A 201,972-nucleotide genomic window follows, 5' to 3' on the forward strand; every position below is an offset into this window, starting at 1 on the left:
GGGGAGAGCTGAGGCTCGTAGGAGCCCCTGTGGACAGCAGTCCAGCCTGGGTGCCGGGGTGAGAAGGCCTGGGAACTGAGGGCTGCTGCCTCTCTGTCCCGCAGGCAGCTGGCCAAACTGTGTTCCGGGTGCCCTGCCTGCTCCTTCCTGCAGCCCCGCCCGCCGGCCTCTCAGCATACCCCCCTGCACTGCAGAGCGCGCCCCCTCCTCCCACGTCTCCCCTCCAGCCTGAGCGCCTTCCGGCGGGACTGAGATTAACAGACACAAGAGGGGAGGAACGGCAGCATCTGAAGACGGCGCCTGGCTGGCGGGTGGGCTCCCTGGGGCTCCCTGGGGCTCCGGCCGCTGTGGGGCAACCAGGCCTCGAGGAGGCATGCACCCTCCACTCTGTATGTCAAGCGCCCGTGGGCGTCACAGCCTCTCCATTAAAACCAGTGTCCTGCTCACTTCTGCAGCTCTGGCTGTAAGCACTTGGGGGAGGGGGAAGGCAGGGAGCCTGTGAGGGAGGCTGTGCTGGGCTTCAGGCAGCAGCTCGGGGCAGCATGGAGGGCCACCTGCTCAGGTCCCCCTGGTCCCCCTGCCATCTGTTCCGGTGACACCACATAGCACAGCCTCACCCCCAGGGTGCTCAGCTCAGCCCAGCCTGACCTGCAGCTGTCAAGGGGCCCCTCCATTCCCAGCCCCTGGCCCTGCTGCTCTCACGGGGCCATTCCCCCGGCTCCCCTCTCCCGGGTGCCCTGGTGTGCCTGACCCTCGGGGTGAGCAGTCAGGTCAGTGTCCTGGCCCAGCCAGGGGGATGCCCTGCAGTTCCACCCCGGCCACCAGGCAGCTCCTTGTTCACGCCTGCCCTGGGCTCTCCCATCGGGTCCTGGGCCAGCCCTGTCCACCTGCATCCACCCTCCCTGACTGTCTTTCCTTCACACTCCTGACGGACCATGTCCCCCAGGACTGATTCTGTCCCAAGGTGTGGCAGTCAGTTGTCTGTCCTCCAGGTCAGGTCCTTTCTCCATCCCGCTGACATCTGGGCCAAAGCCCGGTGAGGGGTGCAAGTCTGCTGGGGTGGAATGGGGGGCCTGGGGGCACCCCTCCACACACATGGAGGGCAGCGGCTCCCGTGGAGCAGAGACCAACGTCTGGGCCAGAGAGGCTTTTCCGGGCAGTGTCCTCTGACTCCTGAGATATGCCTACGAGGAAGCAGCTGGTCCCCGGCCCGGCCCTTGGCTTTTTGGCCGCCCGGCACTGGCCCCAGGAGAGGCTGGGCTGTGTGAAGAGCCCTCCAGCTGCCTGTGAGTCCCTGTTCTGCCCTCTGCTCCCAGTGCATCATCTACCATAAATGCCAGAAGCTGGGAGCAAAGTGCAGCACCAGGGGCCCCTGGGCCGGGGTCTGGCTCCCGGCCACGCAGCCGGCCAGCCCCTGAAGGACCAGCAGCCCGAGATGTGCTGGGGGAAGAGCACTCTGCCTGGGTCCTTGCTGCAAACAGCTCAGTGGGCGGAGAGGTGGACGTGCTCAAAGAAAACAGCTCCTAGAAACACGGAAACTCTCAGGCGCAGACACACCCAGACACACACACAGACACACACACACACGCAGCTGGAGAGCCCGGCGGGGCTGGGCCAGGCACAGAGCCTGGCTTGGGTCTCACGCCTGGCAGCCACACACACGCCCCCTTCCCTGACGCACAGGTCACTGCGGCCGGCCTGGGTCCATAGCGTGGCCTCCCCCCTCTGCTTCCTCTCAGCCCTGGAAGATCCTGGCCCCGAGTTGCAAAGGCAGTGCTCGGTTCCGCCCCCCAACTATTGACCTGGGGCCCAGCACGCTGGGGCCCCCACCCTGCCCTGCAAAGCCAGGCCTGACTCAGAGCAAACGCCTGGCGCAGAGAGCCCGTGGGAGGAGGGCCCTCTGGGAAAGGGCCCCTGCCCCACCCAAAGCCCTCCGGGAGGATGTCCAGTCCGTTCTGCTTCCTGGCAGGGCCAGACCTAGCCTGCCCCCCGTGCAACGGAGCCCTGAGTGGTGACGGCCAGGGGGCTCTGTCACAGGGCTCCTTGGGGTGGCAGTGGGCGGGGCTGGCTTAGTTGTGGCCACAGCAGGGCCTGGGCGGGAGGCGTGGTCTCTGGAGAGAGAGAAGCAGGATTCCACCCGGTCCCCACTCACCACACAGGGACCCAGCCTGGACACGAGCAGGGCAGAGCCGGGAGCTGGGCCCCACTGAAGCCCAGCGGCTGCAGCACTCACTCCCCTCCAGGTACTGCTCTCTGCACCTGAATGAGCTCATCTAAGCTTCACGACACCCCCTGAGAGGGACCACAACCACTCCCATTTCACAGATGGGAACAGCGAGGCACAGAGAGGTTAACACATTTCCATGGCCACACGGTTAGTGAACGAGGGGCCAGGACCGAGCTTAGCTGGTCTGTTAGAGCCCGGACTCTTAGTCACGACCTAATAACATGCCTTACCAGAATCACATCATTACGTTCTCACCAAAACCTAAGGGGTACCTGTTATCTCAGATTCATTGACACATGAGGAGACAGAGGTTGGGAGAGTTGAAGTCACTCACCACGAGTCAAGGGCTGTGACAGCTGCAGGCTGGGGACAGGGACCTGGGTCAACCTGCCTTGGCGGTCACCCTTTTCTGGGATCAGACTTGCCTCAACAGAGCCCGACCTGTAACTTTCCAGAAGGGATGTGGCTGGGGACCAAGGGCAATGCATACGCACCTTGGAGTTCACCTGTCCCCAGAGAGGAGAAAACATTCAAATGAGATGCAAATGCACCCAAATAGACAAAGGGGCCGACTTTCTCCAACAGCAGGGATGCAGACCTATAGCTAGCAGCCGCTGGAGGGGGAGCTCCTGCCTCCTGGAAGGAACGACCAGGGCAGAACGCCACCTGCTACACCCCTGCCTGCCCCAGAGCCTGAGGAGGCCAGCCGTCCCCCAGGTCTCTATATCCACGGGGCAGGAGGCCGAGCCCACTGTCTGTCTGGGGCCCACCTCGCAGTAGGATGGTCAGGGCAGGCCCAGGCTCAGGGCTGCAGGGACTGGAGTGTCCTGCCAAGGAGGGAGCCCGTTAAACATTAGCCCCAATGGCCCCCCACGAAGCAAGTCAGGCTCCCCGCAGGGCTCCCGGCTGGCCAGGTTTGTTCCAGGTGGGTGACCAAGCTGCCGAAGCCTGGGACAGGCTGCTGGGGCCAGTGCGGACGGCAGCCGCCTCTCCTGACCCCAGCAGGGCTCCCTCCTCAGCAACCCTAAAGCCGGCCAGCGGGCCCTCCGCTGGAGGTGAGTGACGGGCAGTCTATCCCGAGACACACTCCTAAGTGGGTCCCTGAGGCCACAGCTGAGCAGCGCAGCCCCCATCTGCCCGTGGGTCTGGTGCACAGGGCTGTAGCCGGCTTCTGGAGGCCCAGAGAGGGAGACTGAATTGCTCAAGGTCACAGCCCTAACCAGGGGGACAGAACAGGGCCCTGGACTCCCTGTAGGTGGACAGAGCTCTGGTCTCCCGGCCAGAGGCAGTGGGCTGGGGGCCTGAGCGGGTGGCCCACCTCTGGCTCCGGGTCAGCACCCACCTGGCTCCACCGGTTGACACGGGCTGGGTGAGCCCCACCCTCGGCTCTGGGCTCAGGAGAGAAGTATGGCCACACCTAAATGCCAGGGCAGGTTTTCCAACCCGGGAGCCCCAGGAAGGAGTGTGTGTGTGTGTGTGTGTGTGTGTGTGTGTGTGTGTGTGTGTGTGCGTGCGCGTATGCACTCGTGGCCGTCCGTCGGAGGGGGTGAGCCTGGTGTGTGTGCCCGTGAGGGTGGTGGCTTGCTTGCCCTTGAGTGCGATGGATGCCCACATGGCCCTCGTTTTAGAATTTTCCAGATGCAATTCCCCTGATTGGATCTCTGTGACCCAACTTCCTACTGCTCCACTGCCCGCTGAGGAAACCGGGCTACTGCAGTGAAGTTTCCATAAAGCTACATGCGTTCAGTGAAAAGGGTTCTCCTTTTCTCAAGTATGCATGCCTTAATTCTATTATTTTAGTATCAAGAGACCCTGTACTTATGGGGTGGGAGCACAGGAAGTGGTAATTGTTGTCTTCTAATTTCTTCAAAAACCAAAATGGTGGGGCTTCCCTGGTGGCGCAGTGGTTGAGAGTCCACCTGCCGATGCAGGGGACACAGGTTCGTGCCCCGGTCCGGGCAGATCCCACATGCCGCGGAGCGGCTGGGCCCGTGAGCCATGGCCGCTGAGCCTGCGCGTCCGAGCCTGTGCTCCGCAACGGGAGAGGCCACAGCGGTGAGAGGCCCGCGTACTGCAAACAAACAAACAAAAAACCAACAAAATGGTGGCAACACGATTTGTGTATTCATATTTTAAAAAGTATTATTAGTTGGTGAAACCCAAAGCCAGGGAACCACTGCCCTGGATTCTTTAGGGTGTGGGTCTTACCTCCCAGTCACAGTCAGGCTGTGACTTCCAACCCTGCTGGCCTGGGGCCAGGGATCCCCTGGTCTCCACTCTGGCCTCTTTGGGGAAAAAGAAGCGGCCTTATGTCCTGTGTAGACAGGGGTTGGGGGCCGGGGATTCCAGAGCCCAATGTCTTCCTTGGGAGGGGAAGAGAGAGGGGGCTTCCTCCTCTCACTGGCTGGGGAGTCAAAAAACTCCCCTCCTGGACCAGGGGATTCCCAGGGTGATAAGCCCTGCCTTCCTGGATTCTCCCCAGGGGAAGTGGCCAGCACAGGCTCACAGTTATTAACATATGCACACAATTATACGGTGAACACCTCTGTGTCAACCACTCATTTTAAGAACTAGGGAACTGTGATTCAATATCTTGTAATTATCTATAACAGAAAATAATCTGAAAATAAGGAAGTAAATAATTATATAAATATATATGTATAACTGAATCACTTTGCTGTACACCTGAAACTAACACGATATTGTAAATTAACTGTACTTCAATTAAAACAAAAGAACTAGGTTATTGCAAATGCTTTTGAAGCCCCTGCACACCCCTCTCCAACCATGACACTTCCCCTCCAGAGCGCCGAGCCTGCGCTCTAGAGCCCACGTGCCACAACTACTGAAGCCCGTGCGCCTAGAGCCCGTGCTCTGCAACAAGAGAAGCCACCGCAATGAGAAGCCCGCGCACCGCAACGAAGAGTAGCCCCCGCTCGCCGCAACTAGAGAAAAGCCTGCGCGCAGCAACGAAGACCCAACACAGCCATAAATAAATAAATTAATTAATTAAAAAAAATTGCTTAGCGCTCCTCCACTTGCGAATAGGCTTGAGACAGTAGGTGTGGTTGCAGTTGGAGAGGATCCCGAGGTGGTGCTCGCTGGGGCTGGCAACGGGAGAGGCCACAGCAGAGAGAGGCCCGCGTACCTATGAGAAATAGGCCACCTCCATGCAGATCCCACACACCATGTCCTTGCTGCGCTGCACGGCAGACGAGAGCTCCATGTCCTTCTCATGGGCCTCGAAATGCATGCTTCTGCTTTGAAGTTCATTAGAGGTGAAGATTGCAAAATTCACCCCTGTGAAAGAACGAAGTGATGAAATACCACCACTTACTCACCTTTTTCCTGTGAATAGGCCTCTGGGTGGTTTCTGGAGTTTTGCTACTATAACCAGTGCTACTGGGGATGTTCTGAGCTCCTGCTTGGTGCCCGTGGTCAAGGTGCCGGGCCGTCCGCACTTGCTGGTTTCCAAGTACACTCCTGCAGCCATCTACCATCAGGGTGACCCAGATCCTGGAGAAGAAGGGTCCGAGACGCTGAGAGGCTCCGACCCAGCCTCCCAGGTGACACAGAGGGGATCTCGGGCTGTCTGGGGTTTCCTGTTCTCCTTCCCAAAGCAAGTTACTGCGATTCTGTAAACCTATCACGCCAAGTGCTAGTGTAGACACGGGGGTGAATGAAACACTCCTGCTCTCCCCAAGACGCTTGGGGCGTTGAAACACGGGCACGGATGCCCTGAGCACCACCCCTGCCCTTGTGATTGTCCCCTTCTCCCGCCTGCCCTGCACAAGCCCTCGGGTGCTGTGGGAAATGCAGGCCAGGCTGTCCTGAGCCCCGCCCCGACGTCCAGCCATGTGCTGGACAGCTCCCCGGGCTGTCCTTGGGGCCCTCACATTCCAGTGGCTGAGGTCAGGGATGCTGCTGACCACCTCACAGGGTGCAGACAGCCCCACACCAAGAGCTCTCAGGCCCCAGGGGTCAATACTGAGGCTGAGGCCCCTCAAGGTAGCAAGTGGGCGTCACCTGGCCTTCTCCCCTCCACCCAGCAGCCAGCCCCATGACCACTCGGCCTTCCAGACCTCCGGCCAACCCCTCCTCCCCCTCCTCTGTGCGCAAGTCCTTTTTTTTTTTTTTTTTTTGCGCTACGCAGGCCTCTCACTGTTGTGGCCTCTCCCGTTGCGGAGCACAGGCTCCGGACGCACAGGCTTAGCGGCCATGGCTCACGGGCCCAGCCGCTCCGCGGCATGTGGGATCTTCCCGGACCGGGGCACGAACCCGTGTCCCCTGCATCGGCAGGCGGACTCTCAACCGCTGCGCCACCAGGGAAGCCCAAGTCCTTCTTTTTTTATGGACGTAAAAGTAGTCCCCTCCGTGGTGGTCTCCCCCTGAAGACTGGTCAGTGTTGCTTTCAAAGTCTCGGGGGCCTTCCCACTCAGAGGCCATTTGCCTTGTCATTTTCAGCTATTGGGCAGGGTCATGGCCAAGTCCTGAGCTCAGGGCAGCGTGAGGACCCCTTTCCTGGTGCCGTGACGGGCACACGATGCTTCGGGCACACGAGCCCTCTCCTTGCGGAACCGCCTTCCACTCAAGACCCCACATCTCCGTTCACGCACCATCCTGTAGCGGGTCCCTCGCCCCCTTCTCTGATGAGTGAATTCCACTCAACGTTCAAGCGCAACCCAGATGTTCCCTCCCCTTGCAGGCATCCCCAGTCCCTCCACTAGAATTAATTTCTCCTGATGACAGTTTCAATTTTCATCACAGCCTGTCTTGAACACGGCTTGCATGTAAGGACGCTTAGGAGTACCTGTGTGTACCTATGCTTATGCACACGTGTGTGTACCTATGCTTATGCACACGTGTGTGTACCTATGCTTATGCACACGTGTGTGTACGTATGATTAGGAGCACATGTGGATGTGCACCAGCACGTGTGTGCCTCCACTGCCAAACTGGGACTGTCTTGGGGTCAGGATCTGAGTCCCCACCATCTTGGTGTCATTAAAAGCCAGCGCTGTTTGCTGATTGTAGCAGGTAGAATTATGTTCCCGCACAGAAAAAATAGTCAATCCCTAAGCCCTGGTAGCTGTGAATGTGACCTCACTGGGAAATCGGGTCTTTGCAGATGTGATCAAATTTGAATGTGGTCGTATTGGATCAGGGTGGGGCTGTAATGCAAGGACTGATGTCTTGATAAGAAGAGGGAACTTTGGACGCGGGCACAGAGACACCGGGACGGTTCCCTGGGACTCTGAAGGCAGACGTGGAGTCACGTGGCTGCAGGACCAGGGTTGCCACCAGCAGCAGCAGGACGACAGACGCAAAGAAAGGTCCTGCCCTAGAGCCTCTGGAGGGAGCACGGCTCTGCTGATGGGCTTCTAGCCTTCAGAACTGTGGGAAAATAAATACCTGTGGTTTTTAAGCCACCTAGCTGGTGACACTTCGTCACCGCAGCCCTGACATAGCACCAAGCACAGTGCCCGGCACGCAGGAAGGGTCTAGTGAATATACAATGCCTGCCCTCAAGGAACTTTTGGGGCACTAACACGCACATAATTCACTTTTCCTTACTTCTGGAGTTGTCTATGCACCAATCTTCCGTGTCTTTGGGTTTTTGTGTCCATAGACAGGGTGCTGGAGTTTGGGCTTTTAGAGACACCGCTGACTCTCTGCTGGTTTCATGAAGTGTCCCTGGAAAGGCCAGGCTTCAAATGACTGGGGTCGTTTGTCCTTCTCTGTTGAGATGTCACCACTGACAAACCATGGGAGGGACATTCTCTAGGTCCCCAGGGGTCAGCAGGCTCCCCAGGAAGTGCTGGGCCCCAAATCCCAGCATCCAGGGACCTGGGTTATCACCAGCCCCTCTTTCTCTTTCCCTGGAAGAGCCAGTGGCCCAGGGCCTGCCTTGGCCTCTGCAGGGGTCTTGTCAGCTCTCCCGCTGCTCACCCCAGGATCACCAGCACGCAACCACGGACTCGTGTGATCCCCACAACCTGGAAGGAAGCTGGGCAAAGTATCATTCTACACACATGAGGAAACAGGAGATTTGCCCCACGTCACATGTTTCATACATGTCAGAGCCCAAAGCCCCATCTCCAGGCTCCCAGTCCAGCTCTCATTCCTTGAACCTCACTCCTCACCTCCTCTGGCCAAGAAGGAAGGCTCCCTGGAGGAGGGGGCATTTGGGGACGGAGATGCCTTAGCAGGCTAGCTGTGTGTGTGTGTCCCAGCTTCTGCTTAGCGGCTGGCTTGCCCTTTACTGGGAGATCTCAGAGCTGGAGGGTATTGTAGAGACCACCAGCTCTGGGTCAGTGCCACAGGGAGGCCAGGCTGGTCAGCGAGACCCAGCAGGGCAGACGCTGTCAGTTCCGCCTCCCTCTTCTCCTGCTGGTGCCTGGGGCTGCACCAGTTCTGATGCGTCGGGAAGATAAGACTCCGCGGGACTTGGGGACTGACCATCCCTGGTCTCCCTGAGGCCGGCTCCCGGGCGGGCAGCGCGACTGGCACCGGCAGCCGGATGCGCACTTAAAGGGAGCCAGGTGGTGCCTCACTTGCTCCAAAACTCCACTGCTAGTTCCCTGTCCACTGCTCCCTTCCGGGGAAAGCCGAGCTTCCCCCGCCTGGTTCCACACCCAGCCCCTCCAGCCCAAAGTCCAGACCAGCCTGCGAGGAGACGCCTCCGACGTCTTGGCTTTTTCAGAGCCGGAGGCACTCCAGGGTGTGCAGAATGGAACCCAGGCTCTCCTTTCGGGAGGGGTGGGCTTTGCCCCGGGCGTGCCTGCGGTTTTGCGCGCGGCGCAGAGGAAGCGCGCCCCGCGCTCTCCCGGGGTCTCGGAGCGGCGGGCCGGAGCGCAGGGCCGGGAGGGCTCTCCAGACCTCAGACGCGCGCCGGCTCCCACCTACCCGCCCGCCTCCCGTCTGGGATTCTCGGGGCCGAGCCGGTTGGCGGGTGGAGAGCGGGTCCGTCCCCGGGCCCCGGCCCCGGGCCGCGGCACTTGCGGGAGGGAGCGGCCGGGCGGGCTGGTCGGACAGGTCCCGAGCAGGAAGTCCCCACCCCCGCCCCGCCCCGCACCGCCCCGCGCGGCCCGGGCTCTCGTCCACCCGTCCGTCCGTCGGAGCATAGGTGCGGCGGCCCGTCCTGGGCGCGCGGCCGGGTGGCCGGGGCGGGGACCGGGGCGGCTCCTTCTGCGACGCGCCTACCCACAGGCCAATCCGGGGCAGCAGGCGGTGCGCGGCTGCGCGGGACGCAGGCCGGGGGTGGATAAGAGGCCAGGTGAGCCTACCTGCGCCGGCGGCGGGCGGGTTGCGCGCGGGGAGGCGCCGAGCGGACACGACGCACGCGGCGGGCGCCCGGGCTCCGGCGGCATGTCAGTCAGCAGGAAGAACTGGGCCACGCTGTCCAGGTGAGCCCGGGTGCCTGGCCGCCCCTGGGGGCCACAGAGTCGGGGCCACACCTGGCAGCTCGCAGGTGTTCCGCCTGCCCCACCGCCTCCTTCCTCCCCTTGGGAGCTGAGGCACAAGCAGGGTGCCTGGGGTGGGCTGCCGGCCCCTAGAGGCCGGTTCGGGGCACTGGGGAAGCGTTCTGGAGTTATGGCCCAGCCTCATTTCCCGAGAAGCCCCCCTGACGGCCCGCGTTTCTCTGTAGAGAGTTTGAGGGGCCCCGCCCGGGGAGGAGCAGGGGGCGCCGTGCCAGGAGCGGGGCAGCACCACCGGGGAGCGTTGGTGAACAGCACCGGGGGCTGGGTAGGGGGGGACAGATGCCCTCCCACTGATGAGGCTCGCGTTCCGAGCGTGGCGTTTCGGGGTGGGGTCTGGGCTGGGTGACCTCACCACAGCTTCTGCCCCCCTCTGGGCTTCAGCCTTTATTTGTGAGCTTATCCTCCCCAGGGCCTGGGCACTGGGTGTCGTATCCCTGCCTGCGGGACATCTGTCAGGGTCAGAGAAGCCTGGGGGCGTGTCCGGAAGGCAGCCCCCCTCATGTGGTTGGTGACCCCTGAACCCCTTGGGGCCACCCTGCACCTCCCCCCAGAGGTGCTTCCATGAGCATCTTCACCTGCGATCCCCCCCCACACACACTGCCCCCTCAGGAGACTGATGGGAGCCCGGAAGGTTCTAGTGGGTAGAAGCCGACCCCTGTCAGGTGGGCGTGTGGGTGGAGGCCCAGGCTGCCTTTATAGGCACGGAGCAGCACCTCCCAGGCCTTCCCCAGCAAGGCCTCTGGCTCTCCCCACCCCCTTCCCAAGGGCTCCAGAGCTTCTCCAGGGCCGGGGGCCTCCCAGACCCTCAGACCTCACTGCTCTGAAGCACAGTTGCCCAGTCACCGCGCTGCAGAGGGGCCCGCGGGGTCTAGAGAGGGGAAGGATACGCCCCAAGAAAGGAGGAGCTCGGTGCCCTAGACAGGGGCCCGGCCGCCTCAGAGGCTGGACACACCCAGGGAGGGTCTGTACTGCGGGTGGAGCTGGGGGTCAAGGTCTCGGACTCTGCTGTGGGTCACGGTGCCGGCGTTGACGTGGGAGCGTCTCTGCTTCCAGGCGGGGCCTGTCTGTTGGGGTGTGTAGTGTGGACACGTCTGGGTGGATGGTATGTTCTGACGTTGCCGAGTTTGGGCCTTGGGAGTCCGAGTCCATTTGGATGTCCATTGAAGACCACAGCGCAGGGCGTTGGGCTAAAAACACAAAGCAGGGCTTCCCTGGTGGCGCAGTGGTTGAGAGTCCGCCTGCCGATGCAGGGGACACGGGTTCGTGCCCTGGTCCGGGAAGATCCCACATGCCGCGGAGCGGTTGGGCCCGTGAGCCATGGCCGCTGAGCCTGCGCGTCCGGAGCCTGTGCTCCGCAACGGGAGAGGCCACAACAGTGAGAGGCCCGCGTACCGCAAAAAAAAAAAACAAAAAAAAAAAACCAAACACAAAGCAGACATGGCTGAGTCAGGAGCCCCCGGTCTGCTGGGATGTGTGTGACTTTGTGTCTGAGACATGCCCGGATGTGTGTCAGGGTGTGCGCCAGGTGGCAGTGGGGCGCTGGAACTTTTAAAGTGCGAGCAGGGTCTGGTCTTAGCTGGTCCCCTGCTCAGATGGCCCCAGTCTCCCGTGGCTGCAGGGGGGGCCGGGGTTGGGAGACGCGATCGCCAGGCAGCGGGAAGCCCCGGGGACCAGCCCCGGCCCCGCCCCCTGGCCCTCCCCAGCCCTGTGGGCAGACACAGCTGTGGCCAACGCTCACCCCTGAGGCAGCTGGAGCCGAGGACCCTCCCGCCCTACTGCTCCCTGGCGAACAAGCCTCAGCTGGCAGGAGGGAAGGGCCGTGAGTCACTGTCAACGGAGCCTCCCGGGCCATCCTGGGGTCGGGTTTGGGGGGGCGCTGAGGAGGGCGCGAGGAGCGTGGCCCCAGACGGGGCCAAGGTGGGCAGCTGAGGGCCAGCCTGCCGCCCGTCCTTGGCGAGTAGAAATTCAGACGCTCTAGCCCCGGGGCGGGGCAGTGGTGAGCTGCCTGGCCGGGTGCCCTGGTCAGCAGCCTTGCCCTCTCCTCCCTGGGCTGGCCTGGTGAGGGTGAGGCTGGGCGGGCTCGTCGGCGGGGGCCCAGGGGTGGGTCTGGAGCAGCGAGGCCGGGGGCGGGGGGCGGAAATTAATCATCCCCCCGCCTGGGTCTTGAGCAGCCCTGCCACCTCCCGAGCCGCTCAGTTCTCCCTGACACCTCTCCCTAGACCAGCAGGGCTAGAAGGGACCTCATGGACCACCCAGCGTGGCCCCTCGTCGCGTGGAAGGACTGTCCCCCCTCAGGGGCTGCAGACTGGCCCAAGGTCACGCGGCTAATCAGAGCTGCGTCTCTCAGCCCGGTGCCAGGCCTGAGCTCCCTTTTCTCCTTCCAAGTTCTGCAAATCCTTGCTCTTTGAGCCCCAGGCTTCCACAGAATGCTCTGGGGCAGCCTTCACACCCTTCCCCTGCTTTAACCAGGGCAGCTGAGCCTCGGTCTGTCGTATAATGGGCTCCTATGTGCGATTCAATTGGGGAAAGAACGGTTCTCCTGGTAAAGCTGCCAGCACTTACACCCCTGCTCTACCCCTGCGAGGATAGAGCTCAGGAAGAGTGGCCCTTGGGAGGGAGCAGAGCCAGCTCTGGCCTGAGCAGCAGGGCAGAAGGTCTTCCAGAACTAGTTAAGGGAGAAGGCGGTCCCTTGCCCTAAGAATGGAGCCGGTGAGGTCCGGAGTAGGGCGGCTAGCAGTCCTACCTGGAGGCAAAGAGACGGATGTGTGTCCCCAGAGGAGGGCCAGGAGGTGGAGGAAAGGGCTGTTGAGAGGGAGCTGGTGGCGGGACGGCCGCCCAGGGCTGCGGCATCAGTTGGCGACAGTGGCTGGGACTCCCTGGGGTGCGGGACCTACACGGTCCACCCTGGCCTGGCCCTGGCGCCCGAGAGGGCGACGTGTTGGCGGCTGGGTTTCCTCAACCCTGCTTCCCCAGGCTGCGCCACGAGCTCAGGCCTGTGCTGGGCTGGAGGGTCCCACACCTTCCGAGGCCCTCCCGGACACCCCTTGCCCCCCCTGCCTCTTCAGCTGCTGGGCTCCCGAGAAGGTGGCAGGGCATCCTTCCTGGCCTTTAACCTTGTGCTAAGAGGCTAGCCTATGTTGGAAGCTTCGTTCCTTCTTTTACTGGCTGGCCTGTCCTGGGAACGTTATTGACCCCCATGAGCCTCAGAGTCCTCACCTGCAGAATGGGGGTGACCCGCCCGTCCCTCAGGGTTGCCGGGGGCCTCTTATCAGAGGTATCTGGGAGCCGCTGGGAGCAGCACCCAGTGTCGTGTGAGCACATGTCAGAGCCCGCGCTTCTGCCTTTATTTATTGATTGGTTAGTCACCATAGTCAACAAATACTTGTTTGCTCCTGAATGAAGCCCTTAGTTGCTCTTTGTTTATTCCTGGGGCTCCTGTGGAGCCGCCTGGAAGCCTGGCCTTCACCCCTCCTGCCCTCTCCTCCCCATTTTCTCCTCTTTAGAGGAGGAGCTCTTTGCTTGGTGGAGATAACGTTTCTCCTGGGGTGGGGGTGAGGTGTGACCACGTCACCTGGGTGAGCGGCGGGGTCTTGGGGCAAAGCTGGGGGTCACTCGAGGATGGGCCCTGAGACCCTCGGGGCGAGGACCCGCCTGGGGTGAGTCGCTTCCCGAGACCAGGCTCTGACAGATCACACACCGACTTGTCCCAGGTCCCACAAACAAACAGGTGGCTCCCCTGAGGGCTGAGCGGCCTGTGCTCAGGCCCAAGGAATCCTGGGGGCTCCAGCCCAGATGCGCCTGTCGGGGGAGGTGCCCCGCTCGGTGGGCCGGTCTCCCTCGGGGCGGTGGGGTCCCTCAGCTTTGCAGGGCACAGCTGACCCCAGACTGTGCACTCAGTTCGGTGGGTCCAGAGGAAAGCCAGCTGAAGTGGACCTTTCTCATCTGGACCCGGGCAGCGAGGAAGGGGTGGGGCATTGGGGCCTGGCCGGCAGGAACCATGGGTTCCCGTGGAATGAGTGAGTGAGTGAATGAATGAATGATCACGGAGGCCTTGGGGAATCTGGTTTAAACCCCTTGGTCAAGGCCGTGGGTCCTAGATTGGAGCCCTGCCCCATCCCCACGCAGGTGGAGTACAGACCTGAGGAGCAGGAGGAACTGAGGTTTTCACCAAGAGCTACCCTGACACCAGACTTGGGCGGTTCTGGAAGGTTGCCTGGGGCGATTGGGCAGATTGCCGTTCGGGGGTGCCTAGGATTTGCTCCCCCTTTGCGCTCTTGCTTATTAAGGCAGAGATCTGGTGGACCCCCCCCCCCAACCAGGGAGGAGGAACGCCCTGCCCTCTGAGGTTGACACTTGCACTCGGTTCCACATTTGGTGGCGCCTGTGCGTTCCGGGTGCCGTGGTGGATGCGCCCCGTCCTGTGGTCTTTTCTCTCCCTGCAGGACAACTTCTTCACACTTGCTTTTCAAACCTTTCATACCCTCTCCGCTCTGCCTCATTTGCCCATCTTGAAAAAGAAAACATGACTTAAGATCTGTGTGTTTATTGTACGTAAATGACACCTCAATTAAGACAGCAATCTTGGTGTCCACGTCCTCCTCCAGGTACCGTCTCATCTTGGTGGCTTTTCTTCTCGTTAAACCTTCTCAGCAGAGTTGCCGGCCGTCACCAGCTCCTCTTTCTCGGGTCCCCTTCTCCCCTTCTCCCCGAGCACAGCCATCGGGTCCCCTGTCCAGTCGGGCTCTTTCTAAGGGTCCGGAAGCCTCCGTGCTCAACACTGCCTCCTGGTGGTCTTGCCCTTCCAGCGGTGTGGACAGGGCTGGCTCCTCTCCAGCTCAGCTCCTCCCGGGTTTCCTCCCGCGGACATCCCGCCAAACCCCTTCCTCCCTGATGGTCCCCAGCCTTCTAAGAGCAGGCACCAGGAACTGCTCAGGCCAGAAAATCTAGTTTTCCTTGATTTTTCTCATTTCCTCGCCCCTCATCCCCATCCAGCCCATCGGCAAACCCAGTTGGCTCTGTCTTCAAAATGTGTCCCGAATCCATCACTTTTCCCGTCTCACTGTCACCACCCCAGGTAACATCACCGTAGCTCGCGCCCTGGCAAGGGACCCCCACCCCCACCCCCGGCCCAGTCCCTCTCCTCCGCCTTCTGCAGTCCTGTCACCATACAGCAGCTGGAGAGGTTTAAAATAGTGACCATAATAAGTCTTACCATGTCCCCCTCGGTGTGAAACTGTCCAGTGTCTTCCCACACCCTGGAATAAACCCACGCTCTCTCCCGGCCCCTGAGCACAGCCATCCGGCCGAGGCCTGTGCTGTGCTACCCCCTCACCCTGGAACGCTGCCACCAGACCCAGCCCCTCTGGTCCTTGGGGCCCTCTCCCCTCCAGGTGCCTTCTCTCGTCCTCCGTCTCTTCCTGACGTTTTGTTCACGGGTGGGCTCCTTGCTCCCTGTCTGACTCCCCCACCTGGCACGCGCCCCAAAGGGCAGAACCCCGTCGGGCTCCTTCCCAGTCCCCGGAACCTGCCTGCCTGTAGACAGTGCTCAAAACGTGTGAGTTTAGTGACGATCAGATCAGCAGATGTGATGCTGGACTTGGAATAAAAGATCAGGGCCGTCGTGTGGGTGCTCCTCTTGGGGAGGAAAACGGAGGCAAGGAAGGGACCTGCCCGCGGGCAGGAGGGCCAAGCAGAGGCCCTCCTGACCGGTGCCCCAGACAGCACTGGGGGGCCACTCCCAGCCCTCATGGCCTAAGCTTCTCCTGCGGCTCTGGGTGAAGCACGGCCTCCCTGCCCTGCAAGCCCCCACCTCTGACCACCAGGCTTGCTCGTCCCTCCCTTCTGCCTGGGCCTCGGGTTTCTCCCGGCCCTGGCCTGTCCCCCTTCCTGAGATCCAGCCCACGTTCAGGCTCTGCTGGGGCCTCTGCTGACGCTGCGGCCCCAGTAACCCTTCCCTCCCTGCGCAGAGCTGGGGGGCTACTGGTGGACACACTTGTCTTTCTCAGTGTTTGGCAGGTGTCTCCGAGGCAGGGGCCCTGCCCTGGTCTGTGAAGCCGCAGTTTCCGACGGGGCGCTGGCCCAGCACAGTTCCTTGGGGATATTTGCTCTTTGGTTGGGATGGAGGGTGGGGATGGGTTGGGGGGGGCGGTAGGTGGATAAGGGTGACGGGTGGGCAGGGCGGTGGAGGTGATGGGGGAGGGCTGTTTGCAGGGACAGGAGGTTAGGTGGCTGTGTGATTGAAGGCGGGGATGGGTGGCTGGTAGGCCCTGTGATACAGGAACCAAAAGCAGGGTGTGGCCCCTGCCCCCGGCACCCGAGAGCTGGTTCTCGGGAGCCAAAGAGGCTGCCGGGGCTCCTGAGAGGTGAAGGGAGTGATGCCGGGCCCTCCCCGGCTGTAACCGGTCTCAGTGGGGAGTCTCCCCCTCTGGAGAGCCGAGAAGTCCCACGGGGAGCTGTGTAGCTGAGGTCGTTTCTCTGCGATTGTCCACTGAGGGATGTCATCTAAGTCCCCGGACCAGAGAGAGAGGGCAGCTTGTCAGGTTCACCCACCTCCTTCAGGCAGAGCTGCACCTGCCCTCCCACATCCCTGCGCGCCCCGGAGCAGGGGCCCCCATCCACCTCGGGTGTCCAGGGTGGAGTCCAGCCCAGCGCCCCCCTGGGGGGGTCGCTGCACAGGCTGGGGTGGCGGGCCATGTGGGCTGCACTGACCCCTGTCCCCCCATAGCCTGGCCAGGCAGTGGACCCTGGAGGACAAAGAGGAACAGGAGAGGGAACGGCGGCGGCGACATCGGAGCCTGAGCTCCACCGTGGACGACGAGGTGGCCCAGCCGGCCCAGGATGGAGACGCGGCGGCCCCAGAGAGGTGCGGGGGTGGGGAGGCGGTGTCCTGGTCCCGGATGATGGGCGGGAACCAGGCTGGACTTCCGTGGGTCCCACCCTCACCAGGACAGCCAGTGAGGCCCAGTGCTCATGAGACGCGCAGCCTTTGCTGGACGTTTTGTGAGCGTAGCTCAGTCCTTCCAGGCTCCCAAGAGGGAGGGTCCTAACACGTCTCACAGGTGGAGAAGCTGGTCAGAGAGCACACGGGTTGTCCACCTGGAGAGCGGGGGCCGCGGGTGTCGTCCACATCTGTCGGGCCCCGGGGCCAGCTCTCTGCATTCAAGCCGGCTGCCTCCCTCTAACCCGGACCCTCCGTGGTCAGCCTCTGACCGCAGGAGCGCGGGGGCCGGTCTGGCCACCAGATCTGAGGGTCGAGAGGGGAAGGCGGAGAAGGGCCTTGTTCACCGGATGCTCCTGTCTGTCAGGACGGCGCCCACACCTGCCATGAGTCTCCTCTCGCCTCCGAACAAGCCCAGTCTGCAGTCTGGGAAACAGGCTCAGACAGTGAACTAACCTGCTAACCTGCTCCAAGTCGCACGGCGAGCAGGTGGTGGGGACGGAAGAGGCTCCTTTGCTGGAGGCTGAGGGCCTCTCATGTTGCCCTTGTTCCCCTGGGTCCCCCAGAGGAGGGGGCTGTCAGGGGCCGGGAGGAATGTCAGAGGCCTGGGTTCTACTCCCAGCTCCACCGCCCATTAGCTGTGTGACCTGTGCCAGCTCCCTGACTGTCTCTGGTCCTGATCTAAGCCGCAAGGGGCGGGGCCTGGCACAGATGAGGTCTTTGTTGATTGGGGCTGAGCATGGAATGGTCACACCTTTCAGGGGTTTATGAGTTTCTTTGAAAAGTATCATGTGCTTTGTTCAAAGGATACCTTAGAAGCCCGATGCGTAAAGCAGATAAAAGGGTTCCTGATTTAAGCGATGGTGGTTCCGGCGGGGGCCTCGGCCTTCCTTCCTCGCCCCTCCCACGTGGCCCCAGAGGCATCTTCACTGGGTCGGAGGGCATCCCAGGGTCTCTCCCACCTCTGCCGGCCTCTGACTCTGTCTCCCGCCCCATCTCCCATCTTTCGACTCAGACTGCCGAGCGTGGAGGAAATGGAGGTCTCCCCCCGACCACCCCTAGACTCCAGCGGTGAGGACGTGTGGGCCGTCCTCAGGGCACGGCAGGAGCGGAGGCAGAGGCAGCGGGAGGCGGAGGTCGCACAGGCCCCCGTCCGGGAGCAGCTGGACAAAGAGGAGGAGGATGGCGCGGGCACTGGGCAGGCCGGGCAGCTGCCCCCAGCGCCCGAGAAGGAGCTGGGGCTGCTGCTTCGCCGGAGACTGAGCCGGGAGCAGCGGAGCTCCTGGGTCCGGGAGGAGGAGAGCTTGGTGGGCAGGGAGCCGGGATGCAGCAGGAAGGGGGGCTCAGAGAAGCCCTCTGCCCCAGAGAAGACATTAGCGCCCGAAAAGAGCCTGGACTCCAAGGAAGTCTCCACCTCCGGGAAGACTGCCAGCCCTGAGAAAGTGTCTGTGTCCCAGAAGATTGCAGTGTTGGAGAAAAGAACCATCTCGGGAAAGACGTTGGTTCTGGAAAAAACAAGTGTCTTGGAGAAGCTGCCGTCCCCAGGGAAGACGTCGGACTCAGAAAAGAGACTGACGTCTGAGAAAGCAGCAGTCTTTGAGAAGACCCTGGCCCCTGAGACACGGCTGGCCCCAGCGAGGGCGGCGGCCCCAGGGCAGCCCCGGGCCCAGGAGCTGCCAGCCTCTGCGCAGAGCCCGTCCACCCCCAAGGGGCAGGGGAGGGCCGGCCCCAAGCAGGAGCCCCCGTCCTCGGCGGGGCTGTGGGGGCAGGGGGCAGAGCGTCCGGCTGGGACTTGCCACCTCCCACCCATCACTCTCCAGGTTGGCGGTGCCCCTGCCCTCCCGGCCCCCGCCCTCCGCCCTCCCTTCTAGTCCTGTCCTCCCGCCTCTGGGCCGGCCTCGGCAGTTCCCTCTCCCTACCTGCTCCACCACGGTCAGGATAGCAGACCCGGGGGCGGGGGCATCAGCTGTGCAGTGGGGAGCACCTGGTGCCCCATACCACATCCTCAGCCAGGGCCCAGACTGCAGGCCCTCATGGACCCGTGGGAAGCCTCAGATCCTTCTAGAAGTCCCCCTGGAAAGCCCTGCCTGGTGGCCTGGCCCCGGGACTGGGTCCGCCATCCCCACAGCAGAGGGACAGGAGGCACGGGACTGTCTTGCTACCTGCTTCCCCCTGCAGCTCCTGGGATGGGCCAGGCCAGTGGTGCCCCCGTGGCAGCTCGGGATTGGGGTGCCCTGGCCTTCCGTGTGATACTCCCTCTTCTCCATCCAGATGAAAATCCCCAGCAAGGAGGACGAGGCGGACACACCCTCGCCCACCCAGGCCACCTACAGCAGCTCCCTGAAGCGCTCCAGCCCCAGGACCATCTCCTTTCGGGTGAGGCCCGGGTCCCTTTGTCTCCCATCCGCTGGAGGGCATGCCGAGGAAAGCAGCCCCCGTTACGGCCCAGGGCCCTGGGTTAGACACCAGGGACGTTGTACGCAGGCACAGGGCCTTTGGGTGCCCGAGGGTGGCCGAGAGCAGATGGGGTTGGATCAAGTGAAGCACCGGTTAATGGCTGGAGGCGGGTGTGGACGAGACCCAGCAGCCCCAGGTGGTGGGCACAGCTAGCCTGCAGGAGGGCGGCGCAGGTGGACTGCGGGGAGAGCCTCTCCTCCAGGAGGGCAGGTGGGTGGGAGCCATGGGCTGTCCCGGTGCCCGCCGCCCTGCCTTGCCCCAGGAGTACAAATCACGTGGACCGGGGCTGGTCCTGTCGCTTTACGCCAGAATTTACTCCTGGTTTCTCTGTTTACTGGGTCACTCACTCACTTTTTGACTGTCCGCGCGCTGTGCCAGGCCCTGGGGAGAGGCAGGAGACCTGCTGCCGGCCGGTGCCTGTCCCTGCCCCTGCCCTACGGGGCTCGGGGCGGTGGGGAAGCAGGCAGGAAGCAGGTGGTTGCAGCTGCCCCAAGAAGACCTGGGGGCGTCAAGGAGGGGCTGCTGACCCGGCCTGGTGGGTGGGGCCATGTCCCAGACCCTTTAATGGGGGTTGAACTGAGGGTTGAACGGAGGTGGGTGGGAGGCCCCAGGAGGGGGATGTGTTCTGACAGCTGAGCCCTCCCTTGAGGAGGCCGCGGCTGACCCCACTCATGGGCACCTTCCTTATCGTTTCAGATGAGCCCCCGGAGAGACCACTCAGAGGCATCCTTAACCCGCAGGTCAGGGGCCCGGAGGCTCTGTCCTCTCCCGTCTGCTCCGTCCTGCTTGTGCTGCAGGGTTAGCAGGAGGGACTGAGGCCCGAGATGTGGCACAAGGGAAGGGATGGGGGGAGCTGCTTGGAGGAGGCGGGGCTTGGGCGGGGCTGTCCTGAGGCACAGGGGTGCGGAGGGAGACTGACCAGTGCAGGAAGGGATGAAGCCGCTTCAGCAGGGGCGCGGGCGCCTGGGACTCTGCAAGCTTGACGAGCGCTTCCACCTCCCCCCTACCCCTGCCTCCGCCCACAGCGTCCATGCAAGCAGCTGGAGGACTGTGTGTTTTTCTAAAAAACAACAACAAATGGGGTCTGAAGAGTAGCTGTGCTCATGCGTTGGGAGTTTCATGCTCATGCATTGCGTCCGTCTGCCCCCAGACTATCTCTAGGGCAGCAGTGCTGGGCGAGGACTGCGGGTGGGGATGGGTGCTGGGGCACAGGGTGGATGAGACATGCTGCTGCCCTCGAGCAGCTCACATCAGACATGAAATGTGCAAGGGCCCCACAGCACGGAGGCGCCGGGATGGGCATGGGAACTGATGGCTGGAGCCCCTCATGGCTGCGGGAGCTCGGCCCTCGAGAGCTGGGGACTCTGTCCCGGAGCGATTGGCATCTGAAAGGACTTGAACTAGAGGGAGATTTCCCAGCAGAAGGAAGCTTTGAATCGAGGGGACAGCACGAGGAAAGGCATGGAGTATGACCCACACGGTGTCCGGTTGGCCGGCTCCTCGGCGTGGTGTCAGGAGGGCAGGCACCGCCAGGTCATGAGTCTTGTACGCTCGTCCGGTGGCCTGAGGACAGGTTGGGCTTGGTCGGGGGTGGGGCAACCTGGTGGCTGGTGTCCTGCTGAATGGACTGTTTCTAGGGAGGGCAGGGGAGTCCCCGGAGTCTGTAGATCGTCGCCTTGGTCAAGTCATTATGATCTCACTCGGTGACTGAGGCCACATTCTCTTTGCCGAAGCACTGGGGGTGTGGGCGCAGGCCTGGTCTCCCTTGGGGCGGGGGGGTCTCACCTGGCTTGTCTTGTCCTACCTTTCTGTCCCGCAGCAGCAGCATGAGGATCCCAGCCAGCTCCTTCACACTGGGCCAGAAGCTGGAGAGATACCACACAGCTGTACAGGTGGGTGGGGCCGGGCACCTGCCCTGCGTGGTGGGCGTGGTCGGTGCCCACCCTCAAGGCTCAACGGCTTGTGCTCTGCTCTCAGAGATCAGAGTCAGTCAGGTCTCCGGGCCCCTCCCGCGCTGAGTTCTTTGTGGCTCCCGTGGACGTCGCCAGCAAGCGCCACCTCTTTGAGAAGGAGCTGGTGGGTCAGGGCCGGGAAGGAGCAGCCTCCAGCCGGAAGGTGAGTGGCTCAGGCCGATGAGGCTGGGTGTCTGCAAATCCCGGCCCCTGGCCTGGGCAGTGCCAGACAGCTCTGCGTCTTCGTGCGTCAGTTTGGGAAAACCTGCCGCTGACTTGAGTTCCCTGCCACTCGTGAGCCCCCGTCCCCCTGGCTGTGCGCACAGCCCCAGTGAGGGGGGTCAGGCCCGGCGCCCTGGGCTGGATGGGTGTGGGCAAGGTACAGGCCTCTGGAGATGCCCACCCGACCCCGACACGGAAGCTCTCTTTTCAGGAGAACTTGCGGCTCTCGGGGGTTGTGACATCGAGGCTCAACCTGTGGATCAGCAAGACGCAGGAGTCAGGAGATGGGGACCCGCAGGTACCTCCTGAGGCCTCACCACGGACCCTTTCGTGGCAGAATGACCTGCCAGAGGAGGGGCAGCCCCAAAAGTAGTGGACGTATTCTGGGCGTGGGAACGGCGTTGGATAAGCCTGCGGGCCGGAAGGCAGAGAGGAGGAGGGGTCTGGGGTCCTCCCTCGGGAGGGGGAGGGGTCTGGGGTCCTCCCTCGGGAGGGGAAGGGGTCTGGGGTCCTCCCTCGGGGGGGAGAGGGGTCTGGGGTCCTCCCTCGGGAGGGAGAGGGGTCTGGGGACCCCTGTGCCATAAGCCTGAGCCTCTGGTCTCCGCCCTGATGCCTGCAACCAGGAGGTGCAGAAAGAGTCGGCAGCCGCCAGGAGGATCCGGTGGAGGAAGAAAGTGGACTCCCTGGATGCCAAGGTGAGGGCAGGGGTGGCCGCCCTGCGGAGACGCCACACGCCCAGCGCCACGCACACCGACTGGCCTGTGTTTGCACAGCCCCGTTCTCAGGCTGGGTTGTCGCAACCTGGGGAGGGCTGGCTGCACCCTCCTCTGGCTTCGCTTCCCCACAGCTGTGCGAGCCCCTACCCCCCTCAGCCAGCAGATCTGGGGCCTCTGGCCCAGTGTGGGCGCGGGGCTTGGGGAAAGGGGTGCTTCCTGTCCAGCCCTAGGAACCCGTCTTGTGCTAATAGCCCTTTGCCCCGTAGGTGTGAGAAGCCTTGTCTCATCACCCCGCTCCCTTTCTGCCTTGGACCTGGGACCAGGAACGTCGGGGGCACTCAGCCAGCTCCTTCCCTGCCCAGCCTCTGGGGCAGGTGTGCCTGGCCCCTTGTCCTGCTGTGGGCACAGCAGATCCTGGGCCCCAGCGCTGGCCTAGGCACAGCACGACTCTCGTCCGCACCTCAGGCCTCGGCGTCCTGTCCGGAGACGGCTTTTCCTGCTGGCCCTTTCCAGGGACAGGGGCACCGTCCTGCAAGAAGCCCCGGGTCCCTGCCTGGTCTGAGCCCAGCAGGTGTCTCCGTGTACCTCTCAGAGGCCGGTCCATCCACTTCGGCCAGGCTGGAAGCATCGCACTGTCTTCCCGGGCCCGTCCCCTGCTTTGTTCTCCCTCACACCCCCACCTGCTGCTCTGGCCAAGCCATCGTGTGCTCGCCTCCCGCTGTTCTCAGGAAAGAGGTGATAAACTCGTTCACTCTCAGGTGTAAGTGACTGATAATACTTTAAAAACGCTTCCTTCCCGGAGGCTTTGCTGTTAATGGGGACCTTCCGCAGTGTGCGGGGAGGGCTGTTTGGCTGGGGGCGTGCAGGGGGGAGGCGTTGCCCTCATCACTTGTCCTCGTGTTTAAGGGGGTTGCTACCCAGTTGTCTAGCATGGTGACTTGAGGGGGGGCAGAAGTGCCACAAACAGTGCCAGGCCTGCAGTCACATCCCAACACACACGATCCCCAAATCCGTTCCTCTGTTCCTCTAACGTCATGGCTCCTGTGGACCTGGCGGACACCGGGTCAGCTGAGAATCTAGGCCAAAGCAAACTCAGAAAGCCTGGTGCCTGTCAAAGCCCTTTGTGCTGTAGTGATAAAGGTAGACGTGTGCGGGTATGTGTGCACACAAGCGTACGTGTGTGTGTGTGTGTGTGTGTGTGTGTGTATGTACACACACACGTGTATGTATTTTCTTTTAATCGTTAGAACTAAATTAGAACTCTGTTCCCAAGTGCCCCGGAGCCAGCTGCGGGAACACAGGTGCAGAGCCCACGCCCCCTCTACCCCCGACCCAGGCCCACCTGGGAAACCCCAGGGCTCCTCAGAGCACAGCTGGAAGGGTCACCAGGCCCCCCCAGCCTGTGGGACAGACACGCCAGCCTTGTCCAGCCTCTGTGATTCTGAGTGAGGCTCCTGTCTTGCATCCTGGGGTCCAGGGCACAGGAGGCCCTCGGGGCTCTGTCCGTGACCCCAGGCTGGCCTGCCTCCCACTGGTGGGCTTCCTGTGGCCGGCCCTGTGCCTGCCCGGAGACGGGGGGCAGCAGGACCTGGATGGCCTGCCTGGGACGCCCGCACCCGCTACCGACTCGAGTCCAGGACGACGCCGGGGGTGGGGCAAACACTGCCCAGAGACGCGGGCCCTGCCAGGTGGGCCCTGCCAGGAGCTCGGGGTTCAGACAGGCGACCTGCAGTTTTTTGAATGCTCTCGTTCTAAACTTGGGAAAGTCCCAGCAGGTGAATTTGTCCAGCACAACTGTCCTCTAAACCCTCCCTCCAGCGTGGAGACCCGAGAGCGGGCCGAGGGGCTCTGCTTGGTCCTGGGGATCTGGGTGTCCGGTAGCTGTTGTCCTCGGGGGTGGAGCCCTTGGTGCCCGCACCCGCGCACTGGGGTGCCCATCAAGGGCTGACTGCCGGGCAGGGTGTGGGGGACAGCACCCCACGACTCCTGCCCCCTTGCACTCGTGCATCCCGCACACGAGGACCCTGCACGCACCCTTATCGGGGGATGGATGCACGCCCAGGATGACTTCAGCTGGCGACAGTGTGAGGACAGAGTGTGCAGCCTGGGGGTGACTGGGCGACAAGGTGGGGGGAGGCCCCTCGAGGAGGTGACAGCCCACTCCCTCCAGGGACAGAACAGGCCCCCACCCTCCCACCCACACTCCGGGCCCTGCCTGCCTGCCTTCCTGCCCGGAGACCCGGGACCTCACAAGCAGCCTCTCCTCCTGCGGGTCCTCAAATGTGCAAGCACCATACCAGCATCAGTAAAATTCTGGCCAAGCACCATCTGTTTTCTCTTCGTTCCCCTCTACCATTAGCACGAGGAGGGGACGTTACATCTGTTTGCAGGGACGGGGCGTCCACGGCAGGTCGGATGTGGTGGCTGGAGGGTGGCTAGACTCACCGGCTGAGCGACTGCCGCCCATGGTCCGAGTCAAATTCCCACCTTAGGGCACTTACTGAGAGCCTCACACAATTAGTCCACGGATGCCAAGAACCTACCAGGTTTTCCCCGTGGGGATTCAGGTGGCCAGATCTCTGTCCCAGGCATCCGTGCAAGCAAGTTACGTCCCACTTCAAGGATTGTTGAGCTCACAAGGAACCCACTGAAGTAGCTCAGGTTAAGGGAGGACTTAGGAAAAGCGATTCCTAAATTCCAGGAGATTCCAGGCCAGGACACAAGGCGAGGCTAAGGTCCTGGTGGGCTGCACCAGGAGAGCGGGGGATGGGGCATCCCCCCTCTTTCCCGACAGCTTGGCTGCACTCACTGTTCCTCCCTGATCACCGGGAAGCCGGCAGCAGGCTTGTGGCTTCAGCCTGCCCCGCCCCGGATCTGCTGGCAGTGTAAAGGGCCACATGGCAGGGATTGAGCCTGGAGGTGGGGAATCAGACCACTGGGCTCAGAGGCCACCGGGGACCATGGAAGGACAGTTTCAGCTGAGTGACGCGGCAAGTCTGATGGCAGAGTGGGGGCGGGGCACGGGGAGGACCCTTTCAAGGGCGTCGGTGGTGGAAGTGGCATGTGACTCCCAAGGCAGCCACGTATGTGCAGGCGAACTCCAAAGCCCTGGACGCTGGCCTCACGGACCTTGTGATCTAGTGGGTTTAGCAGATGGTAGCCCCGTGTGGCCTAACTTTAAAGCCGTAGTGGCGTGAACCTCAACCGTCTTCCCTGCCCCTCCACTCAACCAGCTGCCTCTTTGAGGAGAGCCCTCATTCTTGGCTGGATGTCCGACCTTGAACCTGACCTCCTGTATTGGGTTTAACCCCTGCCCAGTAAGGAGGGCTTGCCACGTGGCTTGGGGGTCGAGGAGAAGACCCACTCTGCAGATGTGCTCACTGAGGCCAGCAGAGCCTGCCTCCCCCACAAGGCTGCTCGTCCTGCTAGAAGCGGCCAGTAGCCTGGAAGGCGCTTTCACCCGCAGCATCACTTCAGTCGAGCTGCAGACAAGCCCTGCCTCTGCTCCCGAGACCCCCGCCCAGAGACTGACCAAGTGCCTTGTGCCCCCGGCCCCGCCCCCAGCCTGCCACCCGACTGCTGGCATCCACTGTATTGGGATTCTCAGGAGGGACAGCTGGTTTGTGTTACATGCCTGCTGCCTCCTGTCCCCTGCCTATCTGTCCTGGTTTTAAATAGCTTATCTGAGCAGCTGGACGACCACATGGGCTTATATGGCCTGGGGTGCCTGTTCCCTCAGCCCTGTCCCCCGCACCTGCCAAAGTAACAGCCAGCAGCCCCGCTCCCCCTGCCCCCGCCGCCCCCCCAGGGTGTCTCCTGCCGCACATTCCTCCACCGCGGGGCTTGGCTCCCGGCCGACCGCGTGTCTGCTTAAAGCCCTCTCCATCCCCTGCCCTCGTCCAGACCCTGCGAGGCCGCGGACACCGCAGGACCGGTCTTCGGCAGCTCCTGCTCTGGGTAAGGCTCGGGCAGACTCTGGAGAGCGGACGGGTGTCCTGTGGCCTGGCCCTTCTGTCCTGAGTCCCCGAGTCCTCTCTGAGAGGGTGTCAGAGCTGGGGGAGGCCCCGTTCCCCTGGGTGCTTCCGAGGAGGTGTTGCAGGGACAGGACTCTGAGACTAGTTTAAAGGGCCCTCAGGGAGAGGTTGGAGGCTTGGGTTTGAGTCTGGGATCTGTCAACGAAGGGTGGTTTTGCTGGAAAGTCTTGGATGAGCGGCTTTCCTTCCCCGGGCCTCAGCTTCCTCATTGGTAGGAGGGATAGATAATTGCCAGGCCTCTGAATACATGATGCTCCAACCCACGGGGACTCCCCCTCCAGGCAGCGGGCCCCTGAGGCTTCCCAGGGAAGGGGTCCCTCTCGATCCCCAGAGAGCAGAGTGAGGCTTTGTTCTCGTCAGTCAGAACAGTCCTTGTGGCCGGATTCTCTTTTCCCGGAATTCAGACACTGTCCTGAGGCAGCAGGGGCCCCTGGAGGCCCCTCCAGGCAGACACGGGGTTCATCCGCCCTCCCAGACCCAGGACTGCACCCCTCCCCAGGCAGGGCACGGGCTGAGCAATGGGGAGAGACCCCCTTGGGAGACCCCTTCATGGGGGGGTGAACCCAGCTCACTGGGTTAGAGGGTTAACCCTGAGTCCAGCTGCCCCCCACCCCAGGGTCCCTGCGAGTGTGACCCTTGCCCCATCCACCTCCATACACCCCGGGGAGAGCGCTTGCTCTAAGCTCCTCCGGAGGGAGAGCCATTCCCTCTTCTCCTGGGCAGGCTGAAGACAGACTGGGAAAGGGGCTGCCTGGAGCGTGGGGAATTTCAAAGCCCATTCCTGTCCTAGTGCAGCTGGGAAGCACCTGACCTCCTGAATTCCTCCTCTGACCCGGGTCTTGGGTCTTATAGGGCAAGGCCTCGTTCTCTCCTGGCAGAAGAGGAATCTGAGAGGATCAAGTTCCCCACTGCCCCTGGCCTAGCTCTGCTGGTGGGCTAACAGCTGCAGGCTTAGGAAGGTTCCAGTTGAATGCTGGGGACAAGGGCTGAGGGATGGGACCCCCATTCCTCTGTTTTATAGACAGGTTAACTGAGGTCCAGAGAGGTTAAGTGACTTAACTAAGGTCACACAGCAAAAACTGGGTTTTAAACCCAGCTCTTTTGACCGCATGGCCAGCATTCTCTCTGCCTTCTATCATTTTTGCTTTACTCCCCAAGAAATGTGCCCCCACTCTCTTGGCTGTGAGGGAGACCGGCTAGAAATCAGTCTGCGGTGGCAGGTGGGGGCCCGGGCGTGGGCATCCTGGTACCTCGCCTGCCGGGTTCTCGACTGCCTCCAAGCTGGAGCCCCGCCCGGGCCCATCGCCTTCCTGTCACCAGTCCCCTGAACAATTGTCTTGGCTGCGTCCTCTGCTGAAAGCCCCCTTCCCACCCCCCATGGCCGGCAGGCTATTTTTAGGAGCTGGACAGTGCTCAGAGGAGCAGGGGGCGGTCTCCGGGGCTGTGCCCGATGGCTCTGAGCCGGTGGGCGGGCGGGCAGGAGAGGAGAGAGAGACCCCAAGCCCCAGTCTGGCCACGCACCTTCCCTGGGAAACCTCCCTGCGCCAAGGTGACAGACTCCACCCGGGGTTCAGGGAGGGGCTCCCCAGTTCTCGGGCCACTGATTCTGGCTACTTCCCTGGGGCTCCAGGCAGTGCTTCATCTGCCAGACCCCCACCCCCTCTGGGCTGGGGGCTCTTCCCCTGCCACTCTCCCCGCAAGGCCCCATTTGAAGACCCTCTGGGGTATGTCTTCTCAGGATACCGTACACATCTGACATCTCTTCTTCTCACCCACTGCCACCCTCACCCGGGGGAGCCAGCTTCTGTGCAAAACTCCCTATGCCTGGCCCCGCCCTCACTGCCCCACCGACTCCAGCGAGGGGGGCTGGCTCGCTGCAGCGCTCGCCCTGACCCAGCAGGACTGGACGAACTGAGCCAGGTTCAAAAGAGCAGCCGGTCCGAGGCTGCAGCGGTCTTCCGCCAGAGGGCCCGGGGGGCAGAGGCTCCTTCAGAACTCCTCGGCCTCAGAGGGGCTGCCTTGCGGTGGACATCACGCCACCCGCCAGAGTCGTGGCTCACTGCGTGTCCGCAGATGGGTGCCTGGGGCGGGTCTCGGCCGGGACAGTGGGGTGTGCAGGGACAGGTGGTGTGGGTGTGAGCACCGCTCTCCGTGCCACTGTCACCGCAGGCTGAGTCAGAAGCTGGTGGCTGCAGCGCCGGGTGCCAGTGGGGCAGGGTCAGGAGCAGCCTGGCATCACCCCTTCGGGGAAAAGGGGACTGAGGTGTAGGGAGATCAATGACCTTTCCAAGGTCACAGGCAAATGTGAGGTGGAGCCAGCGTTCAAAGCCAGGTCAGCCTCCCAGTCCCGTGCGGGCAGTCTCCACCGCTCCCTTGGCTTCTCCCCATCGTTGCAGGGAAAAACGCTTTCCTCGGTGTCAGCGTGGTCCTCACAGACCTCTGGGCCGGGCAGCCAGGATGCGGCCACTCTGTCTGCGCTTTGGGAAGACTTGCCCCAATGCTCAGCTGACAGGAGAGTCTCTTGATTTTCTGTTCCTAGTGCAGTGGGGGGAGAATCTCAAAACGAGAGCTTCCCCAGAGAAACTCCATTGAGCTGGACTTTTTATTGAGCCGGTGTAGATAAACACGCTGCCGTGAGAAATGATGTAGACCCGCACCCACTTCCCAGTGTCCCCCGCGGTAACACTTGCACAGCCAGGACCAAATCACAGCGGGACGTGGAAGCACCATCCGTGATCTTACTCGGATTCCCCGCTCTCCTTTGACTTTGTGTGTGTGAGTGCGAGTGTGAAATTCCCTTCCATTTTAGCCTGTGCAGGCCCGAGGATCCACCACCAGAGATGCCGAGCAGTTCTAGAGCCACAGACGTCCCTCGTGTGCCTTTTCCGTCCACGCCCACCTCCCTCCCAGCCCCCCCAACGACCACCAATCTGTTCTCCATTTCTACAACTTTGCCGTTTCGAGAATGTTCCATCTCTAGATGGAACCACATGCCTCGGCTTTTCCTCCCCCCAGGGAGAGTAATTCCCTGGAGGTTCGTCCGGGGTGTCGGCTGCACCCCCGGTTTGCTCCTTTCTGTTGCCTAGTTACCGTCCATGCCACACTGGGCCACTCCCGGGGAGACTGCGTGGATGGGGCAGAGCTTCTCCCCTGGTCGCTGGGCAAGGCTGGCAAGGCTGGGGAGGCTTAGAGCTGGGGTTCAGACAGTCACCACGTGGTGCAGGGGTTGCTGTGCTCCCCGACAGAGGAGGCTGCCGTCACGGGCGGATAAGGGGCGGGTGGTCAGCGTCTTGGGTGGACTGCGGGCCCAGCGTTCCTCGCGGAGCCGGGAGGCCGGCCCTCTGCCCGTGCTGACTGTTCTTCTCTCCGGAGGGAAGCGGAGACCATGTCGGACGCGGAGGAGCCGGTGGACAAGTCCGAGGGGTGAGTACCGGGGTCATGCTGGGGGGCCGTCCCCTCCGTGCACCTGGCCTGGGAGATGCCCGGTTGTGGGCCGAGGCCGCGCCCCTCTGGGGGCCCCGGGAGAGCTGCACCCCTTCGTTTCCAGCCCTGTGCCTCTGGGCTGCCCCGCGGGGTTGGCAGTAAAGAGCCCATTCCCGGGTCAGTGGGCTCCTGCCGGGAGCTGGGCCTCCCGAGAACGGACCGGAGAGGTTCCGTGAGGACCCCGAGGCCACAGAGCGACCGTGCCCCAGGAATCCACCTCAGAGCCCTTGTAATCACTGCCCCGGGCAGCCGCTGTTCCTGCGCTGCCCCTCCCCCGCGCTGTCCCGAGCGCCGGGGAGGGGCACACACTGGCGGCCAATCAGTCACCTCCTTGCGGGGAGTGGGTGCACAGGAGGGACACGAACGCCGGCACGGCTTGGACCCCGTGGACCTCCCGCCTGGGCGCGGAGCGTGGAGGGCCTGGGGGGGCTGCGCCTCCTGCGTGGACTTGGACCCCGGGTGGAGGGGGTGGGCAGAGCGCAGGGGACCAGCAGCTGAACCAGGTTTCCTGGGGGTGGTCAGAGGCGGCGGGACCGGAGGCTGGGCCAGACCAGGCTGTGCGGGTGGGCAGAGCGGGCGGACGCCAGCACCCAGTGCGGAGGGCAAAAACTGGGGTCATCTTCAGGAAAAGGCCAGGGTGTGGTGTGTGGGTGTGGGGGGTGTGTACACGTGTGTGCAGTGTGCCCTGTGCTCCTGACGGCATCTCCCCTCGCACCGCAGGGAGCAGGAAGGTAAGCGCATGCCCCATGCTCACTGGGCAGGACAGCCTGCTTTGAAACTGATGGTCTCTTCTCTCCTCTCTTGTGGCCGCGTCTCATCCCCGGAGCAGAAGGAACCAGGGAAGGTATGGGGGACGGATGGCGGGGGAGGAGGGGTGGCGTGGAGGGAGCGCATGGTCCCCGCCTCTCGCTCTCAGCTGAGCAAAGACCCTCCACCAATCCCAGCTCCTAGCTGGGATCAGCCCGAACCCTGGTGCTCAGGTCTTGGGGTAAACGGTTTAAACCTGTCTCTATCGCCCACCAGGTGGTTCACACGGAATCACTGCTTTTTTTCCAATTAATTATTTTTGCTTTTTTTCTCTAATTTTTTTTTACCACGTAAAGTTTTAAATGCACATAAAAGTGGCAAAAATAGAATAATGCACCCCCATGCACCCATCACTCAGCTCAACAACCATCAACTTACAGCCCATCTTCTCTCACTGACTCTGTCTCTGCCCAGTATTATAGAGCAGACGAATCCTCCCCAGACATCATAACATCACCCCACGCTTACATAGCTCAGTATGAATCTCTAAAAGATAAGCGCTATTTAAAAAACATAGCCATGATAGCATGACCACACCTAAAAGCGTTCAGTTTAATGCTTTTTCAAATGAGATTATGAAGGTGTTCAGGTATCTGAGACACGTCACGTAGACGTGAAGACCTTGTCACCTGGCGAGGGTCCACTCTGACCCTCGGATCTTTGCCCTTCTCCTACTTGTTGATCATTTTCATTATCATGGTCTCCTCGGCGTGGTGCCCCTTCTCCCTGCGAGCACCTAACCTTCCCTTCTTCCTGAGCACTTGACACATGCCGGTGGTCACGAGGCCTCTCTCTGTCCCTACAGTGCCCCCAGTTGGCCCAGCATGGCCCTGGGGCCCCTCAGGCTTCTGCCCCCGGGGAAGGGTGGATCCTGCCCCTTAGAGGCTCAGCAGATCCTCAAAAGCATCATGTCAGCACATCGTGCATGGACACTAGGGGAAGGGTCTCTGGGAGGGAACCAGGGGCCTTGGGAGCTGACCCTGTTCTCGAGTCTTCTGGGGAAAGTGGGGGCATCTTGCATTTGAGGCTGTTCCAGGGGTACCTGACAAAGAGGAGACACAGAGACACTCACAGGAGAACCGGGGGGGCCCTTGGGAGTCAGTTCTCAAGGAACACCACTCACATCAGAGGCTATTTGAATATTTTTTGAGTCAAAAATCTAGCTCCACCTTCAGTTGTGTTTCCTGCAGGGACTCTCCATACGGTGGGTTTTCCTTTGCTTTGGGGGATTTGCCAGCTCCTGGCAACAGGTTTTGGGGGGTGAGGTTTGAGCCATAGACTCTGGATTTGGTACCGATCTGCCTGCTACCCAGGCTGTGAATTAACAAAAGAATTCTCCACCGCGATGGGGGTCTGAGTCCCTGGAGCGTCCGCCTTGCTTGCGGTGAATGGACCGCACCTGGCTCCCTGGTAGCTAAGTCCCCGGCTGCCAGCGACCAAGAGAGCGAGGTCTAGAAGGGTGTCACTAAGCCTACAGGATGGATAATCCCAGGACCTCTGCTTTCTTCAGGAGATGAAAGCTCTACAGGCAGTCGGCTTTCCTAGAGTGGGAGTGTTGGGCCGTGCTTCCTTGCATGGGGCAGCTTCCTTCCAAGTCTGCCCTGTGCCCGCCTCTCCTGGAAACTGGAGATGTCTCGCGGGTCCCTGAGAGGATCCTTCGGGGTCGGGGTGTGGAGGGGTCTGACAAGGGTGCATTGTTCCCACTCTGGGGCCTCTGTCCCCACGGGAGGGAGATGGGGGCCCTGGGGTCTGGAAGCAGGAAGTGGCCAGATACCCTGAGTGCCCCTCACGGCCCGGGCACAGCCGAGCATCACGGAGAAGGGAGTGCACTTATTTCCCCTTTGCCGACCCCTGAGGCTCAGGGAAGCCACCGGAGCGGGTCTAGGAGTTGGTGGGTCAGGGCCTGGGCTCCACGGCCCACACCCGTGCCACCATGCGCCGTCCACTGCTGCCCCGTCCTGCTCCCAGGCTAAACTGTCTCGCCTCTCCCCTCGCGGCTGCCGCTCCCCGACCTCAGAAGAGGAAACCTGGAGAGAGGACGGGACAGCGGTGCAGCTTTGCCTGTCCCTGTGCTCCCACCCTGTCATCCCAAGTTGCCCCCGTGAGGAGGGGCCTGCACCGGGGTGGGGACCTTGGTGGAGGGCCGGGACCACGCGCCTTTCCGTGCTTTCCGAGAGGGACCCAGGCTGGCCAGTCCCCCACCCGCTCCAAGTCCAGGATCCAGAGGGGACCGATGTCCGCCCCGCTGCGCACACACTCTTCTGTGCTGGCTCCTCCCTCTTAGGGGACAGCCCCTGGGCAGGGTGGCTGGGGTGGGAGGGGCCTGGGGACAGAATCATGGGGAGAGCAGCTGGGGGACTGGAAATAGCCCGAGCAGAAAGGACGGGATGTCAGCTTGCAAGTGTGCATGGCTGCAGGTGGACGGGGTGCGGTGGGCGGGCACAGACTCAGACTGAATTTTAGCGGGAACTTTCTGGTAGTGACGTCTGAGGATGTGGGGGCACCTGGGGCGTTCCCCTTGGGGGTGTTGGGTGCCCACTGGGCGAGGTGGGAACTGAAACCTCAGACGGGGTGGGAGAGGTGTTAACAAGACTGCCTGAAGGTGGACCCCACACCTGGCCATGTCCTTGCTAGCCAGCCCTCCCCTCTCACCCCTTCTGGAAGGATCTTCTTTGAGGTAATGGTCCTGCAGGGATCAAAGAAGAGGACTCAGACCTAGAACAAGAGTGGAAGCAGGGGGTGTGGAGGCCGGGGGTGGAGGCCGGGGGTGGAGGCTGGGGGTGGAGGCAGGGGGTGGAGGCAGGGAGTGGAGGCTGGGGGTGGAGGCCAGGGGTGGAGGCCAGGGATGGAGGCAGGGAGTGGAGGCAGGGGGTGGAGGCTGGGGGTGGAGGCAGGGGGTGGAGGCAGGGAGTGGAGGCAGGGGGTGGAGGCAGGGGGTGGAGGCAGAGGGTAGAGGCAGGGGGTGGAGGCTGGGGGTGGAGGCGGGTGTGGAGGCCAGGGGTGGAGGCAGTGAGTGGAGGCCAGGGGTGGAGGCAGGGGGGTGGAGGCGGGTGTGGAGGCCAGGGGTGGAGGCAGGGGGTGGAGGCCAGGGGTGGAGGCGAGTGTGGAGGCAGGGAGTGGAGGCAGGGGGTGGAGGCAGGGGGTGGAGGCAGAGGGTAGAGGCAGGGAGTGGAGGCTGGGGGTGGAGGCGGGCGTGGAGGCCAGGGGTGGAGGCAGGGGGTGGAGGCAGAGGGTAGAGGCAGGGAGTGGAGGCTGGGGGTGGAGGCGGGCGTGGAGGCCAGGGGTGGAGGCAGGGGGTGGAGGCCAGGGCTGGAGGCGAGTGTGGAGGCTGGGAGTGGAGGCAGGGAGTGGAGGCAGGGGGTGGAGGCAGGGGGTGGAGGCGAGTGTGGAGGCTGGGAGTGGAGGCAGGGAGTGGAGGCAGGGGGTGGAGGCAGGGGGTGTGGACATTTCCGTGCTGGCCTCACCACCCCACCCCAGGCTTTCCAGCCCCCCTGCCAGGAGTCCACCACATGTAGGGCCTCAGTCAGGGTCTTCATCAGTGCCCGCTGCCGGCGGATCCCTGTGCCCAGCGCCATGCTGTCGAATGTGCCTATCCACCCGGAGTGCCTGACTGGGGCGGGGTCTACACCCTGCCAAGCAAGTGGATGAAAACAGAAATCCCCCTGACTCTTTGGACCGTACATACATCCACATGCAGGGCAGCTCCTTCACCCACACGCAGTCCTGCTTTGGTCTCTTTCAGATACAGATGAAGGGTCTCCAGGGCCTGAGCCCGGGACAGGCGCTCCCCTGACCCCTGTGGTGCCACATCGGGGGATGGGGTGGGGAAGGGGGGCTGAGTCGACAGAAAGAGCCCGGCAGACAGCCCCCACCCATTCCCTGGTGCCGCCCAGCACCCGCCTGGCCTTCCCAGAGGCCTCCAGGTGCAGAGCCGGTCTCCAGGCCCCTGAGAAGGAGCTGATAGTAAATGTTTTAGGCTTTGGTCCCTGTGGAAGCCACTCAACTCTGTTGTTGCGTGAAAGCAGCTTGGGCCGTGCTCCAATAAAACTTTATTTAGAAACAGTCTGGGGGCCAGATTGGGCCATAGTTTGCGGACTTCTGGTTTAAACCAAGAACAGAGTAGCCCCCGTCTTGTCACATCAGTCACCCCCAAATTCATGTGGAACCTGGATGTCGCTGGCCCCCTCCCCACACCTCCGCCCTGGGCTCTGCCTGCAGCACGAGTGTGTTCACTGTGTCTGGTTCACTTCTCCAGAGCAGGAGGAGGAAGTGGAAGAAGAGGCTGGAGGCGGGACTGACGTGGAGGAGACTAACACCGAAGGTGAGGCTCCACCCGGGCTGAGGGTGCGAGGGGCTCTGTCCTGGAGCCCGGGGTGGCGAGAGCCCCAGAGCCACTCCTACAGCAGCAAGAAATCCGCCTGGACCGAGCTTTGCAGCCTGGGCGGCCACTCGTCCTGTCGGGGCTCAGCCCCCGGTCGCCCTGTCAGTAAACGCTGGCCACGTGCCCCTCTGGTGCCCGGTGGTCTTGGGCCCAGGGCAGGTACAGACAGACAGCTCCGGGCTCCGGACCCCAGACCCCCACAGGGCACACTTGGCTGAGGACCTGTTGCGGGGAGGCTCTTGGCAGGGGTTTGAGCTCGCAACCAGGACCTTTACTGATTTCTCACGTTCTCTTTAGAAGGTGGAGAAGACGAAGATAAAGAGGCTGAAGGTGAGGCCCGCTGGGCGTTGGGAGGAGGCGCTGGGGGGCCGGGGAGCCCCTCCAGCAGTTTGGGGGAGACCCCAGGGAGGCGGGAGAGGGGCTGGGGAAGGCAGGACACAACTCGGTGACCATGCGTGTTTGGAGGTCGGGCTCCTCCTTGCAGAGAAGCTGCCCCGGTGGTGCCCAGGGGAGAGGGGCGATGTCCAAGGGCCCAGGCAGGGCAGGGCAGTGGTCACAGCCACGTCCACACACGAGGCGCCTGGAGCCCAGCTGAACCACTCGAGAGTGGGGAGTCTGGGGGAGGAGATCCCAGGCATGGATGGTTGTGGGGTGGGTCACTGCTGCGGTCATTGTTGGCCGGCAGCCTTCCCCAGGGGCGCAGGTGGCCCCAGTCACGCCTCTGGAGGGGCACAGCCAGTGGGTCTCAGGGTCACGCCCCATCAGCTTCCTGGTCCCGGGCCGCCAGGAGGTCTGGGGGCAACCGAGGAGACAGAGGCTCGGGAGGCGACTCTGGGGCCAGGACCCCCAGGGACCGTGCCCTGGACCCCTCCTCACTGTGAGGCCAGCACTGCTGAACGAGAGGGCTGTGCGTGCATGCGTCTCCCGAGGCTCCCCCGGGGAGCAGCCCCGAGAGGGAGTGTGGGGTTTGCAACCCTGCAGCTTATTTCTTTGGGTGTTCCTGCAACCCGGGGCTGGGAGGGACTCACAGGTGGATGGGGAAACGGAGGCCCACAGGTGCCTGGCTCATCAGGGGCAGAGTGGGACCAGATCCAGGCCTCCTGACCCCGTGGCCATGTGCTTCCCTTCTCTCCAGATGGCCCAGTGGAGGAGTCCAAGCCCAAGCCCAGGTGAGTGGTGAGGCCCTGGGAGCAGAGGGCTCATGAGGGAGGACAACTGGGGGACAGGACCGCAGTGCATGGTGGCACAGCGAGTATAGACCACCACGTATGGTTTTACAGGTTGTGCACTGCACAAGAGTCTCTGCCGTCTGCTGCAGTGTGTGTGGGGTCGGGGGGGGGATGGGGGCTGAAATCCTCCCACACTCCATCACCAGTTCCGCGCCCTGCCCCCGTCAGCACTGTGTCCATCTAGAGGAAAATGATGAACTAGCTGTGGCCCTGGGTGGACACCTTGTCCGACCCTACAGGAGAGCTAGGACTCCATCCTCAGTGGCTGAGGTGGGGCCGGGGGGGAAGAGGGAGGAAAATTCGGGGAAGCCAAGCAGTGAGTGTGTGTCAGCCTCGGCGTGTGGTTCAGAGCGTCACCAAGGGCCACACAGGGCAACTTGTTGCCACACACGTGACACTGCCTGGGAGCTCTGGGTGCTGGGTGGGATGGGGGTTTCGGGAACGCCAAGGCCGCCAGCTGACGGGCGCCTCAGCACACACAGGTGTCTCCCTGCGGTGCCTTCCGGCTCGAGTGGATGGTCTGAAACTAGCCCGGCCCGAAAGTCCAGCCCCTTCCCCGTTCCCCCGCTGCTGTGAGCGCTGCAGTGTCTCAGTTCAGCCCCACACAGATGAGGCAGACGGGAAACCCAGGCCCAGCGCCCGGGGCCTGGAGTCCCACGCGAGTGTGGGAGGGGGTGGGGACCAGCGTGGCCTCCTGGGCTCCTGGGGAGGTCCCGTGGGTTAGCCAAGCTGTCACCTGTGCAGCTTCTCTACTTCCTGGCTGGTGGTTTTGAGCCAGGCGCTATGTCTCAGAGTCTCGGCTTCCTTGAGTGAGATGAGTGGTTCCTACTCTGTGGGTAAACGGGAGGGCACGTGCAGGCGCCGTGGGACCCTGGTGCTGAGCGGCCTGGGGGCTCCTGTGTGCACGCCATGCTGGTGTCACCGTGCTGGTGGCTGCGCAGCGGCGGCCGCGTTTCTGCAGGGAGGAGAGGACCTTGGCCACCCAAGCACCGCAGCCCCTTGGTCCAGGGAGGGCTTGGTGCTCACACCTCCTTCTGCCCACCAGGCCGTTCATGCCCAACCTGGTGCCGCCCAAGATCCCCGACGGAGAGAGAGTGGACTTTGACGTGAGTGGGGGCTTGGGGAGGGCAGGCCCCCTGGGAGAGAGCTCAGGACCTCCCGGCGGAGAGGAGGTCACGGGCGGGGGGCACACAGTGCCCGACAGTGTCCTGGGTCCGGCCCCAGCTAGTCTCCTGGACCCAGGCCCCTCCCCCCTGGCATGGGGGCGGTGGGCAGCCTCTGAGCCCCGCCCCCCCGCAGGACATCCACCGGAAGCGCATGGAGAAGGACCTGAACGAGCTGCAGACGCTGATTGAGGCGCATTTCGAGAACCGCAAGAAAGAGGAACAGGAGCTGGTCTCCCTCAAAGACAGGATCGTGGGTGTCGGGCGCCTCCCGGGGCCGGGGGTGGTCCAGCAAGAGCCCCTGGGGCCCCAGCACCCTCCCCCCGAGGGCTGGAGCCGAGTCATCATCTCTGCCCCCCACCTCGCTCCCCCCGGCCCCGCCCCGCCACTAACGGAGGGAAGATGCGGTGACCTCCGGGATCCCAAAACATTTTCCGGGGGACAAGAGGCTGTTCGCCTTCCTTTCTCCCCTCTACTTCCCGTGCTGCTTGGCCGACGGCAGGACGTGGCCTCTGCCTCCAGCACAGGGCAGCGGCCGGGGCGGGGGGGACACTCAGGGGACACGGAGAAGCCCACCGACACTTTTCAGGCGTTGACGTCAGTCCCACAGCGGGCGCTCCCTCCGCAGGAGGAACGGCGGGCAGAACGGGCGGAGCAGCAGCGGATCCGGGCGCAGCGAGACAGAGAGCGGCAGAGCCGCCTGGCCGTGAGCGACCCCGCCCTGGCCCTCCGCGCGTGCAGACTGGGACTCGGCCCGGGGCGAGCACCCACGCGGCGCTGGGCGTTGCGTGCGCGACTAGACAGAAAGGCCCTGAGCGGTTAAGGCACCCCCCTCCTCCCTGCACAGCGCGCCCCCTAGGAGCTGAGGTGCCGCGGCCCCCGTCCTGTGCTGCTGCTGCCGGGGCCCCGCCCCAGGGATGCAGCTCACCCCTGGAGCTTCCTGTCCCTGGCCTGGGTGTGGGGACCCTCACTGTCAGGAGTTGGGACCCCGCTCGCTCAGTCCCGTGTCCCCGGCCAACAAACTCCAGCACCAGGCCCCATGCCCGAGTGCCCTCAATCCCCAGGACAGTGTGCTTGGCCACAAGGACCCCCAGCGCCAGCCCAGAATCAGGGTGTCCGGCCCCCACCCCTAATCCACTCCCTCCCTGCCGGAAACCAGGAGGAGAGGGCCCGCCGAGAGGAGGAGGAGAGCCGGAGGAAGGCTGAGGATGAGGCCCGGAAGAAGAAGGCTCTGTCTAACATGATGCATTTTGGAGGCTACATCCAGAAGGTGGGGGGCCTCCAGGCGTCCTGTGTCGTGAGGAGTGACTGTGCGCGGGATCCCGGGAAGAGATGTCCAGCCGCTGTTGCGAGACTGAGTTCTCATGCCAGACCCGAAGCTGGCCCTCGCAGCAGCTGGCTTTCCCTGGGAGGGGCTGCTGGGATGAGCGCTGTGAGCAGAGCCCAGAACGCCACTGCCCCTCCCAGCCCTAGCCCCACGCCGGCTGGTGGAGCCGGCAGGCCCTGTGCCCCGTCTCACATCCACCGTGTGTGGCCTCATGCAATCCTGGAGCCTCAGTCTGCTCATCTGTAAAATGGGGTTAATGTCCACCCTGCCTGCTCTGAGAGGGTCAGACGAGCTACCCTGGAGTGCGGCTAAGTGCTGCCCGGATGCAGGCTGGTTTGCTGCTGGGAGCTCACCCCCACCAGATACCCCATTCCCAGGGGCGGAGAGATGGGAAGTTGAACTTCTTTGCGCAGCGGACACATCAGAACATTTTCTTAGATGTCCAAGTCCCCAGCTCAGAACTGGGCCAGCCTCCTGGCCCCTGCGCCCCACGGCGACCCTACGAGCGGGGCCCTGCTGTCAAACATCCCCACCCCACCCCGGACGCACGTCCAGTAACTAAGGTGGCCCGCAGCACGGCTGAACCCTCTCCTTCCTGTGTCTCTGCCTGTGTCCCTGTGCCCTCCCCTCTCCCTGTCTCTGTCACTGTTGCATCTTTCTCTCTGGGTCTTCCTCTTGCTGTCCTGGCTCTGCAGGCCCAGGTGGGTGCCAGTCCTCAAACCCTCCTCCTCCTTGTAGTCTGGGGAGCCCCAGGAGGGGAAGGCATTGGGCTGGGGGGAGATGTGGGGAGGTAGGGGTCCGGGGAGCCCCCACCTGTCTGTTTCCTGGGGAGCCCAGGCAGTTGCTGGCCTGGGGGTTGCAAGGCCGAGCCTCTGTCCCCGCTGGGTTTGGGGGTGTGGGGATAGGAGGGGGTGTTCACTAACCCATTCCCCTGCTTCTCACCCCCTCCAGACGGAGCGTAAAACTGGGAAGAGGCAGACGGAGCGGGAGAAGAAGAAGAAGATTCTGGCCGAGAGGAGGAAAGTGCTGGCCATCGATCAGCTGAACGAAGACCAGCTGAGGTGGCTGCCCGCACGCTGGGGCTGTACCCGCGAGGGAGGGGCGTCGGGCCGAGGGCGGGGGCACCGGCTCGCCTGAGCCGCCAGGGGGCGCTGCCGCCCCAGTTATTCCGTCGGCGGCTTTGGCGGGACCGCGACGGGCTGGCCGGGGCGGCAGAGCCCCGCTCCCCTTCCCCACCTGCGCACGATGTTGGTGCGACCCCCACCCCTCCGCGCTTCGGGGCTGTGCCCTGGCGGCGCCGGTGCCCCGTCCTCAGTCCCAGGCACTGCAGTCAGCCGGGGTGGGGGGCTTTGGCAGGCCTGGAGGGCGGGGAGGCCGGGAAGGGGAGCGGTCCGGAGCAGCAGGGAGGCAGGTGAGGCCCCTCCTTACTGCCCCCGCCCACGGCCTGTGCAGGGAGAAGGCCAAGGAGCTGCGGCAGACCATCTACGACCTGGAAGCGGAGAAGTTCGACCTGCAGGAGAAGTTCAAGCAGCAGAAATACGAGGTGAGCCGTCGTGTGACCGTGTGCCTCGCTCGTGTGGCCGCTGGGCTGGCTGGTGCTTCTGGAGTCTGAGGGTTCGCTGTGGCTGAGCAGACACTTCCTGGCGTTGCAGCCCTGGGGTCTCCCCACTTCTGGCCTCGAGGCAGCAGCTCAGCCCACTGAGCACGCACGACAGGGGGACCAGGATGCACCGGGCCAGGCCTCCCGGCGGAGGTGGTGGTGGGGACCTCACCGGGGACGCAGCTGCTTACTTCTCACCGTGATGGTCCCGGTCCTGCCCACCCCATCCCCAGGCCAGCCGGGCCCTGAGCCCAGTGGGTGCCGCGGGGTCACTCTCTCTTGCCTCCTTTTCTTACAGATCAACGTTCTCCGCAACAGGATCAATGACAACCAGAAAGTGTGAGCACCCCAGCTCCATCCCCCTGCCCCCTTCCCCATCCTTCCTGTCTCCCAGGCCCCCCGCCCCTTCCTCCTCTCTGTAGGGTCCAAGAGCTCCCCAACCCCCCCACTCCCCACCCCCCGCCTGAGGCTGCTGCCCTGTTGAGCCTCTGGAGGCAGCTCCAGGTGGCCCCCTGCCCCTCTCAGCCCTCAGCAGCCCCCCACGCCCCCCACCTACCCACCATGGAGAGCTGCCCCGCGTCCTGTCTGACTGGGCCCTGCTTCTCCTGCAGCTCCAAGACCCGCGGGAAGGCCAAAGTCACCGGGCGCTGGAAGTAGAGTTGCAGCCGCCTTCTCCCGGGATCTGCTCCTCGCGGTGTCCCCCGCCCTGCACACCCCCGGCTCCCGGGGTCCTCCAGCACCGGAGGCCCGCTCCCGCCGCAGACCAGGAGCTGGCCCAGCCAGAAGCCGCACTCGTGCCCGACCACGCCCCCACGCCCACCCTAGCCACTAATAAAGGCCACCACGCACCCATGGCATCCTGTCACTTCTCTTTAGAGGGAGGGAAACTGAGGCGCACCCTGGCCTCGCAGGGACTCGGGGCGGACAGCAGCCCTCAGGGACACAGGCCCCTGGACCAGGGCTTTCGGCCACTCCTGGTGGGGAGAGGGCGCGGCCCGGGGATGCCCACGCTTTCCCCAGCCTGGGCCGCAGGGCAGAGAGGCTGTGATGGGAGCCCCTGGCGGCACCTCACGGCCCCCAGGCTTCACGAGTGAGTCACTACCGGGAACAATGAGGCCTCTGGGCACACCTGCTGTCCTCCTCTCTGTGCACACCTGCTGTCTTCCTCTCTGGGCACACCTGCTGACTTCCTCTCTGTGGGCACACCTGCTGTCTTCCTCTCTGTGCACACCTGCTGTCTTCCTCTCTGTGCATACCTGCTGTCTTCCTCTCTGGGCACACCTGCTGTCTTCCTCTCTGGGCACACCTGCTGTCTTCCTCTCTGTGCACACCTGCTGTCTTCTTCCCCTCTGTGCACACCTGCTGTCTTCCTCTCTGTGCACACCTGCTGTCTTCCTCCTCTCTGTGCACACCTGCTGTCTTCCTCCTCTCTGTGCACACCTGCTGTCTTCCTCTCTGGGCCAGGGTGCGAGAAGCAGGTGGAGGAAGGAGGCCAGTTTCATCAGGCGGCTTCTCATGCCTCAGAGGCCTGGGCCCGTCTGCGTGCCCCGGTTCCCCCCACCATCTGGAGGTCCTCTTGGGCTTGAACTGCGAGCCGGGGTCGCAGGGTCCCTGAGCTGAAGAGGACGGTGCCCTGGTCCAGTCGGCAGATGACACGGAAGCCACGCGGGAGGGGGCGGGCCGCCCTGCTCTCTGGGGTCCCCTGCATGCAGCTGTCCCTTCGTCCGGGGTCCTCTGCTCAGTTCTCCCTCCACCGGAAGGGGCACTGTCTCCCACCCTCTTCCAGGGTCTCGCCACCTCTTACGCACGGAGGGCAAGTTTCCTGTTCTTTGGGCATCGCCCTTCCATGCTCGAGAGACGTGTGGGCCCCTTTGTCATGTGCTGTGTGCCGAGCCCCGTGGTAGACGCTGAGATGAAGAGGCTATGGTCCCAGGGCACCTGGGAGGGGTGGGGCCTGGGGTCTTGGCCTCATTCCTTGTTCATTCACTGATTCATTCAGTAAATGTCTCCTGAGCCCCAAATGTATGCTAGCTGCTGTGCCGGGCAGGGGCGCTGTGATTAGACAGGGCTGCTCGACCGCCCCGTTGGGGAGAGACACAGCAGCAGAAGGCTCCAGCTCCGCGCGATGGCAGGGGCGCACAGGGGCTGAGGCAGCGCAGAGCAGGGCCCCCCGGCCTCGCCCTGGCGGGTGGGAGACCTTCCTGGAGGAAGTGGTGTCCTCACCAGGCCCCAGAGAGTGAGGAGGAGAAAGTCGGGGTGGGGGCGGGCAGGGAGGGAAAAGGGGCAGCACAGACATAGGCCCTGGTAGCAGGGGCCAGCCTGACGCGTTCACGGAGCCCGAGGGCTTGTGGTGGGGCCGGGAGGGCCCCCGGCACCGGCCCGAAAGGGCAGGGAGGCAGGTGGCAGGACCTCGGGCCCCCGGGGTCTCTCACCACTGTCCCCGGGAGACCCACCGGAGCTCCTGGGCACGGCCCCCCTCACGCTCCCCAGTCGACAGCTGCACCAGTGTCCCAGCCTCTCCTCCACAATGGTCCCCTCTCCTGCCACCAGAGAGAGGGGCATCGAGCCCAGAAGTGGACACCAGAATTTTCCAACCACCACCAAGTCCCCACGGGCTCTGCTTCCTGTGTCCCAGCGTCTCCCTGGGGCAGCAGGACGGAATGATGGTGAGGTCTCGGTGCCAAGCGCTGTACCTCCCCTCCCGACAGGGTCCTCATGCCCGTCTCTGCTTCAGTGGACATGGTCTTGCCTTTGAAAACCCCGTGCAGAGGTGGACGCGGAGGGCAGCCTCGCCGAGGCCAGGTCCCGCTTCTCTCTTCTCCTGAGGTCCCCCGGTGTCCAGGAGAGGCCCTCAGGTGCCCCAGCGCCATCCCCATGGAGAGCTGGCCGTGCTCGAATTGTGGCAGGTGGTCTAGTCCCCACCCTGGCGTCATGAAACGAGCCCTACCCTTGACCCGAGTGCCACCTCTGGCTGGAGGCCAGCAGGCCCCTGTGTGCTGTTCCATAAGCACCATCCATAAGCGAAGGGTCTGGGCAGGCGGGCTCACCAAGGAGCGAGTGAGTGAAGGCCAGGGCCCAGAGCCTAGGGCAGGGGGCCCTTCCAAGTCCAAGGCAAGGGTGTGCGCTCTCCCCATTCTCTCCTGGGAAGCGGGGGGACCACGACGTGTGCACCGAAACCCTTCGATGGACTCAGGATGTGGAGGTGCCTGGGGTGGGGGCACACCCGCCTCCCCCTCAGCTCTTCCTTCCATCACTCTTGTGCTGTCCACGCAGCAGGGCCAGAACCAGACACTAAAGGTGGGGGATGGCCAGGAGCCGGCCTGGGTGTCCTGACCAGCTGCCCACCAGACACCTGACCCCTGCTGTGCCCAGCGTCCCCTGTACCCCAGGGGCCCCAATCCTTCCGGGCCCCACCTTGCCCTGCTTTGGCCACACCCCTTGCCTCGGGGATCTGTCGGTCCCCTGTGTACCCACGTGCTCAGGGAAAATGACGCCCGGGCTCCGAGGCTCTGGGTCAGAGACGGAGACCCTTCCCGTCCCTCAGGTTCTCTCTCCACACTGGTGCACGTCCCAGGCAGAGCTGGTTCATATTATGCCCACTTTCAAGGTGGAAAAGCTAAGAGACAACAATGGATCCTCCTGGGGCCTGCTTGCCTTGAAACCCAGCGCTTCCGGCTGCAGACCACGTCAAAGTCCAGCCCTGCACTTCCCAGCTCTGTGGCTTTGGGCAAGTTACTTGCCTTCTCTGTGCTTGAGTTCCCTCATCTGAAAACTAGAGCCGCACCTGTGCGGTGACCAGTGCTCACTGCCCATCAAGTGTGTGATGGATGTTGGCCGCTGTCTCTGCTAACTTGGCTGTAACCTGTCACCAGCCCCCTCCGGGGCTCAAGGTGTGTGGAAGCCAGGTCAGCAGCGCTGGGCCCTGGCTGGCCCTCCTCGTGCAGGGTCTACGGAGCCCCCAGAAGCCTCTTTTCTCTCTGGGCTCCAGGTCAGGCCTTCTCCTTTAGAGACCCCAGCGACTGGGGGCAGCACCACCCTGCTGCTACTGGCCGGCCCCGCCTGGAGCTGGCCTGGGTCTGTGCCACTGCCCACAGGAAGCGGCAGAACTGGCTCCCAGCTGGGGCTCCACCCCTGATACTGCAGGCTGGTTTCTTGAATGGGTGGGGCAGGGCCCGCCCTGGGGCCAGGGGGGCTGGTGGCGCTCCTCCTGGCCAGACTCTCCCACGGGCCCAGGTGTCTGTGTCCCTGCGGAGTCGCCGTGGCACTGGCCTCTCTGGGCTCACTTCCCCCGGGAAGTCCAGCCCGCCCACCAGGCCGACCTGGGCGGAGACAGTGTGAACTGGAGAAATGCTTGGGAGAGGGCAGGCTCACCCCTTTCCCCACACACAACACGCCCTCACGTGTTCCTCACTCTGCCCCCGTGCACGCCTGTGTTGGCCACTTTACATGTGTCCTCTCTGGCCAACCACCCACGGTCCCCAGGCCACATCCCCTGTCGATGGGGAAACAGGTTCAGAGGTTTAGGCGCTGTCTGAGGGCCGTTCACTTAGTAAGTGCAAAGCTGGGGTTTGAACCGGATCTACGGCTCCAGAGCCAGGACTGCCTAGCTCGCGAGCCTTGCTGCTGGGAGCACCCTAAACCTCCCCAACTTCAGAGCCGCCCTGCCCCCCGGGAACCCTGGGAGGCCTCTGGGGTGGCCTGGGTCGATGCAGGGCAGGAGGGCAGAGCTGGGCTCTGCTCCCTCCCCACCAGCCCAGAAACAGCAGCCCCTCCTGGCAGCCTCTCTGCCCCCTTGGGAGCTGGGGGACCAGACAGGGGATGTGCCCTGTTCAGCATGGGAAGGCCAACCTGAAGGGCAGGGACTCAGTCAGGGGCCTCCCCCTTCTCGGGGCAATGACAGCCCATCCTTGTGACCACGTGTTTGGGGGGAATCAGGAAGCACCTGTCACTGCTTTGCTGCTGGGTCACCCCGACTGCACAGAGAGGGACCCCAGGGTGGAGGGGCTGGGCCTGGCTGCCCTGTATTGCTGGGGTGACAGGGACACCCCAGGGGATGCTTGCAGCCCCCCGCAGTCCAGCCAGATGGAGCAAGCTCTTCCGTTTGCCCAAACATCCCACACTCTCCCACCGCCGCCCTCTCCTCCCTGTCCCTGGACGGCCCTCCTTCCCGCTCTCCCGTCCATCCCCCTTCCCGCTCTCCCGTCCATCCCTCGGGGCCTCGCTCAAGTCACGGTTTCCCCAGCAGTCTTGCGGGGAAGACCAGCTCCTGTGGCCTCCCGGGCGATGCCTCCCTGAGAGCCCCACGCTGAAGGCCCTTCGCTCTGGGCCTGTGATTCAGAGGCCAGGTCTGGGCGCCCCACGCCCTCCCCGGCACCCTCCCTGGAGCCTCAGCTCCACCCACCCGCTCATCCCTGGTTCTCAGCCTCCACCCCAATGGCTACAGGAATTTAAATGGCTCTCATTGGAAGACTCAGGAGAAAACTGTTTCCACGCGGCGCTAAGCGCCCAGGCCCCAGGGTGGCAGCCCCGCCCTGTGGCCCTGCACTCCGCAGACCAGCTGCACTGCACAGCTTCAGGGAGCCCAGTCCCAAAGCAGTTTCCGCATAAAGTGGGGCCCGGGCACTGGCACCCCGCAGGAGGCGGGCAGGGCTGCTCTTCAGGGAAGTGGAGGGCGGGCTGGAGGGGGTGTGAGGCCCTGGAGGCTCCGGGCTGAGAAGTGCCGAGATGGGGCTGAGATCACGTGCTGGGCTTGCGGGGGAGGGTGGGGAGACCCTGTTCAGCACCAGCTGCGCACTCCTCCCCTCCCCCCCCACCCCTCCCCTGCCAGTTCCCCAGAGGAGCAGCCCACCGGTGCAGGTTGCTGAGAAGGAAGGGAGGGGTCGCTTCCTTTCTGCTCCGTGCTAATGGCCAAGCAGTTTTTATTCTCCCTCCGGACTTGACATAGTCACCCCTCTGGCTCCACACCTCCTACCTTCTGGGGTCCAGGGCAGGTGGTGAGTAGTAGGCATAACTTGTAAGCCAGCTCCACGATGACACAGACAAATGCTGCCAGATCAACATGAGGCCCTTGCCGTGCGCTGGGGCGCCATGCGTAATTCACGTGCGATATCTCAGTCCCACGCCGAGTCAGGGCCCACATAAATAACACCCTCTACATGAGGGACTGGGGCTCAAAGAAGTTGGGTGACGCATCCAAGGCCATGCAGGGCAGGACCTTTGTTGTTTTGATTACGATTTTTAAATTATTTGCATGGTACGCTTTGTACCAAATTGGGTATCTGATAGAAACCAAGAAAAGCGTGTTTTTAAGCAATTGCTTCTGTATTTTAGCCAACACATGTTTGAATAATTTCTGATTATATGATGCAAAGTCTGCATGCAGCAGTCCTGATGGTGGGATATCGAGTGTAAAATAACATTCACATGTGTCTACTGCAGGCTTTTGATGGCTCCCCGGGCACCCTGCTGGCCGTCTGGCTGGTGAGCGTGAGGTCTTGCCGCTGTCCTCGCTCAGATTAACATCGGCCTCACCCCACTCAGCTGTGCTGGTTGGTTTTCTCATCTCTCTCCTTCTACGCTGGGAGCTTCCTGGGGCCCTGGCTCAGTCATCTGTGGAGCCCAGTGTCCAGCCCCATATGGTGAATGGATGGAGGAAGAGATCATTCTCATCCAGCCTGTCTGGTATAGGATTTGATCATCTGAACATCAAATATTGACGGGGAGGGGCTTCCCTGGTGGCGCAGTGGTTGAGAGTCCGCCTGCCAATGCAGGGGACGCGGGTTCGTGCCCTGGTCCAGAAAGATCCCACATGCCGCGGAGCGGCTGGGCCCGTGAGCCATGGCCGCTAAGCCTGCACGTCCGGAGCCTGTGCTCCGCAACGGGAGAGGCCACAACAGTGAGAGGCCCGCGTACAGAAAAAAAAAAAAAATATTGACGGGGAGGGCAAATAAGGCAAAACTGTCACATTATAGCTGTCCTAGCTTGTATAGTCAAAGCACTGAATCAACCCCAAACAACTGAAACTAGAAAAAGAACAGCTTTGATCCTGAAAGGTCGAGACGTTCGCCTCACTCACGTGGCATCAGCGTGAGCACCGGGTCTGACGGATGACCGGTCTTTCTACCGTGAGGCTCATCCATCCTTCCGTGAATCCAACACACACGCAGCGAGCACAGAGCCCAGCGCAGGTAGCGACTGTTGTCAGGGTCATAACTGGCCACAGGGCAGGAGCTCCAGGTCTTCATAGACCAGGGAGAGAGAAAGTAAACACATTAAGCCAATGAATAGATAGATACTAATATGCAGATAGAGGTAAGCATATGTACACGCTTAGACACACACATGTGGAATGTGGGAGCCATGGCTGGGTTGGCACCCAGAGTGAGCAGGGGTCCACAGAGGAGGAGAGCAGAGCTGTCGGGGGGCAGAGGGAATGCAGGGCAGGGAGGTTGGTGTGATCCGCGGCCTGAAAGAGCCAGGCAAGAGGAGGTGGGAGAGGAGTCAGGGAGGCCGGCAGGGTCCTGGGGGCTGGGGGAAGGGGGTCGATCTTCCTCGGTGTGATGCGAAGTCACCGAGGGTTTCAGGCAGGAGGACACATTTTGGTTTACGTTTCAAAAAAGATCACTTTGGCTGTGACGCTGCCAGAAGGCATGTGGGGAGACCAGGTGGGAGGCTGTTACCGTGGCGACGGTGGGGCAGCAGGTGGGACAGCTGAGGTCCTGGCTGGGGGTGGAGGAGGTGAAGCGATGGGGTTCTGAGATAGTTGGTGTAGAATCTTGTGGCGCGAGTGCCCTGCGGGTTGCACAGGTTCTGATCCACTCCCCAGGCCCGCCTCACCTGGTCCCTCCAGCATCACCCCAGACCCGGGAGGGCCTGGTGGGAAGAGCCACCTGCCGCCCGAGGGACGTGCCCCCAGACCCAGCTGCTCCGAACCAGAGCTGCTCAGAGACGCACCACAGCGAGATGGGCATTTGCCCCAGAAGGTGAGCCTGTGCGGGTTCCTTCACCAGGACAGTCTTGCTACAGGAGAAGCACACAGGCAGTTGGGCTCAGCCGTGGGCTTTGGGATGCAGCCATCCTGCGTTCTGCCATGAGGGCTCCCGTGGCCCAGGACTGGAAAGAGTGCCCGCACTCCCACCACTGCTGCTCTAGCCACAGGCTTCCTGCCATGATCCAGGGCCCGCGAGGCCTCTACCCTGGGCGCGACCTCCGTGGGGCAGACCACACCACCTGTGTGTGCCCCCAGGAGGGGGCCCAGGGATGACTGCGTGTGGCCGGTGGGGCTTGGGGGAGCTTGGACGGGGGGCTGTGATGGGGCTCAAGGTCCTCCCAGAGTCAGAAGAGACGGGGTGGAAGAAACAGGTTGGGCCGCTGGCCAGGGCCTTGGCTACCACGGCTGGGGAGGCCTGGCCTTTCCAGGGCTTCTCCCATCCACGGAGGCCGAGGTGCGTGTAGGGCACTGTGGGACCAGCTGCAGGGGACAGGATGGGGACGGGTCACCGTAAGCTCTAGAAAGGCTCAAAGTAGCTACCCCTCCCCCAGGGCAAGAGAAGGTGTTTTAGGGGGCTTGACTGTGGAAAGCTGGGGGGCTGGGAGTGTGGGGTCCCAGGGCGTGGTTTAGTGTCCCTGAAGAGAAGTGGGCGCATCACAGCGTGGCCCAGAGCTGCGGTCCGGTGAGTCTGCTGCTTGGACTGTCCCCTCCACGACCCACCTCTCGGGCGCCCTCCGGCCCCTCTGAGCCTGCAGACGATGGAGCAGAGGACCCGATGGAGCCTCTACGTGGAGGGGAGGGGGATGGCCTGATACCCATGGGACCAGGCAAGAGCCGCTGTCTCCTTCCCCTGGCCCACCCCCACGAGTGGGGTCCGCGTGGAAAGAGGCATGGGGGGTGGCGGAGCACAGGCCCTGTCCCCCCAGGTCTATGCGTGCTGGCGGCGGGGAAGGCGGGGAGCTGTGAGTTGAATATGAAGCAGGCGTTTGAGGTGGGTTAGGGTGGAGTCTTCATAACTAAGATGTGACGGTTGAAAGAACTGAAACGGCCAGGTCCGGCACCTTGACCCACCACCCTGCAGGGAAGGGGCTTCCCTGGGGCTCGGTTGTGGCCGTTACTGAGATAAAAATGAGACTTTCATAAGGAAACCTCGCCTCTTGGAGTTGGGCATCCCTGGCGCAAAGGCTGACCCTGCTGTACCCTCCCCTCCCCGTGGCGCTTCCGGCCCCTTTCCTGTTTTATTATTCATGGTCTGCATACTGTGTGTTTTCACTGTTTATCTTGTTTTTCTTCTGTCTCTCTCCGTTCACTGTGAGCTCTAAGAGACCCAGGATTTGTCTTTTTTGCCGAATTCCCATCTGAATCCCCGGCATCAAGACTGTGGCTGGCGCACAGTGCACAGTAACTGTTTGTTGAGTGAATGAATGAATGAACGAACGACCATTTATCCCCAGGGAGTTGAGGTTTGGCACTGGACGGGCCGCCCATCCCCAGTGCTCTAAAAAGGTCAGAGAGAATCTTGCTGCTGGGAAAGGAACAGAGAGATACGTGGCCCTGGGGCCAGGGCAGTTGGATATTTGACACTCGGAAGAATTTATCACTGGAAGGGAATTCACAGAGTTTTCAGCTGCTGGCAATGGAGAGGCCAGGGCTACAGGGTCCTGAGTGAATGGTTGGGGGGACCAGTAGGAAAGGAGTTTTTCCCAGGAAGGAGATTGGGCTGCCTTGCCGGCCGACAGTGGGACCGTTGTTCGGGCCATCAGACCCCATCCTGCACCTGCTGGGCCGGGGCTGGGCCGGGGTGGGGGGGCAGGTGGGGAGTGGGGAGCCCATGGGTGCCCCGGAGCCCGTTGTTAAGTGCACAGCCTCTGAAGCCACCCGCCCTGGATTAGTCCCAGTTGTATCACAGACTTGCTAAGTGCCCTTCCTGTGCCTCCGTTTCTTCGTCTGTAAAACGGGGTGACGTGACCACTGGGTCATTGTGAGGATGAAACGAGCTTATTTAGATCTGAGAGCTTGGAGCAGCAGCTGGCACACGGGGGAGGCCTGGGAGTGTTTGCTGGCATCTCGGATACTGTGTGTGTCCCCTGTCCTTCTCCTTCCCGGGGGTGCCCAGCTCCCCTCTGCCTCCCCTCAGATTCCCGCAGCTTAGGCTCCCCTCACCCAGCCCAGGGCACAGGGCGGGCCTTGGCCACCCCTCCTTCCTGCTCTCTCCCTCCTGAGTCAAGCCTGGGACCGCTGGTCATGGGAAGATGGGCCCACCCTGCCCTGCCCTGCAGCCCCCAGCTGCTGGGGGAGCTGACGGCACACCCCTCTTCCAAGGAATTAGGGCTTACCTGGGTGGGGTCCCCAGGCCTTGCAAGTGAATTACTGTCACCCTCCCCGTGGGGTCCGGGGCAGACTTGGCCGGCTGCTCGGCCTTGGCGTCCACCTTCTGGGCCTCCCACCCCATGCCTGCTTCAAGTCCAGGCCCCCAAAGGTCTCGCTGTCAGGCTCTCCTCACTTCCCTATTATTCTGCAGCCCCAGCTCTGCTTCCTGGTATTTTTTCCCTCCGGTCTCCCCTCTCTAGTAGGTCTGCTCTTCCAGGGAGCCTTCCTGGACTGGCTAGGACCTCGCTGCTAAGTGTGGCCCACAGCCGCGCGGCAGGAGCACCCCTCGGGGGCTGGCGGAAACGCAGAAGCTCAGAGCCTGCGTCTTAACCCGATTCCAAGGGGCCACATGCACGTTACAGCTTGAGAATTACTGAGCGAGGTCACTCTTGCTGTTCCAACCCCGACAAGATGGAGATTCTGGGAATCTGGGTCAGCTGGTCAGGCTGACTGGGGACAGAGGAGGGGGCGTCTCAAATTCTGTAAATAATGACGCAGGTCTGCTCGGGCCCCATCCTGAATCCTCCTTTGACCGCAGCCCGCCCACCAGCCTCTCCTGCTGGCTGAAACCTGGACACACCAACTCCCCTGGGAGGTTGTCCCCGTCATGGGACCCTCTCAGCTGAGGCAGAGGCCCCCTCAGGCCATGCCTGGCTGGTCTGCCACTAACGTGCTCCAGGGGGATGTCTGCCTGGGGCCCCAGAATCTCCCTTCACCTGGGCTACGGCAGACTGGCCCAGGCTGGCTCCCTGCAGGGAGACAAGGTTGGGTTGGGGGACTCACGTCACCTCCTCCCTCTTTCTCGCTCTCTCTGCTCCCACGTGTGCGAGCACTTAAAGCTTCTGGGGGTCCTGAGTGATGAACGCTAAGTGCTTAACCTCATTTAGAGTCTCCAAAACTTAGACCTCCTTTGTCACTTAGCACCTAAGAACGTCCTGTGGGAATAACTTAGGGAAATGCTAATCTGATTCCTTTCTGTACACACGCACACACGCACACACGAGTGGGAACCTGGGCCTCAGACCACGTTCCAATTCCAAGTCTGTCACCTACTAGCTGTGTGACCTTGAACAAGTTAGTCTCTCTGAACCGTAGTTTTTATTTTTTTTTAATAAATTTATTTATTTTATTTATTTTTGGCTGTGTTGGGTCTTCGTTGCTGCACGCGGGCTTTCTCTAGTTGCGGTGAGCGGGGGCTACTCTTCGTTGCAGTGTGTGGGCTCTAGGCATGCGGGCTTCAGTAGCTGTGGCTCGCGGGCTCTAGAGCTCAGGCTCAGTAGTTGTGGTGCATGGGCTTAGTTGCTCCACGGCATGTGGGATCTTCCCGGACCAGGGCTCGAACCCGCGTCCCCTGCATTGGCAGGCGGATTCTCAACCACTGCGCCACCAGGGAAGCCCTGAACCGTAGTTTCTTTATCTGCGAACTGGGAGTGGTTAGGCCTACCTTGTGGCATCGATATAAAGATTTAGGTGATTAGTGTGTGGTCATTGCTCTGTATGTCTACCTGTCCCCACGGCCCAGCTGTCCTCCAGGACAACTTCAGGCCCCAGAATGCAGGGATGCGAGGCACTAGGCTCGACCAGAACGACACACCAGGCTCAGCGGGGGTCCCCTTGGTCATGGAGACCCAGGTGAAGTTTTCTTTCTGAGAGAGGTGCAGAGGGTGGGATTTTAATGGCCTTGTGTGGAAGGGGTGGCATTTGTGGCCCAGAGATTCAGAACCACTTGATAAATGCCAAAGTGCTTTTTTATTAATTCACCGGTCATGAAACTTCCAACTGGTTGGCTAAAGGGCGTGAAGTCCTTTCTTACATGGGGTCCCTGTTGATCCACCGTCAGGCAGCTCATCGGCATTGACGTGCGTCCCCAAGAGGGCTGACATGCTGGTTGGTGACATTAGTCCTCTGCTGAGCCAGAGGATGACCAGTTAGGCTGGGGGACGCTTGCTGGGGTCACTGAGGCATAGTTTGCCCTGTGGCCTCGCTCTCATTAGCCCCATATTCTAACCAAGCAAACCGGCCGGCCCCAGACGGGGTGACCCTCACAGTATTTCTGGGATCTGTTCTTCCATGGATCAGAACTTTCTCTTCATCAGCACGTCGGCCCAGCAGCCCTGGCACCAGACGTGAGATCCTAGGAGGCCTCAGGCCGCACAAGCGCCCGAACCACTGAAGCTCGAATGACACACAGCGGAGCCCCCGTGTCCGGCTGTTTACGGGGTCCTCAGCTCTGACACTGGGATGTCCCCGTGGGCTGGGCCCCAGGAGGCCGGGTCCCGCCCCGCTTGTGTCGCAGCCGTGCCGTGTGCCTCTGGGCCAGCCTCCCTGGGCCTGTTTCTTCTTCTATGAAGGGGACGTTATTCCCCTGAGCTTTGCCTGCCTCAGCAGGGGAAGCAAACGAACACCCTAAGGCTTTGCAAGGTAACAGGGTTATTTTGTGGTCCCTCAAGTAAAAAACCTGTTGTTAGGATGAATAAGTTCCGTTCACTCTTTCTCTGGGTGCGCTGGGTGGCAGAACGCCCTGCGTGCTAAGAGGTGATAAGTGAGGCCTGCAGGGTCTCCAGGGCAGCCTGGACTCCAGGAAGAAATGGCATCACAGCTCAGGGTGGACTGGCTGTGGGCAACCTGGACCTGGGGTCTGGGAGACTCAGGCTCAGGGCTCAGGAGACGCCTCCGCACAGTCCAGGCTTGCAGCGGCTCCTGGCACCCCCGCTCTGCGCTCCCTCTGCCCTGGGAACCCCGAGGCCTCCCACTCCCATCTGCAAATCCTCTGAGGGGCCAGAAGGGCCTGTGCCCCCTTGACCAGGGACGGCGACATCACGTCCCTTCAGCACCCGTACATATTAAATGCACCACGACCACATAGATCGGAGTTCCTTACCGTCAGTTTTACTTTTTCTGTCATCACATCACCTGTGGGGACTCCTGGGCAGGGAGACAACGAATCCACACGTGGTTTCCACGTTTGTAAACGCTGGACATGAGGACGGTGGGGACGGAACATAGTATTTTGCATCGTAGGGTCGTTGCGAAAGGGCTGCTTCACAGCAGTGACCGTGACCCGGAGCAGCAGCGGACGAGCCCCGTGAACATGAGCTGCGGGGAGGGCCGAAGGGCGTGCCGACTCCGTTTATAAGAAGCACAGGTCGGTCAGGACAGGGGCTGCCCTGGGGAGCAGGACAGACACAAGCGGGGCCTGAGGGCCACTGGGAGCCCGTCACTTTCTGTTCCTGATCTGGGGGCTGGCACTCTGCACTCAGTTGGCAGAGATTCACAGAGCCACCCACGCCGAAGCCATGCACTTTCCTGTGTGTACGCTTTGGTTAAGTGACAGCTCACCAGTTAAACGCTTATTGATTTTTTTTTTTTTCTAATTAAGCAGCCATTTTTAAAATAATTAATTTATTTTTGGCTGCATTGGGTCTTCGCTGCCGCACGCGGGCTTTCTCTAGTTGCGGAGAGCCGGGGCTACCCTTCGTTGCGGTGCGCAGGCTTCTCATCGCGGTGGCTTCTCTTGTTGCGGAGCTCGGGCTCTAGGTGCGCAGGCTCAGTAGTTGTGGCACGTGGGCTCAGTAGTTGTGGCTCATGGGCTTAGCTGCTCTGCAGCATGTGGGATCTTCCCGGACCAGGGCTTGAACCCATGTCCCGTGCGTTGGCAGGCAGATTCTTAACCACTGCGCCACCAGGGAAGTCCAAATGCTTATTGGTTTTGAAGCTGTAGTTTGATCTCACGTTTTGGAGGCCCCAGACCTGGTGTATCAACAGTCTAGGCCCCAGACAGGCCGTCTTTCTCCCGCTAGGCTGAGGTAGAGCCCTCCTCCCCGGCCTTGCTGACCGCCACCAACTGAGGGATGACCCAGAGGTCAGGTCCATGGGCTCTACACAGAGGTCACTGCCCTCCCAGGCTGAGAAGAGTCCTCTCCAGCCTTCCCTAAGCCTCTCCAGCCTCCTCCACCCGGGAGCCCACAGCCATACGTCTGACCACCACTTGGAGCTTATGACTTAGAAAGTTCCGTGCGCCTGCCATGTCCCTTACAAGCCTCTTGAGGCAGGGGGCCCCAGCCCGTCCTGCAAGACCCAGGGAGAACATGCTTTCAGTAAACGCGAGCTCCTTTTATAGCCCTGAAGCTCACGTCCCCCAGGTGCCTGCCTGGACATGTTCCCCTGGGGGTGGCTTTCCCTTTACAGGCTGTGGGACACTGGGCTTGTCTATCCCCTCCCTAAGTCCCACGTGACTTATTTGTAAGATTAGCGCAGCCACACCAGCGTCCTGGAGACGAGGACGGAATGTGGGACCCGGAGCGGGTGGTGACCCCCCCATGGTGACCCCAGTCCTTGCCTGGCGCAGGGTCAGTGAGAGGGGATCCCTCGAGAAAGCCGGCGGCCCCTCGGTCCTCAGCAGCTCCCCCAATAATCCACTGCTAGAAAGTGTTCAAAGAAATGCCAGCAATTTATTGATTTCCTATATTTCCAAAAAAAGCAAACGCATAGTGTACCCCCCAGGGAAACGGGCCTGGCCAGCGCTAGGTTCCTCCGCAAACATGGAGCGGGGGCGGGGGGACGGGCTGCAGAGCGCCCCACCCTCCCTCCCTGCCCAGCCAGAGCCCCTTCCTCACTGTCCCAGCTGCCCCCGCCTCAGCCAGGCTCCAGGGTGGATGGGACCAGCTCTGCCTCTGCGTCCTGGGAGCAGCTGAGCGTGCGCTGCTAGGTCGGCCCCGCGGCACCGGCTGCCGGTGGCCAGTGACCAGGTCTGTCGTAAGCGCAGGAGGCCCTGGGTCGGGGCAGCGACAGGGAGGACAGGGTCCTCCCCCACTCGGCGTTGGACTGTCCTGTTCCGGGTGTCGAGCCCGACAGCGCGCGGCCGACGTGTACTTCACATCGTGAGCTGTGCCTCAGCGGACCCCGTGCTCCTTCTGTAGGAAATTTATCCACAGGCCCCTCCAAGGTCTGCCTCTTCCAAAGTGACAGGCCCAGGTGGCTGGCCTCAGAAGTCATGAGAGGGGTGACCAAAGCCAGGCCTGGCCTGACGGTCCACCTGGCCCACGGGGGTCTGAAAAGCTGCCCATCCCCAAGGCAGAAGCTGGGCCCCGGCTCCTAACCCTGCGGGGGAAGGAAAGCCGAGGGAAGGGGCACCCCCACAGGGTCATCGGCTGGTTCCCTCTCACCCTGACTGGACTGGATGGTCCTCTCACACTGGGGACCCCTAAAGCCAGGGAGCCCAGGGCCCCTCTTTCCTCCAGAAGAACGTGAGACGGGGGTGTGGCCTCTCCGCTCACTGGCGCATCCAGAGTGCCTACAACACTGCCTGGCTCCGTTTCTTTGAGAAACCAGTTCCTCTGGGCCCTGAGGGCTGGCAGAGGGGACAGTCTACTGGCGCCAGCTCCCCACGGGCCCTGAGAGAGAGGCAAGCCACCACCACGAGGGGCGGGGAGGACGCGGCACAGACCCAGCACCAGAGCACGCCTGGCTGCGTGGCCCGTCATCTCGGGTCTGTTCCCCACCCCGTCCCTAGTCCCGTCCTGCTGCCACACCTCTCATCAGGAGGGTCCTCAGTGCAGAGGCTCTGACTGCTGGGGTGAGCGGTGGGGCTGGACGGGGCGTGGGGGGAACTCCAGGCCGGGAGGAGGGAGGACGAGGCAGCCAGTTCCCCTCGATCACCACCAGTGCCGCTCGGCGGGGACGCTGTGTCCTGCCCTGTCCTACAGTGCAGACCAAGGACCATTTTCACAGCCCTTCTCCGGAGGCCCCTCCTCTACTTCTCGTCTGAAATGCACAGGAGTCTGGGGTCTGGGGTCTGGGGTGGCCAGTGTCCCTGGTGGGCCTCTTATCACATCCCCTGCGGTTTGCACAAAGTAGAGACAGAGGGCTGGGGTCGGGGAAGAAGCGAGCGGCCTCTGGCTGGGACGGGGGCGGCTCCCCTTCCTGTTCTATCCAAATTCCCTTCCTCCGAGTCTCCTGGGACCCAAAACACTCCCTCGCTTGGATCTCGGCAGGCGCACAGGGCAGGACCCTCCTGGCTGACTCCCTGCCCAGCCCAGCCTGCCCCTCCGCTGGGAATACGAGGACCAAGCTGCCATTCCCTGAACAGCTGCTGGGCTTTGAGCACCATTCTTCCTTCTTTCTCCTGCAACAAGTGAATTCCAAGCCCCCGGAAGGCAGGGGCTTCCCAGGCTGAGCCTGCTCTGACGGGTACACAGCCCGCGAGAACGGCCAGGTCCCCTCTCTGGCACCTACCCTCGGGACAGCCTTCACACAGCAAAGCCAGCGTGCCTGTCCTGGCCCATCCTGCAGACGGCCGCGTGGCACTGGGGGCTGGGCCGCACAAGCGCACAACTAGATCTTCCCAGGAGATACACCGAACCCCGCCAACCTCCCTTCCTGCAGAGCTGCCTCTTAGCGGGGGTTGAGCCCCCGGCCTCACATATTCCCCACCGCGCCCCGCCCCCTGCAGAGGTCCCTGTGGGCCTGGCGCTGGCGTGGCCCCTGCCCCGGCACACACAGCTCAGGACGACGGGGAAGCTACACCCAAAGCACACATTGTCCGCGCCCGTGAGGGCAAGTCCCTCCACCACCGCGAGCTGCAGTCCGGCAGCTCACACAGCTCTTTGCAGTTTCAGGTCCTGCTTTCAGCACACGCACACAGGCGCACACGCGCACACACGCACGCACGCACACACACACACACACACACACTATACACATGTATATGTACCGTTTCTCGGCAAAAGAAGTATTGACATCAGATGTAAGCTCCCTTAACTGAAGAAAGGCCCCCCAACCCTCCCCAACCCCCATTGCCTGTCAGTTCCCCCAAGAAAAAAAAAAAAAGAATCTAAAAGTATTCTTGTCATCCACAGCGTCCTGGTTTGCTCTCAGCTGTGGTTAAACATTTCCCAATACTGCGCAGCTGGACAGAATACCCCTCCAGCAAGGCCCGAGTCTTCTCAGCTGGATCGTATCACGTCTGGAAAAGGACAAGGCCTCTAGTGAGTGCCCACAGGGGGACAGCCACGCCACCGGTCTCGCCAGGGCTGTCCCCCTCTCACCACGTCCGCACAGACGTGCCCAGGCCTGAGCCTGGGGTCAGGGTCGCCCTCGACACGTTCATAGGTTGCTCCTGTTGGGTCAGAGCTGCCCCCCACCCCAACCCCCCCCGGTGGCCAGCGCAGCACCGGACGCCGTGACTACGTGCCTCAGGCATCTGCTGGTTTTGGTCTCCTCTCCTTGCCTGTCCTCATGTCGTTGGAGCCCATTTGCCAGGAGTGGGTGTCTGAGGTCTAAGGGACGTGTCTGAGGTCTAAGCCTGCCTTCCGGGGGCTTGGAATCCACTTCATCTGGACTGAAGTTATAGCCCCTACCCCAGCCAGGACCCTCCCTGGGTGCTGGGATTGGGGTCCTGGCGATAGCTGGGGCATGAGGAAGTCCCCTTCAGCTCAGAAGACCCTGTCCCCATCCCTGGCTCTTTGCAGATGGCTCCACCCTAGGGCTGCCTGCCTCTGCTGACCCTCGAGGGTTGACGAGGTCTGGTTTGAGCATCTAAGCCTGGTCCTGGGCTTACCTGCATCAGAATCACTTTGGATGCTTGTTTAACAATGTATTTTCCTGGACCCGGCTCCGGAGCCACTGAATCAGAACTGCTGGGGCTGGGACCAGGAGTGCAGTTTAGCAAGCATCCCAGGTGAGTCTAACGAAGGCTAAGGCTTATTTATGAGCCTTTGTCACAGATATTGGATCTGAGGTTTTGCTCCCTAGAACCATAAGCTGGAAACAAGCTTGTTCACACTAGGCATGTTGCAGAGACTGGAAGGTGGATTATAAAAAGGAGAAGGTGGTGAGCTGTAGAAGCCCAAACCCAAAACGACACATGGTGTCACCGCAGGGGCGCCATTCACACTGCAGTCCACGTGAATGGCACCATCTGGGTCGTGCAGTGTGCAACGCACACGGCTGTACCCAGCAGTTCTGCCCAGACCTCTGGCCTGTCGATGCTACCAGGACATTGCACACCCATAACATCCTGTGTGGGATGGTCACTGGCCAGGCAGTCTACACGGCTGTCCTCACAGACAGCCTCACCGTGTGTCAGCTGGACTGAAGGATGCTTCTGCATCCCTGGGGAGCACCGCCTGGCTCCTTTCTCTGGGACTGGCTGAGGCCGTGGTAGGGGTCCCGGGGGTGCCCCCTGCCCTGGATGGGCCGACTCTTACCTGCAAGCTGAACTTGCTTGGGTAGCCTCTTCTTAGATTCGGGAGGTGAAGTTCCTGAGGCTGCTGGCCCCAGCTAAGGTTCCCAGCATGCTCCTATCGAAACCTTGCTGCGGAGGAGAAACAGGAGCTATATGAAACATCACAGGACGGACCAGTGTGGGCGTCCACGCGGTCAGAGGCTGCCCCTAAGCATCCTCGAGCTTGCGCGAAGCTCTCTGGACACACTCCGCACGTGTGTCGGGGCTAAAACTGGCCTGATTAAACGTGTGACCAAGCGTGAGGTCACTGACACTCACGAGTTAGTGAGATGGGTCTGGCCTTCCGCACAACGGAACATCCTACTTGCCATCACAGAAACCTGAATCAAGGCGTGAGGGTTTAGCTACTGCTTGTCACTCTAGAAACAGAGCAGCCACCGAAATCAGATTAGAAAAATTGTTTGTTTCTTCCTCTGACTGGCCCCGCTTTTTAAAAAGATGAATCCCGACAAGAGCTCTTGGCAAGGAGGTCATGCCCGGCGGGGCGGAAGGGTCACGGGCTCTGTCTACCTGTGTGTTCTGCCACCTCCAGCCTTACCAGCCCCGAGTGCATGCCGAGCAGAGACTGAATCTTACTCCTGTATGTCTCATAGCATACAGCAGGTGCTCAATAAATGCTCTGGAGTGACTGAGGGCGGCCCTTGAGAAGGGGCGCCTGGCTCCAGCCCTGGCCTCTGAGAGCCTCGTCAGCGCTCACTGACCGGTGGGGACACAGGGGACCAAGGCAGGCGGTTCGAAGCCCCGGTCCCACCTGGTCTGGGCATGGGAAACGTGATCATCGCCGCCCCCCCCCATCCCCCGCAGGTTTGCAGGTTCTCTCCTGCCAAGCTTGGCGGGATGTGGTGGAAGGTCCCAGAAGAGACGAGTCCTGGGTCCCAGCCCCACTGTCCTCCAACTGGCCGAGTCAAGGCCGACTCCAGGGCCCCGTCTCCCTGGTCTGCAGGAGGGACCAAGCCCATGGCGGCCTCACTGGGGATGCAACAGCCCTGTGAAGGTGGATGAGCACCGAAGCACCAGCCCAGTCCCTTTGGGGCTGCGGTCAAAGCTGGCTCCAACTACGTGGCCCAGGAGAGCCTGACGGGGGGACTCTCTGTGTGTCCCGGGCAGGTGCCGCCTCCCTATTTGGGTGAGCCCAACCCTCGGGCCACCTCGGAGCAGCTGGAGGAAGCGCTCCCTGGTCCTCTCACCCGCCTCCCCTCCACGAGGCCTTCCTGGCAGCTGTCATGTGGCCAAGCCCACCTGCCCAAAAGAGCAGGACACGGGCCACCACTGGCAGTGGCTTCACACGGCCTCGGCCACCTGTCTCCCCACCGCGCTGGAGGAAGAGCCGTCCTTCTCCTGCCCAGGGGGCTGTCCTCCCACCCCCTCCCCTGCCTGGTCAGGCAGTTCCTGAGCCTCCAAGACCCTGTCCCCACCCCCCACCCCCGCCTTCCTTCTCCTCCTTCACTTTCCCTGCAGAAATGTCATTAAACAGGCAGCTTTTTACGCATTCTTTTGTCTCCCTGCCCTCTGGCCAAACTGAGGTGATCAGGTCCCCTCCCATCCCCCGCCCTCCCCCCTGCAGTGGGCCCCATGGGGCTCCCCCTCCCCGCCTTTGACAGCTGTGCCCTAGAGTCACCGGAGACTTCTGGACGCCCAGATCCAGGCCCTTCCTGTTCCCATCTCCCCTCGGCCCCCAGGGAGGGTCTTCTCCCTGCTTCCGCCTTTGTCCCCCAAGACTTTTCTGCAGACGTGCTGCCCGTGCCCGTGGCTTCTCCCACGTGGACACGCAGCTGTCTGCACGCAGCCTGGCCTCTCTCCCCAGGCCCCGCACGCGGACCCCAGACTCCACCTCTCCATCAGGGCTCCCTCAGAAGCCCCGACCCTCCCCCCTTCCCTGGCTGATCCGTTTCTAAACGTAACCACAGGGTCTCCAGCCGGAAGCCCAACCCGCCTGTTTCTTCTGCCCCTGCCCTTCATGGCCACCCTCACCGCTGCTGACACCTCGGTCTAAAGAGCGGCTGCTCCTGAGATGGGAAAGGAGGTCAGTCAGCATGAAGAGCTGCTACAGAACTGGACCCGACCGTGCGGCTGGGGAGGGGGGAGGTGTTGGGGACAGCGGGGCAAGGTTGCCACTGGGCAAATCCAGCAGCCTGGTCTCGTGTCCACTCCACCCTGCAGTGCATGCAAGGAGCCTTCCTAGGGCTGGTTTCAGCATGTAACCCCCTCCTCCAAACCCTCAATGGCTCCCCAGTGCCAAAAGCAAACCCTTTAGTCTAAACTTGATTGGGTCTCGCCATGCGGCCCAAACCCGCCTTCCCAGCCAGAGTGCACACGTGCCCCCAAGTGCGTGATGTGCCTTTGGTCCGCCTGCTTCCCAGTTCGTTCCCAGAAGAACCCCCCACCCCCAGGCCTCTGCGGCACTTCCTGGATCTCCTCTGTCCTCCACCCCCTCAGCGCCTCCGCAGGCCCTGGGCTGAGATGTGTCAGCGCCTGGATCCCAGTCACCGAGGGGCTGGCCTCTCCCTTCCTGCGCCGCGCGGACCCGAGTCAGTGGTGGGAAGGAGCGGGAAAGCCTCGCCGGCAGGGGTGGAAGGTGTGGGCCCTTACCTGTCTGAGGACCCCCTGCAGCTCCCTGCTGGACCACATGTCAGCCAGGAGGAGTCGGGCGGCCTCTGTAGCCCTGGGGGAGGCACTGCACGGGTAGAAGTTCATCAAGGGTGAGACTCCAGCAACTTGAGGATGAACGAACACCCTCTTCCGTCCCCCCTCACCTCCTCGTGGGGCGGCCCCTGGGTGCCCGAGAGCGCAGCCCCACGGGGGGTCACTCTACACAGCGGGCACAACCCCAGGCCCCTGCCCACCTAGAGGTACCCGGGACTCTCTCTGGGGCCCCGGTCCCACCCCCTGGCCTTGTCCTCGGAGGAGAGGAGCCCTTGGAGCAGACGCAGCTCCCGCATGGCTGGGTCTGCCGCTCGGTGCCTCCCGCTGGCCCACGAGGACTCAGTGTCGCTCGGTCCCCTGGCCGGGAAGTGTGCTGCCCGAGGCCTGGATGCAGGAGCTCGGCTTCTGGACTTCCCTCCTGGTCAGCCTCCCCGCCGCTCCCCCGTGCACCGCACGGCCAGCTCAGGCCGCAGCACTGCTCCTCCGCGGGGCCGGGGAGGGCACGGAGGGGCCCCCATGCTGCCCACCTGCTACGACACAGGTTGATGACGTTGCAGACCATGTCGCTGGAGAAGTGCTGCTTGGCCATCCCCGGCAGCGACGCCATCAGGTTCCTCACGGTGTAGCAGGTCGAGGACAGGATGTCCTCCGAGTTGCTGGTGTGGCCGGTATGGCTGCTGAGAAGCCTGGTCACCTCCGGGAGCACCTGGTTCCCTGGGAGAGAAAGGAGGGGACGGCACGCGGTCCGATGACCGAGGGCTCCCACGGGGCCCCGGGCCTGGCGCTCCAACTCGGGGCTTGGGACCGTATCGGACCTCGCATGCCTGCGCCCCATCCTCAGGTGACCTGCCCCTTCCCACGCCCGAGCCTCTCTTGGGCCAGCTCCCCGCCCCCACCACCCCAGGGAGCGGTCAGAGGGTAACCTTTCGGTAGGCTCTGGAAAGTGGGGGTCCCTCTCGAGGGGGTGGGGGTGGGGGCTGGCCTGAGCCACACGGCACTCACCCATCACCTTGTGCAGTGCGGGGTGGCGGGACATGTTGCTCAGGAGGGAAGCTCCGGACCGCACCACGTCTGAGTTGCCCGACTGCAGGAGCTTGGTGATGTGAGGCAGGCCCTTCTCCTTCAGCCCGATCAGCTGGCTCATGCCGCTGGACATCTGAGAGAACGGACGGACGAGTGAGGCCTTGGCTGGGCTCCCCAGGCCGCCCGGCAGGCCGGAGAGGCTCCCCAGGCCAGTTACCCCAAACCGAGAGACCCCAGAACTTTCTCTCTTCCGTGTTGGAAGCAGAGACAGACACACATTTGCTCCCGCCTGGGTGACTGCAGAACAAAGCCCCGGGCAGACATGCACCTGCACCTCACCTGGGGCAGTCTGGAGCCCATGGAACGAGGGAAGTCTCCGGCCCCTCATTCACGGTGTGAGGGGCCCCAGAATCAACTTCCAGATTGAGCCAGTGCCAGTGGCTGCCGCTCTGCCTGCCTCACCCTTCCCGGTACTAGCTGCTCACGTAAAGCCTCGGGTCGAGGGCACCTGGCACCTGAGGAAGTGCCCACCGTCCTCTGCCAACCTCCCTGCCTTCTGTGGAGTCAGTACATACTTGAGTCAAGGAGGGATAAGAGCGGGCCTGTGCCTCGCGGAGGTGCCATCCAGGTCAGCCCACCCGGGCTGCTGGCCGCAAAGCCATCCTGGCCGTAACCTGGTCCGGGCTGGTGTGGGGTTCTCGAAGACCCCCGGCCTATCCCCTCTCAGTGGGGGGTCCTCCTTTACCCTCAACTCACCCCTGTCCTCTTTCCGCCCGCCCCCCTTCTGTCCTGAGCAAGGAGGAGGGCGGGGTAGCCGCAGATGTGCCTCCCATGGCACACGTCTCAAGTCTATCAAGTCCTCCCCCTGCCCGTGGCCTCAAAATCTCTCCCGATCCTGCCACATCTTCCTCTGGACCTGCCCACACCCCAAACCCTCTATTTCCACCCCTGTCAGTTCAGCAAAGAGGAGACCCCTCTCCTACCACAAACACACCCTTCTTCCTGTCCCCCATCCCAGGCAGAGCCCGAGGCCAGCCCAGGGCCGGACACCAGAAGACAGATTCTGTGGCACAGACAGAATCCAGGAGGGCTGGGTTCCACAGCCCCTGTCCTCCACCTGGGCGTTCCCAGGGGCTGAGGATGCTCCCTCCACACGTCCCCAGTGCCTGGCCCAGAGCCTACGCATGCCAGACCCTTGACTCAGGCAGGCCCCGGTACATGGGGACGCGGGGAGCTGAGCCCGGACCGTGGGTGGAGAGACAGGTGCGGGGCGGGGGCGCTCACCAGCCCCTTGCTGGCGGTCAGGTTTTGCAGGGCGCCGGCGCAGGCCTCCAGGGTGGCGTCCTTCTTGCTCTTGCCCATGAGGTTCAGGTAGGTGCGGATGGCGTTCGAGTGGTACAGCCAGCCGCTGCCCTTGGGGTTGGGCTCTTCCTCAGGAAGGGGGCAGTCGTAGTTGTTGTTCTGGGGACAAGAAGCAAGTCGAGAGGGGCCGAACCCACGCATTCTGCTCCCCGAGCCTCAGGGTCATGGTTCCCAGATGAGGAAGCGCCCGCTGCCCCCTCCTCTGTGCACTGCAGCTGCTCCCCGGTGGGTGAGGGGCAACTGTGCCCTCTGCCGTCTCCACGGGGCACAGAGCATCCTTGGTGCCCCAGGCCAGCTCTGCCCCCACCCAGCTATGAGGCTGCTGTGGGTCTCACACCCTGACGCCTCCACCCCTCCCAGAGTCACAGCCTGAACTTGACCCTCCCGGGGCCAACAAGGGTGGTCCAGGGCCTGGCTCCCACCGCTGGCAGAGTGATGGCAGCCACCCTCCCCCCGCAGCATCCCTCTGCTTCTGGGGAGACGTGGGGGGCTCAGGAGGCGGTGGGAACCAGGATGCCCCCCAATCTTCAGGGGTGAGATGAAGAGGGGGAGAATTTACTGGTCACATAGCAAGAGACACAAGCCTGCAAACAGGGGCCTGGAGCTTTTGGTCTCCGGGGGTCTGAGCAGCTCCTACATCCCGAGCACACCCCCCCCCAGTGTCGTAAGATGCCAAGGTCGGGCAGGGGTCCATCCCCCGGGACTGGCCTCAGGCTCCAGCAGGGCAGAGAGGCGGGGTGCACGAGGCAGTGGGATCCGGGGGACTCCGCGGGAGCAGACGGACAGACGCGCGGACAGACACGCGCGCTCACCGTCATCCTGCCGTTCTTGCTACTGAAGCAGCCGGGGGAGGACTTCTCGGTGCAGGCGTTGCGGGCGTTGTGCTCCAGCTGGCGGTAGCGGGTGGGCACCTCGGTGTCCAGGCGGTAGCAGAGGTTGTGCAGGGTGCACATGCAGTTCTCCACAGACTGGGGGCCGAGCAGAGACGGTGCTGAGCCTCTGCTCAGCCCCCGAACGCCTGGCTCAGTCCCTGCTGCCACAATCCCTCCAACGAGAGGGCGGGCCCCTCGGGCTGCCCTGGGCCAGCACAGACGCCGCCACGGTCCAAGAAGTTCCCAGTGGCAGATGCTCCCAGATCTTTGCCGCTTTCCTTCCGTAAACCCTCCCGGCTCGGGGGTGAGGCAGCAGATCTGCCCTCTTAATGTCTGGCCCTGCTGGGGTTTGGGAGCCCCTGACTTCCGGGGCCCGGGGTCACCCAGGCGGAGGCGGTGTTCCATCCAGGGCGGAAGATCACGGTGCTGCTGGGGCCACCCTGAGCAGTCAAGTGACAGGCTGTCTCCTGAAGCCGACAGTCACTTCCAGGGGAGGGAGTAGGAAACAAAATCCCTCCCCAGGGAAACCGTGTGCAGGACCCAGGGGCCGTGATGCCCGGCCAGCCCCCTGGGGACTGCTCGCCAGTCTCCGTCCTGCTGTGCAGAAGGACCTCAGCCTCCAGTATACCTTCCTGCCCCCATTTCCCCTTTCTGTCTGTCTGGGCAGGTGTCCAGAGTCCTGGGGGGTGGGAGGGTGGCTCTAGCAGGGCCTTTGGGGGCGGCAGCGGACGCCCTGAGCCAGGAGTTCCCTTCGTGTTTTGCTTATTAACTGAGTCTCTAAAACAACCCCCGAGGTAGACATGATGTGGACTGAGGAACAGAGATGAGGGAAGTGTCACAGTCGCAAAGCCTCTAAGTGCGGGAGAGGACCTGCCCCTGTAACCACTGCTTGGGCGCCACCCGCCAAGGAAGGGTCGGGCTGCTCGGCATCCGCACGTTCCCTCTGCTGGCCAGGCTCTGCGTCCCTTCTGGCCACCAGGCCACGCCTTAAAGGCTCCCAGGAGCGCAGACCTGCCCTGTGGAATCTGGGAGAGAAAAGTACCAGGACCTGGAGTCCCAGGCCGCCCTCACTGATTGGAGACAGAGAGGAGTCTAGGTTCAGGGGTGCCACCTGGGGCGACCCTCACCTTGTCGTCACAGCGGCCGGCTGCCACACATTTCTGGATATAGGCCATGAGGGAGTCAATGAGACCCGTGTAGTTGCGCATGGTCTTGCGCCCCGTCTCTGCGGAGCTCAGGTTCCTGACAGAGGACATGGGGCGGGTGGGGAGAGGGGGGGACAGGTGGGAGGGGAGGAGATGCAGCGGGGAGGGGAGGGGGGGGAGAAGAGGAAAGGAACGGGTGGGAAACAGAAATGAGGGCCAAGGAAGGAAAGAGAAATCGTTCAGCGAATCCTGCTCAGTCCTGGCTGAGGCTGGGAAGGGGTCTCACTGGGACTCGGCTCCTGGCTGAGGCTGGGAAGGGCTCTCACTGGAACCCGGCTCTTTTCACCCTTCCTGCCCACCTGGTTCCCAGGCCCGTAACTTTTATGTGTCCAGGGCTCCGTGCCGCTGGCAGCCCAGGCACACACCCTGCCCTCGTGGCACTTGCTGGGCAGGGGACTGGACGCCCCTCCCCGCAGAAGCTGTGCTCTGCCCCCAGCAGCAGGCTCACTCCCACCCGGGCAGTCTGGGCCCTTCCGCCTGGTGCAGGTGGGGTGTGACTGCTACCACCCCACAAAGTCCTCGATTACCCTGGCTCTGCCTCTGCCTAGCCTCTCTGCTCCCCAGAGGCTGCCGCCAGAGGCGGGGAGGGAGGAGCCCAAGCCAACTGTACCCCTCTTCTGGGGCTCCCAGGAGTTGGGGAAGACAAACCCCGTCAGAGTGAGGTGTGACCCTTAGGGGGGATCTGCTCCACAGTTCCACCTCCATACCGCCCACCCCCTCGGAAGCAGCGCGCCTAGGTCCCTCCGCCAACAGCCTCCAGGGCCTTTGCCACACCCTGGGGCAGAACTCAGGGAACTCTGGGCAGAGCAGTGCCATCTTCACGCCGAGGAATATGGCGGATGCTGTTCGCGCCCCAGCCGGGAGCCCACCAGCAGACCTGTGTCTAAACATGCTCTTCAAGACAGCACAAGGAAGGCATATTTTGTGGTGGGGAAGAAGGGGAAACAGCTGTGCCAGTTTAGCTATTCAGATCCAAGCATTTCCACTCGGATCCCTGAGGAAGACCCCCTCAGCAGAGGTGGTGGGGTCCTGAGCCTCCACCAGGCCCAGGGAAGCTGGGATGCAGCCACATCTGGGAGGCCAGGCTGGTGTCAGCCCCCTGCCCCGCTGAGCCTGGGCTGAGCCGGGCTGAGCTCCCCGCCCTCACCTCAGGCAGCCGGTGGCATTGAAGAAGACCTCAGCGTCCACGGCTTTCTGGGGCACGTTGCTGTTGCCATCGCACCAGCCGGAGAACGGGATGATGACCCGGTCAGCCAGGACGGGCAGGGCGTCCGAGATCAGCTCCTCCTTTAGCTCGTCGGTGGAGGACAGGTTCCAGAGCAGCCCTGGGGGTGGGGACCGCCAGGGTCAGGAAGACCAGGGATCCAGTGCCACCCCCGGCTGGACACCACCTCCCGGACGGGCCTCTGTCATGTGAGCATCCCATGAGCCCACTTGCCCACGTTTCAACTAGATGGCAGGCTCTTGAGGGCAGAGCGTCTAGAGTTCTCTGTGCAGGTCAAAGTTACACACAGGGAAGCTGATCAAAACACGTGTGACTCATCAATGTTTTCTGATACCAATGCTAGCGCTCAGCATCTTCTCACGGCCTCTGCTTTCCACCCAAAGGTCAGCCCAGAGACTCTTACTTGCTCTGTATGTGGCCCCATCTTCCCCATCCCACTCCAGGTCTCCTCAGTCACTTCTGTGCCCTGTGTGCCCACCCTGAGTGCTTGCTGGCACAAGCCTTGGATACAGGCGCTGACGACCTGTTGACCTGCTCGCTCCCCTTCACCTGCAAATCCCAGGGTCTGCTGAGTACCGGTCCTGCCTGGACACCAACCCTCCACTCCCTCCCTCTATCCCTCACACATAGATGGTGGATGGACGGATGGATGGACATGGACAGATGGATGGAGGGACACAATACCCAGGGTCACCAGCTGGACACGACCAACTGGCCAGCACCGGTCCCATGGGACTCCTGGGGTGTCAGCCTGAGGCCGCCCATGCCCCACCCTGTCCTGGGCTGTGGCCACCCCAGCGCCTCCCAGCCGCCCCACTCTCTGTGGCCGGGCTCCCCACCGGTCAGCTGCTTCTGGATCTCCGTGCAGCTGGTACTCCTCAGGAGGTTGACGGCCTCGCGGATGCCGCTCTGCCTCTGAGTCTCCAGCTTGTTCGTGGTGCTACGGAACACCAGGTTGCGCAGGGCCCCGGCCGCGGCCTGCTGCACGTTCTGGTTGGAGCTGCGGAGAAGGTCCACCAGCTTGCAGATGCCGCCCAGCTGGTACACCTGCGGGACAGGGCGCCCAGCGCCGGGCAGGGCGGTGAGGCTGGGCTGACGACCCTCCACTTGGAGCAGCTTCACCCCGACCGAAACACCCAGGGCGGCCGAAAGAAACAGGTAGTGCAGAGTGACAGTGACCGGCCAGACGCGGAGCAAAGGCGGGACTTCGCCGCCAGCTCTCTCGCACCCCAGCCGGAACTCCCTGAGCCCCTCCTCGGGAGCCTGGTGTGAGGACCAGACGGGAACACGCATAGAAACACACTTCAGAACCCTAAGGCGGGGAGACCCTCCTGCAAACGCCTCCTCAATACAGCAGGAACTGGATGCAGACGGACCCTGCCCACTCTAGGAAATGCATTCACGGGACTGCACCCTTGGGCTGACAGCGGAGGACTTGATGAGTCCTCCCTGCCAGCCACGCTTAGAGGCACAGACAGCCCTGTTCTCCACCACAGAAGCCTGGTGAGAGATGATGGTACCACGGAGGGACAGAGACAGAGACAGAGAAAGAGAGAGAGAAAGAAACAGAGAGAGGCAGAGACAGAGAAAGAGAGAGAGAAAACAACAGAGACAGAGAGACAGAAACAGAGACAGAGAGACAGAGAGACAGAGAAACAGAGACAGACAGAGACAGGGACAGAGAGAGAGACAAAGAGACAGAGACAGACATAGAGAGACACAGGCAGAGAGAGACATAGAGACAGAGACAGAGAAAGAGAGACAGAAACAGAGAGAGACAGAGAGAAAGAAACAGAGAAACAGAGAGAGACAGAGACAGAGAGACAGAAATGGAGAAACAGAGAGACAGAAACAGAGAAAGAGAGAGAGAAAGAAACAGAGAGAGACAGAAACAGAGAGGGGGGTAGGGGGAGGAAGTTGAAGTGGAGGGAGATGTCCCTCCTTAGTGGAATCTGAGGAGGGGTCTCTTTGGAACCCGTGGCCGTCACCAAGGGTCTCTTCCACAGCCAACAGAGGAAACACGGCCGAGTGGCGTCCCCTCCACCAGGGGCTCTGCTCCCACAGAGCGTTAAGATGCCCATTCTGATCTCGGGCAGTGCCAGGCCCACTCCCGGGCCGCAGGCAGCTGGGCTGGGGTAGAAGGAGCCATCGGGCAAATGCCCCCACCAGCTCACGTGCAGGGTCAGGCTGCCCCGCCCAGGCTCCGCCCAGGCCACTTACCTGCTGCTTGGCAGACTCATCCTGGAAGCAGGTGTGCTGAATGTAATAGGCCCCGATGGCCTGGCACTTCTTGTCCGGGGAGGTCAGGCACCGCACGGCCTTGGGGATGGTCAGCCCGCTGCACTCAACGTCCTCGCTGCAGATCCTGTGGGGACGCGCGGCGTGGGGTGCACGAGGGTTACGGGGGCCTGGAATCCCCCTTGCGTGCCGAGAGCCAGAATGAGGCAGCCCCAGGCCCCGCTGTGGACAGCTCCTCCAGGGGAGGGGGAAGGCTCACCCCGCCGTGAACGCTTGCTGGGACGAGGCCCTGTCATAGGCTCGTGTCCAAGCAGCAAGTTACCTCTGCCCTGAGAAAAAACTCTGCTCTATTCCTGAGCGGAAGCTCTCCACCCACTCTGCCATCTCTCATGTCTGTGCCCGGTACTGGGAAAATGGAAGAGAATGGCTGGGGGCCTGTCCGTCTATCCATGCCCTGCCATCATCCCTCCCTCCCTCCATCCATCATCCACCCATCTTCCCTCCATCCACACGTCCATTTATCCATCCATCTATCCATTTATCCATCTTCTCTCCATCCATCCATTACCCATTTATCTATGCATCTACCCACCCCTCCATCCCTCCATCATCCACCCATCTCCTCTCCATCCATTCATCCATCCATCCATTCACCCACCCACCCACCCATCCATGCATCCACCTCTCTCTCCTCTCTTCATTTCTAAGTCTAGCTAATTCTTCTAACACAAAAATTCTCACACCTACTCCTTCTTCCATCCTCACGGCCACTGCCTTCCCTCTGACCGTGGTCACCCTCACTGGGACTACAGGGAGGCCCCCGCAGCTGGTGTCTTCTCCAAGCACTCCCAGCCGAAATGTTACACCCCTTGCCCAGGCGAGCAGCCTTAACGCTGTCCACCGTGTTGCCCCCATCAGCAGCTTCTCATACTGCAAGTTCAAGTCCAAACTGCTTAAACCGACCCCCAAGGGCATGTGTTAGATCGAACCGCGCCAGTGGCCGATAATCAGCTTTTCTGAGCCACAGAGCTAGAACAATCATGTTCTAGCCCGATAGTCTGGCTCTGCTGCGTCCTGTACACTCTCTAGCCCTAATGTGGGTCTGCTCCAGCAAGGCTGCTCTCTGCACTGTGCCCTGATCAGGGCTCAGGGGTGCCTCTGTCCCTTCCCCTCACCATCCCCGTGACCCACTGAAGACCCGCTGCCTTCCCAGGGAAAGGAAACCTCTCTTCCGGGACCCACACCAGCTCCCAGGGTGCTGACTACAGGCTGCCTCCCCAGCCGCCCGTGTCCCGGGTCCCACAAGACAGCGGGGACAGCTCCTTCTTGGCACCCAGCCCTGCCCCCCTAGAAATCTTCCCAGCGTTTCTAGAGGGAGAAACACTCCTCATGTGTACCAGCCTCATGCCTTTCCATAGCAGGTGCCCGACTCCATTTCTGGAAGGATCACCCACGGGGCAGAGCTCTCCAGTCTCCCCCAGCCTCACTGAGAGATTGTCGCCCAGAATCTGCCAGTCGAACGTCACCTCCAAGTGGCCTGTCACTCACGCCCTCCATGGCTCACTTGACCCTGTCCTCTTGGGGCCTCCGGTTTGGGGTGATGAGCCAGGGCCAGGCGCTGCCCTGGTCAGTCTCCATGGGACAGAGGCTTCTTAGTCCTCCTGCGGAGCATCCTCAATACCCCTTACGGCCTTTGAGTAGCCAGGAGAGGGCCGGCTTTATAACGGCTCTGCTTATGGGCGGGACAGCATGGTGAGTAGGGGAGGGCACAGGGTGTGGCCTCGGCTGTGTGGTCTTGGGCGAGCTACCTAACGTCTCTGTGCCTGTTTCTCCTCAGGTTCTAGCCTGGAAGGGCTCTGAGGGTTAGAGATGAAGATTGCAAGGCTCGTGGGCTCCATGGCAGGGGGTTAATCCTGCAGCCGCAGGATGGCCCTGGGCTGTCGCTCTCTTCATGGCTGTCTCCCCGCTCTGACCACAGACCACACATGCTCAGTGAATGTCAAATACATGAATAAAGGACCACTCAGTGGTGACAGAGGACAGCTCCAAGGTTCATGGGGCTCTGAGCCCTGGAGGGCAGGCCTCAAGACCCTCTAGACACCGTGGCCATCCCCAAGCCACCCTGTGCCCAGGGCTCTCTATAGGACTCCCACTTCATCTCCTGCATTCCCACCCCTGGCACTAGATCTTACCAGTTTTTATGACTTTTGCCCTGTAAGATGGACCCGGCTCTTTCCCATCGCTGCCCCCAGGGCACACTCCTTTCCTCTTTCAGAACGTGGGGAGAGGTTTACACGCCCAAGCCCAGGGATTCTCAAACCCTGGCAGGGTCTCCGTCTCCTGCAGGCCGGTAACGCACACACCGTGGGCCCCTCCCAGGGTTTCTGAGCTGGAGGTCTGGGAGGGCCTGACAGGAGTGTTTCTCACAAGTTCCCCGGTGATGCTGAGGCTGCTGGCCAGAGAAGCACACTTTGAGAACTGCTGGCCCAGCTAGCTTCTGATTCTCCTCCCCTTGTTCAGTACCTGTGACCCTTGAAGACTCACACACTCGACAGGTTTGCTCAGTGTCTCCACGCTGAGAACTTCCCGGGCTAACGGTCTGTCTCCCGTGCCCCACATGCCCCCCCGCCCCGCCGAGTGACACTCACTTGGAGCTGGCCCTTGAGTGGCTGAAGGACTGGTCCTTGGTGCAGGTGATGGGCTGGACGTACACGGGGTCCTGCTTGGAGGTGCAGGAGGGCGGGCGCGCCGGGTACTTCTTGACCCCCTTCTGGCCGCCGCAGGTGCTGTAAATGCTGTAGCGGTTCTGGGCGGTCTTGAAGCCCTTGTTGCCCAGCGTGCCCCTGCGCAGGGTGCCGCGGGGGTCGCAGTAGAGGTCGGGCTCGCTGCGGCTGGCCTTCATCTTCTGCATGAAGCAGATGTCGCTGCCGACGCCGGGGGGAATGCAGCTGCTACGGGGGTACTGCCGGCCCCAGCTCTCCATTTGGCTGTAGGAGCTGAAGCGCCTGTTGTCTGCCTCCCGCTTAAGGGTCCCATTGTAGATCTGGCCAGAGAAGGGGAGAGGGGCTCAGCCGAGGGTCCCGACCCGGGATCCAGCCCCCCGCTGCCCCCGCGATGACACTCAGAGAAGCCCGGGGTGTTTGGTGTGGAGGGAACCGTGGCCAGCGTCTCAGACTACTTTTCAAACTGCAGGCTGTGACCCGTTATGGATTATGAAATCAATTTAGCAGACTGTGACCATCATTCTTTTTAAATGGGATTGAATAATATATACTGGAATTAAAAATATCAGAGTGCGTGCAGTGCAGGTAGAAAGGGCTGGGCTGTCATGTAAAATATACTTCATACTATGCATTGTAGCCAGAAAAGTTTGACAGACACTGATCCGGTCCCAGTGGGCCCGGTCCAGGAGGGGAGTCAAAGGCCCAGGGAGGAGAGGGGCCTTCCTGTAGAGGGAAGGGCAACAGTGGGACTTGAACGCAAGCCCCCAGGCCCTCACCCTGCCGCCCCGAGCACTGCCCAGACACCAGCAGCTCCTGACCGCCTTGGCCGCCTGTACTCCGCGCAGGGAAATTTCTCCTGCTCTGGCCAGGACTTCTTTCCACTGTTATTTCTCTGCCAAACTCCCCATCTTTGCCTCCTGTCTGCCAAGCCAAGAAGCAAATGGCAAGAGGCATTCTAGGGGGACCCCTCGAAGGCCAGAGGGGGAAAATATCCTGCTCCCTGGGCCTCCTGCACCCATGGAGGCCGGCCCGGGGCTGCAGCAGGGGTGCAGGGCGGCCTCCTAGGCTGTGCCCTCAGGCTGGCAGCAGGGGAGAGGCGGGCAGACAATAGTAAACATAATAATGAGGCGCCCCCAGGGCTCTGTGTGAGCCCAGCTGGGGAGTCAGGCGCCCTGGGAAGAGCCTGCAAAGCCGGAGACCTGGTGGGAGCGAAGCCGTCACAGGGCCGTCCAAGGAGCTTTCCCAGGAGCTCACGGGCGGTGGGTCTGCCTGCTCTGACTTGTTCCGAGACTAGAGGATCAACATGCAGCCTGAGAAAATGCCTCCGCACAGGTGCCGACCTGAGACTCAGCTTTGCCAGGGTGAGCTGGGGCCAGTCCAGCAGCCCAGAGCCTGCCCGCCCCACCCCGTGAGTGAGCGTGTGTGTGCATGTGTGTGTGTGTGCGCGCGTGCCTGTACGTATGCGTGTGCATGTATGTACATATATGTGTGTGCGTGCGCACATGTGTGCGTGTGTATGTACGTATGTGTGCGCGCGTGTGTGTAAGTGCCCACACACAGGGGAGTCGCCGGGTGTCTGGGAACTCCCCTCCACTCCAGATCTAGCCACCGGACCTTGGCTGGGCCCCGTCCCTCTCTGCAGGGAAAGACTTTGGAGCAGGAGACCGCCTGTGGGTCACCTTCCGTCATCAGTGACACCCAGCGCTCAGAAGACACCCACTGTCAACCTTGGCCAAGGTGCTCTGGTCAGCTCCACCCACGCGGGCAGCTATGCACTCAGGCGGGCAAGGCGTTCACCCCCAAACTGGGTCAAGCCAGCCAACTCCAAAGGGAACTGGTGTGTGGGGCAGGGTAGGCACAAAGGGACAAGAAGAGGCAGAGGTCAGAGGAGCGGGCCGCCGTCTGACCATCCTCAGTGGGCAACTTGCACGGCACACAAGAAACACGCAACTAGGCCTCCAGGCCTCAGGCTGGCGGCCACACCCCACCCTTCTCTGGGGGAGGAAGATGACATGGCGCCGTGGAGGGAAGGCTGGCCCCCCCTGGTCCTCAGTGATGACACTCCTGGTCGTCACCCCAGACTGTGACTCCGGAGAGGCCACACGCTTCCCCGGCCCAAACCCAGCGCACGCGCCGTCCTGCTGGCGAAGCTCAGGGCTTGCTCTCCTGCCCTGGCCAGGGGTCGGGGGGCGCTGCCCACAGGGGCTGGGGTGCCGGCTGTGCTGCGGGAGGGCAGGTACGGGGGAGGCAGCGGCCCCGCGGGGCAGCATTTCTCAGCCACAGCCGCGTCGTGCACCCCACCTGGTTCCTGTGGCAGGGCCTGCTGGCGGGCTGGCGGTGGCCAAGCCAGCTGTGGATGAGTCTCCCGCCCTCAGGACCTTTGCTGTCGCTTTGACAAGCGTGAGCAAGGGCTCCTCTCGGCCGGGCACCATCCCCTCCTAGTGCACAGGGGGCCTGGGCTCCCCTCCAAGGCGCAGACGAGCCCTCCCAGAGCAGGCGGCCCGTGGCCTAGCTGACGCCTGTGCCCTTTGCCCCTTTTCTTCTATCTGCCTGAAATGACAGGGCATGTGGGCTCGGTGGGCTGAGACTTCTGCAGCAGAGGGAGACTCGGGGGCCAAGAACAGACTCAGGAGCCAGACGGCCTGGGTTGAGCTCTGCCATGTCAACTGCCCGATGGGTGGCCTTGGGCTTGTGCGTCTTGGTTTCTTCATTGGTAAAGTGGCATCATTGTGCCCAGTGTGCAGGGCCGTTGGGAGAACTCGGCGCACAGAGCATGACGTAAGTGCCCCTCTGACGCTCAGACTGGGGACAGGCTGGCTGCCTCTGGGTCTTGCCGAAGGAGCTGCCGGGTGGGCACAGGAAGGGGGAGGAACCCAGGCAGCCAGGAGGGCCTGGGAAAGGGGTGCACGCTGGCTTCCAGGGCCCAGGCTTTTCTCACCCCATGGCCACAGAACAGCCTCCATGGGTTTCAGAAAAACAGAGGAGACTGGTCCACCCAGATGGGCGGCTTTATGATGAAACAGCCTGGTGTTTCTTTGCATGGGCGATGTCAGCCTTCAGGCCAGACAATTCTTCACTGTATAGGATGCTCCAAGCATTGTGGGATGTCTGGTGCCCTGGTCCCCAGGCCCTAAGTACCAGTAACACCTCACAGCCACTCTGACCAGTAAGAACACCCCACACGCTTCCAAACGCTGCCTGTGGATCCCGAGTAACCGCCGGACCAGACCAGGGAGCGAGGCAGCACGGGATGGCGCTGGCCAGGCCGGGGCCCGCTCCCAACGCTCAGACAGTGACCTGCTGGCAACGTCCTCTGCTGTGGCTACAAAGGTCACACACACACACGCACCCCGCGGTCTGGTCATCTCATGCTTCCTTGGGAAACTCTGGCCTCGGGGGGATGGCCCATGGGACCACAACATGCCAGAGGCGAGATACTTGATTTCCCGGGAGCACAGCCGACCCCTCAGCCAGAGAGCAGGCTGGGCCGGGCAGCCTCAGGGACGCCTGGGCAGTGTGTCCAGAGAGACACATTTCAGCGCCTGGAACCATCCAGGGAGCCTCCCGGAGCCTCGCCCTGCTCTGCTGGTGACTTTGGTCTTATAATCCATTTTCTCTCCCTCTCCCCTTCCTTCGTGGGAAAGGGGAATTTTGCCCCCCACTGAGTGCCCTCACCCCCACCCTGGGCCCTCAACATAATTTCTCTTTCCATCCCTCCTGAAGTCAGCAAGCTCGCAGAGGCCAACCCTCTCATTTGCAGGCAAGGAAGCCGGTCCGACAGGGCCACTGGGGCAAAGTAAAGCAACAGAAGCCTGGGACCCGGGGCCTCAAAGCACTGAGTGCGGGCGGCCCCCCCGCGAGCCCCCCTCGGTCTGCAGCAGCCAGGGGCGCACCAGGTGGGCCCGGATGAAAAGAGGGTCTGTGTCCACTGATGAGCCCTTTCTGAAACCAAGCTTCGCCAGGCAGGCAGGGCTGGACAAACCTGCTCTGGGCGGACACGCCCGGACCCTCCTGCCCAGGCGCGCTCAGAGAAGAGTCACGTCCTATGCCCTCCTGTGAGAGCCAGCGCGTGGGCCACTTCACGGGGTCCTCACCCTCGTGGCCCAGGGAGGGGGCTCCTGAGAAAGGATCCGGATTACAGACGCCTCAGGGACAGACCCCATCGGCCATTTCCCTGCACATGCCACCCCACTCAGCACCCAGCCGGGCCCCCGGGGCAGCAGGCAGACAGCAAGCCTCCCTCCCCCTGGGAGTGCGGTCGGGATGGCACCGCAGCGGGTCACAGGCAGCAGGGGGTCTTCCCACGCTGCGTGGTGGCCCGGGGGTCTGGAGGGCACAGGTCCCCTCCCAGCAAGGGCTCCCGGGGGGAAGCTTAGGGCCCAGGGTGTGAGGGGCTCCCCCGGGCATGGGGCGGCTGCTTGCTCGGCAGTTTGCATCAGCGTGGAAACCACCGGCCTGAGTCACCAAAGGTGGGACCTCGGCTGGGGGGAGTGCCGGTCCTCGCCCCCCCCCCCCCCCGCCACCGCCGGGCACCGCTCCCTCTCCGGCTAGGAGCAGGGGTTCCGCCCTGGGCCGGCCCGCCCCTCCTTCCCTGGCACGCGGCTTCGTGCGGAGCGTGGAGGGCAGACGGAGCAGCCCCTCGGCTTGGAGGCCCTGCCGTGTGGGCCCGGAGGAGGCTATGTGGGTACCCCGGCCAGGGAGTCCCTCAGGGTGGGAGGAGCTGCCCCCGAGAGTCCGTCACCCGCACCCAGTGACCAGCAGTTCCCCCGGCTTGTGAACTGGACAACACTGATGGAGGCCCGGCTCCCAGGCTCAGGGGAGGCACCACAGAAATCTGAAACTGAAATTCAGTGCCGGGGGCTGGGCATCTTTTATCACCTGAATGTTTTTAATATGAAAAAGAAGAAAGTTTTGATGTTCATTCTGAGAGTAGATTTCACCAGAGAGCTGGTTAATAATGGCGTGTCCCTTATCACCTCGTAGGGTCAGGACTGAACTCCCAGTGACCAGGGCAGGAGTAAGAACTGTCGTGGGTAATTCAGAAAAGTTTTCTGAAGTATCTGGACCATGAAGCCCAAGTAGAGAAGAGCCTACGGCGCTCGGACTGCAGCCTGTGGGTCTTTCACGGAGGTGCTGCTCTCTCCAGGGACAGAGGCCACAACTCTGGGGAAAGAAGCCACCTGACCTCCTGGGCTCCAGGCTCCAAGTCTGCCTCTCAGGCCGGGGGCAAGGGTCAGGCCCACCGTGGCTCCTGCTGCTACTGGCGACAGAGCGGGAACGGGGGGCACAAAGTGCATTTGTGTGCCCCAGCACCTGGCCGAGAGCTGGCCTCCATGACATGTGATGTCTGAAAATACAACGGTGCCAGTTCCAGCACCCAGCACCCAGCTGCTCCAGCATCCAGCACCCACGTCCAGCACCAAGCACCCAGCTCCAGGACCCAGCTCCCAGCTCCAGCACCCAGCTCCAGCTCCCAGCTCTAGCACCCAGCTCCAGCATCCATTATCCAGCACCCAGCTCCCAGCTCCAGCACCCAGCTCTAGGACCCCACTCCCAGCTCCAGCACCCAGCACAGCTCTAGCATCCAGCTCCCAGCTCCAGCTCCAGCACCCAGCTCCCAGCTCCAGCACCCAGCTCCCAGCTCCAGCACCCAGCTCCCAGCTCCAGCATCCAGCTCTGCCTTCACATCCTGCTCCCCGTTTCATCACTAATCTGTGGGAGAAACTATTTCCTGAAACTCTGTTCTTGGACCTCTCCCCCTGCACACCTGAGACGTGGGTTTTTCTCGGCTCCTGACCCGCCAGGATGGGTTTGTGGGACAAGGACCTCAGGTTTGTGGGACAAGGACCTCAGGTTTTCTTCGTGGAAACCTTGGGCTTCACTTTGGGAAGTACCCCCTGGCAGGTGTCTGCCTTTCAGAGGCAGCTCTCAACAGTCCCAAGAGGCAAAGGATCCCTGCACCTCGGCCACCTCTCTCATGGGCTCAGAAGTGTCCAAGGCACGGTCCTTCTGCTCCCCAGGAGCCCCGTGTTCTGTGGTCACTTTGGAACCCAGAGGCCGACCCCTTCTTCCCCGTGATAGTTCATCCTGGGGAGGGAAAAGTGAGGGCCCCTCCAAGGTTCCCACGTGAAAGAACTCCTGGAACCTCGAGGAAGTGCCAGCTTCCTGAGACAGCAGACCTGAGCGTCAGGGAGCTCCCGCTGGGCCAGGCACCCCACCTTGTGCAGGGAGACTGGGGGTGCCCCTGAACTGCCACCCGAGCCCTGCACCAGGAGGCACTTACCAGCCATAAGAGGAGGGCCAGACGCTGCAAGACGGCAACATCCTGAGGAGCAGATTCTTCCTTGGCCAACAAAGAGCTCCTTGGAGACTCCTTGGTGAAAAACCCACTCCCACTGAGGAGACAGCCAAAAATTTCACAGGAAGGAAGGGACGACTGGCTGGACCCTCCAGGGCTTGGTGACACAGCCCCGACTGGAAGACGAGCCTGTGTGCATGTGTACACACACACTCCACGTGCACACCTGCCTGTGTGGGACACACATCACTTGGCTGGGGGTGGACTCAGGCGGGTAGGTCTTTGGAAGTGCCTTGAGCTTATCCTAAGAACCCCATAGCAGGCCTGGTACTTCACAGTTTGTCAACAGCCCTCCCATTCAACCTCTTGCTGGAACCTCACAGCCTCCGTCCCCCGCCTGGCCGAGGAGGTGCCGGGACAGGCAGCAGCAACTGTATTCTCTCTGAGAGCACCTCTTAAGCTCGGAGAACTTGAGGCTAAGACGGGGTAGACCTTGAACCAGGACCCAGGGCTCTGACCTTCCCGGTGTTCGTCCTCCAGCCACTTGGCCACCAGACTCTGGTGACATGAGTGAAGTCTAAATGGCCCAGAGCTTCTGCAGGACAGGCTCCACTACCACCTCGGGCTACTCACTGGCCCCTCACCTAGAAACCCCTCCCCAGAGCCCCAGACACAAGAGATGCCTGCTCTTCCTCTTTGGCTGATGGTGGGAAACGTTTAAGAAGAGTGCAGCTGACCGGCCGTGTGACACGTGATAAGGCTCTACTGCCCACAGAGCCCGGCTGGAAGGCCCTCTGTCCCGAGAGACGCCTACGGGCGAGGCGGCCTGTGATCACAGCAGGGCTGGCCGGGGGGGTCTCGAGAGGGAAGGCATGGAGGAGTGAGCGCGGGCCCCCATGCCCCGCACCCATGCTTGTTCCTGGTGCACACAAGCTGCCCTGAGAAATCAGGACATCACGTCAAGACTGCCGACTGAGGCCGAGCCCGGAGTCTCCTGCACTGAGACGAGTCGTCCTGAGCTTCTTGGGGCTCTAGAAGCTGAGCCACCTCCCTCCCAGCTTCGGGGGCAGTCAGAGGGAGGAGAAGGGCCTGCCCCGAGCCCCCCAGCTCCCTCCAGGCCTCCTCCCATGGCACCTCGCCCTTCCCCCAGCTCTGTGGGCCTCCCAGAGCTGCTTAGGGCTGCGGGGAGATCGGGAGAGTCTGGGGTCTCCTACCGACCCTCCCCAGGAGCAATTGATCCTGCAGGGCTTGGTGCCCAGCAGGCCCTGGGTTAGTACAGAGGGCCACAGACCTTGGCCGGAAACCTCATCTTTAAATGCTCCATTCAAGGGATTTCCCTGGTCCAGTGGGTAAGACTCTGCGCTCCCAATGCAGGGGGCCCGGGTTCCATCCCTGGTTGGGAACTAGATCCCACATGCATGCTGCACCTAAGAGTTTGCATGCCACAACTAAAAAAAACAAACCAAAAAACATGCCACAACTAAAAAAAACAAACCAAAAAACATGCCACAACGAAGATCCCGCATGCCACCACTAAGACCTGGCGCGGCCTAAATAAATAAATATTAAAAAAAGAAAAAGAAAAGAAAAGATCTAAATGCTCCATTCAAAAAGGCCTTCAGCTGGGCACAGGGCAGTCACCGGTGAGGGGAGGGGAGCCACCTGGTCACCTTTCTCCTTAGCCCTTGTCTCTACCTGACCTGCTGGACCAGCTTTGGGAAAATTACCCTGCATGACGAGCTTATGACCCAGAACCCCCCCAAGTGTGGGCCAGGCTCCATCAGCAGTCGTGAGGTGACTTTAGGGCATTTAAGGGCACAGCCAATAAGTAGCACTGAGGCTCACAGAAAAGTCCTTCTCTTTCACTTTGATTTACCGTGAGGAGAAGGTCCAGGTTGGTGCCAGGATGTGTCTTTAACATTTGCCAACCTCCCTTTCTGGGCAGAAAGATAAAAAGCCTTTTTACCCATTTGGAATTAAACAATGATTTGTTTTCATTCTATTTATTGTTATTGATTCTAAATTATGGTAAGCCTTCTTTTATGGCAAAGGATACCTTTTTTTTCTCTCAAGTTACTGATACAAAGTTTCTTTTCAAAATGTATGCACTGAAAGGAAGTTTATTAAAAATGAGTAAATAATAATTGGTGTGATGATTTTGTAAAACCTCTGACAGCAGAGATCAGATGAAACTCTGTTGCAGTGGCCGGGGTCCCCTCCTGCGACAGTGTGACCAGGAGCACAAGGCAGGGGCCCCAGAGGTCGGGTTCTAGTCCTGGTTCTACCCTGAGTGGCTGTGCAGCCTTGGACAGTCACCTCACCTCTCTGAGCCTCTCGGTTTCCCCAACTAGAGACAGCGCTGTAAGGCTTCTGACTTTTAGTGTCGTTTCAGCCCCGCTGGAGTCACACTCGCCCTTCTCCCCAGCCTAGCTCAGAGCTTCGGAACAAACCCAGGAGGCTGTCTTCACCCCCACTCCGGGCCACGCCCTTGTGCAGGTGTGTGTGGGGGGTGCCCCCTGCTAGAGCCCCCAAAGCTGCACCCCTCCCCAGCTGTGTCTCCACCTCCTCCTCCCACCCCCACCCCACTGGATTTTCCTTTTCAGCTAAGTTTGCTCTCCTGCGGCTGGAAGTCCTTGGTGGCGGCACGCCAGGGCCGGGCCCTGGGCAGGGAGGCTGAGCCCCACCCTAGGGCGGGGTGAGGTCCTCACCCACCTACGGGAAAGGCTGCTGCATTTGTCAGCGGAGTCTGGTGACAAAAGGCAGTTGCGACCAGAACAGAGGCCCTGGGCGACCTGCCCAGGGCTTTGTTTTGGCGGCCTCCTTCAGGGCCCCTCCTCCCTCCTGGCTCTGGAGCCCTTGTCGCTCGCCGGCCGGGCAGGAGACAAGGTCCTGACTCTTCCTCCTTCTCCTCGTGTCCCCCGACACCCCACGCAGAGCTGACTGGGCTCTGGACCCAGTTCTGCCCAGTCTACCTGTGAGGTACCTCCCGGGCAAGCCCCTGCACTTCTCCATAGCCTGACTTCCCTGCGAATAAAATCGGAATAACAGGAACTAGTTCACCCGTCCGGATCTCACAAAGGTGGAAGGATCAGGTTGGGAAGTGGAAACAGGATTACCTTGTATACGTTCAAACCGCTCCATAATTCAAGGGGTTCTGAGGACTGGGCTTCCTCCCACTGACAGCCCACCAAACGTGAAGGTGGCGGTCCTGGCAAAGCCGGCACTTGCCTGCTAACCCAGAACCCCAGGGCTCCGTCCCCAGACCTCCAGGACCCTGGGGACCAGGGCTGGAGCTAGGGAAGAAAGCGGGGTGGTCACCTGGTCCCACCCGCCAATGACAGACCAGGAGACTGAGGCCCGGAGAGGGTTAAGGAGCTCGTGCTGCAAACCCCAGCATTTCATCACACCCTCTCTCACGCTGGTGTCTCGTCTGTTAGTTGCTTTTGTTTTCTTTTAAATAAATTTATTTATTTATTTATTTATTTATTTTTGGCTGCATTGGGTCTTCGTTGCTGCACGCAGGCTTTCTCTAGTTGCGGCGCGCGGGCTTTCTCTAGTTGCGACGAGCGGGGGCTACTCTTTGTTGCGGTGCGCGGGCTTCTCATTGCGGTGGCTTCTCTTGTTGTGGAGCACGGGCTCTAGGCATGCGGGCTTCAGTACTTGCACCTCGTGGGCTCAGTAGTTGTGGCTCGCGGGCTCTAGAGCGCAGGCTCAGTAGGTGCGGCGCACGGGCTTAGCTGCTCCGTGGCATGTGGGATCTTCCCGCACCAGGGCTTGAACCCGTGTCTCCTGCATTGGCAGGCGGATTCTTAACCGTGCACCACCAGGGAAGTCCCCTGTTAGTTGTTTTTAACTAGAGCGTTAGGGCTTTCAAGTCTTGTTGGCTCAGTAGATTAGTTCTTGTCAGGAGTTAAAAAAAAAAAAAGGCAAAACTAAAACTCACTAATTTTCTTCTGGAGCGAAATAAAGAAGTTTGCAATTGTCCTTGATTCTTCAAATCTTCCCTCTAAAGTTTCAGCGGCTCTACTGTGACACGTGTGTGAGAAGGAAGGTGGGAACAAAGCCAGATCACAGGGGAGCCTCCTTCTTGGGGAAAGACGCTGACCGGAAGTGACAGGTGGATTAAAGCCAAAGGAAGATGTAAAACCAGGCTCGGTCCTCTCTCAGAGGAGGGGGAACTCCTTCCCGAGCCCATCTGGGAGGGGCCCCTGCAGCCCGTCCAGGGCTGGCAAAGCCCAATGCTCCCACCCACCAACCACACAGTGGCCACACTGAGTCCCCTGCACGGACGGACACGTCTCTCTGGACATTGCGACCAATTGCCTGCCTCCCTCCCCCACAAGGGTCCACCAACTGGGACAGTGACAGGTGACTGCCCTCTCCTGGGCCTGGCCTCTGGAGCTGCCCTTCTTGGAGTGATGCCTGTGCCTTGTGGGCACTCACAAAGGACGGCCCAGGGGCTACGGTCCCAGCTCCAAGCCTGGCAGCACCAGACCTCTGCCCGCTCCTGTCGGCTAAGGGCAGCCCCCAAGCCCAGCTCCCCGCCTGGAGCCCGTCCTGGGACTCCGCTTGCATTGATCTGCGGGCCGGGTCCTCTCCCTTCACCGGCCCGCAGTGCTGACTTCTCTCCCCCCAGGGAGGACATACAACACAGGACGTCAGAGCCGAGGAGACAGTCTTATGGTGCACCTGGGGCCCGGCAGGGATGGAGGGCCAGCAGCGGTCGCTGGGCAGTGCTGGGGAGCCCCACGCGCAGGCCAGTGGCCTTTCCTCCACCTCACCCCTGGCCTCTAAAGAGTCCCTGCTCCCCCCAAATCTGATCCAGGAAGAGCAGCCTCTCCGAGAGGTTGGAGTCAGCCCTCGGTGAAAAGCGGCTCAGAAGGACGCTCCGGCCCAGGGCCAGCAGGATCGTCCGGCACAGAAAGCAGGGCCACCCCATGCACATGGCCACTCCGAGGGACACCCCGACATGGGCGTATGAGTTTGAACAGAGGGGATGTCTCCAGCCTCAGCGATGCCCAGCCGGGTGCTGCTCCTACAGGGAGGGAGCCTGGGCGGGGGGAGTCAAATTCTGTCCCTCGACAGCAGCATCCTTGTTGGGCGAGAGCCTGGGGCTCGCGGGACTGGGTGGGGGTGAGTCACTGCTGGCAGGGGACGCCGGGCTGGCAAGCACGACGATCACCCCCTCTTCGTAGGGCAGGAGCATGCGTCCCCTCCATCCTTCTCTCCCCAGACTTTCCAAACGGAGGGCAGGCACCCCGCCAGAGAACCCAGCTGAGAGAGGGGAGCAGGGCCGGAGGCGGGGCGGGGTTTTTAAGCAGTGGGAGTTACCGGCCCGCCTCCCCTCTGTAGAGCTAAAGGAAATGAGGGCCTACCAGCTCTCCATCCTGCTGCAAGGGTTAACTGCCTGCTGTTTCCCCGGTGCCTGGAGGTGCCCAGATGAAAGCGGGGAGGTCATGCAGAAGCCCTCACCCACCTGCAGGCCCCGGAGACCACCGTGAGGCCCAGGCTGTGGGTCCCGCAGCTGTCCAGAGGAAGCTCTCGAGCCGCACAGAACCCTGAAAAGTCGGGGCTGAAGGGGTCCTTGGCTAGGTCTAGTCCAACAGCCTTGCTCCGTGGATGAGAAAAGGTCTCAGGAGGTGAAGACCCCCCGGGTCCTTCCCTCCGCTTGTAGCAGCCAAGCTGAGACCAGAATCCAGGCCTCCTACCCGATCGGGTGTGTCCTATTTACAGCCCCAACTGCCCTTCGAGATAGGAATTCTCACCTATTTCAGAGATGGGCAAGCAGCTGAGGTTAAGAATTTGCCGAGGGTCATCCAGCTACCTGAGGGCCCAGGGCTGGTCCCTCCACACCACCTGCCATGGGAGGGGTCTGTGTTTATTGGGACCTTTCTCTGCTTCAAGGGCTAGAGTCCTGCCGTCTTCTCTCCGGCAGCCCCTCGGCCTTGGGCCCTGCCGCCTGCAGACCCTGCGCACACGTGGCTCACCAGAGCCAGGGTTCCCATGCCCCACGGAGCTGTGCACAGCCTCAGCCCTCTCATCTACAGAAGAGGGCCCCCCAGGTGTCTCTGGGTCTGGGGTGGGCAGGACCAGTCCCCCTCAGGGAGAGGGTCCCCAGCACGTGGTCCAGGACACCCTGTCGTGATGGGATTACCAAATACTGACACATCAGTTAAGCAAGTAAAGCTGAGAAGAGGCTGGGAGGAAGATTTGCTAGCGAATCCTGGATTTTTTTTTAAGAATTTTTTTTTTTTGGCCTCCCTGTGCGGCATGCAGGATTTTAGTTCCCCGACTAGGGATTGAACCCGTGCCCCCTGCAGTGGCAGCTCGGAGTCCTAACCACTGGACCACAGGGGAATTCCCTGAACCCTGGATTAAGGCAGAGAAATGGGGTCAGTGACCAGAATGAAGGCAGAATTTCCCCTGGCCGTTCTCCTGGGGAGTCTTGACCTCTGCCCCCGCCCCGAGCACTGGGCTGGTGTAACTGAGCACGGTGGAGGGATTCAGCACGATGCCCCCACGGGATACCCTGGCCCAGACCGCCTGGCAGCTGCTGCGTGCGTGGGATCGGCTCCCGGTGGGATGCTCTAGGCCCGTCCATAACCAAAGCACATTTCACTCCACGTGACGCCCAGAGGCACGTAAGCGCTCTAGATGTGCTTCTTGATTTGAAAATAGGAAAACCATTTGGGGCTGGAGGCGGTGGAAAGGGAGACCCTCCTCTTAATCCAGAACCTTCCCTGGACGCTAAACTGTCCACCTGCCGCAATGTCATCCAGGACAAACCCACGTGCTTTCAGTGATTTCTGCTCCCTCCTCCCTCACCCTGCTGTCAGCCGACCCAGGGGACGTGTTCAAAGTGCCCCGTACAAGGACCTCAGGGGGGCCGTCAGCCTCCCTTTGCTCCCCTAAAGTAATTCTGCCTCGGTCCCCAACCTAGGACAGGGGCACTTAGGGAGTCTTGTTTTTATCACAGGGAATGAGTGGAAATACACCCTGACCTGGGGAACGCCAGATACAGCAAATAAAAATGCAGGACACCCAGTTAAATTTGACTATCAGGCAAACAACAAATAACACTGTGGGATCAGTATGTCGCAAATATTCATTTCTTTATGTTTTACTTGGTAGCCCACCCTGACCCCCACAGCTGAGTGGCTCCAGCTTGAGTCTAGGAAGGAAAAAGGGGCCACTGCCCTGCGTCTTTTGTGTGAGGCTGACTCACCAAGGAAAGAGTAGGCTTGGCTGGGGGACGGAAGGGGGGAAATGAAGGGATCTGAACTCATGCGTCTGTTCCAAGTCCCCAGAACATGCTATAGTTTTAAAATACTGAGACTGCAAAAAAAAAAAACACACCAGAAAACATCCCATAAAATGCCCAACAAAAGAGCGCAAATGTCTGGGGCGACGAAAGGAAACTCCATCAGGTTAGGAGTTAGGAGGCCAGGGGTCTCGTCTGCTCTCCCATTAACCAGCTGTGTGACCTTTGTCCTTGCTGGGCCTGAGTGTCCTTAACTATGAAATGCCGACCCTGTTGGTCTCTAAATAGTCCCCGAGTCTGGTTCTGAGAACTGGGACAGAAGAGCTGAGTCTGCTCATCTGAGAAACAGGGCTGGATGTGCCCCACCCTTTGCACCAGCTCACCTGCTCTTCCCTGGGCCTCTGGGCATCACTGACCAGCAGATACGGTCTCCGAGGACCAGGAGAGAATAGAGAACAATTGGCCAACGACTTTCTCGGGACCAGTTCTTCTTTTCCTTAAGCCCCTTGATGCTTTTTGTGTGTCAGACTAACTCTGTTTCATTCTATGACAAAACCGTCTATATTCCATTTTCTTATCTCGTGATATAAGTATCATAGATTATAAATAGGAGAATGAGATATATCTCATCTGTTTTTTTAAATTAGAAGACTATTGCTGAATTAGAATATAAGGTAAAATCATAAGGTACCACCACTGCTTTTCAAACATTTTTAGAACTCTCTTTTTGGAAGTGCCCACAGATCCTTTGCATACTTAAATAAAATACATAGTCAGCGGTGGCCAGTCTTTATTATTTGAAGTTGATCTGATATTTGAAACAAGACAAATCTGAGGAGTGAGGCTCTCAGAGGGCTTAATATCATTTCTGCTCAAACGCAGGTCCTGACGACACACAAATGGGGCTGGTTTTCCTAGATGGCCCCTAAAATGGCACTAACAACAATTATATTTTATAAAATATAATTTTTTTAGAGGTTCCAGAAACACTTCCAGCAATGGCGGCACAGCTGGACTCCTCCAGCTTAGCAACCGACACCTGCATTCGATCTGTCTGCGGTCCTCGCAGGGCAGATGGAGGCTCCTCTGAGGAGGGTCCGTGTGCCCTGTTCCCTCCCCCTGCCCTCTGCGCTCGTTTCTTGGGAGGGGGGGCACTGAACTCCCCTGGCTCAGCTGTGCCAATCCCTGGGAAAATCCCATGGCACCCCTATTGCCTTGCCCCCTGCCCCCCTTCCCCTAAGTCCTGACTAGCGGTTCCGCCATCGTGGCTGACGTGTTCGGCTCCAGCATCAATCCTTCCACCCATCCGCCTCCCTCCACCAAAGCCCCGTGTCCCACAGCCCCTCCTGAGCTAAGCGAGCCGACACACGTGCCCAGGCAGCTCCTGACTGAGTCACTCTGAAATCCCGCCGGCAGAGAGAAGGAGCGATGAGGGCTGGGCCTCGGGGTTCGGGAAAGGAGGGAATTCTCACCGGGCGTCAGAAAACAGTCACAGGGAGGGTGTAGGGGCAGCTGGGAGCCGGTGAGGATCGAGTTAATGGACCAGAAGCAGTGCTCAACCCAGCCGCACACAGGCTCTCCCAAGAAGGCCCTCAGAACGAGTTCCTTGCAGGTCCTGGTTACAAATCTCCACATGTAACAACCCCTCACTGCCCATCTGATGACACGTCCCGGTTAATGCAACACGTCAACCCCTGAGTGGAGGTGAAGCACGCACAGATGAAAACACTGATGCCCAGAGAAATCAGAGCTTGATCTAAAGTCACAGAGCCAGAGAGCAGCAGAGGCCCAGGGCGGGAGCCCAAGCGCCAAGTTCTGACTGGGCAACGCAACACTGTAAAGACACATAACATCTGCGTGGTCAGCATGATTACGCATCTGACTGCTGGTCCCGTCCAGGGACCTGCCCCTCCTTGGGTCTCTCCTAATCCTTTTCACGGGCATTACGAAGTCATCTTCTCAGATTCTGCCTGGTCCTCAGTCTCTCTGTCAAAGCCCTTTACTCACATCTATGCCTGGTCTGCCCGCCTACTGGGCTCAGTCAACTGTATGTATCACTTATCGGCACTGAGGGTATCGACTGACATCAAGAATCGGGAAAAAGGGAGGGAAATAAATTCACAGCAAACCTAGTTAAAGCTGTGACGAAAGACAAATCCTCCCAAATCAGCCCCAGTGAGAACTTACATAGGAAGGAATCAAGTGGATGACAAGGAACACCTAGCTCATAAACCTCCCACCTCTCTCCTGCCGGGGACCCCGACATCTGTGAGCAATGTGGACTCAAAGCAAAAGCTGCTAAAACCTGAGGCCCAAGCAGACGGAGCCCAGAGTCCCGTGGACAAGCGGCCTTTATCCCCAGCTGCACAGGCCTGAAGGGCCTCACAGCAGGATTTCCAGAACAATATAGGCTAATGTTGAAATTAGCAAAACGAAAGGGAAGTCACAGAATTTGCAGACTGGGAGAAAACCTGGGTGTCACCTAGCCCGACACCCCGATTGTGGAGTAGAAGAAAACTCCTGCGTGGGCTTGTATGGTTGAACCAGGGCATGTGCCCTGGTGCTTGATGGAGAGTTAGGGCCAAAGAAATATTTGTTCAGTAATGGGTGGACGGGCATAGCAGGATGACATCACACAGAAAGACAATGACAGGGCCAGGATTAAAGGATCTAGGATAATGTCTACTCATGCTAATTAAAAAAAAATTCTTAAGAATGATTATAATCAGGTTTTGTTTTTTTTTTTTCTTGTTTTTTGCGGTACGCGGGCCTCTCACCGCTGTGGCCTCTCCCGTTGCGGAGCACAGGCTCTGGACACGCAGGCTCAGCGGCCATGGCTCACGGGCCCAGCCGCTCCGTGGCATGTGGGATCTTCCCAGACAAGGGCACGAACCCGTGTCCCCTGCATCGGCAGGCGGACTCTCAACCACTGCGCCACCAGGGAAGCCCAATCAGGTTTTTTTTTAAGGCACATTATTTCGTTTAGTCCTGACAACAATCCCCAGAGGTAGACTTTGTTATATCTATTTTACATGTGGGGGAACTGAGACCCAGAGGTAGAAGACTCTCGCCCAAGGTCACATGCTCAGCAGTAACGCAGCTAGAATCTGAACGCGAGTTTGTCCAACTTACAAACTCAAGCCACATTCCCCCCTGGGCACACATCCTTGGTCATCAGCACATACTGAGGAGAGGGTTCCTTCGGGATTTTTCTAGAAACATCTAACCTATACATGACTGGACCATGAGAATTCAAACTTCTTTCAAATCTATGATCAAATCAGATATATTGGGAAATGGATTTTTTTTTTTAATATGATGTTTTCTTTATGCTTTTTCTAAAATGTTCTCATCTGAGCCATTCAGAAATATCCAGTCAGACAGGAGGCTGCAGTGAGAGCCACGTGTGAAATGATAGCCAAGCAAACGGACCCGGTCAGAGCTGGGGGCCCTCCCCTCGGGGACCCTTCCCACCCCGCACCACTGTCTCGGCGACCAGGATGCGCCTTCTCCTCCATGAAGCCTGAACCCACACCGTGCGGGAAGTAGCTCCTTACCGGATAGCCCCACGAGCCGTTCCCCGCCTGGAACTTCGAGTAGTAGCTGCTCCGGCCGGTGGTCCCGTAGCTGTTGTAATTGTCGACCAGGCCATCATACATGGAACCTTGAGGACAGGGGCAGGGGTTAGGCCATTCGCTCCCCACAGCCCTCCTGCCCACGGCGCCCCCTCTGCATCTGGTGCCCTGCGGCCCTCGGAGGCCAGGGCTGAGGCCTTGGAGGAGGAGAACGGGGAAGCAGCCGTCTGCTCACCTTCTCCCTCTCTCCACCCGGCCCTCCACAGCCAGATGGCTGCAGGGTCAGCTCCGAGGGCCTCGGCCGACCCCTTCCTGGGGGTCTACCCCTGTGGCCGGGGGTGGGCAGACACCTACAGGTCAGGAGTTGGCCTGGAGGGCTTCAGGCCCCCATCATCCCCGGTCCAGGGAATCACAACTCCGAGTTCCACAAGGATGGCCTTCCCACTCATGGATGACAGCCCGGAGCTCCACGTGGCAGCTCCAAGCCTCAGGGCCGCAGGGCAGCTCCGCAGGGTCCGGGGCCGACGCCACGCGGGACTCTGGTCCCCGAGCCCAGCCTTCCGCCCCCTCCTGCATCTCCCAGGTGCCCCAGCTGCTGCAGGGGGAGCGGCCACCAACCTCAAAGGCCCGGTGAGGATTAATGAACTGTCTTCCGAGTGCTTGGGGGCCCACAGATGACAGGCTCCGGGGAGGACAGAGCGTCATTACTCTTATTAAGGGTAAAGTGGCTTTGGATTTCAGAAGGCAGCCTGGACGCTAGGCTCCTTCACCGGATGGCTGGGGAACCCGAAAGGACAGCCCAATTCTTCCCGCTGTCCTGCTGCCCTTGAAGCGAGGCTGACAGTGACCTGCCTGGGGCTTTGCTCACACCATGTCCCGTGCCGAGTCTGCCTTCCTTCCTCGGCCACAGCCACTGAATCGCAACCGTCTGTAAACCCAAGTTCAAAAGCTGCAACCGGGCCCCGCCCAAGAGGCTGTCCTGCTGTCCGTACCCCAGGTCACATCCTGCCTGGTGCCCCGTTTCCTAGACTAGGAACCATGGCCCCATGGCCTGGGCATCCGGAGCAAGGGTGGTCCTATACTCTTACTAAGCGATGGCCCCTGGGGAAAGTCGATCCAGGGAGAGGGGGCTGACCCAGCATCAGGGGAAGGGTCCGGCCGGGATCCCACCTGGCTCAATTCACCCCTCCCCATCGGCTGTGCTCCCTCAGACTCCCAAGCCTTTGGGGGTGAGCGCTGGAGCATCTGAGCTGGGGGAAGAAGACAGAGCAGAGGGGCAGCTTTGGGTTGTGGCAGGTGTCCCTGCCTGGTGCCACCTCCTCTGTCCAGAGCCAGGTGACCCCCAACAGCTCACAGGAGGGGCAGTGTCCCTGATTCTCCATGCCCCCCATCACGGAGGATCAACTGGCCACTGGGGCTGCCGGCTGTGGCACAGACCCCCTGTCCTGGGCGCCTAGTGGTGCTGGAATTGGTCCTGGCTCCGGCATTTGGGCAAAGCACTTGCCTTCTCTTGGCCTTGGCTTCCTCTTCTACAGACAGAGGGGTTTGGCTTCTCTGGACCTCAAGGTCCCGTGGTTGTGTGATTACGGTGACTTGTGTCTGGGCATTCAGAGAAGCCTGACCTCTCTTCTCTAGAGACAGGGCTCAGCAAGGAAGAAGTTTGGGCATCAAAGGCTACATCACCACCTCCTTTGCTGCCTGCCTCAGGGTCCCCCAGAGGTGTCCCCACCCCAGAAAGCCCCAGGCCCAGGCCTGGCTCCAGAAGGGACGCCCCTGAGGCTCTGAATTGCTCCAAGCTCCCTGCTGAATGCAGGCAGCTCGTGCCTCTTCCTTTCTCCGGAAGCTCTGGAAAAGCTGCCTTTGTCAGGAGGAGTCTGGAGGCAATCTCATGGGCGTGGACGCCCAGAGCTCGCTCTCACCGAGAAAAGGGGCTGCAGCCAGGAACCCCGGTGGCCGACAGCCAGCGTCCCGTCCATCTCCCCTCCGTCCAGCCCACTCCTGACATCCCTTCCAGGGCAGGCCAAGGCAGGGCTCACCTGGGCAGGGATTTCTCACCCAAGGGCAAGCGTGGGTCAGCCAGCTGCTTTGGATGAAAAATCTGGGGTGGTGACAGACACAGAGTTATGGGAGAGGCGTCTCCAGGAGGCTCCGTGGAGGGCAGGCTCCCACAGAGCCTCCGCCCTGCTCGGGAGGGAGTCTGTCAGCAGTGATGTCACTCGCCCTCTTGGTCATCGGGTGAAGCATATCCTCCCCGACACCCTGCACCTGCCTGCCTCCCTCTCATTCTCCACTGTGTGACAGGTGGGGAGTTCTCTGCCGTGGAGGCAGATGACCTCTGGAGTACCTTATCATTCCAAGGCCAGTCCCTGTGGCCCAGGGGGCACTGTGGTGATGACAGGTGTGGGTTGTAACTCTCACTTCTGGTTGGGCCAAGGCCTCCAGGCCCTTCCAGGCAGCTCCTGAAGGCATCTCCCCAAGATCACCTGCAACTGGGGGTCAAACTGCCTGACTCCTACCATGAGCTGCTTGGCTTGGCCTCCTTGTGAGAATGTGGCTGCCATCACACCAGCCAGCACTGCTTCTCTGGCAGGAGGCAGCTGCCCTTGGGCCGAGGTTTCGAGGGTGGGGAGTCCAGACACCTCACACACTTGCAGTCACACCTTGCAGTGTGCCAGATACCCGAAGGGGTGCAGGCGGGAGGCGAGCCGTCTGTGAGACTGTTACTCCCACAGCAGAAGCGCGCGCTCCCTCTCCTGACCCTGGGGGGTCTGGTTGGGAAGTACCACCCTCTGAAAGTCAAGTTCAGCAGGAAGAACATGGAGCTTCTCACTGAGAGTGATGGGACAGCTCTGATGACCTGCACTTCTCCACTGGCCCCTTGACCTCACTGGACGTCACTTCTAGGAAGCCTTTCCTGATGACCCCCACCTGGTCCCCGTGCCCCAGGCTGCCTGTCCTCTCAGTGCAGGGTACGGTGAGGTACGGCCCCCCTGCCCAGCTCTGGTGCCTTGAGGCTCAGTGTTCCCATAACCGCAGCAGGGGACTGGGGTCCTTGCCTCCACTCAACCAGGCCCCCCTCCCACCCAAAGAGGTCCCTGGCGGGTCGGTGAACTGGGGAGAGACTGGAGCCAGAACGCCCAAGGCTATATGCTCAGGGAGGATTCTTGGTCCAGAGGTGGGAAGGGAGGGGGGGTCCCAGCACCAGTTTGCCCCACAGTCACCCCACCTCCCGGGAAGCACTGCACCCGCTGTTGTCGATGGAAGGGCCCATGGGCCTTTCCGCGTGGCCCAACTGTGTGTCTGCCTCGAGGCATCTGCCCCCCCACAGAAGCCCGGGGTCAGAGAGCAAAGGTCTGCCTTACCTGTGGGCCAGCATGGCCGGCCGCTCCCTACGCTGCAAGCCTCACTGTGGGTCATTGCTCCGGGTGACAAGCCATCTCAGAAAACCCACCCCGCACACGGCAGCACCCCGGTGCCCCTTCCCTTTGGCCTTGCACGGCGGCCTGACTCTCCCTGTGTCACTGGGCAGCCCTTTGTCAGGACCCCCGGGATTCCTTCCCCACTGGGATGGGTGAACCTTCGCAGGTATGACTCATCCTTCCACCCCCAAGCTTTCCATGGGTCACACCCGCCACGCCTGAAACATTCCTGCTCTTCTTCTCAGCCAAGCCTCTCCCTGGAGCCCAAACCCTGCACAAAACCAGCTCCTCCTGGAGAAGACCCACCTCCCACCCCGGCACCCCAACTCTCCCTCGGAGCCGTGTCAGCACTCGGTATACCTGCTCGACACAGTCTGTGCTGTACATTCTCTGTGTGTGTCTGCTGGGGGCGTTCTCCACCCACCCCGACCCAGGACCAGACTCACCTGGAGAAGGCCCTCGGGACACTGGCCAGCCTGGCCAAAGGACTGCCCCAGGGGCAGAGGTTGCCCGAAACGCCTCTCCTCCACCCCAGTCTCCCCACACCCCCGTCCCTGCTAGCCACAGGCCCTCCCAGAGAGGGAACCTGCGTCTCACAAGGCTCCTGCCTCTTCTAGCTACTTCTGCACTTACATCTGCTCCTTAGCACAAAAAGCTTCAGAAAGGAAGCCCACTGTCTCTCGGCCTCAGAAACGCCTTTACTTCACCCCCTAAATCGGTCCCATCCAGGGTGCCCAGCAGGGTGAGGCCCACAGCAAGAGGAATTTAAGTTAGACAATAAGGAGAACTGTCGGAAGAGGGCACGGAGATGTCTGGGACCCCAGACTGTCCCGCAGCCCAGCTCCTGCCCCTCGAACATCGCAGGGGATGTTCTGCCCTCCATCCAGGCCAGTGGGGTGCTCGTGGACACGCCGCCCTGTCCTGGACGGGAGGAGTTCAGCTCAACCCCACCTGACACGCTGGCGCAGTCGTTGCCCTTTCCTGGGCACGCGTACAGAACGGAAACACCAAAGCACACCGGGGTGTGTCCAAACCCAGCTCTGCTGGAAACCTGCTTCTCCTCCTCACGACCTGTGTGTGGCCACCACTAAGCCTACGTGCTGGACTGAGGGCAGAAGCGTGCTGGGGCCTGGGCTCAGCCCCCCGAGGGGGTCCAGGTTAAAGCATCGTCACCAGCAACTACCACACTAGATGCCCGTCCCTGTGTGTGTGTGTAGAGGTGTGTGCCTGTGACGGGGGTGGTTCCCACAGGGGGTCTCTGTGTGAGGGCGGGTGAGGGCCAGAACGAGGATTCTTGAACTTTGCTGCATCTCAGAACCGCCTGGGAGCCCTTAAAAGTCCACACGCCCGCGCTGTCCCCATACTAACTGAACCGGAACCTCTGGGGGCCGGAAATTCCCAGACTCTTCCGACGTGTGACCATGCTTAAGGACAGTGCTTTGGGGGATGTTTTTTGGGGATCTGATGCTTCCTGGAAGGAAACCGTGAGGGCCGTGTCTTGAGGGGAGGAGCTTTTTTTGCAGCTGCAGACGGTCTGGGGAAACCGTCTGCAGAGGCAGTGAGTTATCCATCTATTTCCAGTGAAATATCTGGAGATGATCTCACCCCACCTCTTACAGTTGCACAGACCCAGAGAGGGGCAGCCACTTGCCCGAGATCACACAGCAGCTGGCAACAGATCAGAGAGAACTCAAGCCTCCTGACACCAGCGGGACTCCTGCCGCTGCACAAGCGCCGCGAGGCGGGCCGCGTGTGAATGCGCGTGTGCGTGAGGACACGTGTGTGTGTGTGCACAGCGGCAGGTATACATGTGCATACATGCGTGCCTGTGTGGCGTGTGCCTACAGAGAGCCTCACATGAGGCTACCTTCCACGGAAAACAGTCTTCCATTTTGTTTTGTTCAAACATCACATAACTTCTACGGGTCATACCCCTATCGCAGAAGTAGCTCCCAGAGTTTTAAACCTAGGACAAGTGGCTTATTGATATTTACAATTCCGGGTGTGGGGAGAGGAATTTCTTTCGTTTTGTTTATTTGTTTTCTAATCTCTGTCAACGAGCTTAGCAAAGGAGCAGGACGGTGGGGGGGGGGGCGGGCGGAAACACCCTGGAATACTCGGCATTTTTGCATGTGTTGTAACAGGCCGGTGGAAATTCTGGCTAAGCCCTCAGCTCCTAGAGGAGGCATTGTGAAGAAATGAGAACTGGTCTGCTTGAAGTTTAACTAAGATGTTTCCCTGCTGGGGCAGGCCTAAGCACAGACACCACGTACCTCCTCCCGTCTCAGTTTTGGTCCCGAGGAAATAACCCCAGAAGGGACACCTGTGCCCAGCCTGTGGTCAGGGCAGGACACCCTCCAGGAGAGTAGAGACAGCAGAACCTCCCCGGGTGGAGGGTCACGCCGAGACACAGCCCCCCATGAATCCAGGGAGCCGGCCAGCGGGGTCCTAAGACAGGGTCTTGGCTCCCCTGGGCACAAGCCTGCCCCCAGGAGGGCCCCGGGGAGCAGGACACCTGCCCAGCACACCCCACCCCCACCTCTGACCATCACAGGTGGGAAATGGTGCTTCTGAGAAGAATGGAGACAGAACCTTCGGGCCCAAGGCTGACGATGGCTCCCGGGGCAGTGGGCAGAGCGCGTGGGTTAGGACTCCCTGGAGTGATGTGTGGAAGGCAGCTGGTTCCACCGAGCTGTGTGTGTGTGTGTGTGTGTGTGCGTATGTATGAGTGTATGTGTGCGCGCGTGTGTGTCTGTGTGAGTGTGTGTGCGTGCGTGTGGCAGCAGCGGCTTCGGACTTGGATCAGAGGAGATTTGGGTTCAGCTTTAGGAAGAGATTCCAAGCGGAGCATTAAGGGCATGAAAATGGCAGTGTCTCCGCTCGGGCCAGACGACAGCACACCAGTCCCTCACCCCACGGTCCACCCCGCAGCGGCTCCCTGCCCGCCGCAAGGAGGTCATGTTTCCCAGCCCTGATCTCCGGCTGGGCAGCCACGTCCCCGGGTTCCTCCCGCTGCCCACGGGGACCCTCGGGAAGCGTAGGCAGCAACGCTCAGGGGCCCCATTCAGGAGAAGATGGGTGGGTGGGTCCCGAGCAGCCTCCTCCTGCAGGGTCTCCAGGCCCCAGAGAACCCCTCCCTAACTGGGGACTGCCTGACAGGGTGGGCCATGCGTCTGGGCCCGTGTTTTGGGGAGGGCACGGCAGAGACGGGCGTTCATGCCAGGCTTCTCCCACGCGGTCCCACACCCAGCCCTCGGCGGCTCAAGGCCCCTCCCTGACAGGATGGAAGGCAGCCCTACGGGCTGGCTCCGAACAAAAGACACTCCTACTGCCAGAATCTTGGGTGGCTGACCCCTGACTGTCCTACAGGGCTACAGGGAGAGGCAGCTCCTCTGCGGTCAGTGGGGCGCACCTGGCCTTCTTCAGGGTGGGGGCCCAGGAGAATCAAAGACCCCAGAGAGACCTGCTCTTCTCTCTCGGGCAACTGAAAGAGAATTCGAGTCTGTGCAGGGGGCGAGGGGGATGGCCTGGGGCGTGGTCCTTTCACAGCCGCCAATCACCCCTCCGGGGACCAGAGCAGACACATGGAGTGAAACCAACAGGACAGAGAAGGACCAAAGCGGGGAGAGGCAGTCACAGAGCAAACGGGGGACGCCTGGGCGGCGCTGGCGAAGAGACAAAGCCGGATAAACCAGAAACACCAGCTGCAGGTGGCCTGACGGCCTCTCCCAGCTACAGTGCCGCTGGGGAAACTGGTCAGAGCCAGGGGTAGAGGGGACATGCCTCCAGGGTCAGCCCTCAGAGAGGGATGCACTAGCCATCAGAGTCCGCCCCTGCCTGCTGACGCCCCCGGAGGACCTTGGGATGGAGAAGTGGAGGGAAGAGGGATGGATGTGTCACCCACAAAGAGAGAGGCCAGGGGCACAGTGCCCAGCCAGCGCCCCATGGGGGAATCAGAGGGGGTGTCTGGGGCACTGGGGCTGGTCTGAGACTTTTCTGGAGCTGCGAGCCTCAAGCTCAGGCCAGGGACGGAGCGGGAGTGGGATGGGGACAGGTGAGTCTGCAGCAAGGGAGAGAGGAGGTTGGCTTGAGCTGTGACTGGGCTGTGGCCAGGAAGGGCACTTTGTTTCCCAAACCTACTTCCAAATAAGGCTGGAAGCAGCTACCAAGGCACCAAACAAAAGGGAAGGGGGCAAGTGCTCTGGAGGCTGTGACCTTGAGTGGGGGTCTGGAAGGAGAGGAGTAGGGAGCCCAGGCCAGGGTAAGGGGCACAACCGCACAGACCTTTGGGTTTGGGGTGCAGGGGAGTCCTCCGCCAGCCACTTTCTCCCCCTCAGCTCTACACGGGGGCCACTTGGGCGGGGGCACAGAGGTTGAAATCGTGAGCTGGTGTGTGTGTGTGTGTGTGCGCGCGCGCGTACGCGCGCGTGTGTGGGAGAATCGGTGAGGATTCATCTCCTTTGTCCCCCCCCTTTACTACCCTCATTCTCCCCGCTCTCTCATGAACACCTGACTTGATCAATATATCTCTTTTTTTCAATAAATAAATCTTGGATGACCTGTACTGGTTTGCAGTCTGCAGCGTCTTTATTAGCATTTAAATAAATAAATAGAAGGCGCCCTGATTTCTGTGTAATTCTCACTGGGAATTGTTTGTATGAAAGCGTTTGGTCTAAAAATCCTCCGCAAAGGGCCCTGTCAGGTACCATACCTTCCTCCTTGCGTTTCAGGGGTCCTACCCCTTTCTCCTGGCCGCCCCCAGGTGGGGGAGCTTACCGTGGAGGGGAGAGGGCTGGCCAGGCCGGCACCTAGATGGACAAGTGCCCACCACGAGGGCCCAGCAAGGCGGGGGGTCGAGGGCGGGGATTCCCAACCTTGGCCACAGAATTCCCTAGTTGCCCCTAAGACACTTGTTTCTAGGCAAGCTGAGTGGGGCAGGGCGAATCCCGTGGGAAAGTGGGTTTCTCTCAGCCACGGGAAAGAGGGCATCCTGGTCCCCTTCCCGGCCTCAGTCCCCAGGGTCCGCACTGGCCCGGGGCAACCTTGGAACCACACATGCCTCTTCCAGATGCGAGGCTCCCGCTACCACGCCGCGCAGTCACAAGGGCTTGTCTGCTCCCTGCGCCACATCCCCGGCCGCCCGCCCCTCCTGGGCCTCCACTCGGGTCTCCGTGACTCCCTGCCCGTCGGGCAGCCACGCACCGCCCTCCCTCCGGACCCCCCCAGCCACTGAGATCCCGCAGCTAAGTCCGGGCAAGATGGGGCGGGGTGAGGGAGGCGCACGACCCCGGGCGACCGGGTAAGACAGGACGCGGAGACAGTTCCCCGGACCAGGCCGGGGAAGAGAAAGCCCTGGGCCCGGAGAACGGCCCTGACTGCGTCTCCCACCGCGCCCCCAGCCCCCAACACCGTGAGCGCGCCGCCGAGCGGCGGCTGCACAGTAGACCCGGCGGCGGAGGGGAGCGCTGCTGGGGTCTGCGCGCGCCCCGCGCCCCGCCGCCCGGCCACGCGCGCATCCGGCCTTTACCTCGGTTGGAGTGGCTCGGGGTGGACGACTGGGAAGTCTTGGGCTTCTGCCTCTTGACGGTCATCATCACCTGCTCCTGCACGCGCTGCTGGCCCGACGTGCCGGTCTTTATCTTCAGGTCCGACGGCAGGGCCAGCGTCGAGTTGTCCTGGTCCTGGAAGCATTCGTAGGCCAGGGCGGTCTTGAGCGGCGAGTGGTTCATGGCGGCGCGGGGCGCGGGCCCGGAAAGCGAGCGGCAAGGTGCGAGGTGCGGGGCGCGCGACGTGCGGGGCGGCAGCGGGGTCTTCTCGTGCTCAGAGGCTCCCTGTGCCCATAGAGCGACGGCCACGCGCGTGACGGCTCCTGGCTGCTGCTCCCGGCACTTCCACCCGGCGCGTCCTGGCCCAGGCACTGGCGGGCCCGCCCTTCGCCGCGCTGGATATACCGCCCCGCCCGGCGCGGTCCCCTCCCCGCCGCGGCCGCTCCAGCGGAGCCCCGGGCGCTAAGCTGAGGGCCGGGCGCTCTGGGGGCAGGGCTTCAAGTCCCGAGCCTGGACCGTGCTCTCTCTTCCTTTGTCCCCCTTCCCTCTCCCCGCGACCTGCCGAGGTGAGGCCTCCGCCGGGGAGCCGCCCTCTGTCCCGGCGGTCCTGCGCGCTCAGGGATAGAGTGCGTGCTCAGCTCGGGACTGAGGGAGACTTCTCTCTAGGAAAAAGGAGTCTTTCTCGACTGGGCCCCCTGCACAGCCAGATGCCCCTCTGCCTCCGTGCAGAGGTCACTGCGGAGACCGGCCCTGTGGATGGGGGCTCCCAGGTTGACGGCAAGGAGCACAGCCCGGTCCAAAGGCTCTCTGCTCCAAGACAGCTTCCAACCTGCCGGGAGGGGGTGAGGGCCTGAAGCCCACAGCAGGATGAGACTTGAGATGCAAAACCACAAAGTAGTACCCACCCCCCAGGGCATGGGCATGCCAGGGGAAACACCAGGTGAACAGTGGGTGTCTCTGAAACTCCAGACTTAGCCCCTAAAATGGGTGCGCCTGGTACATCTTCGGGGCTCAATAAAAAATATGTTTTAACGGATGAGTAAATGAAGACTAGCTAATTTAAGGTAAATTAAGTCTGATTTGAATCCTACCCAGATCCTTACTGAAAAACCGTAAGGTAGCCTACCCCTTAAAGCTACCCGGCTGTGGACTTATTATCCTAGGACGTTGTGTGCATTCTCCCATACTCCCTGGGGCGTGTGTAGTGATGTTTCATTCTTGTAGCATTGTCCTCAGTCCCCGAGGTAGCCGGCGCCAGGGAATCTGGTGTGTAACAGGAACTGAATATTTTAAACCTATGTTGATGGAAATCTTTCTAAGGGCAGCACACCCCTGCCTTTCCCCCTTTGGCAAAAGACCCTGAGCACATTTATGCACTTCTTGACAACTCAGGGTTCCCATGCTGGACGTCCAGTGCTGAACGGACGGTGCAGTCCAGTCAGTTTCTTTGTGTTCCGGGCTCCTCCAGCCATCACCTCTGCTGTCCTTTGTAGTTGGCACTCACAGCTCACACCCTTCACTTTCAGCTTGCCCTTCTGCTCTGCAGAGGAGGGGACCCTCAGAACCTATGCTTGTGGGGAATTCTGTGAGGTAGACTTGAGAAGCCCAGGGATGGTCTCAGGGACCACATGATGGTCACTCGCTCGCTTCCTGAGACGTGGGTGTTATATGCAGGAGCCCAGCTGTTCTCCGTAATGCATTCCTGGGAGCCACGTGCAGAGAAGAAAATCGTAAAGCACATCGTGGATTCAATAGAAATAGTTTTATAATTGAGGGTTACGTCCCTAAGAACTTAGAGTCAAATAAACCGGAGATGCGACCAACAGGATGTCGTGGATACCAAAGCTCAACCCCTGTAGACCTTGATGATCACTTCAGATTGTAAGATTCTGCTTTGAGCCATAGTCTGCCAGGGCTGGACCGAGCCTTGGACATCACCCAGCCCAGCCTCTGCGGTTTTCTGACTCGAAGAGGAGGTAGCTTGCCCGTGGTCACCAGTTAATACGTGGCAAAGCCTACATTTCAGTCGGGCCTGGTGTCTCCAGGGCCAGTGCGCTCCCCTCCACGCTATCTGGCCTCCGTTATAAAAGTCCTACAAAATGGGCCTTAAAGTACAGTGCACACCGATGACAGAAGGGGCCCAACATCTTATAAAGTATACACGACAGCACATAAAAACACAAGTCCATTGTATCATGCATTTGGCGCGCATACAACCTAATATGCTAGCCATAATAAATGTTCATTTCATCTTTAAATAATGATAATTTTGCCACCTTTAGGATGTAGAAGGGCCCTGAGGGAGGTGACAGGAGTAGCCCATATTGCTATAATAGGCCATACTTAGCCCCTGGGGGTTGAAACGGATTATCTTTAAAATGGTTTCCAGATATGAAGTTTTTCTAGATGCTTCTCTATTATTTTGATATTAACGTTTTGATCTATGGACAGCCACAGCAAGTATTTGCTGTGCTCCTACAAATCAGGCACAGTCTGGGCCCTTTACCTAGACCATCTCATTTGAATGCAATCGTCCTATGAGTTGGGTACCAGCATCCACATCTTTCTTTTTCGGGTGAGGAAACAGGCTCACCAAGGTCACAAGGCTGGTAAGTGGCAGAGGCAGGGCCGAGCACAGGCAGCCTGGATCCAGCACCTGCGCACTCGGTGACGGTGCCAGGCTACCTCCTTGAGATTCCCCTGTGACGAGCAGTGGCTAAAAGCCTTCCATGGACCAACCTTTTAACAGCATCTGTTTCCATCACAAGGCACGAAAGCCAGGCCACCTGGGATCCAGTTCCAGCGGTATCCCTAACTCGATTCATGATGCTGGACAGGTGCCCTCCTTCATCCTCCCCACCAAATCTGTAAAGCAAGGAGGTAGACTTGATAGCTCCCCAAGTCCACTGTAGCCCAAACACTCTATAATTCAGCTGTCAGTTATGGGGGTTTTTAGAGCAGGAGAATCTTGAATCAGGTCTTCTGGACTTTGCCTCTCCTACCCCAATGACAAGGTGAAACAAAGTCTGGATGTGGACGTGGATGGAGGGAGGGCCGGCACCACCGGTCCGTCCACTCTGCAGACACTATTTTATCTCCCAGTAACCCCCCAGGAGGTATTGTTTTGCAGATGAGAAAACACACTCAGAAACAGGAAGTCAGTGGTGCAGCCGGGATCTGAACCAAGTCTGACCCCCCACCTGGGAGAAAGAAAGGAAGGTGACTCAAGCCACAGGTCTGGGGCCACAGGGAGGTTTGTTCTGGCTGGGAAGATTGGTCTGGGCCACAGCTTTTCCTGCCACCTCTCTCTCCTGCCTGCCCAAGCCCCACCCCTTAGGGGCCCTGCCCCTGAAACAGGCCAGAGGAGAGGGTCACAGTCCCCAAGTGAGGAACAGAGGTCACAGAGGCCCCGGAGATGAGCGCGGCTCTGAATGGCATGCCTTTAGATGGCGAAAACACCCGAGTGGGTGTGGGTGGATTTGAGTTTAGAGGGTGTGGGGTGGTCTAGGGAAGGCGTCTCGGAAGAAGTTAATTTTGACTTGATTCGGAAACAAGATGAGTCAATTTCATCTTCAGAGACATTGGGATGATGGGTGTGGATGGGGGTCTTGGCCTCCGCTGCCTGCCCTGCAGACTGCCTGGGACCCAGATTCCACTCTCAAAACTCAGGGCTCTCCGAGAGGCGGAATATGGATTCACTCATTCAATGAGTACTTCGTGAGGCCCTCCCACGAGGCAGGGCCCGTGCTAGGACATGAGGCCGAAAGAGACGAAGTTCCTGTCTTTATCCAGCTCACCTCCTAGAGGTGAGGGAGGCACAGCTGGGCCAGGTAGGAACACTGGCTCGGGTGAAGGCTGAGACGATGCCTCTGGGGCTCCTGCTGCTTCTAAGCGTTGAAGCTACTCCTTGCTGTTTCCAGCCCCTCAGGTGAGGGGACCACCTCTACCTGAACCCCAAACGGAGCTGGAAGCGGTAGCTTCCTGGATGGACCCCTTGCGAAGCCCAGTCCTTCCTCACCTGCCCCCTCCCTGTCCCGGGTAGCTTTGGGCTTTCCGGCTGCCTGGTCTCTTCCAGCTGAGTCCCCGGCCAGCTAGTGGGATCCCCGGTGGCAGCCCAAGTCAGGAGCTGTAGAGCCTTCCCTGGGGGACCCCGCTGCCCCTGCCCCACCTCTCACTAGCCTCCCTTCTCATTTTCTTTCCTGCCAGCCCTGCCTGACTCGCCCGGCGCCGATGCCTCCCCTGCGCCTTTGCACATACGTTCCTCTGCGTGCGGCTCACTCAGGCTGTCTCGTAAGTCCGCCCTGAGTGCTAAACGGCTACGCGGCAGGCCAGTCCCCACGGACAAAACTGTGATGGATGGCCGGGTCCGCTCTCACTCACCCTCTGAGCGGTGGTTAGGGAGGGGTCAGAGAGGGGCGCGCAGGCCACCCATCTCAGCAGTGGGGGAAGGTGCCCCAGGCAGAGGGAACCACGGGGTAAAGGCCATGAGCCTGGCACGTCCTCGGGGCCCCCAGACCAGCGCGGCCTCGGTGCGGGGAGGAGAAGGTGCGCACCGGTGGACACAGGCGGGCAGGGTGCTCTGTCCTGCGCAGCTCTGGGTGGTGATGGGAACGTTCCGTGTCTGTGCTGAACGAACCAATTACAGCTAAATGAAGTGTGGCCGGGGGGGCAGGATGAACTAGGAGTGTGGGATTAGCGGGTACAGACCACTATACGTAAAATAGGTGAACAATGAGGACCTACTGCCTAGCACAGGGAACTCCGTATCTTGTGATAACCTATGAGGAAAAACAAACTGAAAAAGAATATATATATGTCTACCTGAATCACTTTGCTGGACACCTGAAACACATTATAAATTAACTATACTTCAATTAAAAATTTTTTTAAAATAAATTTAAAAATGTCAGCTCCTCAGACACACCAGCCACATTTCAGATGCTTCCATGTGTGAATACAGAGGCCACCAGCACAGAATCGTGCCAGACCCTCTAGACCTCTGTCCGGGGTTTGAATCTTATTCTAAGAGGATTGAGAGGCCACTGAGAGGCCTGAAACGAGGGGGACAAGACCCTCCAGCCCTGCCTCCTGCCACCCGTCAGCTCATCAACCCGGTTTATCCTTGCCGAGGAACTCCCCGACAGTGAATGAATTCAGTGCCCTCTCCTGGGACACTTTGTAGCAGGTGCTGTACCTGTGTTACAGTCCCCGTCACCTTCTTAGCCTGAGGCAGGGGCTGTGTGCTGCTCGTTTCTCCTTCCCCACCGTCCACACCGCTGGTACACACTGGGCGCTCGGTAAATGCTTACTGGGTCCAACCGAGTCCACCCCCTTGCTCCAGAGCCAGGTCTCTGGGATAATGGACGCTGAGTGCAGCCTGGTCGAGCCTTTGCCTTTCTAAACACTGATTTCTCTCACGAACTTTGTCTCACCACCTGCTGTCAGGGATACCCCGGGGCTGCACCCGAGGCCCCAGCCCATCCTCCCACGCCTCCAGGGAGCACAAGGGGCCCACCTGCCCTCGCACTTCCTGAGGGAGACCCGCATCAGGAAGTCAGAATTCCCTCCCCGCCTGCCCTGGCCTGGTCATCCTGGGAGAAACCAATCTGGGAAGTCATCTTCCCAAGGATCTGAATGAATGGACTTTGTGCTGACCCCTCGCAGAATCCTGGACCCTCGCTGCCCTCAGGGGAACAGGGTAGGAATGGACAGACCCTGGACCTGACTCCTGGTGTTAACTCACGCCACCCTAGGTGTGGGTGCCCGCAGCCCTGTCGCCCAGGGTCATTTTCCCCGGAGGGTCCAGAGGGGCCGCAGAGAGGCTCCCGGCCCCCCCTGGGGGTATGGAGAACAGAGGGGTGGGAACCGCAGGGGCCACGCCCCAAGCCCTTCTCAAGGACCTTGATTAGGCGATGAGAGCACGTGACCGGGCCCCCCATGCCCGAGGCTGGGACAAGAGGGGCGCCTGTGCCCGTTCATCCGCCCCTGCTGTGCTCAGCCCAGATGAGGGGGCAGGGCTGGCAGTGGAGGGAGAACAAGCAGAAGACTGGGTGCCGAGGCCTGGAGAGCAGGGGGAGCCTGGGTGAGTCCTAGGCGGCTGGGCCGGGGGGCCAAGGGGCAAGGCCAGGGTGTGTGCTCCATCTCCCAAAGCTCAGAGCCTTTCAGAGCTGCAGTTCTGGTCTCCCTGGGTGCGGTGGGTGGGGCGGCGGCCCGGGAGGCTGGGAAGGTGATGAATAACCCAGCTGTGGTCCAGCCCGGCCCAACTGGCTGCTGTCAGCACTAGATCTGCTTGGGCCCCGCGCCTCTGCCAACCCAAAATTCCAGTTCTGTGCTCCCCACGCTGGCAAACCCAGCACCTGCCTTTCCAGCTGCCCTGCCCCCTGGCCAGCAGTGATGTTTTGCAAACCTGCGATAGGACTTGGGCTCGGGCGGAGCCCCAGCCTCAGGATTGGGGGGCGGGGGCGGGGAGGCACATGGCTATGCAGGACCGGAAGCCACTGGAGCGCAGACTCCAGGGCCTTCCCAGGAGGCAGCTGGGAAACAAGAACAGGGGCTTTGGGGGCCACTGCTAGCTGTGTGACCTTGAACAAGCCACTTGACCTCTCTGTGCCTCAGTTTCCTCCTTTGTAACATGAGGTTAGTCACACCTACCTCACAGGCTTCTTGTGACCATAAATATGTATAAAATATTTATCAAACGTCTAGCCTGGTGCCTGGTATACTGCAGGAACTTAATGATAATCAGAGCGTCCTTCCCTCCCCCGGCAGCACCTCCTGTCTACCTGCGCTCCCCTCCAGACCCTCCCTCCCCTGGTTCTGCTCCCCCCTCCACCCGCCCCACCCCGCCCCGCCCCGCCCCGCCTCTCCTCTAGCAGTCGTGATTCCGACCTTGGGGACCTCAGAACATCAGAGGTCGAGGGGGTCTCAGAGACCATCTGGTCAACCCCTTGCTTCGTCGGAAGAGGCCGCTGAGAGCAGAGGGGCCTGGTGATCCCGCCTCACAAAGGCCTCCCACACCCCGGGGGCCAAGTCGCTGCTCCCTTTGGGGGACAGTGGGGCTGGGTGACAAGCCTGAGGGGAGTCTGAGAGTGGGTTCCTGTGCTGGGAGAATCGTGGCATTTGTGAGGTGGAGCCACAGCCCCAGGCCTGCTGTGGGAGGTGCAGGGCTGGCAGGCCTGGCATGTGAGCAGCCCCCCCCCCGCCCCCCGTGGGCCCTGCACTTCCCTGGGTCTCACAGTCACCAACCCCAGCCGCAGCCCTCACCGCCTCCTGATAATTGGATGCGTCATCCGCTGGCGCCCGCAGATAGGCAGCCACACCCAGGGCAGCTGGCACCCCGGCAGTGTTTCCCTTCTCAGCTGCTGGACTGCAGCCGGCCAGGCCACGGATGGGTGCCTGTGGGAGCCAGGATGCTCGGGCCTGGGGCTGGACTGAGGTCCTGCCGGGAGGCAGAGCCCGGTCTGCGTCGCCCCTCGCCTCAGCCCGGACTGCCCGTCTGGGTGCCTTCTTATCAGGAGCCCCAGTAACAAGCAGGCCGGCGCCTCGGCGTCTGTGCTCAGTGGGGCCCTGGGCTACAGGCTGCTCCCAAAGGGTCTGTCATCTCGCACTGACCCGGCCTGAGCTGGGAGCCACGGGGGGGTCACTGTGGCCCGTCTGCCTGGCGGGGCTGCTGCCCACCCTCTGCACGCAGCCCCGTCACGGCCACGCCCCCCAGCCCAGCTCACACGCTGCCCCTCCCCACAGGTGTCCTGAGCTGGACGTACCGCTGCCCCCGCACCTCGTGCCACTCAGCACATCTTGCGTCCCCCAGCTCACTGTAAGGTCCGCGCGTCACCGGTAGGCCTGGGTATCACAATGGCTCGGCGAGCGTTCGCCCATCCAGTGACATTCCATGTGTCCTCTTACGACGTCCTGCAGCCAGAGGCCTCTTTGGGCACTGTGTTGCCCCCCCACCCTCCTTCCAGGAGGTACTGTCATCCCAGAGGCCCTGCTGGGGTTGGAGCTGGACCTGGGCCCGTTGTGACAAGGAGCTGGGGAGGAACTGGGGGCTCCCCAGACACCTTGACTCTCAAGCCACCTCCAGCCTTAGCTCTGCACTGGCCACCACGGCTGCAGAGGAAGCAGGGGGAGGGCCAGGCGGCCGGGCTCGTCTCACTCCTTCCCAAAGGCGCCTCTCCGCACACTTCGCATCTGCTGGTGTTGGCCCCCTCCTGCCCCAAGGAGACCCTGGGCGGCCTGGCTTCTGTCACGGAGGACTCTGTTCCCCAGCCCAGTGTCTTGGAAACTGGTGACATCTGAACTCTGCTTAAGCCAGATAAAACCATTCCAATTGCCCTCAGCTCAGAGCTTGGGCTGGGGAGGGTGGGCAAAGTGACATAGAGACAAAACCTGAGGCCTTTTAGGACACAGGGAACGCTGGGGACTGCAGAACTGTGGAAGGCAAATGTGTGGTCCCGGATGAAGAGTTTTGCTGCTAGGTCTGCAAGGGGAAATCACAGGTGGCCCTCAGGAGTGAGTACTTTTTTTTTTTTTTTGCGGTACGAGGGCCTCTCACCGCTGTGGCCTCTCCCGTTGCGGAGCACAGGCTCCGGACGCGCAGGCTCAGCGGCCATGGCTCACGGGCCCAGCCGCTCCGCGGCATGTGGGATCCTCCTAGACTGGGGCATGAACCTGTGTCCCCTGCATCGGCAGGTGGACTCTCAACCACTGCGCCACCAGGGAAGCCCAGGAGTGAGTACTTTTTGGATCACTGGCTGGCTTGGACAGTTTTTGCCTCTGCTCTTGTCTTTTTGCACATGGATTCATGACCCTGTTTCATATTTACCTAGTTCTTTAGTCTACAAAATGGTTTCCTGTCCTGATCTCTTGGGATCTGTCCATCAGTTTCCCGAGTGAAGTGTCCGCCCCCGTTAACGCCCCCATTGTGAGGATGGGGCCCAGAGGGACTGCAGGACTCAGTGGCCGAGCTGAGTCTCAGAGGTCCTTCCTGCAACGCTGAGCCGAGGGCTTTCCCTCCACGTCCACCCGCCACACAGCACGGGACAGTCTGGGGTGGACGGAGCTGCTGAAGCACACAGTCGTCGGGGGACACTGTGGCATCCCCCAAAAGAGATGCGTCCATGACCTGACCACAGAACCCACGAAGGGGACCTTATATGAGCAAAGAGTCCTTGCAGATGTAATTAAGGTAAGGATCTTGAGATGAGGTCACGCTGCGTTTTGGGTGGGCCCTGGAGCCCATGACGAGTGTCCTTCCAGGAACAGACAGAGGGAGATGGAACCAGAGGAGATGGCAGAGGGTGGGGGGGGTGCAGCCCCAGCCCAGGATGCCAGGACCCCCAGAGGCTGGAGCACGGATCAGATTCCTCCACAGAGCCTCCAGGAGGAACCAACCCTGCCCAGACCTTGATTGTGGAGTTTTGACCTCCACACTGTGAGAGAAGGCATTGCTGGTGTTAAGACACCAAGTTTGTGGTGATGTGCGCGTCCACCCTGGGAAACAGAGACACTAACTCCGAAACGCTCTCGGTCACCTGGCCTGAGCTGTCGGCCTCCCAGCAAGCCCATGGGGCACCTGGCTGGGGCGGGTGTGAGACCCAGGGCTGGCCCCTGGGGCCGGGGAGGGGCTCCGGGATGACACAGCCCCTCGGCAATGGCAGCACGCATGGGCCAGCAGCTCCCGCCCAGCACTGGATGGCCAACCTCTCACCCCTTGCCCTTGGCCAGCGACTTTCTGTTTGGTTTCACTCGTACCCAGAAAAGAATGTGCTCCAAGGGCTCGGGGAAAAGTAGGCACGGTGACGTCACCTCCCTGGGAGGGATTTACAAAGCCAGTCCCACACCTCGGCCAGGAAGTCAGCCTCGTGTCGTGGCCCCCCCACCCCACGGGGTGCCATGGCTTCGTACATCCCGCTTAGGCAGCTAATGCGGTGCAGCCACAGTTAAACCCGACAAGCAAACATAATGGGGCCCTGTCTGTTGACGGGCCTTTCACTCGGGCAGTTTTGTGCATCCTGGGAGGCCCTGATGCCTCTTTTCAGGTGGGTAAACTGGGGTGCTTCTCTGGGAGGAAAGCCAGAGCAGGGCTCCAGTCCAGTTACTGATCTGTGATACTGGCCAAGAACTTGGTTCCCAAGGTCCATCCTCATGGTAAGATGGTCCACCAGCCTTCAACAGGAAGCTTCGTTTAGTTTAGTTCTGTTTTTTTCAGCAATTTCCTCAGGATTTGCCAGACCTTCTTACAGACAGTCACACTGGAGCTCAGCTGGCTTGGCTTAATGAGCAGTGGGAGGTGGATAGGAGAGGGGAGGATGGGTGTCGAGGGGGAAAGAGCATTGCCCTGGGGGCTTTGTCCCCCACACTACCTGGTACGAAGCAGAGGTCTGGGCCTGGCTTGGCCTCCAGCTTGCTGTGTGACTTTGGACAAGTCGTTGCCTCTTTGGGTTACAGTTTCCTCGCTTGTGAGATGAGGGGTTTGGGGTAGATGCTCTAAGTCGGTGCTTCTCAATTCTGAACATGTGTTGAATCACCTGGGAACCTCCTTACGATACAGGTTCTGTTTCAGCAGGTCCGGGGCTCTGCACTTCTGACAAGCAGCTCGGAGACGCCTGTGCTCAGACCACGCTTAGAGTGACGGGGCTCAGGCCAGGTCACCTGTGATGCCTCCAACGTGCCATGGTCTCTCAGCCACCACCTTCCCCAGGGCACTGTTTGAAGAACAGACAGGCTACTGGTGTGAGAGCGCTTTGTAGGCTGCAAAGTCCTGAACAAATGTATGTTTTTAAGACCCACAACAGTGTGATTAAGACTCAATGTTTGGAGACAAAGGCACCTCTCATCCGCTAACGACCTCTTGGGCAAACGCGTCATTTCTCGGAGCCTGTGAAATGGGGGTGACAGCACCCACCTGGCAGCCTTGTTATGAGGATTAAATAAAGCAAGATGGTTGAGCGCAGCACCCCACAGAAGGCGCCGGGCCACCAGCGCCCCTCGACTACTGTCCTCTTTATGGATGGGGACGGCCAGGGAGCTGCTGCGGCCACCCTCACCCATGCTTTCCCCTCTCATCCTAGAGTCCAACCTGCCCGGTGATGGTATAACTGCCACCTGGTCCCCAGGGTCCCCCGAGTCCCACCCAGCTCCTCCCCTTTCCCTGCTGTCCTGGAGGCGGGGCCCCAGCTCCTCTCCAGGTCCCCTGAGTGTGTTGACTCCACCGGGAGCAGCTGGGGAGCCTGTGAGCTGGACCTCAGCTGCCGAGGGGGTTGGGGCAGGAGGGAGGCGCAGGTCAGGGGGATCCGAGGTTCATTTCCCTTGGGAAATGAACGCCCCGAGGTGCTTGGGCGGGCGTGGCTGTCAGTCTCCATGGCGATGCCGTTTGTGGGTGGAAGTGGGCAGGCAAGGCGGGGCCAGTGGATGCTGGGGGCAGGCTCAGAGCCCCCCACTGGCCAGCAGGGGCTTTTCCTTTCCCCACCCTGACCTTGCGTCCGCCCCGCTCTCCCTCCACGAGCCCTGGCGGGGTGGCCACTGTGGCAGCCGGGATGCTGCCAGATGAAGACTCTTTCAACCCCTGCAGTGAAGTCCGGTTACGTCTAAACAGAACCATTGCCCTCATGACTGTTGGTGCTGATTCTCCGGTCAGCGCGGGTCTGACGATGAGAGACGCCTTACTCAGCCCACTGGCCACGGAGAGCCCCCTGCAGGCCAGAGCTGGGCCCCTGGGGAGGGGGCTCAGGGGACCTGGTGCCCAGCCCAGTCCTGTCTGAACTGAGCTCCACGCTCCAGGCCAGGGGTCTCTGACCAAGACTGGGGTAGCTCTCAGTTTCTAGGTGTAAAGCTTTAGGTTTGTAGATGTGTAATGTTTACATAATATACTTAAATATACAGGAAAAAAAAAGTAAACTACCTTATTGTCTATACCAGATTCCGGGGACGCACTGGCCCACTTTCTCATTCTGACCATGCTGCAGAACCAATAGTAGGAAACAAACCAACCTGCCCGTTTAAGGTAACTGAGGTGCTGGTTTGTAACAACCTGTCTTGTATTCTTTCACAGTCACTTGGGTGAGTGATGAATTCAACACTGAAACTGCACATCGGGGCTGTTACTGCTTATCTCAAGGGTGCCCGAGGGCACCCTCCTGGTGTAGGAGAGTGGGGGTCTGCCCTCCGCCCTCTGTTTGCAGGTCCCCCTGCCCCGTCCCAGGTGAGGCCCTGGGGCTGCTCCTAGGGGGGCGGCGCCATCTCCCCGGCTGGCCAGGCGCCCCCCACCTCAGCTCTCCTGGCCCCAAAGATGCCTGAGTCCTGGTCGTGACCAAACCTCCTTCCCAGCCTGGCTGTGTGGCACCCTGCAGCCTTGTGGCTGCTTTGCCCGCTCCAGCTCCTTGGCAAATCTGCCAGGCAGCACTCTCAGCCCCTCCTGGAGCTTCATGGGGGAGGGGCAGGACCTTGGAGAAGCCCCACATGCCTCAGCAAGGCCGTAGGGAGCTGGGGGACAAGAGCACAGGACCACCTCTCCAGACACCTAACCTGCTGCTCTGTCCCTTTTTGGATGTGGCCCCATGGGGACCACTGGGCTTTTCTAAGGGGCCTGCCATTCGTGGGTCCATATACTAAGAAGCTAGGAGGGTGACTCCTGCATGGGGACCCCCACCGAACTCTCTGGGTGTTTCTACCCCTAACTTACACTTCTTCCATCCCCTGAATGGAACCCGGTGGTGGTGGGGGAGGGCAGGACCCTCATGCCTCCCCTGCCCGCCTGTGCCCACCCCGGGTCTCAGGAGTGTCTTCCTTCTCCTTCTATTGGGTGGAAGGCTCTCTACATCATCCCCTTTCTATGTGGACAAGAAGTCTCCCAGATTAGTCTAATCACAGAGGAACTACAGGGAAAAGAAGAAAGAAAGCCTGGACCACATTAGGGGAGATTTGAAAGCCAGCCTCCGCTTTACACAGAAATCTCACAGCAGCCTGCGGGACAGAACTGGGTTATAGGACTCGGAGCCAGAAGGACTGGTTTGTGTTCTGGCCCTGCTCCTGCCCGGCTCTGCTCTTCTGGACAGAAAAGCTTCTGCAGAGACAGGGATGTGGGAGCCATTTGGGAGGACGGGGTGGGTGGGGGAGAGCCTGGGAGCTCAGCACAGGGTCGCATGCAGATCAGGACCCTTGGAGCGCCGCTTGTCTGGGAGTGGCCCCCCTCCTTACATCAGTTCCTGGGATGTGGCAGCAGCGGGGGTCCCAGAGCCTGTCCACAGGTTTGGCCGTGGTGGGCCGATCTAGGCAGAGTAACCCTGAAAGTGGGGCTGGGGTGCTCTGGGTGCTGGGGACCCACTCGTCAACCACGCTGCCCAGCAGGCAGAGAACCCCGGTGCACAGACAGAAAGAGAGTGAGGCAGGGGCCCGGGGAGGAGAGGGGAGGCGGGGAGGGGCCCCCAGCCCCTGGTTCCGGAGGGAGGCCTTGCAGTGGCCTCCTGTTTGGGATCCCTGATAACTGAGAAGGGGCTGTTCTGGGCAGGGGATGGGCCTGGTCCACGGGGAGTAGAAGCAGTGGTGACAGCGCTCCCCTGCAGCCAGGTGAGTCCACTTGCTCTGGCTCACGTGAGCGCGGCCCTCAGGCTGCCACAGCTAGTGTCCGCCCGCTCCCAGACGCTTCCCGCGGACACTTCCCTGTGGATGGAACTCTGTGAACAGTGAACCACGCTGGGACCCAGACAGGGGAGGGTCACGGGTACGAGGGAATCTGGCAGTGATGGGAAGAGGAACCAGGTGACCTGCTGGACCCTCCCCGTCCCCAGAGTCTCTCTTTCCAAGGGAATGGCCCTGCCAGCGAGGGAGACGTGGGTTAGACCCCTGCCCCTGGGGCTCCCTGGAGCTGCTGCCCCCAGGCTTCTCCCAGAGATGGCCGGCTGCCCAGGAGGGGGTCCTGGACCAGCAGGAAGAGTGAATGTACCGGGCACAGCCCCCCGGACTCGGGAAGTCTTGTCACCTCCACTCGCTCCTCCAGCCTGGTTGTCTGTCACTAGTCAGGTCTCCATCCTGGCCAGTGGTCCTTAAACTAGAGAGCATGAGAACCATTTGAGTGCTTCTCTTAAAAGGCACACTTTAAGGGCTTCCCTGGTGGCGCAGTGGTTGAGAGTCTGCCTGCCGATGCAGGGGTTCGTGCCCCGGTCCGGGAAGGTCCCACATGCCGCGGAGCGGCTGGGCCCGTGAGCCATGGCTGCTGAGCCTGCGCATCCGGAGCCTGTGCTCCTCAACGGGAGAGGCCACAACAGTGAGAGGCCCGCGTACTGCAAAAAAAAAAAAAAAAAAATGCACACTTTAGGCACCCACCCAAGTCCAGGGTGAGGCCGAGGAACCTGAATTTTTAAAGAACATGACAGGTCCAGCTAATTTGTGGGGTTGCATTTTAAAAATCGTGATAAAATATACATAACATAAAATTTACTATTTTAGCAATTTTTAAGTGCACAGTTCAATGGCATTAAGTGCATCACGTGTTCTACGACCATCACCACCATCCATCCCCAGAACCGTTTCATCTTCTCAAACAGAAATGCTGTACCTACTAAAAAAAAAAAAAAAAGTCCCTACCCCCCACCCCCGAACCCCTGGCACCCACTCTTCTGCTTTCTGTCTCTGTGAGTTTGACTATTCTAGGTCACGTAAGTGGAATCACACAATATTTGTCCTTTTGCGACTGGTCTATTTCACTGAGCATAATGTCTTCCAGGTTCATCCATGTGTAGCAGGTGTCGGAATTTCCTTCCTTTTGAAGCTGAATAATATTCTGCTGTACATGGAGATCCCATCGTGCTTATCCATTCGTCTGTCAATGGACACTTGGGTGGCTTCCGCCCCTTGGTTGATGTGAATAACGCTGCTGTGAACATGGGTGTGCAAGTATCTGCTCAAGTCCCTGCTTTCAGTTCTTTTGGGGACAGACCCAGACCCTCTCTCACTTCTGCCTCTGTCATTTCATCCTTTTTGCTTCCATCACCCAGAACTTCTTGATCTCTGTCTTCCACGCCCCATCCTATCTCCCTTGCCTCTTCTAAAACTGCCCACACTTCTTGAAGGCCAACTTGGGAGGTGGCAGTGGGAGAAGTCAGGCTTTGGGGGGACTGGGTGGTCTGTGTACCTGTCTGGGAAGTTCACCTGTCTATGTCCTTGGACTAGTTACCTAACTTCTCTGTACTTCAGTATTCTCATCTGTGAAAAGAAACTGATGAAAACCAACTTGTAGGATAGCTTTGAGAGGATTAAGAGGGAAGATAAACACCAAGTGCCCAGCACGGAGTAGGTGTTTATTAAACGCTCGTAGTGTTGGTGTTCAAGATAACGTTCCCTAACAGGTTGGATGTGAGGTGTGGAAGCTTCTCAAACTCTGCACCCAGAGGAGATGGGAAAAACAAACCCCCCTCCCCAACTGAAATAAGCTCAAACTTCTTTGCTCCTGTAAATTTAGTGTCAGGTGAATTCTTGGAATTTAGCAAGTTATGTTTTCTGAGTAACCTCAATTTCTCTTGTGTAATTTAAACACATTTTCTCTTGCTTTGCCCCTCATAAACTCCCAGAACAGCTGTGGAGAGTCCTCTGTAATTATAAAAATGTCTTTCAGGGCTTGAGAACTTGGTTCAGCCCTGACCTGTGGTCATTGGAGTTAGGACTCAGACAGCCCCTGCATGTGGCATGCCCAATGGGGAGCAGAGGAGGGTGAAGAGTGGCTCTTGTCCTCTGGATGCCGAAGGCATGAGGGCAAGACTTACATGCATGAGGCAATCTGGGGAACAATACAAGACAGATGTGACTCATCGGCTTTATATCACAGCTAATGGAGGGTGTGGATGGGGCCATCATGTCAGCATAAGCAGTATGGAAAAGGAATAGCACAGCAACTCTGCAAATATGCTGTGGGTGCAGGGAGACGGTGTGTGGGGGTGTGTGCAGGGGGAGGAGCAAAGCGTGAAAGAGATGGGGGAAGAGTCCAGTCTGGAAGAAAACCTGAGCGGAAAACAGAAGCAGATTCCTCCCTAGCGCATCCTGTTTTAGAGAAGGTGTTACTACAATCTTCAAAGACTGGATAATAAAACTGAATGGGATAAAAAGAGATTGCAGGGTCAGGAAGACAAACTGAGAACTAGCGACCATTACTAACCCAATAAATGATTTAGAAGCAGCAACAAACAAGGCTAAAAATAGAATGGCACAAAGGAGAGGCTTGAAACCGTCACAATCAGTGCAGAGAAAAGCAATTACAGAGACAAAAATAAATAAAGATCAGCTAATGTAAGAATAATTAATATCCTTAAAGTAGAGAACGATACAAATGAAATAGAAAAGATATTTGGGGATATTGTACAGAAAGGGCTGCCCTTAAATAAAGGACGGACTGAATTTACCAATGGAAAGGACGCCAGGAATAATCCCAGAAAAAAATAGTTGGTCAACACAGAGACGTAACCTGTTTAAGTTACCGAACTTCAAAGCATGAAGAATTTTTCAGGCGTCCAGGCAGAGAAAAAACAAGTCATTACAAGAGGGAAACTCAGGATAGTCTCAGATTTCCCCACAACCAACACCAGGAGACCATGAAGAAATGTCCACAACACACGGAGGGAAGGAAAGCGTGGCCGAAGTCGAAAGTCAGCAGAGGGACCCTGAGATGTGACAGCCTGTCTTGGAAATACCATCCAACAATAAAAGGCAGAAAACCGGAGTGACTCAAGCTGAGGAACCCAGAGAAGAAGGGCTGGTGGTGAGCGGTGCATCCATTTACACGCAGAGCAGAAGAGGAACACTTAAAACTCCCAACATGATGAAAATTCTATAAGAACAAAAATCAGGGTGTGGAAGAAGGGGAGGGATGGAGTGCAGGGGTCAGTGCACCGTCTACAATAAAAGCGTAACTCAAAACACCAACAACTACAGGCTTTTACAACGATTTCAAAAATAATTTATTTCCTTGTCTATAGTGGGATCTTATAGGTACAGATGTCTCTTGTGGTTATGAATCATTTATCCAAGGTCAAATAATGCCTTCAGCTTTCCTTTTCTTTTTCTATCATATGTAAGCACAGATAAACTTATCCTTTTCACATTTTCAAAGCATGTAATGTGATCCCATTCTTATACCATTATTTCTGTTTATCTATCATCTGTCTACCATTCTATCTGTCTTTATGTTTAGACATGTGCCAAGTCTGATGTTCAGCAAATATTTATGTTTGTTATTTCTGGGTGGTGGGATCTGGGGTGTTTTATTACTTTCTCCTTTGTGGATTTCTGTGCTATTTGGATTTTTATGATAAGCATGTACCATGTTGACAAAACCCATCAAAATCACTACTTAGAAACATTAAAGGAAAAGTTAAAGTCAGAGGCCAGACAGCAGAAGCAAGAAGAACTACAATCCTGCAGCCTGTGGAACAAAAACCACATTCACAGAAAGACAGACAAGATGAAAACGCAGAGGACCATGTACCAGATGAAGGAACAATATAAAACCCCAGAAAAAGAAGTAAATGAAGTGGAGATAGGCAACCTTCCAGAGAAAGAATTCAGAATAACGACAGTGAAGATGATCCAGGACCTCGGAAAAAGAATGGAGGCAAAGATCGAGAAGATGCAAGAAATGCTTAACAAAGACCTGGAAGAGTTAAAGAACAAACAAACAGAGATGAACAACACAATAACTGAAATGAAAAATACACTAGAAGGAATCAATAGCAGAATAACTGAGACAGAAGAACGGATAAGTGACCTGGAAGACAGAACAGTGGAATTCACTACTGAGGAACAGAATAAAGAAAAAAGAATGAAAAGAAATGAAGACGGCCTAAGAGACTTCTGGGACAACATTAAATGCAACAACATTCACATTATAGGGGTCCCAGAAGGAGAAGAGAGAGAGAAGGGACCCGAGAAAATATCTGAAGAGATTATAGTCGAAAACTTCCCTAACATGGGAAAGGAAATGACCACCCAAGTCCAGGAAGCGCAGAGAGTCCCAGGCAGGATAAACCCAAGGAGAAACACGCCAAGACACATAGTAATCAAACTGACAAAAATCAAAGACAAAGAAAAAGTATTAAAAGCAACAAGGGAAAAATGACAAATAACATACAAGGGAACTCCCATGAGGTTAAAAACTGATTTCTCAGCAGAAACTCTACAAGCCAGAAGGGAGTGGCCTGATATATTTAAAGTGATGAAAGGGAAGAACCTACAACCAAGATTACTCTACCCAGCAAGGATCTCATTCAGATTCGATGGAGAAATCAAAAGCTTTACAGACAAGCGAAAGCTAAGAGAATTCAGCACCACCAAACCAGCTCTACGACAAATGCTGAAGGAACTTCTCTCAGTGGGAAACACAAGGGAAGAAAAGGACTACAAAAGCAAACCCCAAGCAATTAAGAAAATGGTAATGGGAACATACATATCAATAATTACCTTAAATGTGAATGGATTAATTGCTCCAACCAAAAGACACAGGCTCGCTGAATGGATACAAAAACAAGACCCATATATATGTTGTCTACAAGAGACCCACTTCAGACCGAGGGACACATAGAGGCTGAAAGTGAGGGGATGGAGAAAGATATTCCATGCAAATGGAAATCAAAAGAAAGTTGGGGTAGCAATACTCATATCAGATAAAATAGACTTTAAAATAAAGAATGTTACAAGAGAAAAGGAAGGTCACTACATAATGATCAAGGGATCAATCCAAGAAAGAGATATAACAATTATAAATATATATGCACCCAACGTAGGAGCACCTCAATACATAAGGCAAATGCTAACAGCTATAAAAGAGGAAAACGACAGTAACACAAAAATAGTGGGAGACTTTAACACCTCACTTACACCAATGGACAGATCATCCAAACAGAAAATTAGTAAGGAAACACAAGCTTTAAACGACACAACAGACCAGATAGACTTAATTGATGCTTATAGGACATTCCATCCAAAAACAGCAGATTACACTTCCTTCTCAAGTGTGCACGGAATATTCTCCAGGATAGATCACATCTTGGGTCACAAATAAAACCTCAGTAAATTTTAAAAAATTAAAATCATATCAAGCATCTTTTCCAACCACAACGCTATGAGATTAGAAATCAATTACAGGGAAAAAAAGTAAAAAACACAAATACATGGAGACTAAACAATACATTACTAAACTACCAAGAGATCACTGAAGAAATCAAAGAGGAAATCAAAAACTACTTAGAGACAAATGACAATGAAAACACGACTATCCAAAACCTATGGGATGCAGCAAAATCAGTTCTAAGAGGGGAGTTTATAGCAATACAAGCCTACCTCAAGGAACAAGAAAAATCTCAAATAAACAATCTAAGCTTACACCTAAAGAACTAGGGAAAGAAGAACAAACAAAACCCAAAGTTAGCAGAAGAAAAGAAATCATACAGATCAGAGCAGAAATAAATGAAATAGAAATTTTAAAAAAACAGCAAAGATCAATAAAACTAAAAGCTTGTTCTTTGAGAAGATAAACAAAATTGATAAACCATTAGCCAGACTCATCAAGAAAAAGAGGGAGAGGACTCAAATCAATAAAATTAGAAATGAAAAAGGAGAAGTTACAACAGACACCACAGAAATACAAAGCATCCTAAGAGACTACTACAAGCAACTCTATGCCAATAAAATGGACAATCTGGAAGAAATGGACGAATTCTTAGAAAGGTAAAACCTTCCAAGACTGAACCAGGAAGAAACAGAAAATATGAACAGACCAATCACAAATAATGAAACTGAAACTGTGATAAAAAATCTTCCAACAAACAAAAGTCCAGGACGACATGGCTTCACAGGTGAATTCTGTCAAATATTTAGAGAAGAGCTAACACCCATCCTTCTCAAACTCTTCCAAAAAATTGCAGAGGAATGAACACTCCCAAACTCATTCTGTGAGGTCACCATCACCCTGACACTAAAGCCAGACAAAGGTACTACAAAAGAAGAAAATTACAGACCAATATCACTGATGAACATAGACGCAAAAATCCTCAACAGAATACTAGCAAACAGAATCCAACAACACATTAAAAGGATCACACACCATGATCAAGTGGGATTTATCCCAGGGATGCAAGGATTCTTCGATATATGCAAATCAATCAATGTGGTACACCATATTAACAAGCTGAAGAATAAAAACCATATGATCATTTCAATAGATGCAGAAAAAGCTTTTGACAAAATTCAACACCCATTTCTGATAAAAACTCTCCAGAAAGTGGGCATAGAGGGAACCTACCTCAACATAATAAAGGCCATATACAACAAACCAACAGCAAACATCATTCTCAATGGTGAACAACTGAAAGCATTTCCTCCAAGATCAGGAACAAGACAAGGATGTCCACTCTCGCCACTATTATTCAACATAGTTTTGGAAGTCCTAGCCACGGCAATCAGAGAAGAAAAAGAAATAAAAGGAATCCAAATTGGAAAAGAGGAAGTAAAACTGTCACTGTTTGCAAATGACATGATACCATACATAAAGAATCCTAAAGATGTCACCAGAAAACTACTAGAACTCATCAATGAATTTGGTAAAGTTGCAGGATACAAAATTAATGCACAGAAATCTCTTGCATTCCTATACAGTAACAATGAAAGATCAGAAAGATAAATTAAGGAAACAAACCCATTCCCCATTGCAACAAAAAGAATAAAATACCTAGGAATAAACCTAAATAAGGAGATAAAAGACCCGTACTCAGAAAACTATAAGACTGATGAAAGAAATCAAAGATGACACAAACAAATGGAGAGATATATCATGTACTCGGATTGGAATAATCGATATTGTGAAAATGACTATACTACCCAAAGCAATCTACAGATTCAATGCAATCCCTATCAAATTGCCAATGGCATTTTTTACAGAACTGGAACAAAAACTCTTAAGATTTGTATGGAAACACAAAAGACCCCGAATAGCCAAAGCAAGCTTGAGGGGAAAAAATGGAGCTGGAGGAATCAGACTCCCTGACTTCAAACTAAACCACAAAGCTACAGTAATCAAGACAATATGGTACTGGCACGAAAACAGAAATAGATCAATGGAACAGGACAGAAAGCCCAGAGGTAAACCCACGCACCCATGGTCAATTAATCTATGACAAAGAAGGAAAGGATATACAATGGAGAAAAGACAGTCTGTTCAACAGTTGTGCTGGGAAATTAGAACACTCCCTAACAACATACACAAAAATAAACTCAAAATGGATTAAAGACCTAAATGTAAGACCAGACACTATAAAACTCTTAGAGGAAAACGTAGAAGAACACTCTTTGACATAAATCACAGCAAGATCCCTTTTGACCCACCTCCTAGAGAAATGGAAATAAAAACAAAAATAAACAAATGGGACCTAATGAAACTTAAAAGCTTTTGCACAGCAGAGGAAACCATAAACAAGATGAAAAGACAACCCTCAGAATGGGAGAAAATATTTGCAAATGAATCAACTGACAGAGGATTAATCTCCAAAAATATAAACAGCTCATGCAGCTCAATATTAAAAAAACAAACAACCCAATACAAAAATGGACAGAAGACCTAAATAGACATTTCTCCAAAGAAGACATACAGATGGCCAAGAAGCACATGAAAAGCTGCTCAACATCACTAATTATTAGAGAAATGCAAATCAAAACTACAATGAGGTATCACCTCACACCAGTTAGAATGGGCATCATCAGAAAGACTACAAACAACAAATGCTGGAGAGGGTGTGGAGAAAAGGAACCCTCTTCCACTATTGGTGGGAATGTAAATTGATACAGTCACTATGGAAAACAGTATGGAGGTTCCTAAAAAAACTAAAAATAGAATTACCATATGATCCAGCAATCCCACTACTGGGCATATACCCAGAGAAAACCATAATTCAAAAAGACACATGCACCCCAATGTTCATTGCCGCTCTGTTTACAATAGCCAGGACATGGAAGCAACCTAAATGCCTATCAACAGACGAATGCATAAAGAAGATGTGGTACATATATACAATGGAATATTACTCAGCCATAAAAAGGAACGAAATTGGGTCATTAGTAGAGACGTGGATGGACCTAGAGACTGTCATACAGAGTGAAGTAAGTCGGAAAGAGAAAAACAAATATCGTATATTAACGCATATACGTGACATCTAGAAAAATGGTACAGATGAAACCGGTTTGCAAGGGAGAAATAGAGACAGATGTGGAGAACAAACGTATGGACACCAAGGGGGGGAAAGCGGGGGGCGGGGTGGTGGTGGTGGGATGGATTGGGAGATTGGGATTGACATGTATACACTAATATGTATAAAATAGATAACTAATAAGAACCTGCTGTATAATTAATTAATTAATTAAATTAAAAAAGAATAAGTGAGTGTAGCTGAAATCAGTCCTGGAGCAGAGGGGGCTCTGTGGTGGGCGTGGCCCCCTTCCTGGGCTGAGCCTGCCTCTGATGACAGGATGATCGGACACAGGAGAGGCTTCTTGGGGGAGACGGGTTGACTTGGACCTTGAAGACAGGCAGGCTTGGAGATCATCTGTTTTGCCAGGCGTTCAACCTGGCAAAATGGATTTAACCCTCCTAGGTTAAGACAGATTTAACCTTCCCAGGTCCGTGGGGTGGGTGGTGTCACCCCATTTTATGGATGAGGAAACTGAGGCCAGAGAGACACAGCAAGGGCAGAGCACGGCACAGCCAACCACGGGAGCCGGTGCGTCTAGGAAGCCGCCCGCTGTGCTCCGAGCGGGAGTCCCGCGCAGGAGTTGCGCAGGACTCTGAGGGCGTGTGTTCCAGGCTGAGGCAGGAAGTTCCCTCACGAAGGCTCTGAGGACGGACCTGTGAGCACAGCAGGGACGCCCTGGGCCTGGAGCGGGCGAGCGAGGCTGCACGGGGCGGGGTGATGGTCTGGGCCACCCCACGCCACGCAGAGCCTGGCTCCCACAGCAGAGGGCAGTGGTGGGTCAGGCCCTGTGGAGACCCCCAGGCCCCGAGAGCAGGAATGCTGAAGCCACAGAGCAGCACGGTCCCAGTGGTGCCCACGGCCGCCTGCCCTGCTGGGCGGGGACACGCATCTCTCGGCCGGGCCACGCTCGCAGAGGTCAGAAACGGCTCCTTTGCCCCCACAAACTCATTAATTACACAGTGAGTGGCAGTAACATGGTCTCCGGCTTCCTCATCCTCCTCAGAGCCTGGGGCCTTGGGACCCGCAGCCCCAGGGCTCTGTTTTGGACCAGGTGCCTGGCTGTATCTGGGCTTCACCAGCCAAGTGGAAAGTGGTCACCACCTGGATAGCAGAACAGCCGCCGCACAAGAGTCTGGCCCCGAGTCCAGCCCTAAGACGTGCCGCTGGGCGGCCTTGGTGAAGCCGGTCAGCCTTCCCGCCGTCAAGGCCCAGACCCGCAGAGGGACCCAGGACACCTTCCGAGAACATCAGCCCTGCCTACACCCTCACGTGGGCCTCAGAAGCTCCGCCCTCCCCTCCTCACGGATGGAGTTCCCGATCTGCACTCCACCCTCCAGGACTCAGACACCACCCCATGGGACAAGCTGGGGGTTAAGAGTACAGGCTTTGAAGTCCCATAAATTTTATTTGAATCATGGCTCTGCCACTCAGCAGCCTTGTGACCCAGGCTGAGCTCACTAACCTCTCCGAGCCCCTCAGACATAAGACGGAGATAATATTATCCACCTGTATGTCTGTCACGAGGATTAAATGGTGCAAACAGAGCACCTGCACACAGCCGAGGCCCTTCCTGCTGGTCCTGACCTCCGGGTCATGTCTGCTGGCTTCCTGATTGGGGCTCAGCTGGTGCCCTGGGCAGGCAGGTGCCTTCCCTGGGCCATCTCTTCAGCAGTGCCGACAGCCTAGTACAACGGTCGACCCCACCACAGGCCCCGGAAGAGGGCAGGGCAGGCTGCGGGCTGGATGGCCCTGGGCCTCCAGAGTGCGCCGGGCACCAAGAGACGCCTTGCGATCACGGCTGTCCAACAAGCGTAATGAGACCCACACGTGCAATTTAAATCTTCCAGCAATTGCATTTAAAGAAGCAAAAAGAGGGACTTCCCTGGTGGCGCAGTCGTTAAGAATCCGCCTGCCAATGCGGGGAACACGGGTTCGAGCCCTGGTCCGGGAAGATCCCACATGCCGCGGAGCAACTAAGCTTGTGCGCCACAACTACTGAGCCTGCGCTCTAGAGCCCAAGAGCCACAACTACTGAGCCCGTGTGTCACAACTACTGAAGCCCGCGCACCTACAGACCGTGCTCCGCAACAAGAGAAGCCACCGCAGTGAGAAGCCCACGCACCGCAATGAAGAGTAGCCCCCACTCGCTGCAACTAGAGAAAGCCCGCGTGCAGCAACGAAGGCCCAGCACAGCCAAAAATAAATAAATAAATTTTAAAAAAAGAAGTAAAAAGAAACAGGTGAAATTAAATTTAATAACACATTTTATTTAACACAGTATATCCAAAATATTATCATTTCAACATGTAACCAGTATAAAAATTATCGTGATATTTTGACATTCCTTTTCTCCTACGCCATGTTTGACACCTGTGCTCTACAGGCAGGTGTGGTATTAACAGATTTTCAAGATACAGACACTGAGAGTATTTGGTGAGAAGAGTGAGGTGTGGGCCCAGGAAACAGTAAAATGTGCCTCCCCTCCCTCCTCCCCCCTCCCCTCCCTCCTCTGCCCTCCTCCCCCTCCTCCCTCCTCCCATCCCTCTTCCCTCCTCCCCTCCCTCCTCCCCTCCCTCCTCCCTCTCTGTCCTCCTCCCTCTCTGTCCTCCTTCCATCCCTCCTCCCATCCCTCCTCCATCCTCCCCTCCCTCCTCTGCCCTCCTCCCTCCTCCCTCCTCCCCTCCCTCCCCCCCTCCTCCCCTCCTCCCCTCCCTCCTCCCTCCTCCCCGCCCTCCTCCGCCCTCGCCAGGCTCTGTGCAGGCACTCCTCTCCCCACCCCCAGCTCCCCGCTCCCAGCGCAGCTCTAGGCTGAAAGGTGAGGAGTCCAGCCCCAGCTGGACTATCTTGATTTGTGGACATTTATCAAAGCTCTTCACGACTGAGGTCTGTGCATTTGACTTCCTGCCAGCTCTGCTCCCAGCAGGGCCCCTACCTGGGGCAAGGGAGGGACAGAAATGGACAGAGAAAAGTCCCCCTGGACCTCAGGCCCCGGGGAACTCTGGGGACACAGGCGGCCCCAAATCCTCCCTCCACCACTTCACCCCACACGCATTAGTGACGGGCCCAGGAAGGGTGTGAGTCCCGGACTGGTCCCTGCCCTCCCAGCTCCCACCCCAAAGGGGAGCAGCCTTCCCCGGGGAGGCCTGAGAGCCCCTCGCCTCTGCCTCATGCTGCCCGGTGGGCGGCCAGGCTCAGGAACCCGGCCCTGCGCTTCCCGCCTGCCCTCACGATGTCCGCGGCCACCCTCAGGCCAGCCTGGCACAGGAGGTCCCACAGAGGCTAATCGCCCGCCCCTGCTGTCCTGAGGATGGGAGGGCACAGTCGTGCCTCGTGGTGACAGGACATGCTCCCCACCTCATGCCTGGCACGTCTGCAGGTGGCTGTTGGGTGACCGGAACTCCCAGCTCAGGAGAGGCGCCCATTGAGGGGCACCCTCCCACCCTGCCTGCTCCTTACTTTGACCCGGGCCCTGGAGGGCAGCTGTGCGTCCTGACAGAGCCCCTCTTCCTCTGTAAAACGGGCAGGGACACCCCTCGTGAGACGGTCCTGAGAAATACGTGAGGTTGCGGGATCAGGACCCAGGACACACAGAAGTGCTGACTCGGTGGCCAGTCACTTTCTCCTGTCTCTCCGGCTAGAGGATGGCCCTGTGCCCCTCACAGTAAGGGGGTGTCTCAGGATGACTTGAGCCATGCTCCTCTCTCTGGAGCAGGCCCAGCACCAGGTCCTCAAAGTGTGAGTCACGGAGCCCAAGGATCTCCCTGGGGTCCCTGGAGCTGGGGAAGGAGGGGGGCTGTTCCTGGAGGGTGGGGTCTGGCCCACCATGCCCACTCTGTCTGAGTGGCTCCACTTTTATCTGCTTCAGGTATTAGGGCTTCAAATGCTGTTATTTGAAAAGAAATTTTTGGTGCCCCAAAATGTTGAAGTCTTTTCTCTATAACCTCTCATGTGTTAGACTGGAAAACACAGGCCCCATCACACAGGACGAGATGCAGACAGGTGGGCCAGGTCAAGGCCTGGGGCAGGTGGCTACTAACACCGGGGGCTGAGCCCAACTTCCCCTCCCCAGGCAGGGGGTAGGGGTACTGGCCTCCCGGGCAGCGTTCAAACTCAGGGCTTGGCTGTCAACACCCGAGGGGCAGAGCATCAGTCCCCAGCTCCCACCTTCCTGGGTCCCGGGGGCCCTGGGTGGGCACCACGCCAGGACAAAGGGAGAGCTCAGAGCCCCAGCAAGTGAACTCAGCCTGGACCCTGTGAGCTCAGTGACGTCACCAAGCCCAGGGGGGTCCGGACACAACCAGGGCACCCAGGGGCCCTTCCACTAGGGAGAGAGGGAGAGGCCCTGCGTCCAGGAGGTCAAGTCAGTCGAGCAAAGGCTTGGAACACACAAACTGGCACCTGGAACCAGGTGTGCCGAGGGACACGGGCCCTGCCGGCAGGTTACTACCCAGGAAGCTGGGATGCGCTGTATCTTGATTTGTGGACATTTATCAAAGCTCTTCACGACTGAGGTCTGTGCATTTGACTGTATGTAAAACACACGTCAACGGCTCAAAGTCCTCGAGGGGGACAGACTCAGATGGAGGGAAAGGATGGACTGGGGCCCGCAGACAGCTCTGTGCCCTCTGTCAAAGGCAGCCCAGGGAGACAGGACAGCACGGGGAGGTGGGTGCGGCCCCTTGTCGGAGCAGGGGCCTGGGAGCCACGATTCTCTGCCCAGAAGCCAGGGCCAGACATGCCCATCTGCGTGCACACGATTACCAGAATCTGTCCCGCCCAGGCCACGCTCCAGCTCGCAGGCCTCCCCAGGACCTGCACGCCGGGCAGTCCGGGTGAGCACACTCCTGGCCCCTTTCGGTCCTCAGCCCCAGCTGCGGGGAGGGCCTGGCGGCAAGGCGGGCAGAATCGTCCCGCGTTACAGGAGCGTTTGTCCGCCTGCAGAGTCATCTCCCTGCAGCCCACTGCCTGGCCTCCCTCCTCCGGTGCCCAGGCCCACCTCCTCCCGGGCCCTCACGGAGGAGGGCTGGGGAGCACTCAGACGACAGGGTGTGAGCTGCCTGGCGGCGTGGGGAGGCTGGATGGGAGCCACGACTCCTTGCTTGGGAAGCTGGGAGCAAGCACCGGCAGCTCCCCTGACGCAGGCGGGGGCTGAGTGCTGCCTCCGCCGGGCTCTAGCTGTGGCTGCCACGCCAGTCCCACCCCATGAGGCCTTGCGCGTGCACAGTGCACTCTTCCTGGGAGTCGGGAGCCCGCACCCTTGGCCCGGCCTCCAGGTGAGGCCGGGCAGCCTCGCCTGGCTCTGGAAGAGGAGGCTCCCGGGGCGGGGCGGCAGCTCCCTGGGCGAGGCCAGGCCTGGGGGACGGGTGGGTCCACTATCCAGCAAACCACAAAGCCACACCTCTCTTACCTGGAACAGGTGAGGCCTCCTCAGCCCACCTCCCTGGGCCGAACCCACTTCCCGCCCTCCCTCGCCTCTCCGTAATATGGCCCAACTGGCCCCTGCCCTCTGGTAACAGGAACCAGCCCGCTTCTCCCACTGCAGGGGGCAGGCCAGCACTGTCCCACCGGGAGAAGGAACAGAGGGACCCAGGCAGGGCCCTGCCCCAGGGGCTGATGGGGAGCTTGACAGTGCCTGTGATGCTGCAAGGATGTGCCAACATGGACCAACTCCCTAATCATTAAAAAAACAAAACAAAACCAACTTCTCAGGAAGGAGTTTGAAAACGGTAAGCTCAGCAGAACGGGGTCTCCCTCCCCAGCAAGCTCAGGAGCGGAGGGAGGGGCTCGCCTGTCCTCCCGGCCCGCTGCTCCCCCCGCGGCAGCCCTGCCCCCGCCAGTTCTGCCAACTCGCCCTCTGCCCGGTGCAGGCACACACGTTTATCCCAGCTCTGGGATGGACTGGGCTGTCCTGGCTGGGACTGCTGCGGAGCTGGGGCAGGACAGCGGGTGATGGTGGCACTCAGCTCCCCGAGCCCACTGCCCTGTGGACTGGAGAACTACTCCCGGCCGCCGTCTGAGCAGGGACACAGCTCCAGGGGGTGGGGCAGGGTGGGCTCCCGTCCAGCAGACACTCACGCATCCCCTCCATGGCCGGCCCTGAGCTGGCCGGTTGTCCACGGGCCCACAAGCCTGGAGGAGGGGGTGAGGGGCAGAGGGACAGGGCTGGGGCGTCCACGCAGAAAGGAGAGCCCCCCAGAGGATGGCCAGAGGTGGGGTGCAGGCTGGCAGGGCTCCACACTGGCTGTAGGTCTGGGGCTGTGCGGAGCAGGGGAGGACACCCCCCAGGGGAGGCTGGAGTTGGCAGGCTGAGGCCTAAGGTAGACGAGAAGGTCGCTCTGTTGGAAGGCACCCTCCCCACCGCTTCCGGCCGGCGATGTGCAGAGAAGAAGCGCCTGTCCCTGCCAGGGCCACCCTCCCAGGGCCTGTGCCCGCCCGCTGGCCACATCGCAGGCACCTCACCCAGGACACCGTGTGTCGGGAGGGAGCACAGCAGAGCTGCCAGGAGCTGAGGCCGCGCCCTGTCTCCCCACCACCTGCCTGCCCGCCTCCCTGGCCGAGGTGGGCTTGGCTGGACGGAAAGGGCTCCCACAGCCCAGGGAGGGTGTCTCGTCTGAGCCTCCCGCTGGGCCTGGCCGCCGCCCTGTCCACTCGCCCTTGGCCGTGGCCACGCCCTGTTCTTGATGGGCCAGTCTGCAGCCCTGTCCGGGCCATCTGAGCCAGGCCCTGGGGGGCTCCACTCTGGCCACACCAGGCTCTGGGCCCAGGAGGAAAGAAGGGGTCTGCGTGTGGGCCTGTCCTCCCGTGTCCTGGAGGGAACGTGCCGAGGACACGTAAGCAGGCCCAGATGGCAGCACGAGAGAGAAGGTGGCATTGGGCTGGGTCTCACAGGCCCTGCCCACTGTCCCCAGCCACAGGCCATGTGGGTCACCAAGACCCCCAAGGACCTGCCTCCCGACCTCCCCTCTGAAGCCCCTCTAAGTGATACCCAGGACCCGAGCCCTGACACCAGAAGACCCCAGGCTGAGGACCATGGGGGGTGAGGGGGGGAGGGCGCGGGGAGGGGAGGTGGCTGGGGAAGGAGACACCCCCTCCGCCAGGCCAGGGACAGGGCTCCTGGTCCAGCACGGAGTTCTCCCAGAAGGGCCCAGGGGAGATCCGAAGGGGAGGGAGAACCTGCTGGTGGCGGCTGGTGCCGCCCTCCATCCCCCTCCCCTGCCCCCACGCAGCCCCCTTTCCTGAAGGACGAGTTCTCACAGCCATGTGTCCGGCCCGGCTGCAAAGCCTGGGGTACCACCTGGTGGTCAGGTCTGGGATGGCAGGCCGCTGGGCCCCAGGACTCAGGAGGGGGCCAGGGCTTCCCCAGTGCCCCACCCACCCCACCCATGCACTCTGGGTTGGGCGGGGCTCCTGGCCCCCACACTGCTGGACTCCACTGCCTGCCTCTCCCACCTGCTCCAGCCACTCCTCACTGGTTTTGGCAAGCTGGCCTCCCTCTGGGTGCGAGCACGGATGGGGGGGTCTGGGGGAGGGTCTGTGATCACCTACCTCCATGGCACCAACGAAGGACTGGGCTGAGGGATACTGAGTGACTTTCTCAAGGACACACAACTGGTAAACGATGGTGCTGGGACAGGACGGCACCTGCGGGACACACAGAGCTTCTCGGGGTGCAGAGCCCCAGGAGTCTGCAGCCTCAGTCCCAGGACAGGCCCTCCCTGGGGGGAGAGTGGAAAGAACATTAAACTGGGAGTTAGAATTTAAGCCCAGCTCTACCCTAACTCGCTGTGAGGCTCTGGGCAACGTGCTTTCCCTCTCTGGGCCTTGTCTGACCCCAGAGGACGTCACACCCGGACAATCTCCATGGGCTGGAGGACGGGCCTCAGGTTCCTGGCTCCCACAGACAGGGGCTGGGCCTCAGGCTGCAGGTGAGTGACTGACAGTGACACCCTCCCTCCCTGCCTGCCTCCACAGGGGAGTAGGTGAGCCAGACCTCTGTCCTCCTCTGTCCTGTGAGCCCCCCTCCTTCCGGGGCCTGCTGCCCTCAGCTGCCACCAGCAGGAGTGAAGGGGGCCCATGGGAGCCGGTAATGACCTGACCTCGGATTAGCAGCGTTCAAAGTGCATTCACGCTCATGACCCCGGAGGTAGGCAGGACCGCAGTATTGGCCATTTGAGGAAAGTCCAAGACCCAGGATGGTTAGGTGAGGTGCCTGAGGTCCCCCAGCGGGCAGGGGCAGCCTTCAAGTCAGTGCAGTTTGTTCTCACCAGGTATCGGCCACACTTTCGTCCCCCACCCCAGCTCCCTGGCTCCTGTCAGTGCAGCTGCAGGGCCTGGGAGAGCCGCCCCTGTGGCCAGGGCCCCTCTGCCTCTGAGGTTCGCTGGACCATGACGCCCAGTCTTCGCTCCAGCCGACCTTCTGGGCCTCCCACTCTCCCCAGGGGCTGGGGCATCTCCCAGAGGCTGGCGGCCAGGGACCCGACAGGACACTCTAGGTGGGAACCTGATGCCTGGGACCGGTCCAGCCGTGGGCAGAGCAGCCTCAGGGGCCCCTCTCCAGGCCGCCTGACCTCTCCCGCAGCACCACCCGCTGGCCCTACGGCCCCTCCCTAGGCCAGAGCGGCTGCGCCAGCCTCTCTGCAGAGACCGCAGCCAGTACCCGCTTGGTCAGCCCCATGGCTTCTCCGGCCAGTGCCACCCAAAGCTGGGCCAGTTCCTGCTCCAGGATGCCCAGGCCACGGCCCTCTAACGCAACAAGTAAGAGGGTCATTTTCCTATTTGAGAAAGTCCCCAGCGCTGCTGCCCTCCTGGCTATGTATCATTGCAACAGCCATCCATCACATTATTATCAGTGGTAACATTACTGCTAAGCCCCCAGAGGAATTCTGACATGCACTGAAATTTGGGAACTAACCCTACCCTCACCCAGGACCGGTGACATACTTGCGGGTCCCGTGCAAAATGAAAACGGGAAGCCCCTTGTTTAAAAATTAAGAATTTCAGGATGGCAAGGGCAGAGCCTTAAGCCAAGTGAGAGCCCTTCCAAGCCGGGTCTCTGGCGGCCACAGCTCACGCTGCCCCCCACCCATTCTCAGCCCCTACGGGTCCCGCCTTCCAGCCCCCCCCTCACCCCCCCCACCATTCTCAGCAGGGGGTTCCGAAGACTCGCGAAAGGTGGGGTGTCTCCAGTCACATGACGACACCCTTGGTCGTTGCCATTGGTTGGCTGCGGCCGTGTTTTCACAGCCAATGAGGGGAAAGAGAGGGAGGCGTGGGCGTGGCCTGGCGCGGAGGGGCGCTGGAGGGCAGGGCGGAGACCAGCGCACCTGGGCTGCTAGGACCTGTGCCCGCCCCAGGTGCCTACAGGGGAATAAAGTTACCGTTGTCTTGTCCTCTATTTCATTTCCTCTCTCACCACAGTAGACTGTCCCCAACGATCCTATCTTCTCTTTTATGACTCAGTACAGTTGTGAGAAGGCCTTTCCTGTGCTTTGGAAATTATGTACAAGTAAAAGGCAATATAATGTAGCTTAAGAGGTAGACACGGGAGACATCTCACCCGCCTTAAAATTGGGAACAGAAAACATACAACTCAGTTGAATAAATCTGCAATGTTTGTGACCTAAATTAATGCATTCAACAGCACTCTTTCGAGTACAATGTTTTCCATATAAAGATCAGTAAAGGTGAGTCGGGGGAGGGGAGGGGAGAAATGAGAGGGGTGTGTGTGTGTCCGAGAGAGAGGAATTCTATTCAAATGCTTTGTGCAACAGTTTATTACTTCTACTTATTTTGTTAAATGTACATACCAGAGTGTATAAAAAAGTATTTTTTTTCTGGTTTAAAGAATGATAAAACATAAACTCCATGTTACCTACCCAAGTTAAGAACTAGATCACCGTGGTTTCCCTGAGGCCTCGCCTTAGCTGAGCTGCGATTTTTTCCTTCTCTCGCCAGCTCTGCCTCCAGGAGTAATACTAGCTGACACCTGTGTTAATTAACCGCCCGAGCCTCTTTATGGTTGTGCCGCTGTGTGTGTGCATCCTGAAACAGCATAATGCTGACTGTGCCTGGGGTTGACCCGGATGTAAAAGGATGGACACACACTGTGTGTAGCTTATGTCATTTGTTTCTTTCGATCAAACTCTTTTTGAGATACATCCACGTTAATGACCAAAGCAGTTGTTACTCGTTTTTGAAACTTTATTCGATTTCATTTTCTTTTTCTATCCATTCTACTGCTGGTGCATATTGCATTGTTTCCAGTTTGTGGCTACTGTAACAGTCACGATGCTGCTATGAAATCTTTTCCCCAAGGCACACGTACAAAAGTTTCTTGTCTAGACTATAGCCTACGAGTGGAATTGCTGGGTCAAAGCGTATCATTCCTGGGATGGTCAGTTTTCTGTGTCAACTTGGCTGGGATAAGGGAGGCCCAGATGGCTGGTGAAACATGGCTTCTGGGTGTGTCTGTGAGGTTGTTTCCAGAAGAGGTTAGCACTGGAATCTGTAAAGGTGGTCCTCATCAGGGAGGGTGGGCATCATCTAACCCCCTGAGGATCTGAATGGAACAGGAGAGGTGGAGGCAGGGCGAGTTTGCTTGAGTTGGGACCTCCATCTTCTGCCCTTAGAGAGGGATGACCCTGCTTCTTGGGCCTTCGGAATCACACCAGGACGGACACTGTTGACTCCCCTTGTCCCAGTTCCTGGGCCTCAGGTCTGTACTGGAAGTACCTCTGGCTTCCCTGGGCCTCCAGCCTGCAGACTGCAGACTGTGGGATTGACTGGTCTCCACATCCCCTCAGAGTAAATCTCTTTCTATTCATCCACATGTAACCTATTGGTTCTGTTTCTCCAGAGAACCCTCACTGATGTAATTCCGACACTCCACCTGCTCAGGTAATGGCTTTCTCCCATTCACACCCCTATTAGCCGTTGGCGAGAGTCCACAGTCTCACCAGAATTTGGGCGGACTGTTAATTTTCACTAGTCTGATAAAGTGACCCATTATACAATTATGGTTTAAATATTACAAATTGGGGTTTAGAGGTTAGGGTTACAAATGAGGCTGAACATTTGTCCATATATTTCTGAGCCAATATTTGTATTACCTGTTCTTGGAAAGGTCTGTTTGCGTCTTTTCCTCATTTTTCTCTTAAGATGTTTATTTTCTCATTGATTTGAAGGGGTCTTTAGAGACACGAATCACGGACAGTAACTGACCTGATCGGGCAGCAGATCCCTCGCCCATTCTGTGGCTTATTCTGTCACGTTCTTTATTGACTTTTGGTAAAACATGTTGAATTTTAATACAGTCAAATTAATCTGTTTTCCTTCATGGCTTTGCTTTTGACATCTTTGGGAAATCCTTTCCTACCTCAAAGTAATACAGATATTTTCCTATTCTAGCATTTTCTAAGATTTATAGCTTTGCCACTTCTATATAAATTTTTAATACACCTGGAATTCATTTTCATGTATAGAATAAGGTGGGATTCAATTTCACTTGGATAACCAATTGCCCCAGAACAACTTATGAAATAGTTCATCCCCTCCTGTTGGTTTATGATGCCCACTGTGTCATAAGTCAAGTTTCCCAATAGGCCTGGGTTTATTCTTCGTGATACTGAACCTTGATATCTGATAGGGCAAATTTCCTCCTTTCTTTTTTATTCTTCTTCAGGAATTCCCTGACTTTTTTTTGGAGTCTTTGTTCACCCACATACATTTTAGAGTCACTTTGTCAATTTATGTGAAAAGCCCTGTTGGAATTTTTTTGAAAATGTATTGAATCTATAGATGAATTTGGAGCAAACTGATATCTTTGTAGTATTATCTTCCTATCCAGGGATGCAGTCTGTCCATTTACTTATGCCATTTAAAATTTCTTTCAAGGGACTTCCCTGGTGGTCCAGCGGTTAAGAATCTGCCTGCCAGTGCAGGTGACACGGGTTCGAGCCCTGGTCTGGGAAGGCCCCACATGCAGCAGAGCAACTAAGCCTGTGCACCACAACAACTGAGGCTGCGCTCTAGAGCCCGCGAGCCACAACTACTGAGCCCACGTGCTGCAACTACTGAAGCCCGGGCGCCTAGAGCCCGTGCTCCGCAACAAGAGAAGCTACCGCAATGAGAAGCCCGCGCACCGCAACGAACAGCGGCCCCCGCTCGCCGCAACCGCAGAAAGCCCGTGCGCAGCAACAAAGACCCAACGCAGCCAAAAATAAATAAATAAAAAATAAAATAAATTCATTAAAAAAAACAGCCTATGGTTTAAAATTTTTTTTTCTTTAATAAGGTTTTATAATTTCTCCATTATCCATCTTTTATTAGCTCTATTCCTAGGTATTTTACTTGTTGCTATTCTAAATGATATCTTTTTAAAGTTACATTTTCCAGTTGAGTGGAGCTGTTTACGGAAATACAAATGTATTCGGTTATTGTATCCAGAACGCTTGTTGAATTCTTTTATTAATTTGTATATTTTGTAGATTATTCTGCATTTTGTATATAGACAATCATATCACCTGCAAGTAATGCTAGCTTTGTTTCTTTCTTTCCAATTCCTATATATTTACTTGTTTTTCTTGCACTGGTGAGGAGCCCCAGTACACTATTAGCTATACATGATGACTGTAGGCATTTTGTCTTGCTTCTGATTTTAAAGAGAATGAGTTCAACATTTCAACATCAATTACGATGTTTGCTGCAGGTCTTTGTAAATGGCCTTTATGGATGCTATGGTTATTTACTTCTTTTTCTAGTTTATAAGAGTTTTGTTTTTGTTTTTTTTAAATCACTAATGTAATAACAAATGTATTAACACGTGCAAGGATTGTTCTAAATGCTTTACATACATGCATTATTTTAATCCTCACAGCACACCTATGAGGAAAGTACTATTATTATTATTATCTTCATCTCTATAAATAAGGAAACTGAAACCCAGGGAGATTAAAGAAGCTCCTGGAGGCTACAGAGCTCCGTAAGCATTCAAGACCAGGCAGCCTGGCTCCGGAGTCTGTAACACTCTCAAACTTCTCATTGGATGTTGAATTTTATTAAATCCTTCATGTACATCTATTGACATGATTGTGTGGTTTTCTCCTTTATTTTATCTATGTGGCCAATTACATGAATCATTTTCCTGATATGAACCCAATATTGCAGCTCTGGCACAAACCTACCCTGGTTGTGACGTATGAACATTCCCCTACTGCTGGATTCAGCTCTCCAACATTCGTTAACGATTCTGCCTCTACGTTAATAAGTTAGACTGGTCTATAGTTTTCCACCTTTGTACTGTCCCTGTGGTTCTGTCATCAGGTTAGACTAATCTTATTTAATAAGGTGGAGAGTTCCCCTTCTTTTTCGAGTCTCTGGGGAAGTTGGTTAAGATTATAAATGTTGGGTTTCCCTGGTGGCGCAGTGGTTGAGAGTCCGCCTGCCGATGCAGGGGACGCGGGTTCCTGCCCCAGTCCGGGAAGATCCCACATGCCACGGAGCGGCTGGGCCCGTGAGCCATGGCCGCTGAGCCTGCGCGTCCGGAGTCTGTGCTCCGCAGCGGGAGAGGCCACGGCGGTGAGAGGCCCGCGTACTACAAAAAAAAAAAAAAAAGGAAAAAAAAAGATTATAAATGTTCCTGAAACATTTGGAAGAACTTTTCACCTACCAGACTTTGGGCTGTTTTCTTTGTGGGAAAATGCTGAGCGACCAACTGAATGTCTTCAATGATATAGGACTATTCGGGTTTTCTGTCTCTTCTTGAGTCTGTTTCTGTAAATGATTTTTTTTTCTAGGAATTCACACATTCCGTTGAAATGTTCAAATGTCTTAACATCAAGTACCTTTTGTCTCTGCCGAATCTGTAATGTGTCCTGTTTTTCATTCTTAATGTTTATTTTTGCCATTTCTTTTTTTCCCTTGATTAATCATAACAGAAGTTTTTCAGTATTATTAGCCGTTTCAAAAAGACAACCTTTGAATTATATTATCCTTTCTACAAATGTGTAATAATTTACACACTACTATAATTTCTGCCTTTCATGGTTGTCTTCTAAGTTCTTTAAAGTTATTCTACTTTGTTTCATTTTAAAGAAGTTATTTGCTTTATTCCTTAAAAGTTATTTCATTTATTAAAAAGTTATTTGCTAAATGCCATGACAACCTCTAGATCTCAGTAGCTTAATATGGTTCAGGTTAATTTTCATATCAGAGCCCAAGGCGGGCTGGTCTGGAGGACTTGTTCTCCCTGGAAGCATTCAGGAGTGAGAGGTCCTTTGGTCAGTGGCTCCACCGACCTCTAGAGCTACAGGGTCCTACAAGAATGCGTGGCATCAAGCTGGGCATTGAAGGAAGGGAGAGAAGGGATGCCTGCACAGCCAGTCCTAAGGGGGCAGCTCGGGAAGTAGTTCCCATCACTTTGCCCTTGTTCCCTGGGCCATAACTCAGTCACATGAACTACCTAGCTGGGAGGCTGGGAAACTGTCTATCACAGATCCTTCTCTTATTGGTTTAGAGCTTTTTTTTTCTTTTTCAGAGTGAGTATATAAGCTATAAATTTTCTTCTGCATTTGCTTTTCACTGGATCCTACGGGTTTTGATGTGTAGTTTTCATTTTATTTATCATTCAGTTCTAAATGTTTTCCTCTTTTCCATTATTTTTTTATTTGTTTGAATCATTAATTGTTTAAAGATACACTTTGTTAATTATTCTTGTATATCTGTCCATTTCTGCTTTAGATGTTTTGTAGCTATGTTTTAATCTATATTTGGGGGCTCTATTTTTAGGTCCACGCCAGTTCAGAATTGTTATATTTTCCTGGTGATGTAAACATTTTAACCTTTTGCAGTGACTCCGTTTATGTCTAGTAATGGCATTCGCTTTAATATTATTTATGTGCTACATATAATGTAGTTATATTGGGGGTTTTGTTTGTTTTTGTTTTACTTTTTGGCTAGTATTTACTTGAAATATCTTTTTCATTCTTCCTTTCCACCTTTCTGGGTACTGTGTTTAAGTGTGTCTTAGCAAACAGGATACAGCTAGTTCTTTAAAATCTAGTCTGGTGATTTTTTTAACTGGAGAATCTAACTCGCATTTATTGTGATTACTGATATATTTTCTATTTATTTGTATTTGTCCCAGGAGTTCTGTTTCTCTTCCCTCCTCTCCTCTCCCCTCCCCCTCCTCTCCCCTCCCCCTCCTCTCCCCTCCCCCTCCTCTCCCCTCCCCCTCCTCTCCCCTCCCCCTCCTCTCCCCTCTCCCTCCTCTCCCCTCCCCCCTCCTTTGCCCCCCTCCTCCCCCTCCTCTTTTTCCCCTCCTCCTTACTTGCCCTCTTTTTGATTGATTGCAGTTATTTTTCTCATTCCATATTTTGTCTGGAAGCTATGCACTCAGAGTCTATTAGTTTAGGCTTAACTCCAGTTATTGTTAATGGGTGCAAAAGTTTAAGAATAATAATATTCTAGCATGTTTTACCTCTGATCACTCTTCTCTTAAATTACACCTAATTTTTGTCCAATATTTTAGTCTATCCTAGTAGATATTATTACTATTATTTGCAGCCAGCATTTTTTTGTTTATTTTCAAATATCTTTGCTGACCATTTTTTCTTGCATCTCAGAACTTATCTCTAGAAATCATTTTTCTTCTGTCTGAGGTATAAAATGGAAATTATTCAGAGTTTATTGGTGGTAAACTTCGTTTCTGTTTTTCGGAAAAAGTCCCTATTTTGCCCTCATAACAATACATGCAGTGACATGAAATTACTGCGTCATCAAGAGAGGTATACGTGTTAAAGCTTTTGATACATATTACTTCCCGGGAGCCTAGGAGGCTCAGGGGCCAGGCCTGGAAGGTGAAGGAGGACCAGAGCTTCTGGTGGAGGTGGTGGGTCGCACAGCATCCCGTCCTGTCTGTGACGACACGGGGCAGTGGGACTGTGGAGGGGCAAGCTGGGGCCCACAGAGCCTGCGCAGCAGTGCTATTTCCCAGCCCAGACTCCACCCAGGGAAGCCTCTGGCTTTGAGCAGGATTTGGCCAGACAGAGGCATGCAGGAGACACGGGCTCGGGCGGGGCGGGGTGGGGCGGGGGTGGGGGGTGGGGGGCTGTCTCTCCACCACGCAGACCCTCGGAACGTTCCCAGCTTTCCCACCCTTGGAACTGACTGCGCAGCCCTGGGATGCAGAAGAGCCCGGTTCTGACCCAGCTCTTCCCTCCAGCCAGAAGCCCACCCCTGGCTGGAGCCTGGCACAGAGGCTCTGCACTGGGAATCTTCCCCGCAGCGTGCAGACCCCAAATTCACTTGCAAATGGTTTGCCAGTGTTAGCCAATGCTTTAATAAAGAAACAACATACAGAGAGCAGCTGTCCCAGCACACACACACACACACCTGGCCCCGCCCAGGTCCTCGGGCCCCCGTGCTCTCCCCTCACTGTGGTCACTCAGGCACAGCCCGTCCTGCCCTCCCCCCAAGGGATCTGGCCTCCATCCTGCAGACACATCCAGTTCCCTCTGCTCCCCCAGGCAAGAGGCTCGCTGCCATCCTGTTCGGTGACTCAGCTTGGGGCTGGGAGGCTGAATGCTCGCTTCTTCTTTGTCTTCCCCAAAGCCTCCGTGCCCTCCGGGAGGAGCTCCCCCAGGAGCCCACTCACTCCCCTCTCCCCGGGGCTCTGGGCACGGCCAGCATCCTGCATCCTCTGGGACTGCCTCCCCAGGCCAGTGCGGTGTGAGGAGTGAACCTTCGAGGATCTGCCTTCATTCCAAGGCTGTGGGGACGGGCTGGGGCACTCCAGGGTGTGTTGGGGTTCAGAGCTAGATTCTGCAAGACACAGAGGACCAGGATCCCGGCTTGTCGTCCTGAAGGTCAACGTGACACCGCAGGGGGTCAGGCCTCGGGGCTCTGCCATGGGCGTGTGCGTTCAGATCCACAGCCACCACATGCTCCCCAACTTTGGGCAAAGTTCTCCCCTGGTTCCGTGGGGAACCGTAACCTCCCCCAAACGATAGGTGTGCACACGAGCTGGGCACTTCGCAACATTCCTTTCCCGGGTTGAAAGGGCCATTGCTGAACAAAGGTCAATACCGATTAATTAAAAATGTTTAGGAGTTACTTTTTTTTTTTTAACTATTCAAAATATAACATGCTATTGGGGACTAACACAGTATTGTAAATCAACTATACTCCAATATAAAATAAAAATTAAAAACATAAAAGTAATGTACTCTAACAATAAAAAAAAAAAGGCTAGTTTTCTTATTAACACACATTATTTACTTTACTGGGGAATACCCATGAGAGAACTAGGGTGGCCTTGGGGCACTAGGTGTCCCTCTCTGGGCATATTTATGAAGGTGCAACTGAGAAGAAGCCTCTTTCTCTCTCATTCAAAATGGGTCGCGAGGCCATTGTGGGAAGCTTAGGTGGGTGGCACGCAGCCCCTCAAGCCAAGAGCTGCTCACCAGTGATCTCATCCAGTGCGATGGGCAAACCAAGGCCCCAGGAGGGCCGAAGGTGGAGGTTAAATAACAGAGCTCACGGAGAGCCAGGCGGAGAACCGCGCTGTCCTGACTCCAGCCCACCCCTCTAGAAGGGGACGGGCCCCTTGAGGACTCCCTGAAGGCAGACGGGAGCTGCGTCTCTGGTTCTCCTCGCCCCCCCCCCACCCGGCCAGCTCGCCCCCCTGTCGGGTAGCGTCTCACCCATGACGATGAGGGTGGCGGTGCTGATGGCCTGGCCCAATGTGTTCTCGGCCACCGCCTTGTACTTGCCACCGTCCTCGGCCGAGACGTTGGGGATGATCAGGGAGCACACGCCCAGCAGGTCGGTGCTGTACACGGCGGGGTCGCCTGCCAGGCTCTGGCCGTTCTTGAACCAGGTGACGCGGGGCCGTGGCCAGCCCTGCACGGCGCAGGTCATGCAGCACTCAGAACCCAGGGGCAGCAGGTGGGTCCGCAGGCCCACCAGGAAGCGGGGCTTCTGTCTCAGGTCGGGCTCCTGGTAGCTGGGAGCCTTCACCGTGACCCTGTCTGCGGTGGAAACTGGCAGGCGAGGAGGGTCAGAAAGAGAGAAGAGCTGCGGCGAGTCCCAAGCCCCTGGTGAACTCGGGCACTGCCTGGACCTTCCTGCCATGTCTCACCTGCAAACTTGGCCCCAAGGCTGCTCTACTCATTTTTTATCCTTTTCTTAAGATAATTTTTGGACTTCTTTTTTCTGTACTACAAGCTAACACACGCTCAGTGTGGACAAATGGGAACATACAAGAAATCAAAAGGAGAAGGAATAAAAACCAAGCACAACCAATTACCTACCGATGACCGCAGCTAGCATTTTGGTGTGGAAACTTTCAGACATTTTTCTACTTTAGAAACTCGTGAAAGTGAGAGAAAGAGCACCTGCTTTTGCGGCCTGCTTTTTCTGGCAACTGCTTTGAAGGTTCGCATCTAGTTGACTGTAAAAGGCTGTTTTCGGAGAACCACTGGTCTCTGTCTACCTTTTCGCCTGCGACTGACTGACTTGAGAGGCCACCCAAGACCCGCACACAGCTCCGCTCCTCGCGCTCTCCCCGCGGAAGAAGCGAGACCCGCCCTGAATCGCAGACGCGGAGGACCCGGGTGCCGGTGGGCGGGGCGGGAGGTGGGAAGAGCGATGGACCGGCGGCTGTCCCCGCCCTCCCAGCCTCCGTCCCCGCCGCTCTCCGCGCGGAGCTCACCTGGCGGCTGCCGCGGGACGACCCAGGGCTGGCGCGTGTCCGAGGGCTCGCTGGCGCCCAGCTCGTTCTTGGCCACCACGCGGAAGTGGTACTCGTGGCCCGGGAGGACGCCCACCAGGGTGAAGCGGCAGGTGTGCAGGCGCTCGGCCGCGGGGCGCCAGGGCGCGTGCGGGGAGGAGCGCGTCAGCACCGTGTAGTGCAGCGGGGCGGCCCTCCCGTCGGCCTCGTCCGGGGACGGCACCCACTCGACGATCACTGAGCCCAGCGTGCCCTCCCGCAGGAGGATGGGCCCCGGGGCCCGTGGGCGCGCTGCGGGGACAGAGGGGTCAGGCTGGAGCCGGAAGTGCCCCACCAGGCCCTGCCCAGGGCCCTGAGTCTTTCCAGGTCCCCAGGACCTGCCCGTGGTCCCCACTTCTTCCAGGGCCCTGGAGACACGGTCTCGCCAGGCAGGGGGCTGGAGCCAGAGAGAACTGGGCCAGTTCTGCAGTTACTGCTAGAGGGTGGGAAACCTCCAAAAAGACTCATTTTAATTCACTTTGTCCTGTAAGTAAAATGACACAGGAACAGAATGGGGGCTTCCATAAGACCAAGTTACAGAGCTCTCGCTGTTAGTTGCCCATCGTTTCTGTGTTTCAGAAACCCCTCCGGGGCTGGGGCTGGGGGAGACCACCTTTATCCCAGGGGAGGACCACAGACAATTCTTGCCACCGCTCTTTGGAGTGATGTGATGGTGGTGACTGTCTCCGCTCACTGACGCGAAATGAGGGACAACAGAGGTTCGGGGAGGGCTGTGCTCAACTGTCCCCAACACCCCCCCCCCCGGGAGAGAAGGACAGTGATACCCCCCCTCCCCGGCCCCTCCTCCTTTCTCCCTTGGGGCACATAATAAGGGTCAGGGTGTGGTCACGGGCACACCCAGGCGGGTGGAATCCCGCAGACCTGCGACCAGGCCCTGGGGAGCGGCCCAGCCGTGTCCAGCCCCAGCCCGGGCCTGCCTCACCTGCCACCCTGAGGCGGAAGCTATAGGTGGCCTCCTCCCCCCGCAGACTCCTCAGCACCACAGTGTAGAGGCCGCTGTCAGCGAGTCTGGCCGCGGGGACCAGGAGCTGGGTGAGGCCATCCTTGACGGAGGTCACACTTCTTTTAGGCAAGGGCAAGCCATCCTTTAGCCAGGTCACGTCCGGCATGGAGGCGGCCTGGGACACAGAGGAAGGAGAGGTGAGAGGGGAGTTTCGTGGAAGCGATGGCTTTGAGCTGGACTGAAGTGTAAGTGTGAGAAGAGCATCCTGAGAGGAGCATCTGGGTAGAGCCACGGGGGGAGCAGGGGTGGGGGGAAAGGAGAGGAGGCTGCCAAAGGGGGGTTGCAAACACGTTAAGGGCCCCGCACATCACACCCATACAGACACCTGCGTCTCATTCTGTGAGCCACGAACCGCTGTTGTAAGGTTTAACCAAGAATTAGATCTGGCTTCACGGGGCTGGGGGAGTGAGGGCGGGCGGAAGTGGGGAGGACTCGTGAGAGGGGAGTGCTGACCACCCTGGTGCCCAGGCTGGGGTGCCAAGGGGGGGTATGACTTGGGGGTCCCTGCAATAGTCCAGGAGGGAGAGTATGGTGGCCTGACCCTGACCAGGGTGGGGGGACCAGTCCAGCTGCCTGATGGCTGCACCACCAACTCCCGTGAGACCCTCAGCTCTGGGCGTCAGAGGCACCTGGGGATGCTAACAGTGACCTACCTCACAGGCTTGTCTGGGGACCCAAGAAGTTAGCGATACGAATGGGGCCCAACGCAGAGCAAACACTTGGTGTGTCTTAAATATTTTTGTCATCATTACCATCGTCATGATTATGGTCTAATAGTTAAGAACATGTAATGTAGAGTTAGATCTGGGTTTGGGTCTGACTCCACCGCCTATGAGTTTCCCACACAGATGATTTTAACAACCACAGCAACAACAATAATAATAATACTGGGCACTTGCCATGTGCCCGGCACTATGTATGTCCTTTCAAGTATTAATTCCTTGAATCCTCAGAACAACCCTTTGAGATAAGTTACTATTAATACCCTCTGTTGACAGATGAGGACGTCGGAACACAGAGAGGTTAAGATACGTGTCCAAAGTCAAAGAGCTAGTGAGCCATGAGGTCAGAATTTGAATCCACCCACCTGTGCTTCTAACCACACTGGCTGCTGTACTACACGTACAAACGCAGGCTACGTACTCTCACAACAGACATTCTGAAGTCAAGGGGCATCACCCCGCTGCGGGGCACCCTTCCCAGACTAAGGAGGTGGAGAAGTGGGTGGGGGGAGGGACGGGGCGAGGGTTTAGAGGTGCAGTACCGGAAGCCACCACCAGAGGGCGTCGTGGACAGGAGCAGAGTGGCCACCCAGCTTCCAGGGGAGGGCTGTCCCTGCCAGGAGGACCCTCCCCTTCCCTCCCCTCCCCTCCCCTCCGCTCCCCTCCCCTCCCCTTCTCTATGCGGCCTGATTTCCAGCACGAGCGCAGGTCCCTGACTAGGGGCCACAAAGGAGCCGGGAAGAAAGGAGGCCCACAGGGCTGAGGCTGCCTGCTGCAGCCCACTAGATGTGCTCACCTCAAAGTGGACAGGCACACGAACTGTGTCCCCAGCTCTGACCGTCAGCGAGTCCTTCGTGCTGGCGTCCATGAGGAACTTGGGACAGACTGGAACACACGGGGTGGCGTGTCACCTCCCTCTGCATTTGGGCCCCAGCCCTGGTCACCAACCAGGCAGGGCTGCAGGGGGACTAGACGCTAGGCCAGCCCAGTGATGCTGAAACCCCACTGGACATCGGACAGGGGGCCCTGCAGGAACTGGAGGGGGGGCCGGAGGGGAATCCTGGGGGGAGCCGCAGGGCTGGGGGAGGGGGGAGCGGGATGGGGGCTGAGAAAGGGAAGCCGTCAGGGGCAGCCTTAGGGTCAGGCTGGAACGGAGGGGGATGGTGAGAAACTAGCCCAGCTCTTGTGTTTTGCAGATGGAACAACTACCCATCTGAGGCAGGAAGTGGCCCCAGAGCCCGGGATTTGGGGCAGAGCCAGGACGGGCTCTGGGTTGTGGCCAAAGACTCAGGGTGATTTTCTTATCATCACAAGGACAGCTGGGGTCTGTTGGGATGGCCCAGTGTCAGCTTGGGCCAAAGACAGGTCAGCTGCTCCAGCAGTTAACCCCCCCGGGGAAGACAGTCTGCCTTCGGGTAACAGGGATGGGGGCAGCTTCTGCACTGACGTGAACTCGGGAGCTGAGAGGCAGCCGGCCTTCTCGGGCCACGCTGGGGAGGCAGCAGAGTTCCGGAGCGAGCCTGGGCTTTGGGGTCAGTCACCTGGCTTGCACCCGGGCTCTGCCGCATACCAGTGGTACGGCCCAGGGCAGTGGACTGCTGACCTCGGTTTCCTTATCTGTAAATTGGGGATAGTATTGACCTTGTAGGATTTTCATGAGTTACAATGAAAATGCGTTTCTGAAAGGGCCTGCCTAGCCCAGTGCCCTGCTCTTACTAGGCGCCCAATACGTGACACTTCGCTAAGCTGGGGTGGGGGTGGGGGTGCCGGCTCAGCTAGCGCATGGGTGCAACTCAGAGGCCCTCCCCAGGAAGGGCCTGGGCTGGAGGAGGGAGGTGGATTCACCACTGACGGGCATGGCTTGCACCACCGTGTCCAGGGCAGTGGGCGGGCCTCGGCCCCCGTCATTCACGGCTGTCACCCGCACGAAGTAGCCCTCCCGAGGCCGCAGCCCCTTGATCGTGTAGGTAGTGCCCGGCACGGTGCCTGCGTGGCACGGACTCCACTGCGGGCTGGCTGAGTCGCCCAGCTCTACCACGTAGCCCAGCGCTTCGTCCCCGTCCTGGGGGTCCGGTTGGGCCCAGCTCAGGGTGATGCTGGCGTGCAAAGTGTCCGTGACCTGGAGATCCCTCACGGGCCCGGGGGGTCCTGGCCAGGCACCACGGGGTGTCAGGAGCGGCATCACCTCTCCTGAGGGAGGCCCCTCGGTGGCCACTCACTGGTTTTCCATGGGTGGCTGGGGATTGCTTTCACTTAGGGGTCCGCCTCCAGGCTTTGCTAAAGCACCTGCCTGAACCCAAACCCTTACTCTACCCCGGACTCTTCCTCAGTCTGCACCACCCATCCCAGCTTGCCTCCTCCGGGAAGCCTCCCCCGACTCCTTCCACCCACTCGCCAACCTGCCAACCCCCTTCCCCTAACTGTCCTTCCATAATTCCCCCAATCTGCTGTTTTCAACGATGAGTCCTTAGGTTCCAACATCCCTGAAGACTAGAATTCTCTTTTTGTTGTGAGCATTAAGCTCCTAGTCAAGACTGCCTTGGGCACTTAGTCCATACTTTGTGCTCTTTACCTGTAAAATGGGAATGATAACAGCACAGGCCCACCCACCCACGAGGGTTTCAGAACAAAGGTGTGAGGTATGTAAAGGGCCCTGTAGGCTGCACGGCGGTCCAGGGCTCTGGCCTTCAAACCTGGGGAGCCACCTGGGGGCAATCCCTGGGGACCCAGCTCCCCAGACTCCCTGTGTCTCTCCAGGCCCCACGGCCACTTCCCCAGGCCCCGGCTGACACGGAAGGACGCCCCTGGCACATCCACAAGGGCCAGAAACGTGCTGCTCCCCCAGGGCTTGTCACCAGCGGGCTCATGAGGGTAAGAGCTCAGGAGAGGCGCAAAGAACAGCTGTAGGCCGTGGAGGGGTGCTTTGACAGGTGTTTCGTGGAATAGGGATTCTCTGCTTGAATCTGGGAAATTTGGGTCAAACAAAGCAGGGCAGGTTTCTCTTCTGTAGGGCTTGGAAATGTCCTAGGCTGCCTGTCGTGGACACGTGGGCCACAGGTAATGCTGCTCTAGACCAGAAGTGTCCCAAGGATGCACCTGGTTCCTGACACAATGCCAGCCCCCAGCAGGTGACGATGAGCAGATGCTCGCTGGATGGAGAATTGATGGCGAGGCTCCCCTATGACCACCCCCTCCCTGTAGGGATGATGCCCCCTCACTGGGGGATGCTTACAGGATGGGACCAAGTGAGTGGGCTGACCTGGGGAAGCACTCTTCCAATCCCCATTTCCGGCTCCTGGGCCTGTCTGGTCTCAGTGTAGGGCCTTAAGCCTCCAGGGGCCCCTAAGTTTTGCCTCGCCCTCAGGGCCTTTCGACCTTTATCCCCCAGCCATCCTGATGTCTCCTTCGGGACTGCCCCGGCCTGCTCACGCCATGGCCACCACCCTCTCCCGGGTTAGCACTCCGCTTACTCATGGGGTCCTGAGCAAAGACGGCATCCGATGGGGGCCCAGGCTCCCCGGGGCCAGAGGGGGCCACGGCTGTGACCCGGAACTCGTACTGACAGCCCTGCCTCAGGTCCAGCACTGTCCACTTCTTCTCTGTGGGAAGCCCACCCACATTAGTCCCGCCTGATGGGGCCGGGCTGTGCCTGGACGAGACCAGCCTGGCCCTACACCTCCCTGCCCCCCAGCCCCCAGCCGGCTCTGACTCGTCCTCTCCAAGGGGAGAAGCGTGCGCTCAGGGTCTCAGGGTCCGAATCCCTGTCTGGTTCTGCCACTAACTTGCTGGGAAGTCTCGGGCAAGTGCCTTCATGGCTCTGGTTCTCTCTGCCTTAGAGCTGCTGTCCTATTTAAATAAAACGGAACCACTCAGCAGTGTAGGTACAGAAGGTGTCCTCAGTCCATGGCCCTCTTTCCAGAGACGGGAGGCCGAGGCTCGGGGGGCACAGCCTGGCACCCAGCACAGCCTGCCTGGAGCTCTGAACCCCTCTTTCTCCTACTAGCCTGGGCTTGGGCTTTTCTGAGTTTGTTCTGGGCTCAGAAAGCAGTTTCTTGGAATCTACTCAGGGGGCGGGGGCACTTCTCCCCGTCGTCCTACGGATGAGAAAGCTCACGTTAGAGAGAAACGCGGCGTGAGACTTCTGCTAAACCAGGCTTTGGGCCAGACAGTTCTTTGTTTGGGGAAGGAGCGGGGTGGCGGGGGGAGGGCACTGCCCTGTGTGTCGAAGGACATGCCACAGCATCTCAGTCCCTTCACACGAGAGGCCACACCCATCTTCCCCCTTCAGTGTGACAACCCCAAATTGCTGGATGTTGCCAAATGCCCCGGGAGGTAAACCACCACCAGTGAGACCGTTATACTAAACTGATCTGGCTTGATGCTGCCACAGCACCTCGGGCCGGGGGTCCAGGGAGGCTCTGGAGGCCAGGACGATGCAGACCACCGCCAGGCTGCTCACCAGGTACCGGCTGCTGGTTCACTGCCACCCAGGTGTTCCTTCCCTTCTTGCGCTTCTCGATCAGGTAGCCCAGGATGTGGGCACTGCCCGGGCCCCGAGGTGCCGTCCATGACAGAGTGACGCTTTGGCTGGAGGCCGACAGGATGGCTGGCGGGGGAGGGGGCCCGGGCAGAACTGGGGGCAGAGAGGGTGCTGGTCAGTCAGGGGCTGGGAGAGGGGGTGTCCTTGTGGAGGAGCGGGCATCTGGGGCCAGCCACATGCTATCCCTTCTTTGGGGTGTCAGGGGTCTGAGCCAGCCCGAAGTTTGGGGGCAAGAGTGGTGGAAACAGAGAAGTACTGTGGCCTGGGGGCTAGAGCCAGCCCTGAGGCCCTCAGCCCTGAGGCCCTGGGAGTTGCTCCAGATGGAGGACGATGCCGGTCCGTCCCAGGGGCCTGGGACAGCGGCTCTGCCGGTCCACCCCCATCCCACAGAGCCACAGCTGCAGAAGACCCCTCACATCCTACTTGCTGATCTGGCCGCCAGGTCCCAGAGAAGCTGGGGTGAGGCTCTCACAGAGCTCTCGAAGGGCCTCAAGACCCCCAGGGTGTTGGCTGGTGGCCCCCGGTCTCTGGGCACAGTGGGGAGCCCGGCACGTCCCCTCCGGCCCCGGGCTGTCCTCTCACCTTCAGGAGCCACCAGCACCTCGTCGGACTCCAGGGCCTCCCCAGACCCTTCCGCGGTCACGGCCCGCACGCGGAAGCTGTACTTCTTGCCCTGTTCCGCCTCGGCATCTGTGAAGGTGGTGCTGTCCGCAGGGGGCTCGCCCACCTTCAGCCAAGTGCTGAGGCCAGCCTGCCGCCTCTCCACCACATAGTGCTGCAGGGCCTGGCCCCCGTCGTCCGTTGGGGGCCGCCAGCAGAGGCAGACGCCAGCCCCGTGGCCGTCCTGCACCTCCAGGGGGCCCTGTGGGGGCTGAGGCTTGTCTGGGGAGCCCCGAGAGGAGCAGGAGAAGGGGGGTCAGAGGAGCCGCAGGGGAGGGGCGCTGGGCTCCCCCCATCAGCAGACAAGCCTGCCCGGGGCTGGAGGTCCTGGGTGGGCATCACCTCGCGGTGTCCCTGGTCTCCACCCCCGACATGCACACCCCCGGAAGGTGACACAGAATGCACCAGCCCCGAGCCCAGATGGGCACGGCCTTCTGCCAACAGGCAGTCCCACCTCGCTGGCACAACTCAGGTCTGGGGGCCATCACCCACTCCAGCGACACCCCTAGGGCCTGGTGTGTCAGCTGCAGAGACACATGGCCCATCTCCCCCCAGTGGGATTCCAAACCAGTCTGAGGAGGGGCGAGGACAGCTAGGGGTAGCTTTGGGTCTTAAATAGCACGCACGTGAGGGTTAATACCAGGGACACCCCCCCCCAGGGCCCGCCCTGCTGCCAGGGAAGGCTCAGCGGGGCCGGGGACAGGGCTGGGGCCAGGCTGGCACCTAGGACTTGCAGGGTGAGCTCGGCCTGCAGGGAGCCGCCCTTGCTGCTCAGAGCCACGCTGTACTGGCCGCAGTCCTTCCTGCTGGCGCTGGGGAGGCACAGCCACGTGGAGCTGTCCCCCACTGCCACCTGGGCCCCTCTGCCATTGCCACCAGCCACCTTGGCCCCATCCTTGCTCCAGGTGGCCTGGACCGGGAGGCAGCTCTGGAAGGCAACCTTCATGGTCACTGGCTCCCCCGCCTTGACCACCAGCGGCTCCCTCAGCTTCGCCATCATGTCGGGAGCGATGACCGGGGGCTCTGGGGAGAGGACAGGGCACAAGGAGTCAAAGACGGTGGGCACCGGGCACCTGGGGGCAGGGAAGGAAGGGCCCAGAGACAGAGCCCCCTCCCCGCCTCGTGAGAATGGGCAGGTTGGGACCCAGGGGCTTTATCTGCAGCAGGACAGATGGGGCCGGACCTCTCTGAGGACGTGCTGACAGGAATGGGGAGCGTGTGGCTTGCTTTTTAAAACCATCCCATCGACCGAGGGTGAGACTCGCCACGGGCTGCAGGCTGGCGACACGTCCAGGCGTTCAGCAGTGGCGTGTGTCGCCGGCCAAGAGCCCGCCTGGCAGGAAAGAGCAGGGCCGGGCCTCACCGTGGACGGTCAGCGTGGCCTCGCTCTGCTGGTCGCCGGCTCCAAAGCTGTACCTCCCAGCCTGGGTCCCCTCTGCGTGGGCAATGAGGAGCCTGTGCTCCAGCCCATCTTGCTCGAAGGCGACTCCGTCCTGGGCGCTGAGCTGGGAACAAGGCCACAGAGGACCGTCACCTGCCCCGTCCAGCCCCTCCCACCGCGGGCCAGGGCCTTTTCTAAGGCAACTGCGGGAATGAACTGAACGCTCATTGTGCGCTCGGCTGGAGCCAGTCACCCGCTTCAGTGTCTCATCAACTGTCCACGACCTGTGAAGTGGGCACCACTGTTAGCCCATTTTACAGGCGCGGAAGCCAGAGGCCACGGCCACGGTGAGTGGCCGCACTGGGGTCAGCCCGGTCCAGTGGACGTCAAGGCCCTGCTCCAGAGCCCTTGACCACCCCCTGCTGAGATGACAGCTAAAGTGTCGAGGGCTGTTCAGGGAGCCGAGAGCCCGTCCGGCTGGGCCGAGGAGGCGGCCTCCGTACCGGCCTTGAAGGACAGGCAGACTTCCAGAGGTGCCGGGGCAGGACAGCAGTTTGGACGTGGAGGGAGAGCCAGCGGCATGTACAGGAAGTGGTGAGTGGAAGACACGCCCACTTTAAAAATCCGGTTTATTCCAAGCGCACCGACTTGTCGGCCCGTTAGACTTCTCGCAGAGTCGGCGCGTTGGTATAAGGAAGCGTGAAAAATCTTTCTACTCCTCTCTGCTTCACTCATCCCTCCCCGCAAACCAGTTGGTAAGGAGGGGGTGGGGGGCGGTACCTTGACTCCATCCTTAAACCAGGCTCCGGGTCCCAGGTCACTGGTGAGGGTGCAGGAGAGCACGGCAGCCTCCCCGCGCTGCACCTCCAGGTCAGCCAGGCCTTGCGAGAAGTGGCCTGTAGGGCCTGGAGAGACACAGGGGAGTGTGGAGGACGGGCGCCCAGGGATCCCCCTGCCGCCCAGCCTCCCACCATACCCCGGGAGGCCACACATCTTGCCAGCGAGGCCAGACCATCCGGTTTTCTCTGCAGAGCCCAGGCTGGTGCAGGGGATCTGGGGGGCCAGGGAGATGAGGGGCCCTTAAGTCACACAGGGCGACGTCTGGGGGACCCACAGCGAGTTAGTTCAACAAGTCCAGTGCTTTGGACACGGGGCGTCAAGACAGATACCAGGAGGGCTCCGAGTCCTGTGCAGCCCGCATCGCCCCCACACAAGGAGGAAGAGGTTGCCTCCTGAATTGGGAAGAGATCCCTGGAAATGGGGGTCGCTGATAGCAACAAACTCCTGGGTCTGGGAACGGCCCAGGCACCCCAGTGTCCAGGGAGCCCCCCTTGGCTACCGCCTGGAGCCAGGGCGGCTGAGAGGCACTTACCCCGCACCTCCTGGGAGAAACCAACAATGCCAGGCTTGTGTTTGGATCCAGGACTCCGGGTGGCGTCCGTCCTCCGGCCGCGGACGTCTGACCTGCCCTCTTTGCTGGCTTTCCTGCTGCCGGGACAGCTGGGGGCCTTCCCTGGGCATCCCCCGTCCTCTCCCCCAGGCGGTTGCCCTGGGTCTCTGGCCTTATGTGCTCCCCACCTCTTTGCTGCTCCAACCTCGACCCTGGACCACGTCTGAGTCCTGCTCCTGAATGGACCGAGCCTCCTTTCTGACCTGCCTGACTCCTTGGCTGCCCGGCCCTCGTACTCCTTTAGGGCCCCTGGACGTCGGGCCGTATCATCCTTAGCCTCCAGGGACCCCTGCTCCCTCAGGAAGCCCCTTCCTCCCCTCTGTCCTGTGCCCAGCTGAGAGCCGGGCCCCTGGTTCCCCTGTGACCCGTCTCCAGAGCCTTTTCTGCCAAAGGGACCATCTGGGCCCTCCCAGGCTCCCTGACGTCCCGAATCCCCAGGCCTTTGGGTGGAGCCATTCTCCCTCCCAGCAGAAGTCCCCTTACCCGGGACACCTGAGTCCCCTGGGCTGCTAGCCCTACTCCTTCCAAGACCTGAAGTTTTGCCATCTGGGAACCCTGGGCTTTGCCCCCCACCAGCCTCCTCTCTGCCTGGAGCCCCCTCCCAGCCCCAGGAGGCTTGTGACCCTTCATGGGTCCCCCCGAAAGTGGCATCTTCCTCCTGCAGGGAGCTTGAAGCCCTGGAGCCTGGGGGCCGGTCCCTGGCACCTGTGCTGTCTTGGCCAGACCCCTGGTCTTCCCAGCCTGGGCCCCAAGCGTGGCTTTCTCCGCACCCACCGGCGGACCCTGACATGGATCTGCCCCTTTCCCCGGGCATCCGGCTGCTGTCCAGACCCTGGCCTGTACCTGCTGAGCCCCCCAACCCTGCCCCCATCCTCCTGCCACCCAGCTGCGCAGCCCCGGAGCCCTGAGGTGCCAACGCCCCCTGCCCAGCCGCTGGACCCCTGTCTGCTGCCCCTGGACCTGCTTCCCAGAAGGCCTGGTCACGTCCGGATTCCCAAGCAGCTGTCCCTGCTCGGGTCTCGTCCTGCGCTGCCCCCCGACAGTCAGGAACCCCAGAAGCACCCACACCCGCTGCGTGGCCTGCAGACCCTCCCTCCCCACTGGGAGCCCCTCTGTGCCCAGGGCACCCTGGGAGCCCAGAGCTACCTTGCCACCCTCTGATTCCTGACTCTCCCTCCGAGCCAACAGCCCCCCATGCCTCAGGGGTGCCTGGGGGTCCAGAGACCCCCAAAGCACTCTTGGAGCCCTGCCCATCTGAAAGCATCTGAGGGCCTCCGTGCATCCCCAGCAGCCCTGGGCCCCTGGGCCCGTTCCCGTGTGCTGTACCATCTGCGGTGCCAGGCCTCGTGGCCATCCCGGAGCCCAGCCCAGCACCTGCCCCTCCCACAAGCCCCGTCCCTCTGCCCCTCTCCGGACCATCCTTGGGACCTGTGCCACCGTAAGACCCCTCTGGGGCTGCCCAGTATACTGACCCATGTGCCATGGCTTCCTGGCTTCTGGGTCCACCCTCACCTCCAGTTCCAGGTGGTGAGACTGTTCCTCCAAACCTCCCTGAAGCATCTCTGCAGTGCATCTCAGCCCCTGGCCCCATCTCCCCAGATCTTCCTGAGGCTCCCCTACACCCTACCTCACTCCCTGACTCCATTCCCTTAGTACCCCTCAAACCGTCCCTGTAACCTGCCTCACCCCCTGAACCAGTTCCTCCAGAACCCCCTGAGTCGTCCCTATAACCAGCCTTAGCGCCTGACCCCATCTCCCCAGAACCCCCTGAGTCGCCCCTATAACCAGCCTCACCCCCTGACCCCGTTGCTCCAAGGCCTCCTGAACCACCTCTAAAGCCTGCCGCACCCCTTGGCTCCGTGCCCCCAGGCTCGAGACCCCGCGACGCCCCTCCGTTGGCTGATGTGCTTCTGGCGGGCAGAGGCCCTGCAGCTCGTGATCCATGCCCAGGGCCCAGCGCTTCACCAGACTCTTCAGCGCCCCGGCTCTCAGAGGCCGGCCCCGCGCGAGGAGCTCGTGCCGGGGGGCCCCGGGTAGCACCCCCAGAACTGGCTCCGTCTCCAGAGCCCCCGGCACCAAGGCCCCTGGCTCCGTCCGCATCTCGCACTTTGCCCGCTGCCCTCAGAGACCCTGAAGCCCCAGAGCCATCTTCATGGCCTCCTTCTCCAGAAGCCCCCAGAGCTCCCGGGGCTCTGAAGCTCCCGTAATCCCCAGTCTGACCCCAAGGCCCTATTCTCCCCGAGCCCCCTGGTCCTGCCCCTGTGGCAGAGGCCCCGAGGCCACCTCGGCCCACAGACCCCGCTGTCCCCGGACTCCCCAGACCGCCACCAGGATGATGCCTTCCCGCAGGGCCAGCACCCCCCCGGCCTCTGGACGCCTCCCTGGCCTCTGCACACATCCCGGCGTCACCCATGGGCCCTCCTTCAGGGCCGTCTGAGCCACCCTTGGGATGCGCAAGTCCCTCAGCCCCCCTTCCGGCAGGACCACAACCATCTCTGTTTCCAGACCACATCCCCCCGGGCACCTCCGAGCCGTGCCTGTCACCACCCCCGGCCTCAGACTCTGTCCCCCCAGGGGCCTCAGAGGCGACTCGACCGCCAGCACGACCAGACCTCCTGGCTCCCGGCCTCCCTGAGCCATCACGGTAACCAGCTCCGTATCCAAGGCCTGCTCCCCTGGGGTCCCTGAAGCCATCACCGAATCTAGACTCCGTCGCCGCCGAGCCTCCCGTGCCATCCCCGCGGCCCATCTCACCTCTGGGTCCTTTCTCCCTGGAGCTCCGTGGCCCATCCCAGAAATCTGGCTCAGACTCCATGGCCCCTGCACCTCTGAACCCATCCGTGTCTCCCAGTGTCCCACCAGGGCCCGAAGGCCCTCTTAGCCTGTGGCTTCTGGCATCCACTCCCCGACCAGAACCCATCAGCCCAGCCACCTGGGTGCCCCCCTCACCCCCTTGCCCCCCACCAGACCCCAGCACTCCAGGCCCACAGTGGGCCCCGGATTTGCTGGGGCTGGACCGTGTGTCATCCCAAGGGCCTGGGCCCTCAGACCCTCTTCTGCCCGCCTCTCCTGTTCCCCTCTGCCCGGCTGTCCAGGCTCGGGAATCCTGGGGGCTGCTGGAGCCATCCTCAGCCTTGCCAAAGGTCCCCGCCGTCTCCGGGCCTTCCCTTCCCCTGAGCCCCTGTGGGCCCTTTTCCCAGCCCCCGGGACCCCCTGGGCCTGCAGGGCTGGTTGTGTAGCCCCTTCCCCCATCCCCAGACCCCCGTGGGCCTCCATCACCTGCCTCCTGCAGTGAAGACCCAGCTTTGGCTTCAGGACCCCCGGGCCCCAAGGGGATGCTCCCGCCACCAGATATCGGTGGCCCCCGGAAGTCCTTGCATTCAGAGGCCTGTCCTGGAGACTCCCCTGACCCCAAGGGGCACCCCCGGGCCCCACGGTCAGCTTCACTACCTTTCCGAGAGCCCCAGGACTCAGGGCCCCTGCCTGCCATGGAGCTAGAACCTCTTCCTCTGGAAGGCTCCAGGGCCCCAGGAGCTCCCACCCTGTGGTGGCCCCTGGTGTCCCCCAGGTCAGTCCCGCTGCCCTGCGCTGCCCCGGCCGCTCCTCTCCCCCTTTCCCCACTCAGGTCATCCTCTCCCCCCACCTCATCTGGGCTCTGCCCCTGCAAAGTCTCCACCCCTTCCCCTTCTGACCGAGACCCCACATGACCAGCCTGGGATCCCTGCGGGGCCCGCTCTCTGGTCCCAGGTCCCAGCTGAGCGTCCCAGGGCTGTTCCTGACTGAGCCTGGGCAGCCAACTCCTGGGATCCTCGCCATGCCCCTTCCCTCCCCCACTGCACCCCAGCCCTCCAGCCTGAGGACGCCGGAACCCAGCCTTCCTGCCTCCTGCCATCCCAGAGCATCCGTCCCCCTCGCTGTTGCTGCTACGACCTCGCAGTTGGTCCCCTGCGAGGCCCAGCCCTGATTCTAGGCCCTCCCCTGAGCCCCCTGGAAGGCTCCTGTCCCTACGTCCCTCTCCATGGAGCTGATTTTCACCAAGAGGAGTGGCTCTGCCCCCTTCTTCCAGAAAGCCCTTTCTTGCCAGTCCAGGGCCCCAGACTGAGTCGGCTGCCTCCTTGTTCCCCATCAAAGTGTAGTTGCGCCCACCCAGGCCGCCTCTGTCTGGGCCGGCTGTGAGCCCAGAAGCCAGCCCGGCCCCCTGGAGGGAGCTCCCTGTGGGGTCCTGCTCTCTGGGTCTCCCCCGCTCGCCACGGATGCTTCTGGAATCTTCTGGGCTCTGGGCTCCTTGTACCTGCTGCTGGTGGCCGGTGCTTGCGGTCAGAAGGCTTTTATCCTTCCCAGCTTTGGTGAGAGGTCACGCCCCCAGAGAAAGACAGGAGAAAAGACCTGTGAACTCAGGCCAAGCCACGTCTCAGACCCCAGCGGCTTTGCCTGACCCTCAGTTTCCCCAGCAGGGAAACAAGCCGACCGTCTCCAGAGGAAACCGGAATGTGGCAGCTCATTGGTGGATAAATCGCGTCATCACCTGCCCCAGTCCTGTAACCGAGGCCACCCCAGTTTGCTAGGCGGTTCAGGAGGGGTTTTAGAGAAAATACAGGAGCCATTTGCCACGAGCAGGTGGCTGGTTTTTAAAAACATCTACTTGCCCTACTGCCTGCCTCACAAATGTCCAATTTACAGTTTCCTAGGATCACCTTGAACCCAGAACCCTAGGGGAGTTTAAGGGTGTCCTTTGGGCTGACCCAGGGGCTTCTCCTCCATAGTGGACCTGGGCCACTGTCCCAAGCCCTGTCCAGGACCTTAAGGCCATGCTGGATCTGTGCCCAGTGGAGCAGATGCCACTGTGGAGCGCTGGGCTGGCCGTGAAGGGCCTGTACTTGCAGGCGTCAAGAATAGATCTGGGGGGCCTTCCTCATTCTCTGCGGGGGGGGGGGGAGGAATCTCCAAAGCAGGGGACTGGCAACAGAAGCCCCGCCCCACCTTCCTCCCACCCTCCTGGGCCCTGAGGTATCGCCACCGCGGCAGAGGCGGGGAAAGACCGGGGGTGGCCCACCCACCTTCAACCACCAGCCAGGCGCTGCAGGCGTGGAGCTTGGTGCCGAGGGAGTAGCGGCCCACGTCTGAGAAACAGGCTCTTCTCGCCAGAAGCCGGTGGGTCAGCCCATCACTGGACACGAACACCTCGTATCTGTCACTCAGCCGGAGCGGCCGGTGCCGGCGATGCCAGGTGGCGCTGGGGCAGGGGCCAGAGAAAGTGCCCTCGAGGACCGCATTGTCCCGCTCCCCGCAGTGGGCACAGGCCAGCGGGACCACCACCTGGGGCAGGACGGCTGCCGGGGAGCAGGACACAGTGTGACCCGACGCAGGGCGCTGGGAGCTCCGCTTAGCCACAGCCCCCTGTCACCTTGGACAGGCCACCCCTTGCCCCAGGTATCGGTTTCCCCACAGAAGGTGAGGAGTTATAATTCGGGTGTGAACAGTCAGACTCGGGCTCTGGAATTCTAAATCGGACCGTTCCATCTGGGGGCAGGTGGGAACAGAAGGGAAACCAACAGGCTGAGCACAGCGCTTTACGCCTGCCGTCCGATTAATCCTCACGACCACCTGCAGGGCAGGTGTTATTATGTCCCTTTTGCAGGTGAGAACATTGAGGCTCTACAAGTTATATGGCTCGTCCAGCTAAGACGTGGTCCAGACGGAACTCACAGCCTGGTCTGGCTGCCCCCAGAGCCCTGCCCCCTTCCGCGTCCACCACGCCAGGCCAGCTGGAGGTCTACCCGCTCCTTCTTCAACCTTGACTTAGCCCGACTGTATGATTTGCCTGCCCGCCCCAAGCCTCTCCTCCCTCCAACATCCCTTGAGCTGTCAGGTGCTGGGGCAGGGGCGGGGGGAGTGGCAGTGGGAAGGGACAGAGCTTGATGAGGGGGGAAGGGACAGTCCCGGTGGGGTGTGGGCATGGGAGGCAGGGAGGGGAGGGGTCTGCACAGGGCAGGAGCGTGCCGACCTGGTGGAGATTCTTGCTGGGGGGCTGTGGGAGGGGAGGACCCACGTCAGAGAGGAGGCCGTGGAATTAGGCAGATCTGATCTGAGAGTGAGCGGATGCTATGGGCAGCCTGTGAGCCAGGTGAGAGCCAGGTACCCCATGTCTGAGACCCTCAGTGGAGCCCAGCCCGGCACCAGGAGAACACAGACCCTGGACCAAGATTTTGACAAGGCATCATCATAATTTAACCATTTGGGTACTCGTTCCTCTCCCCAGCTGCGAGGGGGGCCATGTCATGTTCACCTACCCCCCGCGATGGAACCGAAATGAGCGCCCCCCACTCAGACTTCGGCAGGGCAGACCGCTCACCGCTGGCCTCCAGCTCCGTGCAGGAGACGCCGGCATCCGGCACCCTGACCTGGTAAATGGCGGCGTCCTCCGGCCGCAGGTCTCGGATCTGGAGCTGGTAGTGCTTCCCCAGATGCTGCAGGCGGTTCTTGGTCTGGTTGTCAAAGCCATAGGGGGCCGTCTCGCCATCCTGAGGCCAGGAGAGGAAGAGGGGGCTCCAGGGCCTCAGTGGGTCCACAGCACCTCCTGCCCCCATCCTGCTGCCGACGACCGGCCCGGGCACCAAACAACACCAACACCGCTGGATGATAAAGGGGTGGGGTGGAGAGGGGCGGGGTGGAGGCCCAGAGCACGTGGTAGAGGGAAAGAAATGCTCTAGGAATATCCATGGCTCTTACCACGCTGTAAATGATCTGCCGAGTTTACGCAAGAGGCACCCGAGATTGCTGAGCCGGCACTGCGGCAGGTGGAGCAGAGCTCCTACCCGAGCAGGGGCCGGGAGAGAGCGGGTGTGGCCGGGCCCCCAGGCATTCGTTCACGAGGAAGCAGAGCACTACCGGAGACTGCTGCACACGCCCACCTTAGCCAAGCCCTGGAACGACTGGCTACTTGCTGAAAAACAGGTGCTCCCTGCTCTACAAGGGTTCGGCTCGTGATTTTTTTTTTGGCTCTACAATGGTGCGAAGGCGATGCACATTGAGTAGAAACCGTACCTGGAATTTTGACTTTTGATCTTTCCAGGCTACTGCTGGGCAGTGCAGCCCCAGCTCCCGGGCAGCCCGCCATCACGAGGGTGAACCACCGACACACCGAGGACCATTCCGTACCAGACGGCCATCTGCTTTCCGCTCTCGGTACAGTATTCAATCAATTACAGGAGCTACTCAACACTTAATGACAGAATGGGCTTTCTGTTAGATAATTTTGCCCAACTCTAGGCTGATACAAGTCTTCTGAGCGTGTTTAAGGAGGGCTGGGTTGACCTATGTATGGTGTTCAGTAGGTTAGGTGTATTCAATGTTTTCTTTTTTTAATTTTATTTTATTTTTGGCTGCATTGGGTCTTCGTTGCTGCACGCGGGCTTTCTCTAGTTGCGGCGAGCGGGGGCTACTCTTCACTGCGGTGCGCGGGCTTCTCATTGCGGTGGCTTCTGTTGTGGATCACAGGCTCTAGGTGCACAGGCTCAGTAGTTGTGGCGCACGGGCTTAGTTGCTCCACGGCACGTGGGATCTTCCCGGACCAGGGCTCGAACCCGTGTCCCCTGCAATGCCAGGCATATTCTTAACCACTGTGCCACCAGGGAAGCCCTTAATGTATTTTCGTCTTATGATATTTTCAACTTACAAGGGGTTTATCGGGACGTAACCCCATCGTCGGTCGAGGAAGGTCCGTAGTAACAGTAGCTAACACTTAGCTGTCTGATGTGTGTGCCAGGCACTGTTTCAGGTACTCAGACACATCAGTGAATAAAACAAAGATTCCTGCCCTCAGGGAACTAAAGTTCTACGGGGAGACAGAGAAATAATAAGCATCATAAATATGTAAATGATATAATGTTTGTTAGAAAGAGATAGAACTGGGGTCAGGGGGAGAAAAAGGAGTATGTGGGTCCAGGAGCCGGATGGGGCTGGGCACACACGGCACTACACAGGGGGGCCGGGGAGTCCCTGGGGGGCGGCAGTTAGCCGTGTGGATGAGGGGCAGAGCACGGCAGACAGAGGGAGCAGGGAGCAAAGGAACGGGGGTGAGCCGGGGGTGAGGGGTGACGGGGCAAGCAAGGGCAGGGCAGCCAGGGGGAGGTTGAGCGGAGAAGCAAATCACGCACTATCTCGTTTATCATTTCAACACGCCAGGAGACAAGTGCTGCCTTATCCTCACGTCACAAGTGAGGCAACCAAGGCACAGAGAAAGTAAGCACCTTTCCGGCGTTCACACAGCCAGGAACTGGTGGAGCCAGGAGGAGTCTGACCACAGGACAGTGTGCTGCTTCGCTGCCGCCCCCTGCTGCACCCCTCTCCAGACACCGACCCTGCCACCACCTGGTTGATGTGTCATTACGCCTGGAGTCCTTGCAGCGATGTGTCTGGAGAGAGAGCTCAGAGGAGAGGGGTGCACTTCTCAGAACCCTCTTTTGACCCCGTGCCCCAGCTGGAAAGCCTGGTCGCTCGGTGAGAGGTCAGAGGCCTCCCTGGACTGTCTCCACCAGGGTTTGAGCTGACCCCAAGCAAAGCAGGAACTCCACGGGAGGCGGGGCTCATCCCCCCAGGACCAGCAGCATCCCTGCCAAGGGCCCCCTCCTCGATGGCCCCTCCAGCCTCACCTTACACAGGTAAAGCTTGTTCTCAGAACTCGAGATGCAGCTCCAGGTCAAACGTTGCGACCCCCTCCTTGTTGACCTTGATGTGTCTCGGGTTGGAGATGGCGTTGATGTACTGGGGAAGACAAACCAGCCAAGGGAGCTCTCTGAGCACTCTCTATGGGGCTCCAAACCCTCAGACCCCATCCCCCAGCAGCCCCGCCCAGCATGCATCTGCCGGGTTTACAAGTGGGAGGCTGGGTCCTGTGTCAAAGCAGGTGGAAGAGCCCAGAGGGGGCAAGCTGGGACCCTGGATGGGAGGCTGGATGAACCACCTTCATGCTGATAACGTGCTATTTTCAAGGTAATGCAAGCGAGTTGTTTTGTGTTTCCAGAAGAAAAATTAGACTCTTACTATGGCTAGGTTAGACGCAGGGAAAAACTCCCCAGTCCTCTTTCGAGCTGGTAAGAGGCTGGAATTCCCTTCCCTGGAAAAGCCTTTAGAAATAAGACAGGTACCCAGGGTCGGGTGATTATGGTGGGCAATGACGATGCTGATGTGGATGGGCTGACCTGAATGAAGCCTTTACTAAGTGCTTTAAGTACATCCTCTCACTCAGTCTCTCAGGTCTGCTATAGTCCTTCCGGTCCGCATCGTCAGTAGCGGCCACGCCTGCTCCTGGCCCACCTTGTTCTCGAGGGACGGAGGCGGGGCCCTGGGGAGCGGGCTGGGCAGCTCAGGGGCCAGGGGAGCCCCGGGAGCTGGCGTCTGGAGGAGGGATGGGGAACTTCCCCCTCTGCGCTGGAGGAAAGGGTCACAGAGACTGACCCCTGTCGGGACTGCAGGGGCCCAGAGTTGGGCAGGGGTGGGCCCCACCCCACAGCTCCAAGTTCCCAGGAGAAACTCTGCTCCGAGCAACTTGTCTTGCAGGTTTCAGAGCAGGGTGTCTTTGGGGGTAAATTGTTCCGTTCTTCTAAAATTATTTTTAGATCGCTGTTCTAGTGGAGCACCCCATTTTTTTTTTTTTTTTTTTTGTGGTACGCAGGCCTCTCACCGTTGTGGCCTCTCCCGTTGCGGAGCACAGGCTCCGGACGCGCAGGCTCAGCGGCCATGGCTCACGGGCCCAGCCGCTCCGCGGCATGTGGGATCTTCCCAGACCGGGGCACGAACCCGTGTCCCCTGCATCGGCGGGCGGACTCTCAACCACTGCGACACCAGGGAAGCCCAGCTTTTGCCTTCTTGATAAAAGGGCCAGATATACCCAGGGCCACTTCTTCCCCCTCTTCCTGCCTGAATGGGGGTTGAGTTTGGGTCTGCAGCAGCCACTGTACGAGGGTGGGTGGTAACCCTACCCCTAAGGGTGGCAGAGCCGTGGGACGGGAAGAGTCTGGCTCTCCAGCGACAGCCCCGAGCTGTGGTTGGAGCCCTGGACGCCACCCAGGGCTTGTCATCGTGGAGGTAAGGAAGTGGCTTTGTTTCTTGGGCCACTTGGAGGAGGGTTTTCTGTTACTTGTGGGCAAAAGCATAACCAATTCAGAGACGAGATCTGCTTTCCAACAGACATTTACCTTCGATTAATTTAAAGTTTCAGAAACACTGAGCAAACCGAAACAGAGCATGTCTGAGGAAGGACTTGGCCTTTGTGTTACCTGTTTGTCCCCCCAACGCAGATTTCTACAAAACAGCCTGAGGCCAAGAGAAGAAAACAAAGCCCCCTGAGTGAGTTAGCAGAAGACCAGGACTCGAAACCCACTTACAGGGCCTGACCTCGCTCCCCAGGGCCAAGCGAATATCACCCAGCCCAGCTGCAGGGGGCACCCGCGCGCATGAGCCTCCCCAAGCACCCGCAGAGGCAGCGCACGGGCAGCGGAAGAAGCCCAGGGCTCTGCACCCGGCGGGGCTGCGGCCTCCGTGGTCTCCCCACCCAGCATCGGGGCCTGATTCCCCTCAGGGCTCTCCCACGCTCTGAGCATCAAGGGCTGGGCTAGGGGGTGGGGGGGAAGCCCACCTGCAATGACCGTGAGCCTCCCGAGCACGCGGCCTCCCCGTACGTGTTCACTGCTGTGCAGCGGTGCAGGTCTGTGTCCTGGCTGGTCAGCTTGTGATCTGCAGAGAGGCCGAGGGCAGGGGAACAGGGGAGGGGAACTAGCCTTCCCCTCCCTGCGTTCACTGGACGTGATGACGCTATAAAGACACACAAGACACTCCAGGTCCTCACGAGCTCCAAGGGTTCATCAGGGAAGCGGACCCCAAGACAAAAACCTGGGTCGGGACAGCGGCGGATGGACCAACTCTGCCATCAGAGGCACGTGATGTGGCAGAGAGAGCTGGCTTTCCTGAGTCCGACAGATCCAGGACTAAATACCGTCTCTGGCGTGTGCTATGGGCAGGTTACCTAACCTCTCTGGACCTTAGTTTCTTTACTTATGAAATGAGGTTAATAATACCCCCAAAGCAGTGAATGGTCAGGATTAAAATATATAATCTAAGTCAAACGATGAGCCCAGGGCCAGCGCATCGTAGGTGTTCCGTGATGGGGAGCTGTAAATATTACCGATACTGACCAATAGCGACTGAGGGTCCGCTGCAGGTCGGGCACTGGCTGGGCAATTTACATAAACCTTTAATGCTCATAAAAACCCCATGAAGGGGGCTTCCCTGGTGGCGCAGTGGTTGGGAGTCCACCTGCCGATGCAGGGGACGCGGGTTCGTGCCCCGGTCCGGGAAGATCCCACATGCCGCGGAGCGGCTGGGCCCGTGAGCCATGGCCGCTGAGCCTGCGCGTCCGGAGCCTGTGCTCCGCGACGGGAGAGGCCACAGCAGTGAGAAGCCCGCGTACGGCAAAAAAAAAAAAAACCCATGAAGGAGGTACTATTATCACCCCAATTTACAGAGGAAGAAACAGAGATTTAGAGAAGTAATGGACTTCCTAAGGCCGAGATGCTGGGCCTGGGATTGTAACCCAGGCATCCTCCCTCCAGAGTTTGAGGTAAGCTCCAGGTAACCTAACAGCAGAGGTACCTGTGAGCCTGCTGGGTCCATCCATGGTTCTGGGAATATCTCCTACTCGTCTGGAGACTGGAGACCTTCTAGGGGATGGGAAGAGAAGGGCAGACCCCTGTCAGGGGAAGAGCCGCGGTTCTGAACTGCAGCACGTACCCCTTGTTGCCTGGGCTGTCCGAGATCTGGTACTTGCCGGAATTACTGAGGTCACCTTTGGAGCAATGCCAGTGCACCCGGGGTCCGGGCTCCCCACAGACCACAGCCCGAAAGATGGCATGTTTCCCTGTGGCAGGAAGAGGCAGGCGGGTAGTTTGATGAGGTGGGGACGATGGACAGGATCCTTTACTGAGGTTTTAACTTACGTTCTGTCCACCTCTCTGGGCACTTGAATTGCCCGTTCCAAGAAGGGTGTCTGGCCTTGGTCCCCGTGACCCGAGGACCCCTGCGGTGCTAGGCAGGAGCACAGCCTCAGGCACCACAGGTACGGCCCTCGCCCCACTGGAGGAGCAGCGAGTGGCCACGGGGAGGGAGGCCAGCAGGGCTGGGGCTGCGGGTGGGAGGCGGGGTGGGAACAGGTAGGGAGCCTGAAGGACTCTCCCTGGACTGGGAAGGGGATGAGTCTTTTGTGGGTCCCGGGTCCACTCTCTAGGGGAGATGGCGACCTCGGAAAGGCCTTGCTGTGATGCCCAAAGGACCCAGTCCTGAGACACAGGGTTCCAGCCTCGGGAAAGAGCCACAGCTCCATCCTAACCTTGAAGCCTGGGGCCTCCCGCCCTCAAGGACCCCCAGGCCCCTGCCAGGAGCATCTCAGTGGAGAACAGCTTGGAGTAAAGACCCAAGGGCAACCGCCCCGCCATGATGAGAGACACAGCTTCCCATGACCGTGTTGAGTGGACACATAGAGTTAGATTTCGAAAAATAAAGGGCCATTATTTTTCTGAGGCGAGAATGTGGTAAACTGGGATCCGTTGCAGGGACCTGTGTTGAAGAAAGAGCACGAATTCGCACCCCCACCCCCGTCCTGTTCCCATCGCTTCCCGGGCACCTCTCTTGGCGGCCAGCATTGGGAGCCCCATTTCACTCAGTTTTGAGGGTGTCTCCACAGCAGTTTCTTGTGGGCAGGGAGAGGGAGGGGCCCAGAGCCACCCTGCACCCACCGCTGCCCCCCAGTTCAGCACACAGGAGGTTCGCGTGCAGGAACTGCAGGCTCCAGTTCGCAGACAGGAAGCACCTCGCCAGCCACACACGACCTCGGGAGCATTGGCTTGGGGTTTTCTTCCAAGCGCATCAGTCCAGCAGCACATGAGGGTGTCAGCCAACGATAAGGCTGGGGGCCTCCTCCCTTAGGGCAAAGGCTGTCTGTCCGGGTCACGAGGACTCATTCCAGCGGTCAGCGCCTTGGGGCCCCATTCCGGGATGCTTCCATGACAGCAGCCCCGACCCTGGTCAGTGCTCCCCAGAGGCCCCTGTCCACTCAGGATCTCCGCGGTGGCTGAGGCCGGTGCCCCAGCTGTGCAGGGTGTGCCCCAGCCAGAGTGCCCCACCCAGGCCACTCCCCTAAACTGCTGTCTATCACAGGGTTGGCAACTCTGGCCCCCAGGGCAAACCTGGGGCAGTCTGGTTTTTTAGTTTTTTAAAAATATTTTATTTACTTGTTTGGCTGCGCCGGGTCTTAGTTGCCACGTGTGGGATCTTTTAGTTGCAGCACGTGGGCTCTTAGATGCGGCGTGCAGGATCTAGTTCCCTGACCAGGGATCGAACCTGGGCCCCCTGCACTGGGAGCACGGAGTCTTACCCACTGGACCACCAGGGAAGTCCCTGATTTTGTAAATAAGGTTTTATCGGAAACAGTCTCGCCCTGTCACTTACATATCTTTTAAGGCTGTTTTTGTGTTACAACGGCAGAAGCGCATGGTGGCAAGGGAACTTGTGTGGCCTGATAAAACAGTCACTCTCTGGCCCTCTGCAGACCCCTGCGCTACATTAAATCTCTGTATGTATCCCCAACAAATTCCTGGAAACCTGCCCCCTGAGGGAACGGGGCGGGGGAATAGGGAACCCCTCGGATGGGTATTTTTAAGAAGAGCTTTCGGTGGGCAGGGAGGAGGGGGTGTCCTCCAGAGAAGAGGTGGGGGGCTTCTTAGCCCTCTGGCCCTCAGTGCGGGGTGACACTGGAGGACCGAGGGATAGCTCAGAGGCTCTGACCAGAAAGTATGAAAACCGCAGCTGTGAGGGGAGGGTCGGATGGATGGAAACAAGATGGGCTGGGTCACAGGGAGGCCAGGACGGCTGCAGGAGCTGGGAGAGGGCTCCAGGCTCGGCCCTCGTGACAGTGAAATAGAGATGTCTGTCAAGTGATCCTGTGCCCTGGCGGCTGCAAGGCCTGTCGTCACCCCTAAGCTCGCAGGGGCTTGCACACTCTTTGCTGGGCCCACAGCTGACGGCCATCAGGAGGCTGGGACCAGCCTGGACGATGCAGAAAGAAAAGCAGGTGAGGTCGGAGAGGCAGGAATCCTCCAGGGAGAGCGTGAGGACGGTCTGTCCGAAGGGTCCCTCCCGAGAGGTCGCCCGCACCTCCCCTCACCAGGGAGGGCTACCCATGCCCGGCTGGAGGGGGGACCTCTGGGAGAGGTCAGAGTCTGACAACCACCTGCTGGAAGCTTCTCTCCAGGCCCATCCTCTCTGGGTGGTTGAAACATGGCCCCTGGAGTCGGACAGTCCAGGCGTGAAAGCGAGCTCTGCCACTTCCTGCTCTGGGACTTTGATCAGATAATTTAGCCCCTCTCCAGCTTCGTTCCTGCACTTGGCAAAACGAGGATTAAATAACACCTGCTTTGCAGGGTTGTTGGGAATTGTGAGATGGTATTTGAATAATATGTAGCAGAGTGGCTGGTCTGGGCTAAGTCCATACACGTGGGGGCTGGAGAGTCAGTCCAGTTAGTCAATCCTTTCCCCTAATTTATGTTCATTTGCTCTTATTCTAGGCTTGAGCGTTAAAATAAATAGTTGGCAAAAAAATAGCGATACTTCCTCTGATTTAGAACTTAAGGGGCCCTGATGGCTCAGTGTTTGGTGTAGGGCACAATGCAACTGGAGTAGAACATTCTGGAACAGGATGGCTGGCCTTCCTAGTCCCTCTGCACTGAAGTATCCAGGACTCTGTCGGGAGGCCTGGAAGGCTGGTCCACCTGAGCCCTGGCCTTGACCCTAATATATCCAAGAGGCGTTACAGATGTCCAGGACCCAGAGCCATGCAGGCCCCCGGCGCCATGGAAAGAGAAGCAGGCTCTGAACCGTGAAGCTCACGTCTTGAGCCCACTGACCCGGCCGGGGCCCCCACCCCACTGTCCCCTTGCAGGGAAGGATCTGCCTTGCGCTCAGTGGACGCCTCTCCTGCCACGGGGAATCTGCCGTCTAGTCGGTGGCTGAAACCCCCAGAAGCTCTCCCTCCCTCTCTCCTGACGTTTGGGGCCAAAGCCTCCCAAATACCAGACTCCTTTCTAAAGTATTCAGTAAGCGCCTAATTGTGCCAGCCGCCGTGTCAGGCATTCTACTCAGGTCGGGGCATTTGGGGGAGCCCACCGCCAAGAGGGAGACCCCAGCTGTGTGTGCGCGCGTCATCACGTCGGGAGCACATGTTCCAGCTTCCTTCCGGGGATGGGTTTTCGGGCCCTGGGGTGACCGAAGGAGAAGGTGGCCTCTGTTTTAGGGCCCAGCCAGCAGGCCAGCTGCACTTGGCCGTGATTGATGGCCTCTATTAACAGCAGGCTGTAAAGGGATCGGGTGCGCCGTGCCATGCGGCTCTCCCCCTGCCGAATCCCACACCAGGGAACGCTTTTCAGCTGCCCAGCCTGCTGCCCCCGGCATGAGGACAGTGTCAGACAACAGCTCTGCCAGGCTCGAAACCGCTTTGGAAGCAGGAAGGCACTCCATTAGCCCTTGGGGAGAAAAGCCCAAATCCTGGAAGCCGACTTCTCCTGGGTTGTGGGGGGGAGGAAAGCCAGTTAGGGAGGACATTCCAGAGCGACTCTGCGGTCAGGTGTGTCCCCTGGGCAGGTCCCACACCCTGCCTGGGCCTCAGTTTCCTGCCAGGAGCCTCCTCCTCCAGTTGGACTCTCCCAGGGCTCTGATCACAGGGACCTTTATGAAGTCACCCTCCTCCCCTTACTTCATTCCTGAGACAATCCCTGCAAATAAGAAGCCTTTTCCCACCAAGTCGCGCCCCCGACACACACCCGCCTCCTACCCTCCTCTGACCAAGCAGGTAGGTTGGTCTCCTTCAAGTCAATTACAGGCTTTTTGAAAAACGAAATTAGCAAGCGTGCCAGAGAGGGGTGTGAGATTCACAAGCAGCGGAACCTCTCCACTCCTGAGGGGCTTTAACTTTCCAATACTCGGTGGGGTCTCTCTTTTATCCCTAAAAGGCAGTGAGATGCCTCAGGTTTGGTTCCACCCATTGGACGAGTGAGAAAACTGAGTCCAGAGAGAGGCTGTGATCTGGAGCGGGAGAAGCTCCGAGATTGCGGTCGGGGCCTCTGACCCCTCCCGGAATCTCTGTCCCACGGGCCCCTGAGGATGTGAGCCGAAATCCTCTGAAACCGCCGGTCCCTCCAGCTATTGGAGCAATTGGAGGTGCTTAAGGAAGAGTAAAAGCCACTGATCAGTGTCTCCGTGCTGCCGTGTCCCCTGGCATCAGGGGGGCCTGCAGGAGCGGTGACCTCCGGGCTCAGTAAATCAGGCGGCACCAGAGCCCGCGGCCAGCGCTCCCCACTGTGCCCGGCTCACTTTGCAACCCGAGTGTCTGCTTCCAGCCGCCGTCTGGATGGGCAGGGGCCAGGGCTGGAGCCCAGGACACCCACGGGACCGTGCAAGCGCCCCCATGGCTCCAGGAAAAGGAGGAGACTCCCGCCCCGCAGTGTTCTCCCCCAGCCTGCCAGACCCAGGATGGGGCCCTGTCGGGAAGGCCTAGGGATGAGAGGCCACCGCAGCCCAGGCCCGGGGATTTGTCACATTTTTCCCCGGGTTAATTACCACCACAGGGAATCCCAGCTGCGCCCGTCTGGGCACAACAAGCCTCTTTGCTGTTGCCGGGTGGGGAATCTCAGTCTTTCTCAGGTGACAGCTGCTGGCCCGGGACAGAACTGTCCTTATTCTGGGGGCGCCACCTCCCCAGAGGACCCCAGCTGTCCAGTCATGGGCGGAGCCTCACTGGTGGGGGACGGGGATTGGACAGTCAGGGTGTGAGGAGACCCATGGGTAGGGCGGGGGCCACGCTGGGGGCGCAGGCGTCCTCCTGGGCCAACCCACCCCACTCACCCCCACACGCTGCACTTGCGCTTTGCATCTACAAGGGGCAAATAGGTAACCTTTCCATTTTTGCACCGGCTTAAATAGTCTCGGTGTCGATCACAGCCCTGGACACTCAGCGGGCGCCTGACACCCGCTGTGGATGGCGAGTCCACCAGCGCATCTGTCTCCTGGGGGAGTCGTGTTCCCAGCTCGCTGGCACCTCCCGCTCAGTGAGGACACATCACATGTGCTGTCGGTGAAAACTCAAGCATCCAGATGGATGCATTTTTCACTTCTGAAGATAAGCTAGAACAGAATGAAGATTATTCCTGATGAAATGTATCACATACTCACTCCCTTGAGCTCTGAGGTCCTACCCTGAGCTGGAGAGAAGAGGGAGGTATACGTGGGGGACCCTTGACTGTCCCTTCCTTGGTAAAGGTCTCCGATTTCAGTCTGGGGGCTGACCTTTATTGTCAAGGGGCAGATGTGAGACCTGGCTAGTCCAGGGGACTGAGCCCCTCCCTGGACTTCGAGTACTGAGTTGTGGTCCAAGGATGAGGGGAAACCCGTCTGCTGCCGGTTTGTCCCTGCGGCGTGCCACAGGGGTGCTGTAGCTTTTGTCCTCTCCACGCCTTGCCTTTCAGCCATTTCTTAGGTTATATGGATTTCCCACTTCTTTCCAACAAACTCCCTTTTCCCTTTGGTTAGCAATCGGTTTCTGCTGCTTACAACCAAACACCCTGACTGCCCGAGTCGTAGCCAGTGATTGGGAACACGCGTCACTCATCATCTAGGCTCCCTCGGGAAGCAGCTCAGTGAATTTGTCTGGTGTTGAAGAATTCTTAATCCATCCTCAGTTTTGTAGACGCAGAGCTGAGGTTCCAAGAAGTCCAAGGTCACACAGTCAGACTCACAGACTCTCAGAGTTAGAAGGGAGCTTAGAGTCATTCTTCGAACTTTTCATCGGACTCCCAAATTCCCCCGAGTTAGCTTCAGCTAGTGACTGTCGAACGATGTGCAAACACCTCAGTGACAGCAAAACCGTCTCTCCAGGCAGCTCCTTCCATCTCCAGATGCCCTCGTTAGACACCTCCTGCGATGCTCCCCTGAGAGTTTTCCCTGTTGTGTCCACCATTGGGGTCCTGCACTACAAATTCCATTCCTCTCCTCCCGACAGCCCTCAGATGGCCTCAGACAGCCACCCGTCCCAAGATGTCTCTGTTCCAGGACGGTGTCCCACTTCCTACAGCTCTTACTCGTGTGGCAGGGTTTCAAGGCCTTCCCCACCTGGCCACTGTGCCCTCTGTGTATCCTGTCCTCACGGCAAGTTCATAAAGTGGAACAGAACCCCCAGCCGTGGGCCTGTGGTGCAGCATGGAGCCCGTCACCACCTCCCTTGGTCTGGACCAAATGACCTTTTGGGTCCTAACTCCTGCCGAATCAGCCTGTCTGTCCCGTTTCGTTGTGTTATTCACCAGCGTATCCTCAGTTTCTTACTCAGGTCTCTGAGCCTGTATTTGTATAAGTGCGAAGCTCAGATTCAGCCTTCATTTCAGTGGCACAAGGTCACGTGGATGCTGGCTCCATCCTCCAAAATAGCCCTTGTCCTGCACCCACCTCTCCCGCCCACCTCTGCCCTTGCACACAGCTTTGCGGTCTGCTGGGCATATGTTCTCCCTCCAAGTTCTTTAGCCAAATGTGTTCCCCCCCTAAAACTCTCCCTTAGAATTATGTTTACCGGGACACTGAAAAGCGCCCTGTTAGTCAGAAAGTCCCTACAAGAATCTGAAAAAGGTTTTGATCGTCTCTATTCCTCCCCTGGCAGATGCACGTCCATATTTTCATGCAAGGTTATGTGACAGCAGGGGGCAGGGGTGTGGGTCACCTGGAAGTCTCATGTCCTGATGGAGCGGAAATCGGCACATCTGGTTTGGCAATCTGGTAGTCGTTACGGAAGATAAATGTGTGAGGACTCCGCGGCCCAGCAATACCCCTCCCAGGGGTGTGCCCAGGACAGATGAGAGCACAGGTCCTCCAAAGACACCGCAGTCACCGTAGCTCTGCTCCCGGCAGCCTCAAACTGGAAACAACCCCGATGTCCACCTGCAGCAGAATGGACAATTGCGGTATAGTCATGCGATGGAACGTTATTTGGCAATGCAAATGCGTGAACTACCGCTCTGTGCAACAACACAGGTAATTCTCCCAAACAGACGATGGGCGCAAACAGCCAGACACAGATGAAGAGTAGATCCGCTATGGTTTCATTACAGGGTGTTCAAAGGCGGGCGGGAACAGGTGGTGTTGACAGAACACAGAACACTGGGTTCCTTGGGAGGGAGGGGATGCCTGCTGACCGGGATGGGGACGTAGCTTTCTAGGGACCTGGAGATGGTTTATACCTGTAGTTACACAAGTATACACCTGCATCAACTAAGATTTGTACACTTTAGGGACTTCCCTGGCAGTCCAGTGGTTAAGACTCCGTGCTTCCACTGCGGGGGGCGAGGGTTTGATCCCTGGTCGGGGAACTAAGATCCTGCATGCCACACAGCACAGCCTAAATAAATAAACCATTAAAAAAAAAAAAAGGTGTGTACACTTTATTGTATGTGAATTACAACTCATGCGAAAGTTTAAAAAATAAAAAACTACATATCTATCCAAGTAAAAAATGTTCTCCCATCCACATGCACGCAGAATCATCTCACTTCACACACACGCGCCACACTTGGTGAAATAACAATCTAGTTTAGTGCTCTTGCCTTATGTTTGGGGAAAGTGAAATTCAGACGGGACATACGCCCTGCTCAAGGTTGTACAGAGACCTCGGTTTTACAAACGTAAAAATGCGTCAAGCTAGACACTTGGGGTTTATACACTTTACTATAGATTTGTTATGCCTCCATAAAAAAAAAAAGTTAAAGAGAAAACAGCCTGTGGCAGGACTGGGTTTCTTCTCTCCCTTTTGGCTGCTGGTGGAAAGAGGGTCCTTACTCAGACAGTAAGTCCGAGTCATTATGCAGACAATAACCTAAAAGTTATCATTCTTCTGACAACACAAATTGTACTTTTACAAGTCATGTTACTGTCCTACAGATGTCTAAACAGCCAAGTAAGCCCCTGGTATGCTGGTCGTAAGTAAGAAATCAATCACGCCTTGGGAGTAGACCTCTGTTGGACTGTTTCACAGGACTTCCTTACAGCAGCTCCATTAGGGGTCACGGCAACTAACACCCCAAGGCGAAGCTCAAAAACGTAAAGTTAGCTGACTTGAATCCAGTCAGGAAAAATGTCGAGTATTAGGTGGACACAGGGAAACTCGTGAAGCTCAGACATGTGATTTGGGGGAGACTGGCCGAGAGCAACCTGCTACGACCACTGAACCCACCCTGGGCTGCCATCCTAGCCGATCGAGCCCCCCCCCGCCCCCCCCAACACGAAGTGAAAAGAATTCCCTTTGGCAGAAATTACAGACATAAAACGCTGTCTGAAGACTTGCTCTCTCTTTCTGTGTCCGCCCTGAGCATTACACACCTGGCCCCGGGCAGCAGGCCTACCCCTTCCTCCATCTCTAAGGTACAAATTTAACTTTATGAAAGAGGCCTGTTGAGTATTCTGAGAATTGTTGGGAGATCTCAGCTCAACTAGGACTTTCCTGACTATCACCCTGGTAGTAATGAACATATATATATTTTCTCTCAAAAAAGTGATAAAACGTGACCCATGCTCATTAAAGAAAAAATTCTAAATAATAAAATTTACTTTTCAAGTAAAATCAGTTGTTCACTGTTCTTGCCTTACCCGCCCCGATGAAAAACAAGCAATGAACAGAAACATTTGTATGAATGTTATTTCTTTTTCTATCTTAGATCTACCTACCTACCTATCATCTATCTGTCATCTACCATCCATCCATCCAGCCCTCATTTAGATAGGAGAGCAGACATCTGTCATTTTGCCTGCTCTGCGTCCTATTGGTCCTGATAGGAGTTGATCACAGGGTCTCAGCCTCCCCAGGGAGGTTGGCACACAAACCAGGCTGGCCAATCAGAGTTATTCACCATATGCTGGCCACAGTGATTGGCTGATGGATCGACTTGTGACCCAAGCAAAGCCAGTTAGGGTCTTCCCTGAGATTTGCCACATCTGTGCTCTGATAGATCACTTTTTCTTTGGTGTCCACAAACCATGATGCTGTAGGCCTGAGGTTATTAGCAACATCTTTCCAACTGTGTGAAATGATCCAGGTCACAGAGGAAAGCATAACCAGAGATGGACAAAGGGACAGAGCCCTGAGGGTACCAGTTGATCTACTGGATCCAACCATGCCTGAAGCCTGATCTACATGTAAACTTCCCGGGTATGTGAGCTAATACAGTCTTCTTGTTTTAGGTTGAACCATATGAAATTGTCATTCATCAAATATATATAAACATTACTGCTAATATTCTTTCTATTTAATTTGCAGGAAAATGCAATATACCTAGAGGCCAAAATTTTAGGAATCCGAGGTTCTCTGAGTCCTAGAAATGACTACCAAAAAGTCTCTACATTTAAAGAACCAAAAAGTGTGCATGTAGAATTTAATTTACAGAAAAATGGATTCCAAATGGTAGAATCCGACCTGCTAATACTCAGGAAAATTATCCGGGAGTTACTGGAGCAGCATTTCCCAAAGTATATCCCTCGGTACGTGAGTCTTTCAAGATGTTTCTCAAAAAAAGAGTTTATTGTCAAAATGATGGAGAAATATTATACACAATTGTATTGTTTAAAGGGATTCACAATGTGTATTACCACACTGAAGCATCTAAAAAGTCCTGCAGTAAAATACATCTATGTAATTTGCTTTAAGCTAAGGCTTCCCAAACTAATTTATTCATAGAAATCACATTTCTCCCCAACACAGTAGCATCCCATGAATTATTCCCAGAAGCGTATTTTGAAAAACACTATCATAGAGTATTGTCAGCAAGTCCACAGAATGTTAGGAGACAGGGTTCTGTAAACCAGCAGTGCTCAAAGTGTGGCCTGAGGACCCAGTGGATTTGTAAGGCTCTTTCGGGGAGATCAGGAGATGAAACTATTTTCCTAGCAATTCTAAGATGTGATTTGGCTTTTTCACTCTCATTCCACTGCAAGCATACCGTGGCGTTTCCCAGAGGGTAGGTGACATGTGATATCACAAGGGGCTGCGTGGAGAAGCAGATGTGAGAACCCAACTGTCTCTTATTAAACTAGACGTCAAGGAGATTTACCAAAAAATGTAAAACAATGCCACTCTTCTCATTCAATGTTTTCTTTTTTCTTTTTTAAATTGTTCTAATGTAATAGAGGCTTAAAGGAAGACAGAATATTTATTTATTTTTATTTATTTATGGCTGTGTTGTGTTGGGTCTTCATTTCTGTGCAAGGGCTTTCTCTAGTTGCGGTGAGCGGGGGCCACTCTTCAGCGTGGTGCGCGGGCCTCTCACTGTCACGGCCTCTGTTGTTGCGGAGCACAGGCTCCAGACACGCAGGCTCAGTAGTTGTGGCTCACGGGCCCAGTTGCTTGGCGGCATGTGGGATCTTCCCAAACCAGGGCTTGAACCCGTGTCCCCTGCTCTGGCAGGTGCATTCTCAATCACTGCGCCACCAGGGAAGCCCTCATTCAATGTTTTCTTTTGGAAAATGTAGTGGGGTGTTTTTTTTTTCCATCAAAAGATGTGTATGTCTGCCATGGGTTTATTATTGTTATTTTAAAACAAGTAAATGAATGTGAAATTTCTGTTTTAATTTTAATGCTGTAAATATCGATAGACATGACGACATAAACAAAGCTCTTTGAGGGTCCTCAATAATTTTTAAGAGTGTAAAGGGGTTGTGAAAATGGGGAAAACACTTTTGTGTGTGTGTGTGTGTGTGTGTGTGTGTGGTACGCGGGTCTCTCTCCGCTGTGGCTTCTCCCATTGCGGAGCACAGGCTCCGGACGCGCAGGCTCAGCGGCCATGGCTCACGGGCCCAGCCGCTCCGCGGCATGTGGGATCCTCCCGGACCGGGGCACGAACCTGCGTCCCCTGCCTCGGCAGGCGGACTCTCAACCACTGCACCACCAGGGAAGCCCAGGAAAACACTCTTGTTTCCCTTACAGTATTCAGAAGTGTGCAGCAACACTTCTGACACCAGATGTGAGGGTTTTCCACAAACCAAGCAATTCTTCGATGCCTGCTGACTGTCTGACACTAACTGCAATTAGCGCAGACTCATGGGTTCAGGACTTATTCCCATAAGGCTGACCCCTCTCTCCCCACTTCAGGTCCAGTGACAAGTCCTGCTCGTCACCTGTGCTTCTGACTGATGGGTGTAGATCAGGGTTCCTGCACCCTGTCCTTGGGCTCAATGATTTGTTAGTATTGCTCCCAGAGCTCATGGAACTGCTTTCCTTACTAGATCACCAGCTCATTACGCAGGGATACAACTCGGGAACAGCCGTGGAAGAGACAGTAGGACAGTCCCTGGGGGAGGCGCCGGGGACTCCAAGCCCCTCCAGGTGCGTCATGCTCGCAGCACCTCCACATGTCAGGAACTCAGGAGCTCTCTGGACCCTGTGCTTCGGGGGTTTTTACGGAGGCTTCATCACGTAGGCACGATCGATTATTAACTCTCCGGAGGACAGACGGTGGGGCTGAAAGTTCCAAGCTTCTAATCATGGCTTGGTGTTCTTAGGGAGCAGCCCGCACCCAGGAGGCCACCAGGAGTTGGCTCATTAGAACAAAAGATGCTCCCATCACCCTGGAAATTCCACGGGTTTGGGAGCTCGATGTCAGACCCTCCGATCATTCAGGAAATTAAAGATTTTAGGAGACCTGTGTCAGGAACTGGGGCAGAGACCTATATATATATAAATTTTTTTCTTATTATTTCATAGGACACGAGACCCAAAAGTTTTAAAACTGCTATTCTAAATAAATCCCTTCAGGGGAAAATGAAGCCCCAAGGGGCTGGTGCTTGGACAGGAGTGCATCATTCAAACTGAACCCAGATCTTATGATTTCTGGTCCAGAGTCTTACTATAACCCCACCCTGTCTAACACATCACTGCGAGTGGAACACCAACGAGCCAAACCCAAGATATTTGACGTGGAGAAGAAAATGGAAACCCAAGAGAGAACTGTTACCCTACGCTCCACAGCACCCTCATGCTTGAGCATCGCAGGGGTGCGGGCTGAGCCCAGACAGGGCAACAGAGGGAGGGGGGTGCAGGGGAAGGCCACGCACATGACGAGCCTGGAGAATAACTGCGGGTAGAACGTCCGGCAGCAAGCGGGTCCACACTTTACATTTACATATGTGTGAGCGTGTGTGTGTTATCACACACGTACATGTGTGTATGTATATATATTAGACTGGACAGAATCGATGTCCCGTATTAAACTTTAGATAGAATAACACTTTGATTCAAAGTTTTGCTCAATTATCAATAAATATAGTTATTCTTTGATCAAGCATTGCCTTAGGTAGTGTTGGGAGAGCTGCGCATCTGTGAGGAGGTGAGCTTGGAGGGCCGGGTCCAGGCCAGCGCCCAGCTGGGGGCGTGTGTTTGTCAGCAGGGTCCCCTCTGCCCCTCTCGCCCTGATGCTGGGGAGTCCGGCCGTGGGCAGAGGGGAGACATCCTCAGGGAACCTCACGCCCTCGCAGGGCCTCCAGGGACCCTGACCTGCCATCTGCGAGGGGTGTGTCAGGGCTCCTCTGTGATCCAGAACACACACAGTGCCTGAATTCTACCCTTGGGCTTTGTTTTCTGTTCCGGTCGGATGACCGCTTGGGGCGGCTGTCCCCTGGGAAGGCTGAGTCGTGGCTGCTAATGGAAAAATCAGGAACTTAGTCATCTCATAGGAGCCTGAGGCCACGAGACACGGGACAGACAGGCCTTGCGGGGTTCTAGAGGGAGACCAGGGCCGTGCCATGGATGCCGGGAGGGTGGGCACAATCCGGGGATGATGACAGCAGCCCAGTCTCTGTCCGGGAGTGCCCAGAACGGGTACAGAGAGTGCGGGGGCGACTAGACCCTCAGCTCTGGCTCCGATGCCTTTAAGGCCAAACTGACACAGGGTTGTTCGGGTAAAAGCAGGTACAGGAGAGGGAAACCAGGGCCTGCGTTCTGCCCCGAGCCCTAGGGCTCCAAACCTGGGGCAGGATGAAGAGTAACAGCCCCACAAGGAAGCAGCAGGATTGGCCTCCTCTGCTGGACAGAGCCTGCTCCTGAGGTTACCTGGTCTCAATCCAGTCCCAGAGCCCGAGCCGCAGCCCCGCTCATTCCCCAGCTCCCCCAGGCTCTGCTGGCACAAAGGTCTGGCCCCAGCTCATCCCTCTGCCCTCCCTTCCCATCACGTGCCCTGGGCTTGAGCCAAATGGAACCCCATGCTCCTCCGCTACGTTCCTCCTCCCAGCCCGTCTCTGCTCCGCTACCCTCTCTCCACTCGGGACGCCATCCCCTCACCACCCTGCTCCTGTGTTCTGGGCCAAACCTGGACCACCCTTCCTGGTTGGATTAGTTTTCTAAATTTGTTAATCGCCATGAATTTAGTGGCTTAAAACAGCACGTACTTGGGACTTCCCTGGCGGTCCAGTGGTTAAGACTCTGCGCTTCCACCGCAGGGGGCACGGGTTCGATCCCTCGTTGGGGAACTAAGATCCTGCATGCCGCGCGGCATGGCCAAAAACACCCCGGAAAACACGCTTATGACGTCCCATTTCTGTAGGTCAGAAGTCCTACCCAGGTGTCACCGAACTCAAGTCAGGGTGTCAGCAGGGCCTCCAGAGGAGAGTCTGCTTCCTGGCCTTTTCCAGCTTCTAGAGGACACCACATTCCTTGGCTCGTGGCCCCTTCCCCCACCTTCAATGTCTTTGACCCCACTGTTGTCCTCACACCTCACATCTTTCTCTGACCACAACCAGAAAAGCTTCTCCTCTTTTAAAGACTCACCTGATTAGATGGGCGCACCTCGATAATCCAGGGTCCTCTCGCCATCCCAAGGGCCTTCACCTAATCACATCTGCAAAGTCCTTTTTGCCACGTAAGGTGACATATTCACAGGATCCAGAATTAGGATATGAACATCGGGGGGGGGGGCATTATTCTGCCCCGCACCGGCCCAGCTCTGGTAGCCCCCGTGACCTTCAAAGCATCCTCTCCACCTTCCGGGCTGACTTGGCCCATGGGCCTCTGTAGATCTTCCTCTCTACAGCTTCCAGCACCCTGGATTGTAACGGCTTGTTGATTTGTCATTTTCCTGCAATAAATGTCAAGTACCGTGACAGCAGGGACAGGGTCTCTCTTGTCCACTGATATATCCTAGCAACTAGCACAGTGCCGGGTGCGCAGTGTTCCAAAAACATTTTAGTGCAGAAACTCTTCTATAGAATTTAACTATATTAAATTACCTTCTGGTTACATGCCTTCTCTACAAGACACATCTTGAAAGCAGGGTTCACATGTGGCTTTTCTGTTGTGTCCCCTGGGGCATCTGGACAGTATTCAGCACAAGCTTGTGGAATTGGATTGAATAAAGAGGTTCAGCCTCCTCTCAATGGCCTAGCTCTTAAACGCAGGGCCCACGGAGGATGTGTGGGAATGAGGCGCACTGGGTCAGGTAGGGCTGCCTGGGAAAAGTTTCTGGAAGAGAAGCACTTGGGGCAGAGGTCTGAAAGAGATGCAGGCTGAGGGGGTGATGACATCCTGCCAAGAGGGCTCGTATGAGCAAAGCCAAGTGTGGGAGACAGCTGGTGCGGGGTAACCAGAGCTGAGATGGGAGGGCCAGGGCTCGGACACCAGGTGGAGGGGTCTCGAGTTGATGCGATAGGGTGCTCGCAGGGATTACAGAGCAGTGAGCGAGGTGCTGCAAACAGGATTGGATGGAAGACAGGATGGAAGCAGGAGGACAGAGTGCAGTATGCCGGCAGGGCAATGATGGCTGTCCCTTAGGGTCGCTGGCATAGACTCGAGGTGGAGACAGGAGAGAACAGAGTCAAGGATCATTTGGTGCACACATCCTTGCATTCCTGAGAGGTGCAGGGTGGTGCACAGAGGAAGCTGGGAGGCCTCACTTCCATTTTGTGGTGAAGATGGTGAGACCTGCACCGGGCACCTTTAGTGTCGGGTGTCAGAGGACCACGTGCTGGAGGTAACCGACTCGGCCCTCTGCTTTTGTCCACAAGAAGGTCTCCACCGCCACACAGGAGGTGTATGGGGCAGAGGGAGGGTGTTTTTCCAGTGCCTGAACTGTCCATTCTGCCCCCACGGGACAGGCATCCTCTCTCTGTCCCAGCCTGCTCCCCAAAGCAGCCACTCTGACCTCCAGAATAAGCTATGGTCTCCATTGACAGAGCCCCCACTGTTCCAGGTGCTTTGCACACATATAGACTCGTTATATACTGAAAGTAGGTCACATTATCCCCATTTTATGGATGTGGGCATCGAGGCTCTCGAAAGGATAAGCCAACCACCCCAATTCTCACAACTAGTACGAGAGGAACCAGGATTGGTGCCCTGGTTGGCCTAGGGCCAAAGCCCACAAGCTCTGTGTGCCACTGTGGCGCCTCCTGCCGGTCCTCCGGCTGGCGGATTTTAAATCTACCCAATTCAGCAAACAGGGACTCTGCAGGTGGAGGGGATACAGGGAGGGACACATATCAGTAGGAGAGACCAACACAAACCCGACGATCCCCACAGGAAGCGCCCACCACAATCCACAGTACCTGCGGGGAGGAACGGGCCACGTCAAGCCCCCCCCCCTCCACGGAATCCCAAAATATCGACTGAAGGGTCTTTGCATCCAAGCGACTCCTTTCAGACAAGGAAGCAGAGGCGGGAGAGGGGAGGTGTCTTCCAGGTAACACCACTGCTTCGTGGCAGAGCGGGACCAAAGCCCAGGTGTCTTCACCAGGGTCGGTGCCCTAGACTCGGACGACTCCTCTCTCTTTCCTTTGCAGCTGGACCGAGCTCACCCCTGCCCCTCAGCGGCCCGGACCTCCCCCGCCCCCCGCACATCCCGCCCCCATCTGCCGGGTCCAGAACCAGCACCAGGGGACCAGGCTGGGAGCTGCGGGGCGCACCCTTCACGGGCCCAGCCCGCCCCTCGCCGCCCCGGTTCCTCCTCCTGCCGGGGAGGGGGAGGAGAGGTGGGGCCGCCCTCTGCAGCAAAGATGCGACTCAGATAACATCTCTAAGTTGTGGATGAGGACAGAGCCCTTGGATCTGCTTTTATCGTTATTGTTGTCACTAGCTTATTGTTTATCAAGTGCTTTCTCTATAAAACGGCAAGACTGAACAGCTTAGGCCCGCTCCGAAACCCTGGGTTTTGTATACAGGGAGGAGGGAGCTCGGCGGTGGAATTCTGCGGCCGCAAGGAGGCCACACCTTCCCAGCTTCTCGTTCGCTTGCAGACGCTCCCTTTTCCTGTCTGGTAGGGTTGAGAAATGCCTCCCTCTCCCTTGCGCGGAGCCTCGGCGCCCATGCGGAGGCGGTCCTTGTTGCCTTGGCGACATCCCCAGCAGCCAATAGAAGCTGGAGGGGCGGGGCCGGCCGGGTCCCGTGCTGCCGAGGCGGGGTTCGCAGGTTAGCAGGCGTGCGTTCGGGGAGGGCTGCTGGGGTCGCGGGGGTCGCGGGGGTCGCGGGGGTCGCGAGGGCCCTGGGGTACGGGGCCTGCGGCCTGGCTGTGGGGTTGGGGCTCCCAGACTCCGCGCCCCAGGTTCTCCTCGGCCCGAGCGGGAGGAGTTGCGGGCGGTGATGAGGGAGGGCGGAGGAACGCGAGATGGGGGTCGCTGGCCGGCCTTGTCCGGCGGACCCGAGGCCCGTGGCCCCGCCCAGAAGGCCCCCGCGCCAGGTGGGCTGTGGAAGTCGAGGCCTGGGGGAGAGGGAAGCGCCTTCGCGGACCAGGCTTGGAAGGCCCAGGACCCCGGGCCCAGCTCCCACCCACTTCCCGTGCCCGAGCAGGGCGGTTCGCTCCGGGGCCGAGGGTGCTGCGTGGCCGCCCGCCCCTTCTCCGCCTCAGTATTTCTCTTCCAGGTGGGCGGTCTTGCCGGCCCCGAAAGTCTGAGAAGCATGAAGCTCCTGTGTTTGGTGGCCGTGGTCGGAAGTCTGCTGGTGCTCCCAGCCCAAGCCAACAAGGTGCAGCTCCTCTGCGCGACCACCCTGCCTGCGCCCCGGCATCCCGGGGGGGCTACTGCTCCAGCCCGGCTCCTCACTCCCCTTCGGGCCGTGCCGGTGCATGTTCTCTCGGCCCTAGGCTGCAGGCCTCCAGGAGAAGGGGCGTCTGCGGGGCGCGCGTCTCGATCTGGCACGCCGGAGGTGGAATTCCGGTCAGGGCTCTGTGTTTGGGGAAGTTGTCTAAGTTCTCAGTACCTTCTTGCTTTGCTCTTGGGTGCCTTCTGTCCTAGTCGGAGCTCCCAGTAGCCCAGGGAGTGGGCGTAATGTGAGGAGCGTGAAGTCTGCACAGATGCAGGCTTCTGGGTGGAGGGGACCCACCCCCGAGCTGGGACTCGAGGTAACTTCCATTCCTTAGGGGTAATGGCCCGGAGCTGGGTTTGGGTAGGTCTCTGGAATTCGAGATTATGAAGGTCACTGAGGCTTTGAATCGGACTGAGTCTCAGGGTTTGTTTCCACTTCCTCCTGGGAATGCTAATTCGAATGCAAATTTTGTGTTGTTGTCTCTGACCCATTCCATGGAGGTTGCTTGATTGTTTCCATGGAAGCGTCCACTTTTTCTGGTTCACCCCAGCCTTCTCCTTCCCTGATCCTAACCTAGGAAGTTGGAGGTGGGGTTGGGGGAAGAGGCCAGCCGCCAAGACTGCTGGACCCGGGTACACACACACAGGTGTGAGGCCCAGAGCAGAGGACCTGCCACCTTGCTTGCTCCTCCCCCAAGCCCCCTACCTGGGAGTGGCAGCCCTGGGTGTGGCAGCCCTGGGTAGCCTTCCGTGAATATCATTCGCGCCCCCAGACAGTTTCTCGAGGACCCTGTGATGTAGCATCCTTCCTGCAGAAGTCGTTCCTGCTGAACTTGGGCATGGGGGCAGGTCAGGAGCATTCATATGGTCACCTTATGGAACAGGGAACTGAAAGTGGAGAGTCTTGCTAGAACTTGAACCCAGGGGCCCTGCCCACCTGATATGTGCTTTCTCTCACAGAGTTCTGAAGATATCCGGTGCAAATGCATCTGTCCACCATATAGAAACATCAGTGGACACATTTACAACCAGAATGTGTCACAGAAGGACTGGTAAGGCATTGCCCAGGCTGGCCCTTGCGGTTGTGGGTGTTGAGTGGGGTTCATGGACCCCTGGAGGATAAGCTTGCTCTCCCATTTCTATGGAGAACCTTACAGAGGAATGTTTTGTCCCTGGTCACACAACCGATTAGAAATAGGGTCCGCATGTCTTTAATTCCAGCTGAGGGGTTCCTGGTCAGAGGAGTGGATTTTGATTTGCTTTGATGTGGGTGTTTGTTCATATCTGCAAAATGGTAACAGAGAAGCCGGGAGAGGTAAACATTAGAGCCACATACCGGGGGATCTTTCGCCTACTTGCGTGCGCTTGGCGAAGCTCTGTTACACGCGTCATTTGATGCCAGTGTCTAACCACCTTGTAAGGCAGTGGGATGGGTTGTGTTCCCATTTTATAGCTGCCGAGATTGAGGCCCAAAGAGAATTTACATTATACTCCTGGAGTCTTGAATTCATTTCTGGATGCCTCACTTTAAAAAAGAGAGAAGTCATCAAAAAATCATTCAGAGAAAGGACACCAGCTTGTTGAAGGCAAGTTTCAACATGCTCTCCTGGAAAGAACGGTTTAAGGAATTATAGTCTGAGAAGGAGAGGACTTGGGGACACACGCAGCTGAGAGGGCAGGAGAGGGGCTGGCGTGCTCTGAGGCGCACCGTGTGGTCTGGGTGTAGGACTGGGGCCAGCGAGGAGAGCTCTAGGGAACCAGATTGAGGTGAGTTGAGGGGGCGTTTCCTGTGCAGGCCGTTTGAGGAGCAGGGGCGCCTCATCCCGGAGGGCTCTGAGCGCAGGTGCGGTGATACCTGCATCTGGTCCCCGTGGAGCGGTTACGCCACACGGGGGAGCCCAGGTCAGCGTTGCCTCTACTTGGTCAGGTGTCAGGATCACCAGGTGGGCTTTGAGAAAATACAGAGTCCCAGCACCCCATCCGCCATGATTTTTGGTTCTTTTTTGTTGTTGTTTTTCCCAGCTTTATTGAGATGAATCAGACATGTGGCGTTGTATAAGGTTACGTGATTTGATACACGTATCTATTGTGGAACAAGGTTAGACAACACCTCCATCGCCTCACAGGGTAACCATGCAGGTGTGGGTGTGGTAGAACATTTAAGATCTACTCTCTTAGCAACTTCAAGCGTACATAATTGTTAACATGTATTGTTAACGATAGTCACCATGCTGTACGTTACATACCACCCCCACCCCCACCCCCCGCCCAAGATTTTGATTCAGTGAATATGGGGGTTGGGGCATGGCAGAAACGTGATTGTGAAGCAGTTGGTCCAGAGCAGCATTTGGGGGTTTTGAACCTGTCCAGCTCTGAGTGTGTGATTTTTCTGAGAACCCGTCTGGTTAGATGCAGACTCTGGATCGACCCTGCCTGCCTTTCAATCTAGCTTTGCTCCTTGTTCATTGTGAAACAAGTTACTTAATCCCCAGTGTATTCAGTTTCTTCATCTGTAAAGCGGTGGCAGTGTTTTGAGTATTAAATAAGAGTGTGTGTGTGTGTGTGGGGGTGTGTGGGTGGGTGGGCTCGCGCACATTAGTAACGTATATTGTTATGCCCTCCTAGAGGCCACGAAGAGGCCGACATACGCCACAGCCCAAGAGGGAAGCCCAAGTTTCCTTCTGTCTTTGCCCGTCCTGATGGAGTTACAAAGCCCCAGGACCTGGAGTCCTGGGGAAGCCCCTGTGACCTCTCTGTATCTTGTGGCTACAGTTCAAATAGCGTCAGGAATAAACCGGCTAGATTGTCTCAGCCCGACACCAGCTACATCCCTCAGGCACCACCACGTTGTACCAGCACTGTCTCTGCACTGGGGCCAGAGTAAGGCCCCAAGCCAAGCGTGGATGCCACGGAGGATGGAGTCCTACCTGGACCTCTCAGGCTGTGGTTTATCTCCTTCCCCTGGGAAGTCAGCATTAGGGGGCTGCCTGAGGAACAGTTCCACGAAGGCTGGTGGGTGGAACCTGAGGCTGGGATGTAAGACCCCAGGGTTCTGGGACCCAGTGACCCTGGCCTGTCAGGGAGGGGAGGTATCGCAGGCTGCCTGGAGCCCCGCAGGGGAGCGGTGGGGCCTGACCCTGTGATCCTAGACCTCAGGCCAGGGCCAGAGGAGACCAGGTGTGTCCTCAGGCCGCTTCCGCATGGTCCCTCCACTGCGAGGAGGACACCTGGGCCCTCCCCTGGTGGAGGGGTGTGAAGCCAGGGTGTCTGAGCGGCACAGGCCACGTTCCCGTGTTGCAGGCGCTCTGCCGTCTCATGCTGGGGGTCCTCGTGCCTGTGAGGGGCAGAAACCCCGACACCTTCTCCCTGATGGTGGAGCTCCCGAGGAGTGCACGAGAGAGACAGTCCCAGAGCTGGCTAGTGCAGTGTCTCTCACACTTCTAAAAATACAGGCTTCAAACAAATCTGTTTTGGAAACACATTGTGTAGAAGTCAGGACTGCCCCCGCTGAGCAGAGCGTCTGTGGCCCCTCCCTCCCACCCTCCGTACAGAGGGCCCTGGGGTGCCCCAGGGAGCACATTTTGAAGGACACCGATAAACACACACATGTCCTCACGTGTCCATGACGACACCGAGGCCCAGAGAAGTTACACACATCACCTGCAGAAGGCGGAGACTTAACCAGCTTGCCCTCCGGTAACCCTCTCCCCTACGGCGCTATCACTGATCCCCAAAAAGGGACACGTCACGGTTTCACTGATTCTCTGGGGAGAGAACACATCCCTGTGGGGAACCCACACGTCTCACTGGTGCACCAGAGTGACCTTCCAGACCCAGGGAGAAATCTGGGCCTCAGAGGCTGGTAGAGGCCCCCAGAGAGGGGAGGTCCCAGGAGTGCTGACCCAGTGCTGGGTGTGAACCTGGCCCTGTCCGGTGGCCCCTCCCAGGGCAGGGGCTGAGTTACAGCAGGGAGCCACGTGCCCAGCGCTGGAAGTGGGGTCATCAGAGGTTCAGGTAAAATCACACCCTCCACATATGGACTTTTAGGGGGAACAGAAGCTTGTGGAGGACATGCCAGCCCACACTGTTGGCGCCTCTGCCAGAAACCCCGCCTGAGCCTGAGGGCCCCTGGGACAGCCCGGGCCAGAGCTGGAAGGGCCTGGAGGGTCATCCGGCGCCACCCCTGCAGCTCCCAGAGGAGGCTCGGGCCCAGGGCACCAGGCTCCTGGTGGCAGGGCCCGGCTGAGACACAGCAGTGGGAGGGGATAGGGAAGTGGAGTTCAGAGATGTTGAAGACGGCAGAGTCACTGGCTTGTGGTGGATCCGTGGGTCAGAGGAGGCCTGGCGGAGGCGCTGCCTGCCACGGGGACAGACCCTGGACCCGAGGGACTGGGGTGGGGTGGGGGTGGAGTCTGTGTCGCTGGGACACTCACCCGGTGAGTCGCGGAGGGCCAGGGCCTCGAGAGGCTGTGGGTTGGGAAAGGGGTTCCGCCAGCCTGACCCTTCAGAGACCCTCCCCTCCCTGGGGAGCCCCCCGGCTGCCCCCACAGCCCTCTGTCTGTTGCAGCAACTGCCTGCACGTGGTGGAGCCCATGCCGGTGCCCGGCCATGACGTGGAGGCCTACTGCCTGCTGTGCGAGTGCAAGTACGAGGAGCGCAGCACCACCACCATCAAGGTGCCCGGCGGCCGCCCCGCCCCGCCCCCTCTCCCTGGGGGGCTCGCGTGGCCCCGCCCCGCCCTCCGTCCTGTCCTGTTTCCTTCTGCAGCGTTGCTCGGGGCTGGCGGGCTGGCCTCGAGGCCGGCCTGGTCGCAACCCAGGGACCCCCTTCCCACCCCCCTTGGGGCCGCTCTCCCCTCTAGGTCATCTTTGTGCTGCCAGAGAACTGGTGGCTCTCGTGGGGTCCCTCCGAGGGCACAGTCAGCAAAGGTGGGGTGGGTCGTTCTCCGCGCCCGCGGTCTCCTGGCCTGTCTGCAGGCAGCACTTGGGGCCACGCTGCCCAGTGAAGACAGACTGCAAGGGAGGGGAGCGGCATCCCGCAGGGCGAGCTGGGTCCCTTCCGCTCGCTCGCAGGTCATCATCGTCATCTACCTGTCGGTGGTGGGCGCCCTCCTGCTCTACATGGCCTTCCTGATGCTGGTGGACCCTCTGATTCGAAAGCCGGACGCCTACACTGAGCGGCTGCACAACGAGGAGGAGAACGAGGTAGCGGCCCCCGCCCACACTCGGCGTCCCTGGGGCCTCGGTGGGCGGGCTTCCCCTCCCTCAGCGCTCCAGTGGCTCCTCTCCCGTTCGTTGTCGTACGCGTCACCCGGACCGCAGTGTCTCCTCAGCGGGGGCAGCCTTGAGTTTTCCCTGATCTGGCATCAGGCAGCTTCAGTGCACGTGTCGGGGAGCCTCCTTGTCGCCCTGCATTCCTAGCAGAGGGCCAGTGAGCCCCCCAGGCAGCCCCATGTGGGTGCTCAGACCTTGGTGTCAGGCTGACGGTGGACTTGGAGAGTGTACCCAGGGAGTCAGGGGAGCCCGGGGTGGGACACAGGAGGCGCAGGCAGCTCTGTGGGAGTGAGAGGTGATGTGTGCCGTGCAGAGCTGTGACGGTGCCAGGGGCTCCTGGCCTGTGCCCCTCGAGCTCGCCCCCTCGGGCGTGTGCCAGAGACAGCAGTGAGGGAGGAGGAGTGCCCCAGAGGGTGGCATCTGTGGGCAGGTGGGGCTCAGGACGCTGCCTGCCCTGGGGACCAGCTGCACGCAGGTGCGGAGAGCTCGGCCTCACCCTGGTTTACGTAAAGCCGGGGTGGAAGGACCACAGCCGGGAGGTTAACACGTGTGAGAGGGACTCTTCCTGCAGAGACACAGATGAGCGAGGTGAAGGGGTGAGTGGTCACTAGAGCACCAGGCTTAGGCTGCAGCGCCGGGCGGCTGTCGCCCTTGAGAGCATCTCACGCAGCGGGTGGAGCTGGGAAGGGCAGGTTCCCGCCAAGAAGAGGGGCTGGGACTAAGACCTCAGCGTGAAGCTGCCCGGCCGGCCGCATGGGGCAGGCGTGCACACTGCCAGGGAGGGAGGGGGCCTGGCCCGTCCCTGGACCCCATGGCCCCTCGGGGGTGGGTGCCCCCAGCCTCTGGCTGACACGCGCCCGGCCGGTGGCGCTGGGGCTGGGAGGCGGGCGTGGGGGAGCCGGCAGTTGGGTGGTCTCTCCGCCCAGGAGGAAATCTCGCGCGCCTACCTGGTTATTAACGCGCGGTAACAGCGGCTCTGCTGGGGGCAGAGCGGCGCGGGTGAGTACCCCGTGATTAGGGGATGCGTGCGGTAATTGCAGTCCTGGCTGGGGAGCGCCTGAGAGATGGGCCATGATTACACGGCTCCGCGGCCTCCCCGGAATGCGTGCCACCTGGCTGTGGAGCCCGAAGGGAGGGCAAGCCGCACGGCTCTTTATGGGCCCCGCCCTGGGCACCCCGGCTCGCCCCGTCCCTGTTTCTTTTCGTCCTGACGTACTCAGGTCCTGCAGGTGCCTGTGTAGACAGACGCACAGACCTCGGGCCCGCCCTCAGGCAGAGCCCCCCGGTCAGGGATGCGGGATAGAAGGCTGTCAGGGGAGGGGCGGGGGAAGCTGGGGCTGACTTTTCCTCGGTGTTAGTGTGGGAAGGCTTCCTGGCAGCGGGGCTCTTCCGTGGTGGGGCGGGGCCGCTTAAGTGCTGGGGCCGCTGGAGCTGAGTGGAGCGGAGACCGCGGTGGCGCCCGGGCCCCGGGGCCGGCAAGAGGAGGAGGCCCTGCCTGGCTGAGCTGAATCTCTGGAAATGCTCTGAAGAGCATTTCCCTTCAGAGGGATGGGGTCCCCCCGGGGCGGGGGACTTAGCTTTCACCCCAAGCGGAAGAAAGTCAGGCTCTAGGCCTGTGCAACTCAGTGACCTTGAGAAGGCTCCCCTCCACGCCCCAGGAGTCGGGGGGTCGATCGCATCCCAGAATGGGGGCCCTTTGGCTTCGTCCCCCCATTCCTGTAGCCGGGAGCTCCTGCCCTGGGGCTCGAGGACAGAGAGGAAGGGGGCCTGGCCCACCGCGCTGAGGAGATGAAAGCCCCGCTCCCTCTGAAGGTGCCAGCCGGCCCGGTGGGCCCCCAGTGCGGGGCGCTGCCTTTCCTGATTGCAGCAGCATCAGGACTAATCCCCCGGCTCAGACGCCCTTTGAAAGGAGGAAGCCAGCCTTTTTGCTGGGGCAGAAACGGCAAACAGAGCTGTGCTAGATGTGTAGGTTTGGCCCCTTTTGAAGAGAGAGAAGGAAGGGTTCCTACAAGGCTGTGGGTGTCTGTGGGCCTGAGCTCTGCAGGGTCCCCCGAGACCACAGCCCACTGGGCGGGAGTGGGGGAGAGAGGGGTGTGCAGGAGTGATGGCAGCCGGGGATCCTCCCTTCCCAGGGCGGTGAGGAGCCCAAGAGGGACAGGGCCCTCGTCCCCCTGAGCCCAGAGCAGGAAGGGGGACGAGGAAGGGCAGGGCTGGCGGGCGTCTCTAGAACGGCTGTCAGGACCTCGTGGCCCAGCCGTTAGCAGCGTGGCATCGGGATTGTGATCCTGGGCCGGAGTCCCAGCTCTGCACTCGCTGTCCTGGTGTTTAACCCTTTGGTTAGTTTTCCAAGTCTGAGCTCCTGTCTCAGCGTGGTTGCTGTGGTGCCGTGTGTGCGGCTTTACAAGTGTTTGTGCAGCCCTGAGAGCAAAACCTTTCACTGGGGCCCTGACCTGAAGGGCCGCCCTCACTGCAGGCAGGAAGGCTGAGGGATGGCAGGGCCAGAGGCCGGGGGCAGGGAGGCCAGGCCAGGCATGCACGGTTCAGCCAGCCCAGAGGGCTTGAATGTGGGGCTCGGGAGACACGGGTCCAAATCCTGTGTGACCTTGGGCAGCAGAGCCACAGATGAGAGTCACGTAGCCCATGAGCCAGTCTCGTGAGCCTGGGAATAATCCAGGTGCAGCACCAGGAGAGCGCCCGGCGCCCGGGGACGCTCATCCTCAGGCCTGTCCAGCCCCGGTAGCAGGCGCCTCCCTCCTGGTCGGCAGGGCTCCCCCTCCTGCCCTCACTGCCCAGAGGCCCAGCTTGGGGGTTAAGAGGGTTGGAAGTGGTAGCATCTCTCCTGTGGCAGAGCGGGTGAGGACCAGGCCCCGCTCTGAGCGTTTCTAGGACAGACGTGGCGTCTCTAATACCCATTAATCAGACTATTAGCGGTGGAAGTGCAGAGCCTCTCAGCCGCAGCTTTCCCGGCTTAGGACCTGTTTGTCAAGACTTTACATGAAGGAAAAACAAGTGGTCCTGTGGAAATGTGGTGAATTTCAGCTGTTCCTTAACGCGCTGCTCTTGGCTTCCTCTGCTTTCCCTCCAGACACTCTCCCGACGGGACAGGAGAGCAGCCGGAGCCAGGAAGGGCGCTTTTCCGCCCCGCCAGGCCTGCCCCCAGGCTCCCAGGAGGACGAGAGTGTGGGCAGGCCGGCGGGGAGAGAAGCCCCTGTAGCCCCGGAGCGGGGATAGCTCGGTCCTGGGGGGCCAACAGCCTCCCACGGGGGTCTCCAGTGCCCCCTCACCTAGACGGCCACGCAGAGGCTGGTCCTGAACCGGGAAGGGACGATCTGAAAAGTAGCGACACCGGTGACCTTTCAAGGGCAGGTCCCCCCTCCTGCCTGGGGGCTCCGGGAGTGGGTCTCACACTGACAGTTGCTGTGAATTGAGCGCCTGTGATCTGCCAGGCACCGCTGAACGCTGTGCGCCCACCGTCCCCGAGAAGACGCTCCTGCGGGCTCCATCCGTGGGTGGGAAGCAGGTTCAGAGGACAGGGTGTCAGCCAGGGCCGTGCTCCAGGTCAGAGCCCAGGTGCAGAGCCGGGTGTGATTCCACAGTCATCTTCTCACTGTGAACTGCTGGGGAGGAGGGAAACTGAGCACCCCGCGGGCTCCAGCTTGACAGCAGTGGGCTGAGGACGTTACACGTGTTACTGTATGTAACCTTGCCGTACCCCGCTCCTGGTCATAAACCGTGTGTCAGGGTGGGGGGCGCCACCCACGAGGTCCTGAGTCATGACCAGCACTGAAAACTGAGATGGAGCAGGGTAGAGGGCGTCAGGGGGCGTCACGCTGGGTGTTGTGTGTGTGTGTTTAGAAAAGCCTAAGAAGACCGGGTTTACTGAGTTGAAGCTTGGGGAAATCAAGTGGCTTGTCAGGGACACACAGCCGCTAAGTGGCTGAGGCCGGGAGAAGGTGGCAGCTGTAGAACCCAGGGTCCTGGCTTCGACTCTGATGCTCCGGCACCTGCCCCTGAGGTGCTGCCGTGGTCCTCGTCCAGCCTGGCAAAGCAGGCTTCCTCGGGCTCCCGGGCTGAGGGCTCCCTGGGGGCAGCGTCCATCTCTAACTCACCCTGGGCAGAGCTCTGGGCGGCAGTGACGACCTGCCAGCCTCACCGCCCGCCGCCCCCATCCCCCGCCCCTACCTCCCCAGCCTGGCAGCTGCATGGCGACAGAAGCTGTGCCAGCTCGGGGCATTAGAAGCAGAGTTGCAGTTGCTGGGCGGCCCTGGGCTTAGAGAGGTGTGCTAATCCCTTAAGAGGTGTGTGGCAGGAGATGAGAGGCAAGGGAGAGCTGGGGAGGAAATCCCCTGGGCTGTGGGCCTGGCCCTTGGCTCCAGTTCCCCCCAGAGATCAGGTTCGGGTCCTGCAGGAAATGCATGGGCTCTGGAGCTTCAGAGGCAGAGAAGTGGTAATTAGGGGGAGATGCTGCCTTTGACGACAGCGGCAGTTCTGAGGGCGGGGGGGGGGGAGCGGGGGCGGGATGGGGCAGAGTGGGGAGGGCGGCCGGAGCGGCTCTGGCTCTGGAATGGGCACGAAGGGCGAACTCCCAGCTCCACCCTGCAGACACTGTCCTTCGGGGAGTGAGCTGGGGTCCCAGGCCCAGCAGAGCAGGTCCTGGGGGTCTCCCCGCTGTCCTGGCCGTGGCCGGCAGGGCCGAGGGGTTCTGCAGTCCGCTACCAGCCGTGGGGGCACGTGGTGCCTCTCCTCGAACGACAGGGTCATCGCGTCCTCTCTGCTGACCCTCCGCGCTCCTCTCGAGGGTCAGGAGTGAGTCTGGGGCGCGGCCGGGCCTGACCAGAGCCCCCGCTTCCCAGCCCCCGCCCATCCCGCAGCCGCGGGCGCCCTGTGCTGGATGGGCCCTCGGGGAGGCCTTTGGGGTCGCTCTCCTGGCACTGTTTTCCATGTCAGGCGTTTGAGACCCCCCGGCTCGCGGTGCCAAGCCTCTTCTTCTTCCCGCAACAGGACGCGCGCTCTGTGGCGGCCGCCACCTTCTCCGGGCCCCGGGCGAACACAGTCCTGGAGCGCGTGGAGGGAGCGCAGCAGCGGTGGAAGCTGCAGGTGCAGGAACAGCGGAAGACGGTCTTCGATCGGCACAAGATGCTCAGCTAGGCAGCAGTGCCGCCGGGCCACGGTCAGGGCAGGGCCGGAGGCCGCACGGAGCTGGCCACTCTCCCCACTCAGTGCTGCCCTCCGGGTCTCCCCCTTAAAGCCCGGGGCGTTTTTCCTTCTCCCTCTGTTCTGACATGTGCTCAGCTGCATGATCTAGGAAGAGCGCTGGGCCCATGGTCTCGGTTTGCCTGCGCAGGTGGTCTTCGGGGGGGAGGGCTGGGGGCCTCGGGACTGGAGCGACCCTGTCACCTTGCTCCCTCCTCGCCACCCTTCCGGCTCCAGACCTTGGGAGCTCGGTCATCAGGAGCTGAGTGTGGGACAGGAAGGCACGGCCGGCTTCCTCCCGGCCCGACTCCTCGGCCCTGGCCCGGCCTCACTCCAGCCCTCGGGACGGCTCTGCTGGGAAGGCTGATGCCACAGCGCGGCCGTTGTCCTCAGGGCACACCTGGACGCTGTTCCGGCTTCTCTCCCTCTTCCTCTTCTCCCATCAATGCAGGCAGAACCAAGGACCCTGCTCGCTCTGCCTCCTGGCCCCCGCTCCCATTTCGGAAGCCAGGCAGTGCCCCCCCCCCACCTCCTGCCCCAGTCTGCAATTGCTGAGCCATTGGTGGGACCACAGGACCCCGAGGCCGAGCGGTGGCTCTGAGCACCTGGGCTCCTATCCTCAGATTGACACTTGGCCCTGAATTTCATTGTACCAGTGCATGGAGAGGAATGTCATCTTTCTGTTACTTGTAAATCAAGGAAGCCTCCTGAAATTGTCTTGTCTCACTTTGTGGATCTCAAGAGACTTCAAGGACTACGAGTGTTTCACAAGTGGACCCAGAGAGGGGACAGGAGCATTGTCCTTGAGGGGTCCAGGCAGAGAGGCAGGGCCCGCACAGTCCAGGTGGCTGTGGTGGATGGAGCCCACAGGGGGCCTGGGCGGGGTCGCTGCTCCTTTCAGGCTCCATTCCCTGCAGGGGGCAGTGGGTGAACTGGCCCTTAGGAACTACCCTGAGTTTATTTGTGTTTCACCTTTGTGGGAGAGCCCCCTGAAACTCTGAACAGTGTCTGATGGCAGTATCTTACAGATACAGTACGTGGCGCTCACTGAAAAGCCCGTATGTTTCCCCAAATGAAAACCAGCAGGTACTCAGGGGTGGGGGCAGCCAGGGAAAGGGTGCTGCCAGGAGAAGCTTCCAGGGGCCGCCAGGGCTGAGTCACATCCATCCGTCCGTTCCGGAAGTGTGGCAGGGGTGCGTCCGGGACCCAGGCAGAAACAGGCTTGGCGGCCCAGCTGGATCTGATTGAATTTCTTCCCGCGGGGTTTGTCCAAGTCAACGTGTCGAGAAGGCTCCGTGTGGAGCCCTGAGCCAGGGTCTTGGTGGGGTGGACATTTCAGTTTGCAAAGATGTGCCCAAGTTCAGAGCCATGTACAGGTACTGAAGGGTACGGGCGGGGTGATGTATAGACGGGGCTCCGGAGGAGCAGAGACTTGGGGTTGGCATTGGAAGTGAGCGAGGGACACAGTGGAGGGGTGGGGTTGACGGGTCCTGGGCCAGCGTGAGGCTTGCGGTGGGTTAGCGGGAGGTACGTGGGCCGCAGGTGGCCGCGCAGAGGACACAGTGCCGGCTGCGCCTCCGCCCTAGTTTGCCCAGCGTATACTTGGTGCCGGCCAGGCCACCCGCTGCTTCAGAGGCCTCGGTGGGCCGCGAGTTCTTCCACGATGGGGATGCTTTCCAACAGTGGGTAGATGGGTGTGTCAGCTTATCAATCACCAATCCAGAACTTGGTGTCTCCAATTGCCAGGTACTCCTCTAAACCACACTGCCCAGGGGAGACCTCGAGTACTGTTGTTTCTCTGCGTCTTGGTTGAGTCCTGCAGGTGATCTGACCTGTCGGGTAGTCTTCAGGATTTGGTCTGTAGCAGGCAGCTGTTGTTATCTGTAAATAAACCCAGTATGTGAAAATAAATTAATGTAAAAGGTTAGGAATGATTCTTCAGTGTCTTAAGGACTCAGCCAGTAACCCAGCCTCTCAATGTGCTTTGACTTCGCACACACACTGGTTTCGGACAACTACTCCCAGGTGTGCCTCGGTGCCTTCCTATGAGTGACCTTGGAGCAGGGTCCCTGCAGCCAGCTCAGCAGAGGCCAGAAGGAGCTGTTCCCCGCCTCATCTGAGAAATAAGTTCTTGTGTTCAGAAGTCCTGTTTGTCTCCCATCAAACAGCCATACTGTTCTGCAAGGGCTTGTTCCCACCTGGGAAGAACTTGTTGGGTTTGGCCCTGGGGACCGAGCCTTGGAATTGGTCAAGCGACACGTGCGGGGAACGGGGAGCGAGGGGCCGTCCCACTCCTGGGCTCCCCCCTCCACCCCTAACCCGGACCAGCTCCTTCATTCTCCGGCTTCCTTGCGTCATTCTTAACCCTGCGAATCCCCAACCACGGGTCTCCAGCCCAGCCTGTCCCGTTACCAGCGCCCTCCCGCTGCCCCCGCCCCTGCATTTGGCATTAACCCTAGGCAAGCTTCCTGTGTTTCTGTCCCCTTCTCCCTAACCTGGGAAATCTTGCCTCACTGCTTGGGGAAAAGCAAGGCCGTTAGGGGTGATCTCACAATTTCCTTACTCCACCTGCAGTTTTCCTTCCTATTTATCTCGACTGCTTTGACCTTGGAGATTGTTTCCTGTTCCAGGCCAACCCACCTGTCCCTTCTCCCTGGGACCGCCATCACCTCCAAGCTCGTCCTGTTGCCCAGTGCCGACCAGCCTATCAACACACTCAAGTCTCCCGTCCTGAAAGGCCCATCTGTGGGCTCCATGTTCAGCTCTGGCTATGGGGGTCCCTTCCCTGTCCCCACTCAGTCCCTCCCCTGAGCCCTCCACAGGTGGAGGTGCTGGTGAGTGTAACTGCTGGACCCAGAGCGCGTCCTCGGCTCGGGCCCTCCCAGCCCTTATGCTGCGCTGACACTGGATCCTTCTCCCCAGATATGCGGCTTCCCGGGCCTCCCTGCTCAGACCGCTCAGCTCAATGTACAATTTAATGTGGAAGTTTTCTCCAAGGCTTTTCTCTCGGGTGGTTTCCTGACGTTAATTCTAGAATCTCTGACTCTAGCCCAGACCTGACCCCCAGCTCCAGACCTTCTACCTGGCTCTCAGCCGGACCCTCCCCGCTGGGGCCCACAGAGCCTGTCAAAATCAGCACGTCCAAAAATGAACGCATCCTTGCCTGGAAATCGGCTGCTTTTAGTTCCTTTATTTGCGTCGGTGGTGCCACCAGTCGCTAAGGTGCTCAAGCCGGAAACCAGGGGCTCGTTGGAGACTTGAGTCTCCCTGGGCTGCAGGTCCCACTTCCGGTCACTCACGAAGTCCTGGCAGCTGGGGCATGTTTCCTCCCCTCTGCCCGACAACCACCGCCCAGTTCATTATTTCTCTTGGGGTTCTCGTGGGGAGCACCGGGGAGCTCGCATTACTCTGATCACGTCACTTCACTTCTTCAAGACTCTCCAGGGCTCCCCATGGCCTATGGCCTGAGGGGTTATTTTGTTTGTTTTTGGCCACGCCTCGCGGCTTGTGGGATCTCAGTTCGCCAACCAGGGATTGAACCCGGGCCACGGCAGCGAAAGCCCAGAATCCTAACCACTGGGCCACCAGGGAGCTCCCCTAGGGCCTGAGTGCTTTACTGAGGCCATTGTCCACCAGCCCCTCTGATCATCAACCCCAGACAAATTGGTGGAAGTTACTGGTGGGGACTCTGAGACCCTTGGAGGGGTGTTGACGGCCCCCCAGACACATGCTCACCTGGGGTGGAGGGGGTGCCAGCCATAGGTGCCCAGGAGGCTCTGCGTCCCTCCGCTCCCAAGCCCTGCCCTGGGCATGCTGAAGCCGGGGCAGAGCTTGAAGAGGTGACTGAGGGCCAGAAGAGGGATGCCCGGGCCCGGCTTCTCTGTCCATCCCTGGGCACCTGCATTCCGTGCCACGCAACTCCCACGGGCCAGGAGTGCCCGGGGGATGCCCGGGCCTGGAAGCGGGACGGACCTGTCTTCCTGAGCCCGCTCGGCCCTTCCAATCCCTCCTGTCCGAGGCAGTCTCCTTTTCCGTAATGATACTGCGGCCCAGGGCCTGGCCTGTATGTAGTAAGTGCTCGTCAGACGAGGGGCAGGGACCAAAACCCCAGAAGGCTGTTCCTCCATCTAGTAAAGCGGGTGGGGCGTTAAGAGCGTGAGCTCTGGGCCAGCAGCCAGGTGCAGACCCCAGCTCTGCCTCTCACTACAGAGGCGCAGGCACCTCGGGGGGGGTGTAAGGAATACATCGTTACTGTGTCTAAGACGCTTAGAACAACCCTGCTGGGTGCTGGGTCTTCTGACTCACATCATCACTGTGACAGCATAACCCCCAGCCACCAGCCAGGGTCTGTAGATGCCGGGGGGACTTCCTGCACTGTGACATCAGAAACCCTGAGCCCTCAGCCAAATCCCACCTTGTGGAAGTTCTGCCCCGAACTTCCTGGGGGGCGATGAGTCCCGTGGCCCCCTGTCCCCAGGTGTGGGTCAAGCAGCCGGAGGCCGGCTGACCCGAGGCTCCTGGCCTCTTCGGCCTCCTGCATCAGGGCGGACACGCAGGGTAAGGCTCCACCGGGCGTCCGGAGCCTGGCCCTGCCCCGGCCCTGCTGTCCGTCGCCGTGCGACCGGGCGCAGACGATCTGTCCGAGCCTCAGCTTCTCCAGATGGAGAGGGAAGACCTGAAGTCAGCCCGTGTTTCCCCAAGGGCGGCCCACGTGTGCAAGGTGACTTCAGGTGGTGCCCAGAAGAGCGCTTTTTCTTCTAGTAGTTATGTGATTATCTTACTGTGCATTGGATCAAAATGTAACCAGCACATGAACTGCGTGATTTTGTGAATGTCAATGTGAAGGGCAAGTGAAAGGAGGGAAGTGGGTACACGTAAGGAAAACTATCCGGAAGACACCGAGTACCAGTGGTCCTCAGACATGGCAGACACAGCAGAATTGGGGGAGAAATTTTGGAAGGAGCCGCGTGCCAATGGTGCTGGTTGGGTGAGGCCAGTTGGTTTCTGGGCCACCATCAGCTCTGACACCTGTGGACAACTTAAGATTCCCGTGTCCCCCTTGGCCTAATAGGGTGACAGACTACTGAGAGGGGGTCTTGACAAGGCTCTGCTGGCCTGATGGTGCAGGGCGGCTCAGACCAGGCTCCAAAGAGACCCCGGACTGGAAACCCTGGACTTTACCAGAAAGGATGCATCGTGTAGCAGCCAAGCATGGCGACACTGGCCAGACTGCCTGAGTCCAGGCCCAGCGCTGACCCTTCCAGCTGTGTGGCCTTGGGCAAGTTAATCTGTCTGTTTCCTCAGCTGAAAAGCGGGAATAGTAACTCATCTCACGGGGTGATGTGTAAGTACCTGCTGTGTGTGGTTTGTATCTGCGTGGCAGGGGCGTCTCCCCACTGCTGCTCAAGGGGTGCTGGGGGCCCCTCAGCCCACTCCCCACTCTCCTTCTGCCCACGAGGAAGCAGCACGGAACTCAACATACGACAGGGTGACAAGGCAGGGGCCAGGACACAGGTGCCCCCTTCCTGCTGACTCCCCCAGTTCAGCAGGCTTTGCCAGACAGAGCTGGGCTGTCGCTCCACAGGCCACACCAGCCGGCTGTGCGTCCTGGGCCAACCCTGCCTGCTCTGGGTGCCAGCTTCGTCCGCTGACCACCAAGGAGGGTGGCCTGGGTGAACTCCAAGGGCCCCTCTGGCTCAGCTGCCAGGTAGTCCTGGAGCCACGTCCCTGCAGAGGCTGGCGTCCTAGCTCCCGGTTCAGCCCCAGGGGTGCGCAATGATCACCCAACACCCCAAATGGTATCATCAAAGCCAGTCTGGAGACGGGGCAGTCTTCCCCCAGCCGTTAGGATTTCCTCACTGCGGACCCCGTGCACTGCCCGAGCGCTGATTCAAGCCCTCCTGCTGCACAGACGCCTGGCTTAGAGGCTCTGGAGCTTCCCGCGCCCGGGCCGGGTGTGCCAGCCCTCCCTTGGCCCTGGGCCCGGCAGCCCTGGAGGACAGCATCTCCACCGGCCCTGGGCTCCGGCTGGAGCTTTGTGCGTCTTGCTGGGGGACTCAGGAGCCAATCAGCGGAGGCTAGGGTGGCCCTCTCTCCTCCTCGGAGCTGATCCCAGATCACAGGTGCCCCCACCCCACCCTTCCCCCTCCCCTTCTGGGTGTGTCACCGTTTGAAGCTTAATCAGGTAAAGTGTACCTGGTTCCTGTGCCGGGGCGGGAAGCCGGCCAGAGGCAGCCGAGGACGCCGCGGGCGACAGCGGGACCCTGGCTGGTCCTCTGGGAGGCCCCGGTCACCGGCCCGGAGTGGAGCCACGCCGCACGAGGAGCGGCCCCAGAGGTAATGGGCATCGTGATGCCGCCGCCGGCCTGGAGCACAGCTAGGCAGGGCTCGGTCGCCTGCCCTGGAAAAGAAAGCAGCCGGCCACCTGCTGGTGGGGGCCAGCACCCACCTCTGCGGGGAGCAGGGGAGGTTAGCCGAGCTGCCCAGGGCATCGCCACCAGTGGGGCGTCTTTCTGGGTTGGGCTGGATGCCTGCCGCCTGCCAGTATCCAGGGACTAAAGTGTGGATTTTCTGGTTGGGGATCAGCTCGGGGGGGCGTCCTGGAGAGGAACTGAATGTGAGGGGTGAGGGCAGGGGAGAGCCTGTCCCGTGTCTGGCGTGGGAGCGGGCCTGGGTGTGCAGGGCAGCGGTTGGGGACACTGCCTCTGGAGCAGGCCGCCAGGGTCAAATCCCAGCCCCGTCCCTTAGCAGCTGTGTGACCACAGGCCACCGGCTTGGCTGGTCGCCCCCACCACCTCTTACATGGTACCTGCCTCGTCACACCATTGTGAGGGTCACATAAGCCAAGAGGTCACGCTAGTGCCCAGCACAGGGCAAGGGCTGGAGAAATATTTTTGTTGTTTTTTCTGTCCTGCCATTTATGGAAACATGAGCTCACTTAAACTCTCCAAGCCTTGGTTTCCCCATCTGCAAAATGGGGGATGAAAAGTCATCTCGAGGGGGTTAACTAGCTGTGAGCACCTGGCAGGTGCCCAGGGAAGGGTGCCCTGCCTCCTTGTCAAGTCAGCCGAGGTCTGTTCCTGTTAAGACCCCATGTTTCCCCCATTTAGGGCCTGTGCTTTTTACCCCACTCCCAAAGGAAGCATCTGGATAGAAAAGTTACACATTTTCAGGCCCAGAACCTCTGCAGAGATGGTCCACGCAGACATTAGATACCATATGTGGCCCGTGAGAGCACCTGCTTCACGGTGACGCTCTCCGATCAGCTTGGGATACTCGCAGATGACCACACGCGTGGGCACCCCCTGGGTGCCGGGAGCAGGGCCCACCCTGCCTCAGGCTGGGATGCAGGAGGCACAGGCCTGCCCTTCTTCTGAGGGAGCACTAGGCACACAGGTTGGTGGGGGGAACAGCAGGCCGGGGGCCCCCGGTAGAACACCCCCAAATGCACAGGCCTGAGCATTCGGGGGAGAAAGAGAAAGAAAGAACAGGAGAGGCCGGGGAGTACTGTGGACAAGAAGAGACCCAGACTGTTCTGGAAGGAGGCGCAGGACGTGGATGGGCATTGGGAAGCGGGACTGGCGCCCCAGGAGGGGAGCAGCCCCAGGTGGGGAGGGGAGACGCGAGAGGAAAGGGGGTTGGTTCTGAGGACTGGGCTTGGGGCGCAGAGAGCTGAGGCCCCTCAGCACCCAGCTAGGGGTGCAGGTCCAGGGAGCTATGGATTGTCCCTGGGAGCCAGGCAGGTGCTGGCGAGGATGCTTTCCGGTGGGCTGATCGTCCCCCGCCCCGCTGAGGACGGATGGGCTTGCTCAAGGTCCTGGCTGGGAAGTGGCCCCAGAACCCCTGTCGTAAGCCACATTTTCCACAAGATGCAGAGAGCTCCGATTCTCTCTAAAACGTGGTAACTGCACGAATGAGACAGCCGGGAGGGTCCTGGGCATCCCGCATGCACAGGAGAGGGACCTGGGGGCCCACCTGGCGCCTGCCCCGGCCCTGCCAGCCACTTCCTCCAGCCACACGGGGCTGAAGACCCCTTCCTTGTAGGACGCGCTGACAACCCAATGAGGCTTGTGTGTGAGCAGTGAGGGTTAGCTTCCCCACTCCTGCCGACCGAGGTGTCACTGCGCTCCGGGAGCCCCGGAGCCAGGGTCACTTCCCACCTATAAACGCCCCAAATCGATGGTCGGGAGGGCCCTCGGGAAACCTCAAACATTTATTCTGTGGCCCCAGGGTTTTTTCCCCCCCGCGAGTCACCTAGAAGGGAGGCTCCCTTTTGTGGCGAAGGGAGCCCCTTTCCTCCATCCTTGAGTCAGCGATGACCTGGGCCCCAAGCATGGTTCTCTGTCTGATGTCGGTGCTACAGCTGGCAGCAGGCCCGGGGGTGGTGGGGAGATGGCCACGCTGATGGCCCAGCGGGGTCGCGGCAGGGGGCGGAGGCTTCCGCACTGCCCCCTCCGCCCGTGAACCCCGCCCCAGGGGACCGGTCATCACCAAGGGAGCCTCAGGCACAGCTCCATTTCCCGTCAGAGCCGCTGTCCTCAGCAGAATCACCTGGTCTAGGCTGCTGGTGCCTTCTCAGCGCCCATGGAATGATTTCCCTTCCTCTTTTTTTCCCTTGAAGTTAGCACTGACTAATCCCAAGGGCTCAGAACTGCCCTGGAGGGCGTGCGTGTGCAGGCAGTGACCGGAAGGGCCTCACCGGAGGTGCACTCGACAGCAGTGTGCATCCTTCTGGCCAGGAGGCGAGCTGGATGCTGGGCTCCCGTGGACATTTTGGTCAGGGTCCTGCCTTTGCCTTCCCTTCCCCAGCCCCCGTCCTGCACCCCCAGCGCCACTCCCACGAGGCTTTGGACCCCTTTGAGCTCTTCCTACACACACCCTCTCTGAAGTCCAGTGAGAGGCCGTTTTTCTTGGTAAGGCTTGTCCACCGAGTCACATTAGCACTTATTGGTGGCTTTGGGCCAAGAGTTCAGATGTCCTGGCACCTAAGCTGTAGCCCCTTCCTCCCCCTTGAGGTATAACTGACAGCAGGGGGCAGGGTGGGGGGGGTGAGGCTGTAGGAATGCCGTCTGCAGCAGACTTTCTTCCGAGTCTCAGGTTTATTCATTCTCTTGGGCTGTTAAGAAAGACTCGTTCCTGGACAGGACGAGGATGCCTGGCCAGTCCCAAGGTGTACACCAATTTGCCTCGAATGCCAAGTTCAAAATTCATCAGCTGTGTGACCCTGGGAAAGTTCCTCTACCTCTCTGTGCCTCAGCTTTCCTATCTGCAAAACAAGGGTGATGGTAGTCCCTACCTTGTAGTGAGGACTCAGTGACTGTGCATGCATGTGTGAGCGTGTGCACGCACAGGTGTCACTGAGACAAGTGCCTGACACGGAGAATATCACGCTGCTGTCTTCACTTTCTCCTCACCTCCTTTGGCTCCTACCTCTCACTTACTCAGGAGCCCCAGTGCCTGGGTATGAATCCCAGCTCTGCCCTGTACCAGCTGTGTGACCTTGGGCGCGTTGCTTAACCTCTCTGTGCCCCCATCTCCTCGTCTCGAACATGGGGACGATGACCTCCCAGGGCTGTGGTGAGTGCACTCAGAGCGGAAGTGTGAGGTGCAGTCCTGCCTTGCCCACTCACCTGAGCACAGCAGTCTGGGTGGTCCTCTGCTGAACCCCGCCCTCCACGGGGTTCCGGAAGGGGCTCAGGAGAGGTTTGGCGGGTGAATCCGCAGGTAGGCGGTAGGATGCACAGTGAATACATTCACCTTATTTAGAGAATTGTGTTACCCTAGTCCTTCAAAGACTTGAGAAAAGGGTCAGGGCCTCACGTACAGAATTTTCCCTCTGGACGTCTACTAGGACAGATGTGGCTCTGGGGAGCCGCTGGACGCAGGCATTGGTGCTGTGTCCAGTTGCAGCGTCGGGGGTGGCATCTGCGGACTCAGGCCTGTCAGAGCCACATCCCAGGATCTTAGAGCTTCAGGGGCTCTTTCCAGGGTTGCCCCAGCCGTGCTGGCAATACCAGCTGCCAGTGATTCAGTTCCTATTAGGTGCCAGGTGACCCACGTAGGTTCCTCTTATCTTTACAATAACCTCTGAAGTGTCACTGCCCCCATTCTGCAGGTGAGGAAACTGAGGTCTGTAGAATTAGCGCCTCTGCCAGTGAAAGCAGAGCCGGGATTCAGTCTAGGAGAGTCTGGCCTAAAGCGTGCTTTCTGCTTGTGGGGCTGCCTCTCACGCAGGCCTCCTGGGCCCGTGAGGTGCTCCGGGGAGCCCGATGTTCTTCTGGAGACGGGGGGCAGCCACCTCCCAAAACACCTTCCTGTGACTCCCTAGCGTCGTAAATGCCGGGTATATTCAAGGGAATTAGGAAGAGGACGAGCCCCTCCCCCGACTCTGGCCCCCAAGAAATCCTATAAAGATCAGGACTCCTGCCAAAAAGTTGGACACACCTGCCTGGCTAAGAAGGTTCTCGTGTATCACCTTGAACAGACCCTGGTGAGCTGCACCCCAGCTGTGTGACCCTGAGCAGCTGTCCCAGCCTCTCTGAGCCAGTTCCTCTTCTGTAAACAGGCTAAGGGTCACAGGAGACAGGAGAGCAGGGCACCCAGCAAGGCCAGGCATCGAAAGCCACCTAATCCATGGCAGCCTTCCTTCCCCACGCCTTTCCCCTCCTTCCAGAGTCCCAGCCGAGCGTCCCCGTGTTTGGGCACCTGGTTCCATCACCGCCTCAGAGCTCTGCATGGCTCCTCTCGGGAAGTGGCTGCAGGCAGTGGCCTGGGGCAAACCCCGTGGCAGGGAACACAGCGTGGAGGGCATGAGGGGGGCTAGGCGGGCTCTGGGCTGAGGTCCGTGCGTGAATAGCACTGCCTCGTTCATCACGGGACCAGAGGGGCACAGAGGCCGAGACCAGCCGGCCAAGCCCTTCAGCTGCCCAGAATAGGAGGCGTTGGTTTCTAGCCCTCAAGGGCCCTCTGTGGGGTCCTGGTCGCCGGGCCTGGCTGCCCTTCTCCTTGGTCAGATCCAGCGTGGTATCGAGGAGATTCTGAAATGATCGTTTGGTTGGGTGTGTTGGATATATAAGGAGGGAGTGGTGAGGTTATCCTCCTAGAAGTAATTACAGGCTATAAGATAGACTCCTAAGGGAGATGGTGACATTTCTTATTTTAAAAAGAAAAAAACATTTGCTTATCCTGGAGATTTTAAGGTAGAATTCCCTGAAATGTATTCTACTTGATGTTAGGAGGCTTGAGGAAAAGAAAACAACAAACCGTTCTGAGGTCCACTTGGGGATTTCTGGGTTAAACGCAAGCAGCTTTCTTTACTGCAGGGCTTTCTCTGGGATGCACCGTGGGGATCTCCAGGGATTGAATAAAGGGGCTGCATTTCTCAACGTATTCGTGGAGTCCTTTGGGGAAAGGTTTCAGCGGCTACCTTGCCTGGAGGCAGGGGATGGGTGAAGCCCATGCGTGCTGTCATTCCGAGTCCTTGGTTTCCTTACAAATTCTCCCAGTTTGGGATGGCAGGGGTAGGAGAGGCTCTGGAAGATGTCTTCATGAAGGTGCCGATAAGCTCCACCACACACAATCCGCTGTAGGAACACCTGAGTGGAAGGAGAGACAGAGGACAGTGAACTCACCTCTCCCAAAGACACTTCCCGAGCCCTGTTCTGAGTTTGAAGTGACATTTTCAGCCAATTTCTGGCCTCAGTCCCCCACCTCTGGCTCCGGTCCCGGTGAAGACAGTGAGAAAACCTGGAAAGGGAGAATTATGTTACCTGCTCTGTAGATGGTCCAGCCCACTCAGAGGTCACAGACCCCTTTGCTCCATCAAGATGGTTCAGCCCTCCCCAGGGATACCCAGTGTCAATCAACAAACATTTATGCAACAGGGACTGTGTGTTTCAAAGATGAAGCCCGAGACAGGAGTTCTTGCACTTGGAGTTTACAACTTGGGGCGGGAGATGGGGTCAGGAAGGGCTCCGGGGAGAGTGTTCTCTGTCTGCCGGCTGGCCACGAAGAGTGTAGGGCTGGGGAAAGGGGGAGATAGGGTCGGGTGACGCCGGAGTCCTAGGAGAGGGACGGCCTGGGGTGGGCAGGCCGTGCTCATGAAGCCGTCAACAAGAAGTTGTAATGATGTGCCATGGGTGGTAGGGAGAGCCTCTGGCACGATTTGACCACAAGTAGCTAATAGTTGTTGGGGGGCAAATGCCACCTGATGCAGAATTAGGAGCAGCAAGGACTGGGGAAGGAGGCCCAGGAGACCCCACTTGGGGCTTCCTGACTCTCTCTGATGCAAGTTGGACTGGGTGTCACCACGTTCCTTGTACAATATATGACCGTGCCGGGCGTGACTGTGAACACGTCCTGGTCATAAAAGGGCAGGGGGGACAGTTCCGTCGGGCAGTGAGCTTCGTGGACGATCAGGCTCCTCCCACCGAGCACATCTGTCCCCAGGCCCGGGAAAGTACACCTGAGGCGCGGAGGGCGAGAGCCCCGCCCGGGAGGAACTAGGGCCCTAGAAAGGTGGAGAGTGTTGCTTCAACCCCTCCCTCCAGGACAGCAGTCTCCTCCGCGCTCACGTGGGCGGGGCCAGCCCCCCACGCGCTATTTCAGAAGCAGGCTTTTAGCTAGTAAGCTGCTTCCTACTGTTACAAATAACAAACTGCAGAAAACAAAATATGTTTAATGATGCGTCTTTTATGTATTTGTATATAGTGAACGTTTAAGTGACGTGAACTGATCCACCCACTCAGGGAGGAAAGTAGTCGATGTTAACGGGAGACCCCATGGCTCTTCTTGGGAGTCCTCCAGTACCCCGAATTTTCCAAAAGACCTGGGGACTCAGTCCCCGTGGCGGGTAGTTATGACGGAGTCGGGACCTGGAATTTCAGCAACCTGCTACTGTCATTTCTCCTCACGGCCACACGGTGCCGCTGTCGACAACTGGTTCGGCCCAGTCTGGGCGCTGAGCCCATGGGCTGGTTCTCCGTTGCTGGTCAGATCCCGTCCAGGTACTGCGGGTTAAGGAAGATCCCAGTATTCGTGTTTTTAAGCTCAGGCGAGGGGGTTCCTCACCACGTTCCCAGGGGTACGGCTCCCGGTACTTGACTCTGGTTAAACTCGGTCCTCCCCTCCCAACGACAGAAGTCAGTGGCCATCCTCCTAAGAGCATCTGCAAGGGGCCATTACCTTCCCAAGGACCACCCAGGTGAGCTGTGTTACCAGGGCAGGAGCTCAAACAGCGTGATCATCAGAATCTGCAGTGGAACATCCCCTTCAACAGGAGTCACAGTTTAGTAAGGTACTCGTGTTAGGTCAGCACAAGCCCCTCCGAACTTCCGGTTCAAATGTGAAGCTCTAGGAGAAATAGCGAGAGAATCGGGGGGAGGGGGAGAAGGGTAGGGCTGACTAGCATTTACTAGTTCATGAGATCACTAACTGTGGAACCTTGGGCAAGTAACTTAACCTTTACAAGCCTCCGTTTTCTCACCTGTACAACCGGGTGAAATTAGCACCTACCTCACAAGAATTATGTAGGAATTAAGTGCGATGTTTCACGTAAAGCACTTGGCACGAAGTCTTGCACAGCAAGAGTAATAAACG

At 59.0% G+C, this 201,972-nt stretch overlaps 6 protein-coding genes and 3 long non-coding RNA genes across 28 annotated transcripts in view; 7 read left to right on the forward strand and 2 right to left on the reverse strand.

Moving 5' to 3' along the window:
• TNNI1 (troponin I1, slow skeletal type) overlaps nt 1–446 on the forward strand; it is a 7,092-nt gene extending 6,646 nt beyond the window's left edge. Inside the window, exon 5 of the mRNA XM_089904927.1 lies at nt 105–446. The gene's annotated coding sequence lies outside the window, so the exon portion shown is untranslated. The remainder of the gene's footprint in view (nt 1–104) is intronic.
• Nucleotides 447–9,518: 9,072 nt separating this feature from the next.
• LAD1 (ladinin 1) lies at nt 9,519–22,352 on the forward strand. Of its 5 annotated transcripts, none has more exons than XM_022562039.3 (10): nt 9,519–9,633; nt 16,433–16,570; nt 17,661–18,465; nt 18,917–19,021; nt 19,799–19,842; nt 20,922–20,994; nt 21,080–21,217; nt 21,488–21,574; nt 21,900–21,971; nt 22,259–22,352. In XM_022562039.3, the coding sequence occupies exons 1-10, from the start codon at nt 9,596–9,598 to the stop codon at nt 22,262–22,264; spliced, it is 1,506 nt and encodes a 501-aa protein (XP_022417747.1). In that variant the 5' UTR covers nt 9,519–9,595; the 3' UTR covers nt 22,265–22,352. The 5 variants fall into 5 exon arrangements, with proteins under 5 accessions (XP_022417747.1, XP_089761386.1, XP_089761294.1 ...); XM_089905168.1 differs by lacking the exon at nt 9,519–9,633 and adding an exon at nt 10,782–11,527 and having other exon boundaries at nt 20,925–20,994; XM_089905110.1 differs by lacking the exon at nt 9,519–9,633 and adding an exon at nt 10,789–11,527.
• An 81-nt stretch (nt 22,353–22,433) lies between these two features.
• Nucleotides 22,434–40,866, forward strand: TNNT2 (troponin T2, cardiac type). 11 transcript variants are annotated; one of them, XM_089905716.1, is made up of 14 exons: nt 22,434–29,449; nt 30,230–30,240; nt 34,572–34,637; nt 34,995–35,027; nt 35,833–35,866; nt 36,972–37,032; nt 37,226–37,342; nt 37,718–37,795; nt 38,249–38,359; nt 39,112–39,117; nt 39,368–39,477; nt 39,869–39,959; nt 40,315–40,355; nt 40,628–40,866. In XM_089905716.1, exons 1-14 carry the CDS (start codon nt 29,412–29,414, stop codon nt 40,671–40,673), a joined length of 843 nt encoding a protein of 280 aa, XP_089761842.1. In that variant the 5' UTR covers nt 22,434–29,411; the 3' UTR covers nt 40,674–40,866. The 11 variants fall into 11 exon arrangements, 9 of the variants coding, with proteins under 9 accessions (XP_089761842.1, XP_089761612.1, XP_089761753.1 ...); XM_089905582.1 differs by lacking the exons at nt 22,434–29,449; nt 30,230–30,240; nt 39,112–39,117 and having other exon boundaries at nt 33,520–34,637; XM_089905429.1 differs by lacking the exons at nt 22,434–29,449; nt 30,230–30,240; nt 39,112–39,117 and having other exon boundaries at nt 33,497–34,637; nt 37,226–37,795.
• A 5,452-nt stretch (nt 40,867–46,318) lies between these two features.
• On the reverse strand, nt 46,319–98,386 carry PKP1 (plakophilin 1). 3 transcript variants are annotated; one of them, XM_089905019.1, is made up of 15 exons: nt 92,409–92,437; nt 91,083–91,144; nt 89,029–89,135; nt 71,838–72,232; nt 69,172–69,316; nt 67,791–67,998; nt 66,874–67,051; nt 65,649–65,763; nt 64,462–64,617; nt 63,572–63,748; nt 62,267–62,420; nt 61,792–61,978; nt 61,211–61,295; nt 58,584–58,690; nt 54,808–57,340 (listed from the first exon to the last, which is right to left on the reverse strand). In XM_089905019.1, the coding sequence occupies exons 1-14, from the start codon at nt 92,420–92,422 to the stop codon at nt 58,616–58,618; spliced, it is 2,058 nt and encodes a 685-aa protein (XP_089761145.1). In that variant the 5' UTR covers nt 92,423–92,437; the 3' UTR covers nt 54,808–57,340; nt 58,584–58,615. The 3 variants fall into 3 exon arrangements, with proteins under 3 accessions (XP_089761108.1, XP_089761145.1, XP_022417707.2); XM_089904982.1 differs by lacking the exons at nt 54,808–57,340; nt 91,083–91,144; nt 92,409–92,437 and adding exons at nt 46,319–47,254; nt 97,993–98,386; XM_022561999.3 differs by lacking the exons at nt 91,083–91,144; nt 92,409–92,437 and adding an exon at nt 97,993–98,386.
• Nucleotides 98,387–98,448: 62 nt separating this feature from the next.
• On the forward strand, nt 98,449–109,254 carry LOC149750403 (uncharacterized). The gene is made up of 3 exons (XR_016391538.1): nt 98,449–101,230; nt 102,218–107,198; nt 108,579–109,254. It is a non-coding gene; the product is annotated as an uncharacterized LOC149750403 (long non-coding RNA).
• Nucleotides 109,255–125,611: 16,357 nt separating this feature from the next.
• Nucleotides 125,612–132,497, forward strand: LOC149750404 (uncharacterized). The gene is made up of 3 exons (XR_016391544.1): nt 125,612–125,960; nt 131,090–131,130; nt 132,127–132,497. It is a non-coding gene; the product is annotated as an uncharacterized LOC149750404 (long non-coding RNA).
• Nucleotides 132,498–135,592: 3,095 nt separating this feature from the next.
• On the reverse strand, nt 135,593–155,414 carry IGFN1 (immunoglobulin like and fibronectin type III domain containing 1). The gene is made up of 13 exons (XM_089906024.1): nt 155,130–155,414; nt 153,835–154,107; nt 148,108–148,232; nt 147,310–147,451; nt 146,670–146,969; nt 145,869–146,168; nt 145,206–145,379; nt 144,217–144,345; nt 141,543–141,631; nt 139,944–140,139; nt 138,944–139,252; nt 137,934–138,272; nt 135,593–137,052 (listed from the first exon to the last, which is right to left on the reverse strand). Exons 1-13 carry the CDS (start codon nt 155,362–155,364, stop codon nt 136,790–136,792), a joined length of 2,874 nt encoding a protein of 957 aa, XP_089762150.1. The 5' UTR covers nt 155,365–155,414; the 3' UTR covers nt 135,593–136,789.
• Nucleotides 155,415–155,745: 331 nt separating this feature from the next.
• Nucleotides 155,746–162,078, forward strand: LOC149750405 (uncharacterized). Its single transcript, XR_016391813.1, has 3 exons — nt 155,746–155,962; nt 156,962–157,437; nt 159,076–162,078. It is a non-coding gene; the product is annotated as an uncharacterized LOC149750405 (long non-coding RNA).
• A 15,142-nt stretch (nt 162,079–177,220) lies between these two features.
• Nucleotides 177,221–192,063, forward strand: TMEM9 (transmembrane protein 9). Of its 4 annotated transcripts, none has more exons than XM_022562009.3 (6): nt 177,221–177,299; nt 177,750–177,851; nt 178,871–178,962; nt 182,478–182,586; nt 182,983–183,114; nt 188,185–192,061. In XM_022562009.3, the coding sequence occupies exons 2-6, from the start codon at nt 177,786–177,788 to the stop codon at nt 188,329–188,331; spliced, it is 546 nt and encodes a 181-aa protein (XP_022417717.1). In that variant the 5' UTR covers nt 177,221–177,299; nt 177,750–177,785; the 3' UTR covers nt 188,332–192,061. The 4 variants fall into 4 exon arrangements, with proteins under 4 accessions (XP_022417717.1, XP_089762273.1, XP_022417716.1 ...); XM_089906147.1 differs by lacking the exon at nt 177,221–177,299 and adding an exon at nt 177,364–177,432; XM_022562008.3 differs by lacking the exon at nt 177,221–177,299 and adding an exon at nt 177,439–177,567.
• The last annotated feature ends 9,909 nt before the right edge of the window (nt 192,064–201,972 follow it).

Source organism: Delphinapterus leucas, chromosome 1, assembly GCF_059928025.1.
Source record: "Delphinapterus leucas isolate spDelLeu-1000000601 "Yukka" chromosome 1, BTC_Dleu_Yukka2, whole genome shotgun sequence".
Lineage (NCBI taxonomy): Eukaryota > Metazoa > Chordata > Mammalia > Artiodactyla > Monodontidae > Delphinapterus > Delphinapterus leucas.

Coding starts and splice junctions, on each gene's coding strand:
- PKP1 (XM_089904982.1), bottom strand. CDS start 98,194: ATGAACCACTCGCCGCTCAAGACCGCCCTGGCCTACGAATGCTTCCAG. Junction 67,999..69,171: donor ATGAGTCTGCCAAGCAGCAG/GTAAGTGGCCTG, acceptor CCTGTCCCGCAG/GTGTACCAGCTGGGCGGCAT. Junction 63,749..64,461: donor GCAAGAACGGCAGGATGACG/GTGAGCGCGCGT, acceptor TCTTGTCCCCAG/AACAACAACTACGACTGCCC.
- LAD1 (XM_089905110.1), top strand. CDS start 11,178: ATGTGTGTGACTTTGTGTCTGAGACATGCCCGGATGTGTGTCAGGGTG. Junction 16,571..17,660: donor GACGCGGCGGCCCCAGAGAG/GTGCGGGGGTGG, acceptor CTTTCGACTCAG/ACTGCCGAGCGTGGAGGAAA. Junction 21,218..21,487: donor GAGCAGCCTCCAGCCGGAAG/GTGAGTGGCTCA, acceptor CTCTCTTTTCAG/GAGAACTTGCGGCTCTCGGG.
- TNNT2 (XM_089905351.1), top strand. CDS start 34,487: ATGTCGCTGGCCCCCTCCCCACACCTCCGCCCTGGGCTCTGCCTGCAG. Junction 35,028..35,832: donor CGAAGATAAAGAGGCTGAAG/GTGAGGCCCGCT, acceptor CCTTCTCTCCAG/ATGGCCCAGTGGAGGAGTCC. Junction 35,867..36,971: donor GAGTCCAAGCCCAAGCCCAG/GTGAGTGGTGAG, acceptor TCTGCCCACCAG/GCCGTTCATGCCCAACCTGG.
- IGFN1 (XM_089906024.1), bottom strand. CDS start 155,364: ATGGGGGCAGGAGGTGCTGTGGACCCACTGAGGCCCTGGAGCCCCCTC. Junction 146,970..147,309: donor GGCCACGCTGACCGTCCACG/GTGAGGCCCGGC, acceptor TCCTCTCCCCAG/AGCCCCCGGTCATCGCTCCC. Junction 145,380..145,868: donor GGTGCTGGTGGCTCCTGAAG/GTGAGAGGACAG, acceptor CTCTGCCCCCAG/TTCTGCCCGGGCCCCCTCCC.
- TMEM9 (XM_022562008.3), top strand. CDS start 177,496: ATGGGGGTCGCTGGCCGGCCTTGTCCGGCGGACCCGAGGCCCGTGGCC. Junction 178,963..182,477: donor AATGTGTCACAGAAGGACTG/GTAAGGCATTGC, acceptor TGTCTGTTGCAG/CAACTGCCTGCACGTGGTGG. Junction 183,115..188,184: donor ACAACGAGGAGGAGAACGAG/GTAGCGGCCCCC, acceptor TTCCCGCAACAG/GACGCGCGCTCTGTGGCGGC.